The following is a 210,693-nucleotide window of genomic DNA, read 5'->3' as shown; positions in this document are numbered from 1 at the left end:
TTATTATTCACTATATTTTTCTCTTATTTTGTTATTATTTCTCTGTTATTGTGTGTTTTGGTTGTAGTTTTTTCTGCGTTATTATTTGATTGATTCTCTCCGGTGTGTGTTTTTGGTGTCGTTATGTTTGCTTCTCTGTTATTTTCGTTATTTTGTTGTGATCTTGTGTATTTTCCTCTCATTTTGTGTCTTTTTTTGTTGTCGTCGTTTTGCGTATTGCTGGTAATAATAAGGGTGAATAAATAATTTTCTCTCTCAATGTGTGTTTTTTGTTATTTTGTTGTTGTTGGTCTGTTTTTTTTTTTTTTTTTTAATATCATTTAGTACATTTTTCACTTATTTTGTGTGCTGCTAATATTGAGTATAATAATCATTTTTAACTAAAAAATAAACATTTAAAACCCACATATTTTTAATGCTTTCATTTGTTAATTTTCCTCTTTCTCTCTCTTTCAAGTACCCTCTGTAGTGCCATTGCGTACCCCTAGAGGTACACGTACCCCATTTTGAGAATAATACGTCACAGGCCATTGTTTTTTCTTCCTTTTGCTATATTTTTGTTTATTACGGAATAATTTAGGTTATACGACCTACTGAAAATTAAAGCAGATGTTTTCATCAGCTGTCATGATTTCCATATTTGTTGTTACAGTGTTTATTTCCTCCTACTGTTAAACACAGCCTCTGGCGCCCCCTAATGGCCGTTCTATGCACCACCGCTTCAGCCTTCTGGGGACATTTTAAGGATCTTGATGATGTAAAATGACTCCTGTTCACTCCTGCTGTGCACGGATGACCACAGAGGACATCTCTGCCTGTCGTGTTCATGTAAAGTGTGTCTGCAGTGGAGCTCAATGACCGCTAACCCACCGCTCGCTACACCGACAAACCGCGCCCTCTGAAGCCGCTTTGGGTGCGCATCTCCCCGGCCTCCTGCATCGGCCACCACCGCTTCTTCTTCGGCAGCTGGAGGTGGTATTTGTCACCTGAGACAGTGAGTCAGTGGAGGGCCGATCTACACTGTTGTGTCTGCTCTGTGCAGCACGCCTTTAAGGTGGGTGGTCCCTGCTCTGCAAATGTTCCATGACGTGCGTGATGGGGGTTTTTCAGGGGGTTTTCACGTCCGTGCATCCCCCCTTCATGTTCCCCTCCAGCAGCAGGAGGCTATCCCCGCTCCTGATGACAGCTGATGCTGATCCCCACATAACACACACACACACACACACACACACACACACACACACACACACACACACACACACACACACACACACACACACACACACACACACACACACACATCACGTGACAACTCACAGGGTCATTATCCTGATGTTGAAGCTGCCAGATGTGGAGAAAGCTAAAAGAGAGCATCATTATCATCACACAGTAATAGAAGCGTTGGTGCATATTATGAATCTTTGTATAGTGTGCCTATTGTAAAATTTGTGCATGCTAAAATAAACAGAAACTTTTTGAAACATTTAGCAACAGATGTGAATTTTTTTTACGTTACTTTTGACCAGTTTTACAACAATATTTGTGAAATTTGTGATTTTTTTCTTCCACATAAAAATGTCAATGTTAGATATAAATATCAAATCTAAATGTTAAATCTAAATCTAAATGGCAAATCTAAATGTCACGGGTGAAACTATATATTTGGCTAATATGCAAATTCACCATTTAGATTTAGCATTTAACATTTAGATTTAGAATCAACATTTATATTCAGGTTTAACATTTAGATTTAGCATTTAGAATCAACATTTTTAGAATTTAGATATAACATTTTGCATTTAGATTCAACATTTATATTTAAATGCAACATTTGAATTTAGATTTAACATTTAGATTTAGAATCAACATTTAACATTTCGATTTAGCCTTTAGATTTAACATTTAGATTTAGCCTTTAGATTTAACATCTAGATTTAGAATCAACATTTAGATTTAGATTTAACATTTATATTGAAATGTAGCATTTAGATTTAACATTTATATTGAAATGTAGCATTTAGATTTAACATTTACATTTAGATTTGATATTTACCATTTACATTTAGATTTAACATTTGCATTTAGATTTGATATTTACCATTTACATTTAACATTTAGAATTTTGATATAACATTTAGTATTTAGAGTTAACATTTATATTTAAAGGTGACGTTTAGATTTAACATTCACATTTACATTTACATTTGATATTTACCATTTAGATGTAGATTTAACATTTTGATCTAACATTGACATTAAATTTTCCGAGAAATATCACAAATTATACAAATATTGCAGTAAATCTGGTCAAAAGTCACATAAAATAAATGTCACATTCATTTTTTAAACATGGTTTGTTGCTAAATGTTTTAAAAAGTTTCTGTTTATTTTAGCATGGGCAACTTTACAATCGGTGCCTCATAAAAGAGAGTCTATGCTTGTGATGATTTTTGTTACTCACATTTGATTTTTGTAATATTGTATATCTCCTCTGCAGGTAAACGGATCCCTGCCAATCTTTAAATAGGGATTAATAGGGATTCATTTCTCAATCCACCAACAATCCACTGAAATGCAAAAAATCCATTATTTCAGATTCTAATCATTGTTTCATTTTAATTTTCGGAATTTTAGCTCATGTACAAATCTTGTTAATCTTTTTTCTGTAGCAATAATCCTGTTTAGGGTCGCTGGCCTCTTAATGTTGTACACATCATCAAATGTAGCGCGCATACACACACGCACACACACACACACACACACACACACACACACACACACACACACACACACACACACACACACACACACACACAGTTCACCAACTGAATATTATTAAAAACAATCTATAATATCAACTGCAGCTTGACAGCAAAGTGTTGTTAAATTGTGAATTTTGCTAATTACAGTACATTTCCTAATTGATAAAGACACATTTTATATTTGCAATATTTGCATAAAGAAACACGGAAAATAATGTATTTGTGTTTTTTTTGTTTGTTTGTTTGGTTCACAGTGTGCTCTACTGACTATTTTCTGAGCTCATTTCTGCTGCCTCGCTGCTATAATCTGTGGCTGTAATTATATATGTAGACAGGAAACTGTTACAGGCGTTGGCGTAGTTGCCATGGAAGCACACAATCGCTTCTGAATATATTCAGGTACCGCTGTGATAATGGCATAAAGTACGTGTGTTTTAGAGCCCTGACAGGAAGGAGGTGGGTTAATGAAACTGGTAGATGGCGATTGATAGAAAAAAAGACGAAGAAAAAAAAAAGTGTTGTTTTTTTTTCTGAATGACACCATGAATGGAGTGAGAGGAGAGGACGGTGCTATGTTATCAGCTGTTTGTTCAACCTGCAGGGTTGAGTGTCCTCTGTAAGCGATGTCACAGCCAACTGCCACTACAGCCTGTGGGGGGGAAACCTCATTCTTTCCATTCACAAACACTGCACCCCCCACTCCTAACCCATCGCTCTTATCTATTAAACATATATAAGTAGTTGATGGTGCATGTGTGGCATTCAATCACAGGCAAATTTGTGTCAGATTGGAGCCAGTCAGCAGAGCTTTAGATAGTGGAAATGCCAAGCAGTGTGTGGAACATCCTGGGGGACAGACCATTATATTTATAGAGACGGGCGACTTGACCTTCACTGCACATTGAGTATCAGCCATTTTAGTGCCGCTCCTCTAGATACTGAATGCAGCATAATGGATCTCAGCTGCAGTACAGTTAGTTAGCCTCAACTTCATATTTGGCTTCTTAGAAGCAATATCTAATTATAGCTCTCTGCAAAAAGACGCTCTTATCAATACACAGTCGGAATGCATGAACTGCTTTTCACTGCTCATAGGCTACTTTTTTTTTTTTTAATCATCACACGAAACGCTGCACTGTGAAATTACTCTTTTTTTTTTATGCACAGGAAGTTAAAGCTCATCATTTTTGAATTGCGAATGCCTCCATCCTTTTTTTTGTCCATGCTGTGAGTGTAGAAGCTTTACAGAAGTCAATCTGCTCCCCGAGGTAGTGTAGCGTTTAGCTCCAACCAGTGAAATCCCCACAGCCAAGGCCTCCTATTCATAGAGGCCCAGTTGTTCTCCCCCAATAGGTAATGGGTGAAACTGAGGAGGATGGTTGAAATACTTATAGTTGTGTGTAGGGGTGTGCATCGCCATGAATCTGATGATACGATACAATTCAGGATTTGATGTCACAATATGATGTATGCCAATGCTAAACTTTAGCAGTGTTTCCATTACAGTTTTTAGCAAAATAAAAGCAATATTTCTAAATATCGACAAAGTATAATTACGCTACTTGCGCTTTGAACGTGTTTCCATTAAAGGTTGTTTTGGGGAGGGGCCTCGTAACTCCCGTGAAATCTCATCCCGCGAGACTACCCTGCAGGACGACGGACACTCAGAACCTTCTTATAACACTCTGTATTCCGTTGTTGTTTCACGTCTAATGTGGCAGTAATTTTTTTTAAATATAATGCTAAGAAAAGTCCCCGTCTCCTCTTCTGTTTACACGTACCGTGTCATAATTATTTGTAATATTTCTTGAGCAGCTGTAACGCAAGTAATTTCCCCCTGGGGATTCTGATTATTTCTCAGAGAGAAGCGGTCACCTCACGTCATGTGACCAGGTACGTCACATTCTGTGAGGCGTGTTTGCGGAAAAAGTGTTTCCATTGCACTTTTGCGATACATTCCATTATCATTTGAAATTCCTCCTCATGAAAGCGTAAAAACGTTTTTGCGATATTTGAGCGTTTTTTCGAAATTCAGGTGTTTCCATCACCAGTTTTTATCGCGTTGTTTAGATTTTGCGAATTTCCAAGGGTTATGGAAACCCAGCTAATACATCCCGATATATATATTGCGATATCAATAACTACAAATTTCACCTTTACATCTACAAAATGGTATGAAATACAATTTATTTAATTTTTTTGTCAACTTGTGAGAACAAGTAAATGGTAACTAAATGTAATTCAAGTAGAAATATCAAAAACAAGTGGAATGTTTAACAAACTGTCAAATTACATTTTTCAAAAGAGCTCAACTTTTGCTTCTACGACAGATTCTGATTCTGTTAAGTTCTTAAATACTTAAAAAAAAAAAAAAAAAAAAGTAACCACACACATCTATAAAACTGTGTTTTATGAAGATGAAATGCAATCAACTTCCAAGCTAAAATGCATTGAGGAGCGAGGTAGTTTAACAAGGTCTGATGTGGTTCACTGACACCTAGTGACCGAGTGTACGTGCTATGCATATGTTGGCGCAATTAAATGTATTTTTTTGTTAAAAAACATGACTAAAAAATTTAATTTGGCCATTTTTTTGTATCAATACCATAATCACACGGTGAAATATCACAATATATCGCCGAATTGATTTTTTTCTTACACCCTTAGTTGTGTGATATATATTGTGTTGGAAGACCAAAGTTTCACACAAATGGCTGTTGGTAGAATTATTCAGAACCAGGGAAAACAATTAAAAAAGTTGTAGCTTAGCATGGTTTGGGCTTGTTGAGATGAGATGGTTCAACCATTGGTCTGGCAACAATCAAAATGGAAAGTCTGGTTTCTGGTGTTAGGGTAGGTTTACACAACACTTAACCCTCTAATTTAATCTAAAATGAATAAATGTGTTTATTTTCCTCAAAAACATTACCTTCATAAACACTTTGCAAAAAAATGAATTAAATGTATTTATTTTTTTAATATAATCATTTTGTAACAATATCATTAAGTCTGTGTTTTCCAAATATAAATGCCTCATAACTTCAAGCTTTAATCCTGCTGAGATGCTTGACGAAGTGAAATAGGTCAAAAGTCATACCGTACCATGTGCGCTCAGCAGAGCTCTGTATTTACATCAGTATGTTGGTTCTCACAGTACTGTAGTAGAGCACAAGCAATCATATCAAGGAAAATCTGTATACACAGCAACTTATATAATAAAATTGGTTAAGTAATGCTAGTTAAATACCAAATAAGAAACAAAAACACCTTTGATTGGGAATTAAACCCACCACCCTGGGCATGCAAGCAGAAAACCATAACTCTAATCCACATGGTGTGTAATCAAGTGAATTCAAATCATAAGAAATGGCTGAAAGGGTGATGATTGATTATATTAGCCCATTGATAAATAATAATAGTTTTTTTAGCAGAAGCTACCGGTATTTCTATGCAGAAAAATACATATAATAACATCAAATTGTTGATTAATTTATACTTGAGCAAGCATTTAATAATGCTCGTGGTTAAATATACGCCTTTAATGACCTTTGAATATAGATGACGTTTGACTTTGTATTTGTTTTTACTATTATTATTATTATAGATATTAGGATTGGGCTGCTAAACCTAGATTTAAAAACTAAAATGAACATTTTATTAATTTAATTTATAAATAAACATCTTTACAATTCTAGTCTTTAGGATGGTTTGTTAAAATATGCAGAACAAAGTTGTTCAGAGGTAATATTTTTATATTCCCGTTGTGGATGCTTTAATGCAGAGGCTAATAGAGCTCCATCACACGCTGAATTCATACATCTGATTCCCAGGATGAGCTTCACAGCTGCACATAATTGTTGGTATTGTCCTAGTTTCTTTTTTTTTCTCTCTTTCCCACTTGTTGCCGTTTTAATAACACCCTCATCACGACTCTCTTCATTCACAAAGCCAAATCCTGTCGTGACGGGAAGAACTGGCTCTAAACAGGCTGTGGGTGTCAGAGTACATTTCTCATTTTTCTCCAGCTCTACACATCATCTCAGCCACATGCAGTCTTTCATTGAGTTCCTCTCAATGTACACAATGAATAGACACACTGCAGGAAATGTACATTTGGAGCGGCTGCACCATGTGATTATTATTACTGTCCTTTAAAGAACTTTTGCAATTTGCTTCATCCAATGTTAAACTGTCATGCTCAGTCCATTGGCTTTTCTATAACAAATATCATTAATCTAGGTTTCTATCTGTATTAATTCAGATATTAATAAAGAATATATATGCAAAGGATGTAAATGTGATTTTAAAGGAATGCAGCAGTGTTGTTTGCCTCTTTGGATCATGTCAATGGGCTTCCACTATAAGGCAGCTGCTGCTGCTGCTGCTGCTGCTGCTACAGCCAGAGAAAGGAAAAGCGCCCTTAAACGTGGGCTGTTGTGTAATCCCTCCCAGGGCCCCTTTGCTATTTTTGTGCCTGGGTCTGCACGTCATGGTTGGGTATTTTCTCTGGTGACTAGCTTGCATCAATAGATCTTCTAATGTACACCCAGTCGGCCAGCAGCTCCACCACTGATGGGCTGTACCTCGCTGTTTTCTTTCATTTTGTCACTCAGACTATGAGCAGAATGGAGAAAGGGACTGTGGAGCATGAGGAATGTCACATGTGACTGTCGATATGGGACAGGGGACTATTCAAATGTCAGGTTTGTATGAGGATTACATTTGATATGTAGATGTCAGCTGATGTACGATCTATGGTGTTTTTTCCTCTTCTGTCACTCCGAGCACACAGAGAGGAGCTGTTTATTCACTCTGCGTGAGATGCGATGTTTTGCTGCTTGAGCTCCATGTATAGTTTCACTATTCTGCCTCTAAGGCAGTCATGTGTTTATGATATTTATGGATTTGTTGTCACCATGAGACTTCATGCCTCTTTCCTTTAATGGTCAACTTAGCTTCTCGGGATGTAATGCAGTGGAATAATGATGTACTTACGCTGGGCATTAATCTGCCACATATTTCCTTCACATATGTGGAGAGTTAGGAGAATGATCACTGCCATTATTTTAATTAAAATCTATCTAAAAGTAATTTGGCTATCCAGTCAGACTTACTGGGCCACATTCAGCCCACATTCATCCTTCCAGCCACCCACCTGCCTGCTGTTGTTGCATGTCACTGCTGCTGTGTCATATATTTGCATATAGGATATAGTGCATGTTGCAGGGAGTGAGAGACGTTAAGTGTGAAGGGGAGCGCTGCTACCAAAAGTCTGAATCTGTAGAGCGACTTGTCACTTGTGCTTCTCTGTGGTTCAAAGGTATTCTTTGTGGCTGTGGTTTATCTCATTGTCACTCTGCACCCATATTTCACCTTGCTCCTCTGGTGGCTCACAGAGGATGGAAACTAACCAATGAGGTCAGATCGACCTTGAAAGGGAGCTCCCAACCAGGCCTCTGAATTCCGTCACCCCCAGGCACCCCACTTAGTTTAGAGGTAAACCTCCCCGTAGAAACATGGACTGTTCCAGTCTGAAGGCTACCCCCCCCCCCCCCTTTTTTTTTCCCCTAACCATCCATCATAGGCTTTCGTTGTTTTTTTCTTTTCTGCATCTGCCTCTGGTACAATCTGTTGGAAAGCAGAGCGACTGAAAACGTAAATCATCAAAAAGGAATGATGAGCATTTGCTTGAAAACACATTGGGATAATAATCCCTACGCTACTCTGATGCATCTCACGGCATCTCAAGTCACCTTGGATTCTAATCCTCTGCTTTACGCCTGAGCACTGCGAACCGTGTTAACAAAGAAAGAAATTGAGTGCGAGAGAGAGAGAGTCGGAGGATGTCCTAATTAAGGGGAACTCAGAGGGTTTGAACCAGATAATCTTACATAACCTCGTTATGGAGGACGGAGCATTTGACACTGAGAAGATGGAAATGACATGCCCTCACACACCCGTACCCTCAGCGTGAGGTGAAAGCATAGTGACACAACCAGCTCACTTTACCCATAGGCATGACGATGTTCCAGCTTGGAGCCTGCCCTGTTTACCCTCGTTCCAGAACGTGGTCCTCTGCAGCTCAGTGTGGTGGCGGTGGCACTCAGACAGGTTGAGTGGTTTGAATCCCATGGGAGGCAAAACATTCCATGATATGATACCGGTGAGGAGTTAAGTGGAATGGTGTGGGGTGCGCAAAGATAATGCCATTCATTCACTTCTTGTTAATGATCTAAGTGGAAAACACATCTGCTCGTGCTTGTACCTTATTTCTAAAACTGTGCATGAATACAGATGTTCTCAAATCAAGGATTGACATACTCCAGAAATATGGTCTATATACTGTATATTTGGCAACACTTTACTTAAAGTTTTATACATAAAGACTGTCATCATTATGACATGACACCTGCCATTAGCATGAATAAGATCCCTCCACTTAACCCAAAAAATGCCAACATAGCTCCAAAGGTGTCATAATTGAGAAAAAGGTGACAAAATTGACATAAATGACACCTTCATGACACCCTATTCATGCTAATGACAGCTTATTGTCAGCCTTATGTATAAAACTTCAAGTAAAGTGTTACCATATATTTTAATATTTTTAGGATCATAACAACAAATTAATTATTCAATTACACAAACCACAAACAGTTTTTTTCAATGGTTGTTCATGATAGTTCTGTCTTGCTATTTTGCCTTAGTTTAAGTGTACATCCTAAATTTAAAAAGTGCCAAAGTTTTCCTATCAAGGCAACAAAATCGATTATAATTAACATGAATAAATTATATAAATGTCAACATTTGTTGTTTTTCAGCTCAGCACAAACAAATGAGACATTTTTACATGTTTAATGCCACTTTGAATGCTCATACTAGTGTAAAAAAATACAGTTTCACATGACAAATACTTGACTAGAGTTGATAGTGGATTTTTTTCTTCTTTTTTTACATTTCTGCCATTTTAGAGCTTGAATTTTGTGCCTGAATTTTCAGTGTACAACATCATGCAGCTCTTAGGTTAACTTCCTTTTCATACTAATCCTAGTCTACTCTCTATCCAATAGTTGTGCTGTCTAACTCTTCCCTCCTCCTTGTGTCTTTCAGATGGCCCTTTCCCTGCAAGTCACGTGCATAGTAATACCACCCCAACTACATAAGGAACATTGTCCCTGAAAATTGATCTCAAAGGAAGTGACATTGAATTCATGGAGTCACTTGAAACTGCTGCAGGGATGAAAAGCTCTGCTGAGCATCAGGACAGAAATGTTGCACAGAAGATAGACACATTACAAGCTGCACAGGCCAAAAGAAGAACATCAGTTGACCTGGAAGACAAAGTGTGGAACCAGGGAGCAGAAAAAGCTCAGAGCAAAGTCACATTTGGTTTAAAAGAAATTTCTGACTCAGGGAAATCAATGCAATTAGAAGTTCAGCAAACCCAAACTCAGTCCACAAGCCATCAAGATTACGAGCTGTCTTCATTTATTCCACAGTCTACAAAGCCGTTTTCTGTTGGCAGACAGAAAGTTTCCACACAGTCCACTGGACCCGCATGTCACAGGAAATCACCAGAGGTCCACCAACAGGTTTCCCATTCAGGAATGGATCAGCTGTCGGAGACGGCATGTAAGGTTGAACAAAAATCACAGAAGCCAGGAAAGTATGTCTGTGATTACTGTGGAAGGGCATGTGCCAAACCCAGTGTGCTCAAAAAACACATCCGCTCCCACACCGGTGAACGACCATTTCCATGCATCCCATGTGGCTTCTCCTTCAAAACCAAGAGTAATTTATACAAACACAGAAAGTCCCATGCTCACTCAGTGAAAGCTGGAACATTGCCTTTCTCAGAACTTGGTTCTTACAATGCCAACATGGATCAGGGGTCCTTTGAAGGGGATGGAGAGTTGTTTTCTGACGCTGAACAAAGCACGGACACGGATGAGGACACACTTAATGACCCTCTGCTGCTGCTAGACTCTCCAATGGAAAGATCAGATAACACTGCTGTAAAGGTACTAAATCTCATCGCTCAGAGAAGGGGAGCCACAACAATGTCATCTCAGGATGGTTCATCCCAGCCCCAAGAAATCAATGCACCTTCTGTCACTGCTGAGGCCAGTCGTGCAACTCAATCTTCCACCATTAAACAAAGGCTCGCACTCCGGCTCTCTGAAAAAAGAAGCAGCGACTCTGAACACAACCTGTCCCTGCCGAGTCAGTCAAGCAAGGGCAGCACGGATTCCGGCTACTTCTCACGTTCAGAGAGTGCCGAGCATCAGACAGGTCCTCCAAATACTAATGCTAAATCATATCAAGAAATTATGTTTGGAAAGTGCTACCGGCCCAGCCCTAAACAAAGGACAGACTCCAGTGAACACAGTGGGAAAGGTGTTTCTCGTGTTTTCACGCAAGAAAAAGACACCGTTGAGTCGATCAAAATAAACACAAAGTCAATAACAAGAGAAGAGGTCACACAGTTGGAGTTAGATGTTGGTTCTGATATGGGCCTTCTGATTAGAAGCAACTCAATGCCAACATCCTCAGATGTGTGTCTGACGATGCCTCAAGCTCTCAGAGGCAGTCACTCATTTGATGAGAGAACAAGCACCGGAGGCATGAGGAGGCTTAGGCGACAAGCTGCTTTCGAGCTATCAGCGCATGACAGCCACACAGACACCGATAGCCACGGGAAGATGGGTGAAAGTGGCACTTCATCCTCAGGATTGGAAATAGAAAATTACCCCTCCATGGCTGCAAGTATGGGCCATCAGAGACAAGCATTGGAGCTGGCAACAAGAAAGCGTCGGAAAGAAAAGAGGGAGGAGGAGGATTTGCAGGGTCACTACGAGGCCCGTCATGAAAATTGTGAAGAAATGTTTGATTTAGGCAAAGACTATGATTTAAAACTAGCTGCAGCAGGCATTTTGGCTTTAGGGAAAGGACTCTCTCAGATGGAGAGGTGTGACATGGACATAACACACAATACTGAAATGTCTGGACGAAAAACCCAAAGGAATGTAATTTCAGTTATTCAGCACACCAACTCAATTAACAGGCCTCACTCCGAACACCAAGATTCTTATAAATATTTTGGACAGAGGCAGGACAGTAGTTCTTCATTTCAAGCTATGGAGGCAAGTGAATCATATGAGTTGGAGAGAAGTGACAGCAGGTTAAGGCAGTCACTTCAAATGGCTCCAAAGCTTGTGCGGCAGCCAAACATACAGGTCCCAGAAATCAGGGTTACAGTTGAGCCTGACAGTCCAGAAAAGGCTCTAGAGGTGCAGGTAAAAGAGCCCGATAAACACGTAGAGGAATTTCAATGGCCTCAAAGGAGTGAGACTTTAGCACAATTTCCTCCCGAGAAGCTCCCTCCAAAAAAGAAAAGACTGCGCTTAGCAGATATCGAGCACTCCTCTGGAGAATCTAGCTTTGAGTCAGCCTGCACCAGCCTCTCCCGCAGCCCGAGCCAAGATAGCAACTTATCTTATTGCTCCACTTACTCCTTTGACCGGGAAGAGAGCTTGAAATCGTCCTCTCCAGCCAGGCAAGATGAATTTGCCAAAACATTGGAACTCCTAGCTGTGCCAGGCAGTGGACACGCCCTCTCAGTGCAACGTCAACAACATGAAATGAGACGCTCCTCGTCAGAGCAGGCGCCATGCAACTTGCGCAAGGAGTTCCCAGAGGTACGCAGCATATCATTTGACTATGGCAGCCTTTCTCCGACATCCAAAGTTAGACACATGGAAATGAGTGGCGTGAAGGATAGAAGGAGGGTTAATTTGGTGCGACAGGAGTCATTAAGTATGGATACTGAAGCAACACAAGTCTCATCACAGGTGTTTTCCCACTACCAAAGCAGCACCTCCCCACCATTCACTGCTGTCACTGTTTTGTCGCAGACTCTGCCAATGTTCTCTACCAGGAATACATTTCCTCAGCTGTCACATCCAAGCCTCTTAGTTCCTGTGAGAATTCAGACTCACGTACCATCTTATGGCAGCATCACTTACACCTCAGTATCACAGATTTTTGACAATCAGCACAACAGTGGAAGTTCCTTTACATCTGCCCTTCACACTTCACGATTGTCAGGAAGTTTTGAGCTTCACAGTACCAAACCTCCAATGACTCACACCCTTAATGTTGAAGCTCTTGATTTGTCATCTGCTAAGCTTAAAACAGGCATCCCTCTCTCTCTGACCTCCAGAACTATCTCAACCACTAACGCCTCCAGTGGTGGTGCAAACAAGCGGATGCTATCCCCTGCCAGCAGCTTGGACCTGTTCATAGAGGTCAAGCAACAAAAAAGAGTGAAAGAAGAAAGAATGTTTGGGCAGATTGTTGAGGAGCTGAGTGCTGTGGAGTTGGGAAAATGTAATCTGAGTGAGGAGAAAGGGCAGAGGCCAGAGATGCAGAGTGCATCAGCTCCTCATGCTCTACATGACTCGCATAGGAGTAAATTTATTTCTCATCAGCAAAAACTCCCTGAGGCTACTGACCATGGTGAGGGCTTAGCCATGGAAAGTAGCTGTCTGGAAACAAACCAGGCTCCATACTCTGCAATAGCTGTCAACGACCTGAAAGAAGCTGGCATGGAGAAACGGGTGCAGATAGACATTGTGGCACAGCTGGTTACCAGTCAAGATATCCTAAACTCAGAGGCGGAGCATTCAAGACTGTTATCTCAATATCCAAGTCTTCGCACGACAACAGGTGTAAGCTGGTGTTATCTCAACTACACCAAGCCTAGTTGCACCCTCAGCAGTGCCCCTTTCTCCTCTGCTTACGCCACCGGGCGTTTGAGTTCCCACAATCCAAACCCTTTTGAGTTAAGCACTAATGCTGCCCTGGCTCTCCTGCGATCCAGACAGAGGGGAGACAAAGTTATCTACACCATGGCTGCCATGTGTCCTCCTGGCACAGGAAAAGTTGTTTCATCCATCATCCTGTTGAAGCAAACCATGGAACAGGTGAGAAAATGTCACCTTTTCATCAGTATGTATTCAAAGCAACATTGGTTGAGATGATTGACTATTTGTGGCCTCTGAAAGGTCCTACAAATATCACGAAGGCCTATGAATGACCAATGATTCTTGCACTGGTCATTGGAAAATGAAAATGTCAGCAAGTGGGAACCAATTAAAAAACTGGTTTGAAAAATTGTTATCCCATTTTTTGAGGCAAAGTTAAATGCCAGTCGTTGAGAGTATTTTTAGTTACCACTAATGCAGTTTTTGATTTGCCTTAGATTTCCCCTGATAATGCCTTTAATGTTTTAAAAGGTGAATAAGTAAATATGATGGTGACTATTAAGTCACATCCTTTGCATAGGTTTATTTTAACTCTACGCTGTAGAATCAAAGCACACTAGGCTAATGTCAATGCTGGATGTTCGTTCGGTAGCAGCAAGAAGCAGGATTATCAATGTTTGCAAAACATGATGTGCAATTCCATGTGTGACACACAATACTTGAGGCATTGTGTTACCCTGTCGATATAATGTCCACTTAAAATGGATGTTAACACAATGTTTGCTTGTCTGATTCAGCTGCCGAAGAAACCGGAGCCTAAAGAGGTGGACATCACCTACGGGAAGAAGGTGAAAGAAAGTTGCAGAGCCAAAACGGCCAAGGAGGAGTGGAAAGAGAGGGAGGCCTCAGCAGCCCAAACGCTGCCAACACGGATTAAAATCTTTGAGGGAGGGTCAGTAAATGTATTAATATGATACTTCTTGACTACTGAAACTACTTAAGGATGCTAAAGACTACCATCAACCATTTACACTTATTTCTAATGTGTGATATTTTATGGTAATGGACTCTTTGTACCTCATTTTCAGGTACAAGTCCAATGAAGACTATGTGTATGTCAGAGGTCGAGGTCGGGGAAAATATATCTGTGAGGAGTGCGGTATTCGCTGTAAGAAGCCCAGCATGCTGAAGAAACACATTCGAACCCACACAGACGTTCGACCATACATCTGCAGGGTTTGCAACTTTGCATTTAAAACTAAAGGCAAGTACTTTTAAGCTTTCTATGCATTTCCTTTGCTTTTAGTTTGTAAAAACATACAAACATTTTGTTTTACAATTTAGAACCCAATTAGCAAGTGCAATTATTTGCTCTGTCAAGGAGGTCCTATTTTCACCAGCATTTCTTTATTTGTTTGTTTGTTATTTGTCTGTTAGCAGGATTACATCAAAAGTTCTGTACTAAACAAAGATTCCATTAAATTTTGGAGGGGATCTGGATCAATATACAGATTCTGGATCAGTTTTCCATCCATCCATTTTCAGACCCGCTTTGTCATTTTTCAGGGTCGCTAGGGTCTGCCGGTGCCTCTCTTCGGCTCACATTGGGCACAAGGCGGGGGTACACCCTGGACAGGGCGCCAGTTTCTGGATCAGTTTTAGATATAAAAAAAATCCTACCTCTCAACATTGACGGAACTTCAAAATATCATATCTCGGTTTGTAATTGACCGATCCTTATCAAATTTGACTCTGTTGGTTCATCAATTATCCCAACACGTTTCATCCGAGTCGGAACCAAATTGCAGATTTCATTACAATTTTTCGAGAAAAACAATGGAAAAAAAATTAGGCCTATACATTTAGAACTACTGTATCATTATTAATGGGGACAGAAATTTCTTCCGTCTTTAAAGTGTGAATAATCATGCTACCATGAAACTGATCACTTATCTAGATAACTAAGAAGATAGTTGGTGCTTGGTTTGTTGTGTGGATTTTAAGCCAATTACACTACCTACGCCGCATTAGCATTAGCTGTTTTGTTCCACTACTTATATTTACTAATTTAATAGCAGTATAAGGAATGTCCACCATGGACCATTTTTTGTGTGGTTAATCTATTTAAGTCACAACTTAACTCAAGACCATATTATCAGGGAAGAATAGGTTATTTCATTGTGTTTTCCTTGTTTTTTCTTTTTTTTTTTTTTAAATTGCTTGTTTTGTCTATTTTCTTTTTCTTCATATTTGTTTCCATTATTCCAAGGTTTTACCCATTGAGTTGAAGTTATCATTCATTTTAACATCAAACTAACATTTTAGATCTGTTTTTAGATCAAAGAGTGAGAAGTTCAAATATCTGTGGTAAAAATATTTTCAGAAAAAAGCATGTTGACTTGAGCCAGATAGATTGAAACTCACCATTTGTGCCAGAAAATGTTTGAATGAAAAATGATATTCTATCAACAGGAAACCTGACTAAACATATGAAGTCAAAGGCGCACATGAAGAAATGCTTGGAACTGGGAGTGTCAGTGACGATGGATGATACTGAGATACAGGAGCATGGTAAGTTGCCGATGCTCTAAATGATCACCAGGTGTCATTAAAAATAAGAAACAATTGCTAAACAGATGTGTTTTTTATTTCCAAGTAGACGAAGTCCAGCAAGGGTCAAAGACTGAAGTAGCAGTGACCAAACATCAGTTCTCAGACGCTGAGGACTCTGATGGCATTGAAGAAGAAGGTGATGATTTTGAAGAAGATGACGAAGAGGATGATGAGTATGATGGAGACTCGACCCCAAAGCTGCGATCACGAAGCACGAGTCCTCAGGCAACTGGAGTTACGTCTCTGTCAGTCACCGCCACTGCCTCCATCCATGGCTGCTCCCTGTCTTCTCTGCCTGGAGTCGAAGTCCGTCAGAAGATCCCCATCCAGCGTCCGGGCTCAGATCATCGCCCCGCGATTACAGCCGAGCAGAGAGAGAAGTCTATGGAGGACGACTCTCTCACCCTCCTGTCTCTAGACCACAGCAGCTTCCTCTTTGACCCCTACTCCTCTTGCCTGCTCTCCCCTGGCTGGGAATCCCCCATCAGGGAACCGTCCGCTTCACGTCTCCGTTACCCTTCACCAAGGCAAGACCTCTCCCCTCGTGGTCGATCCTCTCCTCGATGGGATACGTCTCCCCTGAGGCCCAGCTCTCCCAGCTTCTCGCCCATACAACATCCATCACCGGTGTCGATCGAGCGACCTATGTCTCCTGGAACGGAGCTGGGGGGAAAGCGGGAAACTTCTGTGAGGGGTCGGCAAAGGGTGGTGCTGAGGGCTGTTTCACCTCGCAGAGGGTCTCACCAACACAAGGGCAGCAGCGATAAAAGCAGAACCCAAGCTAAGATGGAGATGGCTCAATATCATGGAGACTTTGAAATGGAAATGGTACGTATGAGTCAAGTGTTCTGAAAGTGTTGTGATCGCTATTGAAGGGCGGAAAACATTTAGGAAATGAAATACGACAGCTTATTGGCTAATGAGGCGACTGTAGCTCAGTATTAGTGTGGGTTATCCAATAGCCAAAGGGTTGGGGGTTCTAAGTCATTATTGGCACTTTGGCACGACTGAATTGTGCATGAATTTTGGTGATGGTCAGAGGGACCGTAGGCGTGAAATGGCAGCCACGTTTCTGTCAGTACGCCCCATGGCAGCTGTGGCTACAATGTAGCTTACTATAATGACTGGTGTGAGTGAACAATGGTTTCTGTATTGACTTTGAGTCTCTTTGAAAAAAGTGATATATAAAGGCAAGCCAATATTATTATTATTTAAAGAGTAACTAAACCCTTGCTTTCTCCTGACCTGCCACTGGGAGGGAAATTCAAAAAAATGTCTTGATTATGGGCGGGGATCCTGGAACAGTTAACACACGTCCAGTCTATACTATGAAATCTTCAATGAACAATCTATGCTATGCCGACTAGCTACTCATTACTCACTATAGCGCTCGAATCCCTCTTCTCTCAATCCAACCAACTCACCACAGATTGTAAATGCTAGTTTTTAAAAAAGAGGCGGGGTTATTAGTGCTTGTTTGTGATGCAAGATGGTCCCAAAACATCACATGATCTTGTTCTCAGCCAATAGCAAAATGCAATTGTAATAGCCGGGTTTCAACCCATAAAGGGAAGTCACTCTGACATTTTACAACAAAATACCGTAATTTCCGGGCTATAAAGAGCCCTGTTTTATTGGCCTCATTACAATAATTTAGCAATTTTCTAAGAAAAATCCACACAAATGCTGCAGCCTAACATAGGCTGCACTCTATTGGCTGATGGTGCCCTTCAGACAACTCAGAACGGGCAGGTAGGCGGGCTGCTGTCCGTGTTTCAACTGATCAGTTTCCTTTACTATATGAAGTCATCTCCTCACTGCCCCACGTCTTCATATGTGTCCATTTACAGCTTTTTATGGTAAATTTTTACTGGAACCAGACTGATACACCGCTTTGTCCGCTCTTCTTACCGTGAACTACCGCAGAGCGATCACAGCGAATCGGACTCTGAGTCAGAAAACGCTTCTGAACAAATCCAACGTGGTGATTTGGTAACTTCATGCTGTTATGCTACTATTACAAACTGGCTGACTTTTACTGTGGACGGAGCGGAGATCAGAACATCCTGTATCCAGGCTGTTCTGATCTCTGCTCCGTCTGTCCGTCCTCCTTACGGAAGCTTCTCCATCAGCCTTAGAGTCCAGAGCACCGATCAATCCTGAACAAACCTAAAGCTGCGATTTAACAACTTCATGCTGTTTATATTTCTATTACAAACTGGCTGACTTGTACTTCATCCACGCTAATGCTGCCGATGCTGCAGCGGATGCTCTCTCTCTCTCTCTCTCTCTCTCTCTCTGACAACATTTGTCGTTATGATGAGGCAGTGTGCATCATGACAAAATGAGTGATCAGAATGATTCAGTGCGAGCAGGAACGATTTAATGTTAACAATTTCATTAGTCCATCTGGTCTAATGTGATGGAGCTCCATTTTGTGGCGGCATGAAGCTTATAAAACTGGGAAAAATCCACAATTTAGCCGCGTCTTTGTTTAAGCCGTAGGGTTCAAAGCGAGATAAAAAAAGTAGTGGCTTATAGTCCGGAAATTACGGTATGACCAGGATCAATCAGCAGCACTACTTCATACCAAAATACATTTGTATTCAGTAGAAAAAAAAGTAGTTTGGTTACTTTTAAAATACAAATATTTGTCTTTTTTTTGTTCTAGGATCAAAGGAGTACGTCGACTTCAACTCCGTCCAGCACGGCCACTTCCCATTACCAGAACATCCTTAGCCACCTCCCTCTTCACTCCCAGGAGCCGCTCCGCAGTTTGCTGCCAGTCGTACCAGTTGGAGGGTTCCAGATGTCAGGCTCCCCGTCCTCCTCTCAGTCTGTCGTCAGTACATCTTTATCGCCGAGCCCACAGAACAGTGAGGCTATGGATGGATCTGTCCAAAGGACAGAGGCAGGAGGAGAGGATGGCAGAATCCTTCAGGAGACAAACCCCGACACTGGACAGGAGGAGAACGTCCAGAACTGTTTGAAAGCCATCGCCTCACTCAAGATCACAACAGAGGACCCTCACTGACACGCTTTAGTCTCCTCTGTGTGATCTGGAATCTGGCACCCTCTCTCTGCTATCCCTGCAACCTCGTCATCTTTGGCGCCTTTCGGTACATAACCTCATGTTTTTCCTGTTATAAGGCAATATAGTAACACTTCCTCTGGTCTCGCACAAACACCAGATGAGTGGAGAACGAACCTTCACAGTGAAAAAGCAGAAGTCCATCGGGCCGATGTGCTCCTCTTTGCAGAGGTTGTAACGGTGGATTGAATGAGCTGCAGGGTGTTTTATAAGCTGGAGAATCATTTTTGGGTGCAGGTGCAATATGGAAAGATATTATGCTAATATGCCTTTGTTTGACATGGTAGTTTGCGTACAATTGCACACGAATTATATTTATGGAATCTGTACAAATATCCTTAACATATACTCTTTCCTCAATGCATACAAACAGTGTATTTTACTGTGTGTACTTTGAAACTAGACTCTTGTTTATGTAATCATATCAAGGTGTAATGCAGTAGTGCAGTGAATAAAGACTATTTATAGGGGGAAACGTGCATTCATGTATTATGAAACAGTCTGACCAAATTTTGAATTAGACGCTTCTTGTGCAGTTTGGTGCTTCTGATCAAGCGGCAAGGGTTTGTGCCTTTATATTGCTTGTCACCGTTGTCAGATGATGGTCGAACAGAGAAAACCATGGACGTACTCTTTTATTGGAAGGTTTTCGGGTCCGTCAGGTCTGCTGATGAACAGATGCAGCTTGAACTCTGTGAAAAAATATTTAAACAATTGTTTCCTATGTTGCATTTATTTTATTTTCTTTATGTCGTGGTTTTTATCTGAGTAAAAATGCATGGGATTTGCTATTGCACAACAATAGAACAAGTAAATATATACCTACGAATACCGTAAGATGTATTTATATATTAGAACATAAGCACTTATTGATACTGGTAAATATTTGACTACTATTTAAATGGTACATCTGTACTTATGCAGCAGTGATGCAGTTCCTCATGAGCCACAATGGCGTTAGTTTGGATCTCATGTCTTTTGCTTTAATTTCTTTCCACCCATGCTTCTACAGATGACCATAAGAGTTTTTATCAGCTGAAAAAAAAAAAAAAAAAAGCACTTTCATTGTTTCATCTTTGACGGTTTGGTCGGTGGACACTAGATGGGTCGACACATTACACTGTCTTGTGTTTTTTGAAACATTCCTGCTGTTTTTCCCATTGTGTGATCGACACTAATCATAGGGGCTATGATTATCAGACGGTCGCTCATTTATTTAGCATTGTAAGTGTTATTTGGAATAATCAATATCACTTCCTGTTAGTATTACTAAACTAATGATGTTAACAGCATGAGTCTTATGACTATTACCGTGCTTCAGCTCACCAAATGCATTACTTCAACTTCTTCTCTGTATATACTATACATGTGTATTTATATGATTTAAACAGATTTTTGCAATGTTGAATCCTGAAAACTTTTCAGAGGGAATTGTTAATATCTCTTTTTAAGAGGTGAAATGTCTGCAGTTGATGTGATGGCAGATACCAGTGCAGTGTTGACGGCTAACGCGGCGTTAGCTGTCTTTTAAAAGAAATGTATTCATGTCTTTTAAGTGGTTCTTAGTTTGAGGATTAATTACGAAATCACAAAAAAAAAAAAACTTTCTTCACTCATGTTTACATAAAGAAGATTTTAAAGGTGCACTGCTTTATTTTGGTTTTCTTTTTTTTCCCCAAGGTGTATGTAGCTTTGATTTCCCTTGTGTAATTTTATTTGTGGTGACAAACGCTGTTGAAATGTGAAAGGGAAAGAGAAAACTCTTATTTTGCTCTCGCACATAATAATGTTCTCAGATTGTGTTTGTGTTCAATTGTGTAACCACACTTGCTGAACTGCATTGTGCCTCTCATGTTGTTGAAAATTCCTTGTAATCCCACAGAGGATGAATCAATTTACCTCTCAGCTAGGATAACTTTGAGGGAAAAGCTTCAGTAGCCAATCGGAAGTTCAGCTACTTGCATCAAAAACTGCTTGGACGGGACTGAGTGCCTCTTTTATGCGATGGGGAATTTATTGTTTGGTGCTCTACTTTTTCAGATTAAATCCAAATTTGTTTTCAAAAATTACACCTCGAACCCAAAAATGTGTGTTGCAGCCTTTTTTTCTCTGGTCATAACATCAGTAATTTGTGATCCATACACTTGTATCTTGTACAGCATCTTTCCTGACTAACTACGCATAGCAAACAGCTTCTGCCCATGTTAATATTCAGGACCACCATTGAATACATCACATTTAAAGAACATTTTTTGTGATAGATGGCATTGATATATGCAAATATGATTATATACAAGACTTGCAGTGCGTTACAAAAGTAAATAAAAGACAAGTGCCTTGTAAAATAGTTTAGTTTACTAAATTATGGTGTAAAATGTATTTTATAGTGTGGAAAAACTGCATCAAAAGCATTGGTGTTTGCCTATATAGTGGTTTGTATTACAATGTTGTTATAATTATATATTAAAATAACGTTAGTAACTATTAATAAATATTATCAAATATATACAAATTATATATATACTGTAGCATATATACATATTACATTATTATTTGTTATATTTAATTATATAAGTGATGATTACTGTAAATAATGTATTCGTGACACCTCTTTTGTTTGATCTGGTTATACAGTGAATATTACTGCTTCTGATGCAGTTTTTCTTCAATATTAGTTCAATCTTACTTATTAGTTAAATAGAGTTTCCCTCTGAATTCTCTGACTTTTTCTCTTTTCTGGTGCTGAGTACAGATAAAGTTATTACAGTGGCTGACTTTTACATTTATTTTGATGATGAAAACAACTGCCTAAACAAATTATTTACTTTGCTATTAGATTTGATTAGTTTCTACTGTATTCTATTATAAGGTTTATACTACATAATTCACACATACACACATACACATTCCTTCAGCCAACTAAGAGACACCAATTGACCAAAAAAACGGTAAATATATGCATGCTCAGGGAGAACATGCAAACTCTGTATTTAACAGGTGACATCTTCACAGGAGTTGGCATTGATGTTATTGATCGCAGACTCTGGTTGGCCTTGATAGGTACATTATTTTTTTAAATGGTCATTTTTTGTGCACTTGTTTAAAACAAATAGACATATAATTTAGAAAACAAATAAAAGGTGTTATTCTTTTTTCCATGTAATAGTGTGGTTATAAAATTTGATTTGATTTCCCTATTTTGGCTATTAAACATTTTTTTTTCATGTCATTTATGTCTCTTTCAAAAACTTTAGTAAAGAAAAGGTCACAGAATAGATGAGTTATGGATTCTATTTCCTTTTAATAGAATAGCATGTAGATTAAATACTCTCTAAACACAGCACATGTGGTGTTCGTGACAAAAGCTGCCTTCAAAATGTCATCGGCCTCTATTTCAACCTATAGCAAAACTTGATTCTAATATGGTTTCAACCCATAGAATGCAATTACATTTTTACAACAAAATAAACCACATTAAAACACAAATCTCAAGAGTTGGACAAGAATCAATCACTACTTTATACCTAGAAAAAAGCAGAAAAAAAGTTTTGGACTTTAGTTTAACTTTAAAGGGACCTTCCACTGTTTTTTCAAGTTTATACATATCAGAAGATTTGTTCGTAAACGAAACACCCTATAATGCACCATAATAATTTTATTGTCTTTTGAAGATGGGCTTTATTGAGTCTTCTGAGACTACATAATAAATTGTCACATAGCATTATGTGTTGATGACGTGTTCTGGTTTACACTGTGCAGCCATTGACTGAGTGTGTTTGTGGCTTTGTTTGCTATAACACTGGGAGGTAAAATGGGACAGTGTCAGGACTGCTGCCCAGGTAAGGGTTCGAAGACAGATTATACAAAAGGTTTGATCATCACCCTCAGAGTCCCTCCCTGAATCTCCTACCCCAATCCTACCACCCTGCTCACACAACACATTCTCACTCCCAACTCATCACATATCAACGTTTGGGAGGATACATATGGCGGCCCGTGGCAAATTGCCATATTTCCAGCTAGATTGTGGCTTTACAATAGTTTTTACTACATTTCTAGTGAGAAATTTACCCATAACTTATGGTTAGGGTTAGGATTAGGGTTAGAAGTCTTATTTGAAAAGTTGTGGTGAAAAGCAGCTTAGGACCCTCAGCGTCAAAAATGAACACCAAGGGGGTACCCCGTGCGTTGAATACTGACGCTAAAGGGTCGTTCCGGAATGTCGATAAGTGACGAGTTGGGAGTGAGACAGGGTTGGCTCATATCACATCCACCCCCACCCCACCGCGCAGACTTTACGTCTCAGTTTTAATGCAATCAATCCACAGCTAAATATATATTTTTTATATATTATATTTAGCAGTGCGTAAAAAGGTTATTTACTATGGGTAATTTATAAACTAGAACTCGATAGTGACACCTTGTGTTGGGATGTATTTACTGCATGCCATGTCATAGAAAAATATAGTGATCAATAACAGCTGTAAAAGTAGCTCTTCTCATCTTGTGGATGATAGTATAGAATAAAATGGTGTTATTTATTGGCAGAAGTATAGCCCTCTCTCTGCAATCCCAATGCACTACATTGGTAAGAAATGCTGCATGCATGGAACACTTAAAGTAAACCAGTTAGTCATGGCACAGGGAGGTGGTCTCTTCTAAATCTGGCCAATCAGAGAGACAGGATGTGTTTAGTGCCTTTCCTCCCCATCAGGGCCTATTTGTTCAAATAATTATATGGCTGTTAAAAGCAGCCCAGCTTTAAATAGAAAGCACTGGGAATGGAACCCATTCACATTAAATGGCTGGTTGGGATCCTAAGGCTGAGTAATATGGAGTGTATTGTATCTAAGATAGCCGCATCTACAGACGGTGGAGACACTGCAACTCAGTTGCCGTCAGAGAAAGACATTTCACCACTAAACGCCAACAAAGAAATGACCAAACTACGGTAAAAAATGTGTCGCCTTTCTAACGAGCTAAAAAAGAAGTATATGGACATACGGTCGTAAAACAGTCAATAACGCTGTTGTCCTTCCTTCATAGTACTCTATGTGACAACGATACAGTTCCCTGGGAGAATCCGGGTTCAAGACTGTCTTGTTCCACACCATGCCTGCCATCGTGGGCCGAGGTTGTTGTCCACAGACTAGAGAAAAACATGGAAAATGGTATCCCCCTTCCACTTACTCTCCATAATTGCTTTGAAGCCCATTTGTACAAAAATGGAGACAAACTCAGTCCAATTAAGCCGACTGAAACAACCGCCAAGAAAATGCCTCCACCACCGCTTGGGTTAGATTCTCACCAGTCGAAATCATCTGCAGCCCATCGTAAACTCCTTAGAGCAGCCGTCCAGAGGCATTCTAGCACCACGCACACAGCCATTAACAAGCACCGCCCTTCTCCACCTGTTGCTGAACCGCTTCAATGCCAGCTGATAATGGAGGATCCCACGCAGGCATCAGCAATCCCCTCGCCGTTAGACGTAGAGTCGCTTCAATGCCGAATGGTGCCGATAAACGGAGAGTTCCCTGCAGCCTTCAGCTACCTGAACACCATCAGACACCCCCGCACAGCTGCCCCAATGCCAGCCAACTCCGGTGACGGAGGCTTTACTGCAGCCAGCGATGACCGCCCGCCGGTCAGTGTATCAAACCTACACACATTCCCAGCTCTCTTTTCCCCCGACATCACTCATTATTGGGGACTCAATAACTAAGAACATTAGATTATTTAATACCATCACACACTGTATCCCAGGTGCTAATGTTCACACTATATTAAACAAACTTAATCAAATGCTACCCCTACCCACACTGCCAGCACGTGTTACTAATATAGTGTTGCATGTAGGGACGAACAATACCACCCAACGTGAATTGATATGGACCACGAGTGAGTTTAACCTTCTCTTTAATGTTTTAAAGACATTTGGGGAATCAGTATTCATCTCTGGTCCCCTTCCTACACTAAACCGAGGTATAGAACGTTTTTGAGATTGAAGAAACAGCGCTAGGTTGGTTTAAATTCTATTTATCAGACAGAACCTACTTTGTTCATGTGAATAATCTCTCGTCAGCGCACACCAGAGTTAATCATGGAGTTCCACAAGGTTCAGTTTTAAGACCAAGACTCTTTACATTATATATGCTTCCACTAGGTAACATTATTAGAGAACATAATGTGGCAAAATAAGCGGGATCTTTAAGTTATGAAGTGACAACGCCACCTAGGGTAAACCTAGGACCTTGCATAAAGGCAGACAGGCTCGTTTTACCTTCAATCATGGGGCAGAGACAGAACCTTTAATTATAACAAGCAAAGTTCTTTATTTCACAGCATTTCTTTAAAAGAGTACTCATTTCGTGTCCACTAGTACAGAAGAATCAAACAAAACAAATCCAAACAAAGCACACACATGCGAAGCAACAAAAAAACCCAAAATGCAAAATAAATCAAATACCAATCATGCACAACTTATATGTACAATACTTATACAGTGGCAGAACCTTAAAGACGGGTTGGTAACAAAATATATAACGAAACTCCCAAGTCCAGCTTGGGAGGGTTACTGTATTTTAAAATATCGAGAACAGCAAAGGTGGGAGGAGTTGCACCACGGTGCGATGAATGGTGTGGGCCAAGACTTATTCCCAGCAGACGCGGGAGGTGCAGTTTGGTCCCGCTGTGAGATCAAAGCACCACATTAGGAGACAGAGGGATTATAATTTTAAAGGAGCCAGGCAGCAACCAGCAGCTTACCGGTCAGAAGAAGCACCGGTCCAAAGACCCCAACAGAGGCGCTCTCCCGGCCTCCGCAGAAAGTGCGCGCAAGGTGCGCCTACCAAAACACCACACTGCATAAAAAGGAAGGCATTAGGACGGACTAGGCACAGCCAGCTGGGCCAAAAGGCGAGGCATGCCGCTTACTCAAACATCCCACTCTGATGACTCAAACAAACCGCTGTCGATGACCAATGTGCACTGCGATGGCACTAGGGAAGAAAGAAAACCCCGTGAGTGCCCGGTGCGCACAGCAGCAGAAAGAGCAACTCTGCGTAAAACTCACCCAAGAGTAGCGATCAATGAGCCCAAAGCAGCCAGCCGTCAGCCTACACCAGAGCCCTGGAGGGAAAGCACTTTTGAGCGCAAAGTGACAGCCAATGGTGCGTAAAAGGCAGCAGATAACATACCAACGAGGAGGAACGGTGGTGATTGACGCAGGGTGACCACAGCGTGTTAAGCCACCGCGATACTACCAGAGGTACAACTCCACAGACTCACGGAGGAGGAGAGATCCGCGCACAGGAGCGACCAAGGAATCTGGGCCACAGCAGACCTGAACCTAAATCCATTCAGTGCCCGCCCTGTAATCAGCAGACAACCCAGGTGCGCAGGGAGGAGCGCTACAAGAAGCAGGTAGGAGGAGGGCGGAAGCATTCCACCCTGTCACATCTACCCCCCTCCTTTGTATCGTCGTCCCGACGATAAAAGATCAAGACCAAGGCCTAAAAATAACAGCCTGCAGATTGGAAGTGGGTTCCGGAGCCCTACCACCCCGCTCAGTAGTCTGGGGAAGCCGATACATGTTCGAATGTTGACCAGCCGTAGACCGAGTGGTTCGACGTAATGCTTGAGCACTGGTACTTGGTAGATCTAGGTCAGCTAAAGAAGGTTCTTGAAGGGGTGTTGCCGTGGGCCCACTCGTCTGGCCAGGACCTGGGGCACCCAAGACGGAGGCCCCCAAAGGAGCCCGGAGAGAGACGCTAGGGGCGCCCACAGGCTGGTGGAATTCTGAGACTAAAAGCCACACGTCACCATCTGAAGAGTCCAAATCTTCAAGTGGGACCGAGTTTGGTAGAGGGGGCAAGCGGGGTTCCCGGTCAACAACCTCCTTAGGCTCCACAATGGCTTTCAACATGTTGCGATGTACATTCCGGACCTTATGCAAATCACCAACAGGAGCCACGGTGTAAACTGCGCCCTCACCAGATGGAACGCTCACTACCTGATGAACAACCGAACTCCACAGATCCTGAATTTTATGGCGCCCTCGGAAACTATGATCTCTGACATACACCCGCTGACCCACGAGCAGTGGTGCATGCCGCACTTGTTGGTCATGACGCTCTTTCCTACGATTCGCCGCTGCTAAAAGCTTCTCACGAGCACAACCAAACGCGAGCCTGAGCCTCTCTTGGTGCTCCGCCACCCAGCCTTGCACCTCACCCGACCTTGGTTCCTCAATCCTCCCAATTGAAACATCTATATTTGGACACGGCGCAATCAGTCCACCAGCGGTGTCCAACTGTGAGCCTAAGGGCTCCCCACCTGAGCTGGGGCTCAACAGCTCAGTGGGCTCTAGTTTTCCGACTGCCAGTTGGAGTGAGTTGGCCCAGCATTTCTGGACCCCTGGCCATCATGCCTACTTGGTCGCGGCTGGTTGTAAACCCGGGGACCCATACAGTTCCTGGCATAATGTCCTGGTTGCTGGCACCTACGACAAATGATTGGGGGTGGGTCTACGCCCTCTCCTTGCGGACGGGGGGCCTGTAAAGACACAACAGTTTGAGTGAGTTTATTTAACTGCTCCTGTTGCTGCTTCAACATGTCCATAATCTCTCTTAAACTAGGCCCAGATGGCTCCACCTGGGGGTCAGACTGAACACGACCTCGCACACCACACTGGAGGCCCAAGGCCGAAGGAACAGAATAGCTGCGGCCCCTAGCCCCACCGGGCAAGCCCTCGCGCTCCCACCTGATCGCCTCAGCACGAAGCTCCATCAAGGTGATGGTTGGTTGCCTACGAACAAGTTGTTTAAGCTCGCGGCGCAGGGCACCGTCAAGAACGTATTCTGTAAACTGGTCTCGCAGCAACACTTCTGCATTAGGCATCCCGTCTGGTGCCTGTTGCTTAACCCGTGTCATCAACGTCATTAAAGCTAATGAGAATTCTTGCAGGCTCTCACCCTCCATTTGATGTCGGGCAAAGAAGTCCTGCTGTAAAGTAATGTAGGACTGATGGCAACCATAGAGCTCCTCTAAAATTGAAATAATCTTCACAGGGTCCCTACGCTCAGCAACGGACCGAAACTTAATTTCCCGTTTGGCCTCTCCTTCCAAATGGTCAAAGATGAATAACGCGCGGTCAGCAGCAGTCAGATGTCGAGCACGCATACATGCCTCTACCTCCTCAACCCACTCAGCGATCCCCAGCCCCGACCTTCCACTAAAAATAGGGCACCTGCGGTCCCGGGGTACAACCACCAGCCGCTCTGTTACAGCGGGGGTGGGGGACGGTGGATTAGTGGGTGGACCCGAAACCCGAGAGGTACCTTCACCGGGGTCCAACGAACCAGTGCGCCCCTGACGGAGCTGCTCGTTGTCTGCCTGAAGCTGTAACACCAGATCTTTTAGCCGCTGCATCTCCTCTTCCATGTCGGCTGCGGGAAACTGTCGAAAGGCTCCAAAAAGAGAAAATTTAAGTTTTAACACCACCCCTGCTGTTCTGGATTTTTTTCTTTCTTTTTTTTTTTTTTTTTTTTTTTTTTTTTTTTTGAACCAAAAAAATAGAAAAATGTCTCTGCCCCTTTTATTTCGTGGTGTCCTGTCGATAGAACGCCAAATGTGGCAAAATAAGCGGGATCTTTAAGTTATGAAGTGACAACGCCACCTAGGGTAAACCTAGGACCTTGCATAAAGGCAGACAGGCTCGTTTTACCTTCAATCATGGGGCAGAGACAGAACCTTTAATTATAACAAGCAAAGTTCTTTATTTCACAGCATTTCTTTAAAAGAGTACTCATTTCGTGTCCACTAGTACAGAAGAATCAAACAAAACAAATCCAAACAAAGCACACACATGCGAAGCAACAAAAAAACCCAAAATGCAAAATAAATCAAATACCAATCATGCACAACTTATATGTACAATACTTATACAGTGGCAGAACCTTAAAGACGGGTTGGTAACAAAATATATAACGAAACTCCCAAGTCCAGCTTGGGAGGGTTACTGTATTTTAAAATATCGAGAACAGCAAAGGTGGGAGGAGTTGCACCACGGTGCGATGAATGGTGTGGGCCAAGACTTATTCCCAGCAGACGCGGGAGGTGCAGTTTGGTCCCGCTGTGAGATCAAAGCACCACATTAGGAGACAGAGGGATTATAATTTTAAAGGAGCCAGGCAGCAACCAGCAGCTTACCGGTCAGAAGAAGCACCGGTCCAAAGACCCCAACAGAGGCGCTCTCCCGGCCTCCGCAGAAAGTGCGCGCAAGGTGCGCCTACCAAAACACCACACTGCATAAAAAGGAAGGCATTAGGACGGACTAGGCACAGCCAGCTGGGCCAAAAGGCGAGGCATGCCGCTTACTCAAACATCCCACTCTGATGACTCAAACAAACCGCTGTCGATGACCAATGTGCACTGCGATGGCACTAGGGAAGAAAGAAAACCCCGTGAGTGCCCGGTGCGCACAGCAGCAGAAAGAGCAACTCTGCGTAAAACTCACCCAAGAGTAGCGATCAATGAGCCCAAAGCAGCCAGCCGTCAGCCTACACCAGAGCCCTGGAGGGAAAGCACTTTTGAGCGCAAAGTGACAGCCAATGGTGCGTAAAAGGCAGCAGATAACATACCAACGAGAAGGAACGGTGGTGATTGACGCAGGGTGACCACAGCGTGTTAAGCCACCGCGATACTACCAGAGGTACAACTCCACAGACTCACGGAGGAGGAGAGATCCGCGCACAGGAGCGACCAAGGAATCTGGGCCACAGCAGACCTGAACCTAAATCCATTCAGTGCCCGCCCTGTAATCAGCAGACAACCCAGGTGCGCAGGGAGGAGCGCTACAAGAAGCAGGTAGGAGGAGGGCGGAAGCATTCCACCCTGTCACAATAATATACATTTTCATTGCTATGCGGATGATACACAGCTCTATTTGTCAATGAAATCAGATGAAACTCATCAGTTATTAAAACTCTAGGCCTGTCTTAAAAACACAATATCCTGGATGAGCCGTAACTTTCTCCTTCTCAACCAGGATGAAACCGAAATTATTTTATTTGGTCCAAAACACCTCAGAGAGAAATTATCAGAGCAAATAGTAGCTATAGATGGCATTACTCAGTCACCCAGCATCACAGTAAAAAAACCTAGGTGTTATCTTTGATACTGACTTATCCTTTAACTTTCATATTAAGCAAATCACAAGGACAGCCTTCTTCCACCTCCTTAATATCTCTAAAATCAAGAATATCTTGGCTCAGAGTGATGCTGATAAACTAATCCATGCATTTGTTACATCTAGACTAGATTATTGTAACTCTCTACTGTCAGGATGTCCTAGTAGCTCACTAAAAAGTCTCCAGTTAATTCAGAATGCTGCAGCTAGAATATTAACAGGTACTAACAGGAGAGAGCACATTTCTCCAGTATTGGCTTCCCTTCATTGGCTTCCTGTAAAATCTAGAATAGAGTTTAAAATCCTCCTCTTAGCCTATACAGTTCTACATGATCAAGCTCCTGTATATCTTAGAGACCTGTTAGTATACCCTATTGTCCAGGCAGAACTGTCCACTCTCAGTTTGCTGGTCTACTGGAAGTTCCAAACATGTTTAGAAGTAGAACAGGAGGGAGAGCATTCAGCTACCATGCTCCTCGCCTTTGGAATCAGCTCCCAGTCTCAGTACGGGAGGCTGCTTCTCTCTCCACCTTTAAGGCCAAACTCAAAACCAACTTATTTGCTAAAGCGTATACCGTATAATAGCGTTAACATAATCACCAGCAACAAAGCCCTAAATCTAAAAAAATTAGGAACTAAAAACTAAAATTTTATAGAAGAACACCAACATTATATTCAAACACAATCCACCATCTACACATATCTCTAATGGGTTGCAATGTGTAAAGTCCAGTCAAGGTTGTGCTGGGTTGTAGCCAACCCCCCACTTCTGAACCTTGTTGTATACTCATTACGCTGCTCACACTGCTACACACCATTTACAGTGATGTCCACCCCATATTCATTCTCATTCCACTGTGTTCTTGTATCATGTTTTTCTGCAGTCTGTGCCTTCTCTTCGCCCTTCCCTCTCTTTCTGTTTTAGGTGTCTTGAAGCTGGAGATGGCAGTCCCTGATCAATGGTTCACTCAACTAGTCTGGGACACTCTGATGTTCTATCTCTCTATCCTGTTCTGTTGGTCCTTCTGTCCACTAACCACAACCAGTCGGGGCAGATGGCTGCCACATCTGAACCAAGTTCTGCTGGAGATTTCTTCCTGTTAAAAGAAAAACTGTTAGAAAGAAGTTTTTTCTTCCCACTGTCACTTATGTTTGTTCATGTGGATTTGTTGTTTTTTTTTTTCATTTTTATTACAAATTTTACATTTTGGAAGCACTTTGACATGACTTTTGTTGTAATTGATGCTAAATAAATAACATTTAATTGAATGGAATTGAACATGTGACAAACACTACAATCAGGAGGTGTGAGAGCTGTCTTTCATGGACAGAGGCGTGCTCCCGTCCTCTCTGTGCTGCTGCTCTCTGGGTTATTTTAGGTAGTCTTATCACAGCTGTTGTATCTGTGCTGTTTGAGCCCCCCCACACTCTTCTTCTTCCCCCTTTAGCCCCTGGTCCTGGTGAGATCGTGTTTGCTGCTTCTTTTGGCTGGTTTTACACCTGAAAAGGGAAAAAAATACATTCGATCTCAAAGCAGTGGAGCAGTTTCTGACTTCCTATCCTGTGATTTAAGCCTACTTGTGAGTACCTCTCTCTCAATTTGAAGTTTACCAGTTCTGTCCAGGGGAGAAGCTGTTTACCTTCCTCTGTTACTGGATAAACAGCAGAAGAGGAATTTTAACTATTCCTACAGTCTTATAGTGTCAGATCAATGTTATATTTAATTATTTAATACTTCCTCATGCTGTATTTCCACCTTAAAAGCTATTTCATAGACATTCATGTGACAAAATGTCTCTTTTTGCATGGTTATTGTTTAAAATTGTTACCTTTATTAGTCTGTTTCTCTGCTGGCAAAGACATCAATAACATTGAAATGGAAATAAATAAATATTATGCCCATATTAAGTCGTTTCTTAAAATAGCTTCTGAACAGGTGCCATGTGCTCTTCTTGTGAAAGCGCAGGCAGTGTGAAGGCTGCACTAATTTTATGCATGTAAACAGGCTCCGGGAGTGAGAAGACAGGCTCTGTGCAACATTTTACCACAAGAAATAATATTCTCTCTGTTTTTTTTTAATTTATTTTCATTCTGGAGATTCTGGCATCATGGTAGATGGTAGAAATGAAACATGGTAGCAACCTGGTGCTGTTTGAAGCCAAGTAACTTCTGTTCCTTTGATTGAATTTGTGGTTTTTTAATCAGGGGCAATCTATTATTAGAGCTACTCCACCCCAGTGATAAATACAAGGACATTTGCATTGAAAATAATAATCCAGTGATTCAGATTCACTCTGCCCAAAGTTGTTTGCGATAATGTGACAGCTCTGCAGCTGCCACTAAGATAAAAAAAAAATTATGTACAGCTTCTGTTTGGTGGGAAAAAGCCTGGGGGTGAGAATCAAACACGTTTGTAATAAAGTGATTTATAGTTATTGGATAATATGTAATCACATCTAGTGTCATAGAGAATTAACTATTTCAGTTGCGCTTTAAGCAGTCATTTCACTAAACAATAGTACGTGTCATTCAGTGATATTAATGTATTTAAAATTTTATGTAGCACATTGATATATTTAGCTACAATTCTAATCATTTGAGTGAAGTGAATTAATACTTGTTTTACAGATGTTTTTCAGCATTTTTAGAAATGAATAGCACTAGCGCTCATTTACAATAATCATCAAATAGTAATATATTACAACAAATGACTAAAAATGCACAAATTGCATTTCTTTATCATACTACAATTTGTAGCAAAATGATGTGTTAATGGCCCATTTGAATGAAGATTTATTTTACTTGCTTAGTTCAATAAATAATTAAAATAGACTATTGTGAACAGTTTAACGTTTTAAAATACAACTTTTGTTTTATTTCCTTTCCAAAAGAATGGAAATTATTATTATTATTTATGTTTTCAGAGTTTCAAAAATAGATATGGTGTGAGTGAATGGGTGAATGTAAGTAACTGTACAAAGTGGTTGGATACTGTGCTTTATAAGTCAAAGTCGATTTATTATTAAAGGTAGGGTAGATAATTTTCTCCGGATGCACTTTTTAAGTTTTTGGTTGAAATTTCCTTTATGTCCTGACAAAAATTAAGATCTCTTGTGCTCTGAAAAAGGAACAAAGAAAAAAAAAGACGTGAATTGTGTTTTTCAGCTAGGGTTGCTAGGAGACAGTGTGACAAAGTTCTCCGGTGAATAGCTAACTTGTACAATGATGTAGTGACCAACTGGTGACATGTAGGTGGCAGCAGCGCACCTTTAGATGAGAGCTCACCCGTGATGGGCAGAGCTCAGAGGGAGAGGAAAGGAGTTTACGAGAGTTGATGCTAAAGTTCCCACCAGCTCACAGCAGCGGGGCAACGGAGCAAGCGCTGACACTTGGCATGTCCGGGATGAGGAGGAAGTTGCGTGTGTGGGAACTAACGGGGGGAGGGACTGAGAGGACGGACAAAATACAGTAAGAAAACCATTCAATTCTGACATAGATAACAAAACAAAAATAATGTTGCCATCAAAAACCCGGTCTCAGTGTTGTTTTTGTAGTTTTATAGAAGGAAACCAATGTTGAGGTGTCATTAAAGCAAAAAAAAAAAAAATGCTTCAAAGTCAGTAATTGTTTTGTTCAGAAAAAGTTGATTTTCTCAGCTTTTTGTCACAAACTGGCGATATGTGTGAAACTTGCCTCTATTCAACTGCTGATTACAGAAGAACGAAACAAGCTAGAAACAAAATTAAATTAATTGAAACTAGAACCTTTAATCTTTCAGAATCTGGTGTTAGAATTCAGATTGTCATAGTACAAAATATTCTGTGGGTCTTTAAATATTTGTCAAAATGCTCTAAAACTGCTGGCGCTCGGGGTAGAAATTCTGAAAATGGCTGCACTGAATGAGTTAAATATTGTATCCAGGCATAGACTGGCCATCTGGCATACCGGGCATTGCTCATGTCCATGTGCGCGATGGGCAAACTGTCCGCTAACTTGACCTAGTAGTCAGTAAAAAATGGACAGGAGGAGAAATGCCCGGGGGACACTGAGAAACAGCGGGCCAAAAAGATAAAGTCACCAACTGCTGCTGCTGGGCTGGGAGACAAGTCAGGAGGGTCCGACTCAGCAGCGGAGGCTAATGGTGATAAAGTCTGTGATTGGCAATGAGTAAAGTGTAAGTAAAGTGACAAAAAGCAAGTAACAGGTGGCATAAAATGGTCCAAAAGTGGCAAAAACATTGCAAGAAAAGAGTGAAAAGTGACTTAAATGGGCCAAGATAGTCAAGAGTATCAAAACAGAGGAAACAGATTTTTAATGGAGCTAAATGAGCAAAATGTGGCATTAAATTAAAACAAAAAAGAGTAAGAAAAAATTAGAAAACAGTTTGAGTTAATACAATCGCAGTATTATTAAATATTATTAGACACATCTTCCCTTAGTAATATTTGGGCAAATTGTAGGCTAAAGTGTAAATTATAACAAAACTCATTGTATTCAGTCAAACTCAATACATGCATAATAATATGAGTCTATTGAGTTTTGTTTACAACCTTGTCTTTGCTGATTTGGAGGTGGTCACCATGATGTGTGTGTGTGTGAGAGAGAGAGAGAGAAAGAATTGAATATATCTATATATTATATTATCATTTTACATGGATAAATGGTCTTACAGTCATAGGCACAATTGTGTATTTGAATAAACAGCATATTTCTTTAAACACTGTAAAGACATCTCTAGCAGTGGTCCCATAGGCGTAAAATACAAGGGATTTAGGGTGGTTCCAACCCCATCAATATTCAAACCTATCTAATATTTTTGTCTAAACATAAATTCCAAAACATTTAATTAAAAATTTCCTATGTTGATATGTGATGTATTTTACAACCCTTTAAAGACAAAATACGCTACACGTGCCTCACCCCTTTCCAGCTGCACACGTGGTAGCTTCCATCCACACACACGAAGCGTTCGCCCACCCCTCCACATTAATCCTCACTCAATCACAGGTGTAGGAGGGGTCAAAAGTTTGCTGCAGCTTCTGTTCAAATTAAGAGGACGTCAAAATCACAACCAACAATTCTAAGTTGTTGGGGGGAAAAATGCATCAGAATGCGGGAAATTGCATGCATTTTTTAAATCTCCCCCCCGGAGAGAATAAATATTCGATCCCCCCAATATTAAAACAAACGTTAAACCCTTGAGTGGTCCTTTGACATCCACTTTCAATTTAAGATGAGTATTTTGACACTGTGGTCAGCTCTCCCAAGATAAGCATCTGTATCGTATTGAAACAGCATATGAAACTTTTAAATGGTTACTCTATTCCATAGGCTGCTACACCTTATTTTACTTTTTGAAACAATACAATGTGGAGATATATCCTCTTGTATGTTGTGTGCTTTTGCAGATTGTATGGTAGTGGGCCACTATGGCCAAAAATGACAGGGCCATTTTTTGGTCCCAGTCCAGCCCTGATTGTATCCCTGTCTAGTTTATTGCAAGGTAAAAATAGGAAGGTAAAGGGATGTAGTTTGAAGTTGAGTGGTTTCAGCCATCCATCCATCCATCCAGTCGGTTGTAGCCTTGGTAGCTGATATACCAGGTGTTACTGCTGGTCTCTCAGCTCACCTAAAACACCTGATTCAAATCAACAATCAGGTGTAGTGGGAGGAGGAAGTGTAAAAATAGGGCTGAGAGGAGCAGAGGGAAGGAGGCACAACACGTCCAGCAGTAGACATGTGGGGTGAGGTTTTGCCTCTCGCTGCTGTTGGTGTGTTAGTTTATGATTTTAGTTTGGGCTGGAGATTACTGGTAGTCCTGTTTTCATCTTCCTTTTGTTTGTCGAGTTTTAGTGTTTCTTTTAATACAATTTCTCTAGTTTAGAAGGTCGATGCTGGGTACTACGCCATGGTTCCCAGTGCCTTTTTGTTTCTGTGTTTAAAGTAGTGATGGTCAGATGAAGCCTCATGAAGCATTATAACACTTTAGCCAATAGGTTCGAGTAATGGTTCATTTCTTGACGCTTTGCATGCACACAAAACCACCTAGATGTATAATTACAGGCAGTTGTATCGCACAGTGTGAGTCAATAAAAAATATTGTTATGGCTATTGGTAATGACTATGAATTACTAGAAATGTATAAATAATATATTTCTCTACATAAAGAATCATGTGAAAAAAAATAAATAATAAAAATGGAATTTTTCTCAGTGTATACATTTTCCTAAAAGTGGCTTCTACTGGATTTAAACCCTCCCCCTCCAGAGCTTCAGCTCTGTTCTCTGCAAGACCACAGTTTCCCCAAAAACCTCCTGTGTGTAAGATGGACATTTCCAAGCGCTTGTATTAAGAAGTCACTGAAAATGCACGTGTAACATGGACAGTGATGGGGGAGATTTTATTTACAAATAGTGCTGAATGAGACGTACAGTAAGATACATTAAACTAATCCCTTATTTAATGCGTGCATCTACACTCTCCTCAATCTAAAATCTTCAAACGCTCTCTTTCTTTCTCCCTCTAAACTTTATCAACTTATATCGGATCTATTAAAACATTATCCAGACTCTGATAAGCAAATATACTGTATAAACTCTATATCCAAACTCTGACTAACTGCAGCTTTCTATCAAACACTTAATCATTAATGGAGCCTGAGGGTTAATGATGCTGTCAAACCACCAGACAAACTCTGAACTCTTTCCCAAAGTAGTCATGTGGTAGAGCCGGGCAGCGAGGTTTCGCTCGTCACCATTTTGGCTCCTCCCCTAAGTGAAGCAAGCCTCGACGCGCGATTTGCGGAAACACCCCCTTTATTACTCGATATGCTTCGTAGCCTCAGCATATTTCAGACCATCACTAGTTTAAAGAATTATCTATTGTTTGGCATCTTTATGCGACCCCGTAGACCTTTAGTTGTAACATCTTAATAGAGCACATATGTCAAACTCAAGGCCTGCCAGAGTATCTAGTCTGCCCCACAGGAAGATTTTGTTTAAAGTTTAAAAAAAAAACAGATAAGTGTAGATAAAATAAAATGGAGGTTGCAGCACTACATTATTTACAATAATATTACATCGCAATTATTTTAAAAAAGCTGGAAAATTCACACAAATTATCTGACAGAATTCTTGAAAGTTTCAGTGCAAATTTCCAGAAAATCAGTTGCAAAGTCAAGGAATTTTGACCAATTGCTTAACATTCAGGATTTTGTTTGAATTCGTACTTTTTTTCTTCACAAAAACATGAAAAACGTTTTTTTGGTCCGGCCCACTTGATTTCCGACTGAGTCATTGAGAGAACACATGCACACCTCATAGAGTCCAAATAGTGGTGTGTGTGTGTGTGTTTTACTATATAATCATGTGTTGGACCTGTGACGGCTGTGTGTCTAGACCAGGGTGATCCACATCAGCACATCCTTATTTCTCCGTTCAGGATAAAACAGGCTAATGACTCAAAGTAACAAAGATGAAGAAACAGTCAGTGCATCTTCATTGTTACAAATGTAATTTATAGGCATTTTATTCTCTATAAAACCCAGGGAAGGAGATTTGTTGACAAAGGGGTTTCTGTCTTTAGGTCTCAGCCCAGAGAAAAGATGGAGACCTGTCAGGAGTGCAGCCCTGCATCCATTGGTCCTGAAGCAAACAAAGACCACCACATTGACCTGACGGAGGACCTCAGCCAACAGCTTGAGGACATCATTAGCACCTACCAGGCTGAGGAGATACCAGCTGAGCCAGAAGAGTCGGAGGAGGTCACATTAGTGAAAGAGACAGAAACACGCAGAGACCAGAAACTGGAGAAGAAGATGCTCAAAAATCTAGGTGTTCATCATCTTTCTTTTGTGCGTTTTCTGCTATTTGAATGTGCTCTGATCAGGGTTGAGGTCAATTACATTTATCAATTACAATTACATCTTCAATTATCCATGTTCAAATATAACTAAATTATGATTACGGTGACTGGCATTTTTTCCAATTACAATTATTATTTTCCCCCTAAAATTCAATTACAATTTTGTTCTCATTAATAGAGTCCAAATTGAAAACATTTGTATGCCTTATGATAGCCTTATCTTAGAAAAAAGGTTCCAAAATATATTTTTTTATGCCTCATCATATAGCCTTATCTCAGAAAAAAAAAATTAAATAAATAAATAAATTAAAAAAAAAAATATATATATATATATATATATATATATGTATATTCCATTTTATGCCTTATGATAGCCTTATCTAAAAAATAAAAATGTTCGACATTTATTTTTTATTTTTATGCCTTACTATAGCATTAGCTAAAAAAAAATCCAAAAACTTTCTATTTTCACGCCTTGGCACTGACAGTTTTTATAGAACTCAATTACAAATTAACTACGATTACAACAGCAACAGTTTTTTTCAAATGCAATTACAATTGTTATTACGTCATAATTGTAATTAATGATCAATTACACAACTTCAATTATAATTTACTCCAACCCTGGCTCTGATGTGATGGCTGATGGATACAGTGCTTAAATAATACCCTCCATAGGAAAGGAAGCCATGCAGTTGATGCAAAGTCTGAATAAACTGGACACTCCAGAGCAAAAACTGGAGGCCATCATCAAGAAACACGCTGAACTGGTGAGCGAATGGTGCACAAATCCTAAAACAAATACCTCACACCATGAAAACGTAATTTCCGGGTTGTTTTGCAGCTGGAGGAGCATCGTGTTGACCAGAAGCAGACAAAGGTCCTTCAGAAGAAGCTGCTCCAAGTAATGAAAGAGAAGGACCAGCTGCAAAGCGAGCACAGCCGGGCCGTGCTGGCTCGCAGTAAACTGGAGGGACTGTGCAGAGAGCTGCAGAGACACAACAAGACCCTGAAGGTACTTCTACCACTGATACTTAACCTAGCATGTAGTAGCAGATGTGACTTAGACAATAATGCTTTGTCTTCTGAGTGACTGAAGTGAGGAGAGTCAAGAGGCATCTAGGACTTAACATCAGCTGGTGCTAGAACTCAAACTATAAGTTAATGCGTGGAGTGCAACTCACAGGAAACACTGGTAATGGTTCACATGAAAGGACGCTTTGGTAACACTTTACTTGAATTTTTATACCTAAGGCTGACATTATGCTGTCATTAGCATGAATTATGTGTCATGAAGGTGCGTTGTTCACTAAATTATGAAACCTTTGGAGCTATGTTGGCATTTATTGGTTTAGGTGGAGGGATCTAGTGGGGTTGGGGGTTAGGGTTTTTTCTGATGAATACAAATGTATTTGGGTATGAAGTAGTGCTGTTTATTGATCCTGGTCCAACTCTCAACATTTTAGTTAAATCTGAATATCTGAATTTGGCATATTTAGTTGTAAAATGTCGGAGTGACTGCCCTCTATGGGTTGAAACCCGGCTTACAGTTGATTTTTGCTATTGGACACTTATTGGACAGACACTTCTTTATAGATCAAGAAAAATGTGGATTTTAGGTGTGCATGATACATTTAAGTTAGGGCTCATAATCTCTCATATTGCACTGTTCAAAGTGATTACATATGCATATACTGTACAAATTACTTAAGTATACATCCTGCAGAATCTTTATCAGTAGTGAACTTTTTCCCTGCAGGAGGAGACCCTGCAGAGGTGCAGAGAAGACGACCTGAAGAGGAAAGAGATCACCACACATTTCCAGGGGACACTGGGTGAAATCCAGGCCCAGATAGAAGAACACAGCAGCCGCAACACCAAGCTGTGTCAGGAGAACAGTGCTCTTGCAGAGAAGCTCAAGGGACTCATTTCCCAGTATGACCAGCGAGAGGCGGTATGGATCCTGTCACACTTTAGGCCAACATTGGTTCCAAACCTCTGGAAGTTAAAGGATGTGTACTGAGTGTCTTAGACAATGACCAATAAATATCTGCAGGTTTTTAGTTTAGCCATGACAGTGTTTCACTATCAGGCAGGCAAAGCTGTAAGAGCAAGAAAATAATGCAAGTGTCAAACTCTGGCCCTTTAGAGCATCAAATTTGGCCCGCATGTTAAAGTCTGAATCACAGAAAATATGAAGTAAAGTAATTCAGGCGTTGATATCTCAGCCCTTCCAAATACAAAAATTCAATCAATATTCACAATATTTGCCAGGGCGCAAAGTTTTTTCAATTTTGACCCTTGAACTAAAATATGTTTGACACTCCTGGCCTAATGTATGTCTTCCAGAACCTGGAAAAAGTCTTCAAACACAGGGATTTGAAAGAGAAGCTGCTGGAAACCAAACTCCAGCAAGCCAACATGATCCTAAAGCAGGCGGAGGAGAAGCACAAGCTGGAGAAGGAGCATGTACGGTTTGTCAATCAGTCAATTTTTATCAATAAATCACTCATTGTATGGATCCTTTCAATCTCTCACAGCTGCTGAAAACATCTGCTGAGTATAAACTTCAAGTAAAAGTCCTGAAGGAGCAGGAGACCGATATGAAAGTTCAGGTCTGATACTGGGCCATCATAAGCAAACTTGACTCATTTTGGCACTGTTTGAGTAACACGTCACCATTCCTCCTCAGATGGATATGTACTCCAAGAAGTTTGACGAGTTCCAGGGCACGGTGTCAAAGAGCAACACTGTCTACAGCGGCTTTAAGCAGGATATGGACAAGGTAAGTATGAAGGAAATTAAGTTTTCATTTTTTTTTCTTTTTCTATCTGCATAAACAAAGATTAAAAACTGAGTGAGAGGAAGAAATCCCAGGAGCTTTTTTAATACCCCTTCAAACTCAGACAGCCTGTATAATCCTTCCCCTGGCTGTTGCAGCTATTTTTACAGGCATCTTTGATTGAGCGTGTCTTACATGTTGTTTTGTGGTGTAGATGGCTAAGAAAATGAAAAAGCTGGAGAAAGAGTGTCAGTCATGGAAGAGTCGCTTTGATGGCTGCAACAAAAGCCTCATTGACATGGTGGCAGATGTAAGGAACGTTTCTTCTTCGTGCAGGTTGTGTCAGACCCACAGGCTCGAAAAAGGCTTGAATTGATCTTTTATTCCTTCGCAGAAAGCTATCAAGGAGAAGGAGTTTGAGCTTGTTTCCATCAAGAACCAGAAGCTTGAGAGTCTGTGCAGGGCTTTGCAAGAGGAAAGGAAGAGTCTCTATGAGAAGGTGCAGGGAGCTGCTGCTCACACAGACGGTGACCCGGTGATCCAGGAGATGCCTGAACACCCAGAAAAAGAACCAGTGCAGAGTCCAGCGCCACTTACTCAGACAGACACGCTCACGACTCCATTAACTGATGAGCTTACAAAATTGAAGGTTGAGCAGAACCTTCTGAAAGAGATCGCAAGTTCATTTCTAATCTCTCACGTAGTGCCAACGGAAACCGGCGTCGCTCAATTACCGGTACACGAACTCTCAGAAGACATCCAGGAGCCGGAGGAGAACCACATCCACCAAAGCAAACTCCAAGAGCTTCATGATGATGGCACCCAAAAACAGAGAGACCTGGAACTGGAGTCAGTCGATTGATACCAGGACCAGTGGGAAGATATAAAAGCTTTCATATGATTATTAGCAATAAAAAGAAAAATCCTAAAATTTTCGTCTTCCAATCTGATCCTTACACTCGTTTTTTTTTTTTTTTTTCTCAAACCACTTCCGAGTAGGCACAATTTAACCTGATAGCGTAGTCCATCAAGAGTGGATAACGCTACCTTACCAAAAACAGCATCATAGTAGGCTCTCTCCAGACGTTACTAAAGTTTGGATTTTACTGTTGATTTAGAAAAATAGCACATCCAAGCAAACCCATTACGATCAATCATGGACCACTACTGGTCCATGGACCCCACTCTGAAAAGTCTGTGTTTATTTCAGAAACAGCTGTTTGTAAAGAACCCTTATTTATCATCTCATCAGCACATTTTAGATACACCTCACAACCTGAAGATAATGGCTTTTCCCCGAGGTATCACCCTATGAAATATTAAGACTATTAAGGACACTTTTCAATGCAATCATCATCTGTATCACTTGCAGGTTTCTTGACGTTGGTTCAGACTTGGAGGTCTTATTAGCTAAATATTAATAACAAGGCTAAGATTATTTCTTGAATTTATTACATATGAGTAATATTGTGTTTATAAATTTTCACATATGTACAAATCTATATTAAATAGTAACACATATTTTCATCATTGGGCCTATTTTAGGGGGGCTGAAATATCTCTAAAATAATAAAATAAAATATAATATAAAATAAATAATATTTTTTTATTTTATTTTTTTACAAAAAAGAACCAATAACTTTGATAGAATTTACACCCCAGCACCCCATCAGTCTCCCTACCTACTGCTTTAAAAAATATCCAACTAACAACCTAGTGATGCCCGGGTAACATTAGAATTGAAGCAACGTTCGCGATTGAATTTGTGGTCTTGAGGAAACGTAAATAAAGAAATCCAATCTAGAGTAATCTTCTTATAGTTGGCACTACTGAGGCATCTGTGAGAGTTATTTGTTAATTCCAGCCAACTCCATGCATCAGTGTAAGCTAATAGTGGTGAACGTGAAGGAAACCTCACTTAAACTCTTATTGCGTCAAAGTCTATATATGTACATTCTCTGAAAAGTAGATGCACGAAAAGCAAGGATAAAATGCAAAGTTTTACAATAAGACGATAGTTCTATTTAGGGTGTGTTGTTTCATTAAGCATTGACATGAGAAATAGTGAATTAGGGAGTTTAAATTTGTGCTCCCTGAACTTTGAGGGAAAGTGTTGTGGTTGTTCCTGCTGTTGGTGGAGGAAAAACAACACTAAAGCCCACCTTCAACCTAAATGTCTGCAGGATTAGAGTGTGTGGTAGCTCAGTGTTTGAAAGCCATCACATCTTTTTTAGGAACTGGAAAGTCTCTGCTGGAAGTCACTCAGAAGCAGAGCGGGGAAGGTAAGCATTGTTTTGTAAGAGTCAGAATAGCAACACTACTGTGCTGGTTTTGGCAGGAGATTAGTGCTTACGCCGTGACTTCTGTCAATCTTTAGACCTCAAGAACTAACCTCTGCAGACCGTTACACACTAACTTTGTGCATATGTTTCACACAGGCTCATCAGCTACATAACAGAGACCACATCAGAGACAAACAGTCAGTGCTGGGTTTGATTGAAGCAGGTGCATCTTCATATAGCATGTAAATAAAGACGCTGTAAACAACACGAACAACAATAACCTCCAAAAACTGTAGTTTCAGTTTAAACGTATCACAGACTGTAAAAACGTCTAGATTCTAACATGGTTAAATTCAGAGGTGAAAGTAATGGATTACAAGTATTCACATTGCTGTATTTGAGTTGCTTTTATAGGTACTTGTACTTGTATATTTCTAAATCAGTACTTGTACTTAAGTAATTTCTTACATTTCTACACCTAACTGTTACTGAGAAAATTCCTTTTTTGGTTTTAAAATGATCAACTGTCATTGTGAAACTACAAAAAATGAAGTGACCAGACAACAATCAAATGCATCACATTGTAGCCGACCAACCAGATTAAACGTAATGCACCACATCAAAACAGCATTGAATGGAGGTTATTTTCTCAGTTTTAGAGTTCATAAATGTTGTTAGACTTAGAGCCTGATATTTTTTTTTTTCATTTTGAATTGAATTCATTAGTGAGGATGCTGGAGTCATCCTCACTATTGTAATCTTTGAACTTCATTCTGGTTATTTTTTTTTTTTTGTCGTCTTTCGTCATTCTTACTCCTACTACTCTTGCAATTTTCAACCGATTCCAACAAATTTGGTGTGGAAATGTTCAAATATTTTCTGACCATCATGCTATGCTTTTTTCTAACTTTTCAACTTTTTCAACCATTTAACTTTTCATTTTCCCATCCACACTTTCAACATTTTAAACCTTCAACTTAGAACTTCAGCTGTTCAGCCATTCTTCAACTGATTTCAACCATTCAACCTTTTCAAATTATTTCAACCTTTGATGGTAATGACAGTGGTGGAGTAGCAAGATTACATACCAAATAGTGTGCAAAATTGTGACTAGTGACTATCGGTAGGGAGTGGCATTGGTAACTGTCTTACTGCTTCTTTAACACATTTCAGCAACAAGATCATTGATATAATTGTGCTGTCTTTTTACTGTTCAGTTTATGATCAAATCTGATAACGGACTATGTACTAGTAATTTTGTTGTGAAATGTAGCTATAGGCTCTTTCCTTTTCAATGCTGTTAATGGTAAGTTGCTAATCGTATGGTTGAGAAAGTATTTGCAATATGATAAAAGATGATTCATGGAAAGGTACAGACACCTAGCGGTGTGTGTGTGTCTGTCTATGGAAAATTGACTTCATATCCTCCTTTTGCTGCGTAAACAGGCGCCTGATGCAGAGGCTGTGCATGCACCTGGTTATGGATATTATTACGTTGCTTGATCATAGATGGTGATCACGAATGTATAGATTTTTTGTTTTTGTTTCTTTTTCTTCTATTTTTTCATCAATAATTTGTAAATGGGAAACTGAGGATGAAATTTTATCTCACGTCTATGCAATGTCAAACTCAGAGAGGATTAGTAGTTATAATCCATATGTAAATGCTGTTGTCCTTGATGCTGTTTTGAAGATTTTGTAAGAATCGAACAGAGGTGGGTAGAGTAGCCAGGGTATTTATTCAGGTAGGAGTAATGTGGTTTTGAAGTCCTTTTACTCTAGTGGAAGTGGAAGGTGGTGACCTGGACAGCTACTCGAGTGGAAGTCAAAAAAGAAATACTTGAAGAAAATGTTACTTGAGTACTGTGAGTACTGAGTAACTGTTAGAGCAGAAAAATCTGATTATTTTCAATGACGATATAAATTGTGCGAAACAAAAGATAAAATAATGTGGAAATTGTGATATTCATTGTGATACTTAAGTGGATGTAGCCGAGTACTACCCACCTCTGGAATCGATTATGCTGTTCTGATTTCTTATCTTGGATACAGACCATATTGTGCTGTATCACCTGGAAATGTAAATGTTAACTACTTTTATTAGCCTACTCCTTTTTTGAGCTTCTATGACTGAATAATGTGTATGTTGTAAAATTGAAATGTGAATGTTGTGTGTAAAAAAATGAAATAAAAAAAAGTTAAGAATGTAAACTGCTAAAAAAAACACCTTAACTAAACTAAATGCGAGGCTAATACTATTACTAGGTTATTGCTAATGCTATAGGTTAATGTTATTGCTATGCTAATGCAGTGTTATTGCTAATGGTAGGTTTAATGCTAAGGCTAGGCTAATGCTAATCCTAAACTAATGCTAGATTAGTGATAATGCTAGGTTAGTGCTAATGCTAGTTTAATGCTAATGCTAGGCTAATGCTAATGCAAGGCTGATTCTAATGTTAATGCGAGGCACATGCTAATGCTATGTTAGGTTCTTGCTAATGCTAGGATAATGCTAACACTAGACTAATGTTAATGCTAAGCTAATGTTAGGCTAGTGCTAATGTTAAAACTAGGCTAATGCTAATGCTAAGCTAATGCAGTGCGGCACAGGCCAGCACCTGCATCCTCACTTGCATTTTATTCAGGAAAAGCAAATATTGTAGTCGGTATTATTTTTATTTTAAAAATAATTGTACATTTTGACAAACATTTTTTTTTTATACAGATACCTTTTTGGAAAATAATTTAAGTTCCAGTTGTGCAAGATTACATTTCTTTGTTTTTAAGTTTATACATGAGATGTTTACTGTATGCAAGGGAACCGTGGCAATATTTATTAGCAAAAATAAACGTGGGGGTGAAAGTAACTAATAACTTTTACTTTAAGTGCTATCAAATTGAACTACTTTTTACTTGTATTTGAGTAATGTATGCATTACTGGTACTTGTACTTGGGTACAATTTCTACCAACAGTACTTCTACTTGAGTAGTATATATCAGTACTCTTTAGACCTTTGTCCGTGTGCAATTTTATTGTCCAATAGATAAATATTGTTTAATCTCATTAATACTTATTAATAAACAGCAATTTATTGCCAGCAAACAGTGTTGCTTTTGGTCTGAATAATGGATTTAAATTCTTCATATTTTTAGGCATTGTTTCTCAATGATGACATAAGTTTCTGTGCATGGTTTCAATCTGTGTTTGGATTGGTTCGACACTGCAAACTCCATCCTTTTATGTGAGCATGCACTGATCCAAATTGGAAACTGCTTCTATATGTTAACGTTTGGTTAGGTCAAGCCTGCTAACGGAGAAATATCCTGGATATATTTATCCAGCTCTATAGTTCAGGGCTCTACATTGAAGGACATTTTATTTGTATAACCTTTTCATTTACAGCTGTCAATGATTTTGGCTTAAGACAAACAATTTAAAGAGGCCAAAGTAAAACATACCATGCGATGCTCAGCCTGTAATTCAATAAGTATAAAAATCACATAACAGACAAACATGTTAGGAAACTGTGCTACATAAGCACTACCACCATTTTCAGTTTTTTGTAAACGCACTGTAAATCTTAGAAACGTGGATTACAGAATGACCGTTTCCCTGTTTTGGTTAATGTGTATGTCATGTTATGCACCTGAAATGCCAGAGTCCAGGGTCAGTTAATAGCAGGTCTGTAAAGTTTGGTCTCATAAAGAGGTATGTGAGGAGTGAGCACAGAGACATTTTTGATGTGCTGTAGAAAATATTTCAAAATAAGTCAGAAATGTCACTTTTTAGAGCATTACTATGAGGGTACTTGTGGTACAGGTGACTTCATCCTTTGGACACAAAGTCATTTTAGTATGTTTCCCAAATATTTGTAACATTGTAAGTAATGTAAGTAAGTAATGTTTTGTCACTTTGAAAAAATAATAATAATCCGACCAGACCACATCGCAGCCTGTTGTGTTACCTATTGCCACCTAGTGGTGTGAAACTGTATGTCTATGAAGGTTTGACACAATGACAAGGTCTCACGAAGAAACGTGTCGCTGTCATGTAAATGCCAATTTCAGTTTTTGTCCGTGCTGCCATGATTTCCAAATTTTTGTGTGCTGCGCGACACTTTCAACCTGATACTGTTTTTCTGGAGCAATTCCATTGAGTGCCAATCTGACACGCAAAACTCCCAGACTCCATGGATTACACTTTTTTGCTGCCATCCTCACAAGATCACCAACAAAAAATAATGGTGGCCAAATGCTTCCTTTTTGTGCGTGAGTTGATGACTCTACGGTGTGATGATTATCTGAACCAATCAGTGTCTGCTTTGTGCCTACGTCAGATTTTTAGACTAGGGCTGCATTTTTTGGAACCTCAACAAAGCAGGTACTAAAAAAGGCAGCACCAGGTACCACGAAGGAGGTACTTTTTCCCAGTGAAAATGGGAAAAAGGAGAGTAGAGCCGATTATTAGCACCATTATTAGAACGTTTCATTCAGGATTTGGGTTCCAGTATTTTTAAATGGGGTGATAAGTCCTATTTAGTCCGAGGCAGCATGACATGTCGTGACACACATATGAAAATACATTGTGTCACAAAGCAAGAAAACATTATGTGCTGCCCAACATAAAGAAATATTGTACCCTAAAGTCTGTATTACATGAAGAAAATCGTGTTGCCACATCTAATGAAGTTTTGTCAAAGTCAGTTTCACAAATTTTGTGAGACTGAGATGGCAATGCATTTACAGCAGCACAACTTTAGGCCAACTACAGTATGTTATGCTGCATGGCCTCCCTGAAGCAACAGTGTCGCTTTTGGTCTGAATAATGGATTTTAATTCTTCATATTTTTATGAATTGTTTCTCTGCATGGTTTCTCTCTCTTTGGATTGGTTCAATACTGCAAACTCCATCCCTTTTATGTGAACATGCACTGATCCAAGTTGGAAGCTGCTTCGATATGTTAAGGTTTGGTTAGGTCAAGCCTGCTAACGGAGAGATATCCCGGATTTATTTATCTGGCTCCACTTTTTAACATTATTACACAAACAAATAAAAAGAACAAAATAAGATACACTGTTTGAGAGTTTGTCTCAGTTCCTGCATTCTGTCAGTGTTCACACAAGTTCTTTCCAGTTTCTTCTTTCAGTCTTTGTCGCTGTGTTTAGCCTTGAATAACATCCATTTCTCCCATTTATTGTTCATCTGCATTTCTTGTAGTCTCAAGCAATGTGTCAGTTTTTCCATGATGTAAATTTCCTCTATTGTTTCTGTCCATTGGTCTTGGGCAGGAGGATCATATTGTATTATTTTAATTATTAAAATAGGTTGCATTTTTTCCAATGGTTTGTTTTGTGTGACAGAATTGCATTGTTTTGTCTTGATATTTCAAATAAACAATAATGTGCACACACTGTGTATAGACTTAAAAAAAAACAAAAACAAACTTTGTTTATTTTTATTTATTTATTTGGTGACCTAAAGCTGGCCCTGGTTTAAACTACTGATATTAAAAATATGCATGTCAGCATTATACACTGCAGTGTTTGTTAATCCATTTCTAAGGTATTTGCAAACTCTCTCTCTCTCATTGTGCTCAGATTTTAAAAGATGCTGTGTTTAATTTTTTTTCAGCACTTGTAAAGCATTTATTAATGAAGCCACACAAAAGACTTTTTAAGATCCCAGTTATCAAAAGAGCTCTTGTTCAATATATAAGTTGTGTGTATGGAAAAAATATGAACTCGGTCAATACTGGTGGAGTGAAAGGTTTTCAGGTTAGAAAAAGATTCACGTGTGTAAAAATCATAGAAGGTTTTCCAAGGAAAGATAACACAGACTTCTCAGAATCGTTGATTAGTAAACCCATGACTAAAAGTAGGAAGGGACTTTGATCCACACTCAACTCTATAAGAACTCACTTCTCAAAGTACTTTATTGACTTACGGTTTACTGTGTGAGTCCACTCTCCCTCTGTTTTGTCAAAGAGAAGAAATGGCAGACATGGACAGACTCATGGAACAGATTGGAGACTTCGGGCCTTTTCAGAAGAAGATTGTTGTTCTAGGTTCATTACCGCTGGTCATTTTTGCTTTTGTACTCATGGGGGTTGTTTTTATAGGACACACTCCTGGTCACTGGTGCTGGACTTCTTCATCCGAGCATCTCAAAGAGAAATGTGGCTTAACTGAGGAGGAGGTGCGACAAGTGACAATTCCTTACAGTGAACAGACCTCTTCCTTTAGTCGTTGTCAGAGATTAGCTAATGACTGGGACCAAGACCAAATCAAGTGCAAAGAATTAGACTGGTCTCTGAGTTTAAATGCAAACCAGTCTGTGGCCTGTGATGGAAGATGGGTGTTTGATGAAAGCCACAGCAGTATTGTCTCTGAGGTGCGTTCTTGTTTTTTCTTAAGGTTAGAAGTTCATTCATAAAGCGGCATTTGTTGTCGGTGGATAATTATATGGCAAAAGCACTAGAAAAAATAATCTTGAATCCATATTTCATTTCAGTTTTCTTTGGTTTGTGGAAAGTCATGGCTTGCAGATCTGAATCAGGTTTTCCTGGCGTTTGGATTCTTTATTGGTGCTCTTGTTACCGGCTACTTGGCAGACAAGTTTGTTCACTTTATCCTGTTTTGATACACCTTAAATTTGAATATTAACACGAATTATAAAAACTCTTTTTCTTGCACAGGTTTGGAAGAAAGTCCTGTTTCATTGCATCAATGACTGGCCTGGGTTTGTCTGGTGTTGGAGTGATGCTGTCACCATATTACCCACTGCTACTTGGGTTTAGGTTTCTACAAGGCTTTTTTGGAAAGGGAGCATGGACGACATCATATGTGCTAGGTATGTTGAAGTGATCATCAAGTATGAGGTATTCTGAATGAATCCTGCTTTGTATTATAATTTCTTCCTGACAACTTAAAGGCACACCGCAGACTTTTTGACTTAAAAAGTTGACCCATATGAGTTATTTTAAATGATTCCTCCGGCCAATATACAGCGATTGACAGTATCAATGCTCCGAGCGGAGCTTCCCTCTTGAAATACCGACTATGTAAGTTTGGAGAGACGGATCGTCTTTGGCCAGGTCATGTGACCTGGAGAATGCCTGGAGAACGTTTCACTTTACGACAATCACGTGACCACAGGCTTGGATATACATAGTTCCCACATGACGTCACAACATATAGGCATTTCCCGACCTGGTGCCATTGTTGTGGGCAGCTAAAATTAGTTTAGCCTCTGTTCACAGCCAAAAGAGCACAATATGGTAGTTTCGTGTTGGATTAATGGTGCACTAATCGCCGCGATAGTTCAGTTAAACGTGGATTCTTTAGTAAGGGAAGTCGGCAAGTCAGATCCGTAACTTCGGGATGAGGATTGGCTCTCAGGGCTGGGTCAGTCGAGCTAGAGAACGAAGCGAGGCTGGGCTTGCGCCATGGCTGGAGGAGCAGCCACCGCCGCCCTCCCCTCCCCGCCGCAGGAGACCCGGTGCTCGGCCAGCGTCGCTATGTCGGAGGCGCTCCCCCCCTACTCCCTGGCCTCACTGCCCGACTGACTGTTTGTTGATTTTTGCGGCAGTGCTGCAACGCTTGTAGCCACTAGGGGCGCTTGACGTGAACGTTACAAGTCTAGCGCCCCTAGTGGCCAAAAGTTACACAGTGTGCCTTTAAGTTATGTTTTTGAAAGTATGTAAAAAGTTGTTCCTAACAAAGTCTTTGATCTTCTTTCACACAGTGATTGAGTTCTTTGGGTCAAGGAACAGGAAGTCAGTTTCTATGGTCAGTCGGACTTTCTACTCCATTGGCATGGTCATCATGCCTGGCCTGGCTTACTTTTTGCCATCATGGACGGCTCTACAGTTGGTCATGAGTCTTCCTTGCTTGCTGTTTATCTCATACTACTGGTAATATTGCCCTTTTGCCAAAAAATGAACCAGGTTTCATTGCAAAAAGCCAAGTTCATACATATTGTCTCTCTTTTGTCAAGGCTTGTTCCTGAATCTCCACGTTGGCTGTTTTCACAAAAAAGGACATCAGAGGCGATGAAAGTTGCAGAGAACATTGCAAAATACAATCAGAGATGTTTGCCACCTAATTTTCAAGATGATGTAAGCTAACAGTCAGGGTTGGGGTCATTACATTTTTCTGTTACAATTACTTTTTCAATTACCCATGTTCATTGACAATTCAATGACGATTACAGTGACCAGCATTTTTCCCCGATTACAATTAATTTTTATCCTCATAAAGTCAATTACAATTATGTTCCCAATTACTAAAGTTTAAATTACAAATAATCACAACTACCAAGCTTGAAATAACTAATCTGATAAAAGTTAACCTTCCTCTTGTGTTAGCTTTCCGTTAGCGTCTCTTACGATAATGGGTCCTAAATCAGCTGTAAAATACACTAAAAACATTTATCTATCATCTTACTTTTTTCCTATCTATTGGTTACCTTGTTAGGCTTCCTAATCAAAGAAAATATAAATTTAACATTTTTGGTGTGGGCATCCGAACCTTTTTTGTGTCAGTATACCCCTCGATTTCAATGTTTTTAAAATGGTAAAATGTGGGAAAGCTTGATATGAAACATATTTTAATAATTGTTAACTACATATATGTAGAACTGTACATAGAACTGTATCACTATTCCCCAGTTTTACATTAAATTATAATTGATTATTGAATTGTCATGGCAATCACAATTACAAAGTAAATTATCTAAACTCAATTAGAATATAATTACAATTACAACATCAACATTTTTTTACAATTACAATTACAATTATAATATATATAACGACATAATTATAATTTATTACCAATTACGTAATTACATTTATATTTGACCCCTATCCCTGCTAGCAGTTATAAAATATTATTTTACTTTGAAATTTTCACAGAAAGAGATTTACTACTTTTGTATTTTTCAGGTGGTCCTGTCGGAGGAAAAGAAAGACATAAACTCGGTGTCAATAACAGACTTGTTCCGGACACCAAAAATACGAAGAAACACATTAATTTTAATTTATGCCTGGTTAGTCAGAATGCAGTATGTCACTTTATCATGAATGATATGAATCACAGCTAAAGCATGTTTTGACCATCACCTCTTGGCCGTGATTCAGGTTTGCCTGTACAGTTGTGTTTCAAGGCCTGGTGATGCGGCTGGGAATCACCGGTGATAACTTCTTTTTGGATTTCTTTATCTCTGCCGTGGTGGAGCTCCCTACAGGATTAATCTTCTATCTGTTGGTTGACAGAGTTGGACGACGCTCCCTATTGGCTGTCACTAACCTAACTGGTGGCATTGCCTGCCTTGTCGTCCCATTTGTGCCCATTGGTTGGTAGAGCTAAATGAAGATTGAAAATCCAAGTGATGGTATTTCCACCTGAATACTCACATTATTTTTCTCCCCCCCCCCCCACACACAGATTATAACTACCTAAAAAAGTCGGTTGCTATCATTGGAAGGCTTGCCATTGCAGTTGGGATTGAGACTCTGAACTTTGCAAACGCCGAGATGTACCCAACACCTCTGAGGTGTGGAGCTGTAGGGCAAAGATTTGTTTTCATTGTGCAGTGAAATGTAGCATTGAGCGTAAAAATGAAAGCATCCACTAAAAAGGGCTGGCTTATCTAAACACAATTATTATTATTATTTTTACTAATTTAATAAACTATCACATGGTAAATCAAAGGCAAGTGTTATTGTGACATCTAATGAAGTCTGCTAGATAACTCCAATAAATTAGCTTCTACTAATTAAACAGATACGTCATTAACTTAATTGTTAAAAAGCACATTTTATTGAAAAAACAGTTATGGCACAGATTTCATGTAGAATTGTTATGTAAATCGTCTTGTTGTGTAGCTCTGTCAACCCTAGGTTCTTAAGAAGATCATAAAGGTTAAGCCGAAATCAGTCCTGTACACAAGTTAATGTTCATATTTTAAACTCAAATAATTTCTAATACACTTAGTTGGTTGAGTTTGAGGTTTTTGGGAAATAATTTTGGCTGCTGAAAATACAGCGTGGTCTCTTTCATTCACTATAGCTTGCAAAAAAAAAAAAAAAAAATACGGCAATTGATTGGTCTCTTGAGGCTATGCTAATGTTTACATGCATGTGATATTTTAGGATGTTTTTTTATGCAGTCAGAGTTTATTGAAATTGTGAGCTACCTTCAAAAATATGTTGACAGTACAAATTAGCATGTTAGCACTGCTAAATTCCTACCCGTTGTCTGAGAGCCCTGCTGTAGAGGCACCAACACACCAACGCTTTAATATTTCTTCATGTTCTTTCTTTTCTCTCATAGGAATTTGGGTTTATCAGTCTGTTCGTCTGCCAGCGACTTTGGAGCAATTCTGGCCCCATTTGTGCTCTACAGGTTGGCTAGTATATGGCAAGAATTGCCACTTTTTCTTTATGGTAAACTGCTCCTCTACCTACTAGAATACATTGGAAAAAATCCTAATTGTACAATGCTGAGAATAGATTTTTAAATTTGCTGTTTGCAGGTGTGATGTCCATATTGTATGCTGCTTTGGTGACATTGTTACCTGAAATGAGAGGTGTTGCCCTGCCTGAAACCATAGAAGATGTGGAGAATCTGAGAGGGTACTTAAAAAAAAAAAAAAATGAGATTATAAAATTATTTCAAGTTGAAAGTATGTTTATCTACTTTGTTACAGAAAAACTGAGAAAACAAAGAATGCAGAAGGGAGCAACTTGGTCTTATGATGACAGAATACATCCTTGAAGAGCAGGACCACATGCATTATCTCTTAAGTTTGCATTAGCACTGCTGTCCTGCTGCAGTCATTGGACTAAATAAGGACCCGAAGAGGGAATCTGGAATGGTGGTGACAGATGACTTGTGCGTTAGGCAACATATTTCCCAGGTGCTTAAAAAGGCATTGGGAGCAACGTAATGTGAGGATTTGAAATCAAAGACGTTTTACATCTTCAACATCTCACACCTTGGCACTGCTAATTTTCACAAGTAAAAACTATTTATATCAATGCCAATGGCGCAATGTCACCTCAAGTCTGCAGCCTATTGGGTATTTATGGAAATCGTGTTACACAAAGCAGTTCTCTGTTTTATTTTGTTTATTTACTTAAATCTGGATTGTTGAATGTTTGCCAAATGTTTTATGAAGCATCAATAAAATGGGTATATCCTAGTTTTACCCCTAGAAATAATAAAATGCTCAAAGTATGAGTTAAGGGGGACATATCATGGTTTTAAATCCTTCCTTTTTAGATATAAATCATACAGTTGTGGTCTATATAAAGCGGAACTGCAATGCTTGGGTCTGAATTCCTCATTATTATAGCTCCACAGACCCCTTTTCTACCCCTTTTCTGATGTGCTTCTGAGAGTAACTCGTTTTGGTGCGGTCTCTTTAAATGCAAATGAGACACTTCATACCCCGCCCCCTCTCCAGGTTCACCTCCACCCTGCTCGGCCATTTTTGTAGTTTGATAGAAGAGATATGGCTATGTGGCGGCGCAGAAAAAGTTTATTCACACGTTATTTACACAATGTCAACAAAGGAATACTTGTCCATCCAGCCTTACATGTTTGAGCCAGAGTCGGACCCGGTGGAGCGAGATGAAAATGAGAATGATGAACCTGCAGAACCCTAACAAGTGAGCTAACACAAGCACCGAGCTAACGCTAGCGCCAAGCTAACATCACGAAATGCATTTTAATACAGTCTTTTTGGAGACAAAAACGACAAAATGAAATGACTAATGAAAACTTTAGACTTAAATTAAATCACGTAGGCCATATCATCAAGGATCTAAAACGAGCACACAGCGCTAACATATGAAGACGGTGCAACTGCTAATGCTAACAAAACAATGACAGGGACGTCTTATCATCACACTTTTTAGTGTTATTTACAGCTTACCGAAGTGCTCTGTTCGTCGTCTCCAAAGATAGAAGGAATTGAACCCTCAATCAGACAAAGTCTTTTGGCAAATCCTTCTTTATACTGGTGGAGGTTGCTGAAGCAGTCATCCTTGAAGTGCTGCGCGCACACAAAAATGACCTTACCCACAGATGTGGGTACATTTCCGTGAAAAAAAATACTCAACCAGGCACTTTGAAAAGGTTCTGATGCTGGGAGACGGTGTAATGAAGCGTGTGGGTTACTACATCCAACAACCAAACATTTTGACTTATCCTCTCATAACTTCTGCATCCTGGAGCTTGGACTACAAAATAAAAGCGAGAAATAAAAATGGCGGATTGCTCGAAGTGTTGGGCCTGGAGTCGATGTCCTAATTTGGCAGTTCCGCTGACGTTAATGTTCAAAAAACGTAATAGAGAATCGAAAAATCGAAACAAATTGAAAAATATGACCAAAACAGAATATAAAGATATCAACGGAGCACCTGAAGAGATTAATTTGAACTTTTCTGTGCTTCTAAACACTCTAAATATACAACAAAATGCATTTAAGGGCTAAAAAAGTGGATTTAGCATGATATGTCCCCTTTAATGAACACTTTCATAATATTTCAATTTTGTGGGTATTTTCCTATGTGAAAATATTGTTGGCTTCTGCTAAAAAGTATTAATATACATTATCGACTGTTAAAGTCAGTGCAGTCAGTCTTGTTTCAGTTACTTAAAGAGTAACTAAACCTCAAAACCACCTTTTTATTGCTGAATACACATGTATTTGGGTAATAAGTAGTGCTGCTTATTGATCTGGTCCAAACCCCAACATTTTAGTCAAAGTATTTCAATTTGGCATATTTTGTTGTAAAATGTCAGAGTAACTGCCCTCTATTGGTTGAAACCTGGCTATTACTATTTCATTTTTCTATTTCTAAGAACAAGATTCTTGGAACCATTTGTGTCACAAACAAGTACTGTTTGCCCCGCCCCTCCAATAAAAACTAGCACCTGTGGTGAGGAGGTTGCATTGACAGAATTGTGAATAGAGAGGTATAGTGAGTTTTAAGTAGTTAGCATAGCATAGATCGTTCTTTGTAGATTTTATAGTATAGCCTGGGCGTGTCTTAACTGCTCCAGGAGAAACGCCCGTTTTTTTTAAAAAAAATGTCCCTTTTGTGCCAGGTCAGCGAAAACCTGTGGGTTTAGTTACACTTCACAATATCAATTGTTCCATTCTATACATGGTTCGGTGAAAATACATAAAACATGGGTAAAATGGTATACAATGTGGTATATATACCAATTTTCATTCGTACAATATCCCTCCGCCAGCTTTTGTTTTACCCTGAAAGCTTGGGAACAGCCAACAAAAGCTGCCCCACATACAAAGCACTGGCTGAATGGACAAACATGTTATAAATTGTATCCAAATTCACTGGTATGCATATTAAGTGAGATTCCCTCAAGCGTGAAGATCCATGTTGTGAAAATCTATCATGGTGATGGTGGAGACATGATTCTTGAGCGATTTGCTACAGCCTGCATCTTATGTGGCATCACTAAAATACAAACACATTCAAATATCTGATTATGTTCTATAGTTGACCACTGGTAGCAGTGTTTATTGCTGAGATGGGAACTATTTTCCTGTGTCAGATGTATGATTAGGAAACAGTTGGCCTCACATAACAAAGATGCACTGACCTGTTAAATGAGGGCAAGGGGGCGTGGGAGGGATGTGCTCAGTGGGATGAAGAGGGCAATCATGTTTAAGAACCCACTGCAGAGGATAATACGTTTATAAGGAACTACATTGAATACTAACACAGGAGCTCGAATTCCTCTCATTAGGACACTTTGTGAGTATCTGATTAGTGAAAATGCCAGAAGACGATCGAGATAAAATAGCCAAAGTCATCCGACAGTGGAACAACACCAGAATGGACCTGTTTGAAATCAGCCAACCTGATGAGGTAAGTCACCCAGCCATTGGAAGGGTCAGTAGATCATTTAAATGTCTGCAAACTGCTTCCATGCAGTCAGTCCAAACAGCAGGATAACTGCTGGGTAATATAGTAAAAAATTGAAGATGCTGAAGAAATTAGAAGACAGTAGCAACAGTCCATCTATGTATCACCTATGGAATAAAAAATAGGTTTTATTGCCAAACATCAAGTTGAAAACCAATGCATTTTTGAGAATTTTGTTCCTGAAAGACATTTTTCACTTTACCGAGTCATGAGTACAGAAAAAAGGTAGTTAAGTCTGAACAGTGGCAGGAGTTTCTCTGTCATGGACATTGAAATCATCATGTTATGTTTATTTTTTTATTTTTTTGTGAATTACAACAGAACAGCACCAAAATTATTTGGGAAAAAGACTTTTAATGCCAATTTATTCTAAGACTTGTCCAGCTTGGAGTAAAAACATCCCTGACTCACGGTAGGAAATAGAAAGGGTGGGGATGAGTTGTTGATTATTTTAAAGTAGATGTGCATGTTGTGCTTATTGTGTTGTGTAATAAAGCCAGTCTGGTGACAAGTGAGAACCTTAGGTATATTATCGTATATTGATATGGCACTTAGAGGCCTTGCTTTAAATCCTAAAAAGGCTCAATTCAACTTCTGAAAAGTGATTTTGTCAAAATACTTAAATCATGGTTGAGTTGTTCTGCATTGCAATCTAACGTTGCTTTTTCACTTCCATTATGATACAGATTTTGTAACCTTGTGTATTGGTGATACCGATAGCAACCCGATATCGGCGCGAATCAATAATACTTTAATTGCCCTTTTTATAATGTGGAATGTTAAAAAAAAAAGGCTTGATCGGGTGATATTATTAGAACAGAGAACAATAGTCAGCAACAGCAGGTGCAGGTAAGAAAAACTGACCCATTTAGTTGAAGTGCTGGAGCGGAATCTGGAATAAACTGAATCAGAGATTTTAGATGCAGGCCGATAATCCGATAAACTTTTTTTTTTTTTTGTTAATATCAGGCATATCCAATATCAACATTACATTAAAACACCCTTGATTGACATGGTTCAACAAAAAAAAGGTTCTAACACAATGATAATAAAAAATGGCACAATGGTAAATGGACATGGTTTTATATCACACGTTTATGACCACTAAAGTAGGCCCAATGCGCTTTGCCAAGCAAGGATGCCAGTCGACCATTGGGAGCAACTTAGGGTTCAGTGTCTTGTTTTAAACACTTCGACACACAGACAGGTATAGCCTTAGGATTGAATCCCCAACTCTTCGATGAAGAAGTTGTCCATTCTACCTTGACAACCAGTCGCCCAATCACCAACTCTCCTTTGAATTCTGTCAGAACCTGCAGTTTCACGGTGTGATGCGCTTCTACTTTGAGGACCATGTGGAGGGAAACGTAGCCACCAAGTGTCTGCGTGTCTGCAGTAACTCTCCTGCTTCTGAGGTCATTGAAACTCTTTGTGAGAAATTCCGGCCAGACATGAAAATGCTGACACATAGATACTCCCTGTATGAGATCCACTCCAATAAAGGTATGCTGGTTCTATATTTTGTTTGACTGATGATTCACCTCTTGAACAGAATGCAGTGTCCTGGTATTAACAGTGGTCAGTCCCCTAAAAAAAACTTTTGTTGTGTTTTGCATGTGGGAAAGAACATAAACTGGATCTGGATGAGAGGCCACTAATTGTTCAACTAAACTGGAGATTAGACAACAGAGAGGGACATTTCGTGCTCAAAAAAGACAAAGACAGTGTGGAGGTAACTGGTGACCTGTCTATTTGTAATTTATGTTGAATACATAAAAGGATGTTAATCTATTCTGCTTTGTGTTGAAGAATAATGCTCATGAGAAAGACAAGGGAGGTGTGGTTCAAAAATTCAAGAGGACGCTGTCAAAAAAAGGAAAGAAAAAGGAGAAAACTATAGCAGAGGATGAAAGGGGGTAAACTTCTGCCTTCATTTCATCCAACTTTTCTCCTACTGTGTAAATACGCTAAATTTGAATTCAAATGCAGGTTGACTGAAAGTCCTCTAAACAGCAGCAGGATATGTTTGTCTGAACCTGAGAAGCAAAAGGAACAGAGTCCATCCCAAGAAGGTAAATTATCTATAAAAGCGCAGAACAATGGAAGTGTGAATGCAGTTGATCCAGGTAAAGGGTACCCATGTGTTTAATGTATTATCAATAAACAAAATATGTGGATATTTTTTATAAAAAACGAATTAAAATACCTTTTTTTTTTTAGAAGGATTTTATACCTTGGGGCATAAACTATAACCTTGCCTGCAAGATGGATTCTCCTGGTGCTCACAAACACCAGAATCCATCTTGTGTTGTTCCCGCTTTTGCCTTTCTAAACCGACCCGAAACAGTTCGAACCAATCATGAGACAAAGGCAGAAGCGCCAAAGCAAAACTGGCGCATGGGCAGTTGCGGGGAGAGGAACTAGCCGGGCTACCGCTATTAGCATAGCTCTGAATCAAAATAGAGGAGGATGAATGTGTGGAAGCTGCTATAAACTCCGTTTTTGAAAAATCCAGCATTTTCTTTTTGAATGAGCAACAGTGAGAGGCACTTTGTGCATTTTAGGACAGTAAAGACGGCAAAGCGGAGTCCTGTAGCAGCGTCTCTGCGGCGCATGCCGATGACGACGTTATCATTTGTTACCGTGTGATTGGCTAAAATAAATCATGGCAGACAGGTGCTTTGCCCAATGAGCTTCAAGCATTCTGTTCATGTCCCTCCCTGGTTCCGAAAGGATTCGCCAGACACAGACCCAGATCGTTGTGGAGAACTCGAGTTAGAGGGAGGGCTACGCATCAATCTGGCTATTGCCAGGTTACATAAACTATGAAGAGACGTAGTTTCAGACAGTTTATGACACACTTTAGATGTTTCCATTCGGACAAAATTTGGTGGTATGCGAAAAAAGCTTCCACCGGAGCTGCTACGAGAGAGATCAGCGGGCTAAGCTAATGGGCACGAAGCCAAAGTTACGCCTGAAATCAGACACAGTCGCAACAGAATCTCTCCACAGAAAATCTCAAAACAGCTTGTAAACATACTTCACAGTTGCTCACCACATTTGTGCACACCAACACCTAACTACACAGCCTTGTTCCTGCTGGTAACAACAGCTCTGTCCGTTAGGCTAATTGTGATGCTGAGTCGGCGCAGGGCAGCATAGAAGAAGCAGGTATTGGTGAGAAAGGTGATATTTAATCCTCTCCCAACGTACAACCTGGATGGTGCACTTTCATCACTAAAGGAGAGGTTACAAATGGCTGCGTAGCGCTGAGTGCCAACAGAAAAACTGCACTTACCACAATGTAAACAGAGCTGTTATGCCTCAACCTCCCACAATGCCCCATTTATTTAAAGCGACATGCTATGCTGATCAACGAATGTGCATCATATCCTGACCAAAATGCGATTCTCCATTGTTAGGCCAGAAGATATGAAATCCTTCAAAAAAGTCATTTTAATGTGTTTTTTGTAAAAAAAGATGCACATATTTTGTTTCGTGGTAACACATTAAACACATGTATTGCTATACAAATTTTCAGTACGGGTAGCCTTTATTGTGAGCAACCTGAATGTAACCCATATTGCCCTGTTTAATCTTAATTTTTTAGATCACCCAGGATTACCAGTGGGAATCGACTTCTGTGACACGTGTGAGTATCAAATAAAAGTCCTATTTATCAGTAAGGGGGACATGCTGGATGTCACCTCTTTCTCTCATCCCACCCTTCTGCTTCTTTCCCATCCCAGCCGAGGACTCCTTCCTGTCTGCTGTCATCAATTACACCAACAGCTCCACAGTTTATTTTAAGCTCTCACCTGCCTACATTCTCTACGCCACGGGCATATTTGCTCTGCAGCGCCATGACAGACGACCCTCTCCGCCCTCGGGAATTGCCCACGACGTGACCTCCGTCAGCAACAAGATGGCAGCCATGATGGGAAAGGTCATTCAGGCAAGTCCATGAAATCCTCTCTTAGACATGTGTAGCAATGGTAAAAAGTGTTCAACGTGTCAATATTGGCTTAAAAGTGAGGGTGAATTGGGGTAATGTAATTCAAAAAGTAGGAACAATTAGTTTAAACTGGCAAATAATGGGCATTAAAACCGTGAATGTGGTAAAATGGGCAAAAATAAGCATGAAATATGGTGAAAAAAGGTTAAAAAGTGACAATAATAGGTCAACATGTAATATTAGATGGTAAAAGTGGTGGAAAGGGTTTATAGGTGTCGAAAATGTGCCGAAAAGGCATTGAAATTTGATGGAGGAGCGGCAGAAATGGGAGTAATGTAGCAAAATGCATTACTCCCCAAATATGGCAAGAAAAAGTGATGAAAATAGGTTAAAATAAAGCAAATTTGTTGTAGTTGCAGAAAAATGGTAAAAATAAGCAAAAAGATTATCTTAGTTTCTTGAAGGCATCTGGCAACCCCTCCCAGTGTCTCGCGACCCCAAATGGGGTTCCAACGCCAAGGTTGAGAACCCCTGTTTTAAAGAAGGACTTTATGGAGTCTGTGATTGAATTGCTGTAGAACATCACGGGTTGATGACATGTTGTGGCAGAGCAGCTTTTTCATTGAGTTTCCTTTGTTTTTCTGTGTCTGTGTCAACTTTAGGAATGTTTGAACAAACTCCTCTTTGTGTCCTTTTGTTTTTTTCGTGGGGGGGAAGAGAAAGACTGTCTGATACACATGCATGGGATATATTGAAAGCCCAGATTTTCAAACTGTAATTTAATTAATATTCATGATTTTCTCTAAAATATTAGCAAATTAAATTGCTAATTATTGAAAGTATAGTGTTCTCAAATCCTTAATTATAAGAGTTTTACATTATTTGGTCTGGACCCAAAAGTGGGTCACATGTCATAATGAAAGACCCTGTGCTTTCATTATGATGGTAAAGTAAATGTAAGCTTCTTCTAGCTACCGGTACTAATAATATATACTTTTCCAACTTTGATTTTAAGCTTTGAGTGTTAAGATGAATATATTTTTAAAGAATACATTTTCCTACAAAAAAAAACAACAACAAACCTTTCTTCCACAGCTCCTTATGTGATAAACAGTGATATTATGAAACATGTATTAATGCATCTACATGCAGCATATCTGCCAGATTAGTTAAGTGCTTCTGCTCTATTTGTCCTTCTCAGAGGCAGAGGGAGATTGCAGGTGCTCTCGCCTTCTGGATGGCCAACACCTCTGAGCTCCTGAACTTCCTCAAGCATGACAAAGACCTGGATCCCCTGACTCAGCAGAGTCAGCTGGACCTGGGCCACCTGGTTCACAAAGCTTACAGGTAGACTTTGAACCATAAATCATCCTAACATGCACACAACAAATCAACCATATGTGGTACAGATTTGCAACTTTGACCGAAATGTAGGCCGAGTACGGAAGAAACTTTTGTACATTTAAACGCAAAATATGAATTTCACTCTGTTCAGACTGTCCAACACAAACGATCCACACAAAAATTGAACCTACAGTGCATCAAAATGTTTGACTGTAAGTGATATTGTACACATATTTAAATATATTTTCAGTGTTTATCAAAAAAAAAAAAAGTTGGAGTCAATGTAGATGATGGATTATTAAAAAAAAAAAAAAAAAAAAAAAATGTTCGCTGCATTTTGAGTTTCACTTTAATGCCACTGTACAACAATAGCAGTTTATCACTTATGGAGCCAATAAAAAATGTGTGTATATTTCCAGATTTTTTTTGTTTAGTTACTGAATTTTTGACAGCAGTTTGAAATCTGCCTTTAATCGCCAACAGCTGCTGTCTTGCACACAGGTGACTGGCTTAGTTGATTAGTGAAGCTCCAGGTGACATTTCCATGTTTTAATTAGCTCAGAAACTTAAGCCCTATTCGCACGGGATTAATTTTACCTATGGACCACATGTAATAAATAAATGACCCCCCAACGTCTGCTTTTTATGTGGCGCATTCACACGGGATAACCAAAGCCTGAGATTTTGCTGAAATTTACGAACATCTGAAAACGTGAAACAGTGTGTGAGTTGACGTTAAAACAACTTTGCTGTGTTACTGCTAGCGCTAACCAGCTGTATTAAATAGAAGGCTACAAACAGAAAAAAATTAAAAATTCTTACTGCACAGTGCAAAGCCGTATGTGATCTACAATTTGCTTCTGATATTGCTCCTTCTCTTCAGCCTTCTCTTTTTGTTGCCGTACGTTTCTAAACACTCTAATGCAGCCTCCATTCTTCGCCAAAAGCAAATAAACATGCGTCCCGATGTCACTATCTGTGTTTACCTCGTACTAAGATAATTATGAGCATATATGCGCATGCGCACTACGGGAATATTAATTTTTGCTAAAAAAAATTATAATTCAGTTGTGTTTATTTTTGTATTTATTGGATTAGGTTAGGGTTAGGGTTAAGGTTAGGGTTAGGGTTGCATGCGTGTATATATGCTCATAATCGATCTAACACCGGAAACAAAACAACGCGTAATCACGCATCAGATCCCCCCATTTCTGTGCAAATCACAGAAACGCCTATTCGCATTGGATTAGGATTATCACAGGACCTCAAAATTCAGCAAAATAATTTGCGGGGAAATTTTTACTTTACAAATTACTGACATGGCCGATTCACACGGGATTAACATCACAAACATTCTCCGCAATTACTACAAATCGCATGGGGCCCCTAGGTAAAACGAATCCTGTGCGAATAGGGCTATAGATGATGCTTCTTGTTGTTCAAGATTGTTAGTTCAAGCCTCACCTCATGCAACAATTTTGCCTAAATTAGCTATTAGGCCATTAGCAATAACAATTTGAGCCTAATCCTTACACAGGAAGTTGAAACCACTATCAGGAAGTAGCTGCCTCAGGAATGAAGTGGATTGTGATCACGTCAGCCGCATGTTGTGTTCTAATCCCTCTACAGTTTCCTGCAGCAGTGCTTACAAGAGGAGTTAAGGACACATTTACCAACTTTTCTGATTGATCCAGAAAAACACGGTGCACTTCCACCTGGCATCGGTACATGTCTGATTATTTATGGCTCAATCATGTGCATTGTACTCACTGTACACTTGTAACACTGTCTTGCTCCTATAGAGATGGTGCTGAACACGCTAATGAACACCATGGCCCTGATGCGTCGCAGTCAGGTCAACCCCGCCCTCACCATCCAGCTTTTCTCCCAGCTCTTCCATTTCATCAGCACCTGGCTCTTCAATCAGCTCATGAGTTCAAACAGCAGTGCTTCAGGCCTGCGCTCCCATTACTGGGGAGCTGCTCTACGCCAGAGACTCAGCGCCATTGAAGGATGGGCTGAGAGGCAGGGCATGGAGCTGGCTGCAGACTGCCACCTCGGACACATCATCCAGGTGTGCAATACATACCTGATTAGAACCTACCAAACACTTGTAGAACAGCTGTTTCTAACCAGGGAACGTGTGTTCCTTAGAGCAAACGTTCTCAAACTTTTTTGTCCCAAGTGCCCCCTTTTTCTTATTTCTGAATCCAAGTACCCCCTTTGACCGACTACAACATTTTGCATAGAAAACGATTTAAAAACAACTATAGAGCATAATGACAGAATGAAGGAGTGATAACACACTTTGTAAATAATCTCATTTTGTAAATACGTGGAATGAAACAGTATTTAGTGTAGGGATAAACCAATATGGATTTTTTAGGGCCGATGCCGATACCAGTTTTTTTTCCCATCAGCCTTAGCCGATGACCGATACGGACTGCCGATTTTCTTGAGCCGATATTTGGAGCCGATACTTTGCTCCCTCAATTTACATCAGCAAAATTACACAATCATGATAACAAAGATGAATTACAACGACAAGTAAAAAATATTTAACAAATATTAAAAGCAGGTGATGTAGAACAATATTTCTGCTCTCTGTAAATAATGCGGATTGGTTAAAGCAGCAGCCTGCATCGACCAATGCCGATACGAAAAATCGGTCGATAATATCGGCCGGCCGATGTATCGGTCTATCACTAATTTAGTGCAGCGGTTCCCAACATTTTTGGGATCGTGACCCCTTTTTGATATCAGAAATCTCGACCCTGAAGACCTTTTTTAGTAACACTTTATAGTAACTATCCATTATAAGTAGTTAATAGATCAATAATAAACTGTAATGAGTCATAAATTGCTTGTTGAATATTGTTTGTTAAGGATTTATAACTGTGCTTCATCAATTAGTAATAGATCATTAATAAGCTATTTGTAAACTACTCATGAATGACTTGTTGAGTATCAGTTACAATGTTACATGTAATTTACTCACTGTTACGTAATTAGGAATAGATGCAACTTTAGAATAACGTCCTAATGATGTACATAAAGTTTTAATGGATACTAAACAAGTCATTAGTAAGTAGTTTACTAATAGCTTATTCATGATCTATTACTAATTTATATGGTATAGTTATAAATCATTAACATACAGTTAACATGTAATTTATAAATGGTTTACTAACAGCTTTTAAGTTATCTATTGGCTATCTATAAGGCACAGTTATAAATCATTTACAAACTGTTAGCAAATATTCAACAAGCAATTTATAACTCATTTATGAACAGTTTATTAGTGATCTATTTACTTATAATGAATGGTAATTATAAAGTGTCACCCATTTTTTTTTTCCATAGTTAGTTTTTGATCATGTTCGTGCTTTTATTCTATTTTATTGTATTTTAATCGAACTAGATTCATGAAGTGAAAATATAAAAATACAGATTTTGTGTTGTTTTAATTAAAAAAAAAAAAGAATAATAATAATTATTACATTTAAAAAATCTATTTTGATTTTTCAGAAAATTCAGGTCACCAAATTTAAACTCCAGGTGACACGACATGGGGAAAACACTGATTTAGTGACTCCTGAGTAGATTTATTTCTATAGTTTGTATTATTTCCGGTCATGCCTGGGGTGGGACCAACACTGACACTTTATTTGTTAATTTTCCTCTCTCTCTCTCTCTCTCTCTCTCTCTCTCTCTCTCAAGTACCCCCTGAAGTGCCATCATGTACCCCTAGGGGTACATGTACCTTCATTTGAAAAACACTGCCTTAGAGCAATCTGAGCTCAAATATCATGTTTCCTAAGTCTTCGTTTTCATTCACAATGTCAGAATCCCTCCTTTTAATATAAGCTTTTAAAATAGCTCCATCTGCCTGTTTCTAGGCAACCACACTCCTGACCATGAATAAGTATTCAATGCAGGATGTGAAGGACATCCAGAGTACCTGCTTCAAGTTGAACTCCTTGCAGCTGCACAAGCTGCTCTCCAGCTACCTCTGCGCTACCAATGAGCCTCACATCCCTGCTGTGAGTACTTCCAGCCCCGCCCCTTTCCCCTCAAAGCCAAAGCATCACAACACTTCTGACACTAATGACAACAATACATGCCTCGTTGAACAGATTTAGAATTTGGGTTGTTTTAAGGGCAGAACAAGACAAAGGATTTGCTCTGAGATCAACTGAAAAGCTTCAACATAAGCTCTGCTGTAGTGATTAAACAGCATGAATAATTTACCATGATGAATATGTCTATAAATTATAAATGAAGCATGCTGAAGCCACTTGTCACATTATCCCAAAGCTTCAGCTGAAGTAATTCTCTGAAATCTTACCATGACTGACTTCCTAATGTGGGTTTCTCAGTAGGTCAATGGAGGAAATACTACATCGATGGTTGTTGTGCAGGTGGCCAGTGGCCAGCAGTGTTAGCTAACAGCCCGTATTGAAGTTTGAATCAAGGCCAGGGCATTTCTCTGAGGTTTCTGCATGTGTTGATGTGAGCTATTTTTACAGCAGTCCATGTGCAGAGAAGAACAGGCTTTGTAGGAATGTTACTGACTGCTTCTAAAGATGCTACTTTCGGATCATTTTATTAGCATTATCTCCGTTTAAAATGTTAGTAACGATTTACTTGAAGTTTCATACATAAGGCTGACATTACGTCATTATCATGAATAAGTTGTCATGAAGGCTGTCATTAAGTCTTGTTCAATAAATTATAACTCCTTACGCTAAATTTGAACACCTTTGGTGCTATGTTGGAATTTTTTAGGTTAGGTGGAGGGATCTAGTGGGTTTAGGAAGGGTTTGGGGTTAGGGTAAAGGTTAGGGTTATGCTACGTTCACACCGGACGCAGCGCAAATTTTTGTGACGTGCCTGGGCATCAAAAAACGTTTTTCCCCTGTTCTCTTCATGTGCGCGTCTGAAGTGAATATAAAAGACGCCAACCAGACTCCCTTTCTTTTCAACATCAACTGTGGAGGACCCGAGTAAAATCACTGCGTTTTACCTATAATTTACAGATAATATTGTATGGAAGTATTGTACTTTTTAAAAAATATATATAGTATATTTTTGTATATATATAGTGTATAAAGTTAGTACACATGGCAACTGTAAATATATGTAAGATAAATGTTCATTCACTGACATGTATCATGTGACTACCCTGTTCAATCATGCACACTACAAAAACAGGTGTGCCTTAAAGCTGCAACTCATGTCTGATGAAGGGCGGTCAGCCCGAAACGTCACGGTTTTTTGGTGTAAATTAAAACTGAAATTGGGAGCTAACCTTGTAGTTGCGCGAACCTTTTTTCTTTGCGTCTTTGGACCTTTTGATCCAGCCTCAAAAAAGAGGCAAGTGCGTGTTTTTTGATTGTGCTACTGAAGTCATTGACAACAAGGACTCTGATTGGCTTTCATGCCTGTGTGTCGCGTGTAACATTTGCTGGAGTTCAATAATTTCAACTGAACCGACTGACGAATGTCACGGAAAAAACGGGAGCGCGCATGCCACAGCCAACGCTCTTGCTGTGCGAATCCAACCGTGCCGACCAACAGGAGAAGAATTCACCGTGTCTATCCCTTTGACTTTACATGTAATCTGGCCACGCAAACTTTTTGCGCCGTATCCAGTATGAATGCAGCATTAGGTAGGGCTAGGGTTAAGGTTAGGGTTTGGGGTTAGGATAATGAAGGGTAAGGGTAACAAATGACACTTAATGACAGCCTTCATGACACCTTATTCATGCTAATGACAGGTGTCATGTCATAATAATGAAAGTATAATGTCAGCCTTATGTATAAAACTTCATGTAAAGGGAGCGCTAGTGAGCATGCTTACGGAGTAGACGCATCTGCCACAACTCCTACATTATTCTAATAAATTCATATTTTTCGGACTTCGCATCTTTTCAAACTTCAGCGTTAGGCTCGCTTAGGGGCCCGTGAACCTCGCAACAATGTCCCAAAGGTCTCTAAAGACCACAAAGTAAAGTAAGGTGTCAAAGGACATTGCCTCAAACTCAATGGCTAACTCAGAAGCAGATGCTTTTGCTAACTCCAAAAGCTTGGAAGCGCTAGCAAAGGCTATAGGTGCTATACAAGCTTCAATCGATTCCTTTCTGAATGAAAACCGCATGGCTATTGCTTCGCTACACTAGACGCTTAACACATACGGCCAACTAATTACCAATATGGAGGAAGGACTGAACGTATTTGAAAGAAGGTTGGACACTACTGAATCTTCACAGGCACGGTTGGTGAAAGAAAATGACATGCTAAGAGAGAAGGTAACATACTTGGAGAACTATACCAGGAGACAAAACATTTGTGTTGTGGGGATAAAAGAAAATAAAGAGGGACAACGGCCAACAGAGATAATTACAAATCTGCTAGTCAAGGTACAGTATTTGGTGGAGAAAGTTTTGAGAAACCCCCATCCATGGACAGAGCTCACAGAAGTGCAGCTCCTAAACTGGGAGAGGGCGACAACAGAACACAACCATTCATTGTGAAGCTGCACCACTTCCAGACCAAGGAGCTGATTCTGCGACTTGCATGTGAGAGAGGCCCCCTCACCTAGCAGGGCTCCAGAATCCACATTTTCCCAGACTTAAGTATGGACATAAACAAACGACGTGCCGCCTTCCTCGAATCCAAACAGAAGCTCCATGTCGCCAACATTAGATTCGGCCTATTCTACCCAGCTACGCTATAGTTCACCCACAACAACAAACGCTTGAGATTCACGGACCCCGCAGAAGCGCTTGCATACACAAAGGACAACGTTTCCCAGGACAGACACCCCCCTTCACGTCCTAATGACAGAGAGGATGAGTAAGTGAGGTGACAGGTCATGCTCAATACAGCCTCACTAGCCATTATACCGGTACATACAGTGGGGTTGTCACTGTTATATCTGCTCAGTCAGTAAAATCTGGTAAACAAAATTGTATTTATGCAGCAAAGACTGAATAGACTAATGATGGGTGGTCACATCACTTTATCTTTTTCTGTTTACTTAATTTGAGTTAATATTAAGCTGGTATGCAATCACAGTTTGCTATTATTGTTTTCATTGATGTTACGAAGTTAAGTTAATGTTAAGCAGGTGGTTGATAGATTATTACTGTGGTAAGGCAGTAATTCTTTTGTTTTTATTTGGGTTCTTTGTCTGCTGCTACTTCAGAGAATAAGTATTGTCTCAGAGGTCAATAGTAATTCTATGTTACGTACCTCTCTTCAAACCTCGCACTGATCATTACTGATTTTTAAATGCCCTTGTCAATAATATTATTTGTTCATACTTGATTAGAGGGCATTAAATGAAGGTGAGGTATCGTGTGATAGTGGTTCGATCTCGTTTTAATATTATATAATGTAATGTTTGCAAAAGTTCAGAACATTTAAGGGAGGTTGCCGTCTCAAGGCATTTGGATATATATTTTGTTCGCTACCTGAAAAGTGTGAGTATATGTGTATTCTTTATGTTTTGTTTTTAATTTGTGCATGAATTTATTTTTTGCATCACCATAATAGGTCACTTGCATATCTGTGCTACACGGTTTTATTTCCCAGTTCAATTTTAAAACTAGAGGAACAGCTATACTGGTCCATAAAGATATTCCCTTTATTGCATCTAACACAATTTCTGATCAAAATGGCTGATATCTAATGGTTGTGGGTAAGCTTTTGGGACTCAATTTAATTTTAGTTAATATATACAGTACGTGCCTGCTTTTGATGATGATCAATTCTTTAAAAAGATATTAAGTTCCATTCCCAGTTTGGATAGTCATCATCTGATTCTCTCAGGCGATTATAATATTGTGTTGGACTCAGTTTTAGCTCCTCTCACTCTGTGTTGAAGGCATCTAAATCAGCATCTAAAACAAAGGATCCAGGCATTTATAGATATCCATTAACTCATAGATCCATGGTGGCTTACAAACCCTGGGAAAAGGGAGTTCTCCTTTTATTTTCATGTACATAAATCATTTTTAGAATAGATTTTTTTTTTTTTGGTCGATCCCTGCTTATTGAGAACCATCAAAAGTTGTGACTATAATCCGATTGTGATCTCTGACCGTGCTGCGGTGTGTATGAAAATAATATTGCTCCGAGAGCTAAAAGAACTTGGCGGCTTGATCCACTCTTGCTTGCAAACTCGGACTTTGTGCAACTCATCTCTGATCAAATAGATATTTTTTTGGATATAAATACAACCTCAACCTTGTGGGAAAAACTGAAAGTGTATCTCAGAGGTCAGATTATAGCTCAAATTGCACATATTAGGAAAACTAACCACGCAAACATTGATCATATTTCCTTCAAACTTAGGGCCTTGGACCGACGCATTTCTGTTTCGCCGACCCCTGACCTGATAAAGGAAAGAGTACGTTTACAGACGGAAATTGATATTCTGTAGTAGACTTTATGAAGAGGGGGACAAACCTTCTAAATTACTAGCAAACCAACTTTGCCAAAAATCAGCGTCTCATATTATTTCTCAGATTAGATCATTTGATGTCACCCTAACAGAGGATCACTAAGCTACTAATGATCAGTTTAAATAGTTTTACTCTAAATTATACTCTTTCTATGTTACTCCAGATAATATTCAGTTTGATGCTTTTTTCTCAAGTTTAAATATTCCCACAATAAACACTGACTCTCAAGAGGGGCTGGAACAAACCTTACACTGGAGGAAAAAGTCGCTGCAATAATGTCTCTTCAGAGCAGAAAAGCCCCAGGTCCGGATGGGTTTGCAATAGAATTTTATAAAAATTTAGAGATAAACTATCGTCTCTTTTTCTCTCAGTGTATACAGAGGCTCTGGAAAGAGAAGTCCTACCCCCACACTTCGCCAAGCACCTATAATATCGTTACTAAAAAAAGATAAGGACCCGCTCAACTCCTCATCATATAGGCCGATTAGTTTGACAAATTGCGATGGTAAAATATTTTCCAAAGTTTTGGCACTCTGTCATGAAAACTTTCTTCTATGTATAATTTCAGACGACCACACTAGGTTTTCAAGGCAGACAGTTCTATTTTAACTTGAGACGACTATTTAATATAATTTCTACATACGTCACCTCTCTTAGAACAGTGTGAAAACAACATCAAACAATGGTAAATTTTGACCTTGTCTCTTATTGGTAGAACAAACTCTGTTAAGATGAACATTGTGCCTAAATTCCTATATTTGTTTCAAGCCGTACCTATCTTTATACCACAATCATTTTTTAAGGACTATAATCAGATGATGTAATTCATTTGGCACGGTAAACTCGCCTGCATACAAAAGTAATTTATGGAAAGAACAAAAATAAAAGGTGGGCTCTCGTTACCAAATCTTCGCTCATATTTGTTGGGCTGCAAATTTTAATGCTATTTCCCTGTGGTTAAAGGATTGAATGCAAGACCCCTGCTTGGCTCCTGATTGAAATGAACACCAGTAAGCCCTACTCTCTCCCTGTTCTGCTATGTGCATCTTTGCATTCACTAGTGAACGTTATTGATGGAAATGTTATTGTAACTTAAGCATTACACATTATGCCTGGGACTTCAAAACATATTGATTCACTCGCCTATTGTAAACAATCATATTTTCCTCCCATCTTTGCTTGATAAAGGCTTCCAAATTTGGTATGACAAGGGTATACGTAGTATTGAAGACCTACATATTCATAACACTTTTGCTAGCTTTGAACAACTATCCAGGAAGTTTGAACTTACTAATAACAACTTTTTCCGCTACCTACAAATCAGAGATTTTCCATCTATTCCTCCATTATCTTGCTTAGATTCTTTGTTGAAGGTCAACACATTGAATAAGGGAAGGATTTCAATGATAAATACACACATCATGGATTAATATATTACCCCAATAGCTCATATCAGGGAGCAGTGGGAAACAGATTTTGGCGTCCCTCTGTCGGATGAAGAATGTAACTTGGCACTTGCATGGGTTCATTCATCCTCTATATGTGCACGATATGCAGAGTCGGCGCCAGCTAGTATTAAATAGGGGGCATTAAGAAAACTGCCGCACTTTCCTTCTTTACTTTCAAATTACACAAAACATGGGCATTTTGATTATTTCAGATGGCAGATTCTCAAGCTACTTCACTTCCTGCCCTCCATCTGAGTTTCACACTCTATATCTATATCTCGATACGGCTCTGGTTCTCGCGATGCAGCAATGTGAGTGACGTCACGTCAGGCTAGGTCCGCGCTGTTAGAGTTTGTAGTCAGTTGCGATAGCCAATCAGATCTCTTGACTTTGAGTAATAAAAAGCTCCCCCTGTAGTGTGGGAAGAGTGGGGTGGGGGGGCACAAGGGGTCAGCAGGAGGGGACACGGCCCTCAAATGCTCCCCCATGACACCGACACTGATGACATGCCTTAATACAGTTAAGGTACTGACACTGATGACATGCCTTAATACAATTAAGGTACTACATTGGCTACATTTCTCTAAGGCAAAACGTGCAAGAATGTTTCCTAACCTAAGCCAGGTACGTGACAGGTGTACACAGGCTCCAGTGACCGCTTACCACTTGCTCAAAACTTCCATAGTTCTGGTCGTCATTTTTTGACACTCTCTGCACGTCTTATGGCTGCATGGTTGTGCCCTCTTCTACTGTAGGTATCTTTGGTGTGTTTTCAACTCCAACAGGTTTGCATTTTCCTCCATATTTTCAGAAGGTCATTGCATTTTCCTCTCTATTAGCAAGACGTTTAATACTATCCAGATGGAAGGATGTAAACCCTCCATCATACAACCAGTGGATCAAATACATAATGCACAATATCAAGCTAGAAAAAAATCAGATGCACCTTTAACGGATCTGCTAATAGATTTTACAAAACCTGGAACCTATTCTTGAACTATGTGCGGACTTTGTCTGGCCTGGAACCGTGAGTATAGAGCCCTTTAGGTGGTTTTTCAATACCTTTGCATAGAATGCACGTGCATCTTTGTTTTTTTGTTTTCTTTTGTCTTTTCTTTTACTGCAATGCGTTAGGATGTCTTTGATTTGTTGGTCCATAATGTTGTACTTTCTTGTATGTATCAGTGTGGTGTTATATAAAACCTGTATAAATAAAGTGTTACCGAAATGTTTCGGCTGGAATATGATACATTATACTTACTTATTCTGAGTACTTGAAGCAGTAACGTCTCTCTACTGTAAGTGGTCACAGGTCAGGGTTACCCTAATTGTTTTGGACACACTTGCAGCAGTAAAACGTGACATCCATCCAATAGATCCCCGTCCCTGTCACACAGTGACTTATGTTGACGCTCGCCCTACACCACATCAACCTTTTGCTGACATATTGCCGCTGCCCTGTCATCCCTGCCACAGGATTTGATCGATGCAGTGGTGACGACCACCCAGGTCTCATCAGACAACCTGATCCAAAACGAAGGCCGGGACATCCAGCTGGAGGAGAGCCTTGACCTCCCTCTGCCCTTCCTGCTGCCAGAAGGAGGATACTCCTGTGACAGCGTGAGAGGAATCCCGGCAGGCTTCACAGAGTTTTTAGCCCCTGTTTGCCAGAAAGGTTAAGGCACAAGTTTTATTTAGATTTTACTGTAAGTAACCAACCTGTCTGATATTAATATTATAAATGACGAACGTCTCCTGCAGGTCTCTGCTCATTGATAACCCAGTCAAACACTAAAGGGGACTGGACAGTGAACTTTAAAGACCCTTTCCTTCCTGAAGTGAGCGCATGCTTATTAAGCAGTATTGAGTATTTTGATTATATGCCACATATCATTAAATCTCATACATGTTCTTGGACAGACAGCACACAGAGAGCCAGGGATCACAACCATCACCCTAAACAAACCTCTCAACAGCGGCATGGGGGTCAGCATTGTGGCGGCCAAGGTGACACATCTTCATTGTGCACAGTGATGTTCTTTAAAGAAGTGTCTATGATAGAGATGATGTTCTGTCTTTTGTTTAACAGGGAGCAGGGCAGGGTAACCTGGGCATCTACATTAAATCCATTGTCAAAGGAGGACCAGCTGAAATTGTCAGTGAGAACATTTGGTTTAGTTCAGTTCAACGTGCAACACATACTGTAATTACACATTACACAACATTTGTCAGACTCAAGGCCCAGAGGCCAAATCCGTCCATTTATACTGTAGCTCCCCATTCGACCTGCAGAAGAAAGTAATGACAGTGACAATGTGAGTCATTGTGTAAATCAGATATCTCAGTACCTCCAAATACACAATTTAATTGAAACTGCACATTTTTTTTTCCAGAGCTCACAGTTCACCCATGTCTATATCACATGATGGCAGTCATTTTTTACTTCAAAATTCTCTTCAGAACTCTCAATTTTTCCCAAATCCTACAATTTTCCTAAAAATTATTCCACAAAACTTCCCCAAATGAATAAAAAATTGGTCACAAAAATCAAGGAAATTTTAAATCCTGCAGGGACTGATATCAGTCACTTATAGCTTGGATATAGTCGGTGCCTTACATACTTTAAAAACAAATATGCTGTAGGTGGAAGTGAAAACTAAGACACAATAAAGATAAAATTGCTTGTTTTAACACCTATAATCAGCAGCCCACTTGAGATTAAACTAGTACGTATTTGGCCCCTGAATGAAAATGAGTTTGACACCACTGCATTATACGATTACACAAGAAATGGTTACATAACTTTTGTGTTCCTCTGACTGTGTGTAGAACGGCAGGTTAACAGCAGGAGATCAGCTGCTTAGTGTGGACGGTCGAAGCCTGGTGGGACTCAGCCAAGAAAGGTAGTGACAGCTAGGGTTGGGCATCGATTGATCCCGGGACTAACTTTCCAACTCTCCCGTAATCAATCACATTTTGAAATTTAGATTCCTACTTTCTATACTCAGTCCGCCGACCAGAAGAAGAAGCCACCGAACACCAACAAAGAAGAATCCACTAGAAGCGTTTGTGTTACCGCACAACCATGAACAGTGTGCGGCGGTGGTCTAAAGCGTGGCTTCAATTTAGTAAAAATAACTTGACTTCGTGCAACACTTATAAAAAGATTATATCGTGCACAGTAGGGTGCACGACAAACATGATCATGTACCTTGTATATATGTTATATATATGTATACTCATACAAAATACATTGTATACAATACATACATTGTACAATTGCCTCTTAAAAGAATCGACACGAGGAATCGGAACCGTTCATATTCAAACGATGCCCAACCCTCCTTCCTACACTTTTATACACTTTATTTAGCTCCCATCAGCATCAGCTGAACTATATCATCCCTTCAATGGAAAGGCAAGACCTGCATTCAGGGTTGGGGTCGATTACATTTTTCAGTTACAGTTACATTTTCAATTACCCATATTCATTTACAACTCAATTACAATTACAGTGACAGAGTAAATTATAATTACGTTCTCAATTACTTTAGTTCAATTACAATGAATCACATTTACCGAGCCTGAAATAAGCTAATAAATAACTCGTATTAGCATCTATTATGATAACGGTTCCTAAATCAGCTGTAAAATACACCTATCATCCAATTTTTTTTTTCCCAATCTATTGGTGACTTTGTTCAGCTTCCTAATTAATGAAAATATTGGTATTAATATTTTTGGTGTGGGTGTCTGAGCCTTTCTTGTGTCAGTATACCCCTAGATTTCATTTTTTTTAATGGTAAAATGTGGGAAAGCTTGACATGAAGCATCATTTATTGATTGTGTATAAACTGTACATAGAACTGTAACATGATCCCCTGGTTTTGCATTAAATTATAATTGACAATTTTTATAGAATTTTCATGGAAACTACAATTACAAAGTCATTTATCTAAACTCAATTACAATTGAATTACGATTACGACAGCAATGCATTTTTTAAATTACAATTATAATTACACCAAAATTGTAATTAATTATCAATTACACAATTACAATTATAAATGACCACAACCCTGCCAGTATTATACCAGGAAAATGTGATTTAGATTACAGGCTATATATTGGAGCACGTTAGCATTATGTGCAACACTCCACTACATTATACTGAGTAAAATAGGTATAGAGGACGACGTCTCTATGCTGTAATATTTACATAATGTACATACATTGTGATTGTGACCAGATTATCTTCTTTGGCTTCAGGGCAGCAGCCATCATGATGCAAACCGGGCCTGTGGTGACCTTACAGGTTGCAAAGTTTGGAGCGAGCTACCATGGACTTGGAGCTCTGCTGAGTGAAGCAACTCCACAGAAGACTGTTGCTGGTGAAGCCCACTTCTACCATTAAGCTTAAGCCCTTTATCAACATCTCTTTGACCAGCTCTCCTTGTCCCACCAGGTGACAGCGGCCATGCTAAACCCAGCGCTAAAGCAGTTGTGCTTAGTGGGAATCCTCAGCCCTTGGAGCATCTCCATGGCAGCAGCAGAGAAGCGAAAAAGCAGAAGATGCAAAGAAATAGACAACTGTATCGCTCCAACCCTGATATGAGTGGTGTGCTCTCCTTTTCCTGATTACTCAGTGATGAAGGGCACAATAAGTGCATTTATCTTAATTTCAAAGGCCTCCAGCTTCAGAATGATAAAAAAAAACTCCATCTCTGTCATTTTCTCTGTATTCCTGCAGACTTATGCATGGAGGCTGAAAATGAACCTGTTGACTCTTCAGGGAGAGGAAACATCACATGTGTTTCTACAATCAACCTTTGCACCAATGTGAGTGTTATCTTTTACATTATGTTAATTTTTGAACAAGTGATTCCAATACAGGGGTGTCAAACTCTAGTTTTAGTTCAGGGGCCAAATATGGACTAGTTTGATCTCAATGGGGCTGCAGAATTTAGGTCGGGAAAAAGAACAACTGTAACATTATGGTGCTCTGTTTTTTAATATCAGCTCAATTCACTTAAAAAAATTATTGATTTTGTGACCAATTTTTCTGTAATTTTGAGATGTTTTGTGCAATTATTTGGGAGAAATTGCAAGATTTGTGGAAAAATGTTGAGTTCTTTCCACAATTTTCTAGCAAAAATGACTGCCTTCATCTGTCTATAAAAGCAAGAATGTTCAGCATGCGTGTGTGCGGTGTCTGTTTGACCTGACACTTTGTCAACGGCTTCCACATACCCCCAGTGTGTGCATCCGATAGGGTTGGTGAATTTGAGATAGCTACAACTGGAATATTTGGTCATTTACACAATAATTCATGTTTTCTCTGTCATTTTTACTTCCTCCTGTGGGCCGGCTTTGATGTTCTAAAGAGCCAGATTTGGCCCCGGGTCTTGAGTTGGACACATGTTCTAATACAAGAAAAAAAAGCCCATGCCTTTGGCAATTACAAACTTGTTTAAAATCTATTTTTTCTGTCTACATTCAGACAGTTCACAGGGATTATCTGACACTTCCAACAGCTAAACTCCAGGACAAAAGGACATCCTTGGGCAATCAACCCCCGCCCATTTATAAAACTCCTCTGAGATCTTTGGATGGACATAACTCCAGCAGGAGGAGCTTTCTGGTATGACCTATTCTCCAAAAACAGTCATGACGCCACCTAGCATTAAAAAAGAAATAATTCATCCTCCAGAGATACTAAAACCTGGAAACATATCGGAGACATAGGCTACCAGAAACAGAGTACTGCATTCACAAGCTGTAATATCACCGTTTATTATTGTAGCAGTTGTTAGAGCTACTAACTTTACCAGGGAGCAAATATTTATTCATAGTTATTGTTTTCCAGAGTTCTATTGGGATTTATTTAGTGGCAAGTAGTTCCTACTAAATATTTACAAGTTTATAAATATGATTTTATTATTGTGCATATTTCCTGTTATGAACATACACATAGGCTACATCTGATTGATGTAACCTTTTAAAGAGTAAATAAACCCCAAATCCTTTTTTCTGCTGAATACAAATGTATTTAGGTATGAAGAAGTGCTGTTGATTGATCCTGGTCCAACTCTCAACATTTTAGTCAAAGTATTTCAATTTGCCATATTTTGTTGTAAAATGTCAGAGTGACTGCCCTCTAAGGCTGAACGATTAAGTGCATTTGCGATATTATCGCGATATCATAAAACACGATTTTCTCATCGCGAAGGCTGCAATTATTATTATTTTTTTCTTTGTCTGCACATGCTGTCAAATGTCAACACTACAAGAAGTGCAATCTTTCTATATATTGAAGAGGTAAAACCACAGATTTGTTTGCTTTATTGTTGTAATCTGTGCTTTAAAATTTATATTTATTTAAAGTTTAAATAAATGTGAAATTGTGTATTATGATTTATTGCTTGTGTTCATTAAAAAATACATGACAAGAGGCCCTTGAAAAAAATAATTGCATGTTAAATCGCAATATTGAGAAAAAAAATCGCAATTAGATTATTTTCCAAAATCGTTCAGCCCTACTGCCCACTACAGGTTGAAAACTGGTTATTACAAGTGATTTTTGCTATTGGCTGAGAACAAGATCATGTGATGTTTTGGGACCATCTTGCGTCACAAACAACCATTGCTTTTATAAAAACTAGCACCTGTGGGCTCTGCAATCTGTAGTGAGTAGGTTGGATTGATAGAAGAGTGAATGGAGCGGTATATTGAGTAATGAGTAGCTAGTTAGCATAGCATGCATTGTTCATTGGAGATTATATAGTATGGACTGGGCGTGCCTTAACTGCTCCAGGAGCCCCACCCATAATCCAGGCATTTTTCACATTTCCCGCCTAGTGACAGGTCAGGAGAAAGCAGGAGTTTATATAGTTACTCTTTAATGTCAGCCTTTATGAAACCTTATTCATGTTAATGACAGGTGTCATGTAATAATAATGACAGCATAATGTCAGCCTCATGTACACAACTTCAAGTAAAGTGTTTCAGACACTTCTTTATAGATCAAGAAAAATGTGGATTTTAGGTGTGCATGATACATTTAAGTTAGGGCTCATAATCTCTCATATTGCACTGTTCAAAGTGATTACATATCCAATCCAATCCACTTTCATTAAATAGCCCATTGTTCATTGGACATTTTGTAGCATATACTGGGTGCATCTTAACTGCTCCAGAAGCCCCGCCCATAATCAAGAAATTGAATTTCCCTCCAAGTGGCAGGTCAGGAGAAAGCAGGGGTTTAGTTATTCTTTAAATAATAATAAAAAGAAAAAGAAAAAGAAAACTGGTTTCTATGTGTTTCCAAGCAGTAGGAACTAATCGCTGGTAAATGAAGCCCAATAAAACTCTGGAAATCAATAAACAGGAATAAATATTTGCTCCCTGGTAAAGATGGTAGCTCTAACAACTGGTTCAACGATAGACTTGGTGATATTACAGCCTGTGCATGCAGTACGTGGCAGAATTTACTCTGTCTCCGAAATGTTTCTGGATGTTTCTGTGATTTAGTATCACCCGTGTTTGTCTCCACCCTGTAGCGTCAAGCCCTTTCCCAGGAGAACCTGTGTACAGACGGTGGAGGCTCCCCAAGGGAGAATATGTGGATGCAGAGGAACCAGGCTGCAAAGCAAAGCATCAACTACCATTCATCTTTTCCCATTCGCACGGGCCTCTCCACTCATGACATCCTCTACGATTGCAGCCCCTCCACTAAACAGCAGCAGGGCAGTCGAACTAGCAGCGCTGGTGTCTGGAGAGCGCCTTTTTACCAACACCCAACTCCAACTCCCTCAGTTCAGCCAATACGCATCGACATCCCTGTAACTCGGGCAGTGAACCCTCAGCCCAACCCTCCACCTTTCATCACCTTCAAGCAGAACTCTTCCAAACAAAGTCCTCAGAACTTAACCAGTCACATCTATGCATCGCCAATATCTGTAGTTAACGAGCAGAAAAACCAGCCAGCACGACCCCAAGTGAGCATCACTCCAACTAAACACGTTTCCTTCCAAGAGCCTCTATCTGAGCAGAGAAAATGCAGCGCTGGAAGAGTGAAACAGAATAATTCCAGTGTGATGGCTGATCCATGGAAGAAGGAGGCCAAGGAGAAGCTGGAGGAGCAGCAGAGGCTTAGGATGGTGGACCTGCTGAAGCAGGAGGTGCAACAGCTCGAGACTAAAGATCAGCGCACTGCCGTGGAGAGCGACAGGCTTCGGAGGATGAAACTGGAGTGGCAGTTTCAAAAGAGGCTGCAGGAGGTTCAGCAGAGAGAAGAAGATGATGAGGAGGATTTGGATATGATGCTGACATTAGAGCAGCTGGGACCACAAGTGCAGGTGAGGGAAGAAAAATACAGCCTTCAGCACAACTTAAAATACCTCAAAAATTTTTAATATTAAAAAAAAACACAGCAATAGTTGTTGTTTTTTTTTACAAACATTTCTGAATCTAAATGTATGGAAACCCATTCCTGCCAGAAAAACAAATAAAATAGGAAAATGAAAATTATAATAATTGTAAAAAATATCTATTATCAGATAATATCTCATAATCTGAGATATTATCTCATAATTATGACTAAGATGACCGTGCACAACAGCTTGTGCATGCTCACATTTACAAGGTGTTTTTGAAACACTGACTCTCACTAGAAATGTACAGATGTTGTGGTACCCCACGGGAATCTAAAAGTGAGCTTTATGAGGGTAATGTGTACTTGTGCATGAAAATACAGTGAAATAATGTTATTTGTGCTTTTATACTGTACATGCTATAATCAGTCGCATCAGTTGATGCCATCCATCTTTAGCCGTGTTGCCACTGACGGTCTATTTAGGTCTAAAAAGTTCTATAAATGGACTTGATTTTATATAGCGCTTTATCACCACACTGAAGCAGTCTCAAAGCACTTTACATATCAGCTCATTCACCCAATCACTCTCACATTCACACACCAGTGGGACAGGACTGCCATGCAAGGCGCTAGTCGACCACTGGGAGCAACTTAGGGTTCAGTGTCTTGCCCAAGGACACTTCGACACATAGTCAGGTACTGGGATCGAACCCCCAACCTCTCGATCAGAAGACAACCCACTACCACCTGATCCACGGTCGCTCTATAAAGGTCTAAAAAGTTCTATAAAGGTCTATAAAGGTCTAAAAAGTTCTATAAAGGTCTGAAAAGATCTATAAAGGTCTGTAAAGGTGTATAAAAATCTAAAGGTCTAAAAAAGCTGCAACTTCATCCATCTTATTTCGTCTCCTCCACAGTTGGTTCTTCTGTAGCTTTCTCTCCAGGGTCCAGAGGATGATTTTGATGTTGTGAGATTCCTCCAAAACAACTACAATCTCATAATTTGTGAATCCACGTCAAAAATAGTCTTCAATGATGATATCTATCTGTAAAGATTTGTCTCAACCCCTTCAACTGTAGCTTTGGCGCGTCACATGGAAGCCATTAGACCTCTTGGTATCTCATAATTATGAGATTAGTCATAATTATGACATAGCATCTCATTATTATGACATATATATTTTATTATTATTTTACTTTTCATAGATGTATTTATTTTTTCACTGGGGGGAATGGGATTCCATAGGAAAGGCTTGTGTCTCTTCACAAACAAAATTATAGAAGTCAGCTTGAATACATTTAAAATGACATGTTCTTCCTTTCTTTTTATGTCTTAAAAACACAAAAATGTCCTCCAATGTTCAACCTCAAACTAACAATGTGTGAAAGGCGTAAATTGAACACTAAATATCCATGTTTAGGTTGTAAAGAATTCTATGAGGGATAATAAAGAAAAGAAAAATGAAGAGGAGCGATTGGGAAGTCGTCTCTCAGTGAGGAACGAGGAAGCAACAGGTGATGCATCAACAACATTTGACAGAAAAATGTCACATGTTGCCGTTTATTTAAATAAATCATTACAATACACCATTGAGCAAAATGTTAGCTAATTTCCAGCTAATAATTATTAGTGTTTTAATCAGATCAAAAATCACGTCGACTGAGTGACAATGTTCCCGACATGGCGTCAAAGGAGTGAGTTTAACTAACACTTTAACACCTGCTTTTTGCTGTTGTTTAGGCAGCACATGGGACTCCGTTCACATGTTATTTTGTTGTTCTTGTGGTTGTCATTTTACAGGAAACAGGCAGAGAACATGAAGAGGGCCTTGGCTCCTGAGAAGCTGCCCTTTAAGGAGCGCCAGCGTCTGTTTTCCTCCAGTGCAGAGAGCAAAGTTCAGATGTTGGCGTGACAAATGATCACCTAACTCAGCGATAGCTAGAAGATATTACAAGCATTTGCATTAGAAGTGTTACTCATTATTAGTCATTAGATCCCCTGAGCTGAGCTTTGTTGTGGCTCTTGATTTGTTTTGTACGTTACGTTACTTAGTACGCTGGTAAAACTGCATCACGGCCTTTTCCTGTTCGTGAGTTTCGATTGAACCTTGCCGTAGTCTGCGGATCTCCTTGATCGCTTCAATCCCGGAAATCTTCCTGGTCTTCACCAGGTAGCAGGCCAGCATGGTCCCCGTCCTCCCGTGTCCGTGCATGCAGTGAACTGCCACACCCTGAAGAGGACAGCAGAGGATAAACATCTCATGCTATGCTAACACAGTTGTTTGAACACTATTCTACAGATTACACTTTTATATGTATAAAACCTGGGAATTCAATAATATGGTTGTGTGTTTATTACTGTGCGAGGACTCAAGTGGTCTAAGGATTGGAATCAATTATAATTGTAATCGCGGAATTGGCAATTAATTACAATTATGATGTAATTATTATTAGGGCTGAACGATTGTGGAAAATAATCGAATTGCGATTATTTTCCTCAATATTGCGATTTAATATGCGATTCTTTTTTCAACGTCCTCTTGTCGTGTATTTTTCAATGAACACAAGCAATAAATCAATCTGTTTGATAATAAACAATTTCAGATTTATTTAAACTTTAAATAAATATAAATTATACATTTTAAAGCCCGGATTACAACAATAAAGCAAACAAATCTGTAGCTTTACCTCTTCCACATATCTAACTAACTTCACGTTTCATGAAACAGGTAAACATGTGGACTGCACTTCTTAAACACTCTCTGAACTTAACAGGACAAGAAAAAAAAAGTTTTTTTTTTTTTTTTTTTTTTTTTAAATTAAATAAATTAAAAAACTTAGTTGTCTGAAGTCCTCAGACAAATCTGACTATTGTTCCGGCACTTCCTGTGCCCATGCGCAGTTCCGTAATGTGCCTATGTTAACACTATGTTAGGATAGCTGTGAGGTCTAAGGCTCTAGACTAAAGGACGTTTCTTTCTGCTGACATGGGTTCAAATCCCACTTCTAACATATTTTTTTTTTTAATTTTGACATATTTAACATGGCAAATCCCACTTTTAAAATTACATATACAAAAAAAATAAACATTTTAGGGTATTTCCTGGGTTAAGGTTAATGCTAAAATAAAACTGACATAACTATAGCTAGAAGAACACGGGTCCGGCAGTGACGAACTACCGGACGCATGCGCACAGGAAGTCCCAGAATTATAGTCAGCATTGTCTGAGGTCTGGGTCCGGACCAATAGCAACAGCTTAAAAAAAAAATGCAGCCTTCGCAATTAGAAAATCACATTTTATGATATGCATATATATATATATATATAACATGCAATTAATCGTTCAGCCATAATTATAATTGAAATTGGAATAATCGGTTGCTGTTATTGACTTTGTAATTTAAATTATCATGGAAATTCTATAAAAACTCAATTACAATTTCATTTAACGCAAACCTGTGGAACCATGTTACAATTCTATGGCTTACGCCAATGGTTCTCAAACTTTTTTCATTCAAAGTACCCCCTTTCTCTTACCTTTGAATCCAGCACCCCCTTTGACCAACTACTACATTTTGCTCAGAATTTTGTGAAAAAACAACAATAGAGCATAATGATGGAATGAATAAGTGATACACATTTTAAAGAATCACATTTTGTAAATAAGTGGAATGTAACAGTATTTAGTGCCTTCTGAATAGATTTTTAATTTTTTTTCATTTACGCTCATCTCCTTCCTAGTGTCGGACCAAGACTGATCCTTGTATTTTCAGTTCATGTTCTAATCAAGATCATTTCTATCACCATTTTGTGTCATTTTTGTGTGTTTTGGAGTCATTTTGTGTATTTTGTTATTGTTTGTCTGTTCTTTTTTTTATTCAGTATATTTTTCTATTTTGTGTGTTTTTGTTGACATCTTTGTGTGTTGTTGGCATTAATTCAATTATTCTATTTCAGTGTGTGTGTTTTTGGTGTCGTTTTGTATGTTTCTCTTTTATTTTTGTGTATTTTGAAGTGATCTTGTGTGTTTTTCTCTCTTTTAGTGTTTTTTTTGTGATGCTGGTAATAGTATTTTTCTCTTAGCGCATGTGTTTTTGTTGTCATTTTGTGTATTTTGCTGTTTATTTTTATCATTCAGTATATTTTTCTGTTATTTTGTGTTTTTGTTGTCGTTTTGTGAGTTGCCGGCCTTATTTAGAATGAATGTCATTTTTAACTAAAACTAAACATTATAAAACCCTATATTTTAATGCTTTCATTTGTTAATTTTCCTCGCTCTCTCTCAAGTACCCCCTGTAGTGCCATCACGTAAACCCATTTGAGAAACACTAGCTTACACACACATATGTAACAATCATTAAAACATGTTTCATATTCAGTTTTCCCCCTACTTGTTCTCTTGAGGATCGTTTTACCATTTAAAAAATTAAATTTAGGGGTATACTGGCAAAAAAAAGGCTCAGACGCCCACACAAGAAATATTAAAACCTATACTTTCATTGATTATGAAGCCTAACAAGGTAACCAAGAGATGAGAAACAAATTAGATGATAGACAATATTTTTTGTGTATTTTACAGCTGATTTAAGACATGGGTCAAACTGACCCGTTATTATAAGAGATGCTAACAGAAAGCTAACACAAGAGGAAGGTCACATTTTATGGGCTTATTTATTAAAGGCTCTATTCTCCCATGCGCGTAAGTCCAAAAACCCGCGTAGCGGTACCGTTTTTGGCTGTGTGCTATTCTCCCCCGTACTTAAGTCTGTCGCTGCGCGCCTTCATCCCTGTTATGCACTCTGGGTGGAGCGGTCCTGAAATGTGGGCGTTCCCATTCAAATCTGGCTTTACGCGTATTCTCCCGTCTGCTTAAGTCCTTTAAGTAGACGAGAGACTTCTAACCCTGGAAAAAGTGCAACGCCCCGATATGGTGATACATTATATTGCACTAGAAATATGGACTTAGTTACATTTTAATCCACACGGACTCATAATATTGCAGAAGAGACTCCCGGAAAGAATCAATCCAAAGCGACACTGACACGCTGACCATTAGCGTTACTAATATGTTCACATTTACCAGTTCAAGATGGGAAAATTTTGTATTATATTTTACCCGTGCATTGCGTGTATGTGTGTGGGTGTGTGTGTGTGTGTGTGTGCTGCAGCTTGTTACAAACTCTGACAGATGTCAGACTAAACTATTTCAACACTGTAAAACGTAAAGCCACAGTTTGATCCACTACGAGAGTAAATGACAAGTGAAACATTAATGACAGAATGTGGCCAATCCTCACACTGCAGTAATCTGATCAGATCAACCCGTTACATCGTTTATCAATATCAACAAAAGTGTTTCAAATTAAAAGTGAACTTCATCATTTTCACAGATTTCAATGACATTTACAAGCGCTGGGAAAACTCCATATTCTGTGTTTTCTAGACATTCACAGACAACACACTTTTTGACTCCTTACGTGCAGTGGGCGTGTCAGGATCCTGGACCGGAGAGAAACGCGTAACTGCAGGCGCGCAAAAAAGCGTTCAAGTCCAGACGGGAGAATAGACCCCTAAAGGCTCAGTAGTTGTGATTAATCAAATTTGAACTTTAGTAATTAAGAATGTCATTGTAATTGACTTCCAGGGAAAAATAATAGTTGTAATTTTAATTTTAATTGGTAAAAAAAGCCAGTCAGTGTAATCGTGATTGAATTGTAATTGACCATGGATAATTGAAGACGCGCATCAGGCAGAATCTACTGGTACCTTAAGTATCCCTTACCTCTTCCTTAGCGTTGGCCTCCTCCACTATAGAAAGAAAGCGGTCAATCTGACTGGGTGAGGGAGGAGTGAAGTCAACGATTTTGATGTGGTGAAGCTTTAGGCCTGGACAGGTGTCATAATTTGGTGGTTTTCTTTCACACAAGCACACCAGGTGCTGGATGCCGTTGTCCAGGAGATACTGGTATTCACACGTCATCCTGGGTAAGGCCAGTGCGGCCAGTTTCCTCGGCTCCACCCAGGAGAAGTTGTGTGGTGCGAAAGAGGACATGACTGTTAATCTGTGGGGATAGAAACAGAAAAACTGGAACACATCGTCATATGAAGTATTCCAGCTTGAACACTGCAGACAAAGTGAAATTGTGCTACATGATTTACAGTTTGGGCATGAATTAGATCAGGGCATTTCATATATATATATAGATATATATATATGCCAGCCCTACAAAACTCCTCACCTCTGTCTTGTTCCTAGGCACTGGCCACTCCTTCACAGCCTGAACTTTGGTCGGGTCTGCGCTAACCCCTTCCACTGAGATTTTATGGCCAAGATAGTGCACCTCAGTTGAAAACAGGTTGCATTTGGAAGGCTTTACTTCAAGATTGGCTCGACACAACCTAAGTAGCACCTGATCCAGATGTGACAAAAGCTCTGAAAATGTGCGACCAAACACAATGATGTCATCAAGATAGAACAAACACAATGATGTCATCAAGATAGACCAAACACAATGATGTCATCAAGATAGGGGCAGAGCTAACTAGGGTGGTGAACCATGTCTCTTAAGTGTTTGTCTATGTTTTATTATTTTTTTTTAAATATTCCATAGTTCTTTGACAGGATTTTATTTGTCTTTTATCCTATTTAAACATGGCAGTCGGTTACATTTAATCTGTGGACAGTGCATATTGGATTTTGAGGTCTGCAATGGAGCTACAGGCCTGAGCCTGCTACAGTGAGCCTTCTTCTGCTGCTGGAGCTTCAGGCCTGAGCCTGCTACGGTGAGCCTTCTGCTGGAGCTTTAGGCCTGAGCATGCTACGGTGAGCCTTCTGCTGGAGCTTCAGGCCTGAGCCTGCTACTGTGAGCCTTCTGCTGGAGCTACAGGCCTGAGCCTGCTACTGTGAGCCTTCTGCTGGAGCTACAGGCCTGGGCCTGCTACAGTGAGCCTTCTGCTGGAGCTACAGGCCTGAGCCTGCTACTGTGAGCCTTCTGCTGGAGCTTCAGGCCTGAGCCTGCTACTGTGAGCCTTCTGCTGGAGCTACAGACCTGAGCCTGCTACTGTGAGTTCCCTTCTACTGCTGCAGCTAAGATTCATGACAGTGCCATTCCCACTCAGGTCTGTAATCCTTATTACTTCATCATTACCTGTTGTGGATGAAGGCGAAATTTCTTACTTTTATTTGCTTATTGGCCTTATGGGATCTAACTACAAACTGTTGTCCCTACGCACACTGGAAAGACACTGACAATCACCTCAATGTGAAAAGTGTTTTATTTAAAAGCACATGCCCTATAGCTTCTCTTTATCCAGGGCAACCTCCTGTACAATTGGAAAGTGATATAAACTTGTCTCCAGCCCTGCCCAGAGACCTACCTAAACTCAAGTGTATATTTTCTTTGTATAACTATCTTACCAATCCATTAAATGGAGGGGCTTCAACAAATCAAAGAATTGAAAGTAAATCTATTGCTAAGCAGAGGTTGTTGATTGCTTTGCTTCTACTTTTGTCCGGAAATGTGCAACCAAATCCTGAACCTTAGCTTCTATGCTCCCAGACACCTGCTGACTTTAAATCATTACCTGGTCTCAAATATGTTCATCTTAATGTACGGAGCTTACTACCAAAGATGGACATGGTCAGAATTTGGGTGAAATCAACAGGTGCAGATGTGGTTATGATCTCGGAAACTTGGCTTACTAAGTCAATTACAAATGAAGACATTAACATTCTTAGGTACAATGTTTACCGCACCGATAGGCCCACAAAAGGTGGGGGTGTGGCTATTTATGTTAAATCCAGATTTAATGCTTCAATTGTTCTTTCCCAGTCAATCAGTAAACAAATGGAATTTTTGGCCTTAGATTTAGAAATACTTAAATCGCTACATATTACTGTGGTTGGGTGTTACAGACCTCCATCTGCTTCAAAGGAGGCACTAGATTTACTAAAACTGCTTTTGGATCAGATAAATTACACTGAATTACTCATGGCAGGTGATTTCAACTGGGACTGGTTAAATGCAACTTCTGATGCATTTAAAAGGTTTTGTGATTCTGTTAATCTCACCCAGTTAGTCAACTTTCCCACAAGGCCTAATCCCAGAAGTCCTGATAAATCTACTTTGATTGATTTGATTTTAACTAATGTGCCTCATAAGTTCTCTTCCTTGGGTGTCTTCTGTAATGATTTAAGTGATCATTGTGTTGTTGCTGCTTGTAGAAACACTAGGATTCCGAAGTGCAAACCCCGCATTGTTTGTAGAAGGAATCTTAAACATTTGAATGAACAAGCCTTTCATCATGATTTGTCGATGGTGAACTGGGAATATATAAGTCTAATCCCTGATGTAGAGCTAGCGTGGACTTTTTTCAAAGACACTTTCATGCAAATTATAAATAAACATCCACCACTGAAGAAATAAAGGGTGAAGGGGCGAGAAAATCCCTGGTTTTCTCCAGAACTGGCCGACAGCATTCATGAGCGTAATAAGGCCTGGGACAAGACAAGACAAAGTCATTCTGCCACTGATTGGTCCTTCTTCAGACAGCTTCGAAATAAATGCACTTCGCTTATCAAAAAGGCCAAATCAGGATACTTTTTGTCGGTCACCACTGAGAACCTCAACAATCCAGAGAAATTCTGGAAAGTGATCAAGTCCCTGTCTTTGAACAAAAACACAGAGCCTCTTCATACATTTGTACTTAAAGACTCAGTCCCAGTTTATGATAGAACTGAAGTCTTGAACTGCTTTAACCAGCATTTTTTATCATCTGGTTCTCTATTTGACTCAAAAGGAATAACGACTGGGAATTCTTGCACACAATCTTCCATTTTTTCTGGAGATCCTTTTAATTTGAATCCTTTTACTTGTCACGAAGTGCACAAAGCTCTAAAAACATTAGACCACAGAAAGCCCCCTGGACCTGACTTGATTGAGCCTTACTTTTTAAAGCTGGCAGCTGATTTTATAGCAGAGCCACTTTCATTTCTTTTTAATCTTTCAATTAGAAACAAAGATATTCCATCTGTTTGGAAATCAGCTTTTGTGCTCCCTTTATTAAAAGGAGGTGACCCAGCAGTTCTTACCAATTATCGGCCACTTTCAAATTCATGTGTTTTATCAAAAATCCTGGAGTCGCTTGTTTGTGATCAGTTGAAAGAGTTCCTTTATTCTAATGAAATCCTCTCTAAATTGCAATCAGGCTTCAGAAAAAAGCACAGCACTATCACTGCTACTATGAAGGTGATAAATGACATTATTGTAGCACTTGATAAAAAACAGTACTGTGCTTCACTCTTTATTGATCTCTCTAAAGCTTTTGACACTGTAGACCATGCTATTTTAAAACGCAGGCTACATCTCATTGGACTGTCAGAGCACAGTGTCGCTTGGTTTTCAAATTATTTAGAAAACAGGACCCAGTGTATTAAATATGAGGGCCATTGTTCTGAATTTGTTACTGTTCACAAGGGGGTGCCGCAGGGATCTGTTTTGGGGCCCCTCTTATTAATCTTGTACATTAATAATGTCGAACAAAATGTTTCTGATGCTAATATGCATTTTTATGCCGATGATACAATTATTTATTGCTTCGGATCATCTCTTGAACAGGCTGTTAATTCCCTGCAGAAAGCCTTTGTTTCTGTCCAGCATTCGCTGATTAATCTAAAACTGGTTCTCAATGCTGAGAAGACCAAGCTAATGTTGTTTTCTAATCATAAGAAGGTGCCTCTAACTCCCCCGGTCGTGTCCAGTCTTGAAGGAATTGTCATAGAAGTGGTACATGAATATAAATACCTTGGTGTCGTAATTGATGGTTCCCTCACTTTTAAACTTTTCATTGACAAACTTGTGAGGAAATTAAAACTTAAATTGGGGTTCTTCTTCCGCAATAAGACATGTTTTTCTTTTGGTGCAAAGAAGCGCCTTGTCTCTGCCACATTCTTATCTGTGTTAGATTATGGTGACCTTTTTTATATGAATGCTTCTTGTACATGTCTTCTGATGGTGGACTCTGTTTATCATTCTGCTCTGAGGTTCATCACAAACTGTAGAGCCATGACACATTACTGTGAGCTGTACTCTCGGGTGGGATGGCCTTCCCTGTACACTAGGAGGCAGTGTCATTGGTTTACTTTTATTTATAAGGCTCTTCTTGGATTACTGCCCTCTTACATCTGTACATTACTTACAAAGAGAAGTACGAACACTTATGAGCTGAGATCCAATGATCAGCTGTTGCTCACGGTTCCTTTTGCCCGCACAGAGCTGGGGAAAAAAGCCTTTGTACATGCAGCTCCTTGTGCTTGGAACATGCTGCAAAGAGACTGGAAGCTGACGGAGTTGTTATCCTTGAATGCCTTTAAAACGAAACTGAGAGAATGTGAGACTGCCTCAGTTGCCTGTAATTGCTTTATTTGATTCTTATGTTATCCTGTCATTTTAATGTAATGTAAATGTATTTCTGTTCAGTGTGTTGTAACTTTACTGCCTCTTGGCCAGGACTCCCTTGAAAATGAGGTTTTTAATCTCAATGGGATTTTTTTCCTGGTTAAATAAAGATGAAATAAAATTAAAAAAACACAATGATGTCATCAAGATAGACCAAACATGTAGTCCACTGCAAATCAGCCAAAAATGATGTCCATGAGCCTCTGAAAGGTGCTCGGTGCATTACAAAGACCAAAACTCAGAACAATGAATTCAAACAGGTCCTGGCGGGTGATAAATGCCATCTTTGTCTATCTTTGGGATCTACTGTACCTCGAGCTGCCACTAACTACTGGCCAGGTCAAGGGTCGTGAACCAGCGAGCCTTGTATAAGCTATCTATAGCTTCATTAATCCGAGGGAGGGGGTAGGCATACTTCCTTGTAACATCATTAAGTTTACGATAATTGACGCAAAAACGGAGCCCCCCCATCCCGCTTCCTCACAAGGACCACTGGGGCTGCCCACGGGCTACATGAAGGCTGAATAATGCCTTCCATTTGCATTTTCTTAATCTGTTCTCATCCAACAGAGTTAATTCAAAAAAAGGGTGCGACCAAATTTTGTGCTGGTGCCACCACTGGAAAAGTTAGTGTAGAGCCCTGCACTTTACGGGTCAGACTGTAATATATGTGAGATTTGAGATATTGTTGACTGAAAATTGGTTTTTAAAAAAACAACAACAAACAAACAACATTTTAAATAAACTTGTTTTATAATTGATATGAAGAGGACAGCATGGAAGTCCGTTTTCCGCCACTTAACGAATAAAAATAAATAAATATGGCAATTCATGACTATGAGATAGAAAGTAATAATTATGAGAAAATTATTCATTTTAATTTGAAATTAAACGTGCAAAAATGTGACTGAATCATTTTGCAATAAAGACTAATTCATGTACTTCAACTATTTTCTACACTATGAACCGTGAGAACTGAATTACACCCAAACATTGAGTACTCACCGGAGCTATCCTAGAAAGCTAAAAGCTACTGTACATGCCAACAGATACTCATTTGACTGTATGTGAAACCAACGTTGTTGATATTGTAACTTGCAATGCCAGTCTGGGCAGGGCAGGATTAATCTAATGCCAAACGCAGCTGTCAACATCACTAACCGCAAAGACGCGAGTTTAAGCCGGGGATAAAACCAGCTCATACCGGGTGAGAGCTTCCAGTCAGGATGGCCGAGCGGCCGCAGTCTCCTCTGGAGGCCACCATTTAACAAATAAAAATAAATAAATATGGCAATTCATGATTATGAGCTAGAAAATAATAATTATGAGAAAAATATTCATTCCAATTTGAAAAGAAACATACAAAAATGTGACTGAATCATTTTGCAATAAAAACGTATTCGTGTACTTCAACTATTTTCTACACTATGAACCATGAGAACCAAATAAACAGCCAGAGTACGTGTTTTAAATGCAGTATTATTCAAAGTGTAGTTATTAATGGTAACAGTCAGTGTCGGTAGACTGCTCAGTTTGCATCTCATAATTATGATTTACTAACTCATAATTATGACGTTACTAACTCACAATTATGATTTGCCGTTTTTTTACTTTTGTTTTTTTAGAAACCTTGATTATTTGTTTATTTGTTAGCATTAGCTTTAGCTCGTGGGTTAGGTTGCAAAGTATTACACCCAAACATTGAGTACTCACCGTTTCTGTGGCAGGGAATGAACGATCCGCTGCTCGGAGCTATCCTACAAAGCTAAAAGCTACTGTACATGCCAACAGATACTCATTTGACTGTATGTGAAACCGATGTTGTTGACATTGTAACTTGCAATGCCAGTCTGGGCAGGGCAGGATTGGGCCAATGCCAGTCTAGGCAGGGTTAATCCAACGCTGGTTTATGCCGGTGTTAAAATAAGCAAATACCAGATATGATCTTCCAGTCAGGATGGCCGAGCGGTCTAAGGCGCTGCGTTCAGGTCGCAGTCTCCTCTGGAGGCGTGGGTTCGAATCCCACTTCTGACATTCTTTTTTTTCTTTTCTTCCCATCGTAGTGTAGTGGTGAGCACATATACCTCACAACAAGAAGTACCTGGGTTCAGTCAATTTCTCTGTGGTGTTTGCATGCTCTCCTTGCAAGCATGGGTTTTCTTCTGGTACTAAGGTTTCCTCTCACCATCCAAAAACATTACTGTAAAGTTGACTGGAATGTCTAGGTTGTATGTCCGTAGGACTGAGTACTTGTCTGTCTTTGTGTTAGCTCTGCAATGGACTGGTGTACCTCAGCAGGTCCCACGCCTAGCGCCCAACTACTGGATGGATAGATGGATACTAATGGATGGATAGATGATGAGCTGGGTGTCTAAGATTAGCCAAAGAGAAGATATAGTTAAGGTATTTTGGTTGGTATCTTAGGCCCCCCATATAGGCCAGGACCAGCAAAGAGCTCTTGGTCAGCTTATAGCTATTTGCTATTTTAAGACACCAGAAACATCCGGAAGTATTTTGGAGACCCATACTGCATGCACACTGCACGGGCTATAATATCTTTATCCATCCATCTTCAGACCCTGGGTCACACTGGGCACAAGGCTGGGGTACACCCTGGACACTCCTAGACTCCAATCAATCTATCGGTCATGTTTTTAGATTGTGGGAAGAAGCCGGAGTACCCGGAGAAAATATGAAAACTCCACACAGAAATGACCCAAGTGTCCACCCCAGGGTTTGAACTCTTACTGTGAGGCAGACGTGCTAACCACTAAGGCACCATAGGGTTCTTGTTGAATAAGATACATTTGAGAACCTCTTTGTCTATTTCTTGCTGTGATCTATAACCTCTTCTCATAGTTGTGGTCAGAGTGACCTTAAAGCCCAAAGCACAGGCCGGCTCCATGGAAATCTGTATTAGATAACACCTACTGAAGGCCACAAGTAATGACTTCACCATGTTTTGGCTACTAAAAGCAGCAAATCCACACCCGTAGATGTAGATTAATTGTGAACCCCAAACACATCTGGTGAAGCTACGGTAAGCCCCAGGCCTGTTTGTCTGTCTCTGCATTTGATATTTTGACAATAAGCCCTGTTTACATGGCTTTTCCTCTTTGTTACCACTAAGTCTCATAGAAAAGGTGGAAGTATTGTATTGGGTATATATCACTTAAATTCCTGTAGATGGCAGCAAATTGCCATTTTTCCACAGATAAGCAAAAAACTCCTTTCACAATTACTGCAAGATGTCTTTTAGTCCCAATAATAGCAGAGGCATTTCTATTTCTGGAGCCCCATGCAAGATGCTGTTTGGCGTCCACATTTTTTTCCAAATTGGATGAAGAAATTCCTAATCTCCTTCACTTCTAGTCATGACAACCTTAAAATGATAGGATTTAGCCTTTTGAAGCCTCTGATGACTAATACATGTTCATATTCTGCAAAAAAAAAAAAAAATCAGAACCACTTACGCATATTAGTTTTTAAAAAAAAATATGCTGAAAACTTACATTATACATATATTTTTGGCATTTGTTTTAGCGCTTTTTCCAGAATAACTTTTCCTCTCAAATTGCTAAAGATGAAATTAAACTAAATATTTTCTAATAAACCATGCTATTTCTGTCATGGTTGTGTTTTTGATTGTCATTCTTGCTGAATATGCATTGGGTCAGCTTTGTTTTGATATTGAAATTCGAGATCGATGTCCGTCCTTGCTTCACAAAAGTAAAAAAGTTTTTCTTTTCTTTTTTTTTTTTTTTTTTTTACCTTTTCATGCAATAAATAATAAAAGACAAACTTTCAGACCTCACAGCACAGCACAGTTTACTCGCTAGTCGTTTTATACAAACAGTAGAAAGAGGTTTTGTATCTGAAGGAGACAAACTGCATCACATTTGTCAGATAGATATTGATACACAGACTGGTTTTCAGAATGGTAAAGGTGTAAATAGAGTCACCTAGTCCAACTGGTTCAACATCCCATTGTAAAGAGTGTTCACTAACCTCTTAGTGTTAATAAAGAAAGACTTCAGCAATCACATGAAAGGATAGAAACAGGTCAAGGTAAAGTTGGAAGAAACACAAAATAAATCAATTCCAATAATCATGTATTGTCTATTTGTTATTGGGGTTTTCCTTGCTGTCCCATTGGGTTTATTTTGCCTACAAAACATTTAAAAAAAAATGTCTGGAAGTCCCAAAAGAAACATCACAAAATATGATTAGGTTCATTTTAACAATTGTTTTTGTTTGTACACATCCTGACCTGAAGACTTGGCCAGTTAACTAGTCATCCAACACATCTGTGGCTGTTATCCTCATCCAATAGCACAGAACCCTTCAACATCCCGCACACAATCACAACCCTTTAATGATTACAATTTAACTCTGTGGTGTTCAAATTTGCCTCCGCACAGCACAGAGGACAGATAGAGGGCAGTATTGGTCGTACCCTCCCACTAAAAGACTTCTATGCATTTTGAACGTCTGAGTTCAAAGTCCCACTCTAAGCAGACTTCTGATGGGCCAGGTCGAGATTACAGGATGACGCAGAAGAACTTCTTCTCTCTGAACGGGTTCTCTGACGCTGGCACGGGCGACAACAGAGGGTCCTCTTTGGCATGAGCTTCGCAGTATGACATCAGGTCTGCTGCTGCTTTGGACACCTGCAAATACAAAGATAGAGCCACATCATTACACAACAAGAAGCACAGAAAAAAGAAGAACAGGGAAACTTGGATCCTTCCACAACCAAACCTGATCAGCTGATTTTTTTAAAAACAGATGAAATTCTGTAACACTTTACTTGAAGTTTTAAACTGACATTACACTGTCATTTTTATGACAAGACACCTGTTATTAGCATGAATATAGTGTCATGAAGGCTGTCATCGGCTGTGTTTCCATTATCCTTGGAAATGCGTAAAATCTAAATAGCGCAATAAAAGCTAGTGATGGAAACACCTGAATTTTGATTAAAAAAAAAAAAAAAAAAAAAAATTTTTACGCTTTCAAGAGGAAATATTTCAGATATAAATGGCCACATGGTGTGAGGCATCTGGTCACATGACCACTTCTCTGAGAAAACATGACGAGGTACCTGTAAACAGAAGAGGAGACCGGGACATTTCTAAGTATTAGACTTAAAAATGATTACTGCCACATTAGACGTGAAACAACAAAAGGAATGCGGAGTGTTGTAAGGAAGTTCTGAATGTCCATGGTCCTGCAGCAAAGGTTGCACAAGAGTTACGAGGCTCCTGCTTAAAAGAACGGAAACACGTTCAAAGTGCAATCATACTTTGTCAACATTTAGAAACAAGTTTTTTATTTTACAAAAATCTGTAATGGAAACCCAGCTATTAAGTGTCTTCGTTAACCTAACCCTAACCCTTTGGTACCCTAACCCAGGGGTGCCCAATCCTGGTCCTCAAGAGCACCTCTCCAGCATGTTTTAGATGTTTCCCTCTTCCAACACACCTGATTGAAATGACCAGGATCATTATCAGGCTTCTGCAGAGTTTGATGGTGACTTAATCATTTGACCCTAACCCTAACCCTACCTAACCTTAACCCTAACCCTTAACCCTAAGCCTAACCGTAACCCTAACCCTAACCTTAACCCTACCTAACCTTAAGCCTAACCCTTAACCCTAAGCCTAACCCTAACCTTACCTAACCCCACTAGATCCCTCCACCTAACCTAAAAAATTACAACATAACTCCAAAGGTGTCCTGATTTGGAGAACAACAATTAATGGCAGCTTAATGACACCGGCCTTATTCATGCTCATGACAGTTTATAACAGCGTAATGTCAGCCTTATGTATAAAGATTCAAGTAAAGTGTTATAAATTCCTTGGGAATTATGATTTCTTTGTAGCTTTCTGTTTTTGATTTTTGTGTGTTTGTTTTCAAAAACACATTTATTTTGTGGAATGAGACAATGCCAATACCCAACCACAGGCTGTTCAACTTGTGAGACTCATGAGTCACATGTTGTTTGCCAATAAAGTTGACAATTCATGAGACTTTCTCATATTTTCATGCTAATGTTTTGTAATGAAATGTTGCTTAATAATTCAAAGATAAATAGTGCTCATGACAAATTAAAAAGGATCATTTGAAAGGTTAGCAAAGGCCTTGATGTGCAGTGTGAGAAGGGGGCCCACATTTTAAGCAGCATGTTCAATTAATTTGTGATTATGTTGAGAAACAGACAATGGTGAGTTCTGTCCCAATGAAGAGGAGAATACTTTGTCCTGCACGCAGCCTCTTCTTTCATGGTTCAAATTCCTGTCATAACAACCACAACCACGAGATGCTAGGTTGATGTTTTGTATTAATGCCTGTGTGTCAAATTGGTAACTTCTTGTTCCAAATTTGGCTCTGAAATCTGTGCAGATGGGTATAAAGAAATGTATTTTCCATAGATATTAGATTTAATTAGGTTCATCTCGTAAATCCTTTCTAAATATTGCTCGCCATCTAAAACAGGCAAGCTATTAGCTCTAAATCTAATCTTCTAACAAAAGCGTAAGTTTATCTTAAAGGGATCCTCCACTATTTTTACAAGTTTGGCCAAAATTCTTTGAAATGTACTCACAAAATGCATTATTATGCACCATATTCATTTCTATTGCCTTTTAAAAAATAGGACTGTCAGTGCCCAATCCTTTCACGGGCCCGTTCCTTTTGGATTCCTTCAACGAATGCGCGAAACGCGTCTATATCCGGTCGGCCTATTTTACAGCAGTTTGTGCACTATTTAAAAGGTTGAAACCCTGCTTTTTAAAAATAATTAGAATTGTATGTCTTGAATGAATTCCGATTTATTTTGGTTTTTATTTTATTTTCTGTTTGGTTTTTGATCGTCAATGTTTGTTTTGTTTTTTAATACATTTTTGTAAATATCGTCAGGCGGTGGATTTTCCTTTTTGTCTCCATTTTTTTTCAAATGAACAATTCAAAACACCACAAAAACACGTGTACTGTTGAAATATTTAACGAACGTCGTATGGTCGGTTAACATCCAAATATCACGTCCCAGGAGCTCTGTCGTAAAGATTGCTAGTAAAGGAAGTGATGTAGTCTCCACGCATGCGTTGAAAGACTCCGGAAGGTTCGCGCCCGTGAAAGGATCGAATACTGACAGGGACTACTTTACAGTTCAAGCCATCTTGGAATCACATGATTGAACATGTCACACAGTTCCAACTCTGTGGTTTCATAGTAGACAATGAAGCAGAGAAGAAGAGCTCTCCTAAGGGACCTTTACTTCCCCTTAACTGCACTCTGATGGCCGAAGTTAAATGATTACGAACTGCTGAAGGACCCCCACCCAAAAGGGCTTCTATTCTTAGGGTTTTTGTGACTTAGATCTTCTATTAAGTACATTTTAAAGATTTTAGGCCAAATTTCTAAAAACAGGGAGGGATCCCTTTAAATACCATTTATACAACCCCATGGGCGTGTGGATGACAGTGGATGGAGTCAAAATGCAGCTCAGTCTCACAGTAATCCTGAAACTGTCATGAAAATGACAATGTCATTTTTCGTGCATGGCTGGCAACCTGATTTCCTCATAGTTTTAGTGACTCATGGAATGAATGATGCACGGCACAAATCTGTGTCAAGCTCCCTGGAACGAATTGCAAACCAATGTATGCCAATGGAATTTGTCACCGTAACCATAACACAAAATAACTTCCAATCAAATCGAAAACAGAAACATTCATTTTCCTGACAGTGTCATGTTGCAAAATGACTTTTAACTGGTTTCTATCGTGTGTTTTTTCATAATGATATATCTGCTGGTTTTCTTTACCGCAGGATTAATACTAGGTCACCAGGTGCTAACTTTCCATCTTTGCCATCTTAAATATATCAAATACCAAGAAAAGCTACTAACCATCATTGTGATATCAATAACAAAAACAAAATCTTGAGATACTGTTTTTTTTTTAATTGCACATAGAATTTCCCATATACTCTTTTACGGGATTGTATAACTTCAAGAGGAACCCAGATCCTCACCTTTATCCTGTCAATGTTAGCTTCCATCTTCAGCTGCTCCACCAGCTTCCTGGCTTGTGCAATGCTGGCCGTGTTATTGCTTGCCATTGGTGCTGTCTGTCAGCTCTGCTGTGCTCTGCCTGTGTGGAAGAGATTCAGAAGCTTCAAAAATGTCTCTTATGTTATTTCCCAGTTAACACACTGGAACAGGCATGTAAGCTGGACTGGGGAGAAAAATACCCTTTATATTTGTCACATGCGTGCACGTGTGCACCGAACACACGCACACACATTATTTATGGTGTCAGTTGCTAGGCAGCCCCTGATAGTCAGGGGGAGGCAAAGATGGTGGGTGGTGGTGGAGGAGGACGAGGAGGAGGAGGAGGAAGCAATGCTTTGTCCACTACTATATCTAAAACACATACACTGATAAGCACCCTCATAGGTGTCAGGAATTAAAGCACCTAATTCAAAAAATATAATATATGTATACATAAAGGCTGACATTACGCTGTCATTATTATGACATGACATCTGTCATTAGCATGAATAAGGTGTCATTAAAGCTGTCATTAAAGCTGTCATTAACCCTAACCCTAACCCCTAACCATAACCCTAACACTAACCCTAACACTAACCCTAACCCCATCCCCACTAGGGCCCCATGGCTCCCCTTGATCGCATTTTAGGACCCTCACACAATTAGCCAACACATTATCACTCCCAACTCGTCACATATTGACGTTCGGGAAGGAACCTTTTAGCATCAGTATTCGATGCACGCCGCACGGGATACCCTTTTGGCGTCAATATATGACGCCAAGGGTCGACTTGTGGCAAATTGCCTTATTTCAAGATAGATTGTGGCTTTACAATTGTTTTTATGACATTTCTAGTGAGAAATGTACCCATAACTTAGGGTTAGGTTTAGGGTTTGAAGTCTTATTTTGAAAAGGGGCTTACAGACCCTCAGTTGACCCTCGGTTGATTTAGCCTGTCCCTGGTTAGAAACAATACCTTTTTATAATTTAAATTGATATTTTATACACATATATATTTTTTAAATGTATTGTCAAATGTATTATTTATCCTTCTCTTCCTATTTTTTTTTAATTATGATTTTAAACAAACAGAAATGATTTATGTCCCAGGTGAAGGTTGTCACCACACCCATAGATGGGCCCACACAGCGGAGGGGAGACTAATGTGGAGAGCTCTATTCTAACCCTACCCTTTCGTCCCTGGCCATTACCCTAACCCCTCCCCCAACTTAGCACTTTAATTAATTTTAGAAATTTTAATTATTTTATGTTTCCTTTATGAATTCTTAAAGTTTGCTTTTAATCACGTTTTACAGGGTGTCAGACATCACTTTTCCTTGAGTCCCTTGTCTGAGCCCTTCAAATTCAAAGTTAGTTTAGGATGTCTAACATTTCATTTATTTTAAATTTTAATTATTTGGTTTTAGAATGAAGTTGTGTATACACATATTAAAGAGAAGTTTTAAACAGAATAAGGTTTCCTGAAAACAGTCCCTCTAGTCCCGTATCCTACCTAACCCCACTACATCCCCCCACCTAACCCAATTAATGCCAACATAGCTCCAAAGGTGTCATAATTTAGCAAACAACACTTAATGACAACCTTCATGACATCTTATTTATGCTAATGACAGATAATGACACCTTAATGTCAGCCTTATGTATAAAACTTCAAGTAACGTGTTGCCAATAATATTAATAATACCTATAATTTTAAAGTTTATGTTTTTAAAGGCTGAGACATGTGACATCACAACACTAAAATGAAAAAGCATGTTGTCCAGCCCATAAGATTAAACAGGGTGAACAATCGACAGTGACTTTATTAAACTTACACACAAGTCAGTGTTCGTTTGACAGCAACTTTTGATTTAGTTTTAGTCACTGGCTGCGTCCGAATATTCCCTCCTATCTCCTTTCCTATGCACTGTGTAGGAAACAAACCACATCAAGCGTAAAGCCTCCCCCTTTGCTAGCAAGAATTAACCAAGGAGCCTGTTTTTGTGTTATCACGAACTGTGTAAACACAACTGCCCCCGTAACTCTGAGATGCAGGACTAACCCCACTATGTGGTCTGTGAACTCAATACCGGAGCCGCTAAGACTGAACCAGCTATTTGAAGTACGTAGTATGAACCCTTCTTTTACGACTCCCCTTCCGGCCAAACAAAAGGACCAGAGAATCCAAGGACAGTTTTTCCCTATATTACCTCCCTGCGACATTTATGATCAAAAGAAGAACATCCCTCTTCTCCCCCTTATCAAACAGATACTGTGGGATGCTATAAGTTCAAAGAACGGTCCCAATGCCCTCTGACCCCCTGTGGTGAAATGTCACAGGAGAACACTATCCAGGCACCTCACTGAGATGTCTCCACGGGAGGAAAGGAGAACAAAGAAATTGTATCATGTTTGAAAGTTACAAATGAAAACATTTTTGGAATGATTTCTACAGAAATTGAAATTGCAAATATTGTCTGTTCGATCACACTCGTTTCATGTAATGCAATAACCAACAGAATGCTATTTTAAAGTGTTTATCATTTAAAAGTGCTTAAAAATACCAGAAAACATCACAAACGTTAGTTTGAGGTATCTACGGAAACCATATAGTTAAGAGGAGGCATAACATGATTTTTGATATTTATGTCTATGAGTAATTACAGGTAAAATGCATTAATTAATTCCTAAAGTGATTCTAGGATATTTTCCAGTCATGTTTGGTATCAAACCCTTTCGTAATACATGATATTTCAGGATATGATGTTGAAAAGATGTTTTGAAATATGTGGAATTAATTATTAGGCATTCTTTTATGTTTAGAATCATCCCTTGTTGTCTGTCTCTGTCTTACACTTACACACACCCAAGACACACCCACAAGCTGAAAGCAGAGACATTGACCAATCACCGACATGATCACAGAAGGATCCACCCAGACGCCTCATCCAAAAGGCGTCGCCAAACGTCCTTTAAAAAAAGACGCGCGACTAGAAACTATAGTTTTGGACGCGGGCGTTCATGCTCACCCGTCTTCCCTCATGTTTCCAGTCTTTCATTTCATTTTTATTTTTAGTTGAAACAGTTAGATTTTGTAATCAACAGCTGCTTGGTTCAGGACGAATACAGCATCTAGTGACGTGCGTAACAGCCGAAAGGAAGCCCGGCCCGCGACCCGTTGGGGTTAGCCAAGAGCCATTCTCTAAGCCAGCTGCGAAGGCCTAACCGCCCGGATCGGCTGAAGGGGCTACACTCTGTTGAACCGAAACAGAACCAACGGTGGCACGTCCTGCTGCATTTCTCAAACAGCACCTCCAGGTCCAACCCTGACATCTTCAAGGTACAAGAATGAACTCTCATCAGCAACTTTCATCTACAATAGATCACATACATATTTCCATAACTACAAACTTACACGCATTAACAACATGCTACACACACAGTACATCTCATTCATGTTTGTTCGTCTCCCCCTTGTCCGTCCTCCTCTCTTTGTTATGAGCTCTCTTTATTTTATTCTTTGATTTTATGATCTTATTATTGAATATGTATCCTGCATTTTTATTCAATATTTAGTAGACTAGCATCCTCCTAGATTAGTGATTTCACTTTATTACATATAATCCTCACTTTTATTAGCCTAGAAATGCATTTTATCATGATTTAATTATCCCATTTCAATTGATATTTGACTGTGTTAATTGTTGACTTTTGAATAAAAGGTTAAACATAATATTTGATTCCTCTGATTCATTAAAGCTGTGATGATGGTGTAGATGTCTGGTAGAATTCACTTTTCCCTGGTTTCACATTGATGAGTTTAGTCTAAAACTTAGACATATTTCTCCTGTTAAAAGGAGTGGCACCCCGCAAATTTGAAGTAATATTAATAATCATAATTAATATTCTTAGTTATATAACCCATTGATAATAACTCATCTCATCTTCCTACAACTGTTCCTTCACCCCTGGAAGTGTTTAAGTGGCGGCCATGATAAAGAGCGTCCAAGTTCTCTTTAAGCTCAGAAAAAGAGGCTCAGTGCTTCCTTTTTTTTACCTCCTGTAGCCTAGGAAACACTGATGCATCCTTTACCAAAGGAGACAAGATAATGCTGACCCACAATTCCTTGCGGCGATAACATTTAAAGGGACACGCACACCCAAGTGCTTGGAGACTCATGATGACTGTCTAAAACCAACATTGTCTAAACCGGGGGTTCTCAACTTGTCTCACCTTTGGACCCACATTCTGCCACGGTCATTAAATCATGACCCAGTTTATCAAAAATAGCTGTTGAAAACACACATATACAATATGACAAATGAAAAGTTTCTTTCAAAATTAAAGACAAGTCCAACTCGAGACATATTAAGTATTTATTTATTTTTGACCAGCCGTCCGCAACCCACTCAGTACAGGTCCGTGACCCACTTTTGGGTCCTGACCCACCAGTTGAGAATCGCTGGTCTAAACAAACGTGATGGCCTTTTCCTAACTCCTCTCCTAACACCTTTCCTTAACCCTGTGATGCTATCCACAGGATTATAGAAAAGTGGATAGGAAAGGTGAGTGTGCGTCATCAATTATTTTTACAGTCTATGATTTCATCCCATGTGATGAAAGTCGACAAAAATATGAAATAATTTGTTATAGTTTTTGGTAGCATGGATTTTTACAATTAGTCATAGTCGAGTTTTAGTCACTTAAAAAATGTAGTCGACGAAAACTATGACGAAAGTATTTAGTCGACAAAATGAACACTGATCGCAAAAACATTAAAGGGAAAGTGTACTATGAACTGTAAGCTACCTTTTTAAATATATATTTCTAACCTTAAATGGAGAATATAATTCAAATCAACCCTTACATTAAATACTGTTAATTACCTTACATACTAAAAAGAAAAATGAATAAAATAAACCTTATTTTACATATTTCCCTTTCTTCAAATGAAATGTCCTCATTTCAAAGAAAAATACAACAATGAATTTTTACATTTTCCAATTGCCTGAAATCTTGAGCTCATCACTTATGACAAATCCTCAGCATGTACACAAATAATGCAGAGAAGGAGCAGGTTGCAGCGTAGATGCTTTACCAGATTTACCTGATCTTTCTAAACTGCACGACAACGACAAACTCAGTGACCGTGTTTTGAAAAAGCATTCTGACCCTGAACTAAAATGCACTTCATCAGTGGATAGGAAAGGAGATAGGAGGAACTTTTTGGACGCAGCCATTGTCTTTTGACTACAATGCAACCTAGTTAAGTCATCAGGTCTATTTTAGTTATAGTCTAGTTTTAGTCAACTAAATGATATTAATGTTACAGTCGACGCTGAAGAAGAAGTTGCTAACTCTCAACACTGTGCTGTTTGCTCAACTATTACACCTTTATCTTTTAGTTTGTTTGTCCTCAGCTAGTTTTTCTGCTTCTACTACATGTCAGCCCTGCAGGTATACATTCAGTCTCTTGCTTGCAGCTTTTTCCTCCTTTAGCCTGAAAATGCAGGAAAAGCAGCACAACTCTATCCTGTACTGTCCTCCAACATTTTTGGTGCTGCTGTCGCATCCTCAGATACTCCCTGTTCTCCCTGACATTTCTGATGGAGTGGATGCTGTGCGAGGACACCTAGATGTCCTTGATGTGTGATCAATCGACCCTGTGCAGCCTCCCACTGTCATCCGTCTGCTTGCACTGCGGTGCCCCTCAGTGTGGGCTCACCACTGATCTCAGCGATGTGATAAGCATGAATATTGATGCTCCAGGGTGGCACATCTGCTCATGAGACTGATGAAGTGCATTTTAGTTCAGGGTCAGAATGCTTTTTCAAAACACGGTCACTGAGTTTGTCGTTGTCGTGCAGTTTAGAAAGATCAGGTGAATCTGGTAAAGCGTCTACGCTGCAACCTGCTCCTTCTCTACATTATTTGTGTACATGCTGAGGATTTGTCATAAGTGATGAGCTCAAGATTTCAGGCAATTGGAAAATGTAAAAATTCATTGTTGTATTTTTCTTTGAAATGAGGACATTTCATTTGAAGAAAGGGAAATATGTAAAATAAGGTTTATTTTATTCATTTTTCTTTTTAGTATGTAAGGTAATTAACAGTATTTAATGTAAGGGTTGAATTGAATTATATTCTCCATTTAAGGTTAGAAATATATATTTAAAAAGGTAGCTTACAGTTCATAGTACACTTCCCCTTTAATGTTTTTGCGATCAGTGTTCATTTTGTCGACTAAATACGTTCGTCATAGTTTTCGTCGACTACATTTTTTAAGTGACTATAACTCGACTATGACTAATTGTAAAAATCCATGTTTCCAAAAACTATAACAAATTATTCCATATTTTTGTCGACTTTCATCACATGGGATGAAATCATAGACTGTAAAAATAATTGATGACGCACACTCACGGGGAAGTGAGCTTCCCCTGCTGACTGGCTGCAGTATAAGTCATAAGCCCCGCCTCCTCAATATTAACGGATGGGATGTGGGTCAGACTGTAAAGTTAAAATACTCGTCACATAATTTTTTTCAAACCTAACCTGTGATCATTAGTTATTATCACCCTACATTGTGTTCAAGTGCTCATTTTTCAATGAAGTTTGTTTTGAATAAGTTATAGTTGAAAAACCAGATTTAACGTCATGTACGACAATGATTGACAGCCGATGATTGGGCAGTAAGCAAAATGGGCGGGGCATGTTACCAGGGCTCCTCCCACCATACCCTACTGCGCAGACTCTGGCTCCATATGACGTCAAATTTGCAAGATGGAAGCGCCCCTAAGCGCCGTATTTTGGCTTCAAGAACGTTGAGTGGGAACAGCTACAGTGCACACCCACTAGATGAAATTCAATCAAAACTCTATACGCATTGATCACATCAAATCTGTCTGTGTGTATTTAACATTAATATCATGTCATGTCAGGTTGATATTGTATTTTAGTCAAAAGACTATGACTGAAACTAAATCAAAAGTAACACTGGTTCCAATGGACAGGGGGAAAATTTGGACACGCTTTGCTAAAGTTTGCCATTAAAACGTGTAAGAATAAATGCAGAGTCACAACTCCAACAGTATTCTAAAGCAATTTTGAGGACAGGAGGTTGCAAAATATCCTACGCAGGATGAAACAATCCTGTTACATCTGCTTTGTTTTAAGACTTTAAACATACTGTGCTTTCAAAACTTACAATGAGAAAAGAAAAGTTGGTAACGCTTCACTCAAAGTTTTATACATAAGGCTGACATTATCTGCCATTAGCATGAATAAGAAGTCATGAAGGCGTCGTTCGCTATATTATGACACCTTTCGCTAAATTATTACATATTTTGAGCTGTGTTGGCATTTTCTGGGTTAGGTGGAGGGATCCAGTGGGGTTCGGTGGGGTTAGAGTAATGAACTACACTTAACAACAACCTTCATGACACCTTATTCATGCTAATGACAGGGTAACGTCAGCCTTATGTATGAAACTTCAATTAAAGTGTTACTTTGAAGTGAACTTTGTATATTTATTTGTTCAGTCATTTAGATCAGTGTTTCTCAAATAGGGGTACGTGTACCCCTAGGGGTACGCAATGGCACTACAGAGGAGAAAGAGAGCGAGAAAGGAAAATGTACTAATGAAAGCATTAAAAATATGGGGTTTTATAATGTTCACTGTTAGTTAACAATAATCATCATAATAATGATAATGGAATTGATCTTATTTAGAAGAAGAACTGAAAACAAAAGAGTCGGTGTTGGTCCCACACCAGGTGGGAGATTTTTTAGAATTTAGATTCTTCAGAAAACAAGATTCTTTAGAATGTGTGTGATCACTCATTCATTCCGTCATTATGCTTCATAGTTGTTGTTTTTTTCAAGTATTCTGAGCAAAATGTAGTTAGACGAAGCGGATACTTGGATTCAGAAAAAGGAGAAAGGGGGACTTGAGCCAAAAAAGTTTGAGAAACAATGATTTAGATCATAATTCCACAATGTTTTTCATGTTAAAAAATGTATTTACCCAATTCTTTTTTGTTTCTTTATCACGGTTTCAAGCACTATAAAAGTTCTGGGCTATCAGGTGTGCAACATGTGACTTCCAAATATTTTCAGATTTGTATATCCATTATCAAATGAGCCATTCTCTAAACTATAACTAAACTAAATGTCACATTTTCCATTGAGTCTCTGCTCCTGTTGGTATGAAGTGTTTTCCTCTCCCCTGCACTGGAACATCTCTGGATAACTGCTGCACAAACCGTCCCACCAAGCTGTGTGAGATTAATGTGCACTAGCCACAGCGACCTGCGCAGTGTTAACACTGGAACATAAACAGGATGTTTTATAGGCACTGCAGCTGAGGGCTGCTCTCAGTCAGAGGTGAGGTGAACATCATCTTGTAGGGCCTTTGGACGCCAGATAATAGTGTTTGTGAGGAGAAGTCATTCGGCGGATTGGTGCTACGCTCTATTGCACAAAAGAGTGATATAACTTTATGGACGTATGACTGCGAGATAAGAAACATCTGTTCATCATTGCGTTAACAAATGGCAAAAAAAAACTAGCTTTCATTTGTGCACACGAAACCAGGTGCAAACAACTTAGCCTTGCAAAGCCTGTAATAATAATAATAATAATAATAATAATTAAAAAAAAAGCAGAAACCTGACTTTAAACTTGATTAACAAGTATTAAGTTTGGATGCAAGCTTTAGGATTGTTTTAACTCCAAAGGAAGCAGCTTAAATTGGCTGACATAGTGACAAAACCATGACATTAGAGTGGTACCTTTTTTAGTCCTCCCTCCAGAAAAACAGATCTACTCTGTTATTTTTTAATTTTTGGAAAATGATGGCTACAGTAGTGCAGTCAAACTATGAAATGTACAGGATTTAGCCATATCTGCAACCAATGCTGCAAAGCAATCTCTTTTCCACAAGTCTTTCAGTTTTTACTGGAAACACGTTTGCAAGAAATTGCAAGGTAATGATAAAGTTTGTTTACAAAGTATGTTTTTTAGTAATTGGTATAATTAGATTAAATTATATAATTAAGCATAGTAATACTACAGTAAGAATATATTAAAAATATAATGATTCTTTTTAATACACTATTAACACATTTTTAATGTTCTTGTAATACAAAAAAAGTACACTGAAATGTTCCTAATTTAACATACATTAATACATTTATACCACATATACCACATACTAAATACACTTTAAATTGTTTCACTTTAGCACGTAAAAATACACTAAATACACGTCCAGTTAAACTTTTTTTAAACAATTTAATTACAATTAAATATCTATATCTAGTACAAAATCAGCTGTTCCAAAATAGCATACTTTAAAGCTGATATCCGGAGTTTCTCAGAAATCTATGTTTATATACGATTCTTTTGAAATGCAAAAAAATACCTACCTAGTCTTTTACTATGGTCTACTGACGGTGGTTATTCATATACATTAATGTATATAAGGCAGAGGCAGTGGGAGGGAGTGAGGCTGTTTAGGGCGGGACATTGAGACATTTCTCAGAAACTTCGGATATCAGCTTTAAGTTAACTAATCATAGACACACTTGAAGTATATGATGATTAGTGTGGCTCCAAGTACACAAAAGGATGCTAAATTTTAGTACACTCAGGGGTGGATTCACAAAAGGTTTAGTGGCATTAAAACATGTGCAAACTTCACTCAACGTCTAATAATGAGCCCTCATTCCATTTAGCACGTTTCCCCCAATGAATATGCATAGTAGGCTGATTTCCCAGGTGGTGCAAAAATATGGGAGGAGGAAATGCACATAAATTAATGCAGGGGACGCAATGCAATCATGAAATCTAAATCTGGAACTATTTGCGGTGATTGCTTTAGTACGGAAAAATTGTACAACTGAAAAGCAGGTACAAACACACGCAGTTGACAGAAAACACAGCGGGGATGGAAAAAATGCTCCAGGTGTGTGTGTGTGTGTGTGTGAGAGAGGGAGAGAAAAAGCTGCACGTGCGGCCTCGGCGGCTGCGGTGCAGACGGTCGCTGTGCGCAGAGATGCATATATGAATATGACCATGGATAGATGTGGCTTTGGACGCACTGCTCCAGTCTGTGTCTTTCTCTCCATGTTTTGACCGTCAAAGTCTCATTTCGTGTTGATGTCAGGCCAGAATCAGTGGATCAGATGCGTAATTTATGCAGTGGTGATCACTGATGGCACAATGTTCACATATGAGAGTGTGCATGACACAGCGCTGCTCAGACCCACTGGATGATGGTCAGATGGTCATCTTCAAATAATGCAGACTGATTGACAGACTGTGTAGCTATATTAACTCAGATCAATGGTTGATCAATAGGACGGTTTCTGTCCAAATCTGCCTATTTTTCATGGACTGATCAGAGCAAAGTTACAGGACCGGACGGAGCACTCACATTAAATTAGGGGAAAAAATATAATTTTTTTTTTTTTTTTTTTTTACTTGTCTGCACATGCTGTTAAAGGTCAACACCACAGGAAGTGCAATCATGATGAGACAGCAATGCATATTTTGTTATTGCAATAAAATACATTGATTTATTTTATTGCTTAATTGTGACCATCACCAGCCCTCCCTAAGGAAGGGTAAGAAATCTTTTATTATAGGGAGGATATAAAAAGGGAGAGCAGTGTTACACCTAAGTGGAGGGGGAGGGGGAAGGGGAGGGGAAAGGGAGCAGGGAGGAGAGACTCAAGGCAGGAAATAGAAAAGGTGAGGAAGAATAGACTGTTATTCGTATACCAGCATATGTGCAAAAAAAAAAAAAAAAAAAAAAAAAAAAAAAACGCTACTGCAAGCCCAGGAACTGCCCTGGGCCCGCAGATGCAGCCAGGCCAGCAAAAAGAGCGGAGGCCAGGGAGCCCCAGGCAACCCCCCCGCGGCCGAGCAACCCCCCAGATGCCCCCAAGATCCCAGGCCGAGAGGCAGCCACCGCCCCCCACACACACATCCGAGGAAGCCCCAAGCAGCCGAGCACCCAGCGCATCCCCCCGCCGACCCCAACCCCCAACCCCAAGGCCCCCCGCCAGCATCCAGCCCCCCCCACCCACCCACACCCAAGCACCCAACCCCCCGAGGAAAGGGCCCAGAGAGCTCCCCGCCCGAGACCCCAGCAGAGGAGCCATATAATTTGGTTTTTAAGTTGTTTAAAAAAAAAAAAAAATTTTTATTTGATTCTTTTGTTTTCCACATCATTAAATGTTTGTGCAGCAGACAGAGAAGTCCATCTGCCTCAAATTTGTAAATGTGCTTGTGTGCACTGACGTCTCCACATTAAACGAGCAAAATGTTCATTTAAATAAGGGGCGGTCTGCACCAGTTCTGTTCGTGCACTAATCATTGCTGCAATCTTAGTGAATTCCGCACAGCAGGTGCGGAAACTGCACCACTAAAGGATTTAGGGAAGCAACTGGATTACCAGCTTTTATTTCACATCTTTGTGAATCCGCCCCTAAATACATTTACTTTTCACCTTGGCAATCAGGTCTCATGAGGCAGTATCAAGATGAAACATCTCTAATAAAAAGTTTCCAGAAACTATTTGTTTTACTCGACAAGTTTCTTTGAAATTAAAGGCTTCTGAGAAAAAGAGATGCCGGTTGAATTCCTCTGAAACTGCTTGCACTGCAGATACAATCTGGATACAAACACGACGCTAACTGACCAAGATTCAATCATTTATGCTGTACGTTCACTGCAGCTTTTCTCAATTATAAACTAACCATGTTGGCATGACATTATGAGGAACTACAATGTTGCATTGTTGTTTTTTTATTATTTTTTTTTTTTGCAGTCTTCCTGTCATTGTGAAGCAGAATTAACCAAGCAATGGATTGCACACACTCTCTTCTATGGAACGTAAGCTAGCATCAGAGCACTGTGAGACTAGCTACAGTAGCTTGTTGCAACAGTTGTTTACCTGGGGGGGAACAAAATAAACTAAAATCAACATACATAATGCATCTAATAATAATCGTAATAGCAAGTTCAAACAAAGGGTGGTGTTTGTTTGCATTGGCAGCTCTCCCATTGTTAGTTCTGACTCGTTTGGAGCAGATATATGGATCAAAATGAGACGGAGAATTGTGACCACTTATATTTCTGTCTGTCTGTTAATGTGGATGTTTGTTAGCAGGATTTCTAATAAAATTCAGAACATATTAAGATTAAATTTGGTGAGCTAATAGACTATATCAAAATGAATAACAAATTAGATTTTGGAGATAATTCACAAGGTACTGTAGATACAGTATAGAGAATAAATGTTTGAACAAAGATATTTCAAACTATTTAAAATATTTAAATGAAATTTAGTGAGCTGATAGACAATGTCAAAAAAAAAGAATAAGATGGATTTTGGGGATGATCTGGGAGGAATTGTGGTTACAGTATCTAAAACAAATTTTTCATATATTTAAATCAATATACAAACAATCTTTTTACTCATAGTATAGAGCTGAAGAAGAGCAATAATCTAACATGTTTATTTTGATCAAATAATTTGTGGAAGTCTATCTGATGTATGGAAAATGGAAAATGTCAGCGACATACGTTTTGAAAGCTGAATAAAAAATGACAATGCAGATAATAAGTCCAACTTCACACCACTCTCTTTCGAGCAGTGTATTTATTTATTTTAATACAATACATATCATGTCATAAGCCATGTAGGCTACAAATGGAAACATGTATGTACACATGCCACTAAAGCTTTTTCTGTTTGTATTATATTGCTAAAAAATAAATAAATAAATAAATAAAAGTGTGAATAATCAAGGTTACATCCAAATAACTGCCAAATATCGGGAAAAAAATATTTTAGATCTTGTTTAATTGCCTGATTCTGTCAATGTGCGCTATTGAAACGAAATAGAAAAATGGTTTGCATTAACAGAAAAAGCACAGGTAAAACACTTTAACCTTCAGCATTTGCAAACACAACCAGCATGTAGAAAGTTATGTGGCCATTTCCGGCTTTTTATCAGCAGTGTGTGCAAAAATGCCACCCTGACATTTTCCTATCTCCAGAGAGAGGGCTGAGTGAGGAGATAGTGACATAAGGCAGAAGGACTGTCTGGCACTGTCGAAGAAACTCGCACTCATTGCAAAGCCTCATTTTAAAAGTCTACTTTATAGGATTGCCTTCATCGGAACTGTAAATGATTCAGTTTTTCTGTATTTCTACGTCTTATGTAAAAAACAACAGTAAAAGTAGTGTAGAGAAGGACTTTTTGACATCACTGGCTCAATATTGACTACCCCTAATCTAGTCTACTGCCCACAGTCAGTGTCTGAGCTCAGTGATGAAACCCTCCCATGCAGGCTTACCTGGTGGGTTTAATCCAATGCTCTCTGCCCCAACGTGAGCCTGCAGTTCACTGAGCCGCTGCTGTCCACTGTGCTCTCTGCAAACACAGGAGATAAAGAGAGCGTGAAGTGAGCCTGCACACTTTCATTCCTGCATTCCAGATAAATTAGGCCCAGGCATTTGTGTGTAGCCTCTGTCCTCTGATCACTGTGGGTCAGAATGTCGCAGCTCACTCCGACAAATTCTGCAACAGGGAAACCACTGACAGGAAAAGAAACATGTATGTTTTAAAGAAAAGAAATGAGCTGCAACTGTTACTTTTTTTATTATGGTTTTTTTTCTCTCTTTTTTTTTTTTTTTTGCTTTTTACACCAAGCACTTTTTTTGTTTTGGATAAAAAGAAAAGTGTAAAGTCATAAGTTTGTTTTGAAGACAGCAAAGAAAAGTTAAGAAAACCACAGAAACTCTTCACTATCTGAGAACATATAAGCCTGTGTTAAATTAGTTGACCTGAAAAAACACAGTAAGACTTTGTTAAAAATAGAAATACTGGCATTACATAAAATATTTGTGAGTTTTTGTGCAATAGTTTAAGGCGTGTCAAACTCAAAGTCCAGAGCACGTGTCAAACGCAAGGCCCGGGGTCCAAATTCGGCCCTCTAGACCATTCAAAATTCGGCCCAAAGGGGAAAGTAAAAAAAAGACAGAAATAACATGAATTATTCTGTAAGTTACCAAATAATTCAGTTGTAGATATCTCAACTCTTCTAAATACACAAATTTAATGAAACTCGTAATTTCCCTTATGCTTTTATCACATGACTGCAGTCATTTCTACTGTAATGTGTGTGAATCTAATCCTTATTTTTAACAGTCTTTTACTGAATTATTCACTTATTTAACTTTTATTCTTTCTTTCATCTTTGTTTAACGTTTTATTCTTTTATTTGTGATATTTTCTTGAGTGGCTGTAACAAAAGCAATTTCCTTCTGGGATAAATAAAGGAATTCTGATTCTGATAGTGATTTCAAATCTCAAATTTTTCTAAAATTACTTCTTATAATTTCCAGAAATGAATTGAAAAATTGTCACAAAATCATTTCAATTGAGAGAAATCCTGCAATCCTGGACTGATATCTGTCACTTATTGCTTGGATATTGTCTGTGCCTTACATACTACAGTATATGTATTATTTACACGTGGAAGTGCCAACTTGGGGAAGTTATTGTTGAAATTGCTCATTTTTCAATAATAATCAACTAATTTAAGAGAATGACAAGAAAGCACTAATATTTTTTTTTTTTTACTTATAGTTAAGTTCAATACATCTGCAACACTAAGAGATTTATATACAGTCGCTAACATGTGAAACAGTTATTAACACAGGGAAGAATGATGTGATATTGGATTAATCCAATAATCCAATAATGTATTGTTAACTTTTTTTCTTGAAAAAAAGAAAAATATTCTGAAGCCCGATTCCCTCTCAACAGGTCATGTGTTGAATTGATTAATTTGAAGATTTGTGGAAATTAAACAGTACATAAAAGCTTCATATAATTATTTTTGGCATTTTAATGAAACATTGGAAAAACAACATTTATGTTAAAATGTGCTTTAATGTACGTTTATTTATTCTTTTATTCCAAAGAAAACGAATTGTTCATATGTCTTCATCATCCATCCATCCATCCATCCATCCATCCATCCATCCATCCATCCATTCATCCATGCAGATACATAGACTGTCACGGGCAATCACACACATAAGCTTCAATTCTCATTACCAATGCTCCAATAATGTATCATAGATGTATCCAGAGAAAACATAACATACATTACAGAAAACATAAACTCTACAGTGAAACCACCACCAGTCTCTCTGTGAGTCCATGTTGGAAATGACCAACCCAGTTTCACATCAAACTAAGCTATGCATGAGTAGTTGCTGGCATAGTTTTTTTTTTTACAAAGGTCAAACTTCTACTACTGAGTCGCTATCAAACTCTTGCGTTACACAGGAACCCCTATATTGCATTTGTTAATATGTATCTCAGGCCTCGGCTGCTTCTGATAAATGGGCCAATTACGCTGCATGAGCGCCTCTGCAGAGGAAGGGAATTCCACCCGCTGTAAATCATGGCTGCACAACATAAAGCAGTGAGGAATCCAGCAGCAAAGCCCTGCCAACAGGGCCCGATGCCTAAGCAGAAGCATTCTAGCAATGAAAAACAGAAATGGGTAGTGCACTGTCACCACTTTGGATCACTGAGGTCAAATTATTCCTCTATTCCACTGTTGAATGAAAGGTTATTCACATAAAAAAGGAAGAAAAAAAAAGCCAGCAGAGGTAAGATATACTATCAGAAATAACTGATAGTATTAATAAAAATGAATATACAATTGGAGTGTTCTTTGATCTTAAGAAAGCATCTGAAATGGAAAAGTATGATTCAAAGGGTATTATCAGGTATAATGAGTACTGATATATCCTAATCAAGTAGAAGTACTGGTTTTTTTGTTTTTTTTTATTAAAATTGTACTCAAGTACAAGTAAGTCATACAAAAAATACTCAAGTACAAGTTAAAAAGTAGCTCAATTAAATAGTACACAAAGTAAAAGTTACTATAGTTACTTTCACCCCCCACGTTTATTTTTGGTAATAAATCTTGCCACGGTTCCCTTGCATACAGTAAACATCCCATGTATAAACTTAAAAATGAAGAGACCAAATCTTGCACAAATGGAACTTAATTTATTTTGGTTTTTGGTTTGTCAAAATGTACAATTATTTTTGAAATCAAATAACACCAATAATTCAATTCAAAATCAAACATATTCTCAGACTCTAAGTATACAGGAGCTACATTTATGAACTCTAATACTGAGAAAATTACCAGCATTCAATGCTGTGTTGACACGGTGCGTTATGTTTAATCTGGTTGGTCAGCTATGATGTGATGCGTTCGATTGTTGTCTGATCATTTCAATTTTTTGTGGTTTTTTAATGTCCGTTGATCCTTTTAAATCAAAAAAGGTTAGAGTACAAATGTAGTAAATTACTTTACTTTTTTTAAAAACAAACTTAAGTACAAGTAAAATTAATGATTAAGAAATATACTCAAATATGTACTCTGCACCGATCCTTTGTGGTGAAAAGGGAGCTGAGCCGAAAGGCAAAGCTCTCGATTTACCGCTCAATCTATGTTCCTACCCTCACCTTTGGTCATGAGCTTTGGGTCATGACCCAAAGAACAAGATTGCGGGTACAAGCGGCCAAAATGAGTTTCCTCCCTAGGGCTGGGATCTCCCCTAGAGATAGGCTGAGAAGCTTAGTCATCCGGGAGGGGCTCAGAGTAGAGCCCCTCCTCCACATTGAGAAGAGCCAGATGAGTTGGTTTGGGCACCTAATTAGGATGGCCTGGGTACACCTCAGGATCCCCCCGGAGGAGCTGGAAGAAGTGGCTGGGGTAAGGGAAGTCAGGGCCTCCCTGCTAAGGATGCTGCCCCCGCGACCCGGCAATGGATAAGCGTGAGAAAATGGATGGATGGATAAAAGTAAACATAGTCAATGTTAACATAGAACGAGTGAACAAAGTACACAGTAAATACATCAAAGGAAAGTTGGTGAGGAGTATTGCTGTCCTGTGCAAAACAAGACACGTTCTTGATCAAAAAGCATTGCACACTCTTTATTGTACACTTGTTTTACTGCATTTGAGTTACTGTCCAAATGATATACAGTATGAAGCAAGTAAAGGTTCACTTCCAAGAGGGTTGCAGAAAAGATTCTTGGAGAGAGAAGGGGAATACAATTTAAGAGAAAACATTTCAACAACATTGAAAAGGATGAGTATAAGAACAGCAGGGGTTAAATTATAGAACTTTAACGCTAATATTCGTTTCCTAATTATATTTGGGTAGGTGTGTATAAGCTTTTGCTTCAACCTACACCCTTTCGGCTGATTGCTTAGACAATTGAGTGTTGTTTGTTCTGTTATTTGTTTTTTCTGAAGACTGCCGAAATAAAATAAAAAATTCAAATTCAAATTGATTCCCAAGGGGAAAATGTAGGTGTTACAGCAAACAATAAATGATGAGCTGTGTTGCATTTCAGATCAAAGTTAACAATACATGTTCTACCTTCAAACTGTTTGTTATCAATATCTTGGTAATTCACATTTTTTCATTGTTTACCTTCTGTGCTGAGCAGTGTATACAGCAAACACACTAAGCGAGTTAGAACCAATCAGCATTATTGACTTTCCCTTCCTTTCTCAAAGATAATCTTACATGATAAACAGTCAGAAGCAGACTGAGTCACGTGATCAGGAGCTTGTGACTGTGCTGTGACACGTTAGTGTTTGTCTAAAATTTGCACTCTCATGCAGAAACATCCGGCTTCTCATCCAGCATTCACATTTACACACAGGAGTTTCTTAAAGAAAACTGTCCACAGCTGTGTTGTGGGGGATCAGTGCAGACATGGGCCACATGTGGCCCTCAGTCTAGTTTTGTGCGCCCCTGAAGTAAAATGTACAGAATGACAAATGAACACAAAAAGCAATGGCAAGAATAAACAAAATGACGCCAAAAAGCATAGGAAATTACAGAAACATACACAAAAAGTTAATGAAATTACACAAAATACAACCAAAAATACACGGAATTACTCCAAAAACACAGAAGACAACTATAGAAATACCCCAAAAGACAACAAAAATACACAACAATGACTCACAACACACAAAATACTATTATAGAAAAAATGCACAAGAAGACAAATAAAACCCCACACAAATTGACAACAAAATGCAAAAAGAACTACAAAAAAAGGAAAAAAAAACTAAAATATAGAAAACAACTAAACTAAAATACACAAAAATGAGTCCAAAAAGTCAACACAAACTTCCCAAAATGACTCATAACACACAAAAAAGTTCTAAAACCATACAAAATGACAACAAAAGTACATGAAAACCTTTAAACTTCCTAGAATAAACAAGGTGCTCAAAACCTTCCTCTGAGGTTCTACATTTCATACAATACGATACGATACAGCTTGTTACGACTCACTCAGAAACTGATTTCAAGCTTCAATTTCTCAGGTTCTATATCCTTTCAAACTAGTGCATTCTCATCATCTATATGAGGCATTGAGACATCCATCCATCCATCCATCCATCCATCCATCCATCCATCCATTAATGCTCATATACGGAGTTTCGGAGAAATCTATGTTTATGTATCACTCTTTTAAAACGCGAAAAAATACCAAACTAGTCTTTTACTATGATCTACTGCCGGTGGTCATTCATATACATTAATGTATATAAGTCCCGTCTTCATCCTATAGACCCCATCCCCTATACAAATTGAAAATCGCGCCGCGATCGCCCAGCCAATAGGCTTCCACTTCCTGTAGCCGAGACTGTCAATCAAAGTGAATGCGTGTGCGTAAACAGCCCGAGCCCGTGGTATAATGATCAAAATTCCCATCGGGTTAGAGATAAAAAACTTTAGGCTCTAAGCTGAACTATGGAAAAAACGTTTCATTGATTAATGTTGAAAAGAGAGAGAGAGAGAGAAAATGAGGACTGTTAGATATATTTAGTTTTTTTCTTCATTGAGAGGTCTTAGTATAGCACAAACATAGTTTCATTGTATTATTATTTTGTTGTAAAACAGCCGCTAAATCTGAATTAGGAGATTGAGTGAATATATTTTGTATGAACTTTATTTAAACTGCAGCCAAGAAGGGAAAAACATGGCGGGTGATCTACTTCTCTCCTGTCTTCCAAACTTCAGCCCCCACCACTCCTTGTGACAGGTGTTTAGTGACGGGACTTAAACCCCCTCAGCGTGCTCGTCCTGTGACAAACACCTCTGATTCTATTCGATCCCTAAAGCTATCCTTCTCGTGGCATTTGGAGCGTTTTTGATCCCTCCTTTGGGATTTTGGGGACTCTGTTTTTCATGAAGAGACGCTCTACACGTGTGATTATCGCTGCTGTTTGAGTGCTGTTGGCTTAAAGGGTGATTAAGCACTGCAGGAAGCATCCTGGCGAGGAAAATATAATGTAATTCCTGACCTGTCGAGTGACGATCTCTTGCGGACTCCCACACATGCTGACTCTCAACTTGGCTCCCCCTTCACTTCTGTGTCCTATGTTCTGTGTACACCTCATGATCCTGTCGTTTGTTTCCCTTTACACCAAGACACAATTTGGGACAGAGTGCTATGTCCTCTGGGAGGCCAACTTAGTGTACAATCAGAACAGAGATTTTAAAAATTGTCCCTTGATTAAGCATCTGTAACCTGGAAAGACAAAGAACAGCCTGTTCAGGTCTGTAGGAAAAGTAAGATTGGGAGATAACGCCTTCTGAGAGTGAAGAAAGCCCTTTGAGAACAAGAGGAAGAAGGTGATGTGCTTAAAAAACAACCATGTAGATGTCAGGAGTAACTAAACCCTGAGGTTTTGGCTGACGTGCATCTAAGCAGGAAATGTAACTGATAAGGGGCGGGGCTCCTGGAGCAGGACACACCCAGTCACTCTCTAACATCTCCAAAGACCAATCTATGCTGCGCTAGCTACATACTCAATACTTATTATATACCTCTCTGTTGAAAAATCTCTCGATCCAGATTGTGGAGTTTACAGGTCCTAGTTTTTATAAGGAGGCGGGGCCAACAGTGGTGGTCTCTGACAAAAGCTGCCTACATAACGTCATCAGCCTCCATCTTAGCAAATAGCAAATGTAATTATAATAGCTGGGGTTCAACCCATAGAGGGCAGTCACTCTTGCATTGTTACAACAAAATACGCTAAATTAAAATACTATGACTAAAATATCAAGAGTTGGACGAAAATCAATCAACAACACTATTTCATACACTTCATACCGAAATACATTTGATTTATCAGGAAAAAGTCATTTGGGGGTTCAGTTACTCTATAACTTGGGAGTTGGGACAACTAAGATGTAGTAACAACTTTGTAACAAATTCTTCAATCAACTAAAAGTGAAACCTGGATGACAAAATATAGAAATCATAGACGCAAACCAAAGCATTTGTTTGATTATCACATCATACAACCATTATTGCCAGTGCAAATTACATTAATTTTGAAGTAACTTCTGAAGAGAATTCCTTTTTTTTAATTGTTATTATTCCTATTGAATCAGCTAAGAAGTAACCGTTGTGAAGAGCACATCCCTTACTGTAACCCTCCGATGAGCGGCTAAGTCTGCAGGAATGAGTGGGAGTAAGTAGAGTTTTAATATACAATGAATTTTACATTGCTTTCTCAAGAAAACCGTATTATTCTTGTTCAAACTGTTTTGGAATGTAAAAAAAATGAACCCACTAGATTAGCAGTAGTTTTTTATGTTAGTTTGTATTTTAGGAAAATAAATAAAAATGGTATCTGAAACACAGAGCGCGTAGGACCACGAGTAACTTGTTGCATACTTTTTGCTTGAGAAGATGGTTAAGAAAGAACGATACAGGTTACAATCAAAGCTGCTACCCACGATCATCTTTTGCCAGATAAATCCATAGTATACACCATGGTATAGGTTGTAATTGCTGCTGGAAAGTTTTCATCTCCACCGTAAACACTCCTTTTGTTGAGCTTTTAGCGCTTTGCATTGTGGGATGAGTAGTCTACAGGGACGGGTGCATAGAGGTTTTTTTTTTTTAAACTTAATTCTGATATCATGGTCAATACCGGCAACAAGCTAGATTAAAAATAGTGTCAAGAGAATCCCTGTCTTCCTTGTCTGGCGAAGAAACACAAGAAATCATGGTAAGAATGGAAGAAAAAAAACTATTTCAACCTTTTTCCTTTCTTTTTGGACCTAAAGATGTTCGGTTTATTGATCTATGAGGCATACAATATGAAATGATCTAATAAAATATGATTGTGGGTGGCAGCTTTACCATTCAGTCAAGTGGACGTATATAACACCAAATAATTTTGTTTGTTTTTTATCATTGGTGTTGAATCCCAGTCTTGGTCTCATTCCTTTTGGTTTGAAATGTGTTCCTATCTATAAAGATAAGCAATATGATGCCTTTTATACTGGCAAAAACTTAAGTCCAACAGTATAACTGGTAATGTAACTCTGCATCGTCCTTTGATCTGGAATAACTTAACGTTAAAAAGGAGATGTGGTGGTAAGACAGGTTTTTATAGCCATCACATCAATGATGGGTAACATACACTGACCTCCGGAGTTTGTAACGGACACTATTCAGATGATATCGACTAATGAATGTAATTTAGCACGGATCCCTGCCCTTGAACAGGAGAACGGACACATCTCACTCTGTGCATGAGGACAAAGTAATAGGACACAGAGAGCCAAGCTGGGTTTGTCTGTAGAGGTGACGCCAAGTGTGGCTGTGAGCGTCTTTGTCCATCATAGTTTTTCTGTAGGACTCAGGCCTGGATGTGTATCATCACTTCATAAAGGAGCGGTCCAAGGGGATGCATTCTAATGGTGCAATGGATCCTAGAGCGGTTAAAAAGGATTCATTTGCTCTGAAAGTCCGCCTCGTTTTGGCGGAGTGAACACGCAAACGAAGTCTAGAGTGGATCAAACAGGCAAATTCTAAGTGATTGTTTTTGTTGGTCTCGGAGCGTTTCCAATCGAATCCTAGAGTGATTAGGAGCGCCGTGAACGCAACCGCTCTCGAAGCGGATTATAAACAGGAAGTATCTGCGATGTGGGTGGTCAGGAAGAACCGGCTGTCAGTGCGCGATCCTTTCACGGGCCTGATCTTTTCAGATCCTTTCAACACATGCGTGTAGACTACGTAACTTCCTTCACTCGCAAGTTCTTTGAACAATTTCAGATTTATAATGACTGCAGTCATGTGATGAAAGCGTGAAGAAATTGCGCTGCTCCAAATATTGTAGAACTTTATTGAATTTGTTACATATATATTACTACAACTGAATTATTTGGCAATTTAGACAATTTATGTTTTTTCTGTCTTTTAACTTTCCCCTGTGGACCAAATAGGATGGTCTAAGGTGTCAGATTTGGCCCTCGGGCCTTGAGTTTGACACGTGAGTTAAAAAGTGATCCTTTTGTCAGCTTCTTTAACAGAGCACAATAGAATTAAACAAGAAGACACAGTCATCAACATCCACAGCCAGATTGGTTCTCACTATAACTCACAACATTTCCTAAATGCCCTAAATCTAAGAATTTAGATATATACATAAATAAGAAAATAGTATCCCATCAGAATTTAAAATTACTAACTGTTTTAAACGGTTTCTAAGAAAAGCTGTCCCCTTTGAAGATACCGCAAACACAGTAAAGAAGAACGGAACAAGGGCAAAAACTCCGGAAAACATATTTCCGCGCTTCTCATTTTCGAACTCAATGAAGGTATTGATACCCTGAAGCCACACACCGAACGTTTGTTAAAACAACAGTTTCATCATATTGTTTTAAATGTGTGTTTGTATCATTTCACACTTGACAAAAAAGTAGGTCTCAGAGCTGTTGGATGTAAAATACTTTACATGAACTCACTCTGTGTGTCTCCGTTAGACCATCACCACCCATGATCATTTGATTAGCGAGGCATCTGTGCCACCCCCAGCATGTCCTGCTCATCCTACCATCTCAGAGGGTAGGCAGCACAGGCATGTGTGTGCACATACACGTGTGTGTGGAGGTTAATCTAGGTCCCAGATAAGAGGAGGGGGAAATGCAGTGGCCCAGGAAATGATGCTTCCCCCAGGGAGTGAAAAAGGCAGCAGGGATGAAGCTTATTGCTCAGGGGGGAGCAAATTTGCCCTAAATGTTTATCAAATCAAATGATTAAGGACTGGCATGGGTGTTTCTTTTTGTGTGAAATGCAATGACCAAATGGTTTTCTTATATGTCAATGTTTTGAGTTTTTAAACCTACCACACTTGTTATGTAACTGGTGTGTATTGGGGTAGAAACAATGGGTGACAGTCACAGAAATGCATAAAGGATGTACGTTTCTGAGTCAGGAGGGCAAAAATCAACACCAACCTCCAGTGATGAGTTATGTATTTAAAATACAAGTAAAACATAGAAATGTGATTTTTCTGGCCTGTGCTTGACATAAACTGTATTTTTGTGGCACTTTGCACACAGAACTTTCTTCACCATGTTTGGTTTGAAGTTTATTTTACATTTGCAGGAGTTGTAAACAGACTTCTACTCACCATGCAATAAATATAAACAACATACTTTATATAAAAAAAGATGAATATAACAAACTTTTAATTCCCTTTTAGGGCACTGGGTTTAGTAAGTAGTTAGAAATAAGAATAATCAGCTAAATAAATACAGAATGTTGGTCAATTTTGTTTTTAGGAGTAATGATGGAAAAAAGTAATGCATCAGGTGACAACAGCAAAAATATTATTCTGAAGAAATATTTTCCCCTGCACTTTGGTTTCAATTCACAATTTCAGATGTGTTTGAATGCGTACTTGTGAAATGCATTTTAAAAATAATCATTAACATTGAGAATGAATATGCACTTCTGTGACCATCTGCCTTCATCGGGATAGTTGGGTGTTGAGATGAGATGATGATGAGAGAAGAAGTGTGTTTTTGGTTTCAGTGCATTCGAAAGAGTGAAAAAGTTAAAATTAAAAAAAAGGAAAAAAAAAAAAAAAGCCTTAGTTTTCATGACGAGACAATTTGAGCCATTTGCTTAAGACACAAAGGTCAAGACTTGAGTTTCCATGGTGGACTTAGCACCGATTGAACCTTTTCTGAATAAAAACCCAGGCTGTTATTTTAACTTTTCGTTAGATGTGAGTTAAAGCCAAACATAGTTTCTTTACAGTTTCTTTCTTTCTGCCACATTAACACAGCCCTAGTCCCCCACTGACCCCCATCACCACCACCATAAGACAATACTACCTGCACTACTTATATATATATATATATATATATATATATATATATATATATATATATATATATATATGCTCATATCCATCCTTTACATGCATTATTATTATTATTCTTCAGTCTTTGGTTTGTTTGTTTGTATTTGTTTTTTTTCGCACCATCCACCTAGTCAAATTCCTTGTATTGCTTTAAACTCTACTTGACAATAAAACTATTCTGATTCTGATAAAAGAAGCTTGAAGCTTGAGAAATGATTCAAGGTCAGAATTGAATTCACAGACTTTAGTGGGAAAATGAATCATTTTCAAAGCTTGACATAAATACTGAGTATCTACAGGTTAGCATGTGGTAGCTTTGCTGCTTGGCCAAAGTCAAGAAGTTTTAAGAAACTTCATTTACGGTCAAGACTCTGAACATGCGCATGGTGGATTAGTGGTTAGCACATCAGCCTCAGAGCAAGTTCCTGGATTCAAGCCCTGGAGTGGACACTTGGGTCCTTTCTGTGTGGAGTTTGCATGTTCTCCCCGGTTTTCTCAGAGTACTCCGGCTTCCTCCCACAATCCAAAAACATGACTGTTAGGTTGATTGGAGTCTCTAAATGTGAGTGTGAGTGGTTGTTTGTCTATCTATGTGTTGCCCTGTGATGACTGGCGCCCTGTCCAGGGTGTACCCCTGCCTAATGCCCAGTGTGAGCCGGAGATAGGCACCGGCAGACCCCCGTAACCCTGAAATAGGACAAAGTCGGTCAGAAATTGGATGGATGGATGGACTAAATGTTCACTTCAACAAAGGACATAAACACTCTGGATACCTTTCTGTCTGAACCAGATACTGTAGTTCCAACATGCCATCAGCCCAACAACATCCCTATGGCTTCATCTATCATGTTATTTCCCAGGGATGGTTTGACCTGGTTCTCAAATATGGAAAACTAAAGCCAAACTTCAGTCATTAGTCACACTTTCAGCCTGACATGATTGGGGCGTTAACTTTAGGGAAGCTGTGCAGGGTGTGAAGGGTCGTTGCTGTCTTACGGCGTCTATTTCCAACACTAAGATAATCTGTAAAACTGAAGGATGTCAATGTTTAGACCTTGGAGCTGTTTGTTTTCAGTACGGCCCTCCTGAGCACCAGCTCTGATACACTTCTGATCTGCAGTGAGCTTTTGTAATAATGGGCCTTTACATTAATGTAGAGCTAAGGTTTCAATGAATGTATATCTGTCAACTATCGGCACCAAACCACCGACCCCCTCCCCTCCTCTCCCCGCCATCTGCCTGATACCTCCACTCTACGTAGAGGGTGTGTGGTCGACTGCTCTCTCCTCACTATGTGGTGAGAGGGTTTAGGGTGGCCAGAAAAACCTCACAGGAAGCCGGAGGATTCTTCTCTGCATGGTTTTCTCGGCTGCTTCTGTGTGTCACATCCTCTTCTTTGGTCAATTCCCTGCCCTCTTTTTTTCATCTCCCCCTCTTTCATCGTTCCTAGTCTACAAACAGCCCCCTGAAACAGATGCTCTTAATTCCTCTGACGACAGTGTCAAAGACCTGCCCAACACTTATCGGGAGGGAAGAAAGGAGCCTATTCTGTCATTCTCCTGATACATAAACATCTATGAAGGACAATAACCAGCTGCTCACCTCTGAACGAGAAGCTTTTCTGGTTATTTTAGAGTGAAGATGGGATTCCATGATGTAAAAACAGCCAGCAGCATCAATCTAACCTCTCTGACAGCATGGATGCTTCTATGGCACAGTGGTACACACCCTGTTTGGTTTGCAAAATAATCCAGATGCTACCAAAAAAAGATTTAAAAGAAGAAAAAAAAAAAAAAAGGAAGGAATTGAACAGCAAGCAGCAGAAAATGACAGAAACCATACCGCTGTTGTGCTTGAATCTTCTCTTTCTGTGAAGCCAAACACATTCAGTCTAGCAGAGAGGGATCCACACGTTCTCCTCTTCCCTGATCCCTTTCTCTCTCACCCTCACATACACTGATTACATCGACACACACACACACACACATACTGACTCCTCTCTGTATGCCGTTCCCCTTCTCTCTCTCTCTCTCTCTCTCCACCTCCCTCGTCACTGTGTCTCCACCCTTCAACCCAACGCTCAGGCTGCAAGAAACCACCACCCTCCTCCTCATCCTCCTCCTCCTCTTCTTCTTCTTCTTATTTAATTAACAGTATTTTACTTAATTTGTTTAGTGTTTATTATTTTTATTTGTAATATTTCTTGAGCCTCAGTAACGCAAGATAATTTGTCAATTTCCCAATAAAATTTAACACAAAACTGGGGAACCGTGTTACAGTTCTATGTACAGTTCTGCACATATGTAGTTAACAATTATTTAAAATATGTTTCATATAAAGCTTTCCCACATTTTTTTTTTTAAATATAAATTGAGATGTATACTTAGTAATTGAGAATATAATTGTAATGAACTTTATGAGGATGAAAAGTAATTGTGATTTTTTTTTTTTTAATTGATAAAATGTGGGAAACATTTTGTGGTGCAACTACAATGTGGACGAAAACAGCCGTTTTGCATTTCTGTATAATAAGTTACACTTTACCAACAATTAAAAACTGTGCAACTTTGGTTTATACAATTTTAGCCATTTAAATGTGTTTTTTTTTCTGCAAAGCAAAAATACATAAATAATAAAAAGAGAGAGAAAATATATAAAGAAAATGAAAAGAAAATTGAAAAAAAAAAAAACAACAACCTAATTTAAACAATTGTCAAATGAATTTCATAGGTGAGGTCGAGGGTCTTTTCTAAGGAAACAGATATTTAACAAAGGTCCTGTCTGGATTTTCAATAGTCGCCTTTTTATTTGTGAACAGAAAAGGATGAACACCCGAAACTGTTATTAATGTCTATAAACAGAAATGTAATCTAAATTCAGGAAAGCAATTGATGAAAACAAACCAACTGAAACTATGTCAAGAAGAAAAAAAAACTCAAAATTGAAAAATAAATTCATGCATGTTTTTGTAATAACTTTAGCCAGTGTTTCTGATTGTGTTTTGGCTGCAGAGAAGGCACTAGACATTAGCGTACCTTTAGAAACTATTTAACCATACAAGGTCCTGTGGAAGCTGTTGATGAAAAGCTGTTTGGTGTCATTTGTCCAGGCTGTGCTCATGTTGAGCATAAACAATGTTGAACCCTCCTCACATTACTGGAGTAGACATAAATCCAGAGATGTGCTTATTTATAATCTGATTACTATGTTTTATGATCTGCTCTGTTGGTGTCATGCAGCTGTTTAGGGGTTAATAGGCTGGTTTATGAAGTGGTTTTCATCCATCTCAGAGAGGACATGGGCAGATGTTTAATACATGCTTTGCTGCAATTATTATTGTAATTGTGTAATTGATAATTAATTATAGTCATCATGATGTAATTTAAACTGCCAACGTAATTGAAAAAACCTGTTGCTGATGTAATCGTAATTTGATTGTAATTAAATAAAGATATTTGAACAATCTAAGGAAATGCAAAACTGTGGCGCCGTATTACAGTTACATGGCTTACACATACGTAGTGAACAATTATTAAAATATGGTTTATGTTTACCCACGACCTGTCACTATTATTGAAGATCATTTTTAAAAAAAATTGAAATCTAGGATCATACTGACAGAAAAAAGGCTCAGACGCCCACACCAAAAATATTAAAAGCAGTATTTTCATTGATTAGGAAGCCTAACCAGGTGACCAATAGTATTTTACAGCTGTTTTAAGACATGGATCAAAACTGACCCGTTATCATAAGAGATGCTAACAGAAAGCTAACAGAAGAGTAAGATTAACTTCGATGTGGTTCTTTATTAAAAGCTCAGTAATTGTGATTAATTGAATTCAAAATTTAGTAATTGAGAATGTACTTTTAATTGACTTTCAGGGGGAAAATAATATATGTAACTTAATTGTAACTGGAAAAAATGTCAGTCACCGTATTGCTAATTGAGTTGTAATTGAACATGGATAATTGTAGATGTAATTGTAATTAAAAATGTATTTGACCCAAACTCTGTTTTTGCTGTGTTTTCTTACAACTCATTTTTGTTTGCTTTTGTTCCTTTGGATTTGATTCAAACTAAATTTATCATTTTAGATCAAAACAAAAATAAACTATAGGCTTGATGATTACACATGAGCAGGGATGGACTGGCCATCTGGAATATCGGGAATTGTCCCGGTGGGCCGTCAACCCAAAGTGGGCTAGTGTGGTCCGCCACTTATTTTTCTTTAACAAGAGAGTGGAGGCAGACATGTTAACAGGCGGCCAAAAATGGTTCAAAAGTTGCAAAAACATGGAAAAAAGCAGTCAAGAGTGGCTAAAAAATGAGCAAATATGGAGGAACCAGGTGATATGTAATGTTAAAGGGTAGCTTTAATGGGCAAAATGTGGCAAAGAATAGTAAAAAAAAAAAAAAAAAGAGGGCAAAATGCAGCTAACAATAGTAATAATGTGGAACATAAAGAAGCTAAATGTAGGTGAAAAGGAAACAAATAGTATTTATTGGGCAAAAGTTAACTTATTTGGATGAAAAGTGGCCAAAAAAATTCAAGAAAGGACAAAATTTGGGTAAAGGTGTCAAAAAGAACTGGAAAATGGACAAAAAATAGGAAAAACAGCAGTATTTATTGGCAAAGGGTAGCTAAAGTCTACAAAAAGTGTCAGAACTCTTTGAAAAGGGGCAAAAATGGGACAAAGGAAATAAATAAAAAGGGGTTTAAAATGTCCCCCTTTTAATCTTTTCTCTAGAACATGAAAAGCCACATTGAGCATTACTGACTTAATAACAGCTTCTACATGTTGTCGCTGATAATGTACCAGTGGGCTGGTATGGTCACAAAATACCAGGACTGAATATTTGTCCCAGTCCACATGTGTAAAGTCAAAGGGTAAATTAAATGGGCAAAATGTTGCAAACAATAGTGAAAAATGACAAAAATGTGTAACAAAATGTAGGGGGGAAATGAATCAAGTATAGTATTTATTGATATTTATAGCTTTTTTGGATGAAAAGTGGCCCAAGAAATTAAAGAAAGGACAAAAATTGGATAAAAATGTCAAAAGGAAGTTGCAAAAATGGACAATAGCTAAAATCTGAAAAAAAAACTTTTACAAAATGGGACAAAGGAAGTTGCAAAATGGACAAAGGAAATAGGTAAAAAGGCGTTTTAAGGATTCTCGGGGAATAATAATTAAAATTACGACATAAAGGACCACATGTTGAGCATCACTGACTGAATAACGGCTTCTACATGGTGTCGCTGATAATGTAGTGGAATATTTGTCCCTGATCATGAGTTTCTAACACCTCACACGTACAGTATGAGTAATCATTTGCCCTGTGTTGATCACGGCGTGTGAGCACAACAGGACGACGGTCGGTGGAACACGCCTTGTTTACGTTTGAGTGTGAGCACACAAGCTATGAGCGTATCATCATGCAGGCTGAGGAGGGGGGATGGGGGGGGGGGTGATTTCATCTCTGATTTGAAACCATCTGCCTCCTCCAGGCTCCAGGCAGCTGCTCTCGCCCAGCTCGGCCCTGTCCTGATGCCTCATGGGATTTATGGAGAGGTCATCATCAGCTGCTGCTGGAGCCAAACAGTCACCTAATACTCTGGAACAATCAACACACACACATAGAGGAGATAATAATGAGATTCAGCTTGGGCTACAGCTCATTGAGAAAGAGAAACGTAGAGGGTGAAACCAATGGAGAAGGCGATACAGACAACAGGGAATGGATTTCCCCCTCTCTCTCTGTTGCCATGGCGACAGCAGTGGATGGTGGATGACTGATTTCCTGTACAGCTGTGAGAGGGGAAGGAGGTGGAGCTCTGATGACGAGCATCCATGTTTTCTCTGAAATTGTACATTAATCCCTTTGCTATGGATTTATTTATTTTATTTTTTGTATATTATATATAAGAAGTGCAATCTTTTTGTCACGTCTATACATGTTTTGTTCTCGCAAAAATTGAAAATTAAAATTAAAATTGAAGTAATATGTTCTTTATCTTAATTGTGACCATCACCAGCCATTTATAGGGAAGGATAAACCTGACTATTATTAGTAATATTTGAACAGTCAGTCAGATTCATATATATTTTCATAACAACTGAAACCACACTTTAACTTTAAGCCTCAAGTCAACAATATTCCACAAAACAGATTGAAAATTGCCAAATGTGAGAGGCAAAAAAAAAGCTTATTATGCAACTCAAATACCTTTATTACCCCTTTTTGGCCAAACTGGCAACAAGAACCAAACAAAGGGTGAAGGGTGGAAGTAGATTCATGTAGGCATTACTGAATGTTCTACAACTGCTGTTGCAATAAAGCGTGTTCTGCAGTTGTAACATTTTGTTGTGAACATAGCATTAGCATTAGCATGTAGGTACGAGTGGGTTTTCAACAATATTCAAGCTGATTCTAGTCACCAGAAGTTTATCTTTCTGATGGTGTTTGGTGTTTGTGTTTAGCCCTTGTGGTCCTATTTGAGTTTTGTTTATTCTGTTTAGTTTAAGTTCTTGTTTCATGTGTTAACTCTTGTCTTTGTGTTCCAGGTATTTCCTGTTTATGTCTCCTCCTCCCAGTGATGTCAGTGTGTTTGGGTTGTGAATGATTAGCTGCCTCATGTTTTACACTCAGGTGTGGCTCGTTCCCAATCAAGCTTCCTCACTTCTTAACTGTTTAGTGTTTGGACACAGAAAGATTGTCATTGTTACCCTCATTGTGTGATGCTGCATTTTCTCTCCTGTTTTTTTTTTTTGTGCCTTTTTGGATTTGGGTTTTTTTTTGTTTTATAAATAACATGGACTGGATTTATGAACGCTATTTGGAAAGTCAAGCATCCGGGTGAGTTGTGACGTTTCTGCCTAGCAACGCCAGTCGCCATATTTGTTTGGGGTAAAACAACGTATTGACTCCCGTTGTAACCGAAAAGGTTTTACCATGCTGAAGAGCTGTTGTGTCTTTGGTTGTTTGTTTAATGTAATAAAATAATAGATGTATTTTTTTTTTTTATATCATCCCAAAAGAAAAAAAAAGAAAAAACAAAGACTTTCCTTCATAGGACGGATGGGTAAAAACTGGTCTCCAATAACGTCCCATTCCTACGTGTGCTCTCTACATTTCATTACCGGAAAGTGAACAGTTAATAAGATCTGAAATGAGGTTTGAGGATTTTAGGGGTATCTCGGTAGCTTTAGTTTTCATTGTAGATGACTATGTTATATTTATATCCATTGTAGCTCCGTCATGAAGTACGCTGTAATTAATGGTGTGAGAGGACTTTACCATGCTGGTTACTCACTGGGTTCATTTATTAGGTAACTGTAAAGATCTGGGTAAGTGAAAATGGGCCAGTGTTTTTGATTGTTCATCCAAGTGTTGGCTAGGACTTTGTGTGGACACTTGGATATCCCGAGCACTGATAACTGAGCCTTATGTCATCCCCTGGTCTTTTCTGGTTGTCTTTTTTGATAGTTGTATGCCATACTGGGATATAAATCACTCCTGTATTGAAATAAAAATGTTTTTGTCTTTGGACCAACAGGAGGCGGACACACGCAGCTCACGATGCATGTTCTCACACTGTACGAACCAACACTTTGACACATTCTGACTGCTCACACTGTACGTTCATACACGACACGTCGGGGTCTTGATTCCGGAAATGCAACGTACAACTTAAAAGAAGAGTCTGAAGAGTCGCCATTAAAACGGCAAAGAAGAAGAACCTGGAAGTGGAGAGACGCTCACATTTGTCAATTTTACAGCGGTCCAACGGTGTTTGCGCATGCGCAGTGTGAGAGTTTAAGGTAAACCGGTCTGTGTGCAGACTGGAGGAGCGACTGGATTTCAAACATGTTTGATTTCCTTACGACCATACGATTGCTGATCGGGAGTTGGTCGAGAGGTGTTCATTGCTTCTCTTGACCCCGTGTATACTACACGACACACGATTTAGCTGAGACTCGCACAAAATAGACGCACAAGTCGAAAATTGCACAGTGTATGCCTGCCTTTAAGCCTTTTCACACTCTCGGAAATCTCTTTGCACTGTCCTTGCTTCGATACTGCTGCTCTGATTGGCTTTCAAAAGTGCTTGGATCGAATGGAAAGTGGTATCGGCAGAAAGCACTGGTCCTCCCCCAAGTCTGAATATGTTTAATATGAATAATACAAACACTAAAGATTACTGGACTAAAATGACAAACACTGTTAGTTTGGAAATATAAACAGATGGACCGAGCTTTATGACGTTATTACACCTCTTGACCTATGATGACCTATCGGTTGCACATGCGCAGTTTCAGTGTGAAAAGGCTTATTCAGACAGACTTGTCCCAACATGAGCTGACTTGTAATCGCTGTGTTGCAGCAATGCTAACCCTGTTCAAAATCATTTAGATTTTTGAAAAACTTGGATTTTGATTTTAGATAAATCCAATGATTACAACTTCATTAAAACTAATATGATGAAGAGTGGACGGCGGTGTGTCCTGATTGATATTCTCTGTAGTTATTATTGATGTTTGATCTGGTTTATTTCACAGGGTGAGGATTTATCTTCAAATTTGTCACTTCACTGTTAATGTGTTAGACAAAAAAAGGAAGTTGTAAGGTTCTGATGAGCTAAGATGCATATTCTGGATGGAGACCTCACTCTGAGTTTTCCAGTAAAACTCTATTGTTGACGATGTCTTTTCCCGACTCTTAATATGCCAATTGTTTTGCTTTTGATCAGCATGAAAAAGATCTTTTTCTTTTGCCTATTGCCTTGTCTTGTGTAAGTGGTTTCATTTTGTGTATCCACTAAACTGACCTTGACATTCTTAGTTTAAGGCTCGTTGGGACTGAACCAGAGACAGTTTAAGGTTGTTTTTTTTTTTTCCTCCCTCTGTTGGTCAAAGAGAGTAGTAGACACTAACTTGGTTTCTTCTTCTGGTCTTGCTGGGACTGGTTCAGATTGGCTATTTCCAAGTAACTTTTTCGAGTACTTAATAAATGTTCTGTCTTTGACAGATTGAGTCTGTTTCCCATGACAAACAGATTCAAGGGGGAAGGATCTGTTTTTTAACCAGACCAGTAAAGAGTTTTTGTTTAAAACTCCATCACTTTTAGGAAGAGGAACCTCTCTTTTTTCCCCTCTGTGGAAATGTTTCCATTCTCACTATCCAAGCATTGAACCAGTGTAAAGTGCTCTATGTTGTGAGCTGTGTCATCACCTGATACCAGGAAATACGTTTTGGTAATTAGATGTGCATTCATTTAAAACAAATATATACTAATGTTGTACTTTTGCTGAGAGCATCTCATCAAGTCTTTACGAGAAAAGTGTATTAAAAAACATATTTTTGCTTCAAGTAGTTTTGATGAATTTATATTCAAATGTATTTTTATTGTAAGTTTAAAAAAAAAAATTGCATGATTTTTAAGTTTATTTGTAATTGTTACTGATAAAAAAAAACAATGATTTGTTTTCTAAAATGCAGTTGAATAATGATCTTCGACTTTGTCAATCAGGAGTATGCAAATATTCAATCAACTGCATTCAGTTATGAAACATTTTTATTACAACAAAAATACACTCACACATAAATGCCCCATGCTACGAATCCAGATAATTATATCCTGGATTAATCTCTGTTAGCAGGCTTCCACTAACCAAACATTCTCTTGCAACTGTCGATCGCAACACGCTAATTTAGGCCAAGTGTTTTCAGCCTGGGTGACGAAAGGGGCGGAGATTGCAGCGTCTGACCAATCACTACAATGGAGAAAACTGGCAGAGTGAGAGTCTTCAGAGGAGGAACAGCTTATGATATTAAATAAATATCATGAATTTAAATCCATGATGACAGCGAAGAGCAACAGTAGTGCTGTGCACCGGGAGGCGGAGCTTTTAAAATCCACTTCATCACTTGGTCGCGAACGGTGTTTAAGTTTAAAATTATGAATAATTAAAATCCATAATTTAGACCAAAAACAACACTGTTGTTCCGGAAAATGCAGGAATGAAAGAACCCCAGGCACGAAGCTGCTGACACTGTTAATGCATGAAAGCGTGAGATTATTTATCATATTATTGGATCATGAGATATCCCATTAATGGATTAATATCAAAAATAATGTGACGCTTTTACGCATAACAGTCGGTGATTCGCATTCAGATGAAGCTGGTGTTTCGATCCGTATGTGCGGATCAAGTGAAGTCATATACTAATGAAATCATTAAATTAATATAACTTCACCCATCCACACGTACAATCGAGACACAGGCTTCATCAGCTGATTGTAGACCAGTCCATCAGATATAAATCTATGTCTTTCCTTAAGGATGTCATTGGTAAATAAAAGGATTGCAGAGAATATTTAAACATCGATGCTGTGTGGATCTGATATGTCAGATTAGATCCAAACAGTGACGTGTTCACACATCACCTGTTATTGGACGGCTCGCTTTCTACGGAGATTAATTGGTCAGGAGGCGGGACTTTATCACTCGGTAAGATCCTAGCCAGAGCAAAACCTGCTCCCGACCAGGCTCGCCATTCAGACTAAGTTACCATGGTGATTTTGCTCGTAAAACGTTAACGAGCTTCATAGTCCAGCGCACACAGATTAAGTCCTGGAAGTTAGCGCGATAAGATGTCATCTTGATTCGTAACATACCCCCCAAAATGACAACTAAAAAAAACACTGACAAAAACTAAGATATATCAAAAGTCCTCAAAATGACAACGAAAATACACAAAAACCCATTATCTTTGCAGATTAATGCTCAAAATTGTAATTTTTCTAAATGTCGACACGGATGTTGATGATGTGGCCCTTGGATCAGACAATCACATGTTTGTGGCTCCTACTGTGATACAAGTTGAAATCTCTGCAGTACATGCTGTCTGCTAACGTTAGAGACCTTTATTTAATAAAGAAAAATACATTAATCAATAAGAGACTTTGTGAAGGTTACGTTAAGGATAAAGTAAACGTAAATATTTGTTTTTCTTCCAGGGTTTTGTTGTATTCCAATACATTGTTTAACAAGTAGTTTTTGCTTTTATCAAAGAAGGTGAGCCAATACTGTAACCCCCCCCCCCCCTCACAATTATTTGTATTTTTCTTAAGTAAAAGATTATTGTACGTTTACCAGCTGTGCCTCTGATGTATTTTGAGTATGAAGTGTTAATGTTGGTAAAACAGAAACGTGGGAGTCTATTTTGATGAAACACTTCCACCATCTGGTCAAAACTAGAACTACATTATGTACATATGTAACACCAGGGGGCAGCATAAACTAGATACTTTTTCATTGTTCTTCGAGTTTAGTCAAAAGACACCTTATATAGACAAAAGTATTCAGACGAATGTCAGTTTGAACCACAGACAAACATAGACTTTAACATAGCAGCTTCCACTCTTCTTAAAAGGGCTGTTTATATGAAGACAGGAGTGTTTCTGTGGGAATCTGAGAACATTCATGAGGTCAAGCACCGACGTTGGATGAGAAGGCCTGTCTTTATGGTCCTGGCTTTCTGCACTGGGGCACAGTCTTTCCCAAATGGTTTCCACAAAGTTGGAAGCAAAACTTTGTCCAAAATGGAATGCTGATACATAGAGAATAGAGATGACTCTTTACTGGAGCTAAGGGGCCTAAATCATGTTAATCCATGAGGCTAGTGGGCTGTAACCTTCTGATGAATAATAATTATAGAAGATTAAAATAATCTGTGCTGTGTGTGTTCCCTTTGCTGATCTTGGAGGCCATGATTTGGTGATTTACTGTAGGAGTGGACAGACTTTTTAAGGGAGGCTTTTTGTCTCTAAATAAATATGATATAATCTGTTCAACATACTGTATGCTTGTTTATTATTCTTATTGTCTTGGATATGCTGTCAAGTGGAATTTTGCTCCTCGGAATCACTAGAATAGGTTTCTCTACTGCTCAGTCCTGTCACACAGTGAGATCAGCTGCAGACCGCAGGTTGTGCTATACATTATGCAACAGACTGACTTGTTGTGCCCCTACACTTCAGAGCGCACCCTTCGGTCTTCAGGCCAGGGTCTCCTAAAAATCCCAAAAACTCATTTTAAAACCCGGGGAGTTCTAGCGTTTGAGGCTGTGGCCCCCAGACTCTGTAATAACCTTCACCAGTCTCCCCAGTAGATTGACTGTGTGGACTCGTTTAAGAATCACTTGAAGACTTTGCTTTACAGAAAAGCTTTTGGTTGAATTCATTTATTTTTTAACTAGTACTTTTCTTTTTACGATGCTGCTCCTGTTGTTGTAAATTCACCTTTGTTTTATTATTATTATTTATGGTGTTGCTCCTGTTGTTTTAACTTGTCTTCTGTTCTGTACAGCACTTTGTGATTTTTGTCTGCGAAAAGTGCTTCATAAATAAAAATGTATAACTTAAAAATAGCTTCAACACACCTCCTTGTGTGTCTGATATTAAAGATAAAATGGAGAAAACCACAAAAAGAATAATAATGATAAGGAAAAAAATGTAGAAAAAGGTAGGAGTTAAAGCATGGTTTTTCAAACTTGGGGTTGGGACCCCATATGGGGTCACCTGACATCTCTAGTAATTGGTAAAAAAAAAAAAAAAGTACGTGAAGATGGAATAAAATTCTGTTTTTAAAGCTGATATCCAGAATTTCTGAAAAATCTGTATATGATTCTTTTGAAATGTGAAAAAATACCTAACTAGTCTTTTACTATGGTCTACTGCCAGTGGTCATTCATATACATTAATGTATATAAGTCCCTCCTTCGTCCTATAAACCCCTATACAAATGGAAACGATCGCCGTGATCACCCAGCCAATAGGCTTTGACTTCCTGTTTTTGAGACTGTCAAACAAAGTGAACGCGGAACTGTGCATGGAAACGAGGCCGCGCGTCACAACAGCAAACAGGTAAATATGATTTTGGCTCTTACCTGACCCATAGACCTATATCAATGCAACCTTATGTTCCGCAATGCGCGTGCAAAAAAGTAGAGGCGTGGCTTCTGGTAGATTGCATAGGCAGTGGGAGGAAGTGAAGCTGTTGAGGGCGGGACATCGAGACGTCCTCTCAGAAACTCCAGATATCAGCTTTAATTTAAAAAAAAGAAAAATGTTTTTCAAATACATATTACACACAATAAATATCAAATAACTGGATCCTATACTTAAACTTTCTAAAATATAAAACTAATTCAAATAAGACGCAGTATAAAAATATCTAAGGTAGTGCACTTGTCACTTTGTGTACTAATCCTGGCTACTCTGTGTTTATTACACACTTTAATAAACATGATCAAAAACTACTTCTAGAAAAACAGTCTCTGGGGTCACTGGACATTTGTGATATAAAAATGGGGGTCATGACCTGAAACAGGTTGGGAACCTCTGAGCTAATGTAAAATGTGTTTAGAAAAGTACATTAAACGGTGTTTCCTTTTTTTTTTCTTTCTATTCTTCCCCAATGTTTCTATTTCCCAGCCCCCACACCTAGGTGTAACACTGCTAAATCAATTTATTTTATTGCATCATAATGATTGCACTTCTTGTAGTGTTGACCTTTGACAGCATGTGCAGACAAGAGAAAAAAAAAAATAAAAAATTAAACTGTTTCCTTTTATTCACCGTAATGCATGTGTTCTGTATTGGAAACACATAAAACATGATCAATGTTAACATGACTACTACTACAGATCTGTTCAAACTAATGAAGGTGGACGCAGTCTCAAAAACAATATTCATTTTGACAATATATCCACATTGATTAAGTAGGGAAAAAAAACTCAGCTTCCAGCGTTGGTAGATAAATGTACCTATTTATTGAATATTGAGGGCATTAGTACCAAGAAGGCACAAACCAGGCTTCATTATAACATACATTTTTATATTTTTTTTAAACAGATTGACAAAAATCACTAATTTTCTGCACGAAGATCCTTTCACAGAAAGGACTATCACACACTCACACACAAGCACAGAAAGTGTAAGTATGACCTCATACTGAGAGTGGAAGATGATGAATAACCAAGGGATAGTGACTGTATGGCTGTGTACCTTTACACATGCTATAGGAAACAAACGCTGCTGATCTAAAGTAGTTATTTGTGTGCAAAAGTACGTACAAAGATTGTTTTGACATTTAAAGCAGTTTAAAATCATTAAGCATCTTATAAACACCTTGTTTTGCAAAACTTGTTCTTACAGTAAAGGTGACCCATGAGGAGATAAAACTTATCTACTATTAAAAAAAAAAACAACAACAACTTAGTAACGTAAGAGTTGAAAGGTTTTGGCTGAGTGGGAACGATGACTCAGCGGTTAGAGCTGCCGAGCTGTCAGTCTATCAAAACAACAAAATATTGTTGAGTCATCAAAATGTTAATGTCCTGTCAGATACATAGATAAGATAGAGAAACAAAAAAAGTGAAAGTTTGCTGGTGATTTGTGAACATTTTAGGAAAAGTTACAGTTTATAAAATATCAGCTGCGATAAAATGAGAACGACTTGATACTGATCGTCATTATAAAGAAAACTGTGTGCGATTAGATCGACATGAGAGAAAAACAACAATTTTCAGTCATTTTGGGTCTGTCTTCACCTCTGCACATGCACGTACAATGTGACTGATGTGAAAATAACCTCATCTATCATTTTTAAAAACGCTCCGTCAGAAAAAATTAAAACAACTATAGAAAACGAAAATGAAAAACAGTTTTAACACACTTTGTTGCGTTACTATAGTGTAAAAATGTGGTCGTCCTTATTAGTAAACTGTCCTGTTCGACATCCTGAAAATGTTTTTCTATTGTTAACGCTAAGCAAAAAAAAAAAAAAAAAATGACGAAAAGCAAACGAGCAAGTAAATATTGACGTTGGATGATCTCTGTCATCCAGGTACAAAAAAAAAATGGTTTACAAATCTGTGAAATAATCTTTAAATAAATGATTTAGCTATAAAAACAGATACAAAAAAAAAAAAAAATCATCACACTGCTCATTCTGCTCTCCATCACACCACCTGTAGTGTGTTTCGCCCCATCATTGAATCCTAATGAGAGGAAGAAGTTGAAACCAGCCTCTCGGGTTCAGCGCTACACTCCTTAATACTGTCACATGCTGCGTTTGCATACAATAATGCTCGACTCCACACAAAACCGTAGGAATTTATAAAAACGTACAAAAGGCAAAGATGAAACAGACGAGCGAGAAGAAGGATGTACGTGAATGTATGAACGCATGCTTTGCTTTGGCTGACTGTCAACTCGGCTCCATTTTAGCTCCACGTCACAGGAAAACCTTTGTGGCCTCGAGTCACAACACGTACAAACTTACTCGACCTGATCTCTCCAACATTTCACTGAATTAAAAAAACAACAAAAGAATGAAATGAACATCTTTTGGGGAGTTGATGTTGAAAAACCAGCAGATCAAGCTGCAGAAGGACAGCTTTGTGTTCAGATGGCTTAAATACCAGGGTGTGTGATTATCGAGGATTCAACACCTGCATAGTCTTATGAGCAAGGCACGCTGGCTGTGTTCACGTGATGCAAAGGATTATGGGTCCTTTGTCTTTAAACGCCGCAGGAAGAACATGGATCTCGTCATTTGGACTTCTTCTCGTGTCTTTGGTTCGTAGCTCAGATCATGCATGTGACGTGTGCGTGTGTTTTGTATCACTTTGAGGCCGACACAGTGTGTTTAAAGAAAACTGAATATAAACGTTTTCTATAAAAGGATGCAATTCTTTTTGTTTTCTCCTCTATGACTAAGGTCATAATCTGAAGACACGTTCTCTCCAGTCCAGTGTTCACTGTTCATCTCAAAGTACGGAGCTCAGCTACAATCATCAACTGGTTTCCAGTTTATTGATGAGAACAGAAACCGGCCCATTCTCCACTGGCTCCCCAAGAACGTCAATGTTTCTGCAGAAGAGAAACAGCCCTGCTCCAACCATCAAACCACGAACTCTGGGACCTCTTCACTGGTCAGGTCCAGGGAGAAGTACTTGTTGGTTCTCTTAATGGGGAAGGGGTGCTGCTCGCCCATCATGCCGGCACGCTGGTCGGCCAGGCCCTGCTGGCTGCTGTCGCTCAGCTCCTGGGCGCAGCCGAAGGTGTAGCTGTGGGCGGTGTCCTGGCAGAGCTCCGCCCACTGCAGGCAGTCCTTCTGATAGAGCCGGATGTCATCTAGCGACTGGCTGTGACGGTCGGTCGACGACTTGGGCTTTCGGCACGAGGACGTCTGTGAGGAAGACAAACATCGCTACATTATAATCAGGGTTCTCGCCAGCGCTGTTGAGCGTAGAGGCCCCTACGGTGTGGTGTCGCCCCTACGGTGTGATGTCGCCCCCTACGGTGTGTTTCAACCAGCGTAGGGGGCTTTTCTATAGTTTTTCCTTTTTTAATCAGTACCATCATAATAATTGTTGCACAGTTGGACTTCTAGGTGTGCCCGTGTTGTTTTAACTCTTTTTAATCTGCATAACCAAGAAACACATACATCAGCCGCACCGTCTATTTAATACAGGCGATTTGCTCGGATGCTCCCATCTTTACCCAAGGACTCCTGCAGCCACTTAGCTGCCCCCAATTTTGCCTGTGTGCATCCTCTGCTTGGTAACCGTAATCACTGTCCAATATAAACAGTGTAGCTTCAACCAGACTGAGCGTGTAGCAACGCATGAAGTTGCTTGTCATTCGCAATGGATCATTTTACATGTGCGCACACAGATGTGAATACTGTTGGGTTGAAACGTGTTCTAGCTTAAAGAGACAACGGCTTCATTCTGGTCGGACGGGTTCGGACCGTGTTCTCTTGGGTTCAGACTGGGTCAGATCTTCTTTTTAGGCCTGATTAACGCTCTGTGTTCATTCTCCACTTTGTAACATAATCACCATCCAATATAAACAGTGTGCTTCATTTTCTCAAAATTAATGAGTTGGGGGGTGTGTCCATATCAGTCCCAATATTACTGCGGGTCCCACATAATACCTAATTAAATTTGAAAAAGCTCGTCTTGGAATCACCCTTTTCAATAAAATGTTATTTCTTGTCTATTCAGTGTGTATAGAGTATTTATTAATGGAGGACTTATACCTAGCATGAGTAACTCTCTAACTACATTCATTTTGGCTTTAAGGTAAGGCAGTAACAAAAAACTTCAGCTTTACTTCCCAAAATTTGGCCGTCAGAGGGTTACAAATTTCAAAATTCAAGAACAAGACTTTGGAACAATTTTGAAAATGGTTAAACCCAAGAACCAATATTGCCAAAACATGATTATGGTTTACCTGTGGGAGCGACTCAATGCTCTGTCCTCTCATCTTGACGACTGTTTCTGAGGAGCTGGAGGTGGACGAGCTGACGTCTTTTACAATCAGTCCTTTAAACAAAGAACAATGCTTTAGAGGTTACATCACCTAAAGGCCTTAGTAAAAAATAAAGAAAAGCATTGCTAAGGAGTACCTGAGTATCCATTGGTCTGTTCAGGTGACATAGAAAGCATGTCCTCAGTGATGTGGATACACAGCTCCTGATCCAGAACCATCTCATGGAGCTCCTCGTAGTCTTTGGGGTCGTCCACCAACATCTCAATCTCTGCCAAAGCATGTTTAAAATGTCACCACTGAGCAAAGTACAGTTCTTCACAGATTCATCATTAAGTTGATGATTGTCAACCGACTGTCTTCCTTGTAACACGTGGTTTTGCCAAAACAAATCAATTGAAACAAAATAAACCACAAGATAAAAAGTTGTCTTCAAAAATATTGTAACTATTAACACACCTTTGATATAGTTTTACTGCCATAAGATCATTACATCGATTCCCAACAACGACACGCTAACGTTAGCTTGCCAAGCTGCACCATCTTGGCTAACGCCAGGTAAAGCAGCAGGTGACAGGAGACGTTTAATGAGGTCACACTCTGACCTGGTTAAAGTAGGAAAGCTTCAATGTTGCGCAATTTGCATAAAACTCTCTCTAGCCGCCATCGTCTCACTTGAATGCACACTGTAGTTTGTGCATTGATCATTTCATAAAGATCTTGTGGTTGTGTTTTTCTTATGTTGCTTTATATATATCTCATATACTGTACGTAGATGACCAACTATCTATTAATTAAAATCCAAAGTTGTCTAGTCTTAATTAAGTACTTAATTAAGTCTCTTATATTGTATCATAACACTAACTAAGCTAACATATTGTATCAGAATGTTTAATGCTAACTAAGCTAACACATTGTATCAGAATGTTTAATGCTAACATATTGTATCATAATGTTTAACGCTAAATAAGCAAACATGTGGTATCATGTTGAATGCTAAATAAGCTAATGTGGTGTCATAATGTTCATTGCTAACATATTTTAGCATAATTTTTAATGCTAACATATTGTATCATAATGTTTAATGCTAAATAAGCTAACATGTGGCATCATAATGTTGAATGCTAACTAAGCTAACATAATGTATCAGAATGTTTAATGCTAACATATTTTATCATAATGTTTAATGCTACATAAGCTAAGAGACAAATGTTAATTTATCGTATGCTTTGAGGCTTTTCAGATTGGTCTGAAATTCTCTTTGTTTTGAAAAAAAAAAAAAAAAAAAACTATAAAGTAGTCCACACTTACTGACACCATATGAAAGTTAATTCAGCTTTGAACCAGAAATATATCTAATCTTTTGTTATTAGCTTAGCTTTATTTAGAGAGTAAACAAGACTTATTTAAGCTAAACTCACACAATGCTCACTGTGAGTAAAAGTTGTTTTGTGATTATGGAATTACTGAAATCTGCTGCTACTGTTGTGCTCACGTCATAAATAATGCTGAAAGTCGATAACCCAGCTGAGCGTATTATCCACTCCTACCATCATCGTCTAGGATACGCTCCTTCCCGCTGCTCTCGATGCCAGACGTGTGTGAGCTGCCGTGGCTGGTTGTGGATGAGCTGCAGGTGCGCAGGGGCCTGTGTGGGGCTTGACTTGGCGCTCTGAAGCTGTCCGTCTCGATGCCTGAGGTGTGGGAGCTGCCGTGGCTGTTGGTGGAGTGGCGAGAGAGACGCTTGTGATGGGAGAGGCTCCCCGCGCTGCTGCCGCTGGCACGCGACCGTTTGTCCAGGTGATCCATGTCCAGCTCAAGAGCATCGCTGATGTACGATTCCCGATACTGCTTCTTCTCTGGGATCAAAGGAATAGACACTTGTTTAATTATAAACGTGCATATTCAGGGTTTCACACGCATTCATTTGTGTCAATTTAAACATATTTAGTATTTTATACTATATCGTGTATTGTTGAAATAATAAATAAATATTTTCTTTTTTGAAGCAGAAATATTATGTATGCAACATTAATGCTTTCATTTTAATGAGTTTGGTAACATTCAGAGCCTACTGGCACTAATAAATGGCATAACTAATAAGTTTTCTCATTTTCGGTTTCGGCCAAGAATTTTAAATTGGGTGCATATCTAGTTTTCATTAGGGGTGGGTATTGCCTGACATCTGGCGATACGATTCGTATCCTGATACATAGGTCGTGATACCAGATATCCCGATAATTGTGATATATTTTTATATACATGACTTAAGAAACAACTAATCTGTAAATGTCTACACCTTCATGAGAACATTATGTATGAAATATATTTTATTGGCATATTTTACACTCAAAACATTGGCTTTAACATGCCACGTGTCAACAACTTAAAATAAAAAAAATAACATACAATCTGCCTGTGGCTTTTAAACCAACTTTGACTTTAGTACAACATAACTGAGGTATATTCCTAAAACAACAAATAAATGCAGAAAGTTAGAATTTTCTTTTTAGATTTTATTGAAAAAACACAAGCTGGTCAACATGCCCAGGTTTCAGAGCATACAATGTCTCCTGCAGTGGAAAAGACTTTCCTGGTTAAATAAAGGTTGGAGAAAAGAATCGCACAACGTAATATCGCGATGTATCGCCAAATCGATTTTTTCACAACACCCCTAGTTGTCATGAAGAACTCTCAGTACAAATATGTGGGCAAACCAGTCCAGAAGTTGGAACAGCTCAAACTTATGTCATATTAACCTGTATATAAATATAAACTCAACATACGCATAAATGTGTCGAGCTGCTGCTGCGTTACCTCATTTCTTTATTTAACCTCATTATTATTATTATTATAATCTTAAAGTGTTTCTTTATTGAAGTATATTTCAGTTAATTAAATGTATTTATTTTAAGTTGAGTGTATTTCTAACTTGTTTTTCTTTATTTTATTTTTTTTTTGCGCATGCACATGTACAATTTCCCCCCAAAACCGACCACCACAAATAAACTCTGGCCCTGTGGGAAACACTGATGTTTAAAACTTTATGACACATTACATTACTTTTATACCACTATAAAAAAATCCAGTCCACATGGTATATGCATCTAAATATTTAGGATTTTTTTTAAAAAGTTTTTTCTGTCGTTCAAGATAAAACAAACTACAGCTGATCAGCTGTTTCCTGTAAACTCACTGAATCAGTTTTCAGATTAGACCTGGGCAATATATCGAGATTTCTATTTTGGCAATATAGAAATTTAAAATATCGCTTACATCGATATATTTTTTATTTTAAAGCTTATTTTGTATTAAAATACTTGTTTTAGGAGTCGCTGTTTTTGCTACTTCTCACAATAGCATGAAAAGCACAGTTAGATGGATTACTGAGTGTGTCCTAACACAGACCTTCCCCTTAACAAGATAAACTACAGAACTCACTCACACGTGCTGTCCCTTATATAAGAAAAGCCACATATTGTGCAGCTGTTTGGTAATTTATTAAGTAGTAACATTTATTAACAAATAATTGTCTTTCTGATAAGACTATGAGTTAAAGATATCGAAATTTATATTGTATATCACCATTTTTAAAAAAAATATCATATAAGTTATGATCCATTATCACCCAGCTCTAAGTAGAAGTGTTTTAAACAGCCGATATATCGGCTATCAATCGATACATGAAATAAGAACATACATCAGTTACATATTGTAGCCCGACTGATTAATTGTCCGAGCTATTGACCGATTAATCGGTAATAGCTAAAATCGGCCCCATTTATCAGCCTTACTGATTAATCGGTAAGTCTCTAGTGTTAACCATTGTGGTTAATAAATGTGCCTGTGTGGCATTTTGCATCAGCAAATTTAACCCTGAATTATCTTTCTGGACTATTAAGGTAAAAATATCTAGATTAATATCGTATATCACCATATTTAGAAAAGGTATATAGATATGAGTTTTGATCCAAATCGCTCAGCCCTATTTCAGATCATTCATACCTAGAGTATTTCTAAAGTGTTATTACAATACGTTACCATCTACTCTTTTATTCAGTAATATTAAACCAGAAGAAGCTAAATTATGGGATGTTGCTGCTGAATACCTTCGTTTTCCTCCAGTCGACGGACTTGTTTGAGGACAGGCTGCAGGTTCATGTAGAGCCGGTGGCTGTTGCTGAGCAGCTGCAGGAGGTGTCGGGAGCGCAGAGGACAGCCTGTGTAGTAGATGAGTTTACGAGCCGATGGTAGACCGTCAGGCAGGATTTCAAACTTCTTTCCCTGAAAGAGGGAAGAAGGAAAAGACGGGGCATGAACGTGGGTCATGGCTGTGTGATTTATGGGAGTCAATCAGAAAGAAATGGAAATGTATGACTGGTTGCCAGAAAGGCCTGAAGGCTGGCATCATCTATCTGTTGGTTCATGTATCTGCTCCTTTATTCCTCCTGCAGACACTGAATCTCAGACTTTTTCGGGACTTCTGATGTCCTACAGAGACAACATGTTGGCCAGATAAATGGAAAAAAAAATCTAAAATGGTGGGTTTAGGATTCCTCTCCCACTTCAAAACAGCTGTTGTCAGCGTCAACACAGACTAAACAATTCAAGACTTTGGAATTTTTCCTCAACAAGTCACTTTAAAGCAGAACTAAGTAATATTTTCATCATAATAAATCCTTCTCGTAGTCCCTGTGAGGGTAATACAAGTGTTTATGGGGTGATTGGGTGGTCTTTCATCTCTCCCTGCTGTCTCTGGCCAGAAAACCCCACTTGCAACTTTCCCTGCCTCCAACCGTACCAAGATGTACGGCTTTACGGCAGCCCAATACAAACTAATGCTAGATAATGACCAGCCCCGTGGCTGCACACAGTTGTCTACAAATTCACTTTTCTCAAACTTATATCATGGCAGAGCCAGCAAAAAAAAGGCAGAGAAAACCTTTGTCCGAGAAACGGAGCAACTCCATGCAGTGACAGCTCAGCAGCAACACGCAGTAATTGCACTGTCGTTGCGGCAACCGGCACGCACACACACTCACAACCCAGCGCTCCATCGGGCAGCACACACACACAAATATCCATCTATCCATCAATCCATCCATTTTCAGAGCCGCTTTGTCAGCACACAAACATATCACACACATTTCCACACTACCTTCCGTATTACTCCCACATCATTCATTTACTTTACTTGTCTCTCTTCCTCATACTGTTCACATGGTCACATGGGACTATATGTGTGAAAGTTAGTGTCACTGTTGTATTAGGATTTTTCAGTGATCGGTTGCTACCGTCTTGGGAAAGCAAAGGTGCACATGTAGCTATGGGGTGGGGCAGGCGGTGGGGGGGTGCAGAGTTTTTATGACAGTGACAAAACCAAAAGGGACCTATAGGCGGAGCACTAAGCGCAAGTTACTTAGTTCTGCTTTAAGTAGGCTTTGTGTTCGACGTGGACATGTATGTGTGGTTCACATTTATCTCTCCTGCTGCTTTTAGGAAGCTGTAGCTACACAGAGTCTAAGCAGGACATCAACTGCAGTGTGTGCATGTAAAGAAGATTACTTAGAATGTGCAGCTCCAGTCATCCTGTATTTATGTAGATTTTTCATAAAATCAGTTGAGAAAAATTATAAATATTTGGATTTTAATATTTACACTATTACAAATATTATTATTACTATCAAAATAATAGCAGCTTTGGGGCTGGAGGAGGGTCTTCTACTGATTCATAGATGTTGGAAATGAACAATCTGAGGTCAGAAGCTGAATTGTTTGGTTTCAATTCTGGTATACGTGACTTTCTGACACAAAATGCCTCCGCAATTGACGTATTGTGCACCCCTGCCATAGAGCCTTAGTTCACATGCTGTATGAACATGATCAACTCATCTAATATCGATGAGAAACTTTCTATTTCTGTGATAGAATAACTTTCCCCAGGCCACACAGAGTGAAATGTGTCTGTGTCAGGCCACTGTCCAACAACAAGATGTTTGGCCCAATCCCACAGCGTATTTATATTAGAACACATTTGGTATTCTTTACAGCGCTGATTCTACACATCACAGGAGAGAAAACACAACCATTGCCACCTACAAAGAGGTAAACTCCCTCAAAAGGCCGAAACCCAAACCAAAAAATCCACCAAAAAGAATCCTGAGAACATCTGGTGTTTATTGAGCCACACACTGATTCTCTGCTGTCTCCAGCTGGCTGGCTCCTGCAGTGGTGTTGGATGACGTGAGTCGTGGGTGGGGTGGAGAAGAAAGCCTGTTATTCAGCAGAAGGGTGGGACGGAGCTATGAGAGGCTCTTTGCATCCTTGGTGAAACCATAACCACGCCGCGCTCTCACAACCATGAATATGACAGAGTGCCAAATTTTTTTTAAAAAAAATAAAAGTATGATGACAACAGGATGTGTTTACTGTCAACAGAGTGACAGACGCAGACGAAAGCAAGCAACTAATCAACCTATCCAGACCTGGCAACCTGTGAGCTGCAGCTGAGCTCCCCAACGTGTTTAAAAACAAAGGTTGAGTCACAAATGGAAAGTTTTAGTCTTGATGAAAAGTAGGGAAATCTCAGAATTGTGAGTTTTTTTGAGTTCAGGGTTTCTACAAATTCAGTCAAATTAAATTAGTCAGTGGCTATCCGTACGGTTGTCGTATCAAGATACCAACATTCTATCCGTACGCAGCGCCCCTCATTGGCCAGTTTAGGTCACGTGATAGGTCAGTCAATGGCCAGTTTAGGTCGCTTGACTAAGATTAAACCTTATCCTAAATCTAACCCTAACCCTAAAAATTGTTGCAATATAGGGTTATAACCTAACCCTAACCCTAAGATGCTACGTACTTGTACTTTGTTAACCGCACCAATAGCACCGGGGGTTGTCCGTACGGCAACCGTACAAATTGACACTTTCAATTAAATTCAAGACCTTTTAAGACTTTTTTTACCATTTGAAATTAAATTTAAGACCAACTCCACAGTAAACACAATTGGGGAAAAAAGCCACATCAATTACATAGGGTTAGGGTACTTTCCAGTGTCTTGTGCCCCCAAAGTAAACACACAAAAATACACAAATTGACAGTAAAATACACAAATAAAACAGGCTAAGGAAATCAAAATTGCTCTAAAAACACAGAAAATTACAACAAAAATAGCCAGAAATCTACAAAACAACAAAAATACAAAAAAATATAAACCATTAGGAAAAATGTTCATTGGACAGGCAATGTTTTTGTTAAAGTTACATTTCTCCATGTTGTTGAAAGTCACTCTCACTATTTTGTAGTTGGTTCAGCTGTCGTGACGGCGCAATGTTACGGTAAATTATTTATATATATATATATATATATATTTTTTTTTTAAACAACAATCCTTTTTTTTATTTTTTTTCTTCCAATAGTGTGAACGTTTGCCAGTCTTTCACGTGTGCGCTTTCTACGTCTTATACAGCAATTGCTACAATCGTGATCATTATCTTCATATAAAAGTCTGCCTTGAAATATAGGAATAACTTAACATTATATTATATACAGGATATAGTATACTTCTTCAACTGAATGAAAACAACAACTATTCAAACCGAATATTAACTTTAGAACTTCCCTTATTTTCAATTTTGAATCTTATGTACATTTAAAAAAAAAATAAAAATAAAAAATGTTACCATTCATTTTGAAATGTGAGACTAATTACAATCATGAAATCATACTTATGTGTTAAAATTAAAGATCTTATTTTCAGATTCATGAATTTAATGCCTTTTAAGACTTTTCAAAGATCCGTGGGAACCCTGTAAGAACAAATACGCTTATACGTATGTCTCACTTACACAATACCAAGAAACAACACCAACTGCAAAATCAGCTGTAAACAATAATTTAATTAATGAGTTGAATAAAATCAAAGAACTTGTGAAAAAAAAAACCCGCACATTTACTCACCACAAACACCAGTTTTCCCACATTGGTCCATGGAAAGTCATACAACAGTTGCCTCACCGAGCCGACATTCTGCAATAAATAGTCAGTAAATAAAGATGATTTTCAGCTCAATATTAAGTCTTATATTAGCAGCAACAAACTGAAATAAAACAAGGTTAAATGGAGTCATTAAGTTCTGAGTGACTGACTTTGTTTAAAAGAAATCATGAAAGCTGCAAAACCTCTAAACTCTGTTCTGCAGTGGCTTATACACGTCAACTTGTACCATTTACTCTGATTTATATCTGATTTTTTTTCCATTTCCAGTGAGTGTTAAATACATTTGATGTATATTTATACATGTTTTATGCGGATAAAAGGAAGGATTTTGTAGAAAAATTAAGCAACATAATTGTTTCATATTAAATTACTTATCATGTTAAAAATAAATTCATAAATGTTTCCAAGTACCCCTAGGGGTACACGTACCCCCGGTTAGAAACCACTGCTGTACTGGAGCAAACAAAGGTTACAGCAGAAACAATAAAGATGAATCATATACTGTATTTAATAATGTTGGTGGAATTTACCATTAAGTCAAATAGTCCTTTAAGTCTGCTTTTCTTGAATGGGGGTACGTGATGGCACTACAGGGGATACTTGAGAGAGTGTCAAATTTACAAATGAAAACAATAATATGATAAATAAAATGACGCACCAGGCGGGAGATGACCGTAAACGATAAAACCTAAAGAAATAAATCTATTCAGGAGGCACTAAATTCTGTTTCATTCCACTTACTTACAAAATTAAATTCTTTAAAATGCGTGTTATCACTCATACTTAATTCCATCATTATGCTGTTTAGTTATTTTTAGGCTGGGCTGCAAGACTCAAAACGCCACTCACTATGTTGTTCTTCTTCTTCTTGTGTACACTAATTAAATCGCTACTCCTGTTATTCGTGAACGGATCAAACTGAAATTTGGTAGCTATAATCTATAGATGTGTACGCATTGAAGCTCAAAGTCCGATTATCGATTTGGGGCCCTGGGAAAGAAAGAAAAAACGAAAAGCCGATTATCATTTATTTGCCAGTCAAATATTACGACGTTTGGCGGTTTCGAATCATTGGCACATACTAATATATAAATGGGAACCATTACCCTGTACGTGTCACAACAAGGGGCCCCATTTTTTAAATGACTACTCCTCTGTTAGTTCTCGTTAATTTTTTATTTATTTATTTGTTTTTTTTTTAATGGGTCCCGGGGGCCCACCCCCCATTTCTGGTAATTTCCAAATTTATGGAAACATAGTCGTGTGATATATCATTTCAAAGGTAATTCAAAGTAGATTACGGTTATGCCTTGCACAATTCAATTAGGGACCCGGGGGCCCACCCCCTTTTTTTAGCAATTTCGTTTAAAGTCGTTTTCTTATTCATTTGTGAGTCAAATATAGCGACAGTGGGTTGTACCAAATAATTGACACATACCAATATATGAATGGGGCCCATTACTCTGTATGCGCTACGGGGTCAACCAAGGGGTCCCTGGGGCCCCCATTTTTTTACTCGGTAGAACCGAATCATTTGACAGAATTCTCGGGAACGTGGTACGTGCTATTCGGCACAGAGACGTTCCGCGGGCCCGGCCGTAGTTCATCCAAACTTGTTTCATAGTATTCGGAGCAAAATGTTGTAGTCAGACAAAGGGGGTACTTGGATTGAGAAATAAGAGAAAGGGGTACTTGAGCCAAGACAAGTTTGAGAACCACTGCTATAAGTAATGAACATTCATAAGTAATAAAACATAATCATACTAGTAATGGCCTGAATTTTTATGGGTAAAACAATCTGCACCTGAAAAATCTGGATGCCACGTAAAGTCAATCCCAGCGTGAGAGAAGCTTCAACCTCTTTTTTGTCCTGTTGGAAGAGATAAATTAGACGTTATTCATTCCAAAGCCTTTACTATTTACTGACAGTGTATGTGATCATTATAGAAAAGGATAAATCTTCTATGGTTTCTGTGGATGTTAAAATGTCCTCGCTCACCTTGTACAGTCTGTAGTAGTGCACAGTGACGTCGTCCAGCTGTGCACACTCCTTGATGTACTTGAGGTGGGCTTCTGAGGCCGTGAGAGCAAACTGGTCTTTGTGCATGTTTGGGATGTGTCGGAGGATGTAGTCACGGCCACGCTTGGCTATGACCTGTGATAGAGGAACAGATAGAAGAGACTAGAGTCATCCCTGAGGGTAAACTACTGCTGCAGGGCCAACACACAGACACACACTCACACAGGAAACCACCTGCTTGGAATTTTCACCATCCCTTTAGGAAGTCTGCATTCTAAGTACCTACGTCTGAGTGTTTTACTGTGGAGCTGTGCTAGATCTTCATCATCTCACAATTTCCTGTCACTGAGGCGCGATAAAGGGGGCAGAGGGAGAAGCACAGGAAGTGGACGGCAATCAAAGGGGCGTGGCAGATATATTCAAAAGGGACAATGGTGTTGAGAGGGCAGTGTTTTTAGACGTGTGTGCGTGTGCGTGAGTGTGAGCGTGTGCATGTGTGCTACTTCTAGGTACAAAAATAAACTTGGCTGTCCCAGTTCTGATTATTCTGCATGCTGTGATGAGTGTTTGGTCGGCATAATCAGTGGAAGGTAATTTCACTCTGAATACTACAGAAGCAAATTACATTTACTTGAGAAAAGTCTGTTTTTTCTAAATAATTTATTTTTTTGGTTATTTTTTTTAAAACTGAAAATGTTTTGCATTAAAACAAAAAAAAGTCCAAAAAACAGGAAAAAAAATAGGCCAAAAAACAAACCAAAAAAATAAATTATTCAGAAAAATCTGATTTTTTTTTTTCCAAGTGAATGCAATACGCTTCTGTAAATTGCAGTGTAAATAAAGACAATGAATGATAATGCCTGACACCGTGAAACACCTGTTAAAGCAACCTTCAGTGTGTTTTCCAGCTGTTGTTTGATTTTCTGCAGCTTTGACCTCCAGTCTAAGTCCCCATTATAACACCAGCATGACATCATGGTGACTCACACACACTTTCCATTGATGAAGTAACCAGTTTAATAACCCTGTCCTCTCCATCACCACATGATGTAAATAAAGTAGGGAGTGGTAGATTCAGCAGAGAAGAAACCTTAACTCCTGTATGACTTAGTGCAGTGGTTCACAACCTTTTCTGGGTCGCGGGTCGTGACTCGTGACCCCATTTTTATTTCAGAAATCTCTGGCACCTCCAGACATTTTTCCTCTCGAACTAGTTTTTGATCAAGTTTTGTTATACTGTGTTACAAATACAAAGAAGCCAGGATTAGTCCACAAAAAGATTATTTGGTAACATTTAACTTAAACTTAACTTAAAGTTTTATACATAAGGCTAACATGTCATTATATGTCATTAGCATGAATAAGGTGTCATGAAGGCTGTCATTAAGTGTCGTACCCTAACCCTTCATTACCCTAACACCACTAGATCCCTCCACCTAACCCAAAAAATGCCAACATAACTCCAAAGGTGTCATAATTTTGCAAACCACTGTTAATAACAGCCTTCATGACACATTATTCATGTTAAAGACAGATAATATAAAACTTTAAGTAAAGTGTTGCCAATATTTTATACTTTTAATTTATTTACTTACATTTTATTTGATTTTGAACCAGATTTAGGGTGCTTTCACACATATAGTCTGGTGGACTCGGTGCGATTCAGGCGGTGAATCTGCAACATTTTTGCATTTTAATTTGGTCCGGTCCGCATTCACACATTCTATTTGCCAAGCGCACCAAACTTTCTGAACTACGTCACCCAGGCAAAATGGTCGGTCTCTGATTGGACAGAATACTTCAGCCTCCACGCCTTCAAGCCCTATATTTAGTCTCTCTTCCTATGTTTTCCAAAGGAAATCCTAAAACAATCCGGAAAAGTCATTAATAATAATTCAAAATAACCCATAATCACACGATGCCACAACCTGCGCTAATACTTTACATAAACACAGAGATGACTCCGCTCCGTCTCCATCTGTCAACGCTCAGAGCCGTCATATCACCGGTAACTTACCGGTAAGGATGTGTAATATGTGAAGAGATGAGAATGTATACACAGAAAAAAACAGAGCAGTCCAATGTGTTGCCATCGCTGATCATGTGAACAGTTTGGGAAAACAGAGATGAGTGAAATACGGAAGGGAGTGACAAAACATGACCTGTTTTTGTGTGCTGACAAAGTGACTCTGAAAATGGATGGATGGATATTTGTATGTTGCTGCTGGAGCACTGAGTTGCGGGTGTGTGCTCGTGCCTGTTGCCGTGACGGCAGGCACGCACGTGCGGCACAGCGGCTGCTGCTGTCACTGATGGAGTTGCTCCTTTACAATTGCGCTTCAATGTAAAGTCCTATGTTTGCTCCTGGCTACTTTCTCACCGCACCATGCTTCGCTTGAGCCGAACCGAGACCTACATTTTTCAGAGGACCAGAGTTCGCTTGTTTGCTCTGCACCAGAGTTTCACTGACCTTTCACATATCGCAAAAACAGGATCCGAGTAAGTGAAGCAAGGTGCGGAGCAAAGAGGCATGTGTGAAAGCACCCGTATATTTGAGAAAGTGAAAGTATACAAGAATACAGTTGTTTGAGATTATGTGTGGTGTTTTTATATAAAAAAATATTGTCATTGAAAAAATGTAAAAATATAATTGTTTTTTTAAATCAATTACAAGACATTTCCCCATTTCAATTCCAGGTGACCCCACATGGGGTCACGTCTCCAAGGTTGAAAATAACTGACTTAGTGTCACCATTGAACTAGCGTTCTAGTTCAAATGGTTTAGTATTAACCCCTCGTCAAAGCTTTCTTTCAGAACCAGAACAAATAATCAACACGCTGCTTTAGACGTATAGTCCACAGAAACATCATTAATTATTCTTCCAACCCCAAAATCCCAGATCTGATGTAAACCTGAGAGCAGAGATGTAATGTCTGATTCATTTGTTCCACAAACTGAATATTTCATTTTAAACAGGAACAAACAGCAAGTGAGAACTTATGATGCGTTAAAAACAGGTCACACAATTCATTCTACATCATTAAAGTGTTTCATCTGTAAATCATTTCTGGGTCTGGAGGATCAGGTGTTACAGTTAAATCATAGTGCGTTTTCTTTATTTTGATCTACTTACCCATCGGGGGAAGTACGTTTCTGGTTCAAAGTATTTCCCAAAGTGCTTGTTGCGTTTGAAGTTGCCGAGGTCAGCCTGCAGGGCGAACGCAGCCAAGAGGAAATACGCCTCCTCCCTTTGTATACACTGCGACAGCAGCACCTGTTTCCTCAAGTGCCAATAGTAGTAGTACCTGGCCACACGGTCACTGCACAGCAGAGAGCGTTAGCATGATTTTAAAGGAAGTAGAGTGAGCTAACAACTGTTTATATAGGGTTTCATTACCTGATGAGCCTCCCATTCTCAACGTAATACTGCGCTCTGAAGTGAATGATCATCGGCGGTCCAAACTGGTCAATGCCCTGTGGAGTGAGCACATGCAAAGAATTAAAAAAAAAATGTACTCATACAAATGAGACAGTGAGGTCTCATTTTAAAGAGAGACCTGTAGATGATTAAAAAATGGACAAAATTAAGTGTAAATATACCCTTCATATTCTTTTGTGAGAATGATAAAGGAAAACATTTTATATAAATTTTAAACGCAGATTTCTGGCCCAAAAAACATTGAAGAAAGAGCAACCTAAACCATCAATAAATGCTTTAATTCCAATAATTCTATAAACCGATTATATACTATATATCAGCGATTCTTAACTGGTGGGTCGGGACCCAAAAGTGGGTCGCAGACCTGTAAATACTTAATGCCTCTAATGTTGGACTTCACTTTTATCTTGAAAGAAACTTTTCTTTTGACAGGCATGCTGTGAAATGCATAATGCACAGGAAATTATATATATTTATGTTTTAAAAAATATTTTATATATATTTATGTGTGTTTTCAACAGCTATTAGGTTGGTTGAACTCTAAAAAAAAGTGGGTCACGATTTAATGACAGTGGCAAAATGTGGGTCCCAGGGTGAGACCAGTTGAGAACCCTGCTATATATATTATATACTATATTCAGTTTGCTAATGTGTGATATATATATACATTTTTAATTTTCCCTATATTATGTGTGTGTACAGGTAATTATGTACCTTTTTTGTATGTAAAGTGAATAATTAGAGTAGATTAATATATCAAAATTACAACCCGTTTGATATTCTTGGGGCCAATACTGATACCGATATTAGGGGCTCTAAAAAACAATACCCGATGTATTGGCCAACATATGAAATAAGAACATTGATATACACAACAGGATATATACTGTAAATAAACACAAATACCTTTAATACCCAAACAACGATTCAAGAAGCAAAACACTAAATTAAAATAAAGAATTGTAATGAGTAACACTGTCAACATAAGGACTGTAAAGCCACTGATTAATAAAGAAAGGCAAACTGTATTTCCGTAATACAATGCAGATAAATATTCAAGTTACTCAAATTTCAAACGGTAAATAGTAAGTGATTGGTCAGGCTCTTATTAAAAATAATATCGCAATGGTTTACATTATGTTAGCCCTGTCAGAAGTTTCCATGAACAAAGATGAAGAGTTTTGTAATTGTTTATACATAATAATTTCTCACCTTGCTGGCTTCTCTCTTCCATTCTTTGGGGCAGTACTTGGACAGTTTCTGGTCCAGCTCCATATAGATGTGTTCGTTATCTGTAGCAGGGGAAGAAATATGCTTACTTAGTGACATCAGTGTGTGTGTGTGTGTGTGTGTGTGTACACGTGGGCCCTCAGGCGTCTATCTATGAATATTCACATGTTCACAGTACACTGCTAGTGCACAGCCTCCAGCAGTTCAGCCTCTGTTGTTCCTTCATATTGCATTACATAGAAATGTAATATTCATCTGCTTCTGAAGTGACGTCATGAGCCACACCCCCCCCCCCCCCTTTTATTTTTTTTATACCTCCACCAATGAGGTACTGTTTTTGCCAGCGTTATTCCATTGACTTGTTAGTTTGTTGTATGTTTGTATGTGAACAGTCTAGGGCTGGGCGATTTTGCCTAAAAAACGATCTCCGATTTTTTTTTAGAAAAATTCGAGTTTCGATTTAATTTTCGATTTAATTTTTTTTTAATGCACTTAAAAATGACTGCAGACATCAGATTTATTGTCAAAAGTGCAACTTTATTGCCGTGATTGTCCTCAAGAGTTAAAATGCATAAAACAATCCCAAAATAAAAAGTTAATAACCCAGGTTTAAGCAAAAGTGTCACAGCAACTTCACACTAGCTTAAATTTTCTGATTAACAAATCAGATAACTACATATTTTATAACATATAATACGATTCACTCAACTCCCGATACGATTCGATTCACGATACTGGGTTCACGATACGATTCTCTCACGATTTATTTTGCAAAATGGGACTGTTGACAAATGACTGAAAAATATTCCTTTAATTTTTTTGGTGAAAATACTATACTATTTTTCATTGTCAAAAGAATCCCTTGATAAACTATTCAAAACAATGCAATTGAACTAAAAATAAATCTTGAATGAAAGAAAGGAATAATACAAATGAAGAAGCTTATTATTTAAATTCTGGTTGTATCGTAAACAATACAAAACTACATAATAGTTATTTTTCTTTTTAAAAGTGCAACTGAAAATGTAATTTGCGCCTTAACAATCATTTCACTGTATTTAGGTCAGATATTTGTTTGGACCAGCAGAGGGCGCTGGTAACCCAGTGGTCGGTTGGCATGCAGATATCTTGCAGTGAAGAAGAGATGCTATGCTAGCAGACAGAGCTAATAGAAAAACGTGACTTTTACAGATATTCACGTAATATTACAGATATTGTTTTGGTGCTAAAGGGGTAATGAATCATTTATGAATATGTTTAAGAGTAGAAGGCGGCCAGAACGAAAGTATTAGCAGATTTCGCTCTCCGCCAACACTTCTGGATAGCGCCCTCTGCTGGTTAAAAAAGTACTGCGATTCAATTTTCACAGCATCGATCTGAACCTTGATACCTATGAATCGATTTTTAACTGCCTTATGATTAATCGTTACATCCCTAACATATAACATTACAATTAAAAAATAATAATCTCTTCCCTGAGCATCTCAGCATAATGTGAATAAAACATTAAACATGCCTGTGGCACCCATATAGCCTACTCAAAGGGTAAACAAATGTAAACAAAGAGGGGGCGGGCTCACATCGCGCTACGGTAACCCACAAGGATGGAACGCGAAAAAGTCAGAAAAACTGTGGGAAAAAAAACAATAAAATTTAAAAATTTAAAATTAAAATTTTCTTTATCTACAAATTCAATAAATCGCTTAAATCGATTTTTCTCAAAACTCAAAAACCATTCCTGTGCATTACGTTTAATCTGGTTGGTCGGCTATAATGTGATGCATTTGATTGTTGTCTGGTCATTTCATTTTTCTGTAGTTTTGTAATGTCCACTGATCATTTTAAAACCAAAAATAATATTTTACTCAGTAACGGTTGGGTGTAGAAATGTAACAAATTACTTTATTTCTTTTAAAACGTACTTAAGTGCAAGTAAAATGAGTGATTTAGAAATATACTCAAAAAAGTTAAAGTACACATAAAAGCTACTTGATTACAGTAACATGAGTAAAACTTTCACCTCTGTTCAAAAACTAATAAACGAATTTTGATGAAGTTATCAGGTAAAAATCCAAAATGGGAAAAGGAACATGTGATTATGTGACGATCTGGATAAATATACTGATTCTGGAACAGTTAAAAAAAATTTTAAAAAGTTATCTTGGTTCATAAAGACCGATCTTTATGAAATTTGTCTCGGGTATGTCAGGTTGGGTTTTTTTTGGGTCATAATTGTTTTTATCTTTTTTTCGAGAACAACTTTTCCTGATTATTTACAGCAACCAAAAGCAGCACAAATTAGCATTTTGACCAAAAACGCTGCTAAATGATCTAAAAAGCAGGCTGAATGCTTCACTCTAATTGGAAAAAATGTGATGTTTACAGACAAATGGCCGTATGTGATGTCATCAATCACGTGATTTCAAGATGGCAGAACACAGGCTCTAAAACAGTAAAGTAACCCCATTTTTAAAAGTTGATAAAATGAATATGGTGCAAAATAATGTGTTTTGTTAGGCATAGATCTTCTAATAAGGACAAAGGTCAAAGATTTTAGGCCACATTTGTAAAAAACAAAAAACAAAAACAGTGGAGGATCCCTTTAACAGAACATGACCATTAACAGTCAATTCTTTTTTTTTTTAACTTGAAGGAAGAATATAAATCAATATGTCCTTCACGATTTTTACAGCAAGACAATTCTGCCCAGGAATGTGTATCCAAGTGTCTCCATATGGAGGCTGAGAACATATGTGAGTTATATGTGTTTACCATTAATACCAGTGTAAAGGACTAACTGTGTAATTTTCTAACCCTTGATCTGATCAAACATATGAATTATAATTTCCCAATGATCCTGAGAACACATTGAATAACGGGTTGATGTATTTAGTGCCTGAAGTGTAATGTTTAGATGGTGTAATATTAGCATTAGTGTTGTTTTTGTTATATAAAGCTGAAAGCTGAAAAAACTGTACATGTTGTACTTTCTTTATGTTTCCGTCACTTTTAATGAGTAGACATCTTGATCAACTCATTACACTTGTTGCAGATCAATGAAGCTCGACGTGCGTCCCAGAATGTTTCAGTAGCTTCACTGGTCACAGCGACAGTGGGTGACACACAGGCAGTGGGTGGCCTCTGTTTGCCTTGGGATTTCACGCTGTTCAGACAAGTACTTCAGGAATGTTCCAAAATCAGACCCATTGGCTCCTGCTCAACTGACCTGCTGCGCTGGTATTGGCTCATCTGGAGGCCAGCTGCCTGAAAACACTGCCTTTGCATTTTACTCTCCCTCCTTTTGCAGCTGCCTACGACTGTCACACACTGTCTGAACACAATGAATGAAGAACCTGGTGTGTCAGATAAAACCTGAACCAACCCACTTATTGGCCACGATTACATGATGCTTTTTTATTTCAGAATTAAAGTGTTCTGCTTTGTGTTTACATGGTTATAGTAATTCTGAATTGAGATTTACAGTACATGGAAAACAGGTTTATTCGCTATTATTCAATTCTGCTTTAGGATTGGGAAGGGTTCTGATTGGACAGGGGGCGAACGTGACGCATCATGTCTTTCAGGAAAAAACACACAACAAACCTTTTCTTTTTGGCTACAACATAATAAGAACTATTGTCACTTATCTTGATAGTATGTTTTGAAACAGCAGCTCAACAAAAACATAACGTTTCACTTTCGTCAGCTGAGCAGGAGAAGAGAGATAGTGCAGCGGAGGAGGGAAGCAGAAGACTGTACTTTGGCCAATCAAAGCCAGCGGTTAATGCAACGGCTGCTTTATCTCCACTATACAGGATTTTGAGTGGAAGGAGAACTTTCAGATGACATGAGTGACATTTGTGAAGCTCTGTGGTCTGATGCAAGACTTACTTTCTCTGATGAAGCCTGTTTCGTCGTCTAATGTCCATGTGTGTAGTAAGTGAATGTCCGCATGTTTATGCTTCTGTCCATCCACTCTTTTCATTATATCCATATCTATCTCAGGTGTCTTGATGCTGGAGCTGGTGGTTCCTGATCAATGGTTCGTGGCTCAACAAGTCTGGGACACCCGGATGGTCTATCCTTCTATCCTATTCTGTTAGCCCCTCTGTTCACTAACCCCAACCAGTCGAAGCGGATTGATACCATCTCTGAACCTGGTTACGCTGGTTAGTGCTTGTTCATCTGGATCTTGTTGGGTTCTTTCTTTCTTACTATGAACTCTATATTTTGTTCAGCGCTTTGAGATGACTGTTGTAATTTGCGCTATATAAATAAAGTTTAATTGAATCTTGTACAGGGTTCCTCCTACAGCTTTAGTCAAATTAAATTTAAGACTTTTTAAGACTTTTTATTGCCATTTGAAATTAAATTGAAGACCAGCTTCACAGTAAACATAATTGGAGATCATTAAGTATGTAGGGTTTTCTAGTCTCATTTTCTAGTGTCTAGTGTGGACGTGCAACTGGCGGCCACACACAAAAATACACAAAGTAACAGTAAAATACACAAAAAATCAGACTAAAATAATCAAAATCACTCCAAAAACACAAGATGGCTACAAAAATATCCAAAAATCTATAAAACAACAACAAAAATAGAAAAAATAAAAACCATTAAGAAAAATCTTTGCTGGACAGACAATTTACATTTTCCCAGGTTGTTAAAACCATTTATGTTACCATTCATTTTGAAATGTGAGACTAATTACAATCATAAAGTCATACTTATCATGTGTTAAAATGTAATACTTTTGAAACATTGATTTAAGACACTTTAATGACAATTAAGGCCTTATTTTTAGATTCATGAATGTAATGCCTTTTAAGACTTTTTAAGGATCTGTGGGAACCCTGTTGTAAGGCTCTTATTGAATAAAAAGTCTCAGCTCAAGTCCGACGCTTGCTTCAGGCAGCCATACTGGATTATGTCGTCATCGCGACAGGACGAGCATGCGCAGAGTGACCAGAATTAATTTAAAGCATAATGAGCATACAAAAAATTAAAATCTGAATAAACCAGACAACTACTTCAGATTTAAGCTGAATATGGATTGGCCATTTTCATCCAGAATTAGGTGTTTACACGGTCAGTTTTAAAGAGGATTTACCTTTTATTCTGAATTAAAGGGGAATTAAAGCTCTCATGTAAATGGCGCCAGTGTGGATAAATAAAACATGAGTGAACTCACACTAAAACACAATGTGATGTCTTACTTTGAATGACGCTCAATCCAAACAAGTGACAGTCCTTCAATCTGAGGAGGTCACACACCTGGACCAACAGCTCCTGGCACAGAGTTTTTACCTAAGAAAGACATTAATCAATGATATTATCGTCACGTCACAAACATCAAATAATGTTAATTCATTGAAAACACATGCTCGATCTTTGTTTAAGTGTAAAAATCTGACTTTTGATTTTTTTAAAAAGCAAAAACAGTAAAAAAGCTGAAAAAGCTTTTAGGTTTGGAGTTTGATGTTAGGCGTGTGATACGCTCTGCTCTCCACATTAGTCCATTACTGGACTCTATATTTAATGTATGACTATTCTTAGAGTGCTACTCTCAAAGGCAGAAATGATGTCAAAGTTTTGACATAAAAGTGTAGATTGAAGTCAAAACTCTGATGGCTCTACTCACATTGACAATGACATTGAGCGTGTCGTCATTGGGCAAAAAGACACAGATACAACGACGGTCCTGCATGGTTTTGTTGTTGTGGAAGTTCAGTTTGTTCATCTTCGTGAGGCTCAGACAGGACCGGCCCCTGTGCCTGCTCTCAGGGCGCTGGGCCCCCCCACGCGACCTCCCACCTCCACCCGTTTGAACGTTATCTGCTTCAGCTGCAGCCCAGCACGGACACGGGGACGACCGCAGGACTGAGACTGGACATGGAGGTGTGAGCTGTGGAGAAACAGCAGAAAGAAAGAGCATGAGTTCTGTTTGTGTTCCTAAAGGAAAACCAAGTGTTTACTGAATGATTTGCTCACAGAACTAGTTTCACATATTTACATTGAGCAGCTCATGTCATCTCCTCACATAAGCCAAACAAAACCAACACTGTTGTCTAACTTCAGGACCTGCTCAAATCCATGACGTGTGACTCTGTAACATAAGCAGCTTTAAACGTGCAGCAACTCAGGCAACCATTTCAATTCTGTTATCATGCATGAAGCTGTTTGACGTGCATGAGGTTTTTCTACTATTGGTAGTAATGAAGTGCAAGAATCAAACTGTAGCTCTGACTTCTGAAAAACACTTGGAGCTTAATTTCTAACAATAAAAAGACACTAATCAGTGGAGGCAACAACAAATGTAATTTTCAGATCTGATGGCCACATTATCATGTCAGCATTTAGAAGGATTAATACACGTAAGAACAAAGTTTGTCCTATTTTTGTTGTTTTTTTCTGCATTTTTTGTGTAATTATATAATTATCTGGTAGGCTTTTGGAGTAATTTTGTGTATTTTTCTTGTTATTTATTTTTCTCTCATACTGTGTGTCTGTGTTTTTTTGTAGTCTTCTCTCTATCAGATGGAAGGATTGCATACAGCACTGACAACAGTAAGGTCACACAAACACACTCGTAAACAGTGACGTGCCGTCAGGGTAGGCAAGGTAGGCTACCCAAGGGTGAATTGATATTTTGATTATTTAATTACATATATATATATATTTTTTTTTTTTTAAATTATAAATTATTCATTTTTCCATTTCCAATAGCCTACAGTACCTATAAGTTTGAAAGTGTCCGAATTTTGTGCGTTTCATAGCCCAAATTACTAAACAGCGCTATTTCCTGGAACAGCTGCATTTTTTTTTTATTTTTTTTTTCTCACTCCGCTGTAAAGCAGAGGGAGGCCACGCCCCCTCCCAAAGGCACGTTGCTCCTCTGCCTCCGTTCCCATTGCGTGATTTTACGTGTTTGCGCATGCGCAGTCAGGTCCCCAATGTGACATCAATTTACGTGCAAAGGCAGCGTAGAGAGCTGCCTTTGCACGTAACTGCGCTATGCTAAATGCTATACGTAAGTTCACAGCACATTAGTGAATAGATGACACGTGACTGCTGCTGCTACGTTCTCTAGCTAGTGGGCGGGATAACACTACAGTTAGGATGACAGCGCTAGAGATGATAGAGAAACTTTGTTTTGAGGAAAAACGACAGCTTTTGAAAGATGGAGACCAACACCTGAGTTACCAGAGCTTCAGCAAAGGTAAGGTCAGAACATGTTTCATACTTTTCACAGTGAATGGTACAAAAGGAAGGATTGGCTTTGTGGATGCTCCTCACTGAGGATGTTCTAAGTTGTCATTTTTTCCGTGTTTCTGTGTTTCCAACACAAACAACAGATGTGCTGCAGTGTCATGAGATATACAGTATCTTGTTGGAGAGTATTGAGGCTATATTAAATAATTGTTTATGTTTCTTTAATGGTGTTTATGATATTGATTTTGTTAGATGGCTAAATGCTTGTTCATGTGGATCTTATTGGGTTTTTTCTTTCTTATTATGAATTTTATATTTTGATAAGCGCATTGAGATGACTTTGTTGGAAATTGCTTTATACAAATAAAATTGATTTGAATTGAATTAACACTTGTCAGCAGAAACATATGAAATTGTCATTGGTGGTCTCGATTTGCAACGTGCCTACCCAACCCTCGTGGTTACGGCACGTCACTGCTCGTAAAACACCAGTCTAAGTGTTTTCATCTTAGTGTCTAATGTATTTTTACTCACTGTGGATCAAATGAGATTCAAAACACTCTAAACATTAACTTAAATAATATTGAAGTGCCTGAATATGGGCACCACAGTGGTTAACACGAGTAGAGCCTTACCCATTTATCAGTAAGTCTGATGAATCAGGCCGATTTGAGCTATCACCGATTAATCGACATTGGTTAGTAGCTCGGATGATGAACCGTTCAGGCTATAATATGTAACTGACTAGGGATGTAACGATTAATCGTAAGGCAGTTAAAAATCGATTCATAGGTATCATGGTTCACATCGATTCTCTGAAAATTGAATTGCAGTACTTTTTTTAAACAGCAGCGCTATATATTTATCCTTCTCTTGTCCAAATGCTGAGGCGGCGGGCGGAATCTGCTACTACTCTCTTTCTGGCCGCCTTTTACTCTTAAGCATGTTCATAAATGATTCCTTACCCCTTTAGCACCGAAAGAATATCTAATATTACATGAATATCTGTAAAAGTCACGTTTTTCTATTAACTGTCTGCTAGCGCATAGCATCTCTTCTTCACTGCTAAAATACCTGCATCCCAACCGACCACTGGGTCACCAGCACCCTCTGCTAGTCCAAACAAATATCTGATGTAAATACAGTGCAGACTGTTTTTTTTTTTTAATTCCAATTGTTAAGGCACAAAATACATTTTCAGTTGCACTTTTAAAAATGAAAAGAACTATTATGCAGTTTTGCATTGTTTATTATAGAACCAGAATTTAAATTATTAGGCTTCTTCTTCATTTGTATTTATTTCATTCAAGATTTATTTTTAGTTAAATTGCATTGTTTTGAATAGTTTATCAAGGGATTTTTTTGACAATGAAAAATAAAAGGAAAATAGTGCAGTATCTTCTAGTTTTTTCCACCAAAAAAATAAAGGAATATTTTTCAATCATCATTTGTCAACAGTCCCATTTTGAAAAATAAATCGTGAGAGAATCGTATTGTGAACCCAGTATCGTGAATCGAATCGTATCGGGAGTTGAGTGAATCGTTACATCCCTATAACTGACGTATGTTCTTATTTTATATATCAGTCGATATATCGGCAGATACATCGGATATCGGCTCTTTAAAACACTTCTCAAAGTCAGAAAGCCCTGGGTTTGACTCATAGTGTATAGACCTGGGACCTTTATGTTGGGAGATTGCATGTTCTCAACTACGTTCATAATTTGATTTGTGCAGATACTACAATAATGAAAAATGAAAAGGACACTGGTGTCTGGCCCTTGCACCTGATGTGAACTGGGATTGGCACCCCCAGACCATGTGGGGAGGATTAGGTGAGTGCAGGAGAAGAACAAACTCACAGGATACAGCAGATTAGCTGTGAACCCCCGACCCTGTTCAGATAAGATAGATAAGGATTTCAAGGGGCAAACATCACCTAAGATGATTGCTGAATCCTGCTGTTTGAGAGTCCTTTGAATTTAATTTGACAAGACAAGGCCCCAAATTTACATGTAGAGAGCTGTCATTTCTATTTCATTATCTCGCGCACACGCACGCACACACGGTAGTAAAGGCCACTGTGAACAAACGCCTCTTAAACTCTGCTGTAGTAACTCATAGCTGGAGTTCAGACCTGGGACAGAGTGAGAGTGTGAAATTTCTCACACCAGACAAAAGAATAGAAAGAATCAATCAATCTTACATTATCACTTCTTCCTGTTGAAAGGTGCTCTTGTCAAACAAAGTCATGAGGGGTCTGAACTGAAAACCTTCCTTAGGCCATATTCACGCCATAGTATTTGCTCCCATTAAAAATCTATAATATACAGTATTTTTACATTGAAAAGTTCTGTGACACTGTTTCATCAGCTAAAAAATTGCTGAAAACTGTTATTTGCTTTAGTTTAGTTCAGTTTGATTTCGTTTGCACCTGCAAACAGACAAAACTAACTAGATACAAGCCGCGTTTCCATTACAGATTTTTGCAAAATAAAAGCTATATTTCTAAATGTCGAAAAAGTATAATAGCACTTTTAACGTGTTTCCATTGAAGGTTGTTGAAGCCTCGCAACTTCCGTGAAATCTCATCCTGCGGGACTTCGCTGCAGAAAGAAGGACACTCTGAACCTTATAACACTGCATTCCTTTATTGTTTCATGTTTAATGTGGCAGTAATTAAACTATAATGCTAAGAAATGGCCCGATCTCCTTTTTTGTCCACATGTAACGCGTCATGCTTTCTTGGAGAGAAGTGGTCATGTGACCAGGTACCTCACGTCATGTGACCATGTACGTCATGTTCTGTGATGTGTATTTGCGGAAAAAGTGTTTCCATAGCGCTTTTGCGACACATTTCATTATTGAAACGCCTGAAATTCCTCCTCGTAAAAATCTTTTAGCAATATTTGAGTGTTTTTTCAAACTTCAGGTGTTTCCTTTACCAGTTTTAATTGCACTATTTCGATTTTGCGCATTTACAAGGGTAATGGAAATGCAGCTAATGTCAAACAGTTACTACCAAGGTTCTCACGAGGAATTTTTCACAGCATAAGGGGCGCGGTGCGCGAGCGAGCGCTGCCGGTGCAGAAAATTCTGAAATGTATAACTCTTTCAGGTCCAAAATTAGTGAAGTAAAGCTAAAGTAGTTTTTTGTTTTATCTTTGTTACTGCCTTACTTTTAGCGGTGTGCCATCTAAGGGACCTCACGATTCGATTTCGATTCAGGGTGCTACGATTCAATTAATTAACGATTATTACGATATTAACAATTATCACAATTTATTATTCATCTTTTCCTCACTTTGTGGCTATTTCATACTTTTAAACAAGGTATGTGTGTCAATATCCAGTCATTAAGGTAACCAAACAAATGTATCACTATTATCTTTATTTATATCATATCACTAAATCCAACAGTAATCATATTACAAAAGAAATAGACATATATATAAAAACCTAAAATATTAGCTTGTTCAGCTAATTTAGTCTGATCTAACACAAAATCTTATTCAGTAGAAATTAGGGATGCACCAAAATTAAAATTTGAGGTCGAAGCCGAATAAAATATAAAGGCTTGGCCGAATACCGAATAATACCAAATATCGAATGCGGTTTTTCACTATTTCTTTTAATAGTGCATAAATAGCCTAGAATAAATTTTAGTCGTGTTTTTTAAAGAAAGTAAATGTTTATTGAAAATTCTGACATTTTTTAGATATTCCAGTAAGTTTTTCATTTATATTAGCCCTTCAAATAAAACAAAATATGCATTCCAAAAAAACAACTAAAGTGCATTAAAGGGTATGATGAAAAAAATCACTTCATAATGTTTTTGCTACAGTGATTTCCTCCCTCCCTTGTTATTCAGTCAGCTTTAAACGGGCCAGTTGGATTTTGCCCACGTTGGCAGGTGACGTCACCTAACACGCCTCCTAGAATGTAAGCTCCTCCCTCTCCAACTATCTAACAGCTAAAACAACACTGCGGATTAATATAGAATATATATTATACTTTATTGCCATATATATAAATGCAAACTGCACTACTTTTTCTGCTGCCGATCATGTTGGGGGTCACTGCTTGGAGCCATGGACGCATTGTTTACACACATCAGCTGTTAGGAGGAAACAATGGGGATGTGAGTGAAGCATCCATAAATACACACAGATAGAACACACACTGCATCGGTTCTCATTTTATCCAGTCACTGGATGCAGAGCTGGCAACCAGCTACTCAGCAAAAACAGCTGATGAGCCATGACCGCGACTGCTCTCTGGACTGCTGCTGCTGATGAATCTCATCTGTACTGCTATGCACAGTGACTAACAAAAGGATACACTCTCACTCTACAACAGAAAAGCTAAGATGTGGGAATTCTGCAGGTTGATTATAAATACAAAGCTGTACATTATCTCTTCAAAAAGCATTGGTAACATAAGAAAGCACTGGATAAATTACGTTTGCTGAAATTTACTTTCTTTAGCTAGGAGAAGTTAGTAGTTGTAGATTATCCACAAACAACATGGTAAATCCACATTGATTTACGGGCGAGTAAATGTTTTGCTTCATACCAACATAATACCATACTACTACAACTACTTTTATGCACCTGTAATTCTCCTGCAGTACTATAATGTCAAAGTACACATAACAAAAGCTTCTCCTGTGGCAATGATAAAAAAAATTAACAAACAGAATATAAACTATAAGCCTGTTTGTACTGACAACTCTATTTGGATTAAAGAGTAACGACAAATAGAAATCCTGAATTAACTTCCTGAAATGTAAATAGTTATATGCATGGATACTGTCACCAATGTTTTGGTAGAATATCAAGATTTGACTTTAAAAAGAAAACCCAAAAGCAGGCCACTTCTATCACAGAAGGGGCCACATGTGATTTTCTGATCTGAGGACCACATTATCAACATTCAAGTCAGCATTAAGAAGAATGACCAATCTGAGCAATAATACAAGCTTGAAAGCACAATTTTGTGTGTTTTTAAATTCATGTTGTAGATTTTCTAGTCAATATGGCAAATTTTTTCTGTCTTTTTCATGTTTTTTAAGTCATGGTGGGTTTTTGTAATATTTTTTTCTTTTCTTGTTGTTATTTTGTGTATTTTTCTGTCATTTTGTGTAATTTTGTATGTCTTTACAGTACTTTCGTATATGTTCTTGGTTTTGTAGTAATTTTGTGTGAAACAGGTAAAACGTCTGCACAAAACAGTCATTAATATTAATAATATCATTCCTGGACAGCTGGGTAAGCAAATTGAGCATACCTTCTCTAAGGTCTAAGGTAGAGGCACTAGGGGCAGGAATAGTATAATTGAACTTTATTTTAGACTGGAAATGAGCTACAAAAACATGGCATTGCAATAAAACCATTATTACCAATAGGCATGTGAACAGATACAGGCCACATTCGGCCTTCGGTTTAGTGAGTTAAAAGCAAGGCCGAATAGTAGCGTGTGACGCAATCAAACAACGTGCAGTCAGAAAAGTGTGTGCGAGTTACTGCAGAACCAGCAGCAACAGCTCCTCCTTTCCACACACTAACACAACCAGACTCTCTCCTTACTCTCCGTCACCGCGTAAAAGTTGGAAGCCGTCCACTTCCACAACCGACTCCGTTGTTAGCGCTGTGAGCCACGAATCCGTAAACATTCTCATCGTTTCCTCCTCAGTTGACAAGCAATGTCGGGTCTCGCTGCATAGGCTGGTGTAGCATTAGCACGGAGTGCTAACAGCTGATGCGTGTAAACAATGGGTCCAAGCAGTGACTCCCAACACGATCGGCAGCAGAAAAAGTATTGCAGTTTGGGCGTCCAGTAGTGCAGTTTGCATTTACATATATGGCAAAAAAGAATAATATATATTCTGTATTAAACAGCAGTGTTTGTTTTAGCTGTTAGATAGTTGGAGAGGGAGGAGCTCACATTCTAGGAGGCGTGTTAGATGACATCACCTACCAACGTGGGCAAAATCCAACTCGCCCATATGGAGCTAACTTTGTTTTTACAAAATGTGGAATAACAAGGGAGGGAGGAAACTGAACTTTTTCAACTTTGTCCCACTGAATGAGGCTAAAAGGATGTATATCACTGTAGCAAAACCATTAATAAAGTGATTTTTTTCATCATACCTCCCCTTTAATGCACTTTAGTTTTTTTTGGAATGCATGTTTTGTTTTATTTGAAGGGCTAATATAAATGAAAAACTTTGTTAAAAACTCAAAGTGAAAAACTTAACAACAGCATTCAATATTCGGTATTATTCGGTAATAGACCAAGCGTTTATATTTTATTCAGCTTCGACCACAAATTTTCATTTCGGTGCATCACTAATTAAAACTAAAGATGGGGCCTATCCAGTATCAGTATCGAGTTCTAATACCAGCGTAATTCACCGGTGGGAAATTTCCGATCCATAGTTTATTTGTAGTGTGTGTAACGCTTATAACACAAAGAAAATTGCTCAGTTTCAAATTTTCTACATTTGTGACGTCACAAGTAAAATCAGGAATCAGTGTTGCCAGATCAGATTATCAATTTCCGGCCCAATCACATTTTAGAACCCGCCCATTCTAATAAAAACAGCCCAAACACGAACCACGAATCTGGTAACACTGTGTTTGTGACACAATGCAACGCAACGGTCGGACAAAATAGTGGACCATCACCTTGAATGAACTGTTCCTGTAATCTCTAGATCAGATGATGACAAGAAAGCAAAGTAGCAGCAAAATTGTAATTGAATTACAATGTTGATTATTACACCCAATAGGGATGTAACGATTCACTCAACTCCCGATACGATTCGATTCACGATACTGGGTTCACGATACGATTCTCTCACGATTTATTTTACAAAATGGGACTGTAGACAAATTAGAGAAATAGAAAATACGATACTATTTTCCTTTTATTTTTCATTGTCAAATCCTTGATAAACTATTCGAAACAATGCAATTTAACTAAAAATAAATCTTGAATGAAATAAATAAAGGAATAATACAAATGAAAATGAAGCCTATTAATTTAAATTCTGGTTCTAAAATAAACAATGCAAAACTCCATAATAGTTCTTTTTCTTTTTAAAAGTGCAACTGAAAATGTATTTTGTGCCTTAACAATTGGACTTTTTAAAAAAAAAAATTACGTCATATTTGTTTGGACCAGCAGAGGGTGCTGGTAACACAGTGGTCGGTTGGCATGCAGATATCTTGCAGTGAAGAAGAGAAGCTATGCTAGCAGACAGAACTAATAGAAAAGCGTGACTTTTACAGATATTCAAGTAATATTACAGATATTCTTTCGGTGCTAAAGGGGTAAGGAATCATTTATTAACATATTTAAGAGTAGAAGGCAGCCAGAAAGAAAGTATTAGCAGACTCCGCCCGCCGCCTACACTTGTGGATCTGCTGGTTAAAAAAAGTACTGCGATTCAATTTTCAGAAAATCGATATCAACCGTGATACCTATGAATCGATTTTTAACTGCCTTACGATTAATCGTTACATCCCTAACACCCAATGATTACAAAAATAACTTAATTGAAAAAAAAAAGATTATTTAAAAAATATATATATATTATTATTTTTATTTTTTTACATTATGTTTTATTCGCTAAATAAAACAAACCCACTATTTCGGACGTACAGTATACAAATAATAAAGCTTGGCACACATGTTATTAATACTAACTTTGAGTTGTTTAATGCAAGCTCCTCCCCTCTGCCCCGCAGCCTGCAGGTCAACCATCCATTTTCTGACCCGCTTGCTCCTTTTATCAGAATCGCGGGGGTCTGCTGGAGCCCTCATTGGGCATTAGGTAGGGGTACATCCTGGACAACGCAGTGAAAATAGATCTCCATGTTTTATCAAAATGTATTGACAGTGGTGTTTTTTTTAAAGAAAATGCTGTATAGCATTTAGTTTCTTCAGTCGTGCGATACCTGACAACACATTCTTTAGGCCTGATGTTCCCATTAGAAATCGATCGGCCGATCCTTGCGTATGAAACTTATCCTTTCCGCCTATCTTTTTTTATCTCCGCAAAGGTCTTAAAGTCTGTCTTAAAATCAGCCACTGTCTCCTTCTGCTGTGAGCTGCCTGACAGGCCCCGCCCACCAGCTCATGTGTGCATCTGCATGTGCGTGCGTGTGTCTGCTGAAGCACGATTAGCCTAGCAATAGATCACAATTTGTGATTCCTGTAACGAGGAAATAAGTTTTGGTGGAGCTGCAAACAAAGTGTTACCTCATTCACCTTTTAAGAAACCACCACACCGCTAAGTGTGCAGTATTTGAGGCTAGCAATCAAGCTAATGCTAAAGCTAGCAGAGCAAAGAGCCAGTTGGCCGCTGTCAGCAATGAAAAGCGCAAAGAAACTACGAGGCAAATAATAGAGTTCACAGCTTTGGATACAAAGTAAAACCTTCCACTAATGTATAAGTGACTGAAATAAGTCTCTGAGAACAACTAACCTGTGCCATGTTCATTCTGTCATTACCTGTTGACTTTTAAAAAAGTTACACATGATGCACTTTATTATTTCTGTAGAATGTTTGACCTTTAGGAGCTTTTTTCCTGTACACTGTTGAAGTTATTTTTAGATTAATATTTTTACATTTGAAATATCCACAAAGCTGCTGCATTTGGACATTTTCTATTTTTCCACTACACTCTATTGAAACCCTGTGATTTTCTAATTTTCTTTCTGTGTAAAACCAAAATATTGTTGTGCATTTTATTTTTGTCAAAGAACTCAAAACAGGTCTGCAGTGTAACCTGTTGCACAAGTTTTGTTTGTTTTTAAAATGTGAAAAATGAAAGACTAAATGTGATATAATTTAGTATTTTGGACAGCTATGTTCTAAACTTTGCATTTATATCTGAAATAACTACCTCATGTGCAGTTAAAACAATGTGTTAGTATTGTTTCACGGTTATTCAATGTTTTACAATCAAATAAGATTGGAACATTCAAGGCGTATACTCTGTTATTGAAATAAATTGAGATCGGCCAAAATCGGAATCGGCAGGTCAGGCTTTTTTTTTTTTTTTTTTTTTAAATCGGTGATCCATGATCAACCTACAAATACCTGTGGATAACCGTACTAACAGGTTTAAAAGACAGGATGCTCATGAAATGAAGTGGACGATGTCGGATGGAGAAGTGCTTTAAAGTAGTGCAATAAAACATGTACAGTAGTTGGCAATATTCACCTATTCAAGATGGTTGCAACACATTAATAACCAAGACAAAAGAAGAAGAAGAAATGAAGTGGACACTGAGTGCTGGATAATGACATTACTGCTGCTTTCCATCCCCCTTTCACTGCTGACGCAATGCCTAAGTCCATCAAAAGCAACACACACCCACACACACACACACACACACAAACGCACACACACAAATGCACACAATGAACAGGCAACTGAGCTTTATCCTGCATTTCTAAAAACAGGGATTCAGTCAACGTGGCAAACACTTCATTCGGGAATGACACCTAACCTTCCAGTGTCGCCTCACTCCCAGCTGCACATCACACTTTAACGAAGTCCCTCCCTTATCAACGTCAAATGTGTTTTGGTTGAAGATGTGTACAGTTAAACCTCACCTGCTTAAAAAAGAAAGTCAAAAACCACCAACATTTACTATAGTCTCCATTTCCATTTGACTGCAGATTTGTAACTTCTTTCAAAAGTAAAGCAATAAAAAAGATCAAATGTTCGACAAAACGCAAGAATGAAGAGGGAGGGAATGTATGTACGCATTAAAAACTTTTTTTATTGCCGTAGTCAGAGAATTCCTTACTAACATCTGCTTCTCATTCCAACAATGGCAGCCTTTGATTCCTGATGCACACAACGAGCTGCACGGCGGACTTCACCATGTGCCCACAATCCTCTGAAAGCTTCTGAAAACCATCAGCAGTAGCCCCCATGCTGCTGCTACAGGTAGCCTTCACTGTTTATGAAGCCGTTAAAAGTCAAACAGAAAAATACGTCACCAAGGTTACACCTCTTTGCTGCGGGATTTTATTCTTACCACGTGTGCATTGGTCATAAAAGAAAAGAAAAAGGTGTTGCTATAATTTCCATTAGCTGCACGTGCACAATAAACAAACAGTTTTTAGCAGTAATTTATTTACTTGTTTAAGGTTGTTTTTCTGTAACTAATAGGCTGGAGGAACAAGTAGGTAACAGTGAATAAAGTACTTGCATTCTAAAACGTATATTGGTTAAACTAATCTCTTTTCAGCACATGTGCATCCTTCGATGTGTGTTTTTAGCCTTTAAGCCTAATCTCAGAGAGAAGAACAGCACGATATGCAAGTCTGTTATTCTCACGTACTCCTGCCCTCAGGATTATCTGGCATAGAAGTTATTTGTTCTTTAGAATTCTCGTCTACTTTAACCATGCTGGAAAAACACGCTGCCTTTGGCACTGTTGTTGTTTTTGCTGATTAATCTACGGGGGGAATTGTGGCGATTACCGGTAATTAGACAATAGAAACTCCAGCAGATAGTACATAACTCAAGATTTATAAAATTTAACATACTCATCACATAAAAACATTCAAATCTACTATTCTCTCATGTGCATCAATGCTGTTACATAATCCAGTCAGGAGTAAAAATAAGTGGCCATTGACCAAGGGCTTAAATTAACTACAACTAGTACAGTGAACTTAGACTAAACATTTAAGGGATAAGATTACAATTTAACTTAGTACCTTCTCAAACATTTTATTAATTTAAGATTAGAAAGATAATAAATTTATCTTAGTCAGCATACTGTAGCTCTCTGTGCAAGGTATCTGGGCCGTTTTTTTCTTTAGCCAAACATTGACCAAGACTCAACACCCATGAAACAAGCTATTAAGCAACTAACCAGACTCTTACATTAAATTAAATCCCACTGGTTTTATTTTAAGACAATGTTAGTGAAACAATCTTAGTGAAGGACATACTGTACCTAAAATGAAAATGGAAATATTTTTGTGTTTAAAGAAAATGGCTGTATGACACAAGTGTAGCTAATGGTCATGTCAAATCAGGTGCAAAATCTTGCAGCTACGTAACTGCTATGGAATGAATGATTTTAAGATATCTTCACCTCCTCAAATGGAAATAGCTCTATGACACAGACTAAACCCTCACCTACATGTTTTGGGACAACATTCCACATTCTCAAAAATATTTTTCTCTATAAAATGTGGCTGAATGTTTCGCAAATGCATCAAACGGATTGACATTTCAAATCTGGCGCAAAGTATTAGGCTTAAACCGATTTGACAGGCTACATTGGATTGGCCTATAATTTGCATTTCATGCAATTATTGTAATCGGTTGTCATGTCTTAATTCACCGATCCGATCAATGATGTAATTGTCGTGATGAAACTTTTTGTAGATGCGTCTCATTGCATTGTTTAATCCGTCTCATTTACACCGAAGAGTTCCACACCACAGACATGTTTGCGTTACGTGACACAGCTTTATAGTATTTCATTTGCATTTGTGCACAGTGGTGAAAACCTTTGCGCGAATGGCAAAAATGTTGCTTGGTTGGAGTGGAGCAGCTGAGCGCCGCTTAGCGACCCGAGTTTACCGGCTCTGAAAACGGGGGCAGCGTCTGCTGTTAGCGTCTGTGTTTGTATGTGTGTGTGTGAGCTTGTGTTGTTTATTCAGCCTGTGTAGCTGCATGATATAAGGGAGAGTCCAAAGAGTGGAGCACTCACACTTACTTTCGCTTTATTACCGGACACTTTTGTCCATTTCAGGGGGATGGTGGACACGGTAGTGTGTTTGTTTCTGACAGATTTTCGCAAAATAAAAATGATATTTCTAAATGTTGACAAAGTATAACTTCGCTTTAAACGTGTTTCCATTGAAGGTTGTTTTGGGTAGGAGCCTCACAACTCCCGTGAAATCTCATCTCTTGAGGCGGACACTCCAAACCTACTTATAACACTTTGTACTCCTTTGTTGTTTCACGTCTAATGAAGTGAGTCATGAAGAATGACGGGCTTGGGGCGAGCGTTTGACCAATGTGTATGTTCATTTTTCCTCACAATATGAGAGGGAATAATTCAAGGAGCAAAGACTTTCCTTTTTTTAAAGAGTTTACTTACACGTGGAAGAATTACCTAAACACTGAGGCAAATGTCACTCCACGCGGGAATCAGGACTGTGCGTGTTGAGCGCGCCACAATCTATTTAGCACATTTCCCTCTGATGAATATGTAAAGCAGGCGGATCTCACAAGGGGCGCAAAAAAATGGGAGGAGGAAATGCAAATAAATTAATTCAGTGAGCGCAATGCAGTTCATCAAACCAGGAACTGTTTTCGGTGACTGTTTTATGAGCCGAAAATAGTACGACCCACAGGCAGGTGCAAACACACACACAGAGATCATGGCTGCATTGAATGTTGATACAAAACACAGCGGAGATGACAAAAAAGTGTAGTATAAAAAAATAGGAGGTGAGGATTTAGCACCCTTTATTTCAGATCATAGTGAATCCCCCCCAAAAGCATTTTGTATCTTAAACTGAGAGCACGCACGCACGCACGCACGCACGCACGCACGCACGCACGCACGCACGCACGCACGCACGCACGCACGCACGCACGCACGCACGCACGCACGCACGCACGCACGCACGCACGCACGCACGCACGCACGCACGCACGCACGCACGCACGCACGCACACACACACACACACACACACACACACACACACACACACACACACACACACACACACACACACACACACACACACACACACACACACACACACACACACACACACACACACACACACACACACACACAATGCACACAATGAACAGGCAACTGAGCTTTATCCTGCATTTCTAAAAACAGGGATTCAGTCAACGTGGCAAACACTTCATTCGGGAATGACACCTAACCTTCCAGTGTCGCCTCACTCCCAGCTGCACATCACACTTTAACGAAGTCCCTCCCTTATCAACGTCAAATGTGTTTTGGTTGAAGATGTGTACAGTTAAACCTCACCTGCTTAAAAAAGAAAGTCAAAAACCACCAACATTTACTATAGTCTCCATTTCCATTTGACTGCAGATTTGTAACTTCTTTCAAAAGTAAAGCAATAAAAAAGATCAAATGTTCGACAAAACGCAAGAATGAAGAGGGAGGGAATGTATGTACGCATTAAAAACTTTTTTTTATTGCCGTAGTCAGAGAATTCCTTACTAACATCTGCTTCTCATTCCAACAATGGCAGCCTTTGATTCCTGATGCACACAACGAGCTGCACGGCGGACTTCACCATGTGCCCACAATCCTCTGAAAGCTTCTGAAAACCATCAGCAGTAGCCCCCATGCTGCTGCTACAGGTAGCCTTCACTGTTTATGAAGCCGTTAAAAGTCAAACAGAAAAATACGTCACCAAGGTTACACCTCTTTGCTGCGGGATTTTATTCTTACCACGTGTGCATTGGTCATAAAAGAAAAGAAAAAGGTGTTGCTATAATTTCCATTAGCTGCACGTGCACAATAAACAAACAGTTTTTAGCAGTAATTTATTTACTTGTTTAAGGTTGTTTTTCTGTAACTAATAGGCTGGAGGAACAAGTAGGTAACAGTGAATAAAGTACTTGCATTCTAAAACGTATATTGGTTAAACTAATCTCTTTTCAGCACATGTGCATCCTTCGATGTGTGTTTTTAGCCTTTAAGCCTAATCTCAGAGAGAAGAACAGCACGATATGCAAGTCTGTTATTCTCACGTACTCCTGCCCTCAGGATTATCTGGCATAGAAGTTATTTGTTCTTTAGAATTCTCGTCTACTTTAACCATGCTGGAAAAACACGCTGCCTTTGGCACTGTTGTTGTTTTTGCTGATTAATCTACGGGGGGAATTGTGGCGATTACCGGTAATTAGACAATAGAAACTCCAGCAGATAGTACATAACTCAAGATTTATAAAATTTAACATACTCATCACATAAAAACATTCAAATCTACTATTCTCTCATGTGCATCAATGCTGTTACATAATCCAGTCAGGAGTAAAAATAAGTGGCCATTGACCAAGGGCTTAAATTAACTACAACTAGTACAGTGAACTTAGACTAAACATTTAAGGGATAAGATTACAATTTAACTTAGTACCTTCTCAAACATTTTATTAATTTAAGATTAGAAAGATAATAAATTTATCTTAGTCAGCATACTGTAGCTCTCTGTGCAAGGTATCTGGGCCGTTTTTTTCTTTAGCCAAACATTGACCAAGACTCAACACCCATGAAACAAGCTATTAAGCAACTAACCAGACTCTTACATTAAATTAAATCCCACTGGTTTTATTTTAAGACAATGTTAGTGAAACAATCTTAGTGAAGGACATACTGTACCTAAAATGAAAATGGAAATATTTTTGTGTTTAAAGAAAATGGCTGTATGACACAAGTGTAGCTAATGGTCATGTCAAATCAGGTGCAAAATCTTGCAGCTACGTAACTGCTATGGAATGAATGATTTTAAGATATCTTCACCTCCTCAAATGGAAATAGCTCTATGACACAGACTAAACCCTCACCTACATGTTTTGGGACAACATTCCACATTCTCAAAAATATTTTTCTCTATAAAATGTGGCTGAATGTTTCGCAAATGCATCAAACGGATTGACATTTCAAATCTGGCGCAAAGTATTAGGCTTAAACCGATTTGACAGGCTACATTGGATTGGCCTATAATTTGCATTTCATGCAATTATTGTAATCGGTTGTCATGTCTTAATTCACCGATCCGATCAATGATGTAATTGTCGTGATGAAACTTTTTGTAGATGCGTCTCATTGCATTGTTTAATCCGTCTCATTTACACCGAAGAGTTCCACACCACAGACATGTTTGCGTTACGTGACACAGCTTTATAGTATTTCATTTGCATTTGTGCACAGTGGTGAAAACCTTTGCGCGAATGGCAAAAATGTTGCTTGGTTGGAGTGGAGCAGCTGAGCGCCGCTTAGCGACCCGAGTTTACCGGCTCTGAAAACGGGGGCAGCGTCTGCTGTTAGCGTCTGTGTTTGTATGTGTGTGTGTGAGCTTGTGTTGTTTATTCAGCCTGTGTAGCTGCATGATATAAGGGAGAGTCCAAAGAGTGGAGCACTCACACTTACTTTCGCTTTATTACCGGACACTTTTGTCCATTTCAGGGGGATGGTGGACACGGTAGTGTGTTTGTTTCTGACAGATTTTCGCAAAATAAAAATGATATTTCTAAATGTTGACAAAGTATAACTTCGCTTTAAACGTGTTTCCATTGAAGGTTGTTTTGGGTAGGAGCCTCACAACTCCCGTGAAATCTCATCTCTTGAGGCGGACACTCCAAACCTACTTATAACACTTTGTACTCCTTTGTTGTTTCACGTCTAATGAAGTGAGTCATGAAGAATGACGGGCTTGGGGCGAGCGTTTGACCAATGTGTATGTTCATTTTTCCTCACAATATGAGAGGGAATAATTCAAGGAGCAAAGACTTTCCTTTTTTTAAAGAGTTTACTTACACGTGGAAGAATTACCTAAACACTGAGGCAAATGTCACTCCACGCGGGAATCAGGACTGTGCGTGTTGAGCGCGCCACAATCTATTTAGCACATTTCCCTCTGATGAATATGTAAAGCAGGCGGATCTCACAAGGGGCGCAAAAAAATGGGAGGAGGAAATGCAAATAAATTAATTCAGTGAGCGCAATGCAGTTCATCAAACCAGGAACTGTTTTCGGTGACTGTTTTATGAGCCGAAAATAGTACGACCCACAGGCAGGTGCAAACACACACACAGAGATCATGGCTGCATTGAATGTTGATACAAAACACAGCGGAGATGACAAAAAAGTGTAGTATAAAAAAATAGGAGGTGAGGATTTAGCACCCTTTATTTCAGATCATAGTGAATCCCCCCCAAAAGCATTTTGTATCTTAAACTGAGAGCACGCACGCACACACGCACGCACGCACGCACGCACGCACGCACGCACGCACGCACGCACGCACGCACGCACGCACGCACGCACGCACGCACGCACGCACGCACGCACGCACGCACGCACGCACGCACGCACACACACACACACACACACACACACACACACACACACACACACACACACACACACACACACACACACACACACACACACACACACACACACACACACACACACACACACACACACACACACACACACACACACACACACACACACACACACACACACACACACACACACACACACACACACACACACACACACACACACCTTAATGTAAACATGTTGGAAGAGATTCAGCAGAGGCTCCTCTACACCCTACATTCAGGTCTGGACTTTACATAAGTAGTACCCCTCCAAACTAGCAATCGCAGCGCTACAAACCACACAAACGTCAACCGGCCATTACGTATGCTTGAAATAGCACACCCACCCTTGAAGGAGAGGGTTATAAAAACACAGAGCTGCAATTATAACAAAACCCAACCATACCCAGTTGTTTGGTTTCAAGTAATGATCTTCCATTTTAGCAAAGCAAAATTGTTTGTCAGGGTATTGGAATCTGTTTGAGCAGTGGGGGGAGGATTGTCTCCTGCTGTTTACACTCTCACACCTGAGGAGACTCACAAGCCTGAAATATGGTGCTAGTCATTTTCATCTTTACCTTTTATTTAACTCAATTTCTGGATTCCCTGGCCTAACGTTGTGCATTATACTGACAGAGGAAAGATAATCAAAGGCAGGTTTTGTCTTGTGATTAAACCCATACAAAAATGTTAGCAGGAAACTCGCTAACTTCTTTTATTATTTCAAGAGAGGAGCTGGTTTTGAGTAACACAAGCACCAACAGACATTAAACACCTAGAGGAAACACTGAAAGCTGCCAATGAATTAGGCTGATAAAAATCTCAGGGGGGGTTGAAGGTTAAACTTCACAAAGGAGGCCATGAAAGCTGAGCAAAAGAAAACAAGGAAAAGGGACAAAAGGAGACAAATGCTGGAAGAACTGACCCCATTTTTTACTCTTTCGGTCTTAGTTAAGGCACTGGCAATACTTGCGTGAAAAATATGATGCAGGTTATTAAATATTACACCTAGCTTGTGTCATTTAGGTAGCTTACGATAAAAAAAAAAAAAAAAACTTAATATGAACTAAATGCTGTTGACCAACTTTGGCAAAAAGCCTATAGTGCTGTACAACAAGAATGCAATAATGACAACCAATAATATTGCGTAATATGTAATTGCATTGCAATTAAATGTTAGTAACCTTTTTCCCAACCCTCACAGACAAAATACCTGATCTAATAGTTAAAGTTAGAAAAGAAGATAAAATCTCCGTTTTCTTTTGCATTAAATGCAAAAAAGCAACCCTAACTACTAACAAAAACCCAAATCCTAATTGTAATTAAAAAAAATGTTGTCATTATTTAATATTTCATACATATTTAGACTTGGATGTTTTGCAAGTTGGGATTTTGTAAATTGGGATATCCTCAATTATTGTGAATACAGACACAGAGCAGGTTTGGAGTTAAGTTCACGCGACCTTTTTAAAAACACAATGAGAATTCCTCTTTACATACACCAAACCTTCCTGAGAGACTTTGCAAGGTGAAAGGACAGTTACGTAAAATGCATAGAACAGGATGTCTCCAGTTACCACCAATTAGTATTGTAGACACTTTCTTCTTCAGCTCAATATCACACTGAGTTCTTCCTGTATGATCATTGATCAGTAGCTGAATAAGAAGAATTCTACCCATGATGCTTGGGATTCAAAATCTTTTAAAGCTTCATTTGACTTTAAATAATCTCTGATAAATTCTGCTGTGACAGTCCTGGTGAAATGCTCACATTGATTTCAGTGTAGTAAGGTACCGGTAATTTAGACACAATGCCAAACCAATTACCTGCATCGAGTTTTACTGACTAGCGTTGAACAATTGTGGACAATCCTGTCCCGCATTCCTGTGCACACACATCAGAATGACTCACTGGCTAGCACACACCGACCATCTTTGTTCCCACGTTTCCTTTTTGTTTCCTCCTCCAGCAGGGCTTTTCCTGAGCACACAACACCTGCACATTTTTCACATGCTCTGTTGCACCTCTAGCGCAGCACGTGTCTTTCATTCTTTACCTTCCATCTCTTTATTTTCCTACTAGAATTGAAACCTGGATGGAAAGCTTGACTGCAGTGGGTAAAGCTGAGCAGCTGATGATCCTGCCATATGTGCTGGATGGGTTTCAAGAGTAAAAAAAAAAAGAACCCCTGACTAACTGGGCTGGTGTCTGAGGCAGAAGCCAAAAATGTTGATTCTCTTTATAAACAGGTTATATCAAAGAGAGCTAATAGTAATTAAGCAAATAATATAAAATACCTTTCTCCAATATTACTTCAAGATTTTGATGGAAACGTGTCTGCTGTTGTTTTTGTGTTTTGTCTACACTAGAGTGGTTCACAAAATACATTTTCACCAAATTTTACCAGATTTCTAAATGAAGGTGTAAACATCTGTACCAAAAATGCAGTCAGGAGAGACCATTAATGTCCATACTTACCTTTGTGTCATTGAAGTTTCTGATATCTATGAAAATTGCGCATTCTTCTGTTAAGCAATAAAAATAGTGAAAAAGTGTGCCACCCTTTACTGATGTTCTATTTTTGGTACAGATGTTAAAAATGTCAATAGGAACAAGGCAAAATGCGACCTGGCAAGATTTGGAAAACTTGTGCTTAAACAATCTAAATGTGAACCACCCTAGTCTACATGGATGTGGTGCTTAAAGAGACAATAAACGCTTTATTTAAAAAGTATCAGCGTGGGAAAATCTATAACATTCCTTTGTCAAAAAAAAAAAAAAAAAAAAAATGCTCTGTAATAACAAGAGTCTAATTGTTACGAGCAATGAGAAATGATTTAACGCACAAAAACTGTTGAAAAGCTATTCAAATGGATGACTCAGACTTAAATGACTGGCTGTACATATATCTTACCTCATCATATGTATTTGTTTACTCAACTAATCTTATGTAAGGAAGCAAATGACATAATTAAACGGATAGATTTCAAATTTAAGCTCATGTTCATGTTTTCTCTGTTCTATTTCTCTTATGCGAACCCCAAATACATATGCAAATCTTTGTGGACGTCTACTATCTAACTTTTTAATTTGTTTTTACGTGTTAGAGTAGATGCAGGTGTGTTGAAAAACAAAAGATATTTGGGACAAAAGGGAATAGAAAATGTGATTTGTTGCCATTTGCTCTTGGACAGAAGCTTATACAGTTAAATAGTTTCAGCTCTCACAAATGAAATTACTACTCGTCAATAAAGTAATTCAATAAGACACTAAACCTCAGGTCAAGAGTACATGAAACTCACATGTCCTAGTGATTTTTTTTTTGCATCAAATAAAAGCATCATAGTTGGTAGAGGAAACCTATCACAGGCCAAAGCTTGTTTTGTTTTTTTTAAAGAGTATCTGCTCAGTGGAGATGCCCTGAAGGAAAGATTTTTACCTCCCTCTCCACAGAGAGCTTATTATGTAACATTAATATTCATTGACACATCCCAAAGAGACGTACTGTCACAAAGCAAGCTTTAAACTACTCTATGTACTAGAGTTGCACGATTATAGCCAAAATGATAATCACGATTATATTGATCGATGTTGCAATCACGATTATAATCAGAGATATTTTATTTATTTATAGACTGTCCTGTTAAGTTTAGTGCAGTCCACATGTTTCATGAAACTTGAAGTTAGTTAGATATGTTGAAGAGTTAAAGCCACAGATTTGTTTGGCTTTATTCTTGTAATCTGTGCTTTAAAATGTATATTTCATATTTATTTAAAGTTTATATAAATCTGAAATTGTTTATTTTTATTAACAGATTGACTTATTGCTTGTTTATTGAAAAATACATGACAAGAGGCCCTTGAAAAAATTATCGCATATTAAATCGCAATCGCAATATTGAGGAAAAGAAAAAAAATCGCAATTAGATTATTTTCCAAAATCGTTCAGCCCGAATTCAGAGCGCAGAGCCCGTATTTTAAATTAAAAAATTGTCGACGATCTGGTTAAATTAATCGTGATCAAGATTAAAGTTTGATTAATCGTGCAGCCCTACTATGTATGCAGCATATTTACGGTGAAAGCAGAGAATTCCCATCCTGTCCTGTTTTGATAGCTCTCCTCAGTATAATATTAAACAGAGGGGGAAATTGTTGGCATTCCTGGGAGTTAAGACAACAACTTTAGCAGTCACTAAACAAAAAAGACGTGGGGACGATTGGCAAGAGGTTGATTATAACTGGGTGCCATTAAATACCTGGCAACCCCATTTGTTTGTAGGGTTGGGTGTACGGTAATTACACCACAACGACCAGTTCTCTTCTTCTTCTGTCATTAAAATGCGCACGAAAGAGGCACGTACCAATAAAAAAAAGTGTCAGTTTTCCAATATAGCTTTAAAAAATAAAAATAGGCTGTCATCTTTGGAGTAATAATTACCTGTTAAACAGTTCTGCTTTATATAAATACACCTAAAAGAAAACACACTCATATTTCAGGGCGACTTTCCCGGGGAATAACCTGGCAGCATCACCGCTGATGAAGCAACTTCTGCCTTCACTTACTTGTAGGAAAACGTCCAAATGTAACCCTTTCCGCCAGTATTACAGATATTATTTCAAGTAATATAGTTACAGATATTATGTATCTGTATTCCTGGAAACAAGGAGGGGAAAAGTAGTAAACCGAGTCCGTGTGCGGAGTGATTAAAAACGGATAAAGGCGCTTCAAACACCGAAGCAGAGAAGTGCGAACACTCACCTTCTTCCAACAGAAATAGTTATTCCTTTATACCAATGATTATCCAAAGATTGTGCGTAGAAACCAAAATAGAAGAAAAAAAACAAAAAACATCCACACTTTAGAAGAACTTGGAGTAGTTTAAAGGAGCAACAATGTATCAACCGCCTCTGAATGCTTGAATTCTACACTGAGTCTATCGCAGCCGCATTCTGGAGTACATGCGGTGGAGGGAGGTGCAAACGGAGTGAACCGGAGAAGGAATTAATGTTTCCTGCTCCATTGAAAGCATAGTAATTGTCCCCAGGCGTTTTAATATAAGCAGTAGTTTCATTCAAGTGTCCTAAAAGTGCATTACCCAGTTCGTTTTACGTATTTTTCTCTACGTTTATCGATAAACGCCAATTTTACACCCCCCTCAGAGAGTGGAGTTGGTATCGCCCACGGCTGCCTCTCATTCCATTCCTGAGGCTGGGCAGTAAATCTGGAAGGGGGGGGGGGCAACATCCACGGGCAATAATAACAGGCGGAATAATGTTGTGTGGATATATATTTTATATACTCAGAGGTGGCAAAAGTACCTTTTGACTTTGGTAAAAGTGTTGAAGTTTCTCCCTTACTTGAGTAAAAACTGCATGCTCCTAAATGTACTTAAGTAAAAACGTTAAAAGTAAAACAAATGTCCCTTCAATAATAAAACAGGGATTTTAAACCAGCAAACTCTATATCTTTTATTGTTTATTTTTTATCAGGACTTGTAGAAAACTGGTATATGGAAATAAATCAAATGTGTTACACTTTATCAACACCTGGGGAATTTAGCACTCATTATAGATACAATTTGTAAATAAAATGTTTCAAGAAAAGAAAAATGCAAATGCTCAATTAAACCCAGAGCCAGCTTTGAGTTTAAGCTTTTTTAATAACTTTAAAATGTTAAGGGACCTGCCTAACAGAAAAACGACCAATATTTTTCATTTAACCTCAAGAGAATCATGTTCTCCAGGTTTCTGGAATGGAGACATGCCCCTAACAAAGTATTTGTACTTTGTTCCTTGTCACCTCTGTATTTACAGTTCCATCACTTTACATTTAGCTTTATTTTGTAAACTTAAGTCATTTCCCAACTATTGCTATACGTTTATAAATAGTCTCTGAGAGGGCTGAGTGAGGAACTCACATATCAAGATATTTAACATACCAGAGGACGATATAATTATTCAAAAGTCACTTTAAAGTGATTTTAATGAAGTCCAATACTGTTAAAAGAATTTCCCCAGCTGTAGTGTTTTGATATGTTTTTGATATTTTACAAAATAGGGCTTTTTGCACTATTATCTTATGTTAGTATTTATTTTTGTTTCTACTGTCTGCTCTTGTATAATTAATTTGAAGTGAATTTCCCCAATATAGGCGTTTTCTATTCTATTCTATTTTATTCAATAGTTTTGTCTACAAAGCCACAACTACTTTGGAGTTTTTAACCATTAACACTGTTCTGTGATGCATTTATTTGGGGGGTGAGCACAGGACAAACAAACAGGCCACCCCAGGCAGTTTATTATCCACCTCAATAAATTATAATATTAACACTGTTCCTATTAACTGTTCTGAGATTGTTTTTGTTTTGTTAAAAATAAAAAAAATAAAACAACAGCAACAAAAAAAAAACATTATATATGTCCAGTATTGGTTGGTCTACTGAAAAGAAAAAGGTAGAGGCAGAAAAGGAGGAAACTCTTTTTTAAGAATAAAAGCTAGTTTTGACAAGTTGTAATACATTCAGGAAAACATGCATCAGTTCCACAAAAGCCAAGTTAAAGTATTAATCATTGGTTGGGTTGCTGTGATCACCATCTGTCCTTAAAGGATGCTATTGAATCCAGACATGCTTTATGTCTACAATTATTAAGACACATTTCTTGTGTATTGCCCCCCATGTGATTCATAATGCTCCTTCCTTCACCATCATGTTGTCAGAAAGTGGTTTAAAAAGTGGGGAGAGCCTCTTGTTGCTGACACGGTGACCTGTAATTAGCGCTTGGGGGCCCAGACTCCAGTCCCATTGCCTGTCAGACAGAGAAATGAGTGTCAAACATGAAAAGAGGCCTGGAAGTGTGCCTGGCTAAAGCCCTTCATGTCCAGATTGCACAGTGCTTTGAAGTAACTTCATAAGAGGAGCAGAGAACAACAAAGCAGCTTGGAGAAACCCACTATTAAAACACATAACACAAAGCAAACATCTCTAATATACAGATCAGGTTATAGTTGCACTGCAGAATATTGAGTGGAAAACACTTGAAAAGCGTACTGAAACATTTAGATTTGTCAAAGTTTTATTTCTGTTCTTCTTTCTGGGCCCTAAGATTGAGAAAAACACTACATCAGCTTGGTTTCCAAATGTAAAATAAGATAAGAAATCCTTCATTGATCTCTAAATAGATTGATCTGCTGACTGAACGAGCTGTCCATCAGACACAGCTAATCATGCATGGGGGAGAGGGATTTTCTAAAATCCAAGAGATTTAGTCCTTCACCCTCTTCTCAGCCTTCCAGGCACTCCAGGTCAAGTCCCCCCACAGAGCGGGCATTCTTAATAAGCTTGTTCAGCCTTTTGGGCCCCCCACCAGCACACGAGCCCAGAATAGTGCACTGGTGGCCATGGACTGGTAGAAGAACTTGCAGAGCCAGCTGCAAACACCAAATCACCTCAGTCTCCTCAGAGAACGCCGCTTCCTTCCATCCTGCGTTCTAATGTCCGCTCCCTGGAGAACAAACTGGACTACCTGAAGCTGGATTTAAATGCAAGATGGGAGATGAGGGCGGCGGTGTTTGCATATTATACACCAATAACAACTGGTGCAACAACGGTGAGCTAGTCTCATGTCACTGCTCTCATGATGTAGAACTACTGACTATAAAATGCAGACATTGTTCTTCACTCCTATATATACATAAAATACTAAATACGTAAGAAACTGACAATATCCAAGCAATAAGTGACAGATATCAGTCCAAACAAGATCTTCACTTTAAATTTCCTAGATTTTGTGACCAATTTCTGTTTAGTTAAACAAAATGTTATGTAATAATTTAAGAAAAAAATGAAGGATTTTGTAAAAAAAAAAAAAAAAAAAAAAAAAATCAACAGTTTTACATAAAAAAGGACTGCAATCGAGCAATATAACTTTCCTTTACACAATGATTCATGTTTTCTCTGTCATTTTTTACTTTCACCTGCAGGTCAAATTTGATGCTCCAAAAGGAGACATTTGGACCCCGGGCGATGAGTTTGAAACATGTGATATAAATGATCTTGATTAGAACATGAACTGAAAATACAACGGTCAGTCTTGGTCTCACACCAGGTGGGAGATGACAACCGGAAATAATAAAAACAATTGGAAAAAAAATCCATTCAGGAGGCCCAAAATACTGTTTCATTCTATTTATTTACATTTAAATGAGATTCTTTAAAATGTGTGTTGTCACTCGTTCATTCTATCATTGTTTTTTCATTATATTCCGAGCAACACGTTGGAGTCGGACAAAAGGGGGCACTTAAGCCAAAAAAGAGAACCACTGAACTACACCACACATCAAAGCTCACCATCATCCCTTTGTACTTCCTGCTGGTCATCATTGCTGATGCTTTGGCAGGATCCGTGTTGAACCCAAAGTCTGACATGAAGAGTCTGAAGAGAAATGGAGTCAGATCTGGCTGGATCTGGGGGGACGGGAGGTGGTGCTGGGATCAGGTCGGCCTTTTCAGGCTAATTGAAATAACACTGTTAGCATTTCCCTAAAGGGACACACCAGACATCAGTCACTGTCTAAAAGGGGGATGCTACCCCCCCAAATAATTTTGAGTGGGGGATATCATTATCACATGGTATTATCCCTAGAATTATTAAAATGTTGCTATTCCCTTTCTGTGTTCTGTGGGTTTAGGTTCCACTCTGGGTTTGAAGCCACTCCATCTTGTCAGTGTGTATAGTACGGTTAGGTAAAGATGCAAACAACATGGTTTAGTTGGTACATAACTTTGTATATATATCAATCTTCCTTGGAATAATATTCCCCACTCACAACCCTTTTACTCTGCCAAAGTAGTCACTGGAAAGATTTCCCCACAAGCACATGATTTACTGTAGATGTTCCTGAGAGCTTGTTCCTGACATGGCAAAAATCCTTCAGGCAATGTTTCATCTGTTAAACTCCATTAAAATACATCATTAACTCGTGAGATAGTGGCAAAATAGAAATAAAGGGAAACTTCTTAGTTTTACAATTGGGCAAATGGTTGATTAGTCACTCTTTGATGGTTCTATTCTTCAGAGAAAACACATTGAAACAAAGGTGGTAGGTTCCTTTAAAAGATTACTAATTACTAACCAAGTCTTTGATTATTTTAGGATAGAACAATTTCCGAATTATGGGTGCGACTTTCAGTGTAATTAACTGATGCGTGGATAAAATACAAAAGTACAGAGATTTGGTTCATTTCAAAGTGATGGTGACACAGATGGTACAGTGAATAGAATACACAATGGTAACACTACACTGTGTTCTTTCATTGAGCTGCTGTAAAGCTACACTGCAGCACAGAAGTACCATTGTGCGGGTATCACTGAATTCCATCTGCAAACATAACTTTTCATGGAAACAATCAAAAGCAAAGGTAGCAAAAAAAAAAATCTTCTTTTTCATTTCTATGACAAGAAACTGTCTGAACCGTCCCTCTAATTTCGTAATCAGCTAATATTTTTGAATTTGCTGTCAAAGGTTTTTATATACACAACACTAGTTGAAACCTTTCCAGATCTATAGATTACAGTATACAGTATATTTAACATGTCAAAATGTTCATAGGCTTTTGTTTTGCCGGTTTCCACATTCCATATAGTGTACTTCAAGTAAACAAAATCTTTAATGGTGTATTTTTGTTCAAGCTGCTTTGCTTAAAATCACAACATAACGACCACAACGCAATCTCACAAAAAACAAACGCAAAAATAATATTATGTAAAATAGCAAAGTGAAGTAAACATAAAGTGGTGTAACGTAAATGTCAAGCGGCATAACGTAAACGTAAAGGGGTGTCATGTAAACGTAAACATAAAGCAACGTAACTTAAACGTTAAGCGACATAACGTAAAATGATGTAACGTAAAGCACTGTAATGAAAAGTGATGTAACATAAATGTAAGTCATTGTAACGTAAAGCAACGTAATGTAGATGTAAAGCAATGTAACAAATGTAAAGCAATGTAATCCAACGTAAACGTAAAGCAACGTAATGTAAATGTAAAGCAAAATAATGTAAGCGTAAAGCAATGTAACTTCAATGAAATGAATGTAATGTAAATGTAAAGCGATGGAAGATAAATGTAAAGCAATGTCATGTAAATGTAAAACAATTTAACGTAAATGTAAAGCAAAGAGACGTATAAAGGAAGTGACATAAATGTAAATCCTAATATAATCTGGATTTAGCCAGAAGGGACGTTATGACATTGAAGAATCCTTGAACCCTTGGTCAATGGATCACATTAGGCCCAGTTTATCTCTCGTTTCACTTTTCAAAAAGGACGTAACCGCTAATTGCATATATTCAACAACAAATGTTAACCATTTTATTTGCAACCTTACATCTCCATATATCACAGAAAACATTCAAATTTAACGCATTCAGGGACAGATACTTGCAACTGAACAATAAAGTGTTAACTTAATCATCAATCATTTAGGGTTTTTCAGTCAGAAGTAATGACTGTAGAGTGGATTGAAGGTTTTGATAATCCATCCCAGAGAGACAAACAACGTGTAAGGCGTCTGCACGTCTGTATTTAGCTCCTCCTCCCGTCTCTCTTCTCTTGTCTTCTTTTTTTTCCCCACATACGATATGAAGCCTTTTGAAAGCTGATCCACACACCTCCACCTCCACCTGTATGTGATCCTGCTGTCAGAGAGGCACCATATCTCTGCACCATGCACCATCCACGTGGCTCTAATAAGGCAGCAGCCTGAGGTCATACTGGTGCAGATCTAAGTCCCAGCTGTCTTACCTGGCCTTGTCCTCATTCACACAGACACCTGGCATTTTGTCAGCTCTGCTTTCAGTTTTGGCAGACACAGCTTCTCTAGAGTTAGGTCAGCATTGGGAGAAGATCACTTTGAAAGAAAAAAACACCCTTCATTTGGGAAGTTTCAGGACCCCATTTAATGAATAACGCTCCGTATAAACACCTACGTTGAAAAAAAGTGTTTATACTTTATGACTAAATTGTGTGACTGAAAGTAATGGATAAGAGTACTCACGTTACTGTAAATGAGTTGCTTTTTTGAGTTTATTTCTAAATCAGTAATTTTACTTGTACTTAAGTATTTTCAAAAGCAGTAAAGTCATTGTGAAACTACAAAAAATTGAATGACCAGACAACAATCCAATGCATCACATCATAGCCGACCAACCAGAAATAAACGTAACGTAACGTAACATAACGCACCGTGCCAAAACAGGATTGAAACAGCATTAAATGTTAGTTATTTCAACCTCAGAATTGTTTTATTTTGAATTGAATTCATTAGATTTGTAATTTATACAGATGCCTTTGTGGAAAATAAATGAAGTTCCAATTGTGCACGATTTTGTCTCTTCCTTTTTAAGTTTATACATGAGATGTTTACTGTATACAAGGGAACCGTGGCAAGATTTATTACCAAAAAAAAAACATGGGGGATGAAATTAACTAGTAACTTTTACTTAGAGCAATATTTAATTGAGCTACTCTTTACTGTATTTTATGTATGACTTACTTGTACTTCTACTTGAGTACGATCTCAATCAAGTAACAGTACTTCTACTTGAGTAGGATCTATCAGTACTCTTTACACCTCTGCGTGTGAGAAAAGATTACGGTACATGAGTTTCACCATTAATCTACCTAAAAGGGGATGTATATTATGTCTATTTTGACCACTTTGCTCAGTTGCAACAACAGATGTTAGCTTTGACCACAAGGTCATTGGTGAATGTAATTCATTATCTGAGCTAGATCCCTGCTTGTCCATTAAGAAGTTTAGTGTTGGAGTAGCGTCATGTGAGGCCGACTTAAAGAATCAATACATCCAATGAGATTGTCAGCAATTGAGTTTAAACCTGCAATTAAATTAAAGATAGAAAGGATAGAAACGTTCTGTTGGTAATGGGCTTAGCATAACCCTTACACGAGAAGACTGACACATTTATCCTCCGATATTCAAATATGACGTGTCAGCTGAAATTGTCATTCAAAGGTCAATGTGAAGTTAAATTAGTTCATTCCATAATTTGGTGCCACTTCATTCAGTGCAATTTCCTTTTGAACCACGCATTAGAGAATAGAGCAGTCTGTAGTTCAATCACTTGTACTTTCTTGAATAAAATGAATGTTGCATGAGGTTTGAATTATTTATCTCAGTATTGATTGCATTTCAATATAACACACGGCAACATGTATCAGTGCATTGTCCATCTGTGAGGCCTTTGATCACTTAAGGGGAAACAGAGTATTGAACTGGGCATTGGGATAAATGGTTAATTGGCCATTTTATAGCTATCATAAACCACTATTGATTTTCTCTATCTAGTTTGTGGTCATTATACATTTTGGGGTTTCACGCTGATGGTTTCCAGCTAGTGCCTGAGGGAAATGAATATAGGTGAAAGGATGGATGTTCAATTTGTCTAAGCTTCACTGCTGGGTTTAAAAGAAATATCTGTAATATTTTACTTGAAATTGTATACATAAAGGCTGATATTACGCTGTCATTATAATGATATGACACCTGTCAGTACCATGAACAAGGTGTCATTAAAGCTGCTATCTTGAGTTTCTGGGAAACGTCTCAATGTCCCGCCCTAAACAGCCTCACTTCCTCTCAATACCTCTCCCAATCTACCAGAAGCCACGCCTCTACTTTTCTGCACGCGTATCGCAGAACATAACAAGGTTGCATGGGGTCGCATTGATATAGGTCTATGTGTCAGGTAAGAGCCAAAATCATATTTACTTGTTTGCTGTTGTGACGCGCGGCCTTGTTTCCGTGCACAGTTCCGCATTCACTTTGATTGACAGTCTCAAAAACAGGAAGTCGAAGCCGTTACCATTTGTATAGGGGTCTATAGGATGAAGGAGGGGCTTATATACATTAATGTATATGAATGACCACCGGCAGTAGACCATAGTAAAAGACTAGTTTGGTATTTTTTCGCATTTCAAAATAATCATACGTTAAACATAGATTTCTCAGAAACTCTGGATGTCAGCTTTAAGGCTGTCATTAATTGTCCTTTGTTACCCTAACCCTTCATTACCCTAACCCCTAACCCTCATTCTGAACCCTAACCTTAACCATAACCCAACTTAACCATAACCCCTAAACCTAACCTATAACCCCTAACCTTAACCCTATCTAACCCCCTCCACCTAATCTAAAAAATGCCAACATAGCTCCAAAGGTGTCATAACTTAGGTCTGTGGTTCTCAAAGTTTTTTTTTAACTTACGTACACCCTTTCTATTTTTTTCTAACTTAAGTACCTCCTTTGTCCGACTACAACATTTTGCTTAGAAAACTATTTAAAAACATCTATAGAGCAGAATGATGGAATGAATTACATTTTAAAGAATATCATTTTGTAAATAAAGAGACAAACAGTATTATATATATATATAGTATAGTGTAGTGGTTCCAAACCTTTTTTGGATCGTGACTCCATTTTGATAACAATAATGTTTTTCTAGAATTCGTTTTTGATTATGTTTGTGCTCAGATATAATTCATATATATATATATAAAATAAACAATTACAAAATTTCCAAAATCTATTTTCATTTCCCTGAAATTTCAGGCAACCCCACATGGGGTCCCGACCCCAAGGTTGAAAAACACTGATTTAGTGGCTCTTGAATAGACTGAATACTGTAGTTTTTATCTCACACCTGGGGTGAGATCAACACTGACACTTTATTTGTTAATTTCCCAGTCTCTCTCTCTCAAGTACCCCTATTTGAGAAACACTTATTTAAAGACACCTAATGACAGCTTAATGACACCTCATTCATTCTAATGACAAATAATGATGTAATTTCAGCCTTATGTATAAAAGTGTTACCGAAATATCTGTATTTTTAAATGTCCAGGATATTCTCTGCACGACGGAATGTTGTTCTATAAAAATAGCATCCAGATAAACATTAGGCACAGCCTCCTAAGCTAAAAATATCTGCTATATGTATTATTAAATTGGGGTTTTATGCAGTCAAGGTTAAGTCAAGTGCGTCGGTGAAAAGCTCTGAGTAAGCAGATATCCTGTGACTGATGTTGTGCTCAAACACAGGACACCTTGGAAAACAATTTTGTCCCCCTTAGTGTCCCTCCCTGTCACCCAATCCTCTAAAAACTAAAGTTTATTGTGACTTCCAACACCAAGTAACACATCCGCAGTCCATTATCATGAATGAAGATGTTTACCTTTAGTTTGAAAGCTCAACAGCAGCTCTCACTCAGCGGCGTATTGTTGCCTCTGCCACGGGTCACTGACTGTTCCTGTGTCATAAATCACCTGCGCTAACCTTGTCTAACATCTCACACCAGTGTTATGGTGGAACGCAGCCAGTGAGGGATAAGAATATCTGCTGTGGTGGATTAGAGTTGATGGTAATCACTGATCCTTCCTGTTTGTAAAGGCCACGGAGCTCAAGGCCGAGGAAAAGCTTGAGGTTTGACGGCAACAAAACAAAAAGCAACACCACGTGGAGCCTTTCCACACACACTGCACTGGAATGTGGCAGATTTTAGCTCCAGTATCTGTAAGAGTGTGTCAGTGTGAATTAAGGCTGGGCGGTACAATAGTCCCTCGTTTACCGCGGGGGTTACGTTCTAAAAATAACCCGCAATTGATTTTATACACTTTTCTCAGACAGGAATTAACATTTCTCTCTTGTTTAAACACTCTCAAAGTTCAAATCTTCATAGATTTTAAAACATAAACCAGTTTTCAAACACACAGCACTTCAGAGTCACACTGCTAGCGATCAGACATTGATGCCCAACGCATTCAGAGTCTTTGTTGACGATGACGTCAGGCCGTCAACACGGACACAGGTCTGTTCACCCATTCAACCATGGAGTAGAAGCTGTGTGTGACCGCCTGGAGCTGTATGACACGGCCTTTATACTGTAACTGCATGGGACCGGACTAGGAAGGATCAGGCGTGGAGGAGAATCAGCGAGGAGGTGGTAGTAGCAGGTAAAAGTTCTCTCTGTAGCACTGAGCTAGGATAGCATTAGCTGATAATCACACCGGCTTTTTTCGCTGGTGGTTTATGTTTGTGTGAAGAGAAAAAGGCAGTGAAAATCACCCAGTTGGATGTGTCGCTGGTGGGTGAATGCAGCATTAGCCAATCAGGACATAGAACACAATGCGCATTCATACACTGTAAAAAAAAAAAGCATCCAAAATTGAATTGTAAAAAAAAATCTGCGAAACACAGAGGCCGCGAATGATGAACCGCAAAATAGCAAGGGACTGCTGTATACCGGTTCATACCGAATACTGGTATATATTTTTGTTATGATATGAATTTTTAATATACAGCCGTACCGGTGTATTTGATTACACAACTTTCGGAACGCTACGCTGCATCGCGTTTCAGACCGGACCCTTTTCAATAGTTGCGGTCTAAATGGGCATGTAAATGGACAAGAAAGACATAATTAAAAGCTCTGAAGCTGCATGTGAGCATGTGCCTGTGTGCGTATGCCTCTGCTACAGGAGAACAACACTCACGGACACAGAGGCGCGATTAGCTTAGCATGTCGGCAGTAATACACAAAAAAAGAGAGCAAATGATCGCAATTTGTAATTCCTATATTGTGGAAATAAGTCCTGGTGGAGCTGCAAACATAACGCTACTTTATTCACCATAAGAAACTACCACACCACTGAGTATACAGCATTTAAAGCTAGAAATCAAGCTAGTGCTAAAGCTAAGCTAGTGCGGCAAAGAGCCATTGGGCTGCTGTTGCAAACTTGTATTACTACTAGTGTGGAATTATTCTACAATATTCACTCATCATGACAGTAAAATAGACCATCCTAAGTCAATCTACTGCAGTAATTCCTCACCCAACCAGTAGAAAATGCTGTGAACACCTGATTATGCATGATAAAAAAAACAGTCATATACCATGAAACCGTTAAAATTTTGAAAAATACCGTGAGCTACATTTTTGGTCTTACCGCCCAGCACTAGTGTGAATGCATTGCAGCTATTGTGCAAATACTTTGATTATTTTTGTTACAGACATTTAAAGTTTATTTTTATTGAGGTTAAAAAACAGCTTCCTTGATGTGATAACCTCATGTTTGTCATTTTATTTTCATTTATATATTTTGCACAGAATAATACACATTATCAAAAGATGGATAAACAGTGAAGGAAAAGGCAGAAAGCTTGAAGAGCTTATTTGAAGCCTTTACCTAATTAGTAATAAGTAAAGAACAGATTAAAACACTACAACTTAAAAAAAAAAAAGAAAAAACATATACACATATATTTGTAAATAAGAGATAACCAAAGATAAATGGTTAACATAAAATGAGATTAAAATATCGTCAAAAACACAAGTTGTATGAAATATACGCTGATCCTGATACACCAGTCGTGCACTGTTATTGCTTGATGACTATTATTTCATGCTTTTGTTGTTGCAGTCATTCCATATGTGATTTTTTAGCTAATTTCCTGCCTACCATTAATTTATCTAATATTATCAGCAGGTATTTCACTATCTGTTAATAAAGAAAATCTCTAATAACATTAGTTTAATTTATTAACAAATCACATTAAGGTCAAGCAATCTGTACCAGGTCATTATAACTTATGATCCAGTCAAATTAGATGAGTCTGAGTTACTTGTAAAAGTCGTAGGTTAGTCAAATCATGCTTTGAAACAGAAGTGGTTGCTTTTTATTAAGTTGGCAAGTGACACATCCTCTTTATTAGATAACCATTAATATAAACCTTTGCATTGCATTTCTGTGTGGAGTATGTATGTTTGTATTGCAGTTTCAAGATATATATATATATATTTAAAAAAAAAAACCTTTCTGATTCCGATATTCAATTCTGAAGTATAACTTTTTGTTGCAAAAGCTTTTTTATGGTTTCTCAAACTGGAAGGTATAACTATAGCCAACATAAAACATTTTCAGGTCATAAATAAGCTTATTTTTTCTACTTTTAAACAAATCTAATCAGAGCTGTGTCCTCTCTATTACATCTTATGTGAATCTATTCCTTTTTTTTTTTTTACCTCCATCTGTCCATTTATCTACTCACTGTTGGATACCAATTGTTATCAAAAGTGTGCTGACATGTTATCTCCTGTCTTTCACCAATCTAAGAGGAACAGGTCAGATGTCACCAATCTCTGATGGTCAACATTCCTGGTTACAGTTGTTGTATGTTTTATCTGGACTCATTCTTAGTGTCCTTGGGTAAATAAATACATCTGAGACGAGACAAAACAGGATAAAGTGGAGGACATGATCAAACTCAGAGCTGCAGAGAAACCACTGTTTGTTGTTGGGAACGGAAAAAGCACAACATCAAATATTTGCCATTACCGAAGCGGTGTTTAAGTTTCGGGTTCCTCGTCCAAAGTCCAGAAGCTACCATTCTGAGCTTTTTTCCCTCAACATTTACTACCAGAGGAATGTAAGGCAAGCATGTTTTTTCAGGGCAGATGTTGTTAACCAATGGATTTTGATGTGTAAGTAATTTTTGTTTCCAGAATGAAGAAAGAAACGATGCTCAGAATGTTGGCCTGCAGGATTAGGAATCCTGTTGACACAAGTCGTCAAGGCTGGGAACGCTTCTCTGCTTCCCTTTTACTGTCAGAAACACATCCTGATGAAACTAATATCCTCCCACATGTTTGACTTCCTGCGTGCTGTGTCTCAGCAGGGGTAGATAGCTTCAGTGCCACAGTTGGAAGGAAAGCAACGGGGTGAGAAGTTTTCACTGTTTAGGCAGAACATCGTTCCTAAATCCCCCAAGTCTTCATTCAAATACTATCATGTAGTATAAAAGTATAGTCAAATTATAGTTGGGGTTTTTTCAACTTTTGTTTCTGTTGTGCTACGACTAACAACTGACTCATCAAATCATGCATGTAAATCACTGTGCAAAATGTAATATGTGGTTGTTTTTTATCAGTTTCTTTAAAGCATCAGCCCCCAACCTTTTCTGTATGTGCACCACAACCATACCACACCAAGTTTGCATAAAGAGGGAGTTGTGTGTTCTTGCGTGTTGTCCGTGCCTACACAATAGATATGTACCTGATGAAAATAGATATACATTAGTATTCATATCTTGGATCTGCGTCCCTTGTTTCCACACTTAAAAGCAGATCATAAATACAGGGCGCTAAATCTCTTGCAGGCGTAAATACTTTGGAGGTACTATTTCCTCACCTAGTAAGTTGTTGAGACCGCCTTATTTACCGTAAATCAGCATTTTGCACGTGTTGTGTTCAACATAGAGAAAGTAGGACAGCTAAATGTGACTAAAAGTGCATAATTAAATTTGAAGCTGTTTGAAGTGCTGGTCCAATGGAGCAGCAGGCGTACTTCTGTTTGTTCTATAGACTTAGTGACGTAAGTGACACATTCAATATGATTGCTTCAATTTTCAAAATAAAAGATCCAGACTGCCAAATAGCAAATGAAATGGGATGTGATGGCTTGCTTTATGTGAGTCATTACATGAACATTTCCAGAACATACCATGACCCTTTAGAGTGACACCATGTCAATGTCCCTGGTGGTAACTGCCCTCTTTGATCTCAACCATCATCTCTTTGAATTTGAAGAAAATTCTACCCAACAAGATGTTTCCACTGTCGTACGTAAAATGAAACAACTGTTTGAACCTAACTCTTCTTTGCCACAGGTTTTAAGCAATACATACAGTGACGTCTCTTGACATAGACTCGCCTAAATGTGTTGTTTTTGGGAAGGAAAAATGTTAACCTCATTCCCAGTTTACCAATCTGACATTGTGTATCTGGACATGATATGATGCCTTGGTGAACAAACAAGTGTAACCTACTGTGGTCTTTCCAAACTGGAACCTTGCCATCAGATACACCTGAAGTTCACACGAAATACCACTAAGAGTCCTCCTTCAAACTAAAGCCAAGTTGACAATGCTCCGAGTTGTTACGTCTCTTTCAAATAGTTACGAAGAGTAGAGTTTAAGAGAAGAACAAGGCCATACTGAGAATGTAATCTGCACAAAATACAGATAATACTGTACAATTACAAGTAGTAATAGCAAGAAGTGATCAGAAAAATAAACCCTCAACCAAAGTACAAGCAGATACCAACCTCCATAACCTAGTAATGAAGTATTCATACACTATTACTCCTCATCTCCGATAACCAAATATTAATACTTTTACTGGAAAAGGGTTTTTTAAATTTCATCAGATCTCACACTCGTTTTTTTTGTTTTTTTTTTTGTTCTTTTAAAATGTCCAATCACAAATCAAACATGTCAAATCAATAAAAACCACAGCTGGTAAAAACAAAACACCAAGTCAACAATGCGATACATTTTTTTAAAGGGAAAAGGCAAGAAAATAGAATAAAATTTGCATTTGGGAAAAATAACCATGCTTTTATTTGACTTTAATAAAACCAAACTCTCCTGGTTCTAGTGGAAATAAAACACATTGTGCATGTGTTCTATGAGACACTGATTTGAGGGAACAGAAGCTCGAAGCTGTTAGGTCAGCCTCGTTTTGTCTCACAGAGACGTACTTCGTGAAGGGACCATCCTGTTCTGTCTGCTCTCCAGAGCGCGGAGCATCATGTGCCCACACAAAGGCCCAGTGTTTGCATCTGATGCATCTTCTGAATGCCACCCAAGCTGCCAAGGGAGAAGCTAAAAATAGTCGGCGGTATGAAAAGTTTCATGGCCCCTAGGGTTGTGCAAGAGAGACAAGCTGGTCCTGCTCTATGCACCGTAATAAAGGCTAAAGGTCTGAAAACAAGACAAACTGCACAGAAAATTATACTTATATATTACATTTTTATATATTTAAATATGTAGATCTTACCACATTTAGATGACGTGTCTGGGATGATGATTAATGCAAAGTTGAAATGACATCATCGATGATGCAAATCGCCCCTTTTAGTCCATTGAGTTCTATAGGAGGTGAAGCGTTCAGGATAATTTAACAGCTTGTGCTGTTTTGGGTTGCTCTAAAAATCAGCCGAAGTTAAAAAAAAAAAAAGTCAATGTAAACTTCTTTAGTTTACCAAAATTTTATATACAAAATCTGTGAGCCTAAAAAATCTGAGACCGGAGGGTGAGAGAGTTCCAACTCTGCTGTTTCGTAGGCGGTATGAAGAAGAGAAGAGCTCCAGGGTGCATGTAAATACAAGCAACCAGAATCAAACTGCTGCTCTGAGCTCTTGGCGTGAGCAGCAGTCTGATTTCAACATGGTGGCACACAGACTTGAAAACGGTAAAGTAGTCCCATTTTAAAAAGTTTTTAAAATAAATATGGTGCAAAATAATGTGTTTGTTAGGCATAGATCTTCTAATGAGGACATTTCAAAGGTTATAGGCCACATTTGTAATAACAGTGGAGGATCCCTTTAAGAGAGCTCACAGAATCATTTTATTAACTAGAAAACTACTGTGCAAAGCAATCCTCTTCCTTTCTTCAACTATTATACACAACTGAGTGATTCTGAATCGTACATTTAAATATATTGTGTAGCATCTCTGCACGTCTCCTGTTATCCATCTGAAACCTGCCTCCGTACATCTATGCACAGTTAGTGTCACTAAACCTGAGCAAAGCATGATGGAGCTGGTTTGTTTCGCTGACAGGGCAAAAGGGTCCCTTGTGACATCATCTGAATGGTGCAGCAGTAGTTGGTGATTTACATTTTCCCTCGCGCTGCTTGTCAATGACATCACCATTGGATTACATCATTTGGCAAGACTTTCCAGCATCTTGCCCCTCGTGACACGACCATCACAGGCAGTGACACAACATGTTACAGTGTGACATGTCAACTATGGAGCAAAGAACTCAATGTCAGTCGATGACGTTCTATTTTTCCTGTGTTTGACTCTCTTTGTTTAAATAAAACACGAGCACTGATATGTAAATGTTATCTTTCAGCAGAAGTGAGCATCCTCAATGTATATTAGAGAAAGTTTTTATGCCTGTGTTATTGTATTTCACTTTCCATCAGCTAAATTGATGGGTTGGCGATTGCGCCATGGGGTTGGTGACGTCAGGGGTCACGGGGCCATTCGATACAAACACAAACTCCGAGGGCTGGTTGGTAGGCTTGTTCTGAGAGTGTGGCTGTACGTAGGGTAGCAAGTTACAGCTTTTTAATTCTTTTCACTCCGTTTGCTGACATTAGCCAGTGGATGGGTTCCTGCAATAAAGGATTTTTGTGACATGACACAAGGAAAGACGAACTCATCGCCGTCCTGTCTCCAGTCGTGTACTCAATCATGACTTGGCAGTGTTACTTTAACAATGTAATTTATCTAAAAATCTATTGGGCTGATGTAAAAGTTCCATAAAAAAAAAACAACTAAATTGAAATAATACTTTATTGCCGTAGTCCCACAGTAGGAAAATTTGGTCATTAAAGCGAACTAAATGTAAAGTTACAATGGCACAAAAACACATTTCACTATGCATTGTATTGTGTATAATTGTGTGTGACAAATAAGAAATCTTGTACAAACAAAAAAAGGAATAAGTTCTTAGTTTATTACGACAGCCAAGGAAGTAATTTATATATTTTTTTTTACTGTATTTAATATTTAAGTACTTAACAGATTTGACAAGATTTTAACCAAAGATAAACCTTATGCCATGGAAGATTTCATTTGGAGGGGATCTGGATTGATAAACTGATTCCAGATCAATTTTAAAAATCAAAAACTCTCTTAGTATCCCTCATGTTGATATTTAAAAAAATCATATCTGGGCGACTATGGGCGTGGTCGCTGTCCCTGGGGGCGCTGCTCTTGGTGCTGCTTCCGTTCCGGGTCCTTCTGGCCTGGGGTCTGATCCCTGCTGGCTCTGGGCCCGCCGGCGAGTGCCCGCTGGCTTCCCGTTCGGCGCGGCTCTGGCCGTCTGCTGGGCGTGGGCCTTGGCTCCGCTGCTGGGGTCTCGGGCGGGGGGCTCTCTGGGCCCTCCCCTCAGAGGTTGGGTGCTTGGGGGGGTCGGGATGCTGGCGGGGGGCCTTGGGGTTGGGGGTTGGGGTCGGTGGCGGGATGCGCTGGGTGCCCGGCTGCTTGGGGCTTCCTCGGACGTGTGTGTGGGGGGCGGTGGCTGCCTCTCAGCCTGGGATCTTGGGGGCATCTGGGGGTTGCTCAGCCGTGGGGGGGTGGCCTTGGGCTCCCTGGCCCCCACTCTTTCTGCTGGCCTGGCTGCATCTGCGGGCCTGGGGCAGTTCCTGGGTTTGCGGTAAAGGTTTTTGCACATATACTTGTATACGATGCACTGGCACGCCTTGGGATGTGGAATAAAACTCATACTGGGCTTAACTTTAGACACGTTAATCCCAAATACCTTTAGGTACTACCACTCACTCATTCCCCGTGTCCACAGCCACCACTATTATAGCTAAGCTTCACACTTGTCACTATACTGGCTGGATTACACAACACAATAAGCACAATATATTCTACAACTTCACATCTCACCCTCACTGTATAACAATCTATTCTTCCCCACCTTTTCTATTTCCTCCCTTGAGTCTCTCCTCCCTGCTCCCTTTCCCCTCCCCTTCCCCCTCCCCCTCCACTTAGGTGTAACACTGCTCTCCCTTTTTATATCCTCCCTATAATAAAAGATTTCTTACCCTTCCTTAGGGAGGGCTGGTGATGGTCACAATTAAGCAATAAAATAAATCAATTTATTTTATTGCAATAACAAAACAAGCATTGCTGTCTCATAATGATTGCACTTCTTGTAGTGTTGACCTTTGACAGCATGTGCAGACAAGAGAAAAAAAAAAATCATATCTCAATTCATAATTGACCAATGTTTATGAAATCTGACTCAGTTATGTAGGGTTTGGTTCTTCAGTTACCCCACAGAGTTTCATCCTGATGAGATCTGAATTACTCATTTTATTGTGATAAAAATTTTTTTTACATACATACATTTGGATTTAGTGTGTTGTTATTAATGAGGATATAGGTATTTTACAAGCCAATAAAGTGTGAATGATCACGTTCACTTTGCTTGTATGTATATTCTGTAAGTGAAGCACTTTAATCCTGTTTAAAATAGATTATTATGGCTCTCATCAGAAGTAGACTCAGTTTAAGATTGATAAAGTCAGATGACCAACAAACGACTGGGCAAACTATTCAAATATTAACGTACAAACAGTTTTTCGGAAATTTGTCAAAGGCTTGAGAAGGGAAATGAGGAGGGGAGCAGCAGACGTTTCTTTGCTCCAGATGGACGTGTTTTGTTCCTTGGGATCAGTAATTTTACCTGTCATTACCCTCACAGCTAGAGCTTCCTGTCTAATCTGCATTTCCAGCGCACGCTGCTGCTATTAGAAGGAAAAACTCAAGTTAATGGAGAGAAAAAAAAGATTGTCTTTGCGTTCATTTAGTGGCTCACACGAAAAAGAACACACCCACTGCCTGCTCCTTCATGCTTGACGAGTGACGTGCTTGTGCTGTCTTGTGGTTTTATCTCTGGGCTTGATCGCTGTGTTCGTCAAATTCTCACTGAATGCTGTTTAATGTTAGAGATGAAGAAATCTGGCTTTTATTTCCCATATGCCAATGAGCAAGACTTTGGAAGTGCCCTGGAATGTCCTAAGAACCTGTTAGAAAGACACAAAAAAAGAGGAATATTCCCCTGATTCCCCCTCATTTTTCACAGAGGGATTCATATTTGAAAACATATTGGTCCATTTAGATTGAATGGTGATCATGCCAATCACAGCGAGCCATTTCACAAAGCCGCTTTTTTTCCGAGAAGGTAAACAAAGTTAACAGCGATGAGTAAAGTGGCAAAAAATGGTCCAAAAGCAGCAAGAAAAGAGTGAAAAGTGACTAAAATGGGCCAAAATCTGTCAAGAGTGGCAAAAACCCCCCATAAAAACAGAAAAGAGGAAACAGGTGGTATGTAATGGCAAAAAGTAGCTTAAATGAGCAAAATGTGGCAAACAATAGTGAAAAAGGGCAAAAATGTGGAACAAAAAAGGCAGAATGTAGGGAAAAAAGATAACAAGTATTATTTATTTGACTAAAGGTAGCTTATTTGGATGAAAAGTGGCAAAAAATGGTTAAAGAATCGACAAAAATAGGATAAAAGTGTCAAAAAGAATTTAAAAAAGTGACAAACATTAGGAATAAGGGATATTTATTGGCAAAAATGAAAAATCTAAAAAGTGTAAAAAAAAAATTTGAAAAGGGGACAAAAGAAGATGCAAAATGGCCAAAGAAGAAGGTAAAAATGGGTTAAAAACGTTTCCCCTTTTAAGGTTTTCTGGGGAAATAAGAATGAAAAATCAAGACATAAAGAGCCACATCTGAGTATCACTGACTTCTTAAAAGCTTTATCATGGTTTTAGTAAATTAATTTAATAAACTAAACCACCTCTGCCCTGATGTAATTGACCAGTGACTTGATATTGAGTCAGACTTCATCGTGTGTTTGAAACTATGTTGGGTGTTTTTGATTAGTTCTCCTTGTTGCCCAACGATTATGAATACTTTCTGTACATACTGTACGAAAAGAAGAAAAACACTCCTTACAGTATGTCTCGTTTTTTTTAAATTCAATGTAAAAGTTTGATGCAATTGTATATTTCTGTCTGTAACTTGGTATTGTGTGTCGTTGCTATTACAGCCCAGGACTCTTTAGTCAAAAAAGGTGTTTTGTTTTTTACCTCAACGGGACCTTCCAGGTTAAAATAAGGTCAAATAAAAAAAAAACACGTATTTCAAAAAAACAAGACACGCCAACTCTGCTGATGTATCTTCAGGACACCTGATGATTAAGCGTGACTATGTGGTTACTGTGAGTTCCACCTGCCTGTTGGTGCTTGCCAGCTGATCACTCATTCTCTATATCACAGCCCAAAGAATGTTCTCCCATTTACCTACGAAAGCAGCAAAATATATGTGACAGGCTGCAATTACACCCAGTTAATGAATTTATCACAGTCTGCCACTTTAAAACTTTACACACTACTGAATAAAAAAACAAAGAAGTGTTCCCCAGTATCTAGCAGGAGGGTTGCCAGTGGGAAACAAACGTCAACAAAGGGATTTTTGTGAGCCATTAATTTGCAGCAGGTTACCCAGCGTCTCTTTCATCTAGAAATGGGCTAATTAGGGAGAACAGTATCCTTCGGGAGCGCCACCCACCTTGCAAGCATCCCACAGAGAAGCGCACATGTTGTCTTTAGTGGCGTTTGCATTAGGAATCTCAAGCCAAAAAGGAAAAAGTCATGTGTAATAATGGAATATTTTCATTCTACAAACTTGAAAGTAAAAAAACAGATTTTTGTTACATTTATTATCCTTTTTAAGTTTTTACTCTATTTTTTCCTTACAAACTAAACAATTTGTTATAGGGCTGTAATGACAAAGGCTCAGAGGTGGGGTCTTTTTTCCAGTAAGGTAGTCCAGATCCAGTGTTGCTAATATTTGATATTGGTCTGATATCAGCAGCAAGAAAAAAAAGAGTATATATGATATATACTCTATATCTACTCTATATGATTTAAGAACTCCAATACAATCGGTCAATTCCAGACTCGGTTCCAGCACATCCATTCATTATATTTTGTTTAAGCGATTAATTGAGGTTATATTTCTTCATCTTTGTCATAATTTTTATTGTACATCATTTTTGAATTTTGTGTTTAAGGTGAATATTTATGCAACACTTATGGAAAATTGTTCAGTTTTTCTCATACCTACTGTTGGTGACTATTGTTTTCTGTTTGAGTAATATCACTTTATGAAGTCTTTTCCAACATTCCACACGACAAAATAAGTAATAAAAGTATGTATGATTCCTGCTGATATTGCATTGGATCAATATCAGTATTGGCCAAAACACAAGGTTGAAATATTACCATCATGAGTGAAAAAGTTTAATCAAGACACCCCTACTTTTCTTATTATGATACATAAATAAGTGGAAATCTAAAAAAATGAGGATGAGGGAGAATCTCAAACTGGTTGTTGGACTTGTTAAACTACTTTGAATTATTTCTGCTTCCTGATGGGATGCTTTATCCTGCAGAGACGTTAATACCAGGTGATGCTGTTTCAACAAAAGGGTGCACTTGGTCTTCAACAATGCGAAAGTAGTAATAATGCATTGGATTTTATATAGTGCTTGATCATAGACACTCAAAGCGCTTTACATTGGTGTGCATTATTCTTTCACTTCACACACAGTGGTGGTAAGCTACTATTGTAGCCACAGCTGAGCCTGGGCAAACTGACAGAAGCGAGGCTGCCATAGTGCACCATCGGTCCCTCCAACCACCACCAACACTCCCTCACACACTACATCCATACTAGGCAAAGTGAGTAAAGTGCCTTGCCCAAGGACACAACAACAATGACCTGGCGAGAGCGGGATTCTAACTCCCAACCCTTTAGATATTGGACGACGCACTCTACCACTGAGCCATGGTCGTGTCAAATGACTGACCAATGCTTTTGAGAAAAGCATTGGACAACACATCACACTATATTCTTCACTTTCCATTTATAGTGAATACTGATACTTAAAGGTACAGTACCTGCAGTAAATTTTAAATGCATGCTCTATCAAAATATCAGATTCTGTATAATACCAGAGTCAAAAGTAGTCGACTTCAAATGTGTGTTTTTCCAATAAATGTACATATCTTTTGTAAATTGGTAATAGGCTACATTCGATGTTGTAAACATGACTAGTACCCTTTAGGCAACAATCAAGCAAGCGCACACACATGCACACACAGTCAAAATATCAACGTCAAAGCACCTGCACACCACCAACTCCTCCCAATACCACATCAGACTCTGTCCTTAATGTCTGCTGGCTTGTTTTTGTTCTTGTGTGTGATGAGCTAAGCTTTTGATGCTCGAAAAACCAGAACAATAATCTTGTGGGAGCCTTTATCAAAGATTACATCACAGTAAAAAAAAATTAAAAATGGGCAACTTTGAAAATACTTTAATCGGGGTAAAGATATTCCAAGCAGAACGTCAACGAAAGGTAATAAAAGAAGGTAAACTGGTTACAGTCATTTGACATCAGATGGACAATCCAGATAGTGGAAGGTGTTTATGTTACCATCCAACTTGTAGAGTGCAGTTTTTGGTAATGGCCTTTCTAGGAGTTTATATGTTCTCCATAAATGCATTTCAGGTGTCTTTAAGTTGCAAATATCCTGCACGCTTTCCAAATGAAGACATTTTGTTACGAGTATTGGTAAAACATGAACAGTGGTTCATCTTGCTGCTGCTCAGTGCAAAGATTGTCAGCGGATAGACTTGGTGGTTTACTCAACGTTAGCGTTCAGTGTCGCCTGAGTAAACCACCGATACCTCCATGACATTGTGCAAGATAAGCAGGTTCAGAAAACAGATAAGGGAGATAAACAGTATGCTTAAAATTCTGATAGGACTATATTTAGAGTACCTTTGTTGCCAGTTTAGTATTTCTTGTCATTGATAAAAATGTTTTTTCCAGGTGTGTCATCCACCAGTTCTGCAGAAAGCCTGACAACATGACCAAGTGTGTTGCAGTAGGATGATAGGTACTGTATACCATGTCGGACTGTGATATTTGAGACCCCTGCAGTGGCTTTTAATGGAAAATCTAAACAGTACTTACTGAGTGCCAAACCTACATTTACAGCAAACATCAATTAGCTGCATCTCTGTTCACTATGTGCAATCCACGTAACAGGCTCTTGGCAGTTTTAAACTTTCTATTATCATTTTAAATTCAAGCACACAGTTCATGACATAAAGCCCTCACACCTTTTACTCCATAGAATTGTCACGAAATGTGATAGATTGTTATTATTTTAATTATTTATCTTCTTCTCTTTTGTGTACGGACAGTTTGCAGGTAACTGAGATATTGCATTACCAGCAGCAGCAGATAAAAAGAAAAAAGACAACAACTTATTACCAATCACAATCCAGTATGTCTATTGACCTTATAGGGTCATTCCCCTGGGAACATTGATATAGTTATATAGAGTCGTTAGGCCCTAACGACTCTCTGGTCAGGGCTGGGGTTAGGCTAGCTCATCAAGGAGTGAATAGAGTGAATTTATTATTGTGTTTTATTATTATTATATTAGCGCTAAAACCATTATTTTAATACAAAAAAACTAAATCAAATAATGGTAGCCTAAGTGTGATTGAATGTGTTGAACAATGTTTAGGGTGATGAGGGACTTTTCAGTTCTATACGTGAAGTGTGGACAAACTTTTTTTTACATCATGTGTGGGAACCAGCTTCAGCAGTAGATAAGTTCGTTACCCATTAATCGTGTCCTCGTCACTGCGACTGATCTGAAGCTGGCTGAGGTCATCAATTTCCTGTTGATTGTCAGTGAGATCGGTGTGGTGGCTCAGATAAACTGAGCCAGGAAACTGGTGAAACTGAGACCACTGAGTGACACATAGTGAAAGATGGTTGGAGGCAGAGAAAGGCATTGATATTCACCTGGACAATCTCAGTTTAAATGCAGATTTGGACAACCTCCCCTCATGACAAGATCTGACATTAAAAGAAAATGAGCAGATCTAAAGCTAGTTCCTATATCTAATAAAGATTAGGCCTGGGCTCAGGGTCATTACCAACCACCTCACGCCTGTTTCAGGGACTTGGTTGACTCTACAGATGAGGGAACACATTACAAACTTCCTCTGGAACAAGATGTGGAATAAACACTGTGCCTAAATACAACCAGATGTTCCTGAGGCTCTGAACCTAAGAGCAATGAGATCCCACTTTCGGCTGGGCCGATCTTCAACGTCATAGCCTTAAACTCTGGCCAAACAGTCCCCTTCCTGTACCTCACTGGAGTCCTGATCCCATTTCTAAAGAACCTTCATTCAGCATTAATGTGGGCATTTATTTTGAGGATTATTACCCTAATGAACAAACTTTTACTTTCAACGAAGGTATACTGTAGTACAGGTGAGGGGTCTGAAACCTTCAACATCAAAGGAGCCTTTTTAGCCCTGTACCAAACGACAAGACACTAAGATATATGAATCAAGCTGTATTAATGTAGTAGAAGCACACACGTGGAAGAGATACACCCATCTTCATGACTTATCAATATGTATATTAGATGAAAGATATTTATTCTATTGATTGATAACCAACATATACTGTATAAATAACTGTAATAAACAACTTTGATGGGTGCTATTCTGCAGTCTGGTGGTTATAAATACTCAAAATTAAAAAAAAAAAACTAAAGACTGGCTTTTAAAATCGCGACATAATTTGCTGAGTAAACAAATCATTGCATCTTTCTTGTGCTTGTCAACATGCACATAAAAAAAGTTCATTTGCGGGGAAGCATGAGCAGGTTATAGGTTGTAGGTTAACTGGTGTTTTGTCGAAAATGGTGATTAAATGAACAACTAACTTCTGCATACAAGCAAATTGAATTTAAACATCACTCAAGGAACCTTTTGTACCTATACAGTAGGTATCATAATGTGTAAAGAATCTTCTCCAATTGTTAGTGGAGAGATCTTTCACTTTTAAAGTGTAAATGATAATAATACCTGATCAGGATCACTGATCCAGACAACTGCCAATATCTGGCAACAAGGACATTTGATGCTGGTGGAGGTTTTTGGTCTTTAAGTTATGTTAATTTTCAAGTGTTGTCCTCATTCATAAACCGCTATGTATGAGATACGTGACACAGCTTCCTCATAAAAGCCTTTTGTCTTTGAAGGCAGTTTAATGTATCTAAAGGAATCATCTGAGGACCTAAAATAAATAACCCAGGCCTCCACTGTGTACTTTAACTGTAGCTCCGTAAATCAAATCCTACACTCGGAACAGTCGGACAGTTGGGGTATGTCATGGAGTCAATATGAAACCACAGCAGAGTGTCAAGTACAGGGTAACAGTTTTTCAGCAGTTATGGAGGGTTTTTGCTTCTTACATTTCATGAATCAGGTGTGAGACAAGCAAACAAAGGAGCTTTTGTGTTTGTGAAGCAAAGGCATCAATGAATGATAATATAAATGTAGTGTTGAAACCCTCCATGTCGGTCTTGGCAGTGGAACAGCTCTTGTTGAAAATCAAAACCTTGGCAGGGGTAGTTTAGAGAAGCAACATCTTTGTGGGATTAGACCTGATGGGCCTTGTATGTTTTCACTAAAAACAAAATTCCTTGGCATCATATGGTTTCCTGACAAGCCTGATGGAATCACATTTGTGTTGTTGGATGATGCAAAACTCTCTTCTCGTTAGTGGAATGAGGCATTCTATGTACGGCTGTCCCAAGAGTAAAGTTTTGAAACACAGTGAACTTTGTGTTTGGATGGTCCTGACTTCATGGTCCCACCCTTCGTGCTTTGGAAGGAAACAGTTTTCATTCCCTCCAACTGAGGACTTGCCACAGCTCAAAATCTCTGCTATTACACAACTATGTGGGTTGGCCCGGGTCCTTCTCACATGCTGATGGTGAACACATACACAGCACTTTCCATGGGACAGACCCCAGCATTAAAACACTATTAAACTCCCAAATGGAGCAGCTCATTTGTGCCAGTGGTACAGATTTCACTTTTGTTACAGAGTTTAAAAAAGATGTTGCTTTATGTGTTTAAACACATGGAATCACTGTCTGTATATCACCCAAAAACATGTACTGCTTGTGGTGGGGAACCGTAGTCCTCGAGGGCCCGATTCCTGAGACTTTTAGATGTGTCCCTGCTCCAACACACCTGAATCAAATGAATGGCTTGTTATCATGCTTTTGCAGAGCTTGATGATAACACATTGGTTTCAACCAGGTGTGTTGGAGCAGGGAGACATTTAAAAGTCTCAGGAATCAGGCCCTCAAGGACTAGGGTTCCCCACCCAATAGGGTATCCTACATATAACACAAAGGTTTCTCAACCACTTTGTGTTTTCCGTGTTCTCCAATGTCACATTGCGGTAAGGTAAGATAATTCCTAAATAAATAAATAAAAAATTGGGAAGACAAACTAATAAAGAAAGAAAAACTAGAAGAAAACAAAACCAACCAATAAACATGAGAACAGAACACAGACCAGCCGCGATGGAAAGTTATCATAATAACGCACCAAGTGTTCACACACTCCTTAAGAAGTAGGGAGAGGCAATCAGGGAATTAGGCACTCCTGTATGTAAACAGGAGGAAAACCTACTCCCTCTGTTGATCACAAACACACCGAAAAGACAGGGGTGTTAATCCCACAAGATACTGTATAAGAACCACAGACAAAGACACAATTAAAAGCAGAACATAATACCAACCAAACTACTAAACAGAAGCAAATTAACCCCATCTAAAAAAATCCAAATCAAAACTTGGAACTCACAATTTTGATTTAAGTAGAAACGAAATAGAAATAAACGTTAAAATAAAAAAAATAAACACAACACATAAATATGTAAAATAAATCTGTAGTCTAGTAGTAGTAGTAGT

At 38.8% G+C, this 210,693-nt stretch overlaps 7 protein-coding genes and 1 non-coding gene across 11 annotated transcripts; 5 read left to right on the top strand and 3 right to left on the bottom strand.

The window, feature by feature from the left end:
- The first annotated feature begins 7,249 nt into the window (after positions 1-7,249).
- hivep2b (HIVEP zinc finger 2b) lies at positions 7,250-21,301 on the top strand. 2 transcript variants are annotated; one of them, XM_028437446.1, is made up of 7 exons: positions 7,250-7,465; positions 9,873-13,747; positions 14,326-14,480; positions 14,617-14,792; positions 16,001-16,099; positions 16,188-16,969; positions 18,813-21,301. In XM_028437446.1, the coding sequence occupies exons 2-7, from the start codon at positions 9,974-9,976 to the stop codon at positions 19,173-19,175; spliced, it is 5,349 nt and encodes a 1,782-aa protein (XP_028293247.1). In that variant the 5' UTR covers positions 7,250-7,465; positions 9,873-9,973; the 3' UTR covers positions 19,176-21,301. The 2 variants fall into 2 exon arrangements, with proteins under 2 accessions (XP_028293247.1, XP_028293246.1); XM_028437445.1 differs by having other exon boundaries at positions 16,185-16,969.
- Positions 21,302-31,805: 10,504 nt separating this feature from the next.
- On the top strand, positions 31,806-41,996 carry txlnbb (taxilin beta b). Its single transcript, XM_028438845.1, has 10 exons — positions 31,806-32,000; positions 38,005-38,252; positions 38,962-39,053; positions 39,128-39,298; positions 40,043-40,237; positions 40,633-40,752; positions 40,824-40,898; positions 40,976-41,068; positions 41,280-41,375; positions 41,460-41,996. The coding sequence occupies exons 2-10, from the start codon at positions 38,024-38,026 to the stop codon at positions 41,925-41,927; spliced, it is 1,539 nt and encodes a 512-aa protein (XP_028294646.1). The 5' UTR covers positions 31,806-32,000; positions 38,005-38,023; the 3' UTR covers positions 41,928-41,996.
- A 7,308-nt stretch (positions 41,997-49,304) lies between these two features.
- On the top strand, positions 49,305-54,493 carry slc22a3 (solute carrier family 22 member 3). Its single transcript, XM_028438662.1, has 11 exons — positions 49,305-49,739; positions 49,860-49,963; positions 50,044-50,198; positions 51,093-51,261; positions 51,345-51,465; positions 52,294-52,397; positions 52,489-52,703; positions 52,796-52,904; positions 53,684-53,796; positions 53,886-53,985; positions 54,060-54,493. The coding sequence occupies exons 1-11, from the start codon at positions 49,341-49,343 to the stop codon at positions 54,106-54,108; spliced, it is 1,638 nt and encodes a 545-aa protein (XP_028294463.1). The 5' UTR covers positions 49,305-49,340; the 3' UTR covers positions 54,109-54,493.
- Positions 54,494-57,165: 2,672 nt separating this feature from the next.
- LOC114456334 (afadin-like) lies at positions 57,166-82,820 on the top strand. The gene is made up of 24 exons (XM_028438024.1): positions 57,166-57,258; positions 58,626-58,818; positions 58,941-59,047; positions 59,125-59,231; positions 59,305-59,387; positions 60,926-60,967; positions 61,065-61,270; positions 62,472-62,617; positions 64,244-64,338; positions 64,417-64,688; positions 66,514-66,657; positions 74,010-74,208; positions 74,295-74,371; positions 74,454-74,540; positions 74,623-74,688; positions 75,363-75,436; positions 76,803-76,924; positions 76,999-77,151; positions 77,284-77,372; positions 78,034-78,174; positions 80,093-80,890; positions 82,329-82,422; positions 82,551-82,602; positions 82,709-82,820. The coding sequence occupies exons 1-24, from the start codon at positions 57,166-57,168 to the stop codon at positions 82,818-82,820; spliced, it is 3,552 nt and encodes a 1,183-aa protein (XP_028293825.1).
- Positions 82,424-93,253, bottom strand: dusp23b (dual specificity phosphatase 23b). 3 transcript variants are annotated; one of them, XM_028438323.1, is made up of 4 exons: positions 93,079-93,253; positions 87,148-87,341; positions 86,691-86,993; positions 82,424-83,138 (listed from the first exon to the last, which is right to left on the bottom strand). In XM_028438323.1, exons 3-4 carry the CDS (start codon positions 86,958-86,960, stop codon positions 82,953-82,955), a joined length of 456 nt encoding a protein of 151 aa, XP_028294124.1. In that variant the 5' UTR covers positions 86,961-86,993; positions 87,148-87,341; positions 93,079-93,253; the 3' UTR covers positions 82,424-82,952. The 3 variants fall into 3 exon arrangements, with proteins under 3 accessions (XP_028294124.1, XP_028294122.1, XP_028294123.1); XM_028438321.1 differs by having other exon boundaries at positions 86,691-86,985; XM_028438322.1 differs by having other exon boundaries at positions 86,691-86,970.
- Positions 93,254-93,316: 63 nt separating this feature from the next.
- Positions 93,317-93,399, top strand: trnal-cag (transfer RNA leucine (anticodon CAG)). Its single transcript has one exon. It is a non-coding gene; the product is annotated as a tRNA-Leu (tRNA).
- Positions 93,400-95,176: 1,777 nt separating this feature from the next.
- Positions 95,177-125,765, bottom strand: gng2 (guanine nucleotide binding protein (G protein), gamma 2). The gene is made up of 4 exons (XM_028438844.1): positions 125,584-125,765; positions 112,798-112,874; positions 99,406-99,524; positions 95,177-96,035 (listed from the first exon to the last, which is right to left on the bottom strand). The coding sequence occupies exons 3-4, from the start codon at positions 99,490-99,492 to the stop codon at positions 95,907-95,909; spliced, it is 216 nt and encodes a 71-aa protein (XP_028294645.1). The 5' UTR covers positions 99,493-99,524; positions 112,798-112,874; positions 125,584-125,765; the 3' UTR covers positions 95,177-95,906.
- An 11,792-nt stretch (positions 125,766-137,557) lies between these two features.
- frmd6 (FERM domain containing 6) lies at positions 137,558-184,060 on the bottom strand. Its single transcript, XM_028438685.1, has 14 exons — positions 183,904-184,060; positions 161,418-161,681; positions 160,993-161,083; positions 155,759-155,838; positions 154,505-154,581; positions 154,241-154,427; positions 151,086-151,241; positions 150,891-150,956; positions 149,048-149,116; positions 145,198-145,372; positions 142,639-142,947; positions 141,228-141,359; positions 141,053-141,144; positions 137,558-140,003 (listed from the first exon to the last, which is right to left on the bottom strand). Exons 2-14 carry the CDS (start codon positions 161,514-161,516, stop codon positions 139,716-139,718), a joined length of 1,821 nt encoding a protein of 606 aa, XP_028294486.1. The 5' UTR covers positions 161,517-161,681; positions 183,904-184,060; the 3' UTR covers positions 137,558-139,715.
- Positions 184,061-210,693: the final 26,633 nt, after the last annotated feature.

Source organism: Gouania willdenowi, chromosome 22 (genome assembly GCF_900634775.1).
Source record: "Gouania willdenowi chromosome 22, fGouWil2.1, whole genome shotgun sequence".
Lineage (NCBI taxonomy): Eukaryota > Metazoa > Chordata > Actinopteri > Blenniiformes > Gobiesocidae > Gouania > Gouania willdenowi.
The sequence above is the reverse complement of the archived record's forward strand: the minus strand, read 5'-3'. Positions and strand labels throughout refer to the sequence as shown.

Bases quoted from the DNA above. Each gene is read 5' to 3' on its own strand.
- LOC114456334 (XM_028438024.1), top strand. From the start codon at position 57,166: ATGCCAGAAGACGATCGAGATAAAATAGCCAAAGTCATCCGACAGTGG. The intron at 59,388-60,925 runs GTAAATTATCTA...TTAATTTTTTAG, and splicing joins ACAGAGTCCATCCCAAGAAG to ATCACCCAGGATTACCAGTG. The intron at 75,437-76,802 runs GTAGTGACAGCT...CTTTGGCTTCAG, and splicing joins GTGGGACTCAGCCAAGAAAG to GGCAGCAGCCATCATGATGC.
- slc22a3 (XM_028438662.1), top strand. From the start codon at position 49,341: ATGGCAGACATGGACAGACTCATGGAACAGATTGGAGACTTCGGGCCT. The intron at 49,740-49,859 runs GTGCGTTCTTGT...ATTTCATTTCAG, and splicing joins ACAGCAGTATTGTCTCTGAG to TTTTCTTTGGTTTGTGGAAA. The intron at 51,262-51,344 runs GTAATATTGCCC...TCTTTTGTCAAG, and splicing joins CTGTTTATCTCATACTACTG to GCTTGTTCCTGAATCTCCAC.
- frmd6 (XM_028438685.1), bottom strand. From the start codon at position 161,516: ATGAACAAACTGAACTTCCACAACAACAAAACCATGCAGGACCGTCGT. The intron at 161,084-161,417 runs GTGAGTAGAGCC...TGTCTTTCTTAG, and splicing joins CGCTCAATGTCATTGTCAAT to GTAAAAACTCTGTGCCAGGA. The intron at 154,428-154,504 runs GTAATGAAACCC...TCTGCTGTGCAG, and splicing joins GAGAATGGGAGGCTCATCAG to TGACCGTGTGGCCAGGTACT.
- txlnbb (XM_028438845.1), top strand. From the start codon at position 38,024: ATGGAGACCTGTCAGGAGTGCAGCCCTGCATCCATTGGTCCTGAAGCA. The intron at 41,069-41,279 runs GTAAGTATGAAG...TTTGTGGTGTAG, and splicing joins TTAAGCAGGATATGGACAAG to ATGGCTAAGAAAATGAAAAA. The intron at 41,376-41,459 runs GTAAGGAACGTT...ATTCCTTCGCAG, and splicing joins TCATTGACATGGTGGCAGAT to AAAGCTATCAAGGAGAAGGA.
- dusp23b (XM_028438323.1), bottom strand. From the start codon at position 86,960: ATGTCCTCTTTCGCACCACACAACTTCTCCTGGGTGGAGCCGAGGAAA. The intron at 83,139-86,690 runs GTAAGGGATACT...TGTCCTCTTCAG, and splicing joins AGGCCAACGCTAAGGAAGAG to GGTGTGGCAGTTCACTGCAT.
- gng2 (XM_028438844.1), bottom strand. From the start codon at position 99,492: ATGGCAAGCAATAACACGGCCAGCATTGCACAAGCCAGGAAGCTGGTG. The intron at 96,036-99,405 runs GTGAGGATCTGG...TTGTATTTGCAG, and splicing joins CTAACATTGACAGGATAAAG to GTGTCCAAAGCAGCAGCAGA.
- hivep2b (XM_028437445.1), top strand. From the start codon at position 9,974: ATGGAGTCACTTGAAACTGCTGCAGGGATGAAAAGCTCTGCTGAGCAT. The intron at 13,748-14,325 runs GTGAGAAAATGT...TGTCTGATTCAG, and splicing joins TGAAGCAAACCATGGAACAG to CTGCCGAAGAAACCGGAGCC. The intron at 14,481-14,616 runs GTCAGTAAATGT...CCTCATTTTCAG, and splicing joins ATTAAAATCTTTGAGGGAGG to GTACAAGTCCAATGAAGACT.